At 45.9% G+C, this 284325-nt stretch overlaps 4 protein-coding genes and 1 pseudogene across 12 annotated transcripts; 3 read left to right on the plus strand and 2 right to left on the minus strand.

The window, feature by feature from the left end:
- The first annotated feature begins 13199 nt into the window (after positions 1–13199).
- On the plus strand, positions 13200–33638 carry Pdcd6 (programmed cell death 6). 4 transcript variants are annotated; one of them, XM_003462115.5, is made up of 6 exons: positions 13201–13398; positions 14081–14142; positions 20209–20253; positions 22821–22979; positions 27917–28026; positions 33093–33638. In XM_003462115.5, the coding sequence occupies exons 1-6, from the start codon at positions 13304–13306 to the stop codon at positions 33189–33191; spliced, it is 570 nt and encodes a 189-aa protein (XP_003462163.1). In that variant the 5' UTR covers positions 13201–13303; the 3' UTR covers positions 33192–33638. The 4 variants fall into 4 exon arrangements, with proteins under 4 accessions (XP_063113974.1, XP_023416099.1, XP_003462163.1 ...); XM_005000012.4 differs by having other exon boundaries at positions 22821–22973; XM_063257904.1 differs by lacking the exon at positions 27917–28026 and having other exon boundaries at positions 13200–13398.
- A 5345-nt stretch (positions 33639–38983) lies between these two features.
- Positions 38984–144804, plus strand: Ahrr (aryl hydrocarbon receptor repressor). Of its 2 annotated transcripts, XM_013140927.2 has the most exons (11): positions 38984–39065; positions 47633–47705; positions 56607–56788; positions 90323–90405; positions 128475–128564; positions 135076–135205; positions 136405–136541; positions 137408–137607; positions 140490–140551; positions 140769–140907; positions 141497–144804. In XM_013140927.2, exons 2-11 carry the CDS (start codon positions 47644–47646, stop codon positions 142455–142457), a joined length of 2046 nt encoding a protein of 681 aa, XP_012996381.2. In that variant the 5' UTR covers positions 38984–39065; positions 47633–47643; the 3' UTR covers positions 142458–144804. The 2 variants fall into 2 exon arrangements, with proteins under 2 accessions (XP_012996381.2, XP_063113976.1); XM_063257906.1 differs by lacking the exons at positions 38984–39065; positions 47633–47705; positions 56607–56788 and adding an exon at positions 87811–88344.
- Positions 106103–107172, minus strand: LOC111753588 (leucine-rich repeat flightless-interacting protein 1-like; annotated as a pseudogene).
- Positions 144805–153553: 8749 nt separating the features above from the next.
- Positions 153554–185481, plus strand: Exoc3 (exocyst complex component 3). 4 transcript variants are annotated; one of them, XM_003462114.5, is made up of 13 exons: positions 153560–153692; positions 155422–155612; positions 164880–165099; positions 169683–170364; positions 173005–173122; positions 173892–174017; positions 175111–175211; positions 176642–176752; positions 176827–176977; positions 178614–178736; positions 183360–183521; positions 184069–184196; positions 184964–185481. In XM_003462114.5, the coding sequence occupies exons 2-13, from the start codon at positions 155469–155471 to the stop codon at positions 185133–185135; spliced, it is 2238 nt and encodes a 745-aa protein (XP_003462162.1). In that variant the 5' UTR covers positions 153560–153692; positions 155422–155468; the 3' UTR covers positions 185136–185481. The 4 variants fall into 4 exon arrangements, with proteins under 4 accessions (XP_012996372.1, XP_003462162.1, XP_012996366.1 ...); XM_013140912.3 differs by having other exon boundaries at positions 153639–153773; XM_013140918.3 differs by lacking the exon at positions 164880–165099 and having other exon boundaries at positions 153554–153692.
- Positions 185482–187783: 2302 nt separating this feature from the next.
- Positions 187784–224629, minus strand: Slc9a3 (solute carrier family 9 member A3). 2 transcript variants are annotated; one of them, XM_013140906.3, is made up of 17 exons: positions 224370–224629; positions 201546–201848; positions 199784–199944; positions 198337–198415; positions 197190–197367; positions 196201–196421; positions 195782–195984; positions 195377–195466; positions 195188–195258; positions 193956–194085; positions 192880–192995; positions 192188–192317; positions 191900–192076; positions 191693–191765; positions 191304–191417; positions 190776–191022; positions 187784–189895 (listed from the first exon to the last, which is right to left on the minus strand). In XM_013140906.3, exons 1-17 carry the CDS (start codon positions 224569–224571, stop codon positions 189892–189894), a joined length of 2499 nt encoding a protein of 832 aa, XP_012996360.1. In that variant the 5' UTR covers positions 224572–224629; the 3' UTR covers positions 187784–189891. The 2 variants fall into 2 exon arrangements, with proteins under 2 accessions (XP_012996360.1, XP_003462150.1); XM_003462102.4 differs by lacking the exon at positions 187784–189895 and having other exon boundaries at positions 190772–191022.
- Between the last annotated feature and the right edge of the window lie 59696 nt (positions 224630–284325).

Here is a 284325-nt window from a genome sequence, read left to right on the forward strand (position 1 = left end):
TTCATTATCTTGCTAATTATATCTTAAGGAAGCAATTAAAATGCTAGCCAAAAAAGGCTATAATATATAATAAAGTTTCCCACCTCTAACCTCCAGAAGTTTGTTGCCATATATTTCTTGTGAAGATATAGGTTGTGAAGTTCTTGTAAGTGGTTTGTGGGAATGCAGAACATTATAGCCTTTATAAAAGACAATTTCATGACATGTGACAAACCTGTGTAGGCATTTCCCTTTGACCCAGCAGATCTAGGAAACCAAGAAATGAAAACACTCTGTAATTATTCACTATGGCATTTTAAGTAGTGGGAGCAACAAAATGTCCATTGCTAGGTGATAAAATTTATGCATGCAAGCAGAGCTGTGAGACAGAATGAGGATGACCTTTATACAGTGCATAGCAGTAGATTTAATGCAGCACAAATGCATTTTTGCTTTTTCTCTGAAGACACCAGAAAGATAAAAAAAATTTTTAAAAAGTGGAGGTCCGGGCAACACAGCCCATGGGTAGATATTGGGACAGAATAAACCGATCAGTAATACTTTGGATAAGTGTTTTACATATTTCCAAAATAAATTCTTTAGACAATCTCTAAAAGTGAAAATTAGAATTGAAATGAATGAACTGAATTGCTTTCAGTTTTATCAAAGGTGACCCAGAGACAAGAATTTGGGAGGAATTTAGAGCAGCAGTTGAAGGAGGTCAGAGGCAGAAAAGGTGGGACAGATGTACTGAGGAGCTTCTTCCCACTGAGCTCAGTGGCCCAAGGGTACTTGGGTTCCTGCACTCCTCACCTGCTCCAGTTGCACTATGGGTGTTACAGAGGATGCCCTCAGGCAGGCACAGAGTATGCCAACCTGTGAGCCTAGACATCAATAGCATGTGGCCCACCTGCATACGGACCCAGAGACGGTTGCCGAGGGTTATTCCAGGGGGTTAGCACATGGCACTTTCTACAAATTAGTAACTATTGTGGTGGATTGACAAACGGTGGTCAATTTAGAACACCGAGCTAGACTGAATCAGCATGGTGCTAGGTGTGGAGGGCCCACCTGAGGATTGTTGTCAACAGAGTGAAAAACACCAGAGAGGAAGAACTGGTGGTGCTGTCGGTTCTAGAGAAGCTTGTCATGCTGGTTTTCCTGATATGAACTTGGCTGTTCCCATCAATGAAAGAGCTTGGGACCTTGCTGCTCTTGTGAACTGCTGAAGCTGGAAATTGACCACACCTGCAGGAATCAGCCAGCCAGTCTGAGAACAAAGACTGCCCAGGTGAGCCACAGAAAACTGACTGTGGGCCACGATCAGGCTCTTAGGTTGCCATACATGAAGATTACTAGTCAATGGGGTGTCCTGGCTTTAAGTTGCTAAGTGTGTAAATGAATGCCCCTACAATGAGGAGGTAGTTCTTTCCCTCCTATTCATAAAAGAAGGCTCCACCTGACTCCAGCTTTCATCTCCTTTTTACTTCCTCATCCTCTTTTGGTCCTTCTCTGCCCAGGAACCCCAAGAGCCCCATTGGTTGTATCATATGGTGCCTGAAACACAGAGTAAGAGATAGAGTGAGAGAATACTTTTTATGTGTGCAAACAAAAGGGAGAAGTGCATTGATAGTGGTAAATATTCATCACTGGAGTGTATTGATACTGGCTTCATCATGTATGAAGTTTGACGCATTCAAGAAAAAAAGGTCCACTAAGCCCAAAGAGAGAGGACCTGGGATATATAGCTCAGTGGCACAGTGCCTGCCTGGCAAATGTGAGGTCATAAGTTTGATTTTTAATAGGCTTCCAAGACAGAAAAGGCTTGGGAGAGTCCAAAGACAGAGGAATAGGCTTGAGACAAACAGGCTTGGGAGAAGCTAAAAACAGCAATATGCTTGAAAGACAGAGAAATAGGTTTAAGGGAAGCCAAAAGAAAAATTTGGCTTATTAATTTTAGCAGTTGTTAGATATGGGAAAAGCAAATTCTCAAGAACTACAAATGTATATGGAACTGTTTGTTAGATGCTTGATGTTAAGAGTTTTCTGGTGTAATAGAGAAGCAAAAACGTGGCCTTTGTATTGAGGACATGGAGAGGAGCCCACAACCCCTGGTATTTGGCTTTCTCCTCTGACCAGATATAGGAGTCTGACGGGTATATGTGACTTTTGATCAGAAGTGGCAGTAGGGGTGGGTATTTATGACTCATGAGAAACTGACTGGCATTTCCTTCTCATGCTTGGGGAAAGGAAGGAGGAAGTTATAATGAGGGTTGAAGAGGAAGAAGGAGGAAGTAGTCATCAGGATGTTTGTTTTACATTGGCTTTCCACTGTTTCACACCACCAGAATATCCTGTAATTTGTTCTAGGGCAAAAATCTTTGACCTGATTCCTGTATTTCCTTTTGTGGATTTTGATTAGAAAATATCTGCTTTCTTTGTTTTGTTTTGTTTGTTTGTTTTTGGTACCTGGGATTGAACTCATGACCTTGCACTTGCCACACAGGCACTTGTGCTGCTGAGCTAAATCCGCAGCCTGATTAGAAAATATCTTAATGATTGTAAGCTTGTTTAGACAATCACAAAGAAATTGACTTGGAGCAATATTTTAAAATCAATTTGCAGGAAAAAGATGGAGGAGCAACAGGAACTCTGATAAAGTTTAAGCCCTTTGGCTTTGCTCAATTAGATAAGGAGAAAGTGGTGGGGAATGTTAGGGTTTTCTAGCTCACTAGAAGCAAAAAGTAAAAAAAAAATGCAGAAGGCATTTACTGAGGACATGGAAAAGAGCACACAACTTTGACTGTAAACAGTGAGACACAGGGTTATATGATCTCTGAGGGAAGTGGTGCATGGGGTGGACATTGATGACTGGTATACCGTAGCGCCTCCGTACTGTTCTGTATGTGCCGTCACCCTGGCAACCTGTTCGCTGGGTTAACCTTTGTTCCCTTTGTGAAGGACAGTTGTTCCTGGAATCAGTCGACCTTGATTCCTCTAGACCTTTGTTCCCCTTTTGTGAAAGATAGTTGATACTAAAATTAGTAGACAAAGGGCTGTAAATTCTTGTAAAGAAAATGACTGACCACCAACTGTGAAACTTCTGTGTCCTCAAGCAAAGGGAAACAAAGGTCTTCTTCATTTACTTTGTGATTGTTCTTTCTATAAAAGTCTCTCAAAATTTTAAGCCAGTTACACAGTTTTGCAAACTCCAACTGCACTGTGTTGCTGGTGCCAGCTTAAATAAAAGTGCTCCTTTTTCTTTAAAAAGACATCTTGCCCCATTTTTGGACAACATTTTGGGGTACAACAATGACATGTGGGGAATTGATGGAATTTTCTTCATGTGCAAACAGGAAAGGGAGTTTCAACTAGGGCTGAACAAGATGGAGAAAGTGGTGTTTCCACTTTGGCCTTTCTCAGTGTCATAGCACTGTGATAATTGTACAGTAATTTATACCAGGGCAAGAATCTTTCAGGGGACAAAGGGGACCTTTCCCACTAGAGAAGTGTTTAACTGAACAATTTTTCCCATCTTTTCAGTGCAGAGGAATTTTGCTGAGTCACATATTAGAACTTTGCCTTCTCTCTCTCCCTTGCAAATGGAGCTAAAAGAAGCCACACAGGCAGGGGAGTACATGGAAGGTTTTCAGCAGATCTACCATGTTGCTGAACTTCCGGTCCCCAGTAGTCCAGGACAAGATATATGTCTTCATGAAGCAGTACCTGTTAAGTCACTAAAAGAATTAAAATAAGCTACAACTACCTATGGCCCCACAGCCCTATTTACCTTGGGTTTCATAGAGCTCTTAGGATAACAAATTATGGCCTCAAATGATTTGAAAGGAAGCTAAAGCATATTTAAGTCTGGGGGATTATTTTTTGTGGAAAGAAATTTTTTTTCCAAATTATGCACTGGATCAGGCCTCATACAGTGCTGCTCAAAACATAGCCATTGCAAAAGATATGTTAATCAGAGAAGGTACCTTTCCTGCCACTGCAACTGACATGCTTTAAAGTTGCAAATTTATGATCAACTTAGAATAGCAGCCACAAGAGTTTGGAGGGGACTTCCTTCAATGGGTGACACATCTGTGATTTGACCTTTATCCATCAGGGTCTAGATGAACGATTTCAGGATTTTGTCTTTAAGGATGCAAATAGATGGTGTAAGGCACATACGGCTTCCCTGGGGCAGCCCAGCTCTGCTTGGCTTGGTGTGCTGGGAGGTTACAAAGACCCAAACTGCAGAGCTGGTGTTTGCTTGTCACTGCAGATGGTGCAGTGTAGGAGCAAAACCCTGACTAGCCCTGTTTCCCACTGTCACAGAGCAAACTCCACCAGGATCTACTAAGCCTTTTAATAGCCAGCCCACTGGTGGCACCACAGCACTCAGCCCAGCGCTGGGAAGGTGAGATGTAGCTCCAGGCTGTTCAAGCGACTCAGGTTTTCCCCATCACCTGTACACACACTTCATGCACTGAGAGTTTACTCAGCAGTGGTGGAAACTACACTTGGACCCCCAACAGCAGCAGGGTGTCCAGTGGCCAGAGCTGGAGTGAAACTGGCACATCCTGCACCGGGGTCAGCTGTCAGTGACAGTAGCCATGCACATCTTCACAATGACCCAGTATTTTGGCTCCACCTTCCAGAAAGCCAAGCCCCACTGCCTGCCTACCAGCCAGCCATGCCCACAACTTCAAGGCATTGAGGGGGAAGCTACAACCCAGGGTGGGAGTGGCAAATAGCAAGCAGGAGCCCTGGATGCCTGAATGCAAAATGCATGGGTTTTTTCTGCACTTAAGGATTTTACCACACAAATTTCTTATAATCTTCAAGGTCTAAAAATTGTTAAGTGTGGTACAAAAAGAAGAATTTTACCTACAAGATTTATACCTCATAATAGATTTCACTTGGCAGTATATACTATGAAGCTTTTAAAATTTCATAAAGATGGAACTACCACAACAGAAAAACAATGCCATAAAATAAAGACTAAAAAGAGTCCTTTGGAGAGATCTTCATACTGGACAATAAAAGCACCCAGTTTAGTGCTATTTTGGGCCTGGGAGTATGCTCATGTTTTTCCAGAAAATATTGAATGGCCTATCTGGATACCACAGCATGTTGTCTGTGTGCATTGTGGACCCAAACCCAGAAAAAGAGTTGATTCCACCCCTTGAGAAGCTGATGCTCAGTCCTATGACAGTGATGCCTCAGAGACCATGTCACAACCGGTAGAAGAGGATGGAGCTAAAAGCCAACATTAACTGACCCAGGATGCCCATGGGATGGTAACCAAATAAAAATACAAAGGTCTAAATAGGTGATGACTAAACAGAGATAACCAAACTGAAAGTTACATGAAAGAGGACACAGAAGTTAGTATTCTTAACATAAAATACAAAAGCACATATTAATTATAAATAAGATTTTGTCCTTTCTGAATTCTTTTTACAAGAGAGCTCTGCTGTTGACTGACAAGATCTGACTAGTCTATTTATAGTTATAAATTTTACAATTGTAAAAGTTTCTGTAATTCAGTTTGGTTAAAAAATATATTTGAGAGCACTCTGATTTTGAAAGATATTTTGTCTTTCTGTGTATGTGTTTGTCTGTTTGTCCAGTCTGTTAAACTGTTGGGAGTCACTGAGCTAGCAATCAAGTGCCCGTACAGGAGTGCCCCAAGGACATCAAGTGCCTGAGAAGCACCATGAGGGCATGGAGTGCTGGAGGTGAGCAAGTGTTCCAGGCCCCAGAACAGGGATGTAAGAAGCAAGCTAGTTAAGCAAAGGGGCATGAGATAACCCCCCAGGAACTTAGAACACTCTCACAGACACTGACAAGCTGTATACTTGTTTATTTGTCCATTTGTCCAATAAATTAACAGCTATTTTTATCTGAACACAACAGTTTTTTCTCTGTTCTTTTTCTTTTGCATTTTTGGATCATTTGATCAAGGTTCAATTTGAGATATAGATTTTTTGGTACCAGGGGTTGAATTCACAGCCTCGTGCTTACCAGGCAGGTGTTTGAACTGCTGAGCTAAATCTCTGGCCCTGAGTTATAGAGTTAAAAGGCATGTTTCCACCTGGGTTGCCAACTGAATAAAATTATGCTAAAATTGATTATGTAAATGTAATGTATATTATTATTATGACTTGAGAGTCTCTTGTTCAAAAATAATGTGTTAAATGTGATTGGAGGCTGGGCATGATAGCCCATGCCTCTAGTCCCAGCACTTAGGAGGCTGAGGCCATACATAGGATCATTGCATAGTTGAGACCAGCCCAGGCTACAAAGTGAGTTCAAGACCAGACTTAACTGTATAGTGAGACTCTGTCTCAAAAAGATAAAAAAAGTTATGATTGAATTTTCATAAGTCATCAAAAAATTAAACAAAAACTTAAACAAAAATCTCATAGGGTGAGAGGAGATTATTGGACAGGACTCCAAATGATGAATAAGAAAGCAACTACCTGGTAACACTGACCAGTTCTTGTTCATTAACTGGAGGCCCTAGTGTCTCCATAGCCTTATGGGAGACACCCCAACTAAGGTTATAAAAATATATTGTAATTGGTTCACATTGGCCATCAAGAGATTAATTTTCTAGACAATAAGGCTTCTGATGTAAAAATGGTCTGATACAAAGGTTTTCATATGGCTATGACAAATGATTGTTACTAACCTCAGTGTATATCAAATGCATTAATGCCTCCAAATGTATAAGTCTTCCAAAATGTAAAACAGATTGTCTATGATGACAGACTTGTTTCAGATTCAGACCTCTGCTTTTAACAGTAATTTAGGAGATGTACATCCCACTAAAGGTAAACAAGTTAGGTAAAATCTTCTTACATATCAGATAGGGATGACTGACTGAAACAGTATTTTATGTCAAAATGGAAACTCAGGTGTGTCACAAAATGTCATGATTGTCATGCTACAACATTATGTATGGGTTTGGTTTCTAATTTTCTGTGTAAAATATGTAATTGTTAACATTCTGTAGGAATTCAAATGACAAAACATCCATGGTTAGTAGGAAATAAGAGTTCCATTCTATGTTTTAATGTATTTGATATTTATAAGATATTAATGTTGAACGTATTGCCTTTACTACACTGCACTGTTACCAATCTTTTCTTCTGTTTGTTCAACAGCTGAGGTTCAGAGGCCAAAATTAGAGAGTTAAATGGGATAAGAGTATATTTTGGCCCTAGCCCTCTGAGATCAGTGATGATCCAGGATATAACAGAACCTCTGCTGCATCATCCTGTACTCCGTGAGTCCCTAGTGTCATGATCAAGAACATTGTGAGTCCACAGCGGGAAGTGATCTGTGGTATAGAGTATGAGTAAGGAGAGTCATCAGGAGAGAAAAGGTCTCCCAAGCTTTTACAGAAAGCAACTTGGCTGGGGATTTAGCTCAGTGGCATAAGCACCTGCCTTGCAAGTGCGTGGTCATGAGTTCGATCCTTGGTACTGATAAAAAAAAAATGCAACTTGGCGATGGCTATGACTCATCCAGGTGGCTGACACTGACAGAGTAGCTAACAAATGCTATGCATGGTTCCAAGGTATTCTTGAACAGTTGTAACTAATCTTGATAGAGAGCTAGAGACTGGTGTAATTTATATAGGTCTCTCTTTAACTTGGTCTTGAACATCCTGCAGAAAAGTACAACTACAAGAGTTATAAACAATGCCACAGTAAATGTGAGCTATACAAGAAATTCAAATCACTAACATCTGACAATTGCTAGCTACACTGGTAACTGATTACTGTTACAGACTATGGGACTGTACAGGGTTCAGTTGCTAAATGCAAGGACTTAAAATCCTTGAACTAGAAATCTTTAGCCTGAATAAATAAGTTCATTCAAAATGGAAAGAGTTCACTAACAGAAAGGATCTTCTATAGATCTCCAAACACAGCTCCTTCAACTTCACCTGATCACCCATAGCTTGCAAATGTGTTCGGAGCCATTGAAGCTCAAAATTGACCACACTTGCAGGAACCAGCCAGCTGGGTCCAAGAACAAAGACTGCCCAGGATGAGCCACAAAAAACTGACTCCAGACCACAAAACACAAGACCCTTAGGTTGTGATATATGTAGATTACTAGGCAATGGGGTGTCATGTGATATTATGTTGCTAAATATATAAATAAATGCCCCTAAGTGAGGGGAATAGTTCCTTTCCTCCCATCCAGAGAAAGAAGGCTCCACCTGGCCCACATTTTGTCATTTCTTTATTTTTTCATCCTCTTGGGGTACTTCTCCCTGGACTGTGCTGGTGGTGGCAGTTGCTGAGGATGGATCTGGTTCACTATGGGGAAGTTCTCTTCCTTAATTTGAGTATCACTTTCTGGCTCTAAATTGGAAGATACTGTGCTATTGATTCTCCTGGAGAAGCTTAGCGTGCTGACATTCCTGATATGAACTTGGCTGTTCTCACCATCAGAGCAGCTCTGGACCTCGTTGTCACTGAGGATGGATAAAGTTCTTTCTGGCAGAGCTCTGGTCCTTACCTTAAACATTGCTTCCTTGCTCCTGTGCAGATCCTTCAGTCTGTTGGCACAAATCCTTCATCCCACTGGACATGACTTTCTAGCTTCCATCTCTGACCTGTAGGCTGTCCCAGTGCATATCCTTGACACAGACTTGCATGAGACATTGTCATGGGCTCTAGGCCTCCAGGTAGACTTGTGGAGGACTTTGTCATGGGCTGTAGGTCTTCAGCTGGACTCATGCAGGACATTGCCAGGGGATCAGCTAAAATCTTTGGGTCTCTTAAGCGTGTGGATAGATCTCTGTTGTAGTCAGGGGTTATGCAGAGAACAAATAGAATCAGGACATGGATTTTATAATATTTTTATAATGGTCACTGGTAGTTAACACAAGAAAATGCAGGAAATCTATCCGCAACACAAAAACAATATGTAGTCAAGGGCCTAAATCCCACAGCAATGTTCCACATGAGTCCAGATGAAAACCCAGAGCTCATGACAATGCCTCCCATGAGTCCAACTGGAGGTCCAGAGTCCACAAGAAGGACTCACACCAGTCTCTTTACAGATTCGTACTGGGAAGGCCCAAAAGTCAGCAGTGGAAGTCAGAAAGTCCACGCCAGTGGGGTGAAGGCACTATGCTGATAGGTTGAGGGTTCTACGCTGGAACTGAGAAGTTACACTCACAACAAAGACCAGGGCTTTCCTGAAAGCACCACAGCCATCTTCAGTAACACAGAGGCCCTAAGCTCCTCCGATGATAAGCACAGTTGAGTACATGCCAGGAAGCCAGTGTGACAAGTTCATTCTGGAGACCAAGCAGCACACGTCTTCCCCTCTGGAGCCAGGGAAGCAATGCTCAATGTGAGGACCAAAGCTTCTCCAGGAGAATCTAAACGGCCCAAACAGCAACTCATAGAAGAACCCACAGTGCCTCAATATAACAACACATTAATGCATTAACACCCTTCTCCTTCTCCACCTATTTATGCTGGCAACTTTCCTCAGGTGGAGCATCTTCGCTCAGTGCCATGCTGATGTAATCCATCTGGCGTTAAGCTGACTACCAGTTCTTAATCCATAACAATCTCCCACACTCTTTTGCATTTTACTCTTCAGGTGAATATTAGAATTATATAAATTATGTGTCCTGTATGATATCTTTTCCCTTGCAAACTCTGGCTATATTGTAATGAAAAATAATAAAAAGGAAAAACAGAATCATTAAGAAATCTCAAATTTTATTCAATAATGTCATGTGCGGGTGGGTTAAAACTATTAACTAATTATCTTAATGTTTAAAATTTTCCTGAGAAAGACAAGAATAAATCAAAAGTTGACTAAAAACCCTGTCATTCAGACTTTGAAATGAAAATTTAAGTGTAAATTCACCCTGTTCTTTTTAACAATACATATTTTCTACCTCTACCCCAGGGGCAGTGGAAGCATCTTGCACCTGGGTTGTGGTCTCCAAGTGCCATTATCTACTAGAAACCAGGGCTCCCTAAGAAATTACTGGTTCTGCTATGCGTGGTGGTACACACCAGCTAGTTCGGCGGCTGAAGTAGGAGGATCACAAATTTAAGGCCAGCTTACGTAACTCATGAGACCCTATCTCAAAAATTTTAAAAAGGATGGGAATATAAATCAGTGGTAGGACACTTGACTAGCATGCATGTGTCCCTGGGTTGGATCCCAGCACTGCAAAAAAATACATGTGTGTAAGTGTACATACATGTGGACAGGACAGAGGAGTGAGATGACTCACTTGATCATCCATTCATTTAACCAATATTTGTCAAGTGTGTGGTTTGTGTCTGGATGTCTCCCCAAAGCATTATGCAGTCAATGGTTAACTCATGGTCCAATGCTGGGATTATGGATGTGAGGACTATACCCAAGTGAGTGTGGCCTACATACAATGTACAGCACAGAAGCTTCTCTGTACATGCTCCCCTTTTTGCTGTTGTTGCTTTTGCTGTCTTCTGCCACCATGAACTGTTGCCGCTCTGCCATGCCACCCTGCCATGGAGCCAGCTGATTATGGACTGAAACCTCTACAAACCGTGAGCTTTGTTAATTCTGTGCATTGTGTATTTTATCTCATCAATGAGAGAAAAGTAACCAATACATTGAGCTTTGTTACAGTTCAAAGCCAAGACAAACAAATAGGTGCATTAGGGGAAGTATTAGGAACCTGATCACATAGAAAGTGCTGATGTTTAGGAAAATTTTAAGGATAACAAGAGATTTTTAAACTGGCCCAGAGAAATTAGGCCAAAGCTTAATATTTTGGACACTTGATCTGGTTAACATTGCTGTAGGGAGGAAACTGTTATCTCTCGGTTAATTTCTCAACTCCTGGAAAGCTTAAATAGAACAGGTTAGGAGGAAATTGAAGCTGAGATAGGCGAGAAGATAGATGGTGGCCCTGGAAGATGATTCGCCTCTTACGTCACAGAAGATAGCTCCCTAATGTGTGATCCTCTCCCCACTACATACATGGCAACAGCATCTCCAAGTGACAAAGGACCTTGGGAGGGCTTGTGGAGGTGTCACATTGGGTAGCACAGAACAGGGCTAATGTGACTAAGCTCAGATTGGGGTGAAGGCATGGATGGAAGCTGCCCTGCCTGTGAAGGTGTCAGGACAGTGTCTCTGTCCTCTGGATGATCCATGTACATTTATATGGGTATCCATAGACTGGGGTTTTTTTCTTTAAACCTTAATTTCATAGTAGTTAACTTTACTTTTAAGAATCAACATGTTGCTGTTGAAATAAGCAGGAAAAGCATGGAGGATCTGACTTGATCATCCTAACATTTGAGTTTTCTCTTAAATAAAATGTGGAAGGAGGTGAAGACTAAACAAAGTAACATTTAAACACTAGAGTGTTTAAGTGGACTCAGCACCTTGTGTGCATTTGATAATTTGGGAAGTTTCCTTCCCATCCCTAGAACCAAACCAAAAGAACGGAGCATTTGTGTGTGCTGGGGATGATGGCAGCTGTGGCACTAGCTTGGAGACTCACTTGGCCAATGAATGACTGGTGGAGCCCAGGACAGTGTTGGGCAGCAACCTAAGCCCTGTTGCAGTGACAGATATTTGCTGTGGTGGTTTCTCCCCACTTACCGGCAAACTTAAAAGATTGGGTCACAACTTGTAGTTCTTTTTCCTTTTTTTTTTTTTTATTGGTACCAGGGATCGAACTCATGACTACCTGCTTGCAAGGCAGGCGCTTATGCCACTGAGCTAAATCCCCAGCCCCCACAACTTGTAGTTAATATCTACATACTTCTGAAGAACAGCAAAGGAGCCTATGCTGTATAATCCAGGTTGGCCTTGAACTCAACAGTCCTCTTGCCTCAGGCTCCCAAGTGCTGGAATACATGCATGTACCACCATGCTTGGCTAAAGATGGAACTAAGAAACTATAAAGATTGGTGGAAGTTTCTATAAAGGTTTATTATATGTTACAAGGAGAAAATTAGAAGATTTGAATTCACTAAATTGTTTTTTAAAAATTCACATTGTTGAGGAAATTTGTAGATTTATATGTAGTTGGAGTGAATGTCAAAGCCATAAGGTAGGTTAATTTGTTTGAAGGATTTGAAAAAAAGTCTGAAGTAAATGCCTTGAGGACAGAGAAAGTAAATAAAACAGGAGTATCAACATAGTTGGGAGCTGATCAGATCTATAGCTGTGTCCATATACTGAATAATGGATTGGTGGCCAGAGGGAAGAAAGTCTCAGGTGACAGTGATTAAAACCCATGACTTTGGCTGAGTCTGTTCAACACTTGCAAATGAAAAAAATTTTTAAAACATTTGCAAATGAGGTGAAAAATTCATAAGGATAGTTTACTAGCTCTGAGAATAGAGACTATCCTCCTCACTGAATTAACAGACATCCTGGAATAATTCCATGAAACAATATAAATAAGCACCCTAGCCTGGCACACAGGCCAGGATGAAGGCTGGCTTTGTCACAGACAGAGTTCAAGAGGTCCCCAAAGCACAGGAGAATCTGACTCGCTACAATCACGGTACAGGTTGCAGGTCTGCCGACTTCCACCATAGAAAAAGAATTTTCAGGACATGTCAGTAAGAAGCACAGATTAGGCAGATTTTTAAAAGTACACACTCAAGTAGGATGCAGGCTCTGGACAGAGAGGTGCTAAGGTCTGGAACTGGTGATATTGTGTTTTGGTGATGGAAATCTGTAATTTTAACCTATAGAAAATTTGGACTTGGTTTGCAGGAAAAAGTGACCAACCCACAGTTAGAAAGATAATGACTCGTTTATGTGGAGATGAACTGGAGTATAAAAAAAGCTTCGCTGCTTCCCTTCTCTGTACTTTGGGCTGTTGGCATTCACCGTGCTTCTTTTCACAGGGAATGGAATGTCCTCAGTCCAGTTTAAATCCTTCTCATTCCAGCCGGCCCCGGCTTGTTCTGCAAGGTCCACGCGACAGTTTCCTCTCCTTCTGGCGCCTCCGCAGGTCTGCTGGAGAGCGGAAGAGGCACCGCGGAAGGTCAGGCGAGGGCAGGCAGGAAACAGGGCACTGAGGCGGAAAAACCCGGGCAGGACAGATTGGGTAGCAGAGATCTGGGCTCAAGAGATCTCGCCAAGGCCAAAGCGACGCTCTGGCGTTGCCTAGCAACTGAGCTGCGAGCTGATTGGTCATGCTGACCAGTGACCTGAGAATGTGCATTTCCGGCGCCTCCGGAAGTGGCGTGAGCGCCAGGCCCAGGCAAAGGCGGAAGCGGAGCCTCTCCGCCCTAGTCGATTCGTCGCCGGTTCTCTGTCCATGGCCGCTTACTCCTACCGCCCGGGCCCCGGCCCAGGTCCCGCTGCGGGCGCTGCGCTGCCAGACCAGAGCTTCCTGTGGAACGTCTTCCAACGGTGAGGCCGGCGCCCCCGAGACTTAAGGCCCCGTCGTCCTCCTCCATATCTCCCCCAGAGTCCTCGCAGACCCGTCCCCCTCCCCAGTCTTCCTAGGCTCCCTGCCCTCCCTGGAGCCCCTCCTTTGTCCGCCCAAGCCACCTCTCGAACTGTGGACCCGAGATTCAGGGTCGCGCCGCTGTATGCAGTCACTCAGGCCCTAGGGATCTCTGGTACTCTTTTCAAAACAACGGGAACAGGTCAGATCCCGCGCTGTGAAAATGGCAACAGCTCAAAAAGGGCAGGGGGCACCTGGGGCAGGCGACCTCAGTGGCAGTGTCGTCAGCCCCAGGTCATCCTACTGAAGGAATGGCCGTAAGTCCAGGGACTCATGATCATAGAATGCCTTGATTATCCCAGGAAATTCGTTCCTGTTTGTGAGAAATACTAGAAACAAGCAGGTTTGAATTGCTTCAGGCCGAGAGAGTAACCAAGGGAAGTTTGAGATGAGGAGCAGCAATGATAATCCCTTAGGGGTCTCTGCTTAGGGGCCTGTGATGTTCTGGCAGAATGGGAAAGATCTGCAAGAGTAACTTTACAAACTGTTGTGGGGTTGGCAGAAGAAATAAATGTTTGTTTTTGTCACATTTTGCTTTTCCTGTGCTTTTCATCATCAGCTTACCTAGTCGTCTTGCTTTTGTAGGGTTGATAAAGATAGGAGTGGGGTGATATCAGACAACGAACTTCAGCAAGCATTGTCCAATGGTAAGTTAAACCCTCTTTCACTGAAGGAAGCAGTTTCTTTACTTTTTGGTACCTGGCATCAAACTCATGACTTCACACTTGCCAGGTAGACACTTATGCCACTGAGTTATATCCCCAGCCCCAAGGAGGCAGTTTCTTTTCTGGGTTTATTTCCAAGTGCAGAGGGTTAATTAAGACCCAAGTTACTGATACATAAGAGAGATAGAAGTGTTTCTGAACTACATTGTTGGTAGCTTCTTTCTAAGAAGTTGCCCCATTGAACTCCCAAAATGACAGATGCATGTGAGGATTGGGAAGTGCTGCCTGAGAAGTGGGATCTAACATACAGGTTTTAGGGAAAGAATAGGAAGTTTAGCTCTGTGCAGCAGAAATCTTTTATCTATCTTGAAGGTCTTTGCATTTCTTGGTAACTGAACCTTAACTCCTCTGGACATGATCATCAAAGATACTGAAGGGTTGTCAGGGACACAGAGATTAATTGTTGAAGAAATTAGAGACTGTGTTCTGGGAATTGCTGAAACTCTAGGGCCAAATTGAGAAATAAGGATATTGGAAGCTGTGGAAGTGGGATCATGAAGAGGTGTTCTTATTAGTATGGGGAATACCAGGCCTTCAGGCAGAGGCTCAAAGGAGTACAGGCCTTGTGTGGAGGCCCAGTAGAGGCTGTCTATGGAGTCATATTCTTGCTGATTTGATCTTTTTTGTTTTCTCGTACTGGGAATTGAATTCACGACCTCATGCTTGCCACGCAGGTGCTGTGCCACTAAGCTATATCCCTGGCTCTGATTTCATCCTTGTTAATCTTTGATGGTACTTCTAGATATGTTTTTATTCATTAAATGCTTTTTGTAATCCCTCAGATGAAGCCATCTTTTTTTTATTATATTCATAGGTTGCTTTTTCGGAAGTGTGCTATTGAAGTTGGAAATTGGCCCAGTTTTAAGATCTGATCAAAATGTCAAAAAGCTCATCTGTTAGTGGGAAGCACTTTTGTATTATAGTTGACTGGGCGAGGGAACAGTCAGCACTTGGTTGCTGGACACAGCCTCACAGTGTTGGGGCTAGACTTAAAGGAGAACCACGTGTTGCTGGCACATGTTAGGCATTTAGCATCCATTTCTGGTGATGTGTGTTAAGCTGAGGGTCTGTGTTTTCAGAGTATCATATTTGCTTTGTAGAACAATAGAAGCCACTGATGTCATTTCCCAGCATTAACCTGTGTGGGCCACAAGTACTGAGATGTTATTTCACATATTTATAGAGATTCTTTTCAGGCAATTAAGAGATTTCATTACCTCTATGGTATCTTCTTGATTTCTCTCCTTTTTGGTTATTATCTACTCTTTTTTTAATCTATTTCATCTCCGTACTTGTTACATCCTGGGGAAGGACAAGACTGGTTACTAGAAAGACCTCACAAGCATCTACACCAGCAGGCCACAATTTGGTAATTCTTGGTCTGAAACTTCCCAAGTGACCAGAATGAATGGTGTCTTCATGCCACTTAAATGTGTGGCATTAGTGTGGCAGAGAACACTCCTGAATCATCTTCAGAGACACTTGGTTGCAGTGGTTCCCAGTGAGTGGTTAGAGGTTTGGGAACTTGTAAACAGCACACCCACTTTTTGTTTATGCTTGATGTGTGAGAGCACTGACCAGGTTTAGGTTTTATGTCAAACTCCTCAACTAGTGGTGATGATCAGGTATGCAGCTTCATTTGCATGACAACTTGTTCACCTTGGAGGACTCCACAGGGAATCTGGCAATGCTTTATTCGAGTCCTGGCTGTCCCTGTTTCAACAACATGATCTTGGGTGAGCACTAGACCTGCTGAGTCGTAGTGTCTGCTTTGCTACCCAGAGAGTAAATCGAGGAAATGCAGACAAACATACTTCCCAAGACACATGGCACAAGTACCTAAAGAACTAGCCGTGCATTGAGTAGTGTTAGTCCTAGTGTCACTGGCCATGGAGCCAGCTCAGGTCTTGGATGGGTACCCAACACTTGATGGTAGTGAAGTTGGTCTAGTCTGCCAACTTCACTGCAACATGTGGTCATGGTGCAGGGGTGTTTAATAGATCTTACTCTACCAGGTGTGGGGAGGAGGGCAGAGGGGAACAATGTTTTTAAGTCTCACTATGTAGTCTAGGCTGGTCTTGAACTCAAGTGATTCTTGTGCTTCTGGTTCCAGAGTTCTGGGAGTATAGGTGTGCACCACCACACCCAGCTGTAACACCTGTTCTAAACTGTGGATTTAGGCCCCACGTATTTTCACTAGCAGGTGTTAGCCCTCAGCAAGTACCTGTCAAAACATAACCTTGATTTCAGTCCCTACTAAGAGCTGCTTGAGAGAGAATTTCAAGTTGACAAAATGAAGCTTTGTCCCCCAGTGAGGGTGGAAACTCTGGGCTCATGTTGAGGGTGTGAGAGGCAGCCTCATGTAGTTACATTTAATCCCAAGGATGATGTTGTATTCAGAGATTGCAAGGAGAGCAAGACAATACGGAACCGCGGAACCCATTATTCATGGTATAATGGTCATTCTAGGAGTCGGATACAAAGAAAGTGTGGGAATTCTGTCCACACACTAAAACCTAGAGAATCCAGCCAAGGGCTTGGATCCCACAGCAGTGCCTTGCATGAGGTCAGCTGAAGACCTAGAGCCCATGATAGTGCCCCCAGTGAGTCCAACTGGAGGCCCAGAGCCTCATGCAATGACTCATGCAAGTCTGTTTCATGAATATGCACTGGGAAAGCCCAAAGGTCAGTGGTGGAAGCTAGAAAGTCTTTGCCTGTAGGATGAAAGGATCTGTGCCAGTAGGTTGAGAATTCTGCACTGAAGTCAAAAAGTGATGCTCAAAATAAGAACTAGTGTTTCCCCAAAAAGTACCACAGCCATCCTCAGCAAAAATAAGGTCCTGAGTTCCTTCAATGATGAGAACAGCCAGGTTCATATCAGGAAGCCAATGTGACAAACTTCTGAAGATTAAACAGCATGCATCTTCCCCTGTGGAGCCAGGCAGCGATGCTCAAAGTCCTTACCAAAGATCAGCCAACGTGAACCGCAACCATTCTCAGTGACAAGGTCCCAAGCTCCTCCAGTGGTAGTAGCTAAGTTCATATCAGGAAGCTCAGCATGATAAGCTCTCTAGGAGAACCAACAGCTCCAGACTACAACACTTAGGAAAACCCACAATACACTCTCATCCTCTCCACTTCTTTTTGTGCTGGCAGTAGTCCTCAAGTAGACTCTCTACATGCAGCTCCATACTGATTCAGTTCAGCTGGTGTTTAAGTTGACTATCGGTTTTCAGTTCACCACAGATGGCATCTTGCTTCTCCCTGGAGGTACAGCACTGAGCTTTGCCCATTCTCCTGTGATGCGGGTGGTGGCAGCCCCAAGCCTCCTACTCTTCTGTGGTGGTGGTGTTGCAGAGCCCAGGTCTAAACTCAGAGGTGTGTTCTTTGCACACATCATGCCATGTGCTGTGTGGCTCCTTTTCCCCTTCATTTGGGCATTCTCTCCGAAGCCTTGGGATTTCCCCTCTGTATCTGCCTGCTGGGGTCCACAGCTGCCTCTGCTGACCCTTTGCCTGCAGGGTACCCCATGTCGCCACCCTCTCTAAAGTGCACAGTAGTTCTGTACTACTCAGACCCTTAGACCAGCATTGTCCTTTTCTCTGATGCACCCTGTCTTAGTCCTTTTTCTGCTGCTGGTCTCCAGACCAGGTGATTTATAAAGAGAAATTCATTTTGCTGTGGGCGTTGGAGGTTGGGAAGCCAAGAGTGTGGTAAGACTTTGGCCACAGGGGAAGGTAGAAGGGCAAGACTTAATGGAAGGAGCCACGTTACCCTTTCTCCATGAGTCCCCTTGCCATGACTCACTCCAAAGCAAAAGTCCCCACCCCTTTCTTACAGGTGGAGTCCTTATGCCTAACAGTGGGTGTTGCCTTGAGTTTTGGAGGGGACAGCTTTCAGACCACAGATCTCTCTGATTCCAAGATTGTAAGCTTTATAATGAAAGTTCTCGGCTGTGCCGTGTACAGACACAGGTCCACTTTATGGACCAGTGTCTCTGTTTTTAGTGCCTGTGGTTGAAAGCATTTTGACTTCTGGTTATTTTCCAAGGATTGGCCTTCTTTTTTGATATTGAAACAAAGTCATTAAGCTATTTCAGGGAATTTAATTAACATATTACTAGTAGAAATGTGAAATTACAAAATTGCATAGATTCTTCAGCTTGTTCTGAGCTTCTGGGAGCTGTATTGCTGTCGAGGTGACATCATGCTGAGAGTGTCTGAGTCTCTGGGGGTCCTGTTTTGAGCTGTGTATGCAGGAGAGCTGCTGTAATCAGAGGAGAGGAGGACCACATGACAGTGTATTTTATGTGTTTTGTTTGTTTCCTTCTTTTTGACTCAGATTCTTACTGTATTACATTGGATGGTCTTGTACTTGTGGCAGTCCTGCCTCAGCCTCCCAAGTGCTAGGGTTGCAGACATGCACCTCTATGCCCAGTTTTTGGTTCCATTTTTGAAGTAACGTGTCACAGACTGTCTTGAACTTAGCACCCTCCCCTCCTTTTTTTTTTCTTCTACACTATTTGTTGGGATTATGAAAAACTAATTTTCTTCAGCCTATTATTTTTTGTGTGTGTGCAAAGTAGACTTACTTCAACATACTGGTATGATTCAAGACAACATTTTTTGCTGTATTTTTAAAAAAATCTTCTTTTGAGGGTAATTTTATCAAGTACAGTTGTCGTTAAAACTCTGCCTGATAAAAGAACTGAGAGACCCTGGGCATGGTGGTGCATATCTGTAATCCCAGCACTTGGAAAGCTGAGGTAATATTGCTGTGTGTTCAAGACCAGCTTGGGCTACATGGTAAGAACCTCTCTCAGGGGCTGGGGATTTAGCTCAGCGGCATAAGCGCCTGCCTTTAAAGCAGGCAGTCGTGAGTTTGATCCCTGGTACCGATAAAAAGAAAAAAGACAAAAAAAAAAAGAACCTCTCTCACCATAAATGGCACCCTCCCCCAAAAGAAGAGCCGGGAGTAATCAAATCATGTAAGCAAGAATTCTGGGTAGAAGAATCATCCAGTGAAATAAGTATCCTTTTTGCACATGGGCCCAGTTATGTTTTTTTTTTTTTGTACTGGGGATCAAACTCATGACCTCGCATTTACTAGGCAGGTGCTTATGCTGCTGGGCTAAGTTCCCGGCCCATTTTACTTTTTTTTTTTTTTTTTTAAATGGGCCCAGTTATGGGTGATGATGTTTATAGCTCCATGATGAATCAGAGAGTTTGGGGCCTACCTATTCGGTTGATTCCTGAGTTCGCTTCTCAGGCTGGGTTGCCCAAGCAGTCATGTTTCCAAGAAAAACCTGTTGGATGCCGAGCCCTTGTACAGCTTTGAGGACTGATTCTAGAGTGGTCTGACTCAGACCAAGGGCCTCAAGCTGAGTTGTGTCACTTTGCCTGGATTGTCTACACCAAGGACGAGGTTTGTGGCAAACCTGTTAGCAAGTAGGGCTTGGTGACACTCGGAAGACTCTGGACTCCCAGGCTCAGGACACCTGCCTTGAAGGTGACCCCTGAAGTGTTGTGGAAGATATGAGCATGGCCTCCTCACTCTTTGGAAGCTCATTTCTGGTTTCCCACCCTGTCCCTGGACTGTGTGCCCTCGTTTAAAACACTATGGCCCTGAGTCTTGTATTAGAGAGTTGTCCAGCCTGAGAGTGGTTTGGGAGATCAATATACAGCCTGTCATATCTGCTGTACCCCGAAATTTGCCCAGATGGCGCTCCAGAGAGAGCTAACATACAGTTCTAGGTGGTGACAGCAGAATATAGGGAGCTCCTGCAGGGGGCAGCAAATGATGCTGTGCATAGGGGTCTGCTGGAGTCATAGCAACAGTAGGTTCTTGGTGCTTGGGCTGGGCCCCTGTGAGAACCTTTGCTCTAGAGCAGGCAGTGATTCCCGCAGGTTTGCCTTGAGGGTCTGGCACTTACAGAATTCTGTGGAATAATCTTCTGTTTAACTGTCATTTTGTGTCATTTGTTTTCAGGCACATGGACTCCGTTTAATCCAGTGACCGTCAGGTCAATCATTTGTAAGTATTTTTTTCTTTCTTTCTTTTTTTTTTTTTTTTTTGGTGCCAGGGATTGACCTCTTGACCTCATGTTTGCCAAGCAGGCACTTACACCGCTGAGCTAAACCCTTGGTCCCCTTGTAAGTGTTTCTTCAGACAGACCTTTCCCTAGGTGCTGCTTGGATGAGCGTATTTCCACTTTGGCTGCAGCTTGAGGCTGGGCCCTGCCATCCTATTCTCTGTAACTCTGCGCAGCCTTTTTCTGTGTACATTGCAAATTTTTTTGTTGTTGTTGTCTTTTTGAGACAGGGTCTCACTATACAGTTCAGGCTGGACTTGAGCTCACTTTGTAGCACAAGCTGGTCTTGAGCTTGCAACTATCTTCTTGCCTCAGCCTCCTGAGTGCTAGGATTACAGGAGTGCACCACCACACCCGGCTGTTTTTGGAGATGGAATGTCATACAGTTCAGCCTGGCCTTGAACTGACTGTATAGCCCAGGCTATACTGGAACTTACAGTGATCTTCCTGCCTCAGCTTCCAGTGCCAGGATTGCAAATGTGTGCTACTGTGCCATACTGATTCTTTAGTTTTAATTTACAGCTTAATCTGTTTTTCAGTTTCTAATTTCAAGCCTTACTTGGTTATTTTTTGATAGTCTCTTATTTCATATTTTTTTGGTGATTTCATCTTTTACCTCTTTAAAGGTTATATACAATAGCTTTTTAATTTTGAGTAGAAATTTCTCTGAAAAACTACATGAACACTACTTTCCCTGTGTTCCTGATGACCCTGAGCCCTAGAGAGGATGGTCTGCAACTGAGTTCTTCGATATTTTTGTAATTTCCCTTTGTATTAAGGGTTTGTGGTTGGATGAACTCAATACAGCAAGCCAGATTCTGAGCTAGGGCACATTCTTCAGAAAGGACTCACATTGCTGCTGCTGGCCAGGATGTGGGTTCTCAGCATGGACCCTTCCTGGTTGCACAGGAATCCGTTGCTAGGGTTTGAGGTCTAGATCCAGAGAAGATAGACTTGCAGCCTCATGATTCCAGAAGAAAATTTGCTGTTCCTTCAATTTCTGGAAGGTTTGCTTTGTTGTGAGGTAGATTTTCCTTAGCCTACTCTTCTAAAGATGTAGCTCCCTTCCAGGTTCTTTTTAATACAGTATCTTGGGTTCAGTTCTTCACTGTGCAGGCCCAAGCCCTGGGTCTGAGGTGCTGTTCCCTACCCAGCCTCCCATTCTGTGTACCAGTTTTAATCTATGAGGGGAATTGTCCATACTGTCTTTGAGCTCTAGTGCATTACAGAGAGTTGCAGGTACTGCATGAAGCTGATCCAGGCTACAGTATGTTGATAGAGCTCCTGAGTGTGCTGAGGTGTGACCCTGGGGACGATGTGGCTGGGGCGGGGGCACCTGTGCACCTCCCTGCTGGAGTAGGGCCATGTGTTGGAACCAGCCACAGCAGTCACTTGTCCACCCTTTGGTGCAGCCTGTGTCCCAGGTAAAGATGTGGAAACCAGCACTGGGGTGCCAGCCTCATTTTGCATGCTGTGGAGGAACATTAACACTATTTCACTAAGTCTTTCTCACGTGAAATGTCACTGAATTATTGATGGGCAATTTTACTGCAGTCTCCAGTCAGCCTTGGTGCCTGAGGAGGCTCAGTGATACATCATTTTCTCCTCAGCAGTATTCAGACTGAGTCGTTACGTCTTTATAGCCATTTTGCAAATACACCTGTATGTATGTTGTAATATGTAGATATGTTTTTTTATGTTTGCAGCTAGAATTACACTGTTGTGTTGTGTTGTGTTGTGTTTTGTTTTGGGGGATGGAACCCAAGAATATCACACTGAGTTGTCCTCCCCAACCTTTTTAAATGTTTTGTTGTTTTGGTTTTTTTTATGTTGAGACAGAGTCTCACTAAATTGCTGAGTTGTACAGGCCAGGCTCAGCAACTCTGAATCAGCCTTCCAGAGTTGTAGGTGTACCACACCATGCCCACATAAAATCAGGTCTTATTTTGTAAAAATCTAAAGCTAACAGGACAGTAGTCTAAGGTGTCTTTTTCTAACTAAAATATATCTGCTTCTGTTATCACATGAAGGCTGTTCTGAACTTTTCTCAGGAGATATATGTAGACTGTGGGGTACAGAAGAGTCAGCTTTGGTCCAGGATTAGGAGCCAGAAGAGTGGAGGACACTTAACTTGCACCCCAGATTGTTTCTGATGAAACAGAAACACCCACATTGGACCTGCTTTCCAGATTCTACTTCATTACAAAACATTTTTTTACCATGGTGTCATTATAGTCTACCACACAGCCCTTAGTGTCCATTCTTCCTATTGTTATTTAGAGCTGGGACTGGATATCCATTCCCCACAGCCCTGGCAGAAGGGACAGGGCCTTTAGGGGTCCAAACGTACTCAGTAAATGAGTATGTTCAAGCCAGGGCTTAGAGCCACAGGTTAGTACTGTGTTGGCATGTGGGAAGACAGACCTACAGGGAAACTTGCACACATGCACTGTGGTTGAGCCTGTTTAGAGTAGGGACCTGACTGTCACTGTTGTCTGCTTTGTCTCAGCTATGTTTGACCGGGAGAACAAAGCTGGTGTTAACTTCAGCGAGTTTACGGGTGTGTGGAAATACATCACAGATTGGCAGAATGTCTTCCGCACCTACGACAGGGACAACTCGGGGATGATCGACAAGAACGAGCTCAAGCAAGCACTCTCAGGTTTTGGTAATTCACTTGTATTGATTGTGTAGCATATTTCATTTTGGAACCCAGGGGCCTCTGCAGTGCCTTCCATTTTGTTCAGCTTACTGACCTTTAACTCAGCTCTGTGAATTTCTGTTTACATTGTAAGCAGGTTCATGTTTCCTATTTAGGTCACGGAGGCCTATGTTTGACATGGAATCTTGTACAGTTTTTCCTCCAAAATGAGATAAGGGCTATGCAAATCATCTGTTCACTTTTGTGAAGTGTGTTGATGCGAAGAACAAAATTGAGAATGTGGCTTTTAAAGTAACTTAAAGTGGATACATGAAAAAATGGTGTGGAACAACTTCTGTTGCACGATATGCCAAAATACATGGAATTTTCATACATGATAAAGGAACCCTAGGAGATGATTCTATAAGTTATCATGTTAGCTCTCAGTCTGTCCAAATTTTGCTCTTCTGGAACCCCACGGAAGCACACAAACCCATTCTCAAGTGCATCCAGCCTGTGAGCTCAGCACATGTACACGCATGGACACTCTTCCCAGGTTCATGTGTATGACAGTGTGCTGTGCTTATCACGAGTGTTCATAGTACCTGTCCAGAGTGTAGCCAAGGCTGCCAGAACTGCTCTTGGGTCTGAGAGGAAGCTGAGATGGGGGTGGTGTTTTACAGGAATTGAACTCAAGGCCACATCCATATCAGGCAAACACTGTACTACTGAACTAACTGTACCCCCAGCCCTTTTCATTTTATTTTAATTATTTATTTTTATTTTTGAGACAGGGTCTCTCTGAGTTTGTGCAGACTGACCTCAAACTTGCTCTCATCTTGCTTTAGCCTCCCAAGTAGCTGGGATTACAGACTACTATTTTTGTTTATGAAGTAAACACCAAAATGTTTGGAATAGCACAAGAGTTATAGTTGCCCCAAGACTTGTCTGGGACAATTTCACTCAGTGCTCTGCTCATCTGGCTTATATTACCAAAATTTGTGCTTTACCTAAAAGGTTGCTTATAAATGCCTTTTATAAAGTTGGTTATGATTTAATGTTTCGTGGCTTGTTTGAGTCATGCTACCCTAACACAAATCCCTTCTTGTGACTGCTAATGCAGCTCCTGTACTTCTCTGTAACGTACCTTGTGGCTGTTTCCTCTCCCTCTTACCTTATGACTGTCTCCATATGACTGATACAGACACAGTGTCTTCCCAAGTTGTGTGCAGTTTTGGGCCAGGATTTGGATAGGATCATTACAAACTGAAACTTGGGATGCAAGTGACTTTGCTGTATCTTAAGTCCCAACTGGCCTTTGTCTTCAGGAGCAGTGACAAGAATGGCCTGTGTGGACAGTGGCTCTAGGGCCCAGGGAGGCCCCTGGTCCTGGACAGAGCTGAGCAGGAGATAAGGGGGCTCAGTGCTACCTAGTGGGCAAGAGGCTCTTGGACTTGGGAGTAGGCCTGGCTTATGAATCATGTCTGGATGGATCCCTTCAGTATCATGGAACATCATCCTACTTCAGGAGAGAGGCCCTGGTGCTCTTTTCAAGGGCTGGGAACTGGTAGAGACAGTAGTCTTGACCTTACAGGTTCTCTGTGTCCTGGGCATAGCAAGGACATTCCAGAAGTCCTCATGCATGTGGCAGCAGTCAGAAGTACAGTTGATCGGAAACCAGCAGGGCAGTACCAGATTCTTCCTGATCCTTTTCTGGAGGAATAGCAGTACTTTCATAGCGGTCTTTCTTAGTTTCCTCCTGTGTATGGTTCCTGATTTCACAGGGCTGTCTCCCCATACCCTCCGTTGAAAGGAACATGATCATTCTACTTGGATATTATTTTGGAAAGTTTTTGGTGGTAATTGTTAGTAAGTTGGTCTTAGAAGCAAACATCCCTTTTAGTTTTTGATGCTTGAAAACAAGTGTATTGTGTGGTGACCTGGGAGCTCAGCAATGGCCAAGGGACTTGCTACAAATGTCTCAGGCCAGTCCTGGTGGCACTTTTGACTCATAGTGCCTGCTGGAGTCTGATGATCCATCCTCCATGCATTCAAACCATTCTAATACCTGCAGCCAGGTCCTGTGACCCTGGTGGGCACAGATACCTCCCCCAGCAGTTTGTTGGTTCATCCACAGAAGCATGGTCTGGATAGGCCACTCCTTACCCCAAATCCTGCTCCTTTTGACTCTTCCTCTCCCTTCTCCAGCCTCTCTGGTAACTTTTACAGTTTCCATTTGTTTGTATTTACACACATGTATGTGTATCTATGTAGGCATTTTATTTATTTAGAGACAAAGTCTCACTATGTAGTGCAGGCTGGCCTTGAACTCACTTATATAGCTCAGGCTGGCCTTGAACTCACTTATATAGCTTAGGCTGGCTTTGGACTCACAGTGATCCTCTTTCCTCTGCCTCCCAAGTGCTGGGATTACAGGCGAGTGCTACTGTGCCCAGTCAGTTTCCATTTTTAATAATGACAATGTTGTGGGAACATAATCGAACCTACTACAGTCATTTCCTGTCTCTTTGTTGCATTTGCTTCCCTTTTGTGGCCGAATATTTTGGAGTAGATCCAAGGCCTGAGCCACCCCATACACTCATTCTGTAACTGGAGCATGGGGACATATACCTGTTCATAAGATTGTGGTGCTGTCTACTGCCTTACAAAGGTGACAACATTTCTGTGGTTGTTCTGACTTAGGCTCAAGCAAAGCTTAAGCACAGGTTCATCCTTCTCCATGCTGTTGGCTAGCTGGAGGCATAGTTGGTGTTGTGGTTAGCCTTTTCAGTCACTGATTTCAGTCCAGTTTTTTTCATGCAGTGCTGTGACTGGAGGCTGGGGTTAGTGGCAGTGAGTCAGAGTCCTGGTGTTTATCCCTCAGCCCAGCAGCCATGTGACCAAGGCCTGGAGTGTCTTCAGGGCAGCTTTCTGGTAGTATCATCCCTCTTAGGAGTTCAAAAGGGGAGGACCTTACACAATCAGTGAGGGCTGTTTGGTTCCCGGAAGCAGACATAGAAGTTTTCCTGTCCCCATTCAGTGAGGCTATTGTCACCTCTGAGGGCTCTCACAGAGCAAGATGGCAGCAACAAGGAACAGCAAGGTATGTCCCTGTTTCTTCTCACTCTGATCATGCAGAGGCCTGAGAGGGCTGAGATTCACCTGATGGAGTCATGGCTTGGCTGCTGTATGAAGTCTGGACTCTGGTGGCTCGTCTTGTTGGGAGGAGCAGCAGAGGAGGAGGAATAAATGGTTTACATGGAGGGCAAGATGCTGCCTGAGTCGTGAGCAGTATTTCTAAATCAGAGCATTGGTCTAAAACAGAAGGCACGGAAAGCGCCATCCCCAGCCCCAGCAAGCTGGTGTAGCCTGTCACCAGCACACTAGGTCTGGGTGGTTTGGTGCTGGGGAGCTAGTGACTTGCATGCAGAGCAACTATGGGCACTGAGGGTGTTGCTTTCATCAGATTTTGGCCTCTCAAGTGAGCATTCTTCTTTCATGGTTTGCTTTTATCATTCCCTTTACCAGCCTTACCTTTGTTCTCACTGTCCTGTGACAGGAAAATTAAAACTTAGGTCCAGGGGCTGGGGATTTAGCTCAGCGGCATAAGCGCCTGTCTTGTAAGCAGGCAGTCGTGAGCTCGATCCCTGGTACCAATAAAAACGAAAAAGACAAAAAAAAAAAAAAAAAATCATAAAAGTTAGGTCCAGAAGGCAGGGCGTTGCTTTCCTGTCTCTCAGACTGAATTCTCTTTTTTCCCGTCTCATCTGTACCTGCCCTGTTCTGATAGGAGACCAGCACTGCCTGTCAGTGTCTGTTCCCTACCTGCACAGGCAGCATCCTGTGCCCATGTCCCAAGTTCTGTCTTCAATGAGCTGGGCTGAGTCAGGGCTGTTGCTTGACCTGCCAGCCACATGCCAGATGTTGGGAGGTGGGGCAGTCAGTCCACCTGCTCTTTTTTCAGACTTCGTTGGAGTCCTGTGTTCCTCTTAGCCTACAGAGAAGGGTCCTGTACTGTCCTCACTTATTTATGGGTGCCTGAACTGAGGGACAAGCTCACTGGTCACTCTGAAGGTGCTATGAACATGTTGGCATGTTTGAGTCTTAATCAGTAAAATAATGAAGTATATATACAGGTAATTAACTGTGAGATTCACTCAAGCAGTAGGTGTGAGACCTGCAAGACTGAAAACCAGTAAAAATCTGTTGGCACCTGGATCTTGTCTCCTGAATCAGTAAGGACACTGCAATCACACAGGTAGTAGATGCACCCTCCTTCAGTGTGTCTTCAGGGGTGTTAGGCACACAGGGTGTGTCCACAAGGCTTCAGAACCATCTCCCTGTTGGATACCTTTCCTCAACATGTGCAGCAGATTGAAATGGAATCATACACTTGAGGACCCAGTGATGATTCTAAGCTACCTGATCACCTCAGTGCCTTGATGTCAGATGCCTTTATGTATTTGGGAGGCCCCATCGGTTAACCCCTTTCCTCAAATCAGCATCTATTTAACTGGAGACTTCTGTGATACTTTAGTTTTCAAAGCATTCTTTGGTAATGAGTGGTCTGGGCAGAGTTATTTAGAACTTTGAGGTGAGGTAGCTCCCAGGGATCAGGACACCAGGCCCGGCTGCCCTGGAGGTGACTTGTGTGTACACAGCATGGAGTGAGTGTACCTGAACAAGCAGTGAGCTCACGGCAAACGACAGGACAGTGGTAGCTAGCCCTTGCAAGGTGTAATAGTGGTCTCCGAGTAGGTCATGTCATAGACTGGAAATGTAAATTTATTTTAAACTAATGTAAGCCACTCTTAGAATGTATTTGTTCTCAGAATGTATTTGAACATATTTGACTTTTACTTCCACCCAGCTGTCGTTTGCGGTTAGGCTGTGGGGTCTTGGGAGGGGGAACTGGAGCATCAGCAGCCTGCCAGCCCTCTTGACTCTGGTCTTTCTTCTCCAAGGCTACCGGCTCTCTGACCAGTTCCACGACATCCTCATCCGCAAGTTTGACAGACAAGGACGAGGGCAGATCGCCTTTGATGACTTCATCCAAGGCTGCATTGTCCTGCAGGTGACAGTGGTGTCCTGTGGGTTTGTCGTGGCCATGGAGGCCAAGTACAGCTGGAATGGGGTGGCCATCAGAGGGAGGCACTTGGCCTCGTATCAGCACATCAGGCTCATTTAGAGTTAGTTTTTGGAACCTAGAAGAGTCTCAAGCCAGGTATGATGACACATGGCTATAATTCCAGAACTTGGGAGGCTGAGGCAAGAGGATTGCCACAGGTTCAAGGTCAGCCTGAACTACACAGTGAGGCCCTGTCTCAAAATACCTGCTCCCCCATAAAAGTCTTATCTTTGGAGAAGTAGCTACTTGTGTTAACTGAAGTGTAAACAGTAGTGTTACTTCTACTCTTGAAACTCAGTCATATACTACAAAATTACATTCTGCTAGTGGTCCAAAAGATTGAAATGAGCTGAAAAGTTTCTGTCTCTCGTGACATTGACACTGTCATGTCATCATAGCACCAGGCATCACATGTTTACAGTGATGCTGGTGTAAACCTTCACTGCCACTGGTAAGAAGAGTGGCATGTGCAGTAAGTAATCCTTGATGATGAGAAGTTCTTCCCTGGCTTGTGTATTTGCTATACTATACTTTTTATTGCTATAATGTAACACCTTCTACTCACTGGAAAAGTTTGCTGTAAACAGCACGCCATGCAGCAGCCTCATGCATCAAATGTCACTGCATTTGTGATTAGGTTTCTCTAAGCAACTCTCTGACAGTGGTGGTGAACCTGTTAGAAACGAGTGTCCACACTGCAACCCAAAACCCACTTAATATATCAAAAATGGTCAGCACTACTATTAAATCTGAGTACTGACCAGCTGATGAGTTACAGATAATGTCTTGGCTGGTGACATCATTGCCTGGCACGGCTACTCCTTTCTGAGTGTGTCCCTGTCGTGCACTGTGATCAGTCTTCAGCTGCTTGGGCGATGCTGGGGTGACTTGGCTTGTGTGACCACAGAGGGATCTGTATGTCTGCTGTGGCACATGTGTTATAGGTTTACCACCACTGCTGTAGGACATTCAGAGGACCATGCAAGCCTCAGTATATCCCTGCCCTAGGATGTCTGCTGGGAGCAATGTGTGACTCTCACCGCACTCTGCCTGGTCCCATGCAGGTCCTACTTCTGTTTCTAGGTAGAGAACCAGCTTTTGTGGATTTAAGCTTTGGAAGTGCAATGGATTGATTAACCCTATATATCTTAATTTTTTTTTACTATGAAAAATTTCAGTCAGAAACAGCAGAGGAGCTGGATATGGTGATACATGGTGATAATCCCAACAATTGGGAGGCTGAGACAGGAGGATTTCTGTGAGTTTGAAGTCAGCCTGTGCTACATAGTGAAACCCTGTCTCAAAAAAAGAAAAAGAAAAAAGAAAAAACCTAGCAGCAGGAAGGCAGGGTAATGTTCAGATTCATCACTGTGAGCTCCGGTCAGTTACATGTGCAACTCCTCACAGCTTCATGCCATCCCGTCACCAAGTCAGACTCTGTTTTATGGCATGCAAATGTTTTTCTATAAATCTTCACTAGGACCTGTCTCTGAAAGGTAAATCTTTATGTCATTTGGACCCAGGCTGAAGTCACACTGTTTTTTAGAAGTAGTGTAGGTTTTTTTTTTTTTTTTTTTTTTTTTTGTCTTTTTGAGACAGGGTTTCTATGCAGTTCAGGCTGGCCCAGAATGGTTTCGAACTCGCAATGATCCTTCTGCCTCAGCCTCCCGAGTGCGGGGGTTACAGACGTGAGCCATCACACCCGGCTAATGTAGGGTTTTGTAAAATGATTATTTTTCCAACTAAACGAAATGGACTTCCTCTGATTTTGCCTGCTAGTTACTGGACAGTGCTTCATGTTTCCTTAACCACTTGCCAGTCCAATTATTTAAATACAGGATGACCAAAAATTACATGTTTTTTGTTAATTTTTATAATATAACAAGAAATATAAAAATGACAGTAGTTTTCAGTGATTTTTCTGTATGGTATGTGTTAAAACATTCGCACAATATAACATTACAATCTAGACAGTAGGATCTATTCTCTTTTCAAATTCTTTTTGCATTATTGTCTGTCTTTGAACAGTACACTTTACGCTGTCATGTTGGCCTTTCTTGTCTGTGGGTGATATAATTTTAATTAAACTTCTACTCACTAAACATGGTGAGGATGTTGATGATGGACATCTTGGTTGACATTTCATTGTCCTGCATTTTTCAGTTATTTAGTCTGTTAGACTTGATTAAATTGTAAATGACTTTTTGAATCCCATTATTTTGAATAAGTAACAAACAAGTTTCATATTGTTTGGTCCAGAAGGTGCACAAATATTTTATAATAGTTTTTTCCCTTGCTTTTTGATTATAGGATAGCTGGTTGTATGTTGGTCAACTCTTTCAACACTAACCATAGAATTATTATAATCATTGACAATTACTGGATTTTTTTGAGTTTCTTCTTTTGAGTTCTATCATTTTTCTGTTATGAATAGTTGACAATAAGGATATGTCTTTTTTTTGTCTTTCCATTTCATAACACAGGCTTTTCCTCTCTGATATACTAACATTTTTCTCTTTTTCGGTTTTACCTGTTGTAGTTCTTTTGGCACTTCCTTCCTAATCCATCTCAGTGTCTCAAGCGTGTCCATCTTCTTTGTAAAAGACTATGACTGATTTCCAGAGAAGTATAGAAGTCATGTCTAATGTATTTATGATAAGAGTTTTTACAGATTTTAGTACAAAATTGTAGATTATTTTTCACAAATAAAATAAACATGAATTACTAAAAGAAAATAACCAGAATTTACTATTCAGCTTTACTAGAAACTAACGTCAAAGGTGAATACAACATTGTAAATAAAAAACAGTCAATATAAAACCGGTAAACGGATGTGTATCTTACGCAAACAAGCCACTGGTTGACATGGTACTTGCTTGAGTAATGCTTAGAATAAATAAACTATTAAGTAGATAAAATGAATCTGGGGGGGCTGGGGATTCAGCTCAGCAGCATAAGGCCTGCCTGGCAAGCGGAAGGTTGTGAGTTTGATCCCCGGTACAAAAAAAATGCATCTGCGCACATCAGACCCTGTTCTTCACTGACTGTGGAGACACGTCTGTAGCATTCAAATGTCAAACCTCAAAGTAGGGAGAGCCTGGTCTGATCCTTGCTGCCCATAGTTGTCTGAGATGAGGCTTTTCTGAACACTTTGGAAAGAGGTGCAGTGTGAAATTTCTTTATGGACCATGCCTGACTTGCTGTAGAGTTAAGAGTTTATCCCATAAGTAAACTTCTGATTCCTACATTTCTCTATATACAGAAGTTTCTCCTGTGTATTTTGAGCAGCCACACTCACACAGTCAAGTTCCGTGAGGAACTCTTCAATCCCCTGGGCTGGTGTCTTGCAATATCCTGTGGGGTGAACCTGACAGCCTAAAAATGTTTGTCTTCATTTGCTTTTTTCCAAAAAGGAAAAGGCTTTTTCAAAATTACTAGTTATACTGAGCATGGTGGCTCACGCCTGTAATCCCAGCACTCGGGAGGCTGAGGCAGAAGGATTGTTGCGAGTTCGAGACCAGCCTGGGCTACAACGTGAGCTCAAGGCCAGCCTGAACTGCACAGCGAGACCCTGTCTCAAAAAGACAGAAAAAAAAAAGTTATAAAATAGCATGAAAACTTACACAAATCTTGGGCAATAAAATGAAACAGGAAGAGAATGTACTCTGCATTATTTGTTTGGCAGGATGGGGGATGGAACCCACAGCCTTACATGTGGTAGACCAGCATTCACTGCTGAGCTGCAGCACCAGCCCTGCCCATTAGTCTTTTAAGCTAGAGTTACCTGCCACCAATGTTCTCTCACACATTCATATGTCACAGAGAGGGGACAGGTTCTGAGGGATGCCTTACTGGGGGAGGAGGGTGTCACTGCTGCGTGAACCTGGCAGTGCATGCTTACGCCTGCAGTGCAAAGTCTGGCACATCTTGGCCACTGTGTTAGTCAGCTTTCTGTTTCAATGAAAATCGGCTTATTAAGAGGAAAGTCTTCTTTTGGCTTCTAATTTTGGAAGCTTTGGTGTGTAGCTAGTTGGCCTGTTGCTTTGGGCCTGTGACGGGTGTGTGACCTGTTCATCTAAAGGCAGCAGATCCCCATATCCCATGTGGCCCTGCATGCTCCTGTTGGCTCCACTTCCTGAGTGTTCTACCACCTCTCATATCATCTTGGCTTTTAACACATGGGCTGGGGGACATTAAGGTCCAGACTGAAGCAGCCACTTCTGTATGTGGTTCACTGTTGACCAAAGTATAGCTTTAGGGTGCTTATTTTTGTGCTGGCATTTGTCAGACAGAAATGTCCCATGTGGGAGGTGGGGCGTGCAAACCCTGCTGTGCTGTTTTCTCCCATCTCACATGGAATTTCTTTGCCTGTTGTTACTTCTCACTGGACTCTGTTACTTCTCACTGGACTCTTCTGAGTGTCATCTGGAAGTGGCACTTACCTTAACCATGTCTGCTTGGGGGTTTGGTGTCAACGCTGTTTCTGACTTCGTTGTGTTCTCAGCCTGAGAGGGGAAGTGCAGGGTGAGCAAGAGGAGGGGTGCAGCTTGACTGTCACCAGCGAAGTATGGGTCCAGGGCAGGAGTCTTAAGTGGGACGCGCTTCACAGTGCTGAGCTGTACTGTGCCCACAGAGTAAAGGGAGCCACAGTAAAGGAGGAGCAGTTCACAGGGATTGTCCTGGGGTTGTAGGCAGAAGGCTTTACCACCCTGCTGGGTGTTTACGTCCCGATAGCCAGCATCAGCTGGGAAGCGAAATGCCTACTGCTAAAATTGGGTTCGTAGGTTCCTTGTACCTAACTACATTTCTTTGGAATGTAAAGGTCTAAATGCCTATTCTAGCTAGGTGTAGTAGTACACACTTGTAATCCCAGTACTCAGGAGGCTGAGGCAGGAGGATCACTGTGAGTTTGAGGCCAATCTGGGCTACTTAGTTCAAGGCCAGCCTGAATTGCATAGTGAGACCCTATCTAAAAATAAATAAATAAAAATAAATCTCTGTTCTTTTCATAGAGACTGACAGACATATTCAGACGCTATGACACGGATCAGGACGGCTGGATTCAGGTGTCTTATGAGCAGTATCTCTCCATGGTCTTCAGCATCGTATAACACAGGCCTCACAAATACTAGCACCATGTACAAGAAGATGGAAAATGCCAAATCCCTTACCTGTCATGACATGGGACATGGACAGTTACATGCTGTTTTTCCGTAGGCTCTGTGTAATTAATAACAGGAGGACCAGCTGTACATATGTGAGTAACTGATGAGTGCTCTTGCATTGCTGTAGTAGCTGCATTGCTGTCATAACAGACCTTGGGCTGTGGCTCATTGTGCCATGTGGCGAGACGCAGTCAAGGTTCAGATTTCTGCTTGGGGAAATGCACCCTATGCTTTTTTAGACATCTTCAGTTGTGCAGTGGAAATGCTTTTATTAGCCAGTAGGACTTAAAAATACAGAATTTGCACAGAGGCTTTTCATGTGCCTTACTTTTTTAAAAAAAGAAATTGTGTTCCCTGGGATATGCAACATGAGCAATAAAGCAATGGTACAGACTTGTGTCTGCCTTCAGTTTTTTATGGCATTCCTACACTCACCAGCTAAGACGCACATGCCTCCAAAGATGTGGCCCCCACCCAGACCAGTAGGACAGCCAGGGGACAAGTGGCAAGGGCCACACACAAAAGCCCACATCAACAAGGCACAAGTGAAGGAGGTGGGGCTCAGATTCTGTTGGGTTCTAGTAGGTACCAGTGAGCAGAAAGTGGGGCTCTGTGGGGAATGTTGGAATATCTGCTGGCTGGGGCTGGGCCATGGCCCCAAGGGCTTCTCTGTGGTATTTATGATTGGCGGGATCATGTGGCGTGGGTGCTGAGGTCCCTGGGTTGTGCTGCAGTGTCACCAAGAGGCATGTGGTGAGTGCTTGGGGGCTCTGAGGATTTCCGTATGTGTCCCTGCTGGGTCTCTTCTGGACACAGAACAGCAGTGAGCCTGGCTAAGTGAGGTCAGTGCTCAGCGATGCCACCATTGGTCTCACCAGCACCTAGACTGAACTTCCAGCTAAGGCCCTTGTCACTTCACTCCCTCCCGGGACCCACCCACCCCTAGGCTCTGGAGCCTGTGGACGTGCTCTTCCTCCTCCAGCCTCAGGCCTGGTGAACAGTCTCATTTTCCTGCCTTCAGCTGTGCCTGTGCCTATGTGAAGTGTGCACCTGCGTGGACTGTACCACACGCCTGAGCATGTATACCATAATCTGAGAATGAAGTACCTGCACTTGTGCCAATATTTGTATCTTGTCTTTACCACATTCCTGTGAGTGCCTGCACCACACATAAGAGGTGAAGCATCTCAATCACCTATAGATGCTTGTGCCACATGCGTGAGGGTACCTGTGTCATACACCTGAGGGTGGCACCTGTGCACACCTGAGCATGGAGCATCTATCATATACCTGTCCCACATGCCTGAGGTTACCCAGGCCACTCATCTGAATGTGAAGCATTTCTAGCACATATCCCATGCCATACCCCTCACCTGAGCAGCTTAGTTCCTGTACCACACACCTGGCCATACAGGATCCACTAGGATCCAATGCTTGTGAAGAACACCTGAGCCTGGACTCAGGACCTGAGCTCAGCTGCTTTCAGAAGTCTGACTAGTGGAGGCTAAGTGGAGAGTGGGCTGGGGCTTCATCTGTGGGGTACAGACATCACCACTGTTTTGAGGGCCTGTAAAGGCAGGTGACTTGCCAGGAGTGAAGGGCCCAACCTGAGATGCCCACCTGAAGGAAGTAAGCTGCACAGCACAAATCATCTTCAGGCACAGGTGGTCACTTGTGCCTTTCCTGATGGCTTGGCCACAGCCTCAACCACATGAGGGCAGTGTGGACACGCCAGCTGCTCAGGAGCCAGGAGAAGGTGGAGGGCTGTTGGAAGTTGTAGAGATGCTTTCCTCCCTTGTGGCTCTTGGTTCATTGTTAGGATGGAGTGAATAGAGACCTGTAGGTGGGCAATAATGTGGCCACACAGTCAAGGAGGATGCAGCTTTATGGAGGCCAGGCCGCTTGAGGATTGTCGCTCCTCAATCAGGTTCTTGGAGTTGCCCAGCCTTTTGCTACATGGCAGGTGTGCCTGGAGGTTGGTACCTTTTAATGTAGAAATGGAAATGCTGAACTGTCTTCCACAGCATTGTACATTTTACAATGTACAGTGTACAAGAGTTCTAATGTCTATACCCTTCTAAACATTAGACTTTTTTCCTCTCCTCCCTATATCAGTAACCATTCTGCTAGGTGCATGGTGATATCATTGTTTTTTATTTGCATAGCTTTAATTATTGGTGACTTTATTTTTTTCACGTGTTAACTGACCATTTATTTTATGTATCTTTGGAGATACTCTGTTCAAGCTCTTCACCCATTTTTAAATAGGCTTGTTAGTCTTTGATTTTGAGTTGAAGGATCTCTGTGCATTCTGGTTATTAATCCCAGTACAGTATTTTCTTGCTTTCTGTGAGTCCCCCACCTCCCTTGTGCTGAAGATTAAACCTGAGGCTATTGATTACACTGATACATGTGTGTGTACATTTTTTTTTTTTTTTTTGAGAAGGGGCCTCACTGTGATGAAGTTGTAAGGCTGGGCTTAAATTTGCACTTCTGCCTCAGCGTTGCAGAATGCCGGGATGACAGGTGTGTGCCACCATGCCCACTTTATGAATTGCTATGGATTGTGTCTTTTGATACACAAAAGTTCCAAATTTTACAGTCAGTTTTATGTATTTTTTCTTTTTATCTGCTTTTCACATTACATCCAAGAATCTAATGTCATGTTTCCCTGTTTTCCTTCTACGAGTTTTATAGTTTTAACTCTTGTTTGTTTGTTTATTGGTATTTTTATCCTTGACCCAGTTTTTAATTTTTATATGAAATGAAGGCTCAACTTTATTCTTTCCCAAATGGATATCCAGCTATCTTTGCAACATTTGAAAAGATTGGTCTTTCACATTGATTAACTTTGTCAGCCTCGTTGAAAACTTGGACACTAACGTTAAATATTTCTGTCCACTATTATGTTCTGTTTGTGTAGATTTGCCTGCTTTACTGACAAGTAGGTGAATTGTGAGGTCTCACGACAAGTAGTGGTTAAACTGGGACTTAGACCTTCCCTTGGACAGGAAAGGTATTTCCAAGCTGTTCTCTGTCTACCAGGTTTTACCCAGGATTAATCTGGGTGACAGAACTGCTCTAAGTTCAAACTTGCTCCCAAGGAGTGAATTTTTAAGGAGGTTTTAAGATGGCATGTCTTCTGAAGTCACCTTCCAATAGCACAGAGAAACAAATTCAATCTCTGAGAACCTGCCTCTGATTCAGAAGGCAGAGGTCCTGGGAAGCCTAGTAGCCTCAGAATCAGGTGGTAAAGAGGGCAACTTTTGTGTCCTGCAAGGTCAGTCCCTACCTATCCAGGAGGGAGCCAGAGGAATCCTCCCTAGATAGTAGCTACCCTGGAAGCCCCACAGATGCCACATAAAAGCAGGGGACAGCCCACTCACCGATAAGCCACATAGCAACAAGCACCTTATGCTTGTAGAAGAGACAGTTTAGAGGCCAGGAGGACATCTGAAAACTATAACTGGCATATTGAGAGAGATACAAAGATGCTGCATCCAGTAACAAAAATGGCTGGATTCTGTGAGTCACAGAATGAGAAGATGAGAATAAAAGAATGTCTGGAGAGGAAAATGTTAAAAAGCGAAGTTAGTAGGCATAACTGAAAGGGGAAAGGTTTCCTGGAACGAAGGGCAGTTTGGAGGTCTGCAGAGTGCCCAGAGCAGTGCACAGGTGATGGCCACACTACGTCACATTTGCAAAAAAATAGCTCCAGGTTAGAGGAGACCCGAGGGCCTCTGAAGCCAGTGGACATCACAGGAGACCAGGATCGGGTCAGTGGTTGTTGCCAGTTCCTACAGGGGAAATCAGCCTCAGGAAAGCACTGCCTTTCACCCAGGCCCAGCTATTGGACTTTTCAGAGATTCTCCTGCTGTGTTCATGTATTTAGGAAGTTTCTTGAGGGTGTGAGAGCCCTTGGAGCTTACTGCATGGACTCTATCCTTCCTGGGGGCATCTCACCTCTTCCTTTCGATCCTGTGGTGTCTTGGGTGAGGACATTGATGGTTAGGGTTAGGGTTAGGGTCAGGGTTAGGGTTAGGGTCAGGGGGGTTATTGGTCCACTTCCTGCCTCATCCCCTCACAGAGTAGGTTTAATGTTATTGTAGCCCTGCCAGCTGCACTCCCAGGCATGTTTGGCTGCATGGCCTCTAACTGTGCCTGCTTTCTTGCCTGGCTGCCACCTTGCCTGTAAGCCCTAGAACCTCCCACAGAAAAATGTGGGCTGAGGGTGCGCAGCTGCCCCTGGAGCACACCTGCTGGGAGGAGATCCCTGTTGCTAGGGTAGGGCAGGGCAGGGGGGACAGCATCTCGGCCGCTGAATGCTGGGAGCTGCCAGACAAAATGCCCAGCCCCTTCTCTGAACTCTGGGGCACCCTGGGGGCAGAAAATAACCCAATTATGGAATGAATGCCCATAAAGAAGCAGGGTGCCCCTTCCAAAAAGCATTGGTGATTCTAGAAGTGTCTGCAAGTTCTCTGTGCATGACCCAGGTGCGTGAGTACATATCTGTGGCCTGAGCTCCCTGCAGCTCCCCAGGGCCACCACCTCCACATCCCACCCCAGCAGGTCACAGGAGTACCATGTGCTCCTTTCAAAAATTTACAGGAATCACTGACATTTTGAAAGTGAAGAAGAAATTAAATTTTACCGGTAACTTCAGGAATATCTAAACAATTTTTTCTCTACATAGTTTGCTTCACAAAGATTGGAACAAGATACAACTATAGATTTCAAAAATACAGTACTACAGCTGCACGTTGTCTCCTGTCAAACACTAACATGAACCAGTTCAAACTGGAGGGGACGGACTGGCCTCTATCTTCACCTGTAGGGCCAACAAAAGGGCCACTTGGCCTTTGGGAACAGATCAGCAGATGAGCACAGAGGAAGGGCGCATTCTTGAGCAGGCAGCAAGTACCAAGTCCTTGAGTTTCTTCAGGGAGCGTCTAGGGGAGTGGGCGGTTGGGAAACAGGATCTTGCTCTGAGCCTGGTGGGGTCTGCAGGGGCTGTGTAGACATCCGGATGCTAGGGACTGACTGTCAGGGGTTACACCTGGGCTGGGAGAGGGAGAAGGCGCGGGCTCGGTACCTTTAGGGCCTTCAGACCTGGGCAGGGACATTAGAGAGTGCCCTGTGCCAGAGCCTCCCCAAGGTAATGGAGTATCAAAATCAGGGTGGCCACCAAGGCAAAAGAGGGAGGGCTCGAGGGTTGGAAGACCGGTGGGTTAGAAAGAGGGAGGCCTGGGCGAGGCCCCAACCAGAGGAAGGATCTGGGTCTAGGTGCCCAGATCTCTACTGCGCCATAGGAGCTTGGAGGGGCTCCGATGAAGAGATGGAGATGCAGACCGTGGAGACGTCGCACAAGACCACATTAGGGCGTGCTGCATGTCGGGTTTCTGAGAAGTTCACAGCCAGATTCTGCAAAAATATCAGTCCAAATGATTCCCAAAACGCCTTCACGGAGCAAGCGAACGGAACCCGTGTTTCCCTGCGCTCCCCACTCTTGAGTGCATTGTGTGGCTTAGGGTGCGAGGGACCCGGGCTGGTGCTGGCTTGTCGCTGGCGGGCCCGTGGCGCAGGGGACAAAGGAGCTCCGGGGCTCCCACGGTGGACACTGGGGACCCCATCCGAGCGCCGAGACCGCAGGCGGGACTGATCGCGCGCGCCCCCTGCCGCTGCCGTCCTCGGGGCGTGGCGCAGGCCGGGTGGCGCCTCCTCCGCCCCGCCCCGTCCCGGGATGCGGCAGACAGCCGGCGGCCGCCGCTCTCCGTGAGCGGCTTCTCCGCGGGTGCTCGGCCTCCGTAACGCCGGCCTCGGGTAAGTGCGGTCGGGCTCTGCGCGGTGCCCAGTCCGACACCGGCTCCCCGCTGGACGGGGCGGGCTCCCTGGGGGCAGGCGGGAGCTCCTCACCTAACCCAGCACCTTCGGGGAAGTCGGTCCACTCTCACTGTTCAGGGTCTTCGGTTTCCCAGTCTCACAGTGCACATTCCCCTGTTCTGCCCAGTTGCCGATGGGGTCTTCGTGCCCTCCGCTCTTGGCCCAGCTCCCTTTGGAGCCTTGGGCAGCGCAGGGGTGGGAAAGCGCCCTCTGTGGGGTCACACCTCGAGGGAGTCCACAGCTCCAGGAGTTTGGCCAGTCAGTGGCACCAGAACCATGTCCCCCTAAAGTCTTATGTAGCGAGACACCCAGGTCGTGGGCACTTTGGCGGGACCCCGGAGTGAATGGTGCAGACCAGGGCCTGGACCCTGCCTTGTGTCCACGTTGGGGAGCGGCCATAGCTGTGACTGGCCCCTGAGGACGCTTCTCTCCCAACCCAATTCAGCTTCTGCGTCCCTCCTCAAAGGCCTGTTTCCGGGTTGGTTCTACAGTCTGGGTCCAGCGGGCCTGTCCAGCTGTAGCCACTCTGAGCGCCATCATGGGGTGGGACAGGGCTCTGGGCATGAGGTTTCCTCTTGTGTAATGAGCGTCCTCTCCAGGTTTGGCTGGTGACTCTCAGAAGGAGACTCCAGGTGAAGACTCTGGTCCACTTCTACCCTTGCCCACCCTGAGGACATTGTGCTTAGCCTGAGCCTAGCAGAGGCTTATGAGTCTGACCCCAGGCAGACTTGGGGTGGTTAATGCCTTGGCAAGGTCCCTGTGGTGATGTGCTGTCTAGTCCATGGGCAAGTGGGCAACCAGGTGGCCATGCCACCTTCTCGTAGATGTGAACATTGAAGACACCAGCTTGTCCACATCTTAGGTGCTGGGTGTCATTTGCATCATTTGCCAAGTGAGAACTCGTGGTGCTGGATCACTGGAAATTCAGGAGTAAAGAGCAGATGGAGTGGGGGCAATCTGCTGCCTGGAGAATGGTTCTTCTGTTTTCCACTGGATCTTCTAAAATGAACAAGTATTGCCTTTGCCTTTTAAAAATTCAGATTTCCTGCAGCCATGCGGTCAGCTTACCTTTGGGCAAGCCAGATACAGGGAGGCCCCTGAGTTGTTCAGGCCTTACCCTGGGGGCATTCTGGGATTGGCACCATGCCACAGTTCAGCTTCTGGCTGCCAGAGGAGCCCTGGCTTATGCCACAGAGAGCTTGTGGGAAGGGCCCACATGTTTGAAGTGTCCCCACGGCCTCTGAGGCAGGGAAGGGTCTGCAAGCATCCTGTCTTCCACCTTGGAGGGGAGTCTGTAGGATTCTGGCCTGTGTGGCCAAGTAGACCTCTGCTGCAGGTTCATCTTCTTGCTCAGGACCCAGACTAGAACCAGGGGACCATAGCTATGAAGGGGCAGTGGGTCCTTCCTCACCCACTCAGCACGAGAAGAGCTCAGTGTCCATTGGCTCTGGTACTTTGTGCAGAAACAAGGTAAAAGGTGTTCCCCACACAGCAGATGAGGTCATGGCCTGTCATTGAAGGCTCAGTGATTGCTAGTGAGTGGCTGTGTGTGAGGCTGAGGAGGATATCAGAGGAGGACCTGGAATGTAGGAGAGTAGAACTGTCAGTGCCTGTCCCTTCGTCTTCTTGTCTATGCCCTAAGGACCACCCCTGGCTGAACCTGGCTAGAGTCCTCTGGGCTGTGTGGGTCAGCTTCATCCAGGTCATCTTCTCTGGCCTGAAGAGAGGCGTTGTGGCTGTGCTGTGCCAGCCCCTCTCCATGCTGGGAGCATCACTGGCCTGTCCACAAGCCAGGCCAGGCCTGGGTGCGGCTCAGGTGCTTCCTGTCTAAGACAGAAGGCCTTGTGGTCCCCATGGGGTGGCCTTGTGTGCTGGCCTCCAGCCGCCACACGGTCAACCTGGTTTCCCTGAGATGTACACTGACCGGATGTAGGCTGGGATAGGGTGAGGCCCCTGCGAGTGTCATCCACACTCACCCACCCCAAGGTCACTCCATCCCTCACTCCTGACTCCCTCTTCTGGGCACCATCCCCTTCAACTTCACCTTTTTCGACCCCACCAGCTCTGCCCAGCCTTTCTCAGTCTCTTCTCCAAAGAACCTGCACCAGGCAGCAGTTTACCTCTTGCCTTTCCCAATCTTCCAATACTGCAGAAGTTGCATTTACATTTATATGTAAATGTGTGTTATGTGTCTTTTCACTGAGGTAAAAATCCATGTAAAATTAATTATTTAAAAGTGAACAGACATTTTCAAAGATGTGCAGTGAGCACCTCTAGTTCCAGACCTTCTCCATCAGTGATCAGCAGCACTGCCTATCACTCCATGGCAACCAGTGACCTGTCTGTCACTATGAATTCTGGATGTTTTGAAAGTGGGAGCCATATGTGACCTTTTGGGTCTAGCTTCTTTCATGGGGAGTAAGGTTTCCAAGACTGTCCTGTGTTGTGGCATGTGTCAGTGAATGCCCCTTTCCTTTTTATGGCTCAGGAATATTCCATTGTGTGATGACCGTATTTTGTTTATTCATTATGGACTCTTGGGTTGTTTTACATTTTTTACTATTGTAAATGATGAGTATTTGTGAGGAAGACTTTCGTGCTTTTGTGTTTGTAACTAGGTGAATCCCTGGTTTATGTGGTAATCTAAGTTCAGTTTATGAGGAATCATCAAATTTTTCCATGTTGCTGTATTATTTTACATTCTCACCAGAAAAGCTCAGGGCTTCCACTTTTCCAGCATCCAAACTGACATTGTTAATTGCCTTTTTCAAATGGTAGCTATCCTGGCGTTTAAGTGTGAGGATTGTGTGTCTGCGGCTCATACCTGTGCTTCCTCATGACTGCACGCTTAGCCTTCACCATGGGCTTTGGGAAAATGTCCACCCAAGAGCTCTGCCCAGGTTTTAGCTGGGTTATTTGTCTCTCTGTTTTTTTGTTTAGCTTGGTTATTTGTCTCTCTACAAGAAAACTTGTAGTTCTCTGTATATTGTGGATATTAGACCCTAGTTCTATCCTATAGGTTGTCTTTTCTTAATGATGTCCGTTGGAGAAGACTCTAATTTTGATGAAGTTTATTTATCCACATTTTTCTTTTGTTACTTGTGCTTTGGTGTCAGATTTAAGACCAGTGTCAAATCTAAGACCCTGAAGATTTATCCTGTCTTTGAGAGGGCTATAGTTTTAGCTCTTATGTACAAGTCTTTCATCAATATTGAGTTGAGTTATTTTTGTTTGTTTTTTGAACAGGGTCTCACTATATAATTCTGGCTAGCCTTAAACTCATGTGACCCTCTTGCCTCAGCTTCCCTGGTACTGAGATTACAGGCATAAATGAGTATGCCTGGCTGTTATTTTGTGATATGGCAGGAGGTAGGGATCTAGCTTCATTCTCTGTGCACATGCAGTTGTATCAGCACTGTTTGTTGAAAGACTGCTGAATGGCTGTGGACCTCTGGTTGAAAATCAACTGACCATAGTATAACTATTCTTATGCCATGTTTTCTTTCTTTTTAATGATTTTAATCACCTTTTTATTAAAGAAAACTTCAAATCTTACAGGAGTGCAGAGAACTGTGTAATGAGACCAATTCATTCATCACGTAGCACAGATTGTTAATTGTTGATACCGGCTGACCTACATCATTTGCACCCCACACTTGCTAAGTCCCTAAATTGCTCATACTGAGCTTGAATTTGCAGTTGTCCTTCCTCAGCCTCCCAGAGTACTGGGATTAGAGCTGTGTACACCACATCCTGGTGGTGGAAGACAGCAGAAGCATCAAGAGCACAGAGAGGAAGCCAAGCTCTTTCCCTCTCTCATAGCATACGCAGGTTACCCCATCTGGCGCAGGTGTAGCACTCCCACCACCAATACCAGCACTAGACAATAAACCACTCACAAACTACAGATACAGCCGCCTCTAAAAAGCCCACCACTCATGACTGCATGAGCTTTGAAGGGACATCTAGACACAAACCATAATACCCAGCTGTGTTTTATCCTGTCTTTGAGAGTATTTCTAAAACACATGGACTTTAATCAGCATTTCATATTTTACTTTTCTTAAATTGGAATTAAGAAAATACAGTGTTAGAAAATGTTAACTCTCGGGGGAAACCCTGGGCGAGAGTGCCTAATGGGAAGCAGAAGAGGCCATTCCTCTTGGTGCCCTCTACTGGTAAGTGTGGTGTCCTGTGCGCTAAGAACTGCCTGGAGGACCCTGCCCCATGCCAGAGCGGACAGGGAAGGATGACACGGAGTCTGGCAGTGACTCCTGCGTAGCTGGACGCACTGTCGAGCACAGCCATCCCTTCATGGACTGAGCAGCCACCTTGGGTTGGTCCTTTCTTTTCTGATAACTATTTTTATTAGTATATGTTTGCAATGCATGCAGTTTACAGTCATCTTGGGGAGACAGTACATTACAAAATACTGCTTGTTTCTTTTTTTAATCCCTTTTTTTCCTTCCCCTTCCCACCTTCCTCCGTTAGTTTCCTTTTTCATATGTTGAGATTTTAATACATATTTTATTACTTGGTTTATTAGTATAGTGAGCTACAGTGATTAGTTCTTGGGTGTTGAAGTAACTGTGAGTCACCTGGATCAATCTTCACGGGCTGTGATGTCTTATTCACATTGTAAATATTGTATTGTATATTGTTAATTATTAATTGAGAATTTTTGTGTCTGTGTTCCATGAGGAATGTTGATTTGTAGTCTTCATTTCTTATAACATGCAGTGGTGCCTCAGTCCATGAACTTCTTTATTCCACTTATTTCCCCTTAATTCTCTCCACAATTCTAGTTTCAAACTGAACTAGACAAGAACTGAATCAAAAATCCCCATGAAGTCAGCATTGAATCTAACTATCGAATTTCATTCTGTTGTCATTTAACTCAGTTTGTGAGCAGATCATAGAAAGAATGCAGTTCGTGACTTGAGGCACTACTGTGTTTGCTTTGTTATCAGGGCAGTGCTGCGCTCACACATGAGTTAAATGTTTGGTTTGGAAAGACTTTCTGAACAGAATCCCAGTTGCACAGGTAAAAACAACAAGAATCAACAAATGGAATGATATCAAATCAGAAAGCTTCTACCCAACAAAAGTAACTACCAATAGAATGAAAAGGCAACCTGCAGTATAGAAAAAATTTTGTCAGCTATTTCTCAAACAGAGAAATAGATTACATAAACAACTAAAAAAAAGAACTCCTCCAAAATAAAAAATCCAATCAAAAAATGGGCAAGCAAAATGAATAGACACTTCACAGAAGAAAAAGGACAAATGGCCAATAAATACATGAAGAAATGCTCAACATCTATGGCTATTTAAGAAATGCAAATTAAAACAACACCAAGATTTCATTTTACCTCAGAAAGAAAGGCTGTCATCGAGAAATCAAATAATAGCAAATGCCGGAGAGGCTGCATGGAAAAACTTCTGCATGATGGGAAGGTACATTAGTACAATCACTGTGGAAATCACTGTAGAGAGTCCTCAAAAAACTAAACCTTCGGCTGGTCTGAAGATGGTGCGTTATCTCAATTGATTGTTCACAGTCAGTACAGATTCAACTCCTTGTTCTACTCTTTCCCCCTTCTCACTACTGCACTTGACTAGTCTTAAAAAAAAAAAACTAAACCTAGAAATTTTATTTGACCTAGCTTTTCACCATCTAGGTATCATAAAGACAGCATACCACATAATACATGCATGCCCATGTTTACAGCACAGAATTCATAACAGCTAAATCTTAGAGCTGGCCATATGTCCATCCATCAACAAATGAATTGATACAGAAAGTGTGGTATTTACACACAATGGAGTAGAGCTCTGCCATAGAGAAAGATAAGCTTAAGCCATTTTCAGGAAAATAGATGCTCTTTGAGACAATAATGATAAGTGAAATAAATCAGGCACACAAGCTTAATATGGCATGCTTTCTCTTATGTGAGATACTCAAACATATATAAATAAAGAACAACATAAAAGATAGATAATAGGAAGTAGGAGGCAAGATCTTTCTCAGATTCTACAGGGCTCAAACATGGAGGGAAGGGAATGTAAGGGGAAGAAAAGGAGAGGAAAGCAGAATGAAGATGTGTTATGTACATGGACCAGTCCACACAGGAATGTAAACACTGTACTGCAAACAGGCAGCAATAAAAAGTAAAATACAATCTAAAGAAGTTTGGCTTGGTTTTCTTCCAGAAATGGCAGACTTGGCTTTACTTCTTTAAACTGGTAGTCTACACACAGTGACGAATGAGGCCTGGGGGTTTTCTTCTGGAAATAGGACTCTCCAGGTTCTCTAATTTCTTTGGGTGAGTTTTGGTGGTTGGTGCTTTTGCAGAATTTCTCTATTTCATTTGAACTGTTGAATTCATGCATAGAATATTTGAGTCTGCCTGGGTTACCGAAGTAAAATATCACAGGATTATGCAGGGCTGAAGGTGGAGACCAAGGTGCTGGTCTGTTGTTTCTGGAGGAGGAGGCTGTCTCTGTGGCGGCAGATGGCCTTTTTTCATCAAGTCTTCCCAAGGCTGTGGACTGGAACCCTCTCCTGTGACTTCATTCAGCTCTTCGTGACTCCTCACGCGCCCTGCCTCCCATTCAGGTACCTGGAGCCTTGAGGCTTCCCATGTGACTGAGGGACACAGCTCAGGTGGTGCAGGATCTGCTGATACTCACTTTACTGCCCGTAGGATCGCATAGTACGTCCTTGGTCATTCCTGATGCCTGCAATTTGTATCCTTTCTATTTCATCACCAGTCTGGCTAGAGTTTATTGGTTTTTTTCAACTCTTGGTTTTATTGATTTTTCTTTATGTTTAAAATGTTACATCCAGGTGTGGAGGTAACCGCCTGTGATCCCAGCACTCAGGAGGCTGAGACAGGAGGATCACTGTGAATTTAAGGCCAACCTGGGCTACAAAGTGAGTTTAAGGTCAGACTGAACTGTAGAGTAAGACTGTCCCAAAAAAGACAAAAGAATTCTCTTATTTCCATCCTTTTCTTGATTTGAGTTTATTTTCTTTTTTAGTTACTTAAGGTGGCAGTTTATATTATTTGACACCTTTTATTTTTTGGTTAGGCATTTAATCAGAGTACTGCCTAGCTGCATCCTGAAAAGCTTTATGTGATTGTATTTTCATTTTCTTTCAGTGGAAACATTTTAAAAATTTTTTGATACTTTCTTTTTGATACCTGGTTATTTAGAAATGTGTTGCTTTCCAAATATTTAGGAATTTTCCAGATATCTTTTTAGTTTAATTCCATTATTTCAGAAGAATACTTTGTACAATTTCTATTTTTAAAGATTTCTTAGTGATCGCTGAAGTCCCAGATATGATGAGTCTTGGTGAATGTCCACATGCAGACAGCGACCTGGGTGATCAGGCTAGTAATCTTGAGCATCCTGTGTCCCTGCTGAGGTCCTGTGGCTTTTTCTGTTGATCACTGAGAGGTACATAGCTGTCACCAATGAATCATACTCACAGTTTGATTACTTTTTGCTTTGGGTATTTTGAAATTCTGTTGCTGGGCATGTGCACATTCAGGATGACTGTGTCTCTTTGGATAATGGGCTATTTCCTTTCACAATACCTCTGCCTCTGGTGATATCCTATTCTGAAGTCTCTGACTGAAACTTATGGCTGCTGCAGCCATTTGACCAGAGTCTGTATAGTGGGTCTTTCTGTGCATTTACTTTGCCTGCCTATATCTTTATATTCAAGGCAGGTCTGTCATACATACGTTTGCTCTGTCACAGCAGCATTCCTGGGTGGAGACTGTGTGAATTGGCCTCCTCTTGCAGACTCCACATGCCACGAGGTCAGGCAAGGGCTCTTTTGCATCTTCCAGGGTCACAGAGGTCCAAGGGGACAATGAAAGCCCAGATGTCTTCATGCTTGGAAAGGTCAAGGGTCTTTGACAGGAGGAGGAGATCTCAGTGGTGCCAGGCAGACCGCTCAGGTCCTTGGATGCTTTAGGACCTCTGCCTATGCCATGTGCTTATGTCTGTCAGTGTTGGGCATGATCAGCTAGGCCCTGGTAGCCTAAGTTAGTGATAAAAGTTGGAGCCCAGCAGGTAGAGCTGGGCAAGGATGTCACGCAAGGATTAGATACCTTGACTGTGAGCCTGAGGCTGGGAAAGGATGGGGAGAAGGAGGCCCAGGCAAAGCACAAAGCTGTAGTTTCTCCAACACCTCAGCCCCAGGAGCACCTGTCAGTTGCGCTTCAGCCCTATTTCTGGGTTCCTGACACCTACATGATGGTTCTGCTCTGAGTGTGGGAAGGTGTGTGTGGGTCTCAAACAGTACCTCAGTCCCCACTGTGGTTACCTGGCCTGATGGCCACCTGTGTGAGGTCAGGGCACCATTGGACACCTGGATGGAGTGGGCCTGGCTGTCCTTCCTGCCAGTGGTGGCTTTAATACCTCATGGTGGGCCCTGTGGGTATCATGTAGGGTCTGATTGTGTGACCACCTCAATGGGCTCTTTTTAGGGCTGAAGAAAATGATTCCACCAGGGGAGTGCACATATGCGGGCAGGAAGAGGAGGAAGCCGATTCAGAAGCGGTAAAGTGTCGTATTCCCAGTGTGTCCCCTGTATCCCCAAAGTGTTCCCATCACAGGTCCCATGTCATTATCATGTCCCTGCATGTCCTCCGTGCCTCCCTGTCACTGCTGTGTCACCACTACATCTGTGTGTTTCCACTGTGTCTGCTGTGTCTTCATTGCCCCATGTTTCCATGTCCCTGCCATGTCCATATTGTGTCATGTCTTTGTCTGTGTTGTTGTCATGTCATCATCGTGTCCAATTCTATCCCTGTGTGTAAACTCGACAATTCAAAGAATATTGTTTGAACAAAATCTTCTATATGAATTAGATCAGTTAGCATTCCATTGCCAAGCAAAATATTCAACAGATAGAATTTAAAGGAGGAGAGGTTTATCTGGCTCATGGCTGTAGAAGCCAGCCTACAAGTTTATCCCCACCCAGGGTTGAACAAGTATGAAAGACAAAAAGACACAGAATTAATCTGGAATGTGGGAGTCAAGGGGATCTTTGCTAATTAGAGCCCTGAGAATTTTGCCCACCTACTTTTGTGTACTTAAATATAGAGGCAAGCAACTAGGGTAGCCGAAGATTCATCTGCCTCCTGATATCTATAGTATATGCCCAGGTAAATAACCAGATCTCAGCTGTGTTGACTTCCCTGGAACCTGCAACATGCCAGCATTCCTGCCTGTTGCCAAAGGAACACAGCTTGCTGTTTTTCTCCTTTGTGCTTGCAGAGAAAGACAATTAGACCTTGATCCTCAGTATCTGATTTACTGTATCTCCCTCTTTTTCATTTGTAATAACAGCAGCAGAAGCAAAGTGGAGTTGTACTTGTTTCCTGTGTTGTTGGGTTCCTCTCCCAGGTAGTCTTTAGACTATGAGCAAAACAATAAGGCAAATAATCCCATCAATCCTTACATTCTATGATATTAATCATAGCAGTGAGGAGATATCCGGCATTCTGGGCAGTGTTGATGATGGACAAGACTTTATGCCTCTGGGGTAGTTTTCCTCAATTATCTGGGAGAATGCTCTCACTGGTAAAGAGAATAGTCGAGTTCCATCAGGGGATTGTTATGGGGGAAGCCTCCTCTATGGTCACATGCTCCTAGAAGGCCCCCACACTGTCCATTTCCTGCAATGACCCAAACAAACCCCCATCCCATGCAAACAGGATAACTGGTCCTCCTATTTCTGCATTTTTCAGAACCCCCTTTACACTTGTACATTTTCCTTTTTCCCATGCTCTTGTACTTTTTACCAATGGATTTCTGCCAGGGTGCCAATTAGATTACCAACAGGATTCAGAAAGTTAAATGTAAATGATGCAAGATCAAGATAAGATTGTGGCTTATTATGACTTATTCCCCCTTTTTGATTTTGTAGTTGCCATTTTAACATCAAATATGTATACTCAACAATTGCTTGTCCTTGTAGATTGTAAGGAATTCCAATAGAATAAATAATGTTCCACAGTTGTAAAAATTTCTGAAATTTGCTTATGTAGGCAGGACCATTGTCTGATTTTAGTTTCTTAAGGATTCCCATTTTTGCAAACACTGAGAGATGATGTTGCTGCCATGCAGTCTCTCCAGTATGGCGGGTGGCCTGTGTAAGATGAGAGTATACTAATATGCATGTATTGAAATCTGGAAAAATGGGATATGTATGTTACGTCCACTTGACACAGCTCGTTTGCTTGAAGGCTTTCAGGATTACAGCCTTTTGATGTAACTGATGTAGTTAAGTTGGCATGTTGGGTAAGACTGTATAACATGGCATGCCTGTGATTTGGAAAGTTTAAATCCAGGGGCAAGGGCTTTCTGATGGAACGAAGAATGGCAAAGTACTACCTATTGAAAAGTCAAGGCAATAAGGTTTAACAGCATGATGATTCCTTCTGGTCCAGGAAGACCAGAATATGAGCATACATGACTTATATAAAAAGGGGCAGTCCTATTTTGAGTGGCTTTCTGTAATTGTATAAATAGACTGAACAGAGGGGGATCCAGGGTGCCTTGTATAGTGATAGTCTCCAAGCAATTAGTAACATTAACTACATGGGTGAATCACATAAAATGTTAACAGTTTCTGCCAGAGTACATTCTAATATGGTAATTACAGCAACTAATTCTGATCTTTGAGCTGAAAATCTGGGGTAGCAATTTTCTGGTGATTTTGCATAGTCCATTAAACAGCAAAACCACAAGATGATTCATCTGTAAAGTAAGCTAATGCATTCATAAGAGGAATTGTCTAGGTATTTCTAGGTAAGATGTATAATGGTAAGAGTATTTCTAGGTAAGATGAATAATGGCAATATAGCTGTACAAAGTTATCAGAAGAATAATGATTATCAACTAATAAAGATAATGATTATCAATGAATTCTATATAATCTGCAAAAGCTATCTGGCAGAATAAGGAAGTTTGTAATGAATGGATATTCTGTGCAAGAGCACAGGGAGCATGATATGATTGGGATCAAATTCTAACAGACTTGCTGAGTCAGCTCAGTTATTTGATCTGTAGAAATTTAAAGAAATTTTGTAAGCTGGTTGGGGAGAGGAAGCCATTCAGTAGATTGGCATTTATTGTTCACCACTTGACCAAGGAATCCAATGAGAAAGTGAAGAGTGGGACACATAGTCAGCAGAAAAGGCAGTTAGAATAACTTTATTTTCTATTTGCCAAAGCAGCTTCTTTCACTTGGAACTCTTTTAAGGGCTTTAAGGTGTAAGAATATGGGGAGAATTCAATTTTGGATCTCATTGTAATGTTTTATACAGATCACTTAACTGATGTAAGTATTCCTAGTTTTGAGCAGATCCAATTAATGTCCTCCAATAATTTTTGGAAAATACTTAATGTTTGTAATGAATATCTTCTTAATGTTAATTTATGTACTTGAACTGCTCTTTTCATTACCATAGTTCCCAAGTAACTACAAGGGGGGATAGTTTGAATTTTCTATGCATAAACTATGTTGTATTAAAGTCTGTTAATTTCTGCAAAAAGAAGGATACATCATTTCTGAGAATTGACAGCAAGTAATATATCATCCATATCATGTATGATATAGACTCAAGAAAAATTTTTTTCTAACAAGATCTAAAACCTGACCAACAAAATACACAGGGTGGGACATCTCATCATCGTCTGTGGCAAAACAGTCCATTGATATTAGTGTACAGGCTCTGCAAAGTTAATGGCAAGAACAGAAAAAGCAAAATGAGATTGATCCTGCAGATTTAAGGGGATGGTTTAAAAGAAGAGCAATCCTTAAGGTCAATAACTATCATAGGCCAGTCCTGTAGAACTGCAGTGGGGAGGGAAGCCTAGTCTGCAGAGCACCCATAGGGTAAATACATGCATTAATAGCTCTTAAATCCTGAAGCAGCCGTTATTTTCCTGATTTCTTTAGTATAACAAAACAGAAGTGTTCCAGGTACTAAAGGAAGGCTCAGTATGCCCTACCCCTTTAACTGTTCCTCTATCAATGCTCATAAATGAATGAGAATACTTTGTTGGGGGCCACTGATCAACCTAAACAGGAACATAGGTTTTCAACTTTACTGAGAGAGCAGTTTTTGTATGGAGAGAAGTCACAATGATTCCCATTAAAAATTCATCTCATAGCCAGAACCTTCATTTTCATTCCTCTGATAGCCTTCTATGAGTCTAGAATCATCTTGCTGATTTTTCCCCTGTTCTTGTCCTGGACCACATCCCATATTTTGCACCGTTCTATGAATGGGTGTTATTGCCTCATTAGTAATTTGAATCTACTATTCTTTCAGCAGATCCCTGCCCCATAAATTGACTGGGATCCTTCTGATAAACAGCTGAAAGACTCACTTAAAGCTGTCAGGGCCTAAATAGGGCATATGTACAGCGCTCTGCATGGCCTTCCTGGATGACCCAAGCCGCACTAAGGAGGTGGCTACTGCTTGGAAGGCCAGGCAGGTGGCCATTAAAATGAATTCAACCCTGAAATGCCTGCCCCAGTATTCACTAATCCCTGAAAATATTTTCCTTCAATTTTGATAGTATACATGGGCCATTGGCTTGTGATGGCCTGAGTGAAGAATACCTCCTTATGGAAGGTACTGCCAAATATTTTATTCCCTCAGACCTATTGTCCACTAGTAGCTCTAGTTTTGATAACAGGTAAAAGAATAATTTGGCAATATAATCTGGTTCACAAACCCAGACATCGTACAACTGAACCACAACCTGAATTTTTCCCCAATAATAAGAATCTATAATCTCAGGAAGTACTTCAACACCCTATAGGTTTAACCTACTTTTAAAGACTAAACCCAGAAGGGAAGAGGTCCATAGGTTTTAGCAGGTTTATGTCTGCCAATCAAGGCCACCTGTTCAGCAACAGGAAGGTCTAAACTTGTACTTCCTGGAATACTGGTGATAAGGGATTCAACAGTCCTCCAGAGACCCACTGAGGATTGGGGATGTAAGCCTGTACTGAGAATGCCCCCATCGTTTGTTGATCCTGGGGTCAGGCCCCATCCTATTTCCTACCAGTAGGGTGCCATTTTGTTAATATTTAGAGTGACATTGATTAGCCCAGTGGTTTCCTTTTTGACACCTGGGACAGAGGCCTAATGCTTTCCCTTACAGGAGAGGGCTAGCCTTTTTTGGTCTGGGGCTGGATACATTGTTTACAGATGTGTTCCATTTTGACATAAATAAAACATTGTATTTTTGAAGAAGCCTGATTTTTAAGTAAACTAAACACAGCTTGAGCAAACATAAAGAATTTATGAACTTCAGTATCTATATCTTGACATACTTTCAAATAGTTTTCAAGATTTTTAGTTGCTGGTGCTGGTTTACAGTCTTTATTAGCATTCTCAAAGACCCACTGGAACTGGATAATTTCTGCTGCTTGGGCACATGGTATCTGTCATTGGACAGCTTCATGTAACCTGGCTAAGAATTGGGCATAAAGCTCCTGTGAGCCCTGAAGAATGTATAGAAAAGATTGAGTGGCAATACCTTCTTCAAGAATAGTTGCCCAAGCTCATTTCATCATGAGAGCCACTTGCTGAAAAATCTTGTCTGAAACAGTTAAATGTGGGATTAGATCTGAGTATAGATCTGTTCCTAACAGCATTTATTCAATAACCTTAGATGTCCTGCTGCTCAATTCTGTCATGCTGGTTCAGCTGCTAACTCTTGAAGATTAGCATGGAAATTTAAATACTGTCCTGAAGAAAGGGAGGACCTAGCCAAGTGCTTAGTGTCTAAAAGAGCCAATTTTAAGGCTCCTAGGACAGACTCCAACAAGCCCAACATGATAAGTCCTTGAACCTCATTGTTCATGACACTGGATTTTAATTACTTAAGCAATTTATATGCTAAAGGATTACGTTCATTAACATTTCACTGTGGATTATTAGGATCAGTATGAATATTAATCTGAAATGTCAGCATCCCAAAGAACTCTGCATTAATTGCAACCTCTCTAACCAATCTTTGATAAGAAGACACTACTCCTGTATAATCACAGATGAAAGGGAAGGAAGAAGAGAATGAAAAAGAGGACTAGAGCTCTTTACCCTTATTTTTATCTTAGGGGTGCACTAGGTATGGAATGTCTTCCCACGGTTAAAGGACAAAGAAATGCACAGACCATGCTCCATGTGGAGGAAGTTTCAGGGGATATAATAGAATCCTAACCCTAACTCTAGTAGAACTCTGCCTGTGAGCACACTTCAAGCCTTTTCGTACTTCATCCCAACTCTCTACATTAAACATGCCAGTCTGTGGAGACCAAGGAGTATGTTTGATAACCTCTTATAACAGATACTTGAGGGCCAGACTGGCACAACAGAATTTCCAGTAAAGAGATATAATGTTGGACTTCGATTGATGAATTCTGCTCCATTGCCCTGGATGAGAAAGTTCTCCATGTGCACTCACTTTCGTTTTCTTGGCCAGCTGTCCTGACTCTTTTCTTTTGTGAAACTCCCCATCACTTGCTCCCTATACCTTGGACTCAGGTGGACTTTCTCTGGTCAGGTTCCTGTTCAGGTGCCACTTGTAGGGACTAGCCTACAAGTTTATCTTTGATGAGAGAAGTGAGGGGGACAAGGATGAAGGACCAAAAGACTCAGAATTAATCTGGAAAGTGGGGGTCAAGGGGATGTTTGCGTCTAGTGTACAGAAGAACCCTGAGCATTTGGCCTGCCTGATTTTTATCTACTTAGACATGGGAGCAAGCTTTTAGGGTAGCCGAAGATTCATCTGCCTCCTGATATCTGTATGCCCAAGTAAATAACTAGATCTCAGCTGTGTTGACTTCTCTGGAACTTACAACATGCCAGCATGCCTATGTGTTGCCAAAGGAGCACAGCTTGCTGTTTTTCTCCTTTGTGCTTGCAGAGAAAGGCAATTAGACTTTGATCCTCAGTATCGTGTCCCTATACATGACTTCAAAGGATCCAGTTCATGGTTGCCTACTCCAAGGTAGAAACATGATGGCAGAAGGGTATGGCAGAGCTAAGATGCTTACTTAGTTCATGGCCACCAGGAAGCAGAGCAGAGGAACATAGCCAGAGAGTGAGGGACCAGGGACCAGATGCAGCCACACAGACACACGCAGAGGTGTGCTTTACTAATCCCTTAGGCAGCTCCCAGAGCAATCTAGTCAACAGGTAAACTATACTACCACAGTGTAGGTGCAGCTTTATTCACAACCATCAGAAAGGGGAAAAACCCAAATGTTTACCATACACAAGATATGTATGTTATGCATGCATAACATGTGTTCCATTCATACACTGGAATATGATTCAGCCACAGAACAAAGCCACATCACACACTACAACATGGATGATCCTTGGAAGCATTCTGTCCATGAAAGAAGCTGGGACTAAGATGTCACCATTGTGTATATATATGGCAAATCCAAATGGACAGAAACCACATTGGAAACTTCTGGGCCCAGAAAGAAGGACACTCAAGAGAATGCTAGTGGGTTAGCGTTTTTCTTTGAGGAGATAAAGTCCTCTGAAACTAGATACAGGTGATGGTTGTACAGCTTTGTGACAATTCTAAATGTCAGGACCAGCTCACTTTAGCTAGCTAATTTTATGTGTATTCATTCTCAGTTTAATAAAACAGAAAAAATAGCTTTTAGACACTTCCGTTCAGTTCCTGGCCCAGGACAATGAATGATAAAAACAGCTTTGTGCTATGGGGTTTCTGATAGAAGAGGCTGTTTAGGACATAATCTGCATGCTGCTGGCTACTGAGTGGTGCAAACAGAAGAGAAAACAAGGACATTCTGAACAAAAGACCCCCAAGTCCTGGAAACAGAGAGTCTCTGTCTTTGTTACTATTTTCATTGCTGAGACAAGATACTGAACACTCAAAGTAAAAGGAGGAAAGGTTTACTTCATCTCACAGTTTGTAAAGGTTTCAGTCTGTAGTCAGTGGCTCCCTAACAGAAAGGAGTTGCAGAGAAGAAACAGTCATGGTGTGGCAGGGCAGGCAGAAGGAGGCAACAGCAGTGGCAGCAACTTCTTCCTGTCCTTTAACACTCCGCCCAGGAGACTCACTTTTTGGGTGGTGTCACTCAGAACTATGATCAACCAACTAACCCATACACCTGTAATCTCAGCATCACACCATTAGGCCACACTCACCCATCCCAGATCCAGCCACCTAGAAAAAGCCCCACCTATGAGCACATGAGGCCTTGGGAAAACACTGAGACAAAGGCATAACTGCCCCTCACACCTGAAATTCACTATGGCCCCAGGAAGGGGGGCCTGCTAAGCTAGGCAGCTCCATTTCTGATTCTCCCAATGCAAATCTCTTCCATGCTCCCAACCACTCCAGGTACTGGGGTTCCAGTCTTGTTGACATTTTTCTTTTAGAGGTAGGTGATGCCTTGAAGGAAGGTCAGTTGAAGTTGTTTCTGTGTAACAATTAAAAAGTGCTAGGTGAAGGGACCGTCACTGGGAAGTAATGGAGAGAGATAAAAGGGAAATATTTATGAGATAAGAGGTTCAGATGAAGGAGCCACCACTGTGGGGAAGAGTCACATGAAAGGATCATCACTGGGAAGCAGCAGGGTCAGGTGGGGGGTCTTCACTGTGAAGTAACAGGATCCGGTGAAGACACCATGCTGTGGGGCAACAGTGTCAGTCAAAGAGACTGTCACAGTGCAGTGACAGGATCAGATGCAGGGGCCATTCCTGTGAAATACACTTTGGGTGCTTGGCCACTCTGCTTTGGTGCTGATGATAGAGGAGAAGTGGCTGAGGAGTGGAGAGCAGGGCTCTCCCATGTGGCACTGAGTTGCAGGAGCTGTGGCCCATGCAGGACCAAACACCCGATGTGGACCACCATCGTAGCCCTTGGATGACCATCAGCCTACCCTCATGTGCTGAAAATCAGATTCACCAGCCCTTTAGCCCCGACTTGAAGGTCTGGGTGCTACAAGGCCCAGAGCATTGTGACAGCTGCTGGGGATCTGTTAGTGGATTGCATGCTACCCGTGGGGGAACTGTTATTTTGCTGGATGATATTAGACTTTGGTTAGGTTCCAAGGAAACCCTGAAGGAGGCTAAATGAATGCAGGCTCTCTTGCCCAGCTGACCTGGGCCAGTTGTCCTTCTCCTACCCCAGGGAACTGTGGCACAGAGAGGTCAAGACATAAGCCAGGGTCACACAGCAAAGCATCACACCCTTGATTCTCACTAGAGCCTCTGTCCTCATAGAACCTGTTCTGTATTTCCTCCACATGCTGAGTTATATTTGCAGATGAAATATCCAGTTTCTCGATCTACATCTTCAGGGCTGAGTGAGTTTTAGTCCTCATTGCTTCTGTCTTGGGGCAACAGCTCCTGGTGGCAGCCATTTGAGAGAGTCTGCTCCCTACAGGAGGCCTGCCATGGGGGCTGAGACAACGAACCCCTCCAAACGGCACCGAGACCGCCTCAACGCTGAGCTGGACCACCTGGCCAGCCTCCTGCCCTTCCCACCTGATGTCATCTCCAAGCTGGACAAGCTGTCTGTCCTGCGCCTCAGTGTCAGTTACCTCCGGGTGAAGAGTTTCTTCCAAGGTAGGGTTCGCTCATGCCTACCTGTGTTCTTGTGAACCCAGCAGGGCCCCACTGGATCCAGCTGTGACCGAAAAGTTCTGTGTCCTACTCCCAATCCACCCAACTGCTCAAAGAGGCCCTGGCTGGCCCAAGGGCCTCGGGTCAGGGACTTCCACCTACATGACAAGGATCCTGGGTTGCTGAATGCCTGTGCCAGGGAGTCACCCCTGCCCATCTCCCAGGGCTTCCGCAGCTGGGGTTACTTCGTGAGGAGCAGGGCTTGCTGGTTAGGATGCCAAGTGTCCACATGTGGCCCATTTTGCACCTCCCCACTCCGTGCTGCTCATACACCCTACCCACTGAACTCAGTGTTCCTGTGTAGTAAACCAAGGGCTGTGCTGTAGGCCAGAGCCAAGCACTGCTCTGTTCCCTCTCCTAGCTGATGCCTGGGTAGCAGATTTGTGTCCTTCCCTGTACCCTGATACTCTTGCTCGGGGAGAGAATGATGGTGGGCTGATATCAAGGGGCCCTAGCCCTGGCCCATTTGCCCTGCCTCTCTGTACACCCTTTGTCCCTCACCAGCCTTCAGTCAGAGTTTTACCTGGACTCTATTTACTGATGTCTGAAAGATGTGGCCAGGTCCTGCCTGTCCTAGGTTTCTTGAGGTCACAGTTTTGGTTCCCTGGGGGCTTGGATTTGCAGAGTGGTAGTGGACCTGTTCTAAGTGATGCTGCTTGGTTTCTGTGCTCTATGTGCTGGTGTTGTCAGGCCTGAGGGGTTTACTATGCAGGGTGGGCCCTTGGTTCTCCAGGGGCTGGAGTGGAGGCAAAGGATTGGGACCTCTGTGTCCCCACAGAAGGCAGAGAGAGTGCAAACTGTGTGTCTCTGCAGGGACTGATGGTGGGGGAGTAGGGACAGTCTCTCAGACTCTCCTATGTGTGGACTCCATGAATGAAGGCCTCTGGATTCTTTCTTGTGGGGAGTACCCCTTTTATAGTTGAACAGTATAGTCCAGTAGATCCTTGGCCTCTAGGGACATTAACAAACCCCAAGGTTAAAGGGGGCAGCATTGGTGTCTGGATATCATAGGCCACCAGGGTAGGAAGATTCCCAGATATGAAAGTGGCTTTGTCATTTGTTCAGGCACACCTCCTACATATCCTGCCTCGCTATGTACCCTGTGTCCTTCATCGGCCAGAGACGGGAAGTTTCCTGGGTGTTTCCTCTCTGGACCAGTCTACCTGTGCCCAGGCAGAGCACGGTGGCTCTAGTAAGCTCCAATTCTGCTGCTCCAGTCAGTTCTGATGGCTGTCCAGAAGTCCACCCAAATGCTTGGTTGTCACAGTAATTTTCCTTTTTTATCCCCCACTGACTGCAAAGTTGGAGATGTGTATCGCTACATCTTTGCTGATGCAGGCAGATGCCCAGGATATCTGCCTGGGTCACTGTGCCTGCAAGTGTTCTGCAGATGCTGAGAGAAAGTGACCCCTCCAGGTCCACAGGCTTTATGAGAGTGGTTCAGCTTTTATATTCAGGTGAAATAGTACTTTGTGTGTGTGTGTGTGTGTGTGTGTGTGTGTGTGTGTGTGTGTGTGTGTGTATGCATGGTGAGAGGTGTTCCTGGGAATGGAACCAGGGCCTTGTGTGTGCTAACAGTGCCTGCCACAGAATGAGAGCCAGCCCCATTAACATACCTCTTTTCTATTACGTGCTTTCCTACCAAGCATTCTAAACTCTGCAATCCCCTTTAAGCTTTCCTGAATTTTTTTCCACTGTGTAGTTAAAAAATAGTCAAGCCATGAAAATTGCATCTTAGTCTGTGCTTGCTGATTTAGAAAAAGATGAACTAATTTCATTAAAACATCTGTAAAAGTCACCTTTGAGAAGAACATGAGCTGGAAAGTGTCTGTCTCTGAGAGGACAGTGGCCTGGACATCTGCTGGCAATGTTTGGGGTTGGCTTCTGTGAATTTAAAAGGCAGCGGGTAATGCTATTTTATTTACTTGGTTTCTGTAGAAAGGGGCTGGCAGTTTTCTGTTACACAATCTCTGCTTCTACCATGTTTTATGGTCAGCTGTCAGGCTGGGATTTTCCACTCTTGTCGATTCTGCTCTTCACAAAAGGGTGAAGAGAAAACTGGGGTAAGCAGTGTAGGAGCTATCATCCCATGGGGGTGCAGAGAGGAGAACTGGGCCCTGTCCAGGCTCAGCATTGACCTGAGTGAGGGACTGCAAAGCCCAGTATCCCTTATTGACAAACTGGGAGAGAAACACCTTCGGGTCACTCGTTTGGAGGTGCTGGCTTCCTAGGGTCCATTGTGGCCAGCAGGATGAGGTCCAGGGCAGCCTCTGGGCATAGACATCTTGGGCTCTGAGGGTTCAGGGCCCAGCACCCACTCAGGACTGGCCTGTGGACACCCACTCGATGGTTCAGGAGACAGGAGTGTCAACCTGGCAAGCAGATATGTGTTCTTGTAGAGATAGTACAGGGAGAGGGGATGTCCAGAACACAGCACAAAGAGAAGGGGGAACAAGCTCAGCTCAGCACACCCCACAACCTCAAGACCTGGAAGACTTTCCTGGGAGATGAGCTCTCTCTCCTTCGCTCTCCTTCTCTGCTCTGTGCTCAGCCTACGGCTCCTCCCCTCCTACCTGGCCCTTCAGGAGCCACTGCCCAAGACCCACCCTGGCTCCCTACTCACAAGGCTGTGCAGGGTATATAGGCCTCAAATTCACCTGGGTGAACCCAAAGCAGCAGCCTGTGACATCACAAGCTGTGTTGTGGGGCCTTGAATGCAGGATGCCCCACATTCACTAGCATGAAAGAACCAGACACTCCTGGAGACCTTTTAGGACTTTAAAGCCAGGCTTCAAGTGTGCAGTGGTTAACTGATTTCCAGCTTTAACTAAAGAATTACTCTTCTCTTGATGATGCTTGTTGTGAATTGAGAGTTTGTATCTCTCCAAAACTCAGGGGTTGAAGCCCTGATCTCAGTATGGTCGGTCGTATTTGGAGATGTAGCCTTTGTCATTGATCTAAATAAAGCTGAAAAGATAAGGTCAGGCTCGACTACATTATGCCCTTGTGAAGGAGACAGGAAAGAGCCCTCTAGGATCCAAGAAAGACCACATGAAGACAACCCAAACAGGCAGATGTCCCAAACCAGCAAAATCCCTCACAGCACCCATATCAACAGGGACCTAGACCTGACCACCAGCCTCTAGCACATGGAAAATTAGCCCGTGTTGTCTAAGCGGCCCAGTCGGTGGTACTGTGCTCCATCACAATAAGAATCATCAAGAGAAGGAGACCGGGTGTGAACCCCAAGTCTAATCAGGAAGAGGTCCGGGGTACAGCAAGTCTGGCCAGATGGAACCAACAGGCATAAGGAGGGACAACGGAGCCATTCATCCATCCCAACCTGTCAGGCTTCAGAAGGGCTCTGCTGGGAGAGACACTGGCCAGGCTACGCTTCCAGGCTGCCTGAGCATTTGGCCCCAGGGTATTCCTCTAAGCTCCCAGATCCTATGACATTTGCCCTGTAGGTCTTGGACTTGCTTGGACTCATCACCCCTTGTTACCTTTGATTGCTCCCTTTTGGAAAGGAAATGTTTGTCCCACATCTGTCTACCATAGTTATAGAAGCGCACACGTTGTGTGGTTTCACAGGCTAATTGCTGAAGGGGAATTTGGCAGGAGGGGAACCCTGTGTCAAGCCTCACCCAGCTCTGATTTAGGTGCTGTTTGAATGAGAATTTGGCTTCAGATCTCAGAGTTCATATGCAAAGGAGCTGAGGCTTTTGAAGCTTTGGTGGTTTACCTACCTGAGTACCACTGTGATTATATGGAAGGACTGCTCGTATTTTTTCACTTCTTTTTAAAAAAATTTTATTTAAGGAGAAAAAGGAAAAAAAAACAGAAAAAGGGTTCAAGTTATACAGAATCTCAGAAAAAACAAACAGTAGGAAATCACTAGCTAACAGATTACATATTGTCATCTTAGAAATAGCTGTTCAAGTTACAAAATCACAGCATACAAAGTGGACATTCAAACAGTGAGACTGCAGACAGTTCTGTTCAATGATCCAACAAAACTCAGTAATATGGTTATCTATCTTATACACTTAAATATACACGCAGTTATGTCCTTTAGAGCACTTTCTTTTCCTCTCTTTTGTACAATGACAGTTACACATTTTGGGTTTTATTACTCCCACAGTTCTTATTACTTTTTTTGAAGAGAATAAAACCAAATGTGACATAACAAAACAGAGTCAGTCAAACCAAAAGGATGGACATAATACATACTGTAAAAACAAAATACAAAGACTGCTCTTATTTAATAAGCTGATTTCTTTCCTACCTCTTTTAGTTGTTTCCAACAGATAAAGCTGGCCAAGAAGAAGAGCCTGTCTTCTTTCCTTTGCAGTGCTTAGGTCCATGCAGGCTACAGGAAGGAGTTACTCTCTATAGCCTTGCAGGCCTCTTTGTGGAAGGGTCAGGTCCCTTGTGGTTCTACATCTGCTGTCGGGTGGCCCCAGTGAGGCTTCTTGGTCATTAGTGAGTCCTCCAGTGGCCTCATCTGGGTCCACACAGATGGGTTAGGCCAGGTTGGCACCTTCCCGCTGCACCTGACCCACCAGTAGTGAGCAGCAGGAGCAGGAAAAAGCAGCTTAGAGATTAGGAGCAGCTGGGAGCTGGCACATAGCAGCGGGGCACCTTGGCATCCCTGAGTGTCTTGGGAGACCATCATGCCCTAGTGGACACAGGCGATTCTATCCCTCAGCACAGTGGCAGGTGCCCTTCTGGGCAGGCGTGAATTCCCCAGGCTGGTGTGTGGTCAGTATGTCCTTTCAGTCCACAGAGAATGTGGACCTTTGACCTGTGGGTTTCCTGGTGCTTCCACCTGCAGCGTGGTATCCCCTACCAAGCTCCAGGAGACTTGTCCCTGGATGTCATAGCATATCCTGCAGAGTCCCCATGAATCCTCCTCACTAGACATGTAGGGAGGAGGAAAGCCATCATGTGAGTGGGGCCCCATGTCCCTCTGTGACCTTCACATAAAGGCGCTCATCCTGGTCTGACCCATGAGGACAGGCCCATCCTCCAGAGAGGGCTGTCTACAGGGCTGGTGGCCTGTTGTCTTCAGAGTCTGGGTACCATCAGTTCCAGGAATGGCTGGAGGGGGGGGACAGGGCAGTGAAGTGTGAAGACCATGTAGCTGCAGTCCTGCTCTGGGGCCCATTTTGAAGCTGTTGTTGGGACAGTGGGTAAAACTCTAGAGGAACCTCAAGGGAAAGGTCTTTGGGGTGTGTTCATATAAATTTACTGTAAATTTGACATTGAATAAAAGTGAAACATAAACAGAAGCATGAAGGAAACTAAAACTGGAAAGCTTGGAGGAAACAAGCTGTGAGCTCTGAAATCAGAGCCAATGGTGCGGGCCCAGTGGAGAGCTGGCCATTCCAGCCCAGCAGGCAGTGGAAGAGCAAGGGACTGAGGAACAGGGAGGATGTAGAAGAGGCGGGCAAGGACTAGGATCCTGTGGCGAAGCTGGATCCGGGGCCCAGGGTGTGTATACATGTGCCTGTGAGGACTACTTGCATCCCGAACTATTGGGAATAAAAATATAGGAACTGTCTATACTCTGGTCACCACCCCATGTCATGGACACAGGCCTGGGCAGGGCAGGTGGTCAGAGGCAGGAGTGGGCAGTGGTAGCCAAGGAGAACAGGATCAACAGGGCTCAGGGGTGCCATGGCAGGAAGCCATGCTCTGTGGCATCTGAGGAGGAGACAGTGCACACTTGTAACAGCACACCCAAAATTTTCCCACAGTGCCCCTCCTTGTCTTCTTTATTTAAAATATTATTTAGATCTTATTTTCCAAATGACAGTCACTCGTGCTTATCGATCTAATGTGATATGTGTGTGTAGTGTGCAGTGGGTAGATTGGAGTCACTGGCTCTCTCTTCTTCGCACACACAGTCACAGTTGTCTGTGTGGTGAGCCCTCAGCATCTTCTTCAGTTCCTTTAAAATGTAGCTGCACTCACCTGCTGAGCCATACGATATTGGAACTTCCACTTACTCTGTCCCCTGCCCAGCGCCCTACCTGTTCTCTAGTGACCTTTAGTCCACTGCCCACTTCTAGGGGAGCTGCATTTTTAGCCTACACAAATGAAAGAGACTTCCAATGGCCAGCTTGTATCACTTAACATAATGTCACCCTGATTCTGGCCATATTGCTGTATTTCATTCCTCTGTGGCTAACTAGTATTCCACTGTGCTTATGTGCCATGTTTTCTTTATCCATTCAGTTGCTGACAGATATCCCTGTTGTAAACTGTGTTGCAGTAGACAGGAGTGCAGGTGTTTGATACAGTGATTTTATTTTTATTTTGTCAGCACTTCTACATTCTTCCTACTATGGCTATATTAATTTATCTCCCTACTGACCATGTATGAGATCTTTTTTGTCTACTTCCTTGCCAGCATTTGTTATCATGTCTTTTTTTTTTTTAAAAAAAGTAGCTATTCTAATCTCATTGTGGGTCTGGTCCCTCCTTCTCTGATGATTCATGATGCAAAATAATTTTTATATATTTCTTGGCTATTCATATATTATCTTTTGGGAAATGTCTATTCAGATCATTTGCCCATCTTAAGTTATATATATTTTTTGGATTTTGCTGTTGTTTGTGGTCCTTGTATATTCTGGATTTACTTTCTCTTTAGATGAATAATGTGACAAATATTTTTGCAATTCAGTAAGTTGTTTCTTAATTCTGTTGATGCATCCATTTTCCTATAAATGATTCAAGTTAATCTTTCTTTATGGTAGAGTAGTACTTCATTGTATAAAGAACTACATTTTTTATCCATTCATCCATTGATGGGCATCTGGGTGGTTTCCAAGGCTAGCTATTATAAACTATGCTGTTATAACATGGGTATGCATATATCACTGTGGTATGATTCTTTTAACTCTTTCATGAAGATAACCTAGAAGGAGAATAACATGGTTGAACGAAACTGCTGGTTTTAAGTTTTTGAGAAATCTCTGTATCAACTTCCATATTGGTTGTACCAACTGACACTCCCACCAGCTGTGGAAAAAGGTTCCTTTTTCCCCCATAGCCCTGCCAGCATTTGTTATTAGTTGATTTCTTGATGATATCTATTCTTTCTGTAATGAGATGGAATCTCAGTATTGTTTTAATTTGCATTTCTCAAAGGATCAGTGATGTTGAACTTTTTTTTTTTTAGTATATGTTCTGCCAGAGTGAGCACTGTTGACCATTTTTCTCATATATTTATTTGCTATTTATACTTCTCCAGCTGAGAAATGTCTGATCATAGCAGATGTTTGTTTTTGGATTGGATCTTTAAGTTTGAAGGGTTTTAGGGTTTTTCTTTTGTTGTTGTTGTTCTTTATGCATCATTCTAAATGTTACTCCTTTGTCTGAGAAGTAGCTGGTAAATTTTTTCCCCATCCTGTAAGTTGTCTTTTCACTCTGTTGGTGGTTTCTTTTGCTGTGCAAAGCCTTTTAAATTTGAGATGATCTCAGTTGTTGATCAGGATTTTGTTCATAAACTTTTCCTACACCTATGTCTTCAGGAGTTGTACCTATTCTATGTTCCAGAAGATTAATGTTTCTATGTTTATATTTAGATCTTTGATCAAGTTCAGTTTTAGTGTAGTGCATGATGAGGTTCAATTTATGACACCTGGAAAATCAATTTTCCCAGTACCATTTATTAAAAAGGCTATCTTTCCTCCAGTGAAGGTGTTTGACCCCTTTGTCAAAAATAAGGTGGCTAACTGTACTTGGGAGTTCTTTATGCATTTTCTGCTAGGTTCCATTGATGTTTGGGTCTGGTTTTATTTATTTATTTTGCCAGTGCCATGCTGTTTTTATCATGATAGCTTTGCAGTATAACTTCAAATTAGGGATTACACTGCCTTTGTGATCCAAAATTGCTTTTGCTATTCTAGGACTCTTCTGGTTCAAAATAAATTTTAAAATTGTTTTCTCTAGTTCTGTGAGGTATGGTATTACATTAAATCGTATAACAATTTTAGAACTATGACCATTTTTCACTATATTCTGCATATCCAAGAAGAGGGTGTATTGTTCCATTTCCTTATATCTTATTTGATCTTCTTTTAAGAGTACTATAGTTTTTAATGTACAGGTCTTTCACTTCCTTTGTTAGATCACTTCCTAAGTATTTTATTTTTCTTGATGTTACTATGAAAGGTATTTTTAACCTAATTTGCCTCTCAGTTAGTTTGTTATATTGTGTAATGAAATGCTATTGATTTTTGAGTGTTTACCATATATTCTGCTATGCTGCTGAATTTGGCTATTAATTTTAGGAATATTTTTGTGGAGTTTTGGGTAGCCTTCTATATAGAGTATCATGTCTATAAAGAATGATAATTTAAATTTCTCTTCGTATTCCTTTTATTTCTTTCTGTTATCCAATTGCTTGGGCTAACGTTTGCAAAACTATATTGAATAGGAGTGATGACAGTGGACACCTTTGTCTTGTTCCTAACTTACAGTGAAAGATTTCAGTTTTTGACCATTTAGTATGATGTTGGTTGTTGGCTTGTCATAGGTGGCTTTTGTCAGATTGAGATAAATTCTACTCCAATTTCTGTAGGAATTTTATTGTGAATGGGTGTTGGGTTGTCAAATGCATTTTCTGCTTGCATCTATTGAGATGATCATGGTTTCTTTTTATTTTTTATTTTTTTGCCTTGGTTCTGTTAGTGTGGTGTACTGATTTGCATATGCTGAAACATGCCTGCATCCCTGTGATAAATCCTATTTGGGCAGGATGTATAATTACCATGATGATTTGCTGCTTCTGTTTTCCAGTATTGTTTTGAGGATTTTTGCTATTATGTTCATTAAGGAAGCTGACATGTAGTTCTCTTTTGGTTGGATCCTTCTCTGGTTTTGGTATCAAGCCAACACTTGCTTCCAGGAATGACTTTGACAACACTGATTTCCTTTCAGTTTCATTGAAGAGTTCGAGAAAAAGTGACATTAGATCTTTTCTAAAAGTTCTTGTAGAATTTGGTAGTGAATTTGTCAGAATCTGGACTTTTCTTGGTTGTTAATTTATTTAAATTATTATTTTTCAGTTTCACTGACTGTTATTGGGTTATTTAGAATGTTTTCATCTTCTTGACTCAGCTTTGATTCAGCCTGATTTCATTGTCTTGATTCAGTAACTCGTGTATCTCAGAATTTGTCCATTTCTTCTACGTTTTCCATCTTTGAGTACAGGTTCTCAAAGTGGGTATTCATAATCTGGGTTTTTGCAGGATCCATTGTGATTTTGCCCTTTTCATTTCTAATTGCATGGATATGGATCATTTCTTTCCTTTTTGGTAAGATTGGATAAGCTTGTCTATTTTATGTAATGTTTCAAACAATTAACTGTTCATTTCATTAATTTTTTGTATTGTTGTCCTAGTTTCAATTGCATTAATTTCTGCTCTGATCTTTACAATTTCCTCCTTTCCCTGTGTTGTGGATTCAGCTAGCTCTTCTTTTTCTAGAACCTTGATATTCAATATTAGGGTATTTATTTGAGCTTGCTATTTTTTTTTCTTTTTTCTTTCTCTCTTGCACTGAATGTGTTTGGCACCTTTGTAAAAAATAAGGTGGCTCAGAATGTCTGGAGTTGTTGCTGTATCTTCTAATCTGTTCCATTAACCTTTGGGTCTGTTTCTTTTGGGGAGGTTGTTTGGGTTTTTTGCCAGTACCATGCTGCTTTTATCACAATAGCTTTATAGTATAATTTTAAGTCAGGGATTATGATGCCCCGTCTTGCCTTTGTTGTCCAGAATTACTTTTGCTCTTCTAAGTCTCTCCTGGTTCCAGATGAATTTTAGGATAGTTTTTTTCTAATTCTGTATGATATATTAGTGAAATTTTGATCAGAATTGCATTAAGTCTGTATAACAGTTTTGGAGCTATGACCACTTTCACTGCTCTGGCTCTTCCTACCCAAGAGCAAGGGGTATCTCTCCATTTTCTAATACCCTCGTTTCCTTCTCAGAGTACTGTAGTTTTCAATGCACAGGTCTTTTACTTCCTTCATTACATTGACCCTGAGATTTTTCATCTTTTAGATGCTATTGTGAAACATGTTGTTTCCCTAATTCCTACCTCAGTGAGTGTGTTATTCATGTACAAGGTTATTGATTTGTGAGTGTTGACTTTGTATCCAGATATGCTACTGAATTTGTTAAGTAAATCCACCAGTTTTTTTAGCAGAGTTTTTGGAGTCTTCTACATAGAGTGTCATGTAGGCTTTATGTAACAATAATTTACATTCTTCTTTTCCTATATTTATTCCTTTTATTTCTTTCTCTTATCGAATTGCTCTGGTGAAAGTTTCCAAGGCTGTGTTGAATAAGAGTGGAGATAGTGGGCATCCTTGTCTTGTTCCTGATGTTAGATAAAAAGTTTTCATTTGTGTCCATCTATTATGATGTTAATTGTTGGTTTGTCATAAATGGCTTTTATCAGATTGGGCTAGATACCATTTATTCCAATTTTCTGTAGGGTCTTTATCATGAATGGGTGCTAGACTTTGTCAAAAGCTTTTTCTGCATCTATTGAGATGATCATATGAATTTTGTTCTTGGCTCTGTTAACATGGTGTATTGCATTTATGGATTTACATATGTTGAACCATCCCTGTCTCACAGAGATGAACCCTACTTGGAAATGGTATAAAATCTTCTTAATGATTTGCTGCATTCTGTTTGCCAATATCTTATTGAGGATTTTTGCATCTATGTTCGTTAGGGAGATTGACCTGTAATTCTCTTTCTGAGTTGGGTCCTTCTCTGGTTTTGATATCAGAGTAATGCTCGCTTTCAGAAATGAATTTGGGAATACTGCTTCCCTTTCAATTTCATTAAGTAGTTTGATAATATTTGTTTTATCCAGTTGGGTGAGCCAGTATTTAGTGCATATATATTTATGGTTGTTATTTGCTTCCTCTTGGATTGTTCCCTTTACTGGATGTAATGATGTTCTTTATCTCTCTTAATCAGTTTTGGCTTGAAATTCACTTTGTCTGCAAATATAATAATTACTCTTGTTTTTTCCTGGGTTCCTGTTGGATGGTTCCTGGGTTCCTGTCATCCTTTGACATTTAGTCTATGAATTTCTTTTTCAGTTAGATGTGTTGTTTGTGGTGTGCTGTTGGATCTTGTTTCTTGATCCATTCTGCTCGTCTGTGTCTTTTCATCAGTGAGTTGAGACCATTCACATTGATGATTATAACTGATAGGTGCTGACTTATCCTTGTCATATTATTTTCCTGTTGTTGGCTCCTTTTCTTTCCCTTTCATTTATTTCTTGTTTTGCTTGATGGATTCATTCTATTGGATTCTTGAATTGTTGCCTTCATTGTCTTTTTCTAAAATATCTTTCAGAACATTTTTTTAGTGCTGGTTGTTGGTCATGTGTTCTTTGTCTTCGAAATATCTTATTTCTCAATCAGTATTGCAGAATAGTTTTTCAGAATACATCAATCTGATTTTGAGAATTTTATTTAGGACTCAAAACACCTCACTCCAAACTCCCCTAGATGTACGGATTTGTGTTAAGACATGTGCTATGATTCTGATGGGCTTTTCCTTTTTTTAATGTTAAATGCATTTTATTTAAATATTTTATTTAAAAAGAAAAAAGCAAAATAGAAAAAAGGGTAGCAACAATACAGAATTCCAAAGGGAAAAAAAACACTAAGAAATCACTAGTTGATAAATTACATACTTTCATCTTAGAAATAGTTGTTCCAGTAACAAAATTAAAGCATACAAAGTGGACATTCAAACAGTGAGACTGAAAACAGTTCAGATCAATGATCCAACAAAAACTTAGTAATATGGTTATCAATCCTACACACTTACATGCATGCAGTTATATCACACACATACATGCAGTTATATCATTTAGAGCACTTTCTTTTCCTCTATTTTTTTACAATAGCAATTACACATTTGGGGTTGTATTACTCCTACAGTTCTTATTACTTTTTACACTAGAGACACAATGTGATATTTATAAATATGATCTTATTTATTTCACTTATGAAGATAATCTCAAATTGCCTCCATTTGCCTATGAAGGCCTCAAGATCATCCTTTTTATAGCTGAGTAATATTTCTTTCTTTTTTTAAAAAAGGAGATTAAGATAAAAGAGGACATAACAACACAGGTCAGAACAGAATAATTTAAGCAACATAGTGTTTCAGCAAAAGATAACCCAATGTAACAGTAGTTCCCCTAGTGTCTCTTTCTTTGAAATATTTGAGTATACCTTCATATACTATAGCATCAAATATAACAAGACAGTGTAAAACCATTTAAGAGGGTGAAAGTATTATAGGGTATTTAGAACCAACTAACAGAAAACAAACAATGGTTTCTATGTTATCTCCTTGTCTATAAAAAATTTTGTTTATACTATCACATATAATAAAATCCAGTAAAATACAACATGATAAAACCAATGAAGACAGAAGAACAAAAGCTTGGTGGGACTTCAAAAAAAGATGATATTAAAATCAGCACTAGCTATTATAATGTCTTGTTATCTTCAGACTAACTGATCATACCATCACAGACAATAAAATCAAATACCCCAGAATAAAACCATTCCAATTAATGAATGAAAACATTATAAGGCTTCAAAGCAATATAATGGGGAATCATGATTACCACATACTTTTATATATTCTTACCATTTCTTACAATAGGGAAACTATTTGGTATTTATACATGTGAGTTTGATTTATTTTACTTATGAGTATGGTCTCAAGCTGTGCCCATTTATTTATAAATATCCTAGTGTGATCATTCTTTATAGCTGAGTAGTACTCCATTGTATAAAAATACCACAATTTTTTTTTATCCATTCCTCAGTGAATAGACACTTAGTGGTGTCTGACATATATCACTGTGGTATGATGTTTTCAGTACTTCTGGGAATATTCCTAGAAGTAGAATAGCTGGAACAAATGGGGCTTCCAATCCTAGCTTTTTGAGAAATATCCAAACTGACCTAGACAATGATTGCACCAGTGTACACTCCCACCAACAGTGCAGGAGAGTTCCTTTTCCCCCTAGTCTCTCCAGCATTTGTTGTTGGTGGTTTTCTTGATCCTAGCCATTCTTTCAGGAGTGAGATGGAATCTCAGTATGGTTTTAATTTGCATTTCTCTAATGAGTAATGATGATGAACATTTTCCCTGTATTTATTTGTCATTGTATTTCTTCATCTGAGAATTGTGTATTCATCTCAGATGCCCATTTTTGGAATGGATCTTTGAATTTTAGGTGTCTGATTTTTAAAAAATTCTTTACATGTTTTGACAGAAGTCCTTTGTCTGAGGGACAGTTCACTAAGATTTTTTCCCAGTTGGTGGGTTTTCTTTTTACTATGCTAGAGATTTCTTTTGACATGCAGAAACTTTTTAATAAGAAGTGATCCCAGTTATTGATTCTGGGAAGTATTTCCCGTGCAGTTTGAGTCCTGCTCATGAATTCTCTACCTACCCCTATGTCTCCAAGATTTTTACCCAATTTGTCTTCCAATAGATTTAGTGTTTCTCTTTTAATATTCAACTCTTTGATCTATTTAGATTTCAATTTAGTACATGGTGATAGGCATGGGTCTAGTTTTATTTTGTGGCATATGGAGAGCCAGTTTTTCCAACACCGTTTATTAAAGAGACTGTTGTTCTTCCAGTGAATATGTTTGGGCCCTTTATCAAAGATAAGGTGGTTGAGTGTGTTTGTAGTTGTGGTTGTATCTTCTAATCTATTCTATTGATCTTCGTCTCTGTTTTGATTCCAGTACCATGTTGATTTTACTATGGTTGTTTTGTAGTATAACTTCAAGTCAGGGATTGTGATGCCTCCTGCCTTGCCTTTGCTGCTTAGAACTGCCTTTGCTATTCTAGGTCTCTTCTCATTCCAGATGAATTTTAGAAGTGATTTCTCTAGATCTGTGAGGTATATTGATGGTATTTTTATTGGGATTGCGTTGAATCTGTATAAAAGTTTTGGGAGAATGGCCATTTTCACAATATTTATTCTTCCTATCCGTGAGCCAGGGATATCTTTCCATTTTCTGAGATCATCTTCAATTTCTTTTTTAAGTATATTATAATTATCCCTATATAGATCTTTCACTTATTTCATGAGAATAATTCCTAAATATTTCATTTTTTGGTTGCTAGTATGAAGGGTGTGGCTTCTCTTATTTCTCTCTGTAATTTTGTTGTTAGTGTATAGAAATGCTTTTGATTTTTGAGTATTGATTTTGTATCCAGCTACATTGCTGAATTTATTTATTATATCTAGGAGTCTTTTAATCGAGTTTCGGGGTCTTCTATGTATAGTATCATGTCATCTGCAAATAATGATAATTTACTTCTTCTTTTCCTATCTTTACCCCTTTTATTTCTCTCTCTTGTCTAATTGCTCTGGCTAGTATTTCAAGTACTATATTAAATAGGAGCAGTGATAAGGGACATTCTTGTCTTGTGCCTGATTTTAAGGTAAAGGTCTTCAGTTTTTGGCCATTTAGTATGATACTGGCTGTTGGTTTGTCATATTATATTGAGGTAAATACCATCTATTCCAATTTTCTGTAAGGTTCTTATCATAAATGCATGTTGGACCTTATCAAAAACTTTTTCTGCATCTATAAAAATGATCATTTGATTCTTACTTTTGGCTTATTGATTTGGTGGATTAGATTTATTGATTTACGTATGTTGAACCATCCCTACATGCCTGGGATGAATCCCACTTGGTCATGGTATATAATCTACTTTATAATTTGCTGTATTCTATTTGCCAATATTTTATTGGGGATTTTTGCATCTGTGTTCATTAGGGAGATTGGTCTGTAATTCTCTTTGTTAGTTTGGTGTTTCTCAGGTTTTGATACTAGATTAATATTTGCTTCCAGGAATGACTTAGGAAGGATTGCTTCCCTTTCAATTTCATTGAAGAGTTTGAGGAGTGTCATCATTAAGTCTTCTTTGTAATTCTTGTAGGATTCTGCAGTGAATCCGTCTGGGCCTGGGTGCTTCTTTGTAGGTAAAGACTCAATTGCATTTTCAATTTGATTAATAGAAATTGGGTTATTCAGCAGTTTTATATCTTCTTGACTTAGCTTTGGTACTTCATATGTTTCTAGGAATCTATTTCTTCTGTGTTTTCAAACCTATTAGAGTAGAGGTTTTCAAAATAGGTGTTGATGATCTTCTGTATTTCTACCGAGTCTGTGGTGATTTCTCCTTTTTCATTTCTTATTGCATGATTTTGAGCTTTTTCTTCCCTTTTTAAAATAAGGTTGGTTAGGGGCTTATCAATTTTATTTATTCCTCAAAGAACCAACCCTTTGATTCATTGATTCTTTGAATTGTTTATTTAGTCTCCATTGCATTACTTTCCACTCTGATTTTTGTAATTTCCTCCCTTCTTTTGGCTTTGGGCTTGACTTGTTCTTTTTCTAGATGTTTGAGGTGTAGCATCAGGCTGTTTATTTGTATTCGTTCTGTTTTCCTGGTGTGGGAACTCAGTGCAATAAATTTTCCTCTGAGGACGGCTTTCATTGCATCCCACAGATTCTGGTAAGTTGTATTTATATTTTCATTTGCTTGTGGGTATTGTTTAATTTGTTCTTTAATTTCCCCTTTGACCCACTGATTACTCAAAAGTGTGTTATTCAGGAATTTCATGCATATATATTTAAGATTGTTATCTCTTCCTCTTGAAGTTTTCCCCTAACCAGTATGTAATGACCTTCTTTATCTCTTCTGATCATTATTGGTTTAAAGTTCACATTGTCTGAAAACAGAATAGCTACCCCTGTTTTTTGGGGGGGTTCCTGTTTCATGAAGTATTTTTTTTCCATCCTTTGACTTTCAGTCTGTGAGTATTCTTTTAGGTTAGATGGTTTCTTGTAGACAGCATATGGTTGGATATTGTTTCTTGATCCATTCTGCCAATCTGTTTCTTTTAATTGGTGCATTGAGTCCATTTACATTAATGGTTAAAAGTCTTGTATGTTGGTTTATTGTTGACATGTTATCTTGCTGCTGTTGCATCTTTATCTTTCCATTCTGTTTAATTGTCTGCTTTGCTTATTGGTTTTTTCCAAGGTATATCTAAACTTTCTTTCAGTTTTCTTTGTAGGTTTGGCTTGGTGATCATGAAGTTCTTCAGCTGTTCTTGTTCATAGAAGTATCTTATTTCTGCAATGATTTTTGAAGGACAGTTTTGCAGGGTACATCAGTCTAGGTTGGAAATCATTTTCCTTTTGGATCTGAAATACTTCATTATATGCTCTTCTTGACTTCATTGTTGGTGCTGAGAAGTCTGCTGTGATTCTGATAGGTTATCCTTTATAGGTGATCTGTCTTTTCTCTCTCTGACAGCTTTTAATATTCTATTCTTATGTTAGATTTCTGGGATGGGGATTATTATATGTCTTGGTGTAGTTTTATTTTGGTTATGGCTATTTGGAATTCTATATGCTTCACTGAGCCTGATATCAGTTTCCATTCGCATGTTTGGGAAATTTTCAGCTATTACTTCTCTAAATATCCTCTTGACGTACTTTATGTTGTCCCCTTCTTTTTCATTTATCCCTGTCAATTGTATGTGGTTTTTCTTTGCATCATCTTACAGCTGATGAATTGTCATTTCTTAATTCTTTATTTTTAAAAGATCTTTCCTGTCCTGTTCACTAGCTGAGATCTTGTGTTCGAGGCCAAAATTCTATCTTTACTTTCATTGATGAGGTTTTTATAACTTTCAGTGGAATTTTTTTTTTTTTTTGTCTTTTTCCTTTTTTATTGGTACCGGGGATCAAACTCATGACTGCCTTATACCGCTGAGCTAAATCCCCAGCCCCAACTTTCAGTGGAATTTTTGATTTCCTGTTTATCTCTTTGCATCTGCTTTATGTATTCTGTTTGTTTCTTATATGGTTCATCCAGGGATTCTACCTTTTTGTTTAGTTCCTCCAATTTTTTAACTGTCTTCTTTAGATGTGTTTAGCATCTCTTTCTTTTTTTTTTGGTCTTTTTCCTTTTTTATCAGTACTGGGGATCAAACTCACGACTGCCTGCTTGCAAGGCAGGCGCTTATGCCGCTGAGCTAAATCCCAAGCCCCATCTCTTTCATTTCTTTTGTCACTTCTTCTTTTACCTGGGAGATTATTTCTAGTTTGAATTCCTTTAAAGCTTCTCGAAGTTGCTTCTTTATTTCAGTTGCTATTATGTCAGGTATTTCATGTATATGACATATATTTTCTTCTGTGTACATAGCTCCTAAGGTTTCTTGTGATGGGCTGGAGGTTTGAGATTGTATTTTGGTCTTTCATTTTGTCACTTTCCTATATTTTGATGTTTCAAGTGTTATTCCAAGGTTTCCCCAGGGCCTGTTGGAAATCCTCTTCTATGCTCTCAGTTCCTGGGACTCTGGCTGCCCAGTTCCCTGGATTGAGAGAGGCTCACTGGAGGTGGGGCAGGCAGGCCCAAGCCCTTAGAGGCTGGTTGAGTGTGGCAGAAAGCTGTGAAGTTCCTTGGCTGGTGGGAGCAGTGATCCCAAACTCCCTTGTTTGGGGTGGTGCAGGGACACTCCCCTCAGGCCGCCCAGTTTCCAGGATTTAGGGCCCAGGCAGGCCCAAATCCCTAGAGTCCGACAAGCACAGCAGGAAGTAGGGAAGTTGGTGCAGGCAGGCTCAAGATCCGCTGAGCTGGTCCAGTGCAGCAGGAAGCCATGGAGTTCCCAGGCCAGGCCAGAGAGAGGATCTTAAACTCCCTGGGCTCGGAGAATGGTTCGGGGACACTCACCCCAGGCTGCCCAGCCTCCAGAACTAAGGATGTTGGCAGGCCCAAAACCCCAGAGTCCACCAAGCACCTGATGGGCTTTTCTTAATATGTGATTTGTTTGTTTGTTCTAACAGTCTTTAATAGTCTCTTCTCATGTTGAATTTCTGGAATCTTGATTATAATACGCCTTACTGTAGATTTTATTTTTTGGTTATAGCTAATTGGAGTTTTATATGCCTCATTTATTTGTACATCAATTTCTTTTTCCATGTTTAGCAAGTTTTTTGGCATTACTTCTCTGAACATTTTTTGTGGTGTGTGCATTATGTCCTGGTTTCTCACTGACTCTGACCAACCTTATATTGTTCTTCATATCATCTTGCAGCTGTTGGATTGACTTTTATGATTTCTTGCTATTTTTAACAAATCCTTCTTTTCATGGTTAATAACTGCAATCCTGTATTCTAGGTTTGCTATTCTGTCCTCGCTTTGGTTCAAATAGCTGCATACACTTTCATTGGAATTTTTAATCTCTTTTAATATCTTCTGAGTCTTTTTCACAGACTCTGTTCATTTCCTGTGTTGAACATTCATGGTTTCCTTCATTTTTCTAAAATTCTTCATTTTTTTATATGTCTACTCTTAATTCATAGGCATGTCCTTCATTTTGGTTGTCATCTCTTTATCTGAGAGATTTCCAATCTGATTTTCTCTATAGCCTCATTCATGTTTTTTTGTTTTGTTTTGTTTTGTTTTTTTTAACTTCAGCTGTTATCATTTCAGCAAATTCCTGTGAGTACCTTCCAATTTCCTTTCTCTCATCTCCTAGACTTGTCCTGGGTAGGATGGAGATCTGGGGTTGTGTTTTGCTTCAACTTCTGGTCATGTACTGTGTTTTAATTTTAATTTATGTTCGATGTTGATGTTTATAAATTGCCTATAGTATATAGTTTATCACTAGTTTTGAGGATTCCCCAGGAAATGTCTGGTCTTTGGAGATGTCTTCTCTGTACAGTTGGCTCTTGGTTTTTGTGTCTGTTCCAAGGTCTTACCTTCCCAGTTCATTAGAGATAAGTAGTTGCTATTTGGCTCAGCATCCAATGCTTTGATACTGGATCATAGTGATGGTTATGACACAGATAATCGCAGTATTATAGCATACAAGACAGAACAGAGAATTACAACAGGTATGAAACCCTAGTACATTTAGCAATAATAGCATAAAGCACAGCCTAACAACTGCTAAACTGTGGTAACTATTAATTTGGTACTTTCAGGCATAGGAGCAAGATCTACAGTTATATAATTGAATGCATTATAAACCAGGAACTTTTATGCAATGCATTTCCTCTTAGTTGAGTAATTTTACCCTATGGGTGGGAAATTTAAGAGCAGTGGGGAACAGAGAGAGAGATAAATGAAGAGAAACCCAGTAGAGGCAAAGCTGAAGGAGAAAGGAAATCATTTAAGTGTTGGAAAGCTGGAGAAGAGTACAGGAGATGAATGAAGGAGATAGCAAGAGAATATCTAAGTGAACCAGAAAGAGAAGATACAGTGTTCATTGTCATGCAAATATGAAAAAAATCAAGAAAGAAACTTGAGGGAAGTGAGAAGAGGTAAGCGAAAGAAATAGTAAAAAAGAGAAACAAAAAAAATGACTGAAAGAAGAGAGAGAGAGAGAGAGAGAGAGAGAGAGAGAGAGAGAGAGAGAGAGAATATTATAAAGTTCCTCTGGTGTCCATAATTCTGTGGTACTTTTCAAATCAGCCCAGATCTGTACTGGGTAACCAGCCTGCAGCAGGATTACTGATGGATGCAGGGCTCACTTTGTTCTCTGGATGTGGGTGCCTGGGGCCTGAGTCTTCAGCCAGTAACTTTCTGTATGTCACTTGGAAGCCCACGCATCCTTACCTGTTTGTCTCTCTCTCCCAATTGCTGTGGCACTGTCAGACAAAGACAGCCTAGGCTGCTCTGAGTCCTGTATACAGTTGGCTCCTCTTATTCACTGCTCAACCTCCTTTGTTCCACTTATACTGGCATATTTCTGTTCTTCTATTAAATTAAAATTTATTATTATTATTATTACAATGATTTTGTCTTTTTGAGACAGGTATTGCTATGAAGTTCAGGTTGACTCTGAGCTCACTTTGTAGCACAAGCTGGTCTTGAACTTGCAACAACCTTCCTACCTCAGTTTGCTGAGTGCTAAGATTATACGTATGTGCCACCATACCTGGCTTATTATTTTTTTTAAAGACAGGATCTCACTATGTAGTTTAGGCTGGGCTTGAACTCACTTGTGTAGCCCAGGCTGGCCTTGAACTTGCTGTAATCCTCCTGCCTCAATTTCCAAAATGCGGGATTAGAGGCATGTTCCACCACACTCGGCATCTACTGGTACTTCTCTGATTTTCACGCCTCTTGTTGCAGGGCAAGGTGGGGTGGGGTGCTGTGGGCTGACTCTCTGCTGCTGCCACTGCCATGGAGACAGGCCAAGGCTACTTGGTCCAACTTGGATCTCCTCTCACGCAGGGGCAGTGCCAATCTCCACTCATCGCTGTGTTACAGCGCAGGGGTATTTGAATCCTACACATCTGCATTGCCGTCTCAAGCCACTGGCTGTGGGGATGTTGTCACTGTTGCTGCTCTTCCCACCACCACCACTATGTTCCCTAACCTTCTTGTTTGTAGAGGTTCCAGTTAATTGCTCTAGTGCACAAGACAAAAATAAAACAAAACAAAAAACAGGCAGCTCATGGGGGTGAGGGGGAAGCAGTTCCTTGGTCACTTGCCCTTGTGCATGCTAGCAAAATTTACTGCCTGGCTACAGCATCCTCTGTTTGGAGGAAGGAAAAAAGGCAGGGGGCCTTATATCCCAAGTGTATCCTGTGTGGTTTGAATTAGTTGAACTATTTCAGTCTATTCATATTTTTAAAACTTCCCAATGTGGCAGTCTTGGTCCACCCACAGGCAGGAGACCCACTGGCAGCCCTGTAGCCTGGATTGCCGTTTTGTTAAGTCCTATGTCTATGTTTTGTTGTATCTGCAAGTCTCTTATTTCAGATTGATTTTGACATCAGGATGTGTGTTCCTCCTTTTCTTCCAATTACTTGTGTTTTTAGTTGGTTTTCTCTGAGTAGCTGCAATATGGCTCCTCCTCTATTCATCCGTGTTGTGCCTGTCTACTTTTCCAACTTTGGCCATAGTTACAAGATTTATAGTTATGTAACAAGATCTAACACAAATCAGAAAATTATATATGGTAAGTTTCCACTTAATAGAGTGATCTTACCATAAGGGGAGAAAATTTAAGAGGGATAAGAGAGAAAAATAGAAAAGTAAACAAGATAGAGAGATTAGAAGCAAGGCTGAAGAAGGAGAAAAGATGGCCTGAGCCTTGGTTAGCTGGTGAGGGAGACAGGAGGGAAAGAAAGAAAGGAAAAAAAGCTTCAAACAAGAACAACCCCTAAAAGCACCCCCAAAATAGTGCTCAGACTCATGAGAAAACAAAAACAAACCATCAAAAGAAGCAGGAGGAGGAAGAGGAAGAGAAAGAGAAGAAGAAGAGGAGGAGGGGGAAGAGGAGGAAGTGTCCTTGTGATTTTAAGCCTGTGATTTTTATTCTGAGGCCTGAAGCTTTATGGCAGAGTCTAATTCAGTGTGTGACTCTGCTCTTGCTGGTAAACAAAGGAGGCAGTCAGAGTCTGGACCTGTGCTGGATAATCCCACCAAGCCCACAGTAGGATTAGGGCGGGACACCAATTTTGATCATTTCAAATCTGCAGAAATTCAAGCTGACACCAGCCTCTGGGGGTGGGGTCGTGCCCCGAGTCATTCAGTGTACAACACACTGGGTGTCTCTGGCCAGCCTCACCACCGCTCCTTGACTCTGGATGACTTCTGGGGTTGTCCCTTACCTAGTCACTGAGATTTCAACACTGGGTATCCTGAGATGAAGCCAGGCCATGGCTTCTCAGAGTCCCAGGTTCAGCTGGATTCTCCCTAAAATGGCATCTGCCCAGCACCTTCTCCTGGGAAAGATGGCACTAAGGCTAGACTCCCTGGCCAGCTGGGGTAGTGCCCATTGTCCACTGCTCCATCTCCCATCTCTTTACTCTGCATTTGGATTCTGGTTACTGTTGTTCTGTTGAGAAATTTTGCCTTTATTTCATCAAGGATGTTGGTCTGCAGATATGTGTGTGTGTCCTGTTCTGGTTTTAATATCATTGTAATGCTGGCTTCATCTGGCAGTTTCTTCCTTTTCAATTTTTTTGGAAGAATTTGAGAAGTATGTGTTAGTCCTTTTTTAAAGGTTTTATAGAGTTCACTAATGAAGCCATACAGACTTGGACTTTTTTGAGGGGGAGACATTTTATTATTAATTCAGTCTCATAGCTCATTATTGATTGCTTTAGGTTTTCTGTCTTTATTATTCATATTTTGGTTGGTTATAGATGCCCAGAAATTTATCCATTTCTTCTAGGTTTCCAATATATTGGAATATGTTTGCTTATAACAGTCCCTAATGATTGAGTGCATTTCTGTGACATTAATTAAAATGTATCATCTCTGGATTTATTTATTTGGTCTTTTCTTTCATCTCTCTTGTTGGTTAGCCTAGCTAAAGGTTTGTTGATTTTATCTTGTCACAAAAAACAGACCTTAATTTCATTAAGCTTTCTATTTTTAAGTCTCTATTTTATTTCTGTTCTTATTTTTGTTCTTTCCTTCCATTAATTTTGCATTTTGCTATTTCTTGCTTTTCTAGTTCCTTGAGAACTCTATTTGATATCTCTATTTTATTGGGCACTTATTGATATAAACGTCCCACATAATACTTACTTCCCTGAATCTCTTAGGTTTTGGTATGTTGTGTTTCTGTTTTTATTTGTTTCAAGAGGTTTTTAAGTTTCTTGATTTTTCATCGACCCACTGATTGCTCAGTAGTACGTTTAATTTGCATGTATTTGTTCAAGTTTTAAAGTTCTCCTTGTTGGTTTCTAGTTTTGTTCCATTGTGGTTAGAGAAAGTAACTTTTTAAATTTTTTTAGTACTGTTTTGTGATGTAATTTATAATACATCTGGGAGGCTGTTCTCTGTGTTGATGGGAAGAATGTGTATCCTGCACCTGTTGTAGATATTAAATGTCCATTAGGACCATTTGGTCCACACCACAGTGTCACCCTGCCATTTCTTTGCTGATTTTCCATCTGGATGATCTGTCCACTGATAAAAGTGAGGTGTTGAAGTAGTATTAGAGCCTGTCTCTGCATTTAGATCTAAGAATATTTCTTTTTAAGGATGTGGATATGCTTAGGATTGCTATATCCTCTTTTTGAATTGAGCCTTTTATCATTGTATAGTAGGTTTCTTTTTCCTTTTTTATAGTTTTTGCTTTAAAGTCTACTTTACCTGATGTAAGTATAGATGCTTATGTTTACTATGGTTATCAGCTTCTTAGAGTATCTTTTTCCAATTCTTTATTTTTCTTTATTTATCTGTGTGTTTTTACTTGTGAGATGAGTTTCTTATATATATATCACATAGTTGGCTCTTTTTTAAAAAATCTGTTCAGCTGCTTTATCTTTTGATTGGGGATTTAATTCACTTACCTTCAAGGTCAAATTGATGAGTAACAATTTATTTCTGCCATTTTGTTGTTTTCTGGTTTTATATATTCTTTGTTCCTTTCCATCTTTTGTTGTTGTTGTTACCAGAGATTGAACTCATGACCTCGCGCTTGCCAGGCAGGTGCTTATGCCACTGAGCTAAATCCCTGGCCCCTCATCTTTTTTATTTTTGGTGGTTTGGTGGTTTTCAGAAATGATGAAATTTGGTTCTTTTCTCTTTTTCATTGTGTTATCTGATCTTATTTCTTGTGTTTTCATAAATAAAGTTAGTTGTATTGGTCACCTTCCCATCACTGGGACAAAAAGTCTGACACCCACAATGTAAAGAGGAGAGGTTTATTTGGCTCATGACTTCAGAAATTTCAGTTCATGGCCAGCTTCTCCAAAGCTGCCCATGTGGAAGGGTGTGGTGGAGAAAATTGTTTCATGCCATGGCTGCCTGGAAGCAGGGCAGAGGACAGGAGCACCAGAGAGGAAGTGCCAGGAACCAGACACAGCCCCAAGGTTGAACCTCCGTGACCCGCCCAGACATACTAAGTGTGCTTTCCTAATTTTCTTTTACTAATTTTCTAATCTCTCAAGCTAATCAAGTTGGCAATCAAGATTAGCCATCACAGTAATTATTGTCCTTTTATTATTTTTTGTAGGGCTGGTCTAGAGCTGATGAATTTCTTCAGTTCTTATTTGTCTTGGAAAGTCTATTTCTCCCTCCTTTATGACAGTCACTGTGTATGTTGTTCTTGTTAGCAGTTTGTTTTTCTTTCAGAACCTTTACCATGTCACTCAGTTCCTCTTGTTATGTACGGTTTCTGCCATGAATCTAACAGTGTAATAAAGGGTTTTCTTAAATGTGACTTGGTACTTTTCTCTTAATGTTTTTAAGGTTCTCTCTTTGTCCTAGAATTCTGGAAGTTTAACTGTAATATGCCTCACAGAATACTGTTTTTGTTTAAGTGTATCTGGGGCTCTTTGAGCCTTCTGGACTGGGTATCTGTGTCTTTCCCAAGATTTGGAAAGTTTTTGTTTTGAATAGGTTTTTCCTATGCCTTTTTTCTTCTCTACCCTTCAGGAATATCCACAATGCAAATGGTTGTTCACTTAATAATGTCCCATAAGTCTAGAATGACTTCTCCATTCTTTTTAAAAATTCTTGAGAGTTTTTTTTTTTTTTTAAACCAGGGATTGAACTCATGACCTTGTGCTGTCAGGCAGGCACTTATGCCACTGAGCTAAATCTCTGGCCCCTCTTTTTAAAAATTCCTTCCTCTTCTTTCTTTTTATCTGACTTTATTCAGACAAAGTCTTGTCTTCAAGTTCAGAAATTCTTTCTTATTTTGGGTATAGTTTGCTGTTGGAGTTCTCAATTGTATTCTTAGTTCATTCATTGAATTCTTTAGGTCCAATATTTATATTTCATTCTTTTATATAATCTCTAGCTCCTTGTTGAATTTTCATTCATGCCATTAAGTTTTTTCTTTTGGATTGCCTATTTATATTGTCTGCATGTTTCTGAGTTTCCTTAGGATCATTATTTTTAACGCCTTTTCCGGAATTCAAAGATACCGTTCTACTTCTGAGAAATTATTCTTGCTTTGGGAGTACCATACTTCCAGTCTTTGTCATAATTCTTTTGTTCTTACATTTATGCTTGCAGAGATAGTGTTATTATACCTCTTCTAGGGTAGCTGTAGGGAATGACTTTCCTGTCAATGAGTTGTAGGATGTTGACTGGCTAGGGTGCTTTGTCCTTGGTGACGTGGGCACAGAGGTATAATCTCTGTGTGAATTCTTCAGCTGTAATCAAAGTCAGTGGCATCTCCAGGTGGCTTACAGCTAGATTGAAGCTGTTTGTAGAGATCATAGATTTGGCAGTAGATATGGGTTGCCGAGTACGTGTAACCTCAGTCCCGGAAGTAACAGCTGATTGCCAATCATGGCCGTGCCTGTGTATCTGGCAGGGACAGTGCTTTGGGAGACATGTCCTCAGGCCCCATTTGGATGAACACTGGTACTGTATGGCCTTCTAGCTGTGGCAGTGATGAGTTTTGGGCTTTGGTCCACCAGATTTATATTCCCAGACAATACTTGGATGGTGCTGAAGGGGGTTTCTAGTGGCTGCAAAGGTAGTGACAGGGCACGGACTGTGATGGACATGTTCTTAGGACATTTGGGGTGATGCCAGGGTTAGCATGTGCCTGGAAGGTGTCTGCCAGTGGAGCAGCAGGCAGCAGCACCTATGGGAAGGGAATTCTGGGCCCTGGATAAGAGCTGTGCCTCCTCAGGTCTTGAGCAAAGCATGCATCTGTTGGTCCACCTGTTCCCTAGTGCAGGACATTGCCTGGGGTGGGCCGTAGTTACTCTGCTGGATCTGGTCATAGCCCCTGTGCTAGTGTGGGGGATATCCGGAGTCCCACAGGTGGCAATAGGACCTGATGAGGGCTCAGCAGTCAAGATGATGTTGTGCTACACCACCAGGGAATCGGGGACAAGGAGACTTCTGGTCCCTTTACTGAAGAAGACTGAACTTCGTGTTTGAGCTCTCGGTGTCTGGGCTCCATGTGCATGACTTCTTGGCAGGTATTGGCATCTGAGATGGCAGTGCCCACGAGGACTCTGTTGTTCACACTTTCCCTGCCCAAGGAGCCAGATTCCAGCTGCTGAGTCACTCACTGCCACCACCCAGATTTCCCTGTCCTCAGGATCCCCCCTCTCCTAGCTAAGTTCCTGCATTATTTCAGCCATTCTCCTCAAAATGCAGCTGGTCTTATATTGTCTGGTTCTTTGTGGAAGTGGAAGTGAGTGCTGGACCCTTTGCTCAGTCATCTTGGGACCCACTTCTCTAGGCCTGTAGCAGAAGGCCACCTCTTATGCTTCTTGTTCACACCTATCCTTTGCTGACAGAGTCTCTGCCCATGCTGTAACTCCTGACTCTTGGTGTGAGTGGTCAGGACCTGTGCATTTCCTTCCCAATTGTGTCCCTGAGATAGGGACTGGCAGTCTTCAATGGGAGTGCCTGCCTGGGTGCACAAGTGATTGTATTCCTATGAGGTCCTACTGTCCCTGCCAGAATTAAGGTATCAGTCTGTTGCTTGAGACTATTCCAAGTCTATGTTGTAAACCAGTGACCTAGAGTGGTCCTGATTGGTTTGTGCAAGACGAGTAAAGGCAAAGAAGCCAACTCACATTGGAGTGGTGTGCAAGTTCACAGTTATGTAACTGTGAGTTCACTGCTCAGTGCATTACATACAGACTGAGCCAATACTCTCTCTGACTAAGATGACTGCTCTTAGATGTGAAAGTGTGCACTGCGGACACTATGAGGTTCAGTTCCCTCAGTTGGGAAGAACAAGCTTCTGCTGGTGTGCCAGGTTCTATCTGCAACCTCAGCAGGCACAGCTCACAGTAGCCCACAGGGCTCATGTGCGCCCATCTTCACACCTACAGGTGTGTGCTTAGTAACTGAATAAGTGTTTGATTTTTCAACATTTAAGCTTTAAAGAAACTTTGAGGTTTTAACATTTCTTGAGCCCTCACACAGCAATGTGCTTTCTCCTAGTAGCACTTGCAGGAACCTAACAAGAATTCCCAACTTGCTCATTCTAGAAGTTCCACATCATGGAGAGAATGTGAATTAACATTGTGTATGAACAATGCTCTTTTCCACCAAAGAGCTATTTTCAGTTGCATCTTACATGAGGACATGGTTTTGAAGGCAAGGATGCATTTCCTCTGCAGAAAGAACATGTGGTTGCAGACACCACAGGCCCTGAGGTTGTGTGACCTCAGGGAATCATGTGGGCTCTGCCACCTGCAGCTCTGTGGTCCTTGCTGTCTCAAAGGAAATGCTTTTTTGTGGTTCTTTTTGAACTGTGAGGAAGTGTAAAATCTCTAAAGCTCACTGTGAGAAATCTGGAAATTTTTCAACAGAAGATGTAGCAACCTGGTGCAGTACACATCTTGCACTGCTCTGGCTTCCTAGAGATTGCCTCTGAGTGAAACAAGTGTGTATTTATACTCCTGGTGTTTTTTTAGCCTCACGGCCTTGGGGCTTTGAGGGTATCTCAGCTTCCTCTGCCCGTCTGACTTCAGGATTCGGGAGGCCTTGCACCTGCACCGGTCGCACTCTCTCCTCCCACTCCTGTGAGCACCTCACACACATGTTCCCACACGGTGACAGCATCATGGGCCACAGCTGTGCCAGCAGTGCATTGGATCCTGCATCCTGTCCACCTGCCTTGCCCCCAGCACCCAGCACTTATACATGTACCCCGACATGTCCTGGGCACACACATGCTTCACAGTGCTGTTCACACACATTGATAGTGCTCACGCAGGTGTCCTCACACATACTGCTCACACTGGCCCTCACACACACACCTGGACACAGGCTATTCATGCACATCTTCGTGACTATTCCCACCTGCATTCATCCTGTTCATGCATGTACCCTGACACAATTTATAGACAAATTCTAGATACACTGTTCACATAATGCCTTCACACACTACTCACATTTGTGCCCTCACTATACTGTCTTCACACTGCCCTGACACACTGTTAACACACATCCTCAGACATCATTCACAGTGCCCTCTTATATACTGTTCATGCATATACACTCATGCATACTGTTCACACATGCACTCTGATGCATACTGTTTCCACACACATAGTGTTCACACAAACACTATTCACACACATTCCCTAACATACTGTTCACACACATGGCGATATATATTGTTTGCACAACACCCTGACACATATACGTTTATATACATACCCTCACACACATTTCTTACACCCTCACACACTGTTCACATAGCTTTAGACACCCACACATTCACGACGCCATCTCTCAGTGTTCATACGCATCCCCGCTCACCCATGCCATTTGTATGTATATGCTCACGGTCACTTACCATCATGTTGACAGCCAAACTCCAGTCTACAGCCCAGATACCCACTGTGACAGGTGGTCACCCTGCCACTTCCTGGTCCCTGAGCCTCACAGTGGGTAAGGTTCCAGGCAGGCAGTGTGACAGCATGACAGGTAGTGGCAGGCTCAGTGGGACACATTCTTATCACATTGTGGAGCCTGGGCTCTCAGCTGACACTGACATGCCATGGGTCACCTGAGCTGGACTCTCCTGTGTGTTTCCTCCCAGATTCTCCAGAGAAACAGATCAGGGAGTGTTACACAGTTGATACACGTAATCAAGGATGCTGAGAGCCCCATAGCCTGCAGACCCAGGAAAATTGAAAGCCAAAGCCTGAGAACCAGGAGCCAATGAGCAGAAGGTACCCCACACCTCCTTTTCCCCTTGCTGCTCTGTTCCAGCCTCAGTAACTGGCCAACCTGGGTCACTGATAGAAGCTGGGTTCCTCCAGAAACTCCTCACTGCTGACCCGGGACCTTCACTGTGGCACTGGTCCTATCCTTGTCAAAGTCTGGACCCAGACCTACTCCCACCAACTGTGGCCATCAGCACTGGATCTGCACCTGGCTGCTCTGAATCGATGAGGTCCCCAGGGGGTAGAAGTCCTGGGTTCTGGTCCCCAGAAGCTGTTCCACACATGGATGCTCTGTGATTTCCACTTTTGGTAGCACTGAGTGTCCTGGACCCACCTGTCATGAAGTCATCTGTCCTAAATGCATCTATCCTAAATCTGTCCTGGACCCAGAAGGAGGACTTCAGTGTTCTTCAGGACTTTGAGGTCAACTCTGCTGTCACTGTGGCAGCTCCTCAGCTCTAAGGTATTCCCAGAAAACCTATAGATCTTTGAGCAACAATTTTTTTTTCTTTTTTTTTTTTTTCTTTCGGTACCAGGGATCGAACTCACGACTGCCTGCTTACAAGGCAGGTGCTTATGCCGCTCAGCTAAATCCCCAGCCCCAACAATTTTTTTTTCTTTTTGGTATTAGAGGTTGAACCCAAAGCCTTGGCACTCAGCCACATCCCCAGCCCTTTGTTTATTTTTGTTTTGAGAAGGATCTTGCTAAATTTCTAGGTTGTCCAGACTGGGCTTGAATTCACAGTCCTCCTACCTCAGCCCCCAGAGTGCTGAGATTACACATGCCACCATCCTGTGCACTGCTTGAGCAACTTTATTTATTTATTTATTTAGTCTTTTTGAGACAGGGTCTCGCTATGCAGTTCAGGCTGGCCTTGAGCTCACTTTGTAGCCCAGGCTGGTCTCAAACTTGCAACAATCCTCCTGCCTCAGCCTCCCAAGTGCTGGGATTACAGGCATGAGCCACCATGCCTGGCTCTTGAGCAACTTTATTTAGGAAGTTTTCTGGGGGTATCGGTTATGTCTGTCTGTTGATCACATCTTATCATTAGGATTGAAATGCCTACTAAGGCTGGTGAGAAGCTCAGGGCTTATCTTCATCTTTGGTTTATGCCTCTGGACACCCGTGGCCCTACACAGTGATATGGGAAGCAGTGTCCACAGGGGGCTCTGCAATGCACCTCCATGGCTGGTCTTTATACCTCTCCTCCTGCATAAGGAAGGGGTCAGGCATTTGTGGCTGGGGGGCCCTGAAGCATGTCACAGTCTTGTCCCAGGATTTCAGTGTGGGCCACCCCTGCTTGTCCATCCTTGTTTCTGTGCTGCTGCCCCCCACTGTCTGCACAGGGCAGACTGGAACTGTGGGCTGGGACGCCTACAGCCTGCAGCCTGCCTGACAATCCGCCTCCCAGCACACACACACACATCAGAGCAGAACAGACCACTGTCTGGGAGGAGACCAGGCAAATGGGTCTGTCTCTCTGACTCTGTCTTTCCTATCCTCTGTTCAGCTCTTCTAGCTCTGCCTGGCTCCCACCCCTCTATCTTTTGAAGATTGAAAATAAATGTTACCTAGCCTTACACTCAGGGAACTTTAGCTGCAATCCTGGAACATCTCTGCTCCAGCTCTAACCACAGTAAAAGTAAGCTCAGGAGAAGGGTAGCAATGGGGCTAGTTACCCAGTGCTCAGATGCCACCCCACTGCCAGGAGAGGACTTGGCATTGCTGGAGCTGGGAGCAAAGAGGCTTCCACTTGCCAGGCATCATAGCAGGGACCAGTAGCAGAGATGGCCCTGTCTTTCTGCTTGTCTTTCACTGGGAACAAGGCCAGATTGAGGCCATGAGTCCTCTGCGGCTGCTGGAGGGACTGGCCCCAGGGTGCATGGTCCCACCTAAGGTGATAGCTTGTAGTATTGCCTGATTGTGAGAGCCCCAGTGTTGCTGACTTTCTTTCCTTTTTTTTTTTTTTTTTTTTTTTTGTCTTTTTCCTTTTTATCGGTACTGGGGATCGAACTCATGTCTGCCTGCTTGCAAGGCAAGCACTTATGCTGCTGAGCTAAATCCCCAGTCCACCCCAGTGTTGCTGACAGTGTGGTAGTCTTAGTTACCTGATGGTAGGTGTGGATTTGTGTTACCAGAAATTGAACACAAGGCACTGAGCTACATCTTCAGCCTTTAAAAAAAACAAAGTTTTAAATTTTGAGACAAACTAAGTTACCAAGTTTGCCCAGGTTGGGCTGTCCCCATCCTTCTGCCTCGGCCTCCTGGAGTGCTGGGATTGCAGGCATGCCCGACTCTCCATGGTAGGTCTTCAGATTCCTGCTCTTCCAAATGAATCTCCAGGGAAACAAGAAATTAAAAGGCATTCAGTGCGGTGCTGTCCCCCAGGGGAGGCTCCTGGACGAGGGGCGTGACTGGTGGAGGCAGGAAAGGGTGGACCAACAGGGGCTGGAGCACAGAGATCCTGCGTTCACACCACACCCCACCCCAACTCACTGGCTGCCCGCTGCCTGCTGCCCGCGTCCTCCCTTCCCCCTCCGCCCAGGGGACTGTAGGACCCGGATCTCAGTCTCTGTCCTGCGCAGACCCTCAAAAGATACCTGTTCCCTGTCCTCACGGGCCAGCGCTGCGGATGCAAGGGGCAGGGGAGAGCGTCCCGCCCCCGGCCCTGTCCCGCCTGCGGCTTAGCTCGCACGCGATCTGCCGCCTTGCCTGACGGTCTTGGCCACAGGAGGAAGCGCACTGCACGCGATGGGGGTGAGGTGGGGTGGAGTGGGGGGGGGTGAGGTGGAGTGGAGGTGGTGACCCTCCGCTGGGGCCACTCGAGGCGACCCCGGGTGGCTGCCACTGGCTTCGTGCGCAGGTGCGCGGCGAGCTGGGGACGTCGTCCTCTGCAGCCCAGGACTTGGAAATGTGGTGTCCAGTTCGTCCAGTCCCTCCTAGTGTCTGGAGATGCACGGGCCTTCACCCACCCCCTCCATAGGGCAGAGCAGCCCAGGACCAGGGGCATTAGCCTCAGGGGCCTGCCTCTGCCCAATGCTAGTAGGGATACTGGGTGAATACCTCAGACAAGGGCTTCCTGGAGCCGTCAGAAGGTGGGGGCCCTGCCGGGAAGCTGCAAGGACCCCAGGTCTATGCCTGTCTTCAGGAAGCCCAGCCATAGAAACCCAGTCTCACCTGGGAACCATGGTGTGGGAGTGATGGCTCTGATGCCTGGGTGACCCCAAGGGGCAGCCTTGTGTGGTCACCACCTCCTATAGTGCCCCACCCCTGTCCTTGTCCTTCTGCACTGTGGCAGTGGAGGCAGCAGCCCAGGAAAATGTCAGGGGGAGTTGCTGTGTCCCCTCGGGCAACCCCAGGCCCAAGGGAGGACAATTATACCCATCTGGACCCAGAATATGCAGAGAAGGCCCCAAAGTGGGTCCTGCATGTGGGACAGCCTCTGGAATGTAAGCGGCCAAGTGTGGACACCAGGGTGGCAATACGGTCATTCTCAGTTCATACGGACAAGTTGGCAGGTTATGGGAGGCCCTCAGATGGGGAAAGCATGGAATCACAGTGAGGTGCAGGGGGAGCTGGGAACACCCGTCCTGCCTGAGTGACTGTGAACTGCAGAGCTTCCACTCGAGCACTGCTTTTGTTTTTAAATAATATTCCCAGCAGCCTCCTCCTCTCCAAAATGCGATGGGCTATAAATGGACTCTGAGCAGCTTTCTAAAGCACTCTGGTGCCCACTGGCTTGACTTCTCTGAGCAGTGGGGCTCTGTGTGCGGCACACCTTGGTCAGAGTCAGGCTTAGTGGGACAGTGAGGGGTCAGAGGATGCTGCCTTGGAGGCAGAGTTTCGTGACAGCCCTGATACTTGTGGGCACCCAAATCAGTGCAATTGGCTACCTCAAGACAGCTGCTCAGAGGGGAAAAGTTCATGAATAGCTCATTATCCGAAGGAAATGCTGAGGGCATAGTGTATCCCAGGGTCAAAACAAGTCTCTTTCTGATTGGATAGGGACGTTGGAATGGTGTTGCAAGTAGCCACCTGCAACTTTTCTCCAGAATCTGAGAAACAAAGAAACTGCCAGCCCAAGCTTCCTTGGAGGCAAAGCCACATGGAGTCAGCTGAGCCAGACCAGGCATCTGCACCAGGGCCTTGCTGGGACCCTCTTTTTATCCCCCTCTTGGGTGGATGGTCCCCACCATTCCATATGCCAATTTGGATGTTCACTGTGGAGTTAAACACTCAGCTGGGTCTAAAAGCCAGCACTCAGCAGCTGGCATGGGAACAGAAGGCCATCTGGACCCTGAGCTCTTTACTGCAGAGTGGTCTGGCCACATAGGATGGGGAACTTACACTAGAAATCTCCTGTACTCTAGTGAGTGCCCTTGGACACTTCAGCCTGCGAGGGGACTACGGGTGGTTGACATGCAGAGGCTTGACAGCATTGGCATGTTGGGTCCAGTTCTACTGCAAGACCCTGATATCCTTGTCATGGAGGGGGACGTGGCAATGCTGGGGAGATGGATACAAGGGCAGTTTCCTCCTGGTTAGGTCCACCTTTGCATGCTGGTCACACCCCTGCTGCTCCTTGCTGACATGGGACCTAGGCCTGGCGCCTCTTGCCCCTAGAACCACAGATACAGAACAGCACCATGGCCACAGATACAGCAGTAGCTGTGGCAGAGCTGGGAAAATGTGAAGAGCTGTGTCTCCACCTCACCAGTCTGTTTCTGTCTGACAGCCGTGCAGGAGACATGCACCCTCTCACCTGGAGACAGCCTGCGAGGAGGGGCCCCGGTGCAGGAGGGGCGGCTGCTGCTGGAGGTGAGTGCAGCTCACCATGGGTCTCTTTCCCCAGTCCTCCAGTTAGCCTGAAGCCAAGGCTCCAGGACAGATACCACAAGGCGTCCTGTCACCTTGGCTGGGAACTGTGGGCTGCAGTCAGGTTCCTGGCATGAGGCCCGGTGGACAAGGGTGTCTGTGGCCTCAGCTGCGTCTGTTGGCCTGCATTGTGCATCCTCTGGATTTTCTCCTTAGTGAGAACAAGCCTGATGAAATATCAAGCCATTTCTCTTCTATTAAGCTCTGCCTGTAGACCACCCTGCTCTGCCCACCCTTCTCCCGCACCTCCACCCTCCTCACCCCTCCTCACCTCCACCGTGCTCACACCTTCCACCCTCCTCACCTCCATCCTGCTCACCTCCACCCTCCTCACCTCCACCCTCCTCTCCTCACTCCATTCTATACCCCACCCTCCATATTGCCATTCTTCACTCTCTACCCTCAAGGAGGAAGACCTTAGCCCTGCAATGCTTCTGATATTCCTACTTATCAGGCCATTTTGTGAAGCCTTGGATGTGCCTGCTGAGGCGGTGTCTCTTTCTGAGCCCCCTCCTATGAGCCTCTGGCCTAGAGAAGTATCACGCTGGTTCCAGCTGAGCCATAGCCAAGCTTTTCTGATTTTCCTCAGCAGCAACTTGGGGCCTGGGAAGCCAAGACCTGGAAGTGGGGGTAGGTCACCTGGAGGTCCACGTCCTGTTTCCCTGCAGCATGAAGATGTTTTTGTAACTTCTTGCTTGTGACACGTTCTGAGGAAGTCTTTAGAAGAGGCCCCAGGCTTAGGGTCCCCTGAAACCCATCCCCTCATTTGGGTGCCTCAGCCAAGCTAGAACTGTGATCATCCCACTCTGCTGGAGTTCCCTAGCTGTTTCCATAAAAGGGAAGAAACAAGTTCCAGATCCAACACATGGGTTCATGGCTCTGTGGTCTGCAGAAGTTTCAGATGTTTGCTTTTACTAGGACTAGGTGGGTTGTGAGTGGTAGTGTTGATGGGGTCCTACTCATATTTTAAGACAGAGGTTCTCAAATTTCAGGGAAACACATTCTTTCTGAAGTTTAAAAATATCCCCAAGCAACAAAATAACTGAAGCAACTCAAACAACCCAATATGACTTTTGCTCCCAGTCTTCAGTCTCTTAAGGACAAAAGGACAAACTGGAAAAGGAGCGGTTTCATAGCTGGCATCATAAATTCATAAGCAATTCAGAGCTGGTTTAGGGGCCGAGGGCTAGCTGTTATGTTAATATCAAGACCAAAATTGGAGCCATCGAGATCAAATCAAGACCACAGGCCCAGCCTTTCTGTGCTAGGTCATCAGGCTCGTTGGGCTCCACCTGAGGCCTCCACTCCAAGGCTGCCTCAGTGTACACTTGGACACCTCCTGGCTGAGACTGACAGATGGGGAGATAAGAGGGGAGGGAAGTTTCTGGTAACATACCCATGGATGGCACCAGGCCATGTGTGGCTCTGTCATTCAGTAGAGTGCATGTAAAGGTCATCTGTGTCCCTAACAGAGAAGGTTTCTTTGATGAGGACAAACTGTGTATCCATTTGCCTTAGAGGAATATTTGGGTGGCCTTCAGTTCTGGAAAGAGCTGTGGGGAAGCACTCACATGCAGGTTTTTCTGTAAACACAGATCTTCATGTCATTTGGGGCATTTACCGAAGGCCATTGCATCGTGTAGCAGGTTTTTAATTGTCTAAGGAATCACCCATCTGTTCTCAAAGCTGATCCACCAATCATGGCTGCACCTCTATGGTGGCAGCGATCCCAGTAGCTCAGCATCTGTGCCACTACACATGCTTTTATTTTTTTCCAAAGCCTCTGTACCAGTAGGTGTGTTCTGAAACTGTGTGGTGTCAGCCTGTGTTTCCCAATGACCATGTATGTCAAGTCTTTTCTTCTGGGTATTTGCCATCCATGTGTTATTTTTGCTAAACTGCTTGAATATTTTTCTACCATTTCACCAAATGGTTCAGTTTTCTAAACTGTTCAGTTTAGAAAATTATTTATGTATTCTGACACACTCTTTTCTTATATGTGTGGTTTGTAAACATTTTCTCACAGTCTATGGCTTATCTTTTCATTTTCTTGACTGGGTGGTAGAGAGAATGAAAGTGTTTAATTTTGAGGAAGGGCAATTTATCTATTTCTTTTTTTGTAGGTCACACTTTTGATGTCTAGGAGCTCTTTATCCAACCTATATTTACAAAGATTCTTCTTTTATTATTTTTTCTTAAGAAAAGGCCTTGCTCTGAAGTTTAGGCTGGCTTTGAACTCACTTTGTAGCCCAGGCTAGCCTCACACTCACAGCGATCCTCCTGCCTCAGCCTTCTGAGTGCTGGGATTATGGGTATGTGCCAGTACACCCAACTCTTCTTTTGTGTTTTGTTCCAAAATTTTACAATTTAACCTTTTATATTGTCTGTGTTAAACTTTCACCAATATCAAACTGCCAAACTTAAGTAAGTGTAATTAATCTTCACATCTAGTTTTTTCTTTTTCAGAATTGTCTTGGCTACTCTAGCTCCTTTGTCTTCCCACATAAACTTTAGAATTAACTTACCAATATCTACAGGAACTCCCAAGGTTTCCTGGATTGTTAAACCAGTTAAGTGATTTTGGGGATCCTCCCCCACATTACTGCCTCAGCATGATGGTCTCTCCTAATATTTAGGTCTTTAATTGCTTTCATCAGTGTTTACTAGTTTTCAACAGATAGATCCTGCATGTTTGTGTTAGATTTAAATCTAAATATTTTCTGTTTTTGTTGTTTCTGTAAATAAAATCTCAAAATTCTTCAATGTTTCATTACTAATATATAGAAATACAACTTGTTTTCCTAGGTTTACTGTCTTGTGACATTGCTAAACTTATTAGTAGGTCTTGGAGCTTTTTAATGGAATCTATGGGATAGTTTTCACACAGATTATCATGTCATCTGAGATTAGAGACAGTTGTCTTCGTCCTGCCCATTGCGTCTCCAGGGCTTCCAGGGCCATCTCAGGTTAGTGAAGAGGACATCTTTGTCTTGCTGCTGATCTTAGCCGGGAAACTTCGGTCACTTTATGTTAAGAGTGATACCAGTTTAGGTTTTTGTTTTGTTTGTAGATGACTTATCCAATTTTCCTCTATTCTCTGTTTTCTGAGAGTTTGTATGAATACTTTATAAAATGCTTTTACTGCATCTGTTGAACTGATCGTAGTTTTTCTTCTTTAGTCTGATAATATTGTAAATTACAATGATTTTCATCTTCCGTTACTAACCAATCTTGAATTATCAACCTTGGTCTCATTTACATATTTCTGGATTCAATTTGCTAATTATGAAATGTTTATATCCATGTTCACAAGAAATACTCCTTGTGGTTTTGCTGTAGTTTCTATCCACTGTTGGCACCAGGGCAAGGTGGCTTCACAGAGTTGATCCAGGGTGTTCCTTTCTGTCTTCAGGACAGGATTGTACAAAATTGGAAATATTTCCTCTTGAAATGGGTTTGGCTAATCTGTGTATTTTTTTAAAGAAGATTTTTCTAACTATGAATTCTTTTATAGTTATTTTTGTGTTACTTTTATGAGTTACATCTTTTGGAGAATGGGTCAGTTTCATCTGCCTTGTTGGGTATGTGGGTGCACAGTTATTCATAATGTCCCATGCTGAGCTTTGAATGTCTGTAGTTTCTGCTTTTACAGTTTTCCTTGGTCAGTGGTTTCAAATTCTGTCCATTTTATTGGAATTTTTTTCTATTTCATCATTTTATTTTACTTTTCTTTATTTTAAAGAGAATAAAATCAAACAAAGTGGAACAGAAAAAGACCAATCAAAATAAAACAATAAGACCAATACAGGACTTTAAAAAAATATAAGAAATCAACAGTGGCTACCATAATGCCTAATGTTATCTTCAAAATAGCTGCCCACACCATAAGACATAATAAAATCAAACAAAACAACAGAATAAAACCAATCAAATTAAAACAATGAAAGCAATACAAGATTTCAAAACAAGATAATAGGAAATCAACAATGACTACTATAATATATCTTGTGGTCTTCAAAATAGCTGCCTATACATCAGACATAATAGAATCTAGGAACACAAAACAGAATAAAACCAAACCAAACAAAACAATGAAAACAATACAAAACTTCAAAACAAGGATAATAGGAAGTTAACACTGGCTGCCACCTTCCCTTTTTAGATATTTCCTCCCTTGTCACCTTCACAATATCTGTTGTACATTTTGGATCCAACTAAGTGATCAGATCTGAAATATCTCTGGAAAAAGAACAAATGACAAACATAATGACAGAAGTGCTGAACATATCTAAAGAATACATATAGAAAAAAGCGAAGTACTGGAAAATGATGGAAACCTTGAATGAATACTATAGAAAGGAATTACAATGCATGAAAAAGATTCACAGAGATATCCAGGAAGTTAACAACTCAGTTGAAAGCTGGAAAAACCAGTTGAAAAAAATTGAAGATAGAATTTCAGAGCTTGAAGACAGGATTGCAGCTAGTGATTGCAAAAGGAAAAATCTTTTAAAAATAACAAGGAGCCAGGAAATAACAATTCAGTGGTTGCAAGATGATGAAAAAGAAAGATAATTTAGGATGGAGAGATGTCAGCAAAAAACAGGAGTCAACACCAATGACATAAAAAGACTGTTTACAAAAATAATGGAAGAAAACTTCCCAAGCAAGGAAAAGGAGCTGTGACATACAGATAAGTGAGTCATAGAGAACTTCAACTAGCCACGGCCAAAATAAAGCTATACCAGACATATAATAAGATCAAGGAAATTCAGCACAAGGAAACCAATCCTTCATAGGAAAACCCATCAGTATCATGGAAGACTTCTCAGCACAAGCCATCAAGTCAAGGAGAGCTTAAGTGGTTTTTTTCTCTAAGGATCAACTATTGGCTTCATTGAGTGTCTTCGCTGTTTTTGTTTCCAACTTTACTAATATCTATTCTTATCTTTATTATTTATTATTATCTTCCTTTTGTTCAGTTTGGATTTAATTTCCTGTCCCTTTTCTAGTTTTTTTTAAAGGTAGAAGTTTATATTGTTGATTTGTTACACTTTTAATATTGCTTAATTTTCATTGTCCATTTTCTATTTAATTAATTTCCTTTCTTACATTTATGAAATTTTTTTTATTTTGAAGGTAGTAAAATACAACAGAGCAAGATAGAATAAAGCCAACTGAGACAGTGTAGTGAAATTGGTACAGAACTTCACAGCAGGTTACCGGGATAACAGTAATAGGTATCATAGTATATCTTGTTATTTTCACAATAGTTGTACTTTCAATCACATATATCAAAATAAAATGAAATAAAGAACATTATAGAACTTAGCAAAACAGAATATTAAATAGAGCAGTACCATTAATCAGAATAAAGCAAAACAGTAATAAAAATATTTGCCTTCAAACAGATGGTAGAAGGAAATCCCCCTTATTTGCTATGGTCAACCTCCCAGGAGATGCTCAGATCTCTGGTTCCCATTTGCTAACGGGGTGCAGGAGAAGAGGGGTAGGGGAAGTGGGATGATTGACTCTCAGTCCGTGCACAGTAGGCTCACTATTGCTTACCAGGCAGGGGAGCTGGTTGCCTGGTTTCCCAGCATCCTAAGTTCCAACATGGTGTGGATCTCAGGAGCCGCTGGTGGTTCTCCCCCTGGAGGGGCCGCAGCCTGCCACCTCATTTATGGAGTGTTTATGTAATTACATTTGCAATTTCTTTCCACTGCACTATGATTTGATTTTCCTCTAGTTTCCTAAGATAGGAGCTTATCTTGATTTCAAATCACTTTAACTTTATAAACATTTAACACTATAAATTTCTCCCTGTCTTTAATTGCATTGCACACATTTTGATGCGTTGCATTTTGATTTTCATTTAGTTCAAAACACAAGCTTTGCCAAAAAAGTTATGTACATCAGGAAAAGAAAATTTTCTATAAATATTTTAATACTGAATTTATTGAGATTATGAGATCAATACAAACTACCTTTGTTGGCCTTTACAAGAGATACTCATAAGCACAGTGACCCACTAAACTGTTTTTGCTGGATTCTGTATTTTCTACTTTCCTCTGGACTTGCTCTTTGATTTATGAGTTATTTAAAAGTATGTTGTTTAATTTACAAATATTTGGAGATTTTCCAGGTATTTTTTGTTATTGATATTTAAATTCATTATGGCCAGAAAATATACTTTTTCTTTTGTGTTCTTTGAATTTAGAAAGGTGATTTTTTTTATTTTAAAGAAAAATAAAACTTTTAAAATAAAATAATAGAGTAACAATGGTTAATACATTGCTTATTGTTACCCTCCAATAGTTTGGACTCAGAGTAAAAGATATTGGCATGAAAAATTGTTCAAATGGAAACTTACGAGAACATGGCGGACAGACAACAGCAACTACCGGAGGCTCTCAGAAAGGCTCGGCTCAGAGGCCAGGAATGATGCGGACTAAGGAGACATGAACTGGTAGAGATATGCTCTGCTGACTCAGGAACGAACTGGGCTGAGAGAAACCAACTTAGAATACAGTCCTGGCGCTAAAATAGGAACAGAAAAGACTCAGTGTGGAGGCTCGACCCCGCGCCATTAGAAACCGTGATTTGGGTTTCCCGCCGCCTGGCGGCTGGCTGCCTCCACAAGCGGCTCGGCAAGGAGAGACGCACAGAAGCTCTGGGAACGGGAGTCTGCGAACGGAGTCGAAAACAGGACGGACAAGGAGGCGTACACGAAAACTGACTGGTGGCGAGGTGAGTGAGAGAAACTGACCCCCTACCACAGTTTGACTCCAGCGGAGGACTTTCTGGGCTCGGGCAGTCCTGTAAGAGCAGGGCGCGGTGGCGACTCCAGCCACACATTCCCCTCTCGGTCTGGATTGGTGAAAAGTGCCTGGCCTGCATGACGCTGCGGGCGGACTTGGTAGTCTGGCCTAACCCAGATCCCAGAGACTGACGGTGGCCCGGAGGGGCGACTGACTCCCGTGTAGGCTGCCCCCTCCACAACTCCCTGGTGCGCAGCGGTGGGCGGGAACATCTAGCCAGCGCAATTTGATCAGGCTGTGGCTGACAGGCAGGGAAGCTTGCATTTTATAAGGAACAGAAAATATGGGGAAGGGAAGCAACAAGAAAGGCTCCTTGGCCCCCAATTCTGAGAAACAGGCAATAGTGGACACCGCACCAATATACATTAAGCGCCATATAGAGAGCCTCATAGACCAATTCAGGAATGAAGTTGTCAACGACCTGAAGCTAGAAGTATGCAGAATAGTTAGAGAAATGCTAAGCACCACCCAGGAAAAAACAGATGGTGGAATGGAAGAACAGAAAAAGAGGGGAGAATTGCTTGATGGAGAAAACAGAGAAAGCATTGAGTATGTGAAGCAGGTTCAAAGGGGCTATCAAGAAATTAAGAAGTCTATCCAAGACTGGCATAACAGCTTGAAAGAAACTAAGGACAGACTATCTGATCTGGAGGGCAGACTTGTAATATGGGAGAATGAAATGAAAAACTTCTTAAAAATAACAAAGAAACAAACAGCAATAATACAAAGACAAGAAGATGATAAGAGGAGCCATAACTTAAGGATTAAGAACATAAAAGAAGAAGTAGGGACACAAACAAGTGAACTACAAAAGCTACTCACAGAAATAATCCAAGAGAATTTTCCTAATTTAGCAAAAGGTAAAGATACTCCAATGTATGAGGCATACAGGATCCCAGCTACCTACAACCCTAACAGAGAAACACCCAGGCATATAATAATAAAAATTCCAGAAATTCAATACAAGAACAGAATATTAAAAGCTGTAAGAGACAAGAAACAGACCACTTACAAGGGAACACCCATCAGAATTACAGCAGATTTCTCTGCACAAACCATCAAATCACGAAGAGCATGGGGGGGGGAAATAATTCAAGCTTTGAAAGATAATAATCTCCAGCCAAGATTGAGATATCCTGCACAACTGTCCTTGGAAATTGATGGAAAAACGAGGTGCTTCCAGGATAAAGAGGAACTGGGGGAATTTGCAACCACTAATTTAACCCTACAGAAAGTATTGCAGGATATTCTAAAAAAAGAAAAATACAAAGAACCCAGAAATAGTGGCGGGGAGGCCACAACGAATGGAGCAGAGAACAAAATGAAGAAGACAAACTGACAGCTACTGACAGAAAAAGAGCTCAACAGAAATGAGACAGAGAAGATTGGATGATAGGAACAGCTATTTTGGAGAAAATGACACCTTAATAGGTAATACTGATTTAGTACCATCTTGTTTTGAAGTCTCATCTAGCTTTTGTTCTTCTGTCTCCAATGGTCTAAACAGGTTGTATCTTATTGGATTTTATTATGTACGATAGTATAAGCAAAAACCTTTTAAAGACAAGGAGATTATACAGAAACCATTGTTCATTTTCTGTTAGTCGATTCTAAATACTCTATAATACTGTCATTCTCTTAAATGGTTTTACATTGTTTTGATATACTTAATGCTACAATATACGAAGTTGTACTCAAGGACTTCAAGGAAAGAGTCAATATGGTAACTACTTTTGGGTCGGAATTATCTGGTGGTGAAACACTATTCTGCTTAAATGGTTATGTTTTGATCTGCCCTGTTTCGCTGTTATGCCCTCTTTTTTCTCAATCTCCACTCCATTATTTACTTTTTTATTTTTATCCATTTAATTAAAGGGAAAAAATAGCAGGATATAATATAGTAACCCACTTTGACTTTCTATTATCTCGATTTGAAGCCCTGTATTACTCTCACCATCTTGTTTTTGAGTGATGTTCCCCTATTCTGTTTTGCTGGATAGTATCAGGTTCGAAAGTTTAGGCATCAGCTGAGAAGATAATGAGATTCATTATAACGCCCATTCTCATTGACTTTTATCTACTTTTGAAGACCTACAATGTCTCCAATGTTTTGGTTTTGTCGGTTTTGTTCTTTACTGTTTTGTTCAATTGTATTACAACTAATGATATAGGCAATTCTATTAGAGATAGCGGGAGGCATTATGGTAACCATTGTTGATCACCTTGTATTATGTTTTTATATTATCTATTATGTCCACCCTTTTGACTTGACCGATTCTGTTCTGTTATGTCACATTTGGTTTTACTCTCTTCCAAAAAAGCAATAAGAACCGTGGGAGCAATGAAACCCAAAATGTGTAATAGTCATTGTACAAAAGAGAGGAAAAGAAAGTGCTCTAAACTATATAACTGCATGTATATTTAAGTGTATAAGATAGAAAATGATATCACAGAGTTTTATTGGATCATTGAACAGAACTGTTTGCAGTATCATTGTTGGAATGTCCACTCTACAAGCTTTAATTTTGTGACTTGAACAATTATTTCTAAGATGGCAATATGTAATCCATTAACTAGTGATTTCCTACTGCGCATTTTTTTCTTCTGTAAATCTGTATAAGTTGTACCCCTTCACTGTTTTTTTTTCCTTTTCTCCTTAAATAAAAAAAAAATGAAAAAAAAAAGAAAAATTGTTCAAATGATATTAGCACAACCTTTCTTTTCAATAGACCAAGAGAAACTGGTAGTATAACTATCTTTACTGTATTGTATTTGTTTCTTTCCTGGAAAGAAACCTAGACCTAGAATGTAGTCTGTCTTGCTGACCATTTCTGCTGGATGGGGCTACAGCTGTGATAAGAGGTATTCTGTGGACACCAATAGCAGCCAGGTGCTGGCACTGGTCCAGTGTTTTATATCATTGTCAGTTTTTTTGTCCAGCATCAACCTGATGGAGAAGTGTTGACACTGTCAAGTATATTTGTATATTTTTACACCTTTCCTTCCAGTTCTTTCAGTCTTTACTGTGTATTTTGGAATTCTGTTATGGAGGAATACTCTTGTAGGCTGTTACTGTTTTCTTCAAGAATTAACCCATGAACTGCCTCTTTGCTCAAGGTAGTATTCCTTGCTCTTAAATCCACATAGTCTGATACTAATATAGCCACCGTAGCTTTCTTATGATTTACGTCTGCTTGGCTTATCTTGCTTTGCCTTTTTACTTCTAATACACTTATCTTTATGTTTAAAGCATGTTTCTTGTTAGCAGTATAAAGTTGGGCCTTGACCCTTGCCCCTTTCATCCAATCTGACCATCTCAATCCTCTAATAGATGTGTCCAGGATTCATTAGGGTAACCTCGGATGTAGTTGGCTTTAAGTATATCACTTTAAAACTTGCTTTGTTTCCCTAATTTATTTTTCATGCCTTCTTTTTAGTTATGGAAGTACCACTAGAATTCAATTTTAGTTTATCTTTTGGGTAAATCTTTCAATTTTTTAGTAGTCTAAAGGATTTTAATATATAAATCTCACTTTTAACATTCAAAGTTAAAACTTTCCTACTTCAGAGAAAGCATAGAAGCCTTAAATTGTGTAAATCATTTTGTTTTGTTCCCTTCCCTTATGCCTGTACTCTCCAGACCTATCATTTTTGCTTTTTATAGTCATACTTATTTTAAGGAACTTAAAGTATCACATTTCCTCAGATATTTCCCATGTCTGGTCTCCCTGTATTCCTGAGGTCTCAAGTTCTCTTCCCATATCATCCCCTCATCCTGAAGAACTCCCCAAAGTCCAGGTCTATATCTTTTTACTGGAAGATATTTTTATTTTGCCTAATTTTTGTTTGTATTTTGCCCCATCACAGGCTTCTAGGCATCCACTTTTTCTTTCAGAAATTTAAAGATTTTGTCCACTCTCTTTTGGTCTCCTCAGTTTCGGATAAGAAATGCACAGTATTCAAACTTGTTTACCTGTACGTAAGGCATTATTTTGGCCAGTTACGTTTACAATTACTCCTTCTCTTTGGTTTAATTTTGATGCTTGGTTATGATGTATCTGGGTTTGGATATAAGACATAGCCTGTTTAGGATTTGCTGATATTCTTGGGCCCATGTATTTTTTTCAACAAATTTGGGAAATTTTCAGCTGTCTAGCCTCATAATTTGTTTATGATATCATCTTTGTGTTCTGGTGCAAGGACTTAGTTGAAAGAGATTTCAAGCCTTTTTATATTACCCCACAGTCCCTGAAGCTCTATTCATTTTCTCCCAAAATCTCTCTCAAGTTGAATTGTCATTAACTTTATTGATTTTTCTTTGTCACCTCTGTTCTACTATTGAGCTCATCCAATGAAATGTTTATTTCATGTATTTTCTCAGTTCCAAAATTTGCATGTGAAGGGCCGAGGATATAGCTCAGGGGCACAAGCACCAAGATACCAAGAAGGGGAATAGAACATTCAGTCAAATGGAGTGTTCAGTTTTACACACATATACCACTCCAGGAAAAATTTTGACTATATGAGACCTAGAGGTTGATAAGCAAAATACATAGCTGACAAATTGGAAAAAAATACTTGCAATATTTCAAGCTGATAAGGAATCAATGTCTGAAACACTAAAAAATTTCCTTAATCACCAAAGAAATGGAAGCCCAATTTTTTTAAAATCAAGTGATCTATTTATAATACAGATTAAAAGGAAACACATCCAGCATGTACTAGGAAACAATGAAATGCTGTCATTAGATAGCATTAGATATTTTCATCAGATTAGCAAAAATTAAAAATCAGAAAATGCTAGTGTTAGAATAAGGGGAAAAAACAACAAGCCTATTTCACTGCAGATGGACAAGAAAACAAATGTATAGCTAGACAGGAAAGCAATCAGAATTTCCATGTTATCAAATCTTTTTTCCCCCTCTTATTTTAAATTTTATCGGTATATCATTGATACATAATGATCACATTCATCAGTGGGAAATTGTACCTGTATATAAATATATCTTGATTCTTTATTTCCCCATTTGCCCCTCCTTTGTTGGTTCTAGGAATCAAACTCACGATCTAGTGCTTGCCAGGCAGGAACTGTGCCCTGGCCCTGCAGCCTCCTTATTTACAAAAACTTTGTTATTTTTTTCCCTCCTGATTTCTGGGTTTTTTTCCTTTTCCCTTCCTTCCCTTACCCCTCCCTTGTTCACATTCCCATTCAAACGTTTTTGTTTTTTTTTTTTTTCCCCCTTTGGTACTTCCTAATATCTATCCTCTATTTTGGTTCTTATTTATCTTTTAGGTTTCTTAAAGGGTAAATGAAGAAACAATGTGATTTTAAACATGTATGTCTGATTTATCTCACTTATGATCTCACAGTGCATCGGTTTACCTAGAAATATCTCAAGTTTATCTTTCTTTATGGCAGAGTAGTACTCAATTATATATAAGCACCATATCTTCTTTATCCATTCATTCGTTGATGGGGATCTGGGCTGTTTCAAAGATTTAGCTATTACAAATTGTGTGACTATAAACATGGGTGTGCATGTGTCATTGTGGTATGATGTTTGTAACTCTTTTGGGAAGATACCAGAAAGGGGGATAGCTGGGTCAAGCGGAACTTCCAGTTTTAGTTTTTGAGGAATCTCCATTGCTGATTTCCATATTGGTTGTAAAATTTACACTCCCACCAGCAATACAGAAAGTTGCTTTTTATATAACCTCACCAGCATTTGTTATTGGTTGATTTCTTGATAATAGCCATTCTTTCCACAGTGAGATGGTGTTTAAATTTGCATTTCTTGAATGACCAGTAATGTTGAACATTTTTTCATATATTTATTTGTCACTTCTACATACTCATCTGAGAAGTGTCTAATTGTTTCAGATGCCCATTTTTGAATTGAGCCTTTAAATTTGGAGAGTCTGATTTTTTTTTGAGTTCTTTATATATTCTAAATATTAGTCCCTTATCTGAGAGATAGTTGTTAAAAGTTTTTTTCCCATTCTATGGTTTGCCTCTTCACTTTGTTGGTGGTTTCTTTTGCTGTGCAAAAGATTTTTGATATGATGAGATTCCAGTTGTTGATTCTTTGTAGTATTTCCTGTGTAATTGGGATTTTGTTCATAAGCTCTTTCCTTTACCTATGTTTTCAAGAATTCTACTTATTTTTTTTAAATTCTAAAATGTTTTTAATACAGTTCTCTAACACTTTTATTCACCTCAGATTTTACTGAGGGTTTGATCTTTGTGTACTCAATTATATCTTGTAACAATAATATGAATTAGTATCAACTCAAGTGCCACCTGTATTCATAATGTATGTTCTCTTGTGATTTTATATGTGGTCATTACCTTTTATTTAACTTTACAATTATTTTTAAAGCTCCTTTATATAGAAAATATATATTTCTTTAGCAGATCAAAATAAGAATTTTCCAATCAATACACTGAGAAACACTTACTTTTATACCAAAATAACAAAAGTGATTAAGCTATTTAAAATATCCAATTATAGAATAATGAGTAGTTTCCACAAGACTAATGAGTAGTTTCCATAAGAATAAGTAACTTTTGTATTGTTCTTTTGAGGCATTCAAACAAAGAGTAGCAATTTCAAGGTTTAAAAAATTGTGATGATTCCCCACAGCATAATACTACAGTAGGACATGCAGTTTCAACATGTCAACTCCAGAAAAACATTTTTAAAAATCTTTGTATAAAATAAATTTGGTGCATTATCAGTAAAAAGTGAAAATCTTTTACAAAATAAATTCAGGTACCATTGAGAATGAGATCCAAAAGTATCAGTGTAGAATAAAATACTTCAATGAGATAAAGGCAACTAAGGCCTTTCTAGTGCTTTTAGATACTTATTTGTTATCCCTAAAATGATCATTATTGTCTCAAAGGTACAAATCTTATCACTCAGTGACCTAGAGGCTATTTGATCATTTACTCCTTTAAATAAAACATCATACAGATTATAACATAAACATTAAAATCAGATATGAAAGTGCATCTATTTGAATGAGACATATCAGTTTAAATATCCATTATCTTCATAAAGCAGAAATCTAAGAACACTATTTGTTCATCTCCATTAGGTGCTGATTATTTGGTCAAGAGTGTCCACATTCATATTGGCCTCCCGCAAATGCTAAGATACATCACCTTTGACTGGAATAGGGAGCAGGCTTCCATTAGTGTTACTCTTGGAATGCTCGCATTTCAAATTCACACTGAAAACAAATGTGCTTCTCACTCTGGGTAATGAGTCTTGATAATTTAATAGGAACCTTAAAGTAACAGTGCCACGGTGTAGCAGAGACTGGGACAGTGACCGCTACAGTGTGTCTGCGCCTCAGAACTGCCTTCGAGCAGTCGGCGGAGGTAGCAGCAGGTCAGCATGCAGCCGTCGCTCACTGTGCCAAGTCCCTGTCCCCGGAGCTCATCTCGTGCCCTCCCTGCCTGCCTGCCTGCCTTATGACGTGGTTCAGTCCTCTTTGCCTTTCCCCTTCTCAATTCCTCCCTTTTGGTGGCCTTCACTCTCTGAACCCAAGTCCCCCCTGCTCCCCAGTTGGTCCAGACAAGTCACTGTTTTCCAGGCTGACACTGCCTGCCGCTTCCTGGCCCATCTGACTCTGTTGTTTGGACATCACACACAGTTCAGGACTTGCTGTCTGAGGGGTGTCCTCAGAGGCCCCTGAGGGCTTTCATTTTGCTGCAGGGAGCTGCTGCTCCCATCTGCGTTCTCCATCTCTGGAGTGACACCAGGTGTTCAGTGTTTGTAACACCTTGGCTGACTCTTCCCTGCCCAACAGTAGTGCCCAAGGACGGAATGGTACTGCCTGCCAAATCTCCAGGATCACCAGGAGCTCTCTCACTCCTTCGTCTGTTTTCACATCATCCTCTTGGTTCAGTTTCCATCCAACTCAGCTCAGAACAATCAAGACTTTGCCACTTCTTGCCAGGATTTTCTGTGCTGCGTTTTCAGTCACCTCCTCTTGTGCTTCTGCTACTGGTCTTGTGTCAGCGAACTGTCCCATTCTTCCTGGACTTTGCCTGCATCTGCATTCTGATAGATCAGCTCTTTGGTAACATCTTCAAGGCTTGCTACAGGTACAAGTGATATTTTCTTGCTTTTCTTTTTCTTATTCTTCGACTTCTTCAGGGATGAGACGCCTCTGCCGGCTGGGTGCTCTTTCATTCATCGGGTTCGTGATCAGTGTCTGCCCTCCCTGGACCGGAGCCTTTCTCTTGGCTGCAGCAGCCCCAGGCACAGTCTGCGTATCTGTCTGGAGTGGTTTCCTGTGCTTCGCTCCTGTGTCTCCCTCTGCCTCCGTGCTCTCCTCCTGCCTACTTCTGCACTCTTGAGTGGAGGCCTCCCCAGGCTCACAGGCTTCTTGCTCTGTGAATTCCTTCTTTGTGCTGTGCCCTGTGCCAGTGTCCAGCTCATCAACCAGCGATTCCCCAGGTGACTTTCAGGGATCCCACTGTAGCTCCTGGTGCTAGTAGCTCCTTCTCTGTATGAGCCCTGCATGGTCCCCCAGGATCTGCACTGCTCACCCATTCAGCTGCAGGTCCCAGCAGATCCCTGACAGTTTTGGGTAAATCTCTTCTATGTCTGTTTTGAAACCTTGGTTTTCTTGGTCCTGTCTTCCCAAAGACTGCTCACTTTGCTCTGTGATATCTGAAGCATTACAAGTGACCTTCCCATGCACAAACTCCGGGGCTCTATTTCCTCTGGACACTTGGGCTGCCTCAGGAACGTTCCATTCTCAGTCACATGACACAGCCGTGACTTCCTGGGACCCAGCCTGCCCTAGAGTTTCACAGTCCTCTCAATGTTGACTTTGAAGTTGCTCCTTGAATGCAGCATTTGCTGAGTCTTTTCAGAGGCTTTCTGGTCCTCAGCAACTTCAGCAGGATCACACTTCTGTGCCACACCATCCTGTGCTGTGTCTTCTTCATGTTGTTCTCTCTCAGTATTCTGCAAGATTTCTCTTTTCCCCACATTCTCCATAATTTCACCTTCAACCTCCACTTCTCTGGCTCTCCTAGTGCTGCATCCCCAGATGACTTGAAGGTGTTTTTCTCTTCTTTCATCATCATGGTGGGAACTGGGTTCCCAACATTGTTTAGTGTGTCTGAAGTTTCTCCATTGATAGCTACTTCTGAATTTAGAATTATTCTGTTTCTTGAATTCTTCTTTCAGCTGTGCAGTTTGTTCTCTAAAGTTATCACATTTGCTCTGAATGGAGCCAGAAACTCTTTCTGCCTCTTTAAAGCTGCCAGCCTCTCATCCTTCTGCCACAGGGCCTCCGTCATCTCAGCAAGCAGGAACTTTAGGATGCTGCGCACATGGCTCTGCCACTTGAACTCCTTGCTCTCCTTACACTACTGTCAGGCCTCTGTCAGCTCATCCTTAAGCTCCAGCAGCACGTCTTTGAGAGCGTCTACATGGTACATGAAGTTGGTCTTCCCATTGTCTAGCTGAGCACTGGAAACCATAGTCTTCTTGTGTTAATTTTCTACTTCTGCTAGCAAGCCCATAGTTTCCCTCATGGATGCCTCAGTGTCCATGGAGGTAGAGGTGTCAGTGCTTACCCTGCGGGAGGAGGTGCCCTGGAGCGAGGCCTAGGTTGCTGCAGACAGTCTGTGCATGTTGCAGGAGCCTGCTCAGTAAAATCTTTAAGTCTTTCTCCAACCACTGGGTTGGCATGCGCTGAGCTGGCCCTGGAGGAGGTGTGGGAGCCAGAGCTGAGGTGGCCGCTGTACTCCGAGGACTTCTGCTGCTGCTCCAGCTCTTTCATGTGGATCTTGTGAGCCCCTCTGGGTTTCCCAGTTCAGGCAGTCAAATTTCTTGTTCTGTGTACCCGCTGGGCTGGCCATGTTGCAGAGGGTCACCCACTTCCCATGCAGGAATGCTCCATCCTGGCTCTAGATCTGCTCAAGCCCAGGTTGGACCTGTGCATGAGGCTGCAATCCACTGAGGAGCAGCCCAGATAAATGGTACCACTCAAGTGCAGGTGGCCGAATGGAAGGGGAGCACAGGGTGGGAATAGGACCACCTGGCCCACCTACCCCCTCTTCTATCTGTTGTATCTTCCAGTAGATTTAATGTTTTTGTATTTAAATCTTTGGTCCATTTTGATTTTAGTGTAGTTCATGGTGAGATATAGGTCTAGATTAAACTTAGGGCATGTGGGAGGCCAGTTTCCCCAGCACCATTTATTAAAGAGGCTTATCTTTCCTCCATGAAGCTGTTTGCTCCTTTGTCAAAGATAAGGAATCTGGGTGTGTTTGAAGTTGTTTCTGCACCATCCATTCTGTTCCATTGATCCTCAGGTCTGTTTTTTTTTACCCATATGTCTAGATCTTGTCCAGGGTTCTGGCCCTATGCAACTTGTCCTGCCCCACAAGGACGATGCCAAGGACCATGAAGGATCAGAAGCAGCATGCAGACATTTCCTCCGTAATTCCTTGACTGTTTCCCCAAAGGTCCATCCCACTAGACTGCAGTCCCTACTGTCTACATCCTAACCCCAGGCACTCTCAGATGCCACAAATCTCTCGGCCTTGCTGGGGACAAACCGGACATCCCCCACTAGAGGCCAGAGTCGTGGTTCCCTGTTTATTGGAGCAGCCGAAGCCTCATGTGGAAGTAGCGGAGGTTGGGCCCCTTGCAAACAGGAACATTTGCTGAGTCACTGCCCCCACCTGATGAGGGGACTTCCTCCAATTCCCAGAAAGGAGCGTGCACAGCTTAGAGGGCCCAGCACAGGCTGCAATCCTCTGAGGAGGATCACTGATTCTAGTGCCAGCAGCACTGATCTGTCCCCGGCCAAACTAAAACTTGCCATTCCCTCCTGCCTGAGTGGCTCGGGCAGACTGGGCACTGGGCTCTCCAGGGACTCGCCTGGGGAAGGAAAAGGCTGGGAACTATGCTGCCAGATTCTGACTCCAGAAGCCTGTGAGGCTGAGACTGCCGTCCACTACACCCTAGAGGGGAGCCTTGGATTTCAGGGTCAGAATGATCTGTGGCACTGTAGCTAGCTTCCCATGATGGAGCCTCACCTTGAGCCATGTCTGCATTCAGAGCAAAACCCCATTTTGTATAATTGTAAAGAGCATTCTCTAGAAAACAGTTTAGCACTTTGGTTTGAAATCACACTTCGGTTTGACAAGAGTGGATGCTGATCCTGGCCCAGGGCGAGCCCATCCCATCCTCATAGTGTCAGCAAGGAAAGCGGCTCAGGGAAGATGACTGGCCCAGGCACTGTAGAAGGGTCTTGTGGCCATCCAGTATCCCGCTTGACATCCAGGATGCCTGTGTGAGAGCTGGGCTCTCACCTGGAGGAGGGACAGGGCAGGTTAACCAGGGTGTGTACACCTGCAGCAGGAAGGAGGCGAGAGGCTAGAAGAGTGGGGTGTGGCCTTGGGGGCTTATCATAGTGGTCCCCACCCGTGCTTGTCGTTGAGGCTACTGTGCAGCTGCAGGAGCCTTTTCATCAGAATCCAGGCTGCCCCCACCTACCTATGGCCTCTTGGGAACTGTTTTCAAGTACTGTTCTGCTTGTGGAAGAAAGTCAAGGCTGCGTTTACTGTTTGTGGGATCTATAAACAGCCAGTCATTCCACTCCCCACAAGAACACTGCTTGCACGCACGCAAGCCCCAAGCAGCGGCCTGCGCCTGTGAGTGATCTGGCTCCAGGAGGCTGGGCCAGCTGCCCTGCCGCCTGCCCGGTGCCGCCTGCTCGCGTGACAGCCAGCCTGTTGCTGCATGGTTGTTATAGCAACTGCTCTCAGGGGAGCCACTCGCTCCCCACTTCCCCATGCCAAAAGGGAGTGAGAATAAGGCTGTTGAGAATTGTTCCTTTTTCCCTCTTTTTTCCCTCTGCTGTGACCTTGACAAAAATAATCTTTGAAGTACTTGCTGGCTGTTTTTTTGCTATGGGACTGGAAGAAATCAGGATATTCAAAGAGTTTGCCAAAGGAAGCCCAGCTTTGCAAAGCATTCACCTCCTTCACTGCAGAGGGCTGGGGGTGTGCCTAGGGCAGGGCAGAGAAGGGACCCTGCCCCTGGGGACCCCATCCCTGGAGACCACTGTCTCTGAGATCCCTGTCTCTGGAGATCCCCAGACCTGAAGACCCGTGTCCCTGAGATCCTTACCCTGGAGACCCCAACTCCTTGGCCCCTGGAAACCCTCACCTCTGCTGATCTCCTATCTAAGCTGCAGACCTAGCATCTAAGCAGCAGACCCTGGCCCCAGGGACCACTGAGCCCTCCCTCTTAAGCGGCAGGTGCAAAGTGTCGTGACTTTCAGTAATTGAATGTAGACGTGATTTTTTTTTTCTCCTTTAAAAAACTAAAGCCTGACCTTCGAGCCAAATCCATGTTTCCATTTGGAAAAGTGATCTCATTTTCCATGTACCATGTTAAAAGAAAATTGTAGGATTAAGAGGAGAGAGGGAGAGAAAGCAAACAAACGTTCATGATGCATATTTTGAAAGATGGTCCCACATGTGTAAAAGTATTTGGCATGACGATTCTGGACTAGAAAGTCAATCTGATATTGAATCCATATGATTCCACAAACAGCATTTTATGGTCTTAAAAAAATTTCTGCCTTGTGAGTTAAAATTAAGATTGTTTTTGCTTGTGACTAATCTCATAAAATCTTTTTTAAGAAGACATTTATATACTCAACTCTTGAAAATGTCTTTGGTCTTTTAACTATTATTAGCAGGACATCTTCAGTATGTGGCAGTCACCGAGGGGGAGGCCACATCAGCTGGCAGGCATGCTGAGGATGGCGATGCTGCTCTGCAGCGCAGGATGAGCTTGGGAGAGGACCCTGGGCAGGAAATGGAGGTGTGGCACTGTCTCAGGCTTCCCTCTTGCTGTACTTTACCTGTGCCACCGCCCACTGTGTGACCAGGTTCTCGAATAACCACTGCTCTGTCTGCCAGAGTGAGCATCTGTCAGTAACAGTAATGTCTCATTTTCTGACTGCCCTTGTTCACTCCAGCATTACCCTGTATGCCTGTGCCCACCAGCAATGCTAGTCTGCAGGGTTCTGGGGTCTTGGTCTCCCCATTATGGAGCACACCACTAGCTCTTGGCCAAGGCACAGACCTCCATGGAGATGGTAGCCCATTTCTGAGCCCTGTGGGCTGGGTGCCAGGCTGGCTTTGTGGGCCACCTGACCATGACCTTATCACCACAGAAGTGGGTGGCATCAACCTGCTGCTCTCCCAGCCAGGGTTCCAGAACTCTGAGCAGCCACTGGTGCCAGCCTGGGTCTCACCCTGCTGGCTTGTGTCCTGCTAAGCACAGATCCAGGATGCAGGAGCTTTCACACTCTTGTATGTGTTCCCTAACCCCAGGACTGAAGACAAATAGGACCAGGACTCCAAGTTCCAGGGCAGACGGAGCCCTTGAGAAAGATGTGAGCATATCTGGAAGGCAGCTCCAGGGTGCCACCATGCTGTCTATTTTTTTTTAAAAATTTCCAACTCTGAGGCTAGGAAAGTGAGCCAAAGCACATTGTAAGCTTCTGAGTCTGTCCCCTGGGGTTATGGAGATGTTCAGAGTGGCCTTCACTTCAGGTGCTCCCTCCTGAAGCAGGCTGGCATCACAGGACCTTTTCACCCACAAGCCAGAGCAAGGAAGCCCCGAGTGTCCACCATAGATGAACAAAAACCAAAACAGACAAATGGGATCACATCAAACTGAAACTTCTGCACACAAAGGAAACAGCCACCTACAGGACAGGGAACATATTTGCCAGCCATACTCTTGATGAGTGACTAGTATCTAAAATAAGCAAGAGAACTGACTCAGCAGCAGAAACCCCCACATATTCAGAGAACCTAGACAGACATTCTTGGAAGAGGTACATGTGACCACAGATGAATGAGCACTATATCACTGATCATTCAGGGACAGAACTGCAGCACAGTGACAGAAAAACCAAAGGTATCAGGTGCCATGAGGGAGAAAGATGGTCCTGGCACACCGTGGGTAGAAGGTGAATTGGTACCACCACTGTGGAAAATGGTACAGAGGTTCCTAAAAAAATTAACAATAGACTATATGAGCCAGCAATCCCCTCCTGCATGTGTAGCATAGGGAAATGAAATCTGTGTTAGGGAGACAACTGCACCTCTGTTTTGTTGCAGAATCATACAAAAGATGAGAAATGCAAACAACCTAACTATCCATCAATTGATGAAAGGATTTAGTTTGTTGTTTTGGTGGTACTGGGAATTGAACCCAGAGTTTTACACTGAACTATAGCCCCAGTTCTTTTTAAATCTTTTATTCTGAGACAGGGTGTTGCTAAATTGCCTGGGCTGGGTTTGAACTGGTGATCCCCCTGCCTCAGTCTCTCAGACTGCTAGGATTATAGGCATGTGCCACTATGCCCATTGATGGATTTATTACTTAAAAGTGGTACACGTGTGCTCACTTCAGCAGCATGTATACTAAAAATGGTACATTTATATAGTGTCATATTAGTCATAAACGAATGAAATCCTTCACTTGCAACCACATGGGTAGAACCAGAGAATATTATTCTAAGTGAGAGAAGCCAGAGAGAAAGGGGAAAAAATTTCATAATCTCATTGTGTAACTAAGAGAGGTAGAGAGCAGAAGGTGGCTGCTAGGGATGACAAAGGAGTGGGGCTGACACATGTCACGCACCTGGAGATGGGCCAGGTGAAAGAAGCTGGGAAGCAGGGTACTCATAGCCACCCTTCCTCAGGGCCCTGGAGGAGTCAGAGCCACACATGCAGGATGAATGCAGGGAGCAGTTTGGGGCAGCCAGAGCAGAACCCTTGTGTGGGAACAGAGTATTCTGGAGATGGGTGATGGTGACACCTGTGAATGTGCTTGTGCTGTGGGACTGTACATTTAAAAATGGCTAAAATGGTAATGTTCTGTTTATGCACTTTCCTCCCCCCTTAACTTGAAAAACTTATTAAAAAGTTAAAAAGTGAATTGTCATTTTTAAAATATTGTCTTGATTGGGTCAGTGATGAATTTTCTCATTGTCAACAAACGAATGCCAAATGTTCCATATCCTTTCCCCCGGAGAAATAGAGTACATCTGAGAGACAGCATCTTGGGGATTGGGATGTAGTTCACACTAGTAGGGCCCTGTTGGACAGAGCCAGTGTGTGGGGCCAGTGTGCAGACACGAGTCATGTCAGTCTCTTCCTGCCACCGGGTGCCAGTGTTGTATAGCGCCAACCTCCTACTAAAAACCTGTTGGTGGTTGTGGGTGGACAACTGTGATGGACTATTTCTAGATGTGATCATCATCCAGAGGCCAGGATATGCAGGAAGCCAGCCCATTCTATCTCCACAAGCCAGTGACCATCCCCCCATATCATTTGCTGTGCTGGTGGCCAGGGGCTATCCCACTTCCTCTCCCCAGTAGCAGGTGCTCAGATGTAGGTCCTGGGACCTTGCAGACTATCCAGCTCTAATTAATAAATGAGCACAAACAAAAAATAACAAAATTTCTTCACACAGCCTCATTTGTTTGAGCTTTGCTTTGTCTCTTGATGGAAGACTGCACTTTGACCATAATCCTACTGGGATCTGTGTCACTGCTTTCTCTGTCCACTGCCCCTGCTGTCTGCTCAGGCCCAGGACCAGCCTGCTGCTACTGTGGAGATGCCACAGCCCTTTTGGGATGGAGTGGTACAACTCACTCTCCTAGCTTTTCTGTTCTCTGTGTTTCTGTAGTGGGCAGTGCATGCTTGTCTTCTATGCCTAGCACAAACCTGCGAGCTCCTTTAAGCTTGATGTTGTGTTTACCACGACTGTGGCAAGTTTCCAAGTTCATGCAGGGAATGGGATTTGCTATGGTGCTAAGCTATCTTGTCTAAGGTGAAGGTATGCCTTTCCATTTCTTCAAATAGAATTATTTGTCTCTTGAGATGTTTTAATGTTTTCTTCACATAGGTTTTGCATGCTTTTCTGTCTAGTTTATTTCTAAGCAGTTCAGTTTCTTTAATGTTTCTGTAAATGGATTTTTAATCTGTTATAACGTACTCTGATCTGGTCATTTCCTAGAGTGTAAGGGCTATTGATTTGGTCATTTCTTAGCATATAAGGTTATTAATATATAATAAATATGCCCATTTGCTACTGAATTACTTTATTTTACTGTAGATTCTCCATGTTTCACAGACATACTGTCAGAACTTCTTCAACAAGAGGTTCTCTTACCTTTGCCCACTTCCTGTGCCTTCTGCTGATCTCTCTTGTGCAAACCTGTCTGTTAGTGCCTCCAGTGCAGCATTAAATACCATAGGATAGGAGTCAGCAAACTTTTTAAGGGCTTGAGGGAATATATTGTAGGCTACTGAGTATGCTGTCTTTGTCCTGATTCCCCAGCCTTGCTGTTGCGGAAAGGTGGCCGTAGAGAGAAAATATGAGGATACACGGATGGTGTGGTGTTCAGTGAAACAACAAGTGGTAGCCATCGCCTGGCCAGCTGGTGTGGGCCGCTGTAGTAGGCATCTTAGTCTTCACTTGATCTTAGCCCAAAGGCTGAGAAGTGATGGCATCTTACTCTTGATCTTCCTGCGAATAGCTCAAATGCTTCCTCACTGTGTAAGTTGCTGCCTAAAGAATGAGATACACACATTATTGTGTTGAGAAAGGACTCAGCAATTCTGTTTTCTTGGGATAGCACCAAAATGGTGGAGTGATAAATAGCAGAGAAAGTGCCTCCCTGAGAGCTGCCATCCAGATGCTGGAATATAGTAACGTGAAGAAGACAAGGAGGGAAGTGGATCCCCTAGATCCAGGAACTGCAGACTCAGTGCTGGTTGGCAATGAGTGCTGAGGGCTCAGTCACCGCATGTGAGAGAGCAGTTGACCAAGAGCCACCTTGGAGACGGGTTGGCTGAGCTCAGAACGAAGAGCTTCTGCCACCTGCATCTAGTGGCTCCCAGCTGGGTTCAGGCCTGCTGCTGAAGGTGTGCTGATGACTGCAGGCCAAATGAGTCTGCTCTCGACTATAAAGTACAGGCTCACTGAGATTATCCACTACCCCACCGAAAAGCTACTGCTGGCTTCCTGGAATAAATGAGAATGGATTGGAACTTTGTCTCCATACATTGTCTGCCAGTGAAAGCAGAGACCAACCTGGAAGAGGACTTTTTATTTTTACTCCCTCTTGCATTTGTTTTGTTGTTTGGGTTTTTTTTCTTTATGTTTTTGGCTTTTTTCCCCACTTTCATTGTTTGAACTTGTTTTTATGAGTATGAATGTGTTTTCTAGCCTCTTTGTGGTTTTGTTCTTTTATGTTGTTGTTTTTATTACTGGGAATTGAACTCAGGACCTTGTGTTTTCTGCACAGGCACCTATGCCACTGAGCTATATTCCTGACCCTGTTCTGTTCTTCTTTTTATCTCTTCCTTCTCTCTTTCCCTCCAGTCTTCTGCACCAAGTTAGCATGATCCCGTTTTGTCCTCCAATCTTACTTCAAATCTCTTCGTCTGCTTCTCTATTTTCTCCTTAATCCATTTTAAATTTTAACCCCGTAGGGCAAAATTAACATATTAAAGACTTGCATACAGCATATAATTTTATGGTTTGTTTTAGATTTTGTTATATAACCACAAATCTAGATCATATTGTTAAAAGTGGCAAATTAATGATTAGCTCAGTTTGTCATTTTCTAGGCTGTGTTTGATGCTATTGGTACCACTATTGCCAAAAGTGACAAAATGGTTCTAAACAGCTGTTCTTCCTGGTAGAGAACAAGACTGAGATTTACTAAGGTTCACAGAAAATACAGTGGCACAGTACTAAAGAACTGGGCCAAATAAGCAGCAACTGCTCATCTCCAACAAATTGAAGAGGTAAGATCTTCTAACAGATTCAAAACCCAAAAACCAGGTGTACCTGGAAGTGACTTAGAGAAGAAGTCATTACCTTAGGGTCCAAAATACTAGCAATAAATAACCCACCAGAGGCAAGCCTCACTCCAGGAATTAAACTAAAAAAAAAAGAAACTGAAAAGACATTTAAACAAGATGTAACCCCAGACATCAGTTCTCCAAAGGCAAATCTAGGGGGGCAATGAGGTAGAGCAATCTGAAAGCCTCTCTTCTGGCCACTCTGAAGTGGTAACAACAAAGCAACTGAATGAGGCTCTGGAAAAAATCAAATCAGAAATAATTTTGCAGATAACTGCAGAGATGATGTCCACACAAAGACCATACTAACTCTAGAGCACATATAGACAAAAAAAGGATGAGCTTAAGAAAATTATGGAAGCCATGAATGCTCAGAACAGGAAAAAATGGAATCCATAAGGCAGATTTAAGCAGATGTCCTGGGGAATAAATATTCCATTGAAAGTATTAACAGAAGATTAAACCAGTGTCAGAACATGATCTGAAATACAGCAGACAGGCTTTCAGTTAGCAATCATGAGAAAAGAAAGAAAGAGTTCTCAAAACAGCAAGGGACCATAAGAAATCAATCCAGCAACTGCTAGATGAGACAAAGAAGAATAACTTAAATTTGATTGGTGTCATTGAAAAAGCAGGAGATAGCACAAATTGTATTTTTAAAAAAACTATTCATAAACATTGTGATAGAAAACTTCCCTGGTAGGGAAAAGGAATTTATGTGCAGATAAGTGGGCTACATAGAACTCCAGTTAGCCATGATCAAAAAAATCTAAATCAAGGTATATCATGCTAAAGACTCCAGAAAGTCAACACACGATTTGAATCTTAAAAGCTGCTAGGGAAAAGAAATAAACCACCTATAATGGAAAGCCCATCAGAATCACAGCTGATTTCTCAGTACAACCCTCAGGTCAAGGAGATCTTGGAGTGAAGTATTTCAAGCTCTAAAGAAAAACAACTTTCAACACAGATATACATATTTATATGTTATATATATGATATATTCAAAGATATACAGTCTTTGAAAACTGATAGGGAAATATTTCCATGATAAAGAACATCTGAGGAGGTGCTGGGTGGGCCCTAGAGTCGGGCAATCCAAAGTCGTGCTGAAGCCGCAGCTGCTGATAACAGGAGTCCATGAGTCCTGGGCCCTTGATGGGAGGACACAGCACAGTGTGGAGTGGAACCAAGGTGGAGAACTTTATTGGCTCTCGGTGAGTACTGGAAATTGGGTCCCAGGGCCCTGCAGAGCAGCCGGAGCCACCTGGCCACGCCAGAGGAGGCCGTGGAGAGGACCATGCACTTGGGCACCAAAGCTGGAGCCATGTAGTTTTCTGAAGAGGCAGAATGCTGATCTAGACATGGGAAAACCACATCAAGATAGAATCTACCTCTGTGGAGGAAGGAAAAACGTGAGTGGAGGGGTGGATCCCTACATGCTCACTGAGACTGGTCCACACTGTGCTGGGAGCGCCATGGAGTCAGGCGATTCAAGGTCAAGCTGAAGCCACGGCCACCGATAATGGGAATTGTTGAGTCCCGAGCCCTTGGCAGGAGGACGTGGTGCAGCATGGAGTAGAGCCAAGATGGAGAACTGCATTGATTCCCCATGAGTGCTGGGATTGGGTCCCGCAGCTGCTGTCACTGGCTGGAGGACATCTTGGAGTTGGGTAGAGCCTGGTGCTGCGGCAGCATCAGTCGGCCACTCCTGATGCAGAGAGGACTGGTGGGATCTGCTGGGGCTGAGCTACACCTCTGGTTGGGACCCAGTAGCCAGGGACAAAACTGTCATGACTTTGTGATGTCTACAAGGTACAGCCTAAGTTGCTAAAGGAATTTCTGGGTCAGCTGGCTCAGAGGCTCGAGGCTAGCCTGCACCATCCCTGCATCCCTGCAGGTACCTCAGATAACAGCAAATTGGGGAGGGCAGCAAAACCCCAGTCAGCAGGCTTTGGAAAGACCCTAAGCAATACGGAGAGGGCCAGAGACCCCCAGGACACACCAGTCTGAAAGAAACCAGAAACATGACAAGAGATAGAAATAAAAAAAAAACCTTCAGCCACTGACCCTGGGAAAATAAGCCCAGGGGAGGTAAATACAGAAGAGAACCAGTGCAGTAATCATGCAATATTAGACACAGGATCAGTGGACATAAAGAGATACCTTCGTGACTTCATAGATGAATTTAAAACTGTACTTCTGATCCAAGTGAGGCAAGATATAAAAAGATTAATTAAATAAATGATAAGCCCCTCCCAAGAGAACACAGATGGAAGAATGGAGGAACTCAGAAACCTTTGATGAAGAATATAAACAAAACCTAAATACATGAAACAGATCCAAAGAGATTACCAGGAAACTAAAAACTCCATTGAAAGCTGGCAAAATGCCTTGACAGAAACTAACGTTAGCCTTTCAAAACTTGAAGAGAGATTTATGATGTGTGATTGTGAAAGAAAAGATCTCTTGAAAATAACAAAGAACCAGGAAGAAACAATTCAAAGGCTAGAAGATGACAAGATGATTTATAATTTAAGAATAAAAAACATGAGCGAGGAAGTAGGAGTAACCACAAATGAACTACAAAGACTATTCACAGATATAATTAAGGAAAACTTCCCAAGCATAGGAAAAAAAATGATATCCAGATAAATGAGGCATACAGAATTCCAGCCACCTACAACCAAATCAGATCTCCACCCAGACATATAATAATCAAGATTCCAGAAATCCACCACAAGAACAGAATATTAAAAGCAGCCAGAGAAAAGAAGCAGATTACCTACAAAGGAAAAATTATCAAAATAACAACAGACTTATCAACACAAATTCTCAAATCGAGAAGGGCCTGAGGGGAAATAGTCCAAGCCCTGAAAGAAAATAACCTCCAACCAAGACTGATGTACCCAGAAAAATTCTCTCTCAAAATTAATGGAGAAACAAGATATTTCCAAGACAAGGAGGAACTGTGGGAGTTCATGGCCCCCAACCCAACCCTACAAAAAATACTGAGGAACATTCCAGAGAGAGAGAGGAAAAAATACCAGAATTCCAGCAACAGTGGCAGAGAGGCCTCAATGAACAGGGAAGACAGTGGAATGAAGGAGTAAAGTGGACAAATAATAGCAGAAGAATAGAATAGCAGAGATGAGGCAGACACAGTAAGCTATAGTCTTTAATATAGACAGCCTTGATACACTAACAAAAGAGAAACACAGGCAGAGTAGATTAGGAGGCAGGATCCATCCAGATGCTCTGAATAGTAAATACACTCAACCTGAAAGAGGGTTAATAAACTGAGAGTCAAAGATGAGAAAACAATGCTATATGTGACAAGAAACCAGAGAGAAATAGGGACAACTCATCCAGCAGCCACAGACAGATTGGAAAGCTATGACCTTTTGGGCAGTGTAGAACTACACAGCTGGAAGGAAGGAAAACCCTATGACTTTAGTGAGTAAAGGAGTACAGCTCAAGATCAAGCTCAGGGGTAAAAAGGTTCAGCAACATTCAGATAACTGATTGGCCCCCTAATCTAAAAACTAAAGGAGTTAGTGGGACCCGAAATATACAAAGCACCCTGAGAAAGGGAAAGGGGAGGTATTGTCTAAAAAAGGAAGGCAGAGGACACTGTTAATAGTGTATCAGGATTTAAAAGCCACAGTAGTCTTATAGTTCTGTTTAGTTTGATCATATTTTGTTCTGGTCTGTCTACTCATATTAGATTCGGGGGCATAGAGAGCTAACCCAAAAATAGCAGGTTATACCACAGTAACTATCCTTAATTTCTTATTAACTTAAACTGAAAACCCTGTATTACTTACATTGTCTACTATGACTGATCTTATTTGAAGCTGGTTTAGACTGCTGTTTTGCCTTGACTGATTTTATTCAAATTTGGTATGCTTGATAGTATCAAGTCCAAGAGTAGAGGCAACTATTCTGAAGATGACAAGATGTAAAAGATATCCATTCCAGTTTTGATTATTAACTAATTTCAGTCCTACAATGTCTTCAAAGTTGTGTTTTTATAAAAATAGCTATGTAATGTTATGCTTAACTATATAATGCCTGATGATTTGGACAATTCTATTGAAAATCACAAGAGAAAGCATAGTAACTACTGTATCGCCTTATATTATGGTCTTATATGTCTTTTTCATTTCATGTTTCTCTAGGAATTTGTTTTGTTGTCTTGTTTTGATCTGTTTTTCTCTATAATACAGAAAGGATAGATATATATGTAGAGATTCACACATGGGAAGAATTTCTAAACTATTTACGGTAACAGATTATATAATACATGATGTAATGAACAGATGCTCTGAAGAAGAAGAGACACTAAGAAACCCAGTGCTAATTCTGTAGCATTATGATATAAAATCTAGCAATATTAACGTTCATTGTTCAGAGTGATATTAGTCTAGTCTCTTATGTTCAATTTCAGCATAAAGATAAAGACAGCTACTACGAAGAGAATGAGAGACATTATGGTAGTCATTATTGACTTCCCCAAAATCAGGTCTTGAAGACCTAAAAAGCCTTCATCATCCTGTAATGATTTGATTAGTTCTATAATGTTCAGTTTATATTCAACATGTGTAAAGATGAGGACAACTATTTGGAAGAAAACTAGAGACAATAAGATAGACAGTGAAGATCTCCAGTGGACTTGCTTTGAAATCTGTGTTTCTTTAAATTGTTTCCTTATGAACAAGTGTTTAATCTTACCCTCTGTAAGATAAAAAACAAGTGTGTAGGACTGATAACCATATTACTAAGTTTTTGTTGGATCATTGAGCAGAACTGTTTTTAGTATCATTATCTGAATGTCACTTTGTATGCTTTAATTATCTAACTTGAACGACTATCTCTAAGATGACAATATGTAACTTATCAACTAGTGATTTCTTACTGTTTATTTTTCTGAAATTCTGTATTATTTCTACCCTTTTTCTGTTTTGCTTTGTTTTTTTCTCTTTAAATTAAAAAAAGAACATCTGAGGAAATTTATAATCACCAAATCAGCACTCCAAAATGTTTTGAAGGACATTCTAGAGAGAGATAACAAGGACTAGCAGCTCCACAAACTCCAACAGAAGGAAACCACCAGGCAAAGTAAGCAAACAGAAGGAGGGAGAAAAAAACAGAGGGAGCCAACAACATGTAAATAACATCACAAGGATAAGTCAGCACACATCAGTTACAACCATCAATGTTAATGGTCTCAGTTCACCAATTAAAAGACACAGACTGGCAGAATGGATCAAGAAACAATATCTAACAATGTGCTGCATACAAGAAACACATTTAAATAAAAAAGAAATTCATAGATTGACAGGATGGCAAACAATACTCATGGGACAGGAACTCAGAAAGCAGCAGAGGTAGTTATTTTACTTGAGCACAGAGTGAATTTCAAGCCAAAACTGATTAAGGGGGATAAAGAAGGTCACTACATCCTTGTAAAGGGAACAATCCAAGAGGAAGCAAATCATCATAAATATATGTGCACTAAATGCTGGCTCACTCCACTATATAAAACAAATATTTTCAAGCTCTTTAATGAAATTGAAAGGGAATCAGTATTCCCAAATTCATTTTTGAAATGGCCAAGTGAGGTTTATCTCTGTGACACAAGGATGGTTCAATATATGTAAATGCATAAATATAATATACCATATTAACAGAGCCAAGGACAAAATTCATATGATCATCTCAATAGATGCAGAAAAAGCTTTTGACAAAGTCTAGCACCCATTCATGATAAAGACCCTACAGAAAATTGGAATAAATGGTATCTAGCCCAATCTGATAAAAGCCATTTATGACAAACCAACAATTAACATCATAATAGATGGACAAAAATGAAAACTTTTTCTCAAACATCAGGAACAAGACAAGGATGCCCACTATCTCCACTCTTATTCAACACAGCCTTGGAAACTTTCACCAGAGCAATTCGATAAGAGAAAGAAATAAAAGGAATAAATATAGGAAAAGAAGAATGTAAATTATTGTTACATAAAGCCTACATGATACTCTATGTAGAAGACTCCAAAAACTCTGCTAAAAAAACTGGTGGATTTACTTAACAAATTCAGTAGCATATCTGGATACAAAGTCAACACTCACAAATCAATAACCTTGTACATGAATAACACACTCACTGAGGTAGGAATTAGGGAAACAACATGTTTCACAATAGCATCTAAAAGATGAAAAATCTCAGGGTCAATGTAATGAAGGAAGTAAAAGACCTGTGCATTGAAAACTACAGTACTCTGAGAAGGAAACGAGGGTATTAGAAAATGGAGAGATACCCCTTGCTCTTGGGTAGGAAGAGCCAGAGCAGTGAAAGTGGTCATAGCTCCAAAACTGTTATACAGACTTAATGCAATTCTGATCAAAATTTCACTAATATATCATACAGAATTAGAAAAAAACTATCCTAAAATTCATCTGGAACCAGGAGAGACTTAGAAGAGCAAAAGTAATTCTGGACAACAAAGGCAAGACGGGGCATCATAATCCCTGACTTAAAATTATACTATAAAGCTATTGTGATAAAAGCAGCATGGTTCTGGCAAAAAAACCCAAACAACTGCCCCAAAAAAACAGACCCAAAGGTTAATGGAACAGATTAGAAGGTACAGACATAACTCCAGACATACTGAGCCACCTTGTCTTTGACCAAGATGCCAAACACATTCACTGGAAGTAAGATAGCCTCTTTGCTAAATGGTGCTAGAAAAACTGGCTCTAAACATGGTGAACATTAAAATTGGACCCGTATCTTTCACCATGCTCTGCCTTAATATTAAAACAGAAACATTAAGTCTGCTGTAAGATAGAATAGGTAAAATTACTGAAGATACTAGTATAGGTGAAGACTTTATGAATCCAACCCCATCACACAGGAACTATCACAAAGAATCAACAACTGGGATCTCATCTTATTAAAAAGCTTTTGCACAGCAAGAGAAGTCAGCAACAGAGTGAAGAGACAACCCATAATATGGGATAAAATGTTTTCCAGCTGTTCCTCAGACAAGGGATTACTATTGAGAACATGTTAAAGAACGCAAAAAAATCAGACCTCCCAAATTTAAAGACCCAATTCAAAAAAGGTCATCTGAGATGATTATATACTTCTCAGATGAAGAAATGCAGACAGCAAATAAAAATATGAAAAAATGTTCTATATCACTGGCCATTTGAGAGATGCAAATTAAAGCAACAATGAAATTCCACATCACCCCAGAAAGAATGGCTATTGTCAAGAAACCAACCAATAACAAATGCTGGAGAGGCTGTGAGGCAAAAGGAACCCTTCCCTGTTAGTAGGAGTGTAGACGGTTGCAACCACTCTGGAAATCAGTGTGGAGATTTCTCAAAACACTAGGACTAGAAGTCCCATTTAGCCCTGCTATTCTCTTTCTGCATATCTGCCCAGGGAAAATTAAAAACATCATAATTTGTAATTTGTAACACAATTTGTAATAGCCAGAACTTGGAAACAACCCAAATGCCAATCAGCCAAATAATAGATAAAAGAGATGTGTATTTTTATACAATGGAGGACTACTCAGCTATAAAGATGGATAAACTAAGACTTTTATACATAAATGGCTGCAACTCGTGACCATGCTCATAAGTGAAATAAATGCGACTGGCATGTGTGAACATCATACTGTCTCCCTAGTATAAGAAACTGAAAGTGTAAATTGTATCTAAAATGTATAGTAGATATTATAAAATGGGAAGAAGCTTCAGAAAGGAGAAGAAATGGAAAAAAGAAGAAAGGGAAAAACAAACAAATGTGTGTGTGTGTGTGTGTGTGTGTGTGTGTGTGTGTGTGTGTGTATGATAGTTATACTACCAATTTCTCTTAGTTCATTGAAAAGTTTGTGCTAATATTGTTTAAAGAATTAAATGTCGATATCTTATACTCTGAGTAACTAATTTAAAGATAACAATATGAAATGTATTAGCCATTGACCCTCTTATTACCTTGTTTTGAAATTTTATTTTTTTCTCTTTAAAAAAAAAAAAAAACAGCCGGAGATTTAGCTCAGCCGCATGAGTGCCTGCTTTGCAAGCATGCAGTCATGAGTTTGATCCCCAGTACCAACAACAACAAAAAAAATTCTGTTTTTGTGATTGTTTTTACTAGGAATAAGCATTGAATTTCGTTGAAGACTATCTCACCATCGATGGGAGGCAGTCGACATTTTCTCCCTTTGACCTGTAGTATGACATGTTAAAGGAGCTTCCGGCATTGAGCCTGCCTCGGGTTCTTGGAATGAAGGCATTTGGTCACTGGTGAATTGTTCTCTTAATGTGAAATTGGAGTCTGCTAAGATTTGGTTTAAGACTTTTACATCAGTTGTGAAAGGTGATGCTGATATGTAACTTTCTTTTTGTTGTACTTTCCACATGAAAATGTCACCATTATACTTCTGAAAAAAGGTTGGAAATCTTCCTTCACTTTCTGTGCTTTAGAACAATTTGTGGGGCGTTAATGTAACCTGATCTTTGAAGATTTGGCAGACTTCTATTTTAAAATCATCTGGACCTGGTGCCTTTGGGGGAGTGGGTGCTTTATAGCTTTCTCTGTTTCTTCTACAGAAGTAGATTTTTTAAGTTTTCTATCTCTACTGGGGTGAATTTTGATCAATTATATTTTTTTAGAAAAATGTATACTTTATTCAGGCCTCAAATTTGTCTCAGTGGCATTACTCCTACTTTTATTCCACCGCTTCCTTTCTGCAGCCCATAGGTATTTCCTAATATTCATCACCATAGATGTTGGGACTGTTTTTAGACTACAGATAGCCTGAGAGTATATATATCTCTGTCTGGTTATCTTTCCTTAACAATGTTTCTGAGATACATCAATATTTTAAAATACTTATGTTTGTTTGTTTGTTTTAAGGTCTTACTGCTTTGTTTTAAGGTTCAGACTTTGCTTGAACTCACTATGTAGCCAAGTTGGCCTCAAACTCACTGCAGTCTTCCTGCCTCAGCCTCCTGAATGCTAGATAGGTGTACATCACCACATGCAACTTATCCATATTTTGCACAATACATAATTCTTTTAAAATTTGTTTTTTATTGTGTATTATTATTCTGCAATCTGTTTTTTTTTAACCAGGGATTGAACTCACTACCTCATGCTTTCCAGGCAGGTGCTTATGCAGCTGAGCTATATTCCTAGCCCATATTCTGCAGTCTGTTTATCCATTCTATCATTGATAAACATGAGTATAGCTGCTGTAAATAACCTTGTTCATATACTTTTGTGAGCACACCCATTTCACTTGGATAAATACTAAAAGTGGAGATTTTTATTGACACCTAGCTATTGTGCATATTTATAGAGAGCAGTTTGATAGTCTTTGTACACATTGTATACAATGTGTAATTGTGCATATTTATAAGGTGCAACATGATAGTCTGTGTATATCTATAGAGTCTGTGTTATTGTCTGTATACACACTGTATACAGTGTATAATGTGATGATTAAGTCACAGTAACCAACCTTTGCATCTCTTTAAATGTTTATCCCTCCCCTGTGCTTAAAGCTTCCATGCTCTTCCCTTCTGCAGTTTGACAGGGCAGGACTACACATTAGAGTCTTCTTACTTGCTATGGAACACTAGAACTTACTGCTTCTATCTAACCCTACTTTGGTACCCATTATACCGCATCTTCTCTTTTTCACCTTTAGTGACCTTGCTTGTACTCCCTACTTATGGAAAGTTAAATTTTTTTTGCCACCACATGGGTTAGAACATGAGGTATTTGATGCTCAGTGCTTACTCAAAAGCGTCCTATAGTTCTGCCCATGCTGCTGCGGGTGACAGGGTTTCATTCTTTTTATGGCCAAATAGTATTTCATTGTGTCTATGAGCCATGCCTTTCTTATCTGTTCATTCTGTTGTTGGTTCTTTCAGTTGTTTCATTTTGTCTGTCTGTCGTGAATGGTGCTGCCTGGGGGTGCAGGAGTTTCTTCAACACACTGACTCATTGCAGGAGTGAAGTTGCTGGATCAGATGGTAGATGTATGTTTAATTTTTTGAGGAAACTTCCATAACGCCTGTGGATAATTTCCTACCAGCAGTGTCCGAGCACATCCTTACCAGCACTTATCGGTAGTTTTTTGTTTGGTTTGGCTTTTTTCTTTTGAAACATGGTCTCATTGTGAGCCCACTCATGACCCTCATGCCTCAGCCGCTGAATTGCCGGGATTACAGGCATGTGCCACCATGCCTGACTGTCTTTAGTCTTTTGGATGATAGCCATTCCTCCTGGCATGAGTTGATACCTCATAATGGTTCTAATTTGCATTTCCCTGATGATCAGTGATATTGAGCATTTCTTTATGTGGACCATTTGTATATCTTCCTTAAAACAATGTCTCTTCAGATCATTTATACATCAGAGGTGAAATTGAAGAGTGGAACTCCTCCAAGGAAACAGAAGCTGATCCATAGTTCCTTATTTCCCCTTTATACCATCCAGGCAAGAAGCCACTGTAGGGTGGGACTTCTACATTCTAGAGTATGGAACTGCTGAGCTAATTAGTTAAACTGCTCCTACTCAAGTTGACACAATCAGTCAACCATCACACGTTCTAACCCATGCATTTTCATTGACTTTTTTCACTTTAATTGTTCTTTTACTAACACTAGATTTAGTTAGCTCTGTGTTCTTTAATTCCTTGAGAACCATTCACTTTCCTTCTGTGCAGTCTTTCTGTGCTTATTGGGATCTGTGCTGACACCATGTTCACATGAGATTCCAAGATTGGAGCGCTCTCTGTATTCCTGCAGTGATGAGGGCTTCAGTTTGTGCTGTTTCACTTGCTCTTACTGGTCACCATTTTTTAGAGTGAACAAGGGGGATGGGTTTTTGTGGAGTCCTGACCACGGGCTGCCTGTAGGTCTTTAAACGCTTAGAAATTAATATGTATAAAGCTCAGTGGTGAAATTAGCACATGACATCTATAAACAGGTAACCAAAGGAGAAGTTACAATGAATACATGAAATCTTTTTCAATGTCATTGGTAATCAAAGAAATGAAAACTATAATGGTAAAATAATTTATCACTGAACAAATTGGTAAATTGTGGCAGGAGGGAGATGAGAGGGTGGAGTAGGGCAATAAAAATGATCACACTGCAATACACATATATACCAGTTCCCCAAGCTGAATGAATTTATTGCATATTACAAACATATACTTATAAAATGAAACAAACTGGTAAAGATTTTTACAAAGGTAGGGGGAAGTATCTAGCATGTTAGGAGTTACAGAAGTGACTGTTGTGGTTGGCCACCAATTGCACATGCTCATGAAAGTCATAGTATCTGAACGCCCCTGCTTCAAGGGTACAAACTGAAATGTGAATGCTCCTGTGTGACCGACGCTATTTTCCACAGTTCTGTATAGCCCAGTGAAATCCCCAGTTTCCTGATGATTGTTAGGCACACAGTGAAAAGAAAAATCAAGAGACAAATAGCAGCACAATGGGGATCTAGGGTGGCCAGTTCTTCATAGGGAACACAAGGGCCGCAAGGCAGAACCTTGGTATTTATTGATCATATTTACATTGAGAAAAACGGGGAGGAAATTATCAGATAACTCAGAAGGCAATGGTAGTCTTATGCTGAGAGGGATCTTCCAGTGATCCAGAGGGTGGGCAGTGAGGTGATCTTAAACTAAAGAGGATTTTATGTTGATGGATAGTAAGAATTTTGTCCTTTTCCCCAGCTGAAACCTCTTTTTATTACTACTCTGTTCTCAAGGAACAAGAACGTCTTCAGGTGATGTAATCTTGCTTGGGAGCATCACAGCATCACGAAATTGTTGAGGCCTCAACTGTGATCAGAGGCACACAGAGTTATGTTTCTGCATCCATAGCCAGCCTGCACAGCAAGATACTAGGCCTCAGACAAGCGCTAATCACAATTTAATTATGAAATGATTCCCACCCTAAAGATGATACAGAATGGCCCTCCACACCAGATGATTTCAGATTCAGTGAGGTACTCTTCTCATCACAAAGGCAATGATGTGAGAGGCACATGGGGGTGAATTGGGAGGTAGACAGGAGATAAGTAGGGATGGGCAACAGATGAATGATAGGAAAGAGAGATGATGGGCAGGTGGAGTGCAGATCTTGTGGGTAGGTGGCCTTGAATCTCATGCATCTTCACTGATGTTGGTTCTAGGAGGACACCACAGGATGAGGAGAGTTTGATTTTCAAATAAAGGGAGGCTGGCTGTAAGTCAAGCATGATGTAGCTACCTTCCTGGAACAATCCTCCAAGAATTATGGATATGACTGAGATTTAATAATCATAAATATTGTGAACATACTCTAATAAATTTTAAATTAAGGTAGAATGAATGCATTTCTAGAAAATAGTTGATGTAAGAAAAAATTTTAAAAACTTGAATATACAATCATCATTAAATAAATTGATTAACATTAAAACCTACTCCCTTTTCCATCTACCGTTTTTCCCAATTGTGCCCAAACCAGATATTTTCAAGGCGAAATGAACTCGAATTCAAAGGTACATATCATCCTCATACTAAGTAAGCAGGCCACAAAGATGAGAGAAGAGGGAGGATCCAGCTTCAAAGGACTGTTACTTGACAACAAAATTAGGAAAGCATAGTCAATGCTAGCTCAGAAATGAGGACTCCTAGTGAGGACTGGCCCACTGAAGAACATAAAAATCACAATCACTTCGGGTCTGCCCCAGAATGCAAGAAGGGTTCATCAGCGGAAAACCTACTCATTAGAGACCAAGGAAAGACTAGGCAATTGTTTCAACAGATATAGAAAAAGCATGTGACAAAGTTCAATATTTTTTTCAATAAAAATTTCTAGAAAATTCAAAAAGTGTTCCAGGGTAGTGTGCAGGAGGATGTGGGTGGGAAGATGTGAAATGGGAGTTCCCGTCTTCCTTTGCGTTTGGTACTTCAGTATGTCATTTTGAGGATGTTTTATGTCATAAAGCATGCATGTAAAGAAAGAAGAGCCAAGTTTTAGCCTAACAACCTGACCAACTTCTTGCTGCCTGTTGGTGGAAGCTAATAAAAGGTCAAGAGGGTGCATTGCATGAATGTGGACAGTGAAATGGGAATGCTAAAAACTTTACACAGAATTCCGGTGTCTCCTTTTCCTTTATGGTCAAGACAGCTCAATTTTCTTGTTTCTTCTAGTCTCTCAATGGCTTCGCTCTGGTTGTGAGTGCAGAAGGGATGATATTTTATGCATCAGCAACAATTGTGGACTATCTGGGATTCCACCAGGTAAACAAAATTGAACTTTTTTCTGTTGAATGCTGGACCTGTTACCTTTGCAAATGTTTGTTTATTTGAAGGTTTAAGAAATATCAAAAATGAAGCTTTCCAAGTCACCACGCTTGCTCTGGCTAGCATAGCCCATATTCTGGTGTTTGCAGGAGGCACAGTGGTATTGGCCACTCCCAGCAGGCTGGCCCTGTCCTTGGCTTCCTTGTCAGGGAGCCATCATAGCAGTCTCCAACTGCAGACACTTGGCACATTCAGGACAAGTTTGTTCCAGAAGTACCCTCACTGATTTGCAGATAATTCATGTGGGATGCCACCAGGCCAACCCAGGTTGGGTAGTTCTGGGCGTTGGGGCCAAGAGCTGGCATTGAGACCCAAACACAGGAGCTTGGAAGGATGACCCCACTTAAAAAGGTACAAGAAGACTTTCATCCATAGTTCAGAAAGAAACAAGGGAACTTTTTTTTCTGCTTGGCCACTGGAAGGAAAAAAAAAGTCTCTGATAGGAAATAGAAAGGTGGAATGTGGAATCCATTTGTGCACAACAAAGGAGGAAGGGAAGGCTCCCCAGGCTGGTAGAACTCAAAACCCAGGCCTTGGGCTGCACCAGGGTCATCATCACCAACATGTCCTCTCTGAAGCTGATCTTGCAATCCAGAGATCACACATGGAAAGCCATGGATAGCAAGCAGAAGCCAGCAGACATAATAACAGGTTTGGTACCTTCCCAGAAGAGCTTAAAACAATAGCACAGTCTGAAAGATGCTAGGAAATAAATGTACTATAAGATGGTATGAAGAAAGGACAACATATAATGAAAAAAGAAGAAATAGTATTCTGGAAAATAAGCTAGGATGTTAGGATTGATTCAGAGTACAGTCATCCCAGAGCTTAATATAAAGAATTTGTGAGTAGGGTCACGGATTTAGTAGTAAGGGTAAAGAGAGCTCCAAAGGACAGATCAGGCACTCAATGGGCCTATCCTGCAGACCCTCAGATCTGAGCACCAGACCCTTCGGATGCAGGTGAGGCCATGGTCCTAAGTGGTGTAGGTCACCGAGGTGCCTTCAAGGCTGGCCAGGACTTGCCCTCTGTGGAGGTCAAGGAAGATGCAGGAAGCAGCTCCGAGGGTGCCCCTCATCCGTGGCACAGCAGACCCTGGAGGGGTCTTGGCCTGCTGGGCCGCAAGAGCAGGACCCTGTCTCATTGCTTTAGATGCTGCCGACAGAAGGCAGATGTTCCAGGAGTTGGGATAGACACACAGAAGGGAAATGTGGGGCAGCAAGGCAATGAGGAGAGTGATTAAAACCAAAATGTTGTGTTTGGGCAGAAAGCCAAGGGCTGCAATGCCAAAGGCAGTGGAAGCCAAGATATGAGGGTGTGGGTCTCTGACACGTTGTTAAAATCTGCCTGAGACCAGCAGAGTGTTTTATCTAATTTCCAAGAAAACTACAATTTTGAATAGTTTTCCAGAACTGAAGTAGCTGTGTTCTTGTATCTGCCTCTAAGTTTAACATCCTGCCACCTGAGCCCATGTGCAGACCCCAGGACTCCTTACCCTAACACGCAGATTTTCTATCCTGTCTTGGGAGCTAGTGTGGTATTGTATGCTTATGCTCACCTGTTCCCCAGCAGCCTCTCATCCAGCCCTTTAGACACAGCTCAGCATCTGGCCTGGATCAGCCCATGGTAGTGGGGTGCAGGGTTGGAGGGGACAGCCGTGTGCAGGCAATGTGAATGCTGGCCATTAGCCCAACTCCCAGGGCTCCAGAAGCTGCTCTTTTGGGAGTACAGGGGGTGGCGGGCTGAGCATTGTCAGCTCTGCAATCACTGTACCACAGGGTGCCTCAATTCCTATGTTCATACAATGTACAGTGTGTTGTCTGCCTCCCTAACTGCTCTGGGGCCGGTTGGGAAGGAGGAGCTCTTTGTGCCTGACAAAGGTGCTCCTGCCACACAGAGAGAGCTCCAGCATTCCACTAGCCACTCTTGATGGCTTGACCCTGCTGGTCTGCTGAGACGAAACCTATCCTGAAGTCTTGCATGGGAATCCTTGGACTTTGCTTACACTGTGGAGAGCAGAGAAAAGCAGAAAGAAAAGCTGTTTGCTGAGGCTCAATGCTTCCCTTGCTGTGGTGTTCAAGTGCCCATGACAGTGCAGAGCTTGATGATGTGACACAGTGACATGAGCGGGCTTCTAGCATGGACAGCACTGAATGCAGACTTTGTGGCTCCATGTGTAGGGCCTGTGTTCTGCACACTTAAAGTTACTCAGTTCCCAGCCCTGTCTGCTCAGTGATTCTGGAGCCTCGAGAAGGCAGAGCTGTTTCCTTTAGCCAGGACTGGTGGCTGCACTGTGGAGTTTGGCTCTGAGGACAAAGGCAGGTACTATGTGTAGTGGCTCTGAATGTATATCAACTAGCTCACTGAATCTTTTATTTTCTTGGAGCTTTGTGATTTCACCTGAAGCATTAGAAATGAAAAAGTTTTGCATTTATTATAAATAATTTTTTTCTTCAAATGCTATTCAATCAGGACTTGCTTCAAGTTTATGCAAACATTTCATGCAAAAGTATACATCGACTTTGTGCTCTTGTGAGTTTCTCCTGCCTGACATCTTGCAGAAAGCCAGGAGCCAGTTCCTTACCCTTGCAGCTGAAAGCATGCTGTCCATACTTTGCATCAGCACACCTGGGGCAACCAGGGGGTTTTAACTACCTTGACACTTACTCAGGAAGCTGCTGGTACACAGTCACCTTGGCAGCTGTCCCCAGGTGAACCAGTCAGACTGCCCCAGCTTAGTGATCTGATCAGGTATGACTCCAATGGCAGATAGGTGCATATTTAGAGGTAAAAATGATGAGTGCTGGACCAGGAATGCTTTCATTCTAAGATCCACAACTCATGGTAAATTCACTTGATGAAAGCGGAGTTTGTGTTTTACCATCTGAGGAGCCACCCTACCACTGTGCCTCCATTGCATCTCCAGTCCTCTGACCTGCTTATTCCTTTTGTCCTGCTTATTCCTGGTGTCCTTTTGTGGAACCAAGAGATCAAGAAGAAGGTGGGGCAGTCAGAAAGGCCACACTGGGAATTGAAACACAGAACTTGGTTTCCTCAATCTCAGGCTTCCAAATTTCACCCTGTCTTTAAATTTGCCTTAGAAATGGGTTTTCTGGGGCTGGGGATTTAGCTCAGCGGCATAAGCACCTGCCTTGCAAGCAGGCAGTCGTGAGTTCGATCTCCGGTACCGATAAAAAAAAAAAAGAAATGGGCTTTCCAATTTTGCTTTGCCTACTACCATGCCCATCCCTCCATACCCCTTTCATAACTAATGAGGGTGTGGTGACAAGGGAGATGCCCTCCAGGATCCTGTGGGCCCTCAGATCATTGCCGTGCAATGGTTCTACAGAGCTGTGGGTCACCCACAAGCACTGCAGAGACAGCAGTATGTTAGCCTCCTGTCTCACTCAAACATCACAGCCATGCCACTTAGGGCTCCGCCTGTGTCACCTAAATTAAAACACAGAGGGAAAACAAGCTGCCAAAACAGGGTTAAAACCCCAAACCCTAGCTGGAGATTTAGTTCAGCGGCATAAGCACCTGCCTGGCAAGTGCAAGGTCATGAGTTTGATCCCTGATACAAAAACAAAAACAAAAAACCCAAACCCCAAGCAACAAATCCATCAAATGACCTACATACCTACACTTCCACAAAAAACATTTTTACAGAAATTTAGCCCAATCCAGACACACCAAGAGATATACTGTATTTTTAAATTGGGAGCCTTAATATAATTATAGAGATGCCAGTTTTTTCCAAATCAAATTGTAAAGTTAATGAAATCATAATAAAAACTGAGCACCTTTCTGGTGGGCATGGACATATTGATTCCAAAATTTCTATGGAAGTACAGAGGCTGAGAAGACCTAAGACCACCCATGAAAGGGAGGAAAGGGAGGCCAATGGTGACTGTTTGGGCCTTGCTACCAGCACCACAGCTTCCTGAGACTGTGGGCTCAAGGCCGGATGGACCGTGCAGTCAGATATCCAAAGCCATTGGGCTGGACTGCGTGCCAATTGCTGGGAGAGGGGGAAGTATGCTCATTTCAGCAAATGAGGCTGGAGAAACTGAATCCAAATGAGAAAAAAGAATCTTGTCTCCTACTTTAAACCATACTAGAGAAATTATTGAGCAGATGAAAGAAGACTCTAGAAGATGGCAGGGTAAGTTCTAATGCCTGTGCGGAAAGATGTCCTAAGCAAGAATGAGCACCATGAGGGGAACTGTGCAGATCCTGAGGAAGGTGAGCAGGCAGCTGGGCAGTGGGAGACATCCTCAACAGAGTGCATACAAGAGCACATCAGTGGGATCCATGAGGATGAGAATCCAGCAGCAAGCATACAATGTACATGCACATACACGTGCACATCCAAAACCCAATAAATACATGAGCAGACCACGTTTTCCTGACAGACAAATGAAAGCCACAATGAGATGCCACTGTACATCCACTGAGAGGCTGAAATGCCAAGTGTTGGTGTGGTACAGGAGCAATGGGGATGCTGCCATGGTGGGCCAGCACCTGTAGATGAACCCTGGATGCAGCAGCCACTCAGTTGTGTCCAGACATGGCAGCTGTGGAACGCCACCTGGGAGACACCAGCCAGAGAATTAGTACTGCAGCAGAAACCACCTCGTGGAAATAGGACACTGCTGCCTCACATAAGCCAGTCTCATGGATGTGACATTGGGTGGGACAGACACCAAAGGGCATAATGTCCTGCATACCAGCCTTCGGGGGGGGGGGGTTCTGTTCAGTGCAACATCTTGTATCCTGCTTGATCCCATCCTGATCACAAGCTACACACAATATTTGGGGCACATTTTCCATGTCCTACTTCAGTCCTAGAAGTTCATTAAGAAGCCAGAAGAACAGAAATGTTTCCACTTCTGCCATATGGCCCTCTGCCCCTGGCTCCACAGTGCCCCAGAGCCCTGATAGGGCAGTACTGATCAAGGATAGCGGCTGCCCAGCCCTTCTCTGCCTCTCCTCTGGGCTCCCTCTTCTTGTTAAGGGAACTGTCTTAGTTACTTTTCTCATTGCTGAGAAAAAAATACCCAATACCCAAGGTTAAAGGAGAAAAGGTTTATTCAGCTCACAATTTGTAGAGGTTTCAGTCCATAGTCAGCTATATCTAAGTTAGGGGTATCATGGCAGTGGGGCATCACAGAGGAGAAACAGTCCATGGAAGACAGAAGGCAGCAAAGCAGAAAGTAGCAAGCAGCAGCAGAAGCAGCAGCAGAGAAACAGCAGAAGCAGCCTTGTATTCTACCAGACACACCAAGGCTGGTAAGCCATCCATTACCCAGGGCAGGGCACCTTAATCTCTGGATCATACAACCTAGAGTCAGCCAGCTCCACAATCCCACCTATGACTGCATAACCCTATAGTTAGGGGAACATACAGCCATCACAGAGACATTCCCTTAGTCTAAGGGTGCCAGGCAGTGAAGTCCACTTCGCCTTTGCCTCCTCCCTGAAGTGTAAAGTCTTGTTTAACATTTGGGGACCTCATGGGGCTTGTCCAAGAATAGCAAGCACTCTGGAAAAGATGGTGGATCTCATCCACCTGCGTGAATATTCTTATTACATTCCTAAAAGGGAAGGTTATGATTGGTAAGGGACTTTTCCTCCAACCAAAAAGAATATTTGAACCCTCATAAGAATCCAGTCCAGAAGTGTCTGAACTCACAGGTGGGCATGTTCTGAAGGAGTCTAGTCCCATAGGGTTCCAGTAGTCCCTGGCAGGCATTTGGCCAGGTTCTGAGTGCGGGAAGGAGCCCCATCCATCAGAGAATGTGGAGGGCAGAGAAGCCCTGTGTGGGCTGCCTTGCGTTACCCATACCCTCTGAGAACATTTTACCACAGTAGGAGAACTGAGTCCCCCAAAGTCAGCCTTCATAGCTATGGTCTAGGCTTCAACTACCAGACCAGTCTGCCAACATGGATCCTGTGCCTGTGTAGATGACTGTCACCTCAGGCCCAGTTTGCCTTGAGGAGGTTGAAGACAGAAGATCAGACAGAGGCCTATGAGCTGGCAGGTCCCCAAGGCATCGAAAACTCAGACAGGTTGAGCCTGGTTCTAGGCAACAAGTCACAAAGAACATGAGGCACATGATGGGGAACACACAAATACCATAAGCTGGAGGTAATTTAGCAAGGCAGACACCTTGGCCAACACATAGGGGCCCAGACACCCCATTTTTGAGCTCCCAGTTTAGCCCGGGTTGAGCATCCAGTCATCAGGAGCTACTGGGATGCATTTGGGCTGGGGAGATCCTGGGAGGTGTGTCCCTGCTGGATGGTGATAGCCTCAAGGCTTTTCCCATAGGACTCTCCACAGGCATGACTTGCTTTTGACAGATGTAGAAATGCTGTAGTGTATAATTGCTAGAATGGGTATGCAATTCAGGGTGAGGCTAAAACAATTGTTTTGGTATTACAGACAGATGTAATGCACCAGAATATTTATGACTACATCCACGTTGATGACCGCCAGGACTTCTGCCGGCAGCTCCACTGGGCCATGGACCCCCCACAGGCGAGGTGTGGGCAGCCGCCACATACAGAGACAGGTGGGTCAGTGCATCTCAAATTCCTTGCAGCCCTGGACACCCTGGCTGTCCTTTGCCATCCATATTGGCTTCCTCATTGGAGTTTGCTTACTCTGGAGCTGACCTCCCTCATGGGCCATGTGGTCCTGCAGCTGGTCTGTCTTATGGTGCTTTGTGCACCTCCCTCATGTATCAGTCAATCCTTTATCATTGTTATAAATACCCCAAATAATCTACTTATGAAGAGGAAAGGGTTATTTTGGCTCACAGTTTTAACAGTTTCAGCCCATGATTTTGCGGGAGGCATGGCTTCTAGGACTCTGGTGGTACAGAAGGACCTGGTGGTGCAAAACCACTGACCTCATGGCCAGTAGGTGCAGAAGGGAGCAAAGGGGTAAGGCTCAAGATCCTCTAGTCCTCTTCGAGGACTGATCCCAGGAATCTGACACCTTGCATGAGGCCCTGCCTCTCAAATCTCTGCCACCTCCCAGCAGTACCATGTCATGGAGAGGAAATCAAGCCTTTAGCATAACAACCTTGGGGGATGAGTATGTACTTGAGACCCAGTTCTGGCCCTTTGTTAGAGCTAGAGCACTTGGATCTCTGTTTAAGATTTCTCTTATCTGCTAGGAGGCCCCCCTGCCAATCCAGATGTACCAACGAGTCTTGACAACATGATGAAATTGTGCATACCTTCCCAGGGAACTGCTTCTCCTCCAAGTTTTTGTTTGTCCCAAGTTGAGCAGGTATCAAACTCCTAATAGGCAACAAGTGAAGGTGAACTTGGAGGGGACAGATGAGTCCATGCCAGGGATACAGCATCAGCTAGGGGGTCCCATAGTAAAGAACATTCCCCGGTGTTTCCATACAGATCCATGGGCCCCAAATAACTCAGAGAAGTTTCCACCAGGGCCTCATTCACCTTAGTGAGTTGAATGCAAAATCCAGGCCACAGGTGCTTGCATCCTTATCATTTCATGAAGGTCAAACAAGCAAAACTGAAACTCCATGCCTTTAAGGGAGGGGGCCAAAGGAGGCAAAACCCACCAGAACAGCGAGGCAGGGGGGCTGTGCATTGATGTGAGCTGTGCAGCTGGGGCGGTATGTGTTGTGTACCTTGCATTGGCTGCAACATGTTTCACTAGCTTATTGATGTCTTTATGACTCTTTCTTGGTCATGGCCTCTGCCTCCCTGCCACGCCCCTGCACTGCCTTGGTAGAAGACAACACAGTCTTGGGGAGGCTCCTCAGGGCCCAGGAAGGGGGCGTGGGCTCACCCCCTGAGTACTCGGCCTTCCTGACTCGGTGCTTCATCTGCCGTGTACGCTGCCTGCTGGACAGCACCTCTGGCTTTTTGGTAAGTGAGGGGAGTCCTACATAGGGAATTGGCCCAGCTACAAAGCAGCCAGCATTGTGTGCTTTGGGCCCTGGGGTGAGGGTGACCCTGAATCTAAGTTCCACCTGCACAAGCTACCAGCACAAGGCCTGGCAACTCCCAGACTCCATGAGGGTGGTAAGTGAGTGGGAACAGGAGACCCCTGCAAGCCAAGGAGGTAAAGCAGATGAAACACTTAAAACTGACATGCACATCCTTCAGGGCACCATCTTCCAGGGAGCAGGGTATAAACCCCCACTCATACCTAGACAGTGCCTCGTACCACCCACAAACCCCACTGTTGGGACTACAGGAATTTTTAGATATTTAGATTTGATTAATATTAGGCCAACAGGTTGAAACCAGCCACAGCATGAATATTTATGTTAAAATCTGGCAAATACTGTAAAACTGGGATGTTTTTCCCCTGGAAAGCTGGATGTTAAATATTCCTAGCTCACCATTGCCTTGAGTTCCCCCATACAAGCTATGTGGCTGATGCTTAGTCAGGGCTTACAAATGTTTTGTTCCCTCAATAAGCCCATGGAAGCAGAGCTTGGGAGATGAGTGGCAGGCTGGAAGGAAGGAGGGGAAGATGAGTGGAAAATTGGAAGGGTGGTGGGATGGAGGAAGAGAGGGAAGAGAGAGTGGATGGTCACCAGGTAAAAGGTAGAAGCTGGCTGGGTGATCCTGAGGCTGCTTACAGACTAGGGCGAGAGCAAGGCTGTTGTCTCCTGAGGACTCTGGACAAGTGCCCATGCTGCATGTCTGTTCTCACCCCAAATTCTGAGTCTTCCCTGAGTTTCCAGTTCACTCTGTGAACACAGATTTCTGTCTTTAAAATCTAGACAATGCAGTTTCAAGGAAAACTAAGATTCCTGCTGGGACAGAAGAAGAAAGCACCTTCAGGAACAGTCCTGCCCCCACAGCTCTCACTGTTCTGCACTGTGGTGCCTGTCCTGCTGCCCTCCACCACCGAGATGAAAATGAAGAGCGCATATCTGCGGGTGAAGCACAGGGCAGACGTGGCAGCCATGACAGACACACGGTAAGAATTGACTGCATCCAGTGTACCAGGGAGCCTTTGGCCTGGCATCTCCTGAGCCACCTCCCCCACACACTTGGTTTCCAGAGAGGCAGCTGCACCTTTTTGGGCCATTGCAAGAGGTGGCACTCAGCCTGCAGCCCCTTCCTGACCCCGGTATATCTGGGGCCCCTTGGGACAGTACCTTCAAGCTCCATGTGATGGGTGGCCCACGCTCACCTCACATCCATCCCTGCCCTGAGGTCCCCAGTTAGAAGCTGGGAACTGGAGACTCCATCTGTCTGGTCCCTTATGGGCTCCCTCCTGACCCAGGTCCAGTGACCAGTCAGTGGCTCAGCCTTGGCCTTGGTCTTGATCCCTCAGCCTGAAGTTCCTCTTGGAGAGTTCTTCATGTCTTGCCCAAGCACCTGTCTGATTTTCCACTTCACAGGGGTGTACAGACTGAGTAGGAAGAAGGCTTGGCAGGCCAGTAACTCAGCGAGCTAAGCTGGGTTTGAACCTGCTTCAGCCTAAACACAATTTGTCTAAGTTGCACAGACCCCAAGACAGGAGACTTGCCATCACACAGTCCAGACGTGTCATTCAGGGGAGCAACTAGCAGACTCTGCCCTACTGACACAAATCCTACAAACCCTACCTTCTTCCCCTGGTGCATGGTTGCTCTGAGCATGATTTCCAGATATTTCTCAATCCAGATGACTTTTCAGGAATATTCACAACAGATCAGCAATGCAGTCTGGATACAGTGGTCTCCTTGTTCATTCTGAGCACTCTAACTTTAGTAACACCATCACTGACAGCAGACTTGCCCTGATTCTTTAAGCTGCAGGTCTATTAGACCTGTATGTCCCGGGCTTTAGTTTGGCTTTTGGTTCCACCTGTACCCCTCATCTCTTTTTAACATTAAATCTCATTTGTCAGATTCAAACCTGGGACAGCCCTGACAGCCCTGCATGGATCCCCACCCTCTGCACAGGCTACTTTGACCTGCCTGCCTCTGTTTTCCATGGAAGCTGCTTGCCCTTTGGGTGCTAGATGCCAGGCCTGTTGTACACCTGATGTCTGCATGCCCTCACTGCAGGAGTACCCATTTGATGCTGGTGGTTCCCTTAGGGCGTGGGAGTCCACCCACTTCTGCGACACAACTCGCCCTCACCTTCCCTAAGCTCCATGTAGACAGCAGGATCATGGGAGGTCTCCCTGTGTGGCTCCACACTCATTGTCCTCCTTATCTGCATTCCTGCACGTGCTCAGGCCCTCTACCTGGTCTGCAACTGGAGCCTGCCCTCACTGCCTTGTGGTGTGCATGGTGGATGGAGCTGATCTCTGAGTCAGAATACTGAGAAAAGCAGACCTCCTAGAATCAAGAATGTCTAGAGACATTCTAGAATCAAATTCATGTTTTTAAAGACATAACATACACAATATGAAAGGAAAAACAACACTAAGGGAAGAAGGTTCAAGGATAGGTGGCAAGGCCAATGCCAGAGCTTCATGCCTGCCAGGTTGGACCCCACCCTTGTAGAACTCAGGGTATAGGACTCCGCAGCTGCCAGGTGGGTCCTGCTTAGTGCCCTTAATGCCCTGCACCTTTACTCATGGAGTTTTCTGTTTTTAAAGCTGATTTGGCTGTTTTTAACCTGAGACACAGTGAGCCTATGTGGTTTTCCCACCCTAACATCAAACTGAGGAGTGTTCTAAGCAGCCTTCTCCAGCTGGGCCCAGGTAGGAAGTGCCAGGCAGGCAGAGTGTAGGTCACTGGTCCCGGACTGCTCTTTCTGCTCTGGATGCCTGCCCTGCCTTCCCTGGGCTTGGGAGGCACCAGCTTCACATCAGGTGGGGTGAATAAGAGTAGGGAGGGCAGAGAATGTAGGCCCCACCTTACCCCAGCATTGAAAACATCACCTGCTCTGAACCAAGTTTAAAGCTGATCTGCAGTATCTACCCCTTGGCCGGCCATTCACATTGAGTGCAGCAACACAGGGCCAAGCTGGAGGCAGCAGCTCCTATGGGAGGGAAGATGAAGTGGTCAGGGGAGGGAACACACAACAAGTGATTGTAGAAAGCGTGCTGTTGCTCACAGTGGTCCTTGCTGGCGTTGTCACAGGCTGTTGCTCTTCCTTTCTCCGGGAACTTGTTGCATGTTTTTCCAGATTTCTTTCCAAACTCAATTCAAAGGTTGAGGACATAGCTCAGTGGTGCAGCACCTGGATTCTATTCCTAACACCAAAAGGGGAGAAAGAAAAAATCCCAACAAAACAAAAACCCAGATCAGTATTAGCCACAATTTTGTGACTATCCACAGACACACACAATGGCTTAAATGGGATTTTTACCTTACCTCCCCAGCAGAGGCCTCTGGACTCCCTGCAGACTCTACCCCCCCCACCCCCCCGCCCCTCACCATGCATGGAAAGGTCAGTCAAATAGACAGGAATTAAACCCAACTCTGGTACTCCTAGTAGGGCAACACCAGGCAAAACTCTTTCTAGTTCTCAAAAATAAAGTAGAAGCCATTAGAATGATTCAAGATTGTATCTGTGTAACACATGTACACTTCCTTAGTGGTTCATCCTTCATGGAGACTTCTTAGAACACAAGAGCTGACCATCTTGTTTGGGCTGACCAGGAAAACACAGGCTCTAAAAACTACCTTATATGCACATCTACATTCTGAAGCAAATTCTTTTGCATTTTATTGGCCCACAGAGTGACATGCTTGAGAATTTTCAGGAAATCTGTAACCAAGAAGACTTTGCAAGCTATAAAGACTTGAAAAGTACGAGCCAGAGTTTCTACCTTGGCCTCTCAGGCAAACAAGCCAGAAACGCTGGGCATCATGAATTCCTCCCACCAGTTATTTGCCTATGATCTGTTCTTTACAGGGCAAAATCGACCATGAGTGTGTGTGAATCAGAACTTCCTGGAAAACCCAGCTACTTAACAGGTACTGTTTAAAGTTTCAAATTTCATTTTTTCTAAATGGACAAAATGGGCTTTTGTCTCTTGGACATCTCTTCCATGTCCCCTCTCCCCATACTTTGCAGAAATCCTGAGTATTCCAGGGAAATGTCACGTGGGAGGGGTGTCATAGGGTCTGTCCCACAGAGGACAGCACCTGTTCTTGTCACCCAAGTCCTTTTTCCCTTCTTAAATCCTAACAGGAAGGAACAATGGTGAAAATGGCATCTCAGTGTTCAGGGCACAAACAGACGCCGGTCACTGGGCCCGGGTTCCAGTCAGAGCTCGGTGCCCCTGTCTCAGGGGCATGGATCTAATCCTGGATTCCAAGGGGGTCACAGCGTAAGTGGTGCCATGTTACCCACCCCTTGCTGGAGTCATCATGAGGTCACTGTGAGGGGAGGAGCCCAGATTCCTCCCAGTGCTCCACTGTTGTCCCAGCTTGGATAGCATCCACAATCTCTCTGTCCCTCCTGCAGGCCACTTGCCTGCCCCACCTCAAGGTGTGCCATTCTGTCCTGACCAGCTAGCATCCCTTCCAAGACTAGATGCTGCATGTCATCCTAGTCAGTGTGTCCCATCACAGAGGAGTCAATCTGAAGTGCACAGTGTTGTGTTGGTCTGCATTTCAGTGTTATAGCCCCTGTACTCCCCCAGCATTTGCTGTGACCAGTGTGGCTGAGGCCTCCCTGAGAAGTGGCTTCTTCCTGCAAGCCATTGCCCTCTGATCCCCATCAGGACCTGGGTAAGGGGGTGCGAGGGGTGGGGTGTATTGAGAGGAAGTTCTGTACTGCCTGGATGGCTGCCAGAAGCTGAAAGGGACATTGAGGCTTTGGTCTGGCTTACAGCTGCCCAGTAGATTTAGCCAGTGTTATCCTTGCCCCATACCATGTCTCAGTCCCTCTGTCCTATGTCCATCTTCTCTCTGCAGGAACAGGGAAGAAACAGAACAGGACAGGATGCTGAGTGGCTCCACAGGAGGGAGGACACGGAGGGAGGCACACATGTACAATTGCCACTCAGAGATGCCAGTACCTGGGAGGTTCCCAAACTGGATGATGGAAAAGTGTGGACAGGATGGCAGCACCAAGCTAAAGCCACTGCCAGGCAGGAATGAGCCCCTCTCCGTGTGCACCTCTTCCCTGGGCTCCTTCATACCGCACCCGGGCACTGAGGGCACATTCAGTACTAGCAGCATGGCTACCTTCAGAAATCCTCCAGGCCATGTTCCCAGTGCCTATTGTGGCCGGATGAGCAGAGCCTGGCGGGACATTTATCAGGGCCAGGTGCCTCTATCCTCCTGTGGCACTGGAATGCAGTGCTTCACCCCTGGGGGCCACTGCACAGAGGATGTAAAGCCTCCAGGTCGGCCGATGCCCTCAGGTGCCCCATGCAATCCTGTGCTGCCTCTGGAGGTACCAATCAAGATGGAAAATGACTCTGGGTCAGAGGACACAGCAGAAGGTTGCACCCCTAGCCAAGTGTGGCTGGGAGCCAGTGATATCACCAAGAGACATTTGGTCACTTTCCCCACCAGGATGCACCTGAAAGCAGAGCCAGACTGCGGACACCAGGTCTACAACCAGCCCCTCAGCTTAGGCATGCTGGCAACACACCCTCAGAGCAGGGTCACTGCTGGGCCCTGCCGGGAACTGGGCCCATTCTACCCTGTGCAAAGCTCCTGCCTGGAGCTGGGGCCTACCCGTCACCTCTGCACCCTGGGCAACAGTGAGTGCAGGGCACCGGAGGTAGCACCCATGGTCAAGCGTGAGCCCCTAGACTCTCCCCCATGGGCCGTGACTGGCCAGGGTACAGTGCCTGGGGTCTTCCCCAAAAATGCTTCTGCCCTGCAGGTTCCACCCAGAACCCCTGAAACTCCTTTTCTGCTGTAGAGCTGCTGCCACACATTCCAGAAACCACTTGCATCCACACACTCACCCAGCTCCTGTCCTGCACAGTGCTCTGAGTCAGTTTGAGGCCACCTAAGTATGGAGATAGACAGGGTAATACCCTGTTCCTTCCAGAAACCTCACTTTTCCATGGCCTGAAGACAGCTTTGGGATGTCTCTGTCTCTGGCACATCCTGCAGTGGGGCTCACAGCATCAGGCAGTGGGCACAGCACACAGGGCAGCAGAGGACAGAGCAAGAGGCCATGCCACCCTGCCTGACTGCGAGATGCAGTGCTTTCCAGTGAGGGCCCCACCCTCGCCCTATGAAGATTTAGGTGTCTGGGGCTGGGGATTTAGCTCAGCGGCATAAGTGCCTACTTTGCAAGCGCACGGTCATGAGTTTGATCCCTGGTACCCATAAAAAGAAAGATTTAGGTGTCTAATATGCCTTAAAAATTGTAATGGGAGGCAATTCACTCACGTGGTAGGAAACAAATTCAATGTGTGCCTCAGAAAGGAAGGTTGCCACACTTACCCTCAAGGTGGCTCACAGCTGGTAGCACAGCTTAGGGTCTCCCCATGCGTGTTTTGCCCTGGTTAGTGCAGGGCCCATGAACAGAGGGAGCCAGAAGCAAAGCTCTGGGTCCTGCTGCAGCAGCCACCCACCTACATTCCCAGGGTCTTGGGTGTGGCAGGAGCCTGCGGGGCTGGGACTTTCGCTTCACCCCCTCATCTCTTCAGCAGTACTTTCCCCATAACCTGTGGCTTTGGAGCGCCAGGGCTCAGCCCGTTTACGGTGGATTTCATTAGGCAGATACATGTATGCCTTGTCACAACTCAAGCCCCTGAGCAGCCAGACTTTCAGGAAGACTCACGGTGGGCCCAAGAGGGAGCTGAGGGTGCACACCAGGCACAGGTTCAAAGGCTGGTCATTCAGGGCCTCCCCACCTCTGCCTAGACCACAGCAGCCTTCAGAAGTGGGACAGGTGCTATGCTGTCATGGGTGTGACACACACATCTTCCACCTCCTCCATCATCTCCCTCACTAAAGCAGGAATTGGGATGGTGTCCCAGGCCTGGAAGCTGGGACCTGCCTCACCTCTCTTCCCTTCCTGCTGGCCCAGGGTCCACTTAGACTCCAGTTTCTTTGAAAACACAACTGACATCTACTCTCTGGACATTTATGGACTGAACCCTAAGGGGTGGATTTCAGACTCATCCTTCCTTCCTTCTCAGCTGTAACCCAGTGCACCACTCTGGAGTGTGGCGAGCCCTCTATGCACTGAGACCTGATGTACCTCCCAGAAGGCATGGCCAAGTTCATGTATCATTGTGTGCTCCCTCTCCGGCGGGCTGGCCTGCATCCCTAGCCTGAGACAGCATCAGCATCTCAGTCTTTCTTTTCAGGACAAGGACAGAGGGCACAGCAGATCAATAGCACAGTATCTGTATAACATGTCCAGCACTGCATGCATGTAACATGTCTGGTACTGTGCTGTGTGACATGTCTTGCATTGTACATGCATAGCATGACTGGCAGTGCAGGCATGTACTGTGTCTGGAGGGTTGGGAAGTGGAAAAACAGACCAGGGAGATGGAATTAACAGACTTCCTTGCACATCTGCCAAGGCTAGCCGTGTGACCAAAGGAGAGCTAGAGATATGCAAAGCCAGAGACTCCTGCTGGCTGGACCACTCTACCTGCCCTGCCCCAGCCTTTCAAATGCACCTCATCTGCGTGCCCTGCTGGGGAGGGTAACCCAGGACAAGCCACGAACTACTTGCAAGCCATGCTTGGTGAACACTGAGCTAGGCATCTGGACCTGAGCTCTGCAGGCTAGGATGCCACATTATACCACAGCCCTTAAACACACAGGGCCAGGGCTACATCCATGCAGTAGACCCCCAGATCTGCATTTCTGTGGTTAGGTATTATGTGCCTCCTGCAAACTGGTGTAGGAAAGTGATGGGGCATGCTGCAGCTGTGGTCACTTCCACAGGGTCATTCTCAGTACTAACTCCAGGCGAACGCTCTTCTGTGGTGTATAGCTTTTGCCTAAATAACTGAATATCAAAATCAAATATAATGTAGAGTGTGCCAAAGGGAGGGTAAATACAAATTACATTTTATATGTTACAGTGGATACTGCAAGAAGAAATTTCTCAGAGGCCATACCGGCCCAGTGAAGTCTTAAGCAGATATTACAGAGCAGCTCTTTGTGCTATTTTCTCAGTGCCTTTAACAGAGCTTCCGGATATATTTCTTTTTTAAAAAGGAGGTTCAGATATATGTCTTATACTGTGGTTTGTATTAAATTTTCAGAATTGGTATAAAAAAATTACATGTTCATTATGTGCTTGTTGGACTGGGACTGTCTACTTGATTTTCCACATGAAGTCACCTTATCTCCTCAGAGCTATGTTGGATTTAATCTGAAGCACCCCCGCACCATTAGGCAGAGGCAGTAGTCAAAGCAGAATTGCTGGACCAAAGATCACTGGAGGAGGAAATGTCACCTGCACCCCCCTTGGTCCTTTCAGGATACTTCAGACCAGAACTATCCTGTAGGAATAATGAAGATAGAGCTGGGTGCTCTGGGGACCAGATCACAGGATATGGGTGTCAGGTCAAATTTCCCCCTTTACAGCCCCTGTGCCTCATCTGCTGCTGTTGGTAGCCAATAAAGAGGAAGCCATACATCTTCGGCATCCCCCCTTTCAGGGAACACTGTCAACAACCACTCATGTAAAACCAGGTCAGTACCCAACATGCTTCAGAGATAGGCAGAGGGAGGGCTGTCAGGCCAGTTCAGCTGCTCAACACCCAACCCCTGCTGCTGCCAGCCTCTGACTTATGGGGACTGGATATCTAAATTGGCCTGATCTATCATCTCCCTGCCTTCTCTGGACAAATGTGGGAGAAAACCTCTGATTTTCTCCATTGACACAGTGAATGTCCTCACCATGTGCTTGTGGGGTACCATAACAAGCTGCCTGGTAGGGCTGCCTCTTTGGAGTCACCCTCCCAACACCTGGTTGTTGACTTCTACAGGGTGAAATGTGAATTTCATTCATTTACTTGTCACTGTCCATTGAGTCCCTGCTGTGTAAACACATGTGAAAGCACAGATCAGGACTGCCCCAAATTTGTACAAGTACAATGTGTGCACCCATATGTGCATGAGCATTAAGGAGGGGTGCAGACAACTACCAACCTCAGGAAACCCATACATTCTGTAACACAAAGGGGACAGGTGAGAGTGGTCCAGGTGTTGAGAGTGCTTTAATGGCAGAGGTAGGAATGGCTGGAGCTAAAGGGCTGAGGGAGGAAAGGATACACATGGAAGGAAGGCAGAAGTTGTAGGGAAGTGAAGTTGGGACTTCGTCATCTGTTGGGGAAAGGCAAAGCAGATCCTAAAACAAAATGCACTACAGGCAAGCTGCTTCAGTCTAGACACCCAGCCCCTAGACAATCTAAGCAATTGGTTGCTACACAAAAGTGGTGTCATGTGACATTACTCTGTCAAATGTATAAATAACCACCCCTAGGATGGTTGAGCAGCTCCTTTCTGCCTCTCCAGAAAGAAGTCACCTGACTTGAGTTTTCACCTCTTTTCTATTTCTCATCCTCCTGCCATCCATGGCTCCCTCCCCCCATCCCACCCCGCCCCGCTCCATCCCACTGCCCTGGGTACAGCTAGAGCTGCCCAGATGCTACAAGGAGGCAGTTGGTTTGAAGGAACCTGACAGGATTGGGTAGAAGCCTCGTCTGTGGATCAAAAGCCCCAGGATGGCTGGGGTGGAGCAAGGTCTGAGGGGGACTAGCCAGCTCGTTTTTCTATACCTGGAGCCACCATTCTTGCTGTGCTTATTTGCACTTAGGGTTAGTTTACAGGTGTTTTTATATCCTAGACAGCAAAGTCTGGGCAGTTACAGGTATTCTAGTGTTTTTTTCTCTGCCAGTAGCTTGTGCTTACCTTTAGGAATACTTTTCTTATGTAATACAATAGTATAATTTTTTTTTTTTTGGTGGTTGGGGGGTGAACCCAGGTCCTTTTCACAGAGCTGCATCCTTAGCCCTTTTAAAAGTTTGTGTTTTTTTTTCAAACAGGATATTACTAGGTCTTTAAGTTACTCAGCTTGGGGTTGAACTTTTAGTCCACCTGTGTTGGGAGCTGCTGAGCTAGTGATTGTTCATGGGGACAGAGATGAAAACATAAATACCTGAACAGGAGTGCCTCAAGGGCATGGAGCGCCTGTGAAATGCCATCAGGGCATGGAGTACTGGAGGTGAACAGGTGTTCCAGTCCCAAGAACACAGGGCGGAAGAAGCAAACTAAGCGAAGGGGTGTCATAGGACAAGTTTATAAATAAATGCACTGCAGTGGGTTAGCAGTCTCTTCCTCCCATCTGGAAGAAAGGCTCTGCCTGACCCCAGCTTTCTGTCCTTATCTTTATGTTATCATCCTGTCATCATTCTTCCCCCCAGGAACTTAGAGAGCTCTCACAACACTGATATATGGTACCCAAAGAGGGGCCAGGGAAAGCCGAAGTAGCAGGTAGGAGACACTTCTCAATGAGCATGCACAAGGGGAGAAACTGCAGAGATAGTGAATTAGGTATTCAACCTGGGGAAAGAGAAAGAAAGAGAGAGAGTGAGGTCAGCCAGAGAAGCAAACAGGTTCGTTAGGGACATAGAAAGAAACGGGTCCACTAGGGCCAGGGAGAGAAAAGCAGGTCCACCAGGATCACAGAGAAAGAAGCAGGTTCACTGGGGCCAGAAAGAAAGACGATATGCTGAATTTAGCAAGTTTTAAACATGGGGCAAACAGTTCTCAAAGAACATGTATATAGAAATGATTTATACAGATGTTTATAAAAATATTGCTATAGAAATGTTTCAATTTCTGTATTTACTTTGTGGATTTGTTTTTAAAAGCATTTTCCTGGTCAGACAGTCACAACAGAATTGGCTCAGAGCACTACTTTAAAGACAGGTCCTACACAGAAGGGAGACGGCAAAATAGTCGCCAGCCTTCTCCCTCCCCAGCACAGCACAGTCTCTCTGATTCTGCTCAGTCAGATGAGGAAGGAGTGGTGAAGGGTGGGAAAAAGCCTTCCACGCCAGAGGACTGTCTCCTAGCAAATTCTATTTTACAGCGCCCGGTAAATTTAGTTGAGATTTGACTTTGATTTGACATGAGATTTGACTTTTCGGCTTGGAAAAGATTTGTTGTATCATAGGATGAAAATGTCTTCCCTCTCTCCCTTACAATTAGCATTAAAGGAAGCCATTGCAAAAGATCTTTTCATCAGAGACAATGCCTTTGCTGCCATGAATCATCTATTTATTTTTGAATTGCAAGTCTATGAGCAGAATAAAATAACTGCTACAAAGGCTTGGTGTGAACTTCCCTCAAAGGATGAGACATCCCTTGATCTGACCTCCATTCATCAGCGTCTTGATAAATCTTTTCAGGATTTTGTGGCATGCTTATTGCAGGCTAGTGGGAAATTATAAGTGATACAGCAGGTAATAAGTTGATGGTTTGGCAGTTCGAATTTGAGGATGCAAATAAATCATGTTAAGAGGCTTTAAGGGCCCATAAGAAATGGGCCACACTGGCTGGGGTGATTAAAATGTGTCCTGATCTTGGCCCCTCAACATGGGTGGAGGGCTGCCTTTGCAGCAGCTATTACTCAGATTATTCACTCACAGTCTGGAAACAAGTTCCTCTAACAAAACCTATTTGTATAAGGTGTAGACAAGGATATCCTTGGGCAAAGTCATGCAAATCTAAAACTAATGTGGACAGTCAACCTATTTCAGGAAACGGGCTTGGGGCTCTCGCTCTGGCCCTGCCACACAGTGACAGCACTTTCCCTAATTTCTCCCCACCCTTCCCCTCCAGTGACAAGCTCATCTCTGACCTCTGGCAGACAGTGGAGGCTGGGACCTTAGTCCCTCCTCCAGATTTGTATTACCTTTTGAAAGGGAATTCCAAGTTATTCTTACAGGAGTCTATGGACCTTTGCCTCCTGGAACAGTGGGTCTCTTGCTAGGCTGGAGCAGTCTCATTTTAAAAGGTCTTCAGGTGTCACCTAGTGTCACTAACCACTGACTACACCAGGGAAATCAAGGTTATGATTCAATCTATTCAAAACACTATTCAGGTCATGCCCAACCCTTGAACTGCTCCATTAGTCACTCTTCCTCTAATAAAGATTGGGAAATTTACAAGTAAGGGAAAGGGGATCCACAGATTTTGGGCCCTCCAATATATTAGATTCAACAGATTAAACAAGATCATCCCGAGACAGAATTGAATAAGGAAGGAAAAATTAAAGGGCTTTTAGACACAGGTTATTGCCCAACACCACTGGCCTATGGCATGGCCTCTGGATGTGGCAACTAGGATCTACATGGGGTAGGCAGTGTTTCTCACCCTAGAAGTGCTAAATTACTAACCTGGAGGAATGCTGAAGGCCATTCTGGATATTGCCTACTTTGTCCTCCCCTACACACCCATCAATCTATGGAGTCATGATGCAAAGTGCAAAAGATTACTGTTCCTTTTTGTTGTTTCAGCAAAAGTGGTCATGACAGTTCTCGTCCTCTTGATGAACTGCATCAGTGAACTTTCTTGGTGTTATTATCATTATCCTCCAGAAAAATTAATTTAATTTTCTTCCTTTGCATCTTTTGTTTTCCCTTGTAAAAGAAACATCTTCATGCTGGACAATGGAAAGGACCTAGACTGCAACTCACTTGGGGTAGAGGGTATGCTTGTGTTTTTCCAGAAAATGCTGAATGGCCTATCTGGGTGCCAGAGCATGCTGTCCAGTTCTATCATGATCTCAGACCCAGAGAAGAAACTGATCCCACCGTCCAAAAATCTGATAATATTGATGCCTCGGAGACTAAGGCACAATGGAAAGACAAGGATGGGGCTGGGCCTGAACTGGGGCTAATCAAAGGAATGGTAACAAAAAAGTAGGAGCTGAGGTCTGAATAAGGTGATAAAGTGTATAGAGATAACTGAACTGAGAGCAACATGAAACAAAGGGGCACAGAAGTTACTGGTATTCTTAAAACAAAATATAATAAAAATATATATTAATTTAGATAAAAGCTTAAGAGATCTCTGCTGACTTACAACAAAATCTGAAGTATACTCATAGTTATAAATTCCTAAAATTGTAAAAATGATATAATTGGGTTAAAAATGTATTACCAGTTGGTCAAAATAATATCAAAATGGGTCTTCTCAGAAGCCATCAGACATTTTCTAAGGTAACTAAAGGGGACTTTTGGGCTTAGAAAACATTGGTTATGGTTCTTTTAGTGAATAAAGGAGCAGCTGCCTGAGAAAAATTCCAGCCTTTGTTCATTAATAGGATGCCACAATGATCTCCATATCCTTATGATAGGTACCCTAATAAATGTTATTAAAAGTATATTATCAGGGGTTGGGGATTTAACTCAGAGGAATAAGCACCTGCCTTGCAAGCACATGATCATGAGTTCAATCCCTGGTACTGGTAAAAAAAAAAAGTATATTATTGTGATATGTCTGTGATGGCCAACATCAAGAGGATTAAATTTTCCTTAATAGGATTTAAGACAATAGGAGTTTTAATTTAAAGATATTCTTGTACAAAGGTTTTATGTGGCTATGGTAATTGTTTTTGTATTATAGTTAATGTATACATGCCTGCAGATATGCAGGTCTTCTAAAGTGTGGAATAAGGACTGTTTATAATGATAGACTTTTCTTTCAAATTCAGATATCTGTCTTTAATAAAAAACTTATGTGATGTACATCCCTTAAATATTAGGTAAAAGCTTATGTCATATATATATATATATATATATATATATATAATTTGATACTGGGGATTGAACTTGTGACCTTGTGCTTGCCAGGCAGGCACTTGTGCCATTGAGCTAAACCCCCATTCCCCAAGAGATAAAACAATTTTAAAAATAATAAATAAATAAAATGGGGGAATACTACGTTAAAATGAACATTTAAGTATGTTACAAAATGTCAGCATGTTTGTCATGCTGCAGTTTTATGTATGGTTTTTATTTCTAACTTTCCATGTAGAATAATGTATTATCTGTTAATGGTCTTTAAGGATTCAAACATTAGAATATCCATGATGGTTAGAGAATAAAAGTTTTATTTACTCTAATTAGAGTACCTGATATTCAGGTAAGATAGTAATATTAAGCTTACTGTCTCCACTACAATATAATGTCATTAAACTTATCTTCTGGATGTTCAACAATTAAGGTTAAGAGACCAAAAGATTAGAAAAATAGATGAACTAGGAGAATTGCCAAAATTTAGGCCATGGCCCTTTGAGGTCTATGAAGATTGAAGACACTATGAGAACCTCTGCCGTGATATCCTGTAACTCAGTGGGGTCTCTGGTCTGATCAAGGAGATTATGGGACCACTAAAGGTGATCTATGATATGTTGTGTGCCTAAGCAGAATCACTAGGAGAGAGAAATCTCCCAAGTTTTCACAGAAAGCCACTTGGTCAAGCAATGGCCGTGACGTATCCAGAGGGCTAACACGGACAGAAACACTAAGAGGTGCTGTGCATGGTTCCAGGATAATTCCTGAGATTTAAATGACCTTAAGAGATAGCAAGAAATTGATTTTGAATGGTACAGGTCTCACTTTAACCTGGTCTTAAACATCCAGCAGAAAAGTATAACCATAAGAAAGCTGTCTGAAGAACTCTTCGAACACAACTCCTCCAAACTCAGTTGGATCAACTACAAAAACAGAGATGTGGGGAGCTACTGAGACAGTGATTGTTCACATGTGTGGAGCCAAAAGGGTAAGTGCCTGAAGAGGAATGCCCCAAGGGCATGGAGCGCCTGAGAAACACCCTGAGGGCATGGAGTGCTGGAAATGAACAGGTATGCCAGGCCTGAGAACAAGGGACATAAGAATCGAGCTGGTTAAGCCAAGGGGTGTGGTATGAGAAGTGTATAAATAAATGCATTTGGTGGTCAAGCAGTCTGTTCTCATTTGGAGGAAGGGCTCTATCTGACCCCAGCTTTCTGTTTCTATCTTTTTTTAATCTTCTCATTGTTCCCACCCCTGCCCCAACTTACAGAGCCCTTGCAGCAGGAATATTCCTGCCTTAGCTTCCCAGGGTGAAATGTTTCCTGTCTTCAAAGTGTCTTTAGCTATTGCCAGCAAAACCCCCGTGGCCTAATACTAACATCACCCCAGTCGTCCTCAAGGCTTACAGCCGGTGTATCAGACCCCTCCACTCATAACTCTTCTGCGTTTTGAATATTCTGTACTGAACTATTTCAGTTTTTAATCCATTTTTAATGCTCTGATTATCTGAGCATCCTTCTGCTTATGATCAGTCCCCTTCCATTCTCTGTGGAATTGGCTTTGATCACTCTTCCTTCTCCTATTTAGAAGCTACAGTTTTTCCTGTGTCCTTAATGTGCATATCTGATGACACCAAGCTAGAGCAAGACTGTTCTCCTAGAGAAACCCAGATTTCAGATGCACCTCCTTCCCCCTACTCCCGAACCTTCTGTCCAGGTTGAGGGCCCCAAGCAGCCTCCTGGATTTGCCCTGCAGGAATCCTGAGTTGAGCCAGGCCAGCCTCTGGATCATCCCCTGAATGTGGAAGCCGTTGTTTGTTTGTTTTGTTTTGAACAGCCTGTCACCAAGGATGTTCCATTTGGGTTTTATTCAAGAGTCCCTGTCTGCTCTCCCCCTGCTTGGAGGCCTAAACCTCCTTCCCTATAAAAACCCAAGCCTGGGCCCTCAGCTTGTCATTTATTCCTGTCAACCTGCTCCAGGGCAGCAGACCTGCCTCCCTCCCCTGCTCTAGTCATTGCATGGGAATCCACCTGGGCATTTAAAAGCATGCTTGTTACAGCTAGCAATTCTTCCTGGGTGGGGCATAAGAGGTTATGACATTATTTAGTCTTGACAAAAACAAATCAAGAAAGATTTTTAATTCTTTTTAAAAAGTTGTTATGAATAACTTTAGTCCTCAATATACCATCTTATCTCCAACCAGACTGGTGAATTTAGGAAGTCATGAGGGAGTCCTACTTCAAACTTCACCAGGTCTTGATAGTGGGCATCTCCTAATAACAAATGCTGGCATATTTTGAAATACCCTCCTAATGCTTCATTTCGGCAAACATTTTTTCATTAGCTTCCAAATAGCTTCACGGTTTAAATTCCAATCATAATGTTAACTTTTTACATATCTCCATGGTTCAATCTGTTGTTACATTTTCAGAAGTTAACACAGCTAAGTATGAAATCTTGGCCAGGCCAGTTGTTGGAGCTAGACTGGCATTTAAGCACCGCCCTCAGCAGGTAAGCAAGTAGTGGTTGTACCTGTGTGTGTGTGTGTGTGTGTGTGTGTGTGTGTGTGTGTGTGGTGTGGTGTCCTCTCCTCCTGTCACTTTCAGGCCCTTTCTTTTGTACCATCCTGGCTTATTTTAGAAGCACGATACTATCTAGCAGTTGGTAACACAGCAAAGGATGTCCTTGTAGTGGACGTGATAAGGCAAGGCGCGTCACCACAATCCCGAAATCTGGGTGGTTGAGTACCTGCTGTTTTTGTCTAGGCAAGGCCCAGTTCGAGTTTCGTGACTCAGGGACCCTCCTGCCGGAGAAGAGTACCCCCCACCGCCCCGCTTGGCCCCTGCAGCTCTCCCACGGGGTCCTGATCCGTCTGCGCTCAATTCCAGGTGTCTGTGAGCGGCAGTTATGTGGCAGATCACCTCCTGTTATGGTTGTTCTTTTATTTACTGAATGTCTGCTCTGCACCAGCCGCACGTCTAGGAGAACACCAGCTACAATACCCGCAACACCGTATCAGAACAGTACGGAAGTGGAATACGTAAAGTACTCGAGAGACCAGGAGGAAGGGGCGGAGGGTTAGGGTTAGGCGGGCGCTTGGGGTCGCCGCGAACGCGGGAGAGAGAGCGGGGAGGCCCGGATCGATCCCGGAGCAGCGCAGGCATCGGGTCTGACCTCCTCCGGTCCGTGGACAGCGACCCTAGTCCAGGTCCACAGCCGGCCGCCGGTCCTTGTAGAGCACACTGCACTGACAGCAACGCTGTTTCCAGGGGGCCCGGACCCCGCCCTTCCGGCCTCACGCCGGAAACGGAAGTGTCGGTCATCACCCACTTCCGGTCGGGACCTGTGTAGCGGCGGAGGCGCAGAAGGTGAGGCGAGACCTTGTTGACTACCATTAGTCTCCCTGGGAACTCGCCGGCCCTTCTCTCCCCTTCCCGGGCGCCCTCTAGGTGAGGGCGGAGCGGGGCCTCGATGCGGTGTCCTCTTTGGGAACTGACATTCCCCGTGTGGTCCTCCCACTGTGGGGTTCCTGTTCTCCGTAGGCGGCCCTGCTGTGGGGTCCCCTTGCCCGTGGGGTGATCTCCGGTGGGATCCGCTTCCCTGTGCGGGTTTTGCCGCGGTAGGGTCCCCATCCGTGTTCTGGGTCCCCGTTGTGGGGTCCCCTTTCCTGTTGCGTGTCCTCGAGGTGGAATTTCCCTCCCTGTGGGGTGACCACCACCCTGAGATCCTCTCCTTGTGTGGCGTCCCTGTGATAGGGTGGCTCCGGCCCCTGTTCCTGGCCTGAGCACTCCGAATTTGACAGTGTAAAGACTGCGATTGGAGTCCGTGCTGTTCAGGGTTTGTGCCTTCAGATTATATGTTTTGTCATTTCTGCTAGATTCTTTGTTGGATGTGCTTTGTCAGCTGCTAGGTGCCACTACCCAGGCTGTCTCCGCCCCACAGAAGGTATGGAAGAGGTAGCCGACTTTAGTCTGACATTGAGATGGTCATACGACCTTGCCGTATGTCCACCAGAGTAATTAGATATCCATTTCTAAAGTTCAACATCCTGGTTTGTGATTCACAATCACAGCGATTTTAATGTCAGTGGAAATGCTGAGGATGACATGTCAAAGAATAAGAAAACGAACACATACAAAGTCATACAGACCGTGGAATCTCCACATAGAAGGAAATGTAGAGAAAAGAAATTAGGCAGCAGTGTTTGCTTCTGTCATCTTTACGTTTTTCTGTCCTGCCCAGACATTCTGTGTTGGTGTACCTGGTTTCATAATTGAAAAAATAGAAGAAAGATACAGTGGTTACAATATCGTTCCATTTGAAAGAGAAGAGATGCAGTTTGTATAGACAGGGAAGAATTATTTACTGGAAACCCCACCATGGATTTCAGTGTTTTTCTGACAACATAGGAATGGGGAGTAAACAATTCTAGAAGGTGGGTCTTTTTCACATCTATGAAGCAGATGTTAAATAGCTCTAATGAAAGGCAACGAATGTTGGTTATGTCTCTTTGTTTGCTAGGGGTTCAGCACATAGCTCCACAACCAGGATGGTGTCTAAGCACCTTTACTCCATCTGCCATATCTGAGCAAAGGGAAACCTGTGCCATTTACTGTCAGTTTTGCTTTGAAAGGTGTTAATCCTGGAAATGGTGTTTTTTATATTCAAGAGTCGTTTTTTTGAGGGGAATCACAGGACTTTGTGCTTGCCCACTGCAGAGGTAAAGCGTGTGTGTCTCTATGTCTTTCGGAGGAGTCCTCCTGTAGCTGCTCTGTGAGCATGGCCATATTGTGGGGGAGGGCCCCAGAGAGAAAAAGTCAGCGGCCTGGAGGAGAGAAGTGCTGTAGAGAGGATATGATGTGGGAAGTGGTTGGATCTCATATGTAGACATCTGCCATGCCCATATCTCCCTTAAGGTCAGGCTTTCCCATGCTTGAGTCCCAAAAGGTTGTGCTTTTGTTAAGAAGCTTATAATCCACGTGCAGACTTTTTTTTTAGGTTCATTGAATTAAGCATTTGAGACAGTTCCAGATAATCATTTGGCTATTGAAAGGCAGGTTTAACGCCCACCTAATGTTCCTCCTCCTGTGCACACAGGTTGCCTGGGGTATGACACATGGGCAGATCCCACCTGCTCATTGGTCATGAAGGAAACAGACCGAGAGGCTGTGGCAACAGCAGTCCAGAGGGTTGCAGGAATGCTCCAGCGTCCAGATCAGCTGGACAAGGTGGAGCAGTATCGCCGAAGGGAAGCTCGGAAGAAAGCCTCTGTGGAGGCCAGACTGAAGGTAGGAGGCCTCAGATGTCATGAGCTGAGTTTCTGCTTCCTGCCTGATGCCATGTGGTGATTTTGCAAAATAAGATTTTGTGACGGAGTGGGAGGAGATAGAACTTCACTTCGCCTTACTGGGCAGTTCCTTCCAACAGTACACTGTCAAGTGTAGACTAAAAAGAAGGATAACAGTACTGAACATGTCACAGGTACTTTTTCAGTACTCTGAAAGTGTCAGTTTTAACTTTTTAAAACAACGCCTGCTTATTTAAAGCTCTTTTGCAAAGAGAGTTCTATTTCAGTCATTTCAATACCTATGATAGTGTGCTGACCGTGCGCTGGCATTGTGGAGAAAAGTGAGGTGAGGCATGTTATTTTTTTAAAATTTTATTTAAAGAGAAAAAAAAGCAAAACAGAAAAAAGGGTAGAGATAAAACAAGAATTTCAAAAAAAACACTAATCACTAGTTGATAAATTACATACTGTCATCTTAGAAATAGTTGCTCAAGTTACAAAATTAAAGCATACAAAGTAGACATTTAAACAGTGAGACTGCAAACCATTCTGCTCCATGATCCAACAAAAACTTAGTAATGTGCTTATCTATCTTACACACTTAAACATACATGCAGTTATATCCTTTGAGCACTTTCTTCTCTTTTTTACAATAGTAATTACACATTTTGGGTTTTATTACTCCTACAGTTTTTACTACTTTTTACACTAGACACACAATGTGATACAAATGATTCTTATTTATTCACTTATGAGGGTAGTCTCAAGTTGCCTCCATTTACCTATGAAGGCCTCAAGATCATCCTTTTTATAGCTGAGTGATATTCCACTTATAAAAATACCACATTCTTTTTTTTTTTATCCACTCTGCAGTTGATGGGCATTTTGGTTGTTTCCATTTAGCCATTATAAATTGTGCTGCTATGAAGTGAGGTATATTATTAAGAGTTGTGCTAGTGATACTCTTTTGTGGCTCCAGCACCCTGGAGACTAAAGCAGGAGGATTGCTTGAGCTTAGCAGTTCAGGGCTGGCCTGGCAACATGGGTAAGACTCCCTCCATCTCAAAAATTAAAAACAAAACAACAAAGAGGCTAGAGACATAATTCAGCATTTGAGTACTCTTAGCTGCATAAAGCCTTGGGTTTGAGCCCTAGCACGCCCCCAGCACGCATGCGTACACACACACAGATTTAAATATGGGATACAATTTTTCATTAGCTTTTATAATCTAATAAAACAAATTTAAAATGAGAATTTTATCAGATTTATTCAATACAAGAGTCAACTCGTTGAAATGACACCTGCCTGAGCAACACAAGGGGTAGTCAGTGTGTAAACAAATACACTACCTGAGTGACACTCGAGGTAAACTGTCAAGTGGTTAAGTTAGACACATTTAGTGTAATTAAAACCACAACCTGCGACATGCAGCAGAATAATTTTAGGGGTTTTAGAGTGTCTTTGACTAAAGTTATTCTCAAATTAATGGGTTGTGCATTCTTCCTGCTGAAAAACCATGCAAGTGCCATAGCTTGGGATTGTTCACATGGATTAACAAGGGACCTAAAGACTGCACTAATGTGAGACATCACTTTCATGCTAGTTAAAACAATTGTTTGGCCCTACCTGCCTTTTTAGCCTGAACTTTTAACTGTTGTAGAACTTGTGAGATTAATTAGCAATTGTTAGTGGTAGTGGTGAGTTAGAAACTTCAAGTAATCATTATGATCATAGTTAGATACTTCTGTACACAATAGAGACTCCTGGATAAGTTACTCCTGATGTGGATCATTCTACTGTTCTGCCCTTGCTTCCTGTTTACCATCTGCTATTTTCCCATTCCCCTACATGTGGTGGGCATTTCAATTGGCTCGAGGAATGGATCTGAATCTCAAATACACTAGTCAGCTTAGCTACCTGCACTGAGTCTGATCTGCTAAATGGAAGGCGCCTCTACTCCAAAGCTGATGAAGTCCCGACATTTTCTCTATGTAGATAGGACCTGTGGAGAAACAGAGATGCCAGAGGAGACTGGGTGGTGCCCTTCTAAAGACACTGTTCAGGGTGGCTACACACTCCCTGCATGCCCACCGTAGTATCTGACACCACTAGGCCGTGAGGGTGGACAGGGAATGTTGCAAGGTTTTTGCATTGAAGCTTTTTTAAAGCAAATTTTTTATTAATACATGTTTGCAGTACACTTATCACAGGGAGTTTGCACATGTGCATAATGCATCTCAGTGTTTGCTTGTTTTTGTCCCTTTCCTTCCTACTCCCTCCAGTGCTTGCTCCTCTTCCCATTTGCAAAGATTTTAGTTCTATTTTTAATTCACGCTTTAAAATTGTTTTTCCCTTCCTTCCCTCTTTTCACCTTCCATCTCTTGTTCCTCTTTCCATTTGAAAAAGATCTCCCTACTTCTTATTATCTGTCTTTTATTTTGCTCTTTATTTATACTTTGAGAATCCCATATAAGAGAATCCATGTAATACTTAAACTTGTGTGTCTATTTCACTTAACATTATGGTCTTAAGGTGCATTAATTTAGCTACAGCTTATCTTTTATGACAGAGTAGTACTCCATTGTATACAAATACTACATTTTTTTATTCATTCATCTGTTGATAGGTTGTTTCTAAGATGTAGCTGTTAGAAGTGCTGCTATAAACATGACTATGCATGTATCACTGTAAAATGTCTTTAACTCTTTCAAGCAGATTCCTTGAAGGTGAATATCTGAGTCAAATGGAATTTCTAGTTTTAGTGTTTTGAGGAATTTCCATAATGGTCTCCATAGTGGTTGTACTAGTTTACATTCTCACCAATAACTTAAAAGTGTTCCTTTTATCCTCCAGCCTCTCCAGTATATGTTATTATTTGATTTCTTAATGATGGCCTTTATTTTTGGATTAAGTTGGTATCTGTGTTTTAATTTGCATTTCTCTAATGGCCAGGAATATTTAACATTTTTTTCACATTTTTATTGGCCATCAGTACTTCTGAGAGGTGTCTGTTCATTTCAGCTGCCCAATTTTTGATTGGGTCTTTTATTTTGGGAAATCTAATCTGTTTTGAGTTCTTTATATACATAGGTGTCAGTCCTGAGAAATAGTTGAATCAATTTTTTACCCATTCTGTAGGTTATCTTTTCACTGTTAGTTGTTTCCTTTGAGACACAGAAATTTTTAATTTGAAACAAATCCATTTGTTGATTTTTGGTATTTCTTGTGCTATTGGGGTTTTGTTCAGGAAGTTCTTGCCTTTGCCTGTGTCTTTGTATTTTGTCTTCTAGCAGATTGTTTCTGTTTAACATTTAGATCTTTGATCCATTTTGATTTTAGTTTAGTACATAGTAAAATATACAGGTCTAGACTTAATCTTCTGATTGTGGTTATCCAGTTTTCACAGCACCATTTTATTAAAGTTGCTGGCTTTCTTTAAAAGTTTGTTTTTGGCCCCTTTATTGAAGATTAAATGGTTGAGTGTATCCGAGTTTGTTTCTGCTTTATCTGTCCTATGTCACTGACCCTCATTTTTGTTTTCATCATTGTAGCTCTGTAATATAACTTCCATCTGGGATTGTGATGCTTCTGCTTTGCTATTGTTACCCATAATTACTTTATTGTTCTAAATCTCTGGTTCCATATGAATTTTTGGGTGATTTTCTCTAGGTCTGTGAGGAATGCTATTGGTATTGAGATGGAGACTGTATTAATTCTGTGTATCAGTTTTGGCAGTATGACTATTTTTACTATATTGGTTTTGCTTATCCAGAAACATGAGATATCTTTCCATTTTGTAATATTCTCTTCAATTTCCTTTTTTATCAGAGTGATGTAATTTTTTGTGGGGCTCTGTCACTTCCTTGGTTAGGTTAATTCCTAAGTATTTAATTTTTCTTGATACCGTTGTGAATGGTATTATTTTCCTGATTTCTTTCTCAGTTCATTATTAGTGTGTAGGAGTGCTGTTGATTTTATATCCTGCTACATTGCTAGATTTGTTTATTCTAGGCATTTTTTTAGTGGGGTTAGTTTTTTTTGTTTTGTTTTATAGAAAATGATACTTTGACTTCTTCCTTAGGACCTCTGCGTCTCCCTTTTATTTCTTTCTGTTAACTGACTGTTCTAATGTTTTGAGGAATATGCTAAACGGGAATGATGGCATCTTTGTTTTGCTCCTGATTGTAGAGGGAAAGCTTTCAGTTTTTCCCCATGTAATGTGATGTTGGCAGTAGGTTTGTCATAAATGGCTTTTATCAGATTGAGGGTTGGTCCTTCTGTAGCTATTTTCTTTAGGGCTTTAACCATGAATAGATGCTGGATTTTGTGAAAGGCATGTTCTGCATTTATTGAGACAATCATGTAACTTTTGTCTTTGTTTCTTTCTACGTGATGAATTGTATTTATTGATTCGTGCAGGATGAACATCCTTGCATACCTCGGATGAAGCCTACTTAGTCATGATGTATGATCTTTTTGATGCATTCTGTTTGCCAATATCTTGAGGATTTTTACATCTATGTATGTTAGAGAGATTGGTCTGTAATTCTCTTTTTTTTTTGGATGCCTGTCTACAAGGTTTTGGGATCAGAGTAATGCTAGTTCTAGAAATGACTTTGGGAGTACTTCCTTTTTTTCAGTTTCATTAGAGTTTAAGGAGTATTGTCATTAGATCTTCTCTGAAGTTCCTGTAGAATTCGAGAGTGAATTCTCAGGCCCTGGACTTTCCTTGGTAAGCTGTTTTGTTTTGTTTTTTGTTTTTTTACTGCTGCAATTTCATTTCCTGTTTGTGGACTATTCCAGATTTTTAAGTCTTTTTGGTTCCGCTTTGGTAATTCACATGTATTTAGGAAACCCTCCATTTCTTCTCATTTCTCCACTTTATTGATATACAAGTTTGTGAAGTAGTTGGTAATAATATCTTGACTTTTGGGAATGTCTGTTGTGATTTCACCTTTTTTCATTTCTGATTGAATTGATTTATATGCTTAGTCTCTTTGGTAAGACTAAGAGATTGTTTTGTTCTGACAAAAAAACATTTTTTGATTCATTGATTCTTTGTATTTTTGTAAAATTAGTTTCTGCTCTGATCTTTATAATTTCTTTCCAATAGCTCTAGATTTAGAGCATTTTTTTTCTATAAGATCTTGATGTATATCATTGTTATTTATTTTGGGGTTCTCTTTTTCTGATGTAGGCATTCATAGCTATAAGCTTCCCTCTTAAGGCTGCTTTTATCATGTCCCATAAATTCTGATATGTTGTACTGGCATTGTTTAATTATAGCGATTGTATTATTTCTTCATTGACTTTTTAAGAGTGTGTTGATTAATTTCCATGTGTTTGTATAATTTCTGTGGTTTCTTTTATCACTAATATTTAGTTTCATTGCACTCTGATCTGATAATATGCATGTAAAGTTGAATTTATTTTGCATTTACTTAAATATGCTTTATTTGTTAATATGTGGTCTGTTTTGGAGAAAGCTCCACGTGTTGCCAAAAAGAATGTATTTTCTGTTGTTGGGTAGAACATGCTTATGTGTATCTATTAGGTCCCTTTGTTTGAAGTTTTGGTTCTATGATTTTTTTTAAGTTTTTTTTTTTTTTTAATCGGTACCCAGGATCGAACTCACGACCGCATACTTGTAAGGCAGGCACTTATGCTGCTGAGCTAAATCCCCAGCCCTGTTCTATGATTTTTTTAATTGTTGTTATTTTGTTTATTTGTGATTGGGGTATTGGAGTCTACTGTAATTGTTTTGAAATCTGATCTTGTTATTTTCAGTAGTGTTTGTTTTATGAAGTTGGGTGCACTATTTTTTGATGCATTTATGTTTGTAATTGTTGCCTCTTCCTGTCGAATGTTTCCAATTTGTAGTGACTTTCTTTGCCTCTTCTGATCGGTTTTGGCTTAAAGTCCAATTTTTCTGAAAATAAGATGCTACACCTACTTGTTTTCAGATTCCCATTGCATGGAATATTGTTTTCTATTCTTTGACTTTTTCAGTCTATGAAATTCTTTTTGAATTAAATGTGTTTCATATAAATAGCAATTACTGGATCATATTTCTTGATCCATTCTGCTAATACACCTTTTGATTGGTAAATTGAGACCATTCACATCAATGACTAAAATAATAGGTACTGACTTATTCCTGTCATTGTATTCTTTTCCTGCTGCTAATTCTTTTTCCTTTCTCTTCTGCTGAATTATTCGCTGTGCCTAGTGCATTCATTCTACTAGGTTTTGGCTTTGTTAGGTTCATTGTCTCTTTCTGTGATATCCTTGAGACTGTTTTGAAGTACTGCTTGGTGGTCATAAATTTCTTTAGGTGCTCTGTATCATGGAAATATCTTAATTCTCCATCAGTTCTGAATGATAATTTTTCTGATGTCTGAGTTAGAAGTTGTTTTCTTTTAGGGCTTAAAACACCACTCTAAGCTCTCCATTACTTCAAGATTTGTTTTGAGAAGTCTACCATAATTCTGACAGATTTACCTTTGTAAGTGACTTGTGTTTCTCTAACACTTCTCTAATAGCTTCTAAGATTCTGTTCTTGTGTTAGGTTTCTGGTACTTTGACTATGATGTCTTGGGGTGATTCTTTTCTAATTGTGGCTATTTGGGCTCTGTATACCTCACTTATCTATATATTAAATTCTTTTTCTATGTTTGGAAAGTTTTCTGCTATTATTACTTTTCTCTTAAATAAAATTGTATTGGTATATTTTAGATATACATACATAATGATCACATTCATCATAGAGAACTTGTACCTGTACATGATGACTTTTTTTCCCATTCCCCTACCGTAATTATTCTGTAAACAGGTTTTTGACGCCCTTTGTGCCGTCTTCTGATTTTTCATGAATTCCAATTAGCCTCATTCTTCTTTGTGTCACATAGCAGCGGTTGGATCCATTTTCATGCTTTCTTGTTTTTAAGATGTCTCTCATTAATTTATCACTAACCACAGCCCTATCTTACAGATCTGGCACTCTGTCCTCATATTGGTCACTTCTGCTCCCCGTACTTTCAATAAAAATTTTAATCTGAATTTCGGTGTGGAACTTTTTCTTTTTGAACTCCAGTTCTTTCTATGCTGTGCATTCATGGTTTGCATCTCTTTCTTTGGCTCCTCTAGTTTTTTGTTTTGTTTTGTTTTGTTTTTTGTTGTTGTTAGTGTCTTTTCTGGACTTGCTGATGATTTTTTAGGATCATTATCTTTTAATTATATATGCTTTGAATATACCAAACACCTTATTGAACTACTTTGTTACTTCCACTGTTAACTATTTTACATATTTCAGTTGTGTGGCTTTTTATTTTTTACCTTTTGGTGCTTCCTGGATTGGCTTTGGGGAAGTTGAGGGTTTTGTTTTGCTTTGTTTTTTCGAGACAGGGGCTCACTGTGTAGTTCAGGCTGGGCTTGAATTCCCTGTGTAGCTCAAACTGGCTTCAGACTCGCTTCAATCCTTCTGCCTCAGCCTCTCGAATGCTGGGATTGCAGGTGTGTACTACTGTTCTTGACTAGGCACTTTTTCTTGTTTGTATTTTTTGTTTGTTTTCTGTGCAATCCATCTCACAGATTGATTATAGTGGGTAACTTTTTTTGCTCATATGGAGACCTCTTTAGTTAATCTGTACTTTTCAGAGATCTCCTCTAGGCATAGGTAGCAGATTGATAAAATTTAAGATTATCCAAGCAAGGATAGACATTACGAGGAATAGCATGAAAAAAGTAGAATTTGAAAATTGAATGAAATGATGGGATGAAGGTAATAAAATTGAACTAAAGGATCCTATTTAGGAGTAACAGGAAATTAACAATTAGTTAAAAGCAATAGAAAAAAAACAAGGAAAAGGATAAATAATTAAAATAGTAAAGTAGAAGAAAAAGAAAAATAAGGGAAAAAGTTAAAAGAAAGTGAGACAAGAGAGAGGGATAAAAATCAAATGAATACAATAATAAATAAGGGGGGAGAAAAAGAAAATGGAAAATAAAACTCCGAACACCACCAAAAATCCCAAAACAGAAAACTAAAAGAAGAGGAAAGAAAATTCCTGTGTATTTCCAAATGGGTGTTTTTCTTCCAGAATCTATAGTCTTTGGAATCCAGCAAATCACATTCCTCTCTGACCCCCACCTTATATTTTGTGGGTTTGTATGGTGATCTCTCTTTTTGAGAGGTTCCCTATTGTAAACCCAGTCTATGGCAACTGAGCTAACCCATGTCCCTGCTTATGTTAGTGCACAGGGAATGTTCTCCTTTGGGTGTAGACGGTGGGAAGGGGGCTTAAGCAGACTGCAAGACTCAACCCCATCACCTTCAGACCCAGCGACCTCTGAAAGCCAGACACCCTGAACCCTGAACAGTGTCGTTTTCTGGACTGAGCTTGAACTTCTCAGGGGATCTCTGAGGATCTGTGTCTAGTTCTGTGTCCCCCACTCTTGTAGTCTGTCTCTCATGGCTGTCTCTTACCCAGTTACTGTGACAGGATAGCAACTCAGTCCTGGAGTGAAGTTGTAGTATAGATGTTCTATGACTCAATCCCATGCTAGCAACCCTTTTTATAAATGGCAGTTGATTCTCTCACAGTATGACGACGTCTGCATTGGTGGTTTTCTCTAACTCTATCCTACCACGTAGAAGTCATCCGCGGTAAAACCCCACACTTGTTTTGTTTTGTTTTTACACCAGTATATATTTTTCATGGGCTAGCACTGCTGGTCCATCCATTACTTCTCCCTGAAGCAGCCAGCTCTTCTGGGCTTACTTCTTCTAGTAGGCATTGGTCTCTTCTTCAGTTAGGTTGGCTGCTTGGTAGTTATTTCTGTAGATCTGTGCTTTTCAGTACAGTTTGCAAAAATAAAATAGCTCCAGTGTCCCAAAGGAAATTAGATGGAATCCAATCAGGATCTGTTATTCTGGACTTTGGCCTCATCTAAAATTAGATCCATGGGTTGGTTGGCACTTTCACGCCCCATACAGTGGGGAAACAAAACGCAGAGCTGGTTCAGAATCAGCAGTAGCCATGCCAGGGCACAGAATCTGTGGATGTGGATCTGATCAGGCACCTGACCCACCATTCACTGGAGCTGTGGGGCTCCAATGTGTTTGTTCCATGGGACACTTTGAGGCTTTAAAATGCATAATTATTCTGTTTTCAGGCAAAAGCAAAAGTTACCAAAGGAATCAAGTAAATCCTTCTTAAGTTTATTCTTTTTTCTGCTATTGACAAACATGCTGGTGTCTCCCCTTAGGCTGCAATCCAGTCACAGCTAGATGGGGTGCGTACAGGTCTAAGCCAGCTCCATAATGCACTTAATGATGTTAAAGACATTCAGCAGTCGCTAGCTGATGTCAGCAAGGACTGGAGGCAGAGCATCAACACCATTGAGAGCCTCAAGGATGTGAAGGATGCGGTGGTCCAGCATAGCCAGCTGGCCGCAGCTGTGGAAAACCTCAAGAACATCTTCTCAGGTAAGTGCAGACAGCAGGCTGGGGCCACTGGAACTCTCTCAGTGGTGCCTTCTCCGGTTCACGCTTGTTTTCCCTCCAGAGGTGGGGAGCTCTAGGTATTATTGAGGCAAATCCAGCACTTTTGTGCAGTGCACTTCTTAGGCTATCCCATAGTAAAGGGTAGGCTTGCTTCCTTCCTGCCTGCTGACCTGCTCCTGTCTAAGTATGGATGGAAAAGATGTTAGGAAAGTTCAAACCAGTGGAAAGTGCACAGTTCTGTGTCAGGAAAGAGCATGGAAGTGGACTGCGGAGCCAGAGCCATTGCAAAGAGGTACCTGTGAATGAAGGAGCAGCAGAGAGGTGGCCACACACACATACTGTAGAGGCTGGGGCCTGCGTGGGGAAAGCAGACTAAGGTGGGGTGACGGACCACCTGAGGCACAGGAGTAGGAGAGCACCAGGCTCAAGCTGGGTATGGGAGCCACAAAACAGGTAAAGGATAGGTGGCCTCAGCTCCATGGACTGGAGTGGACCCAGCAGGGAAAGGAGACAGGACTGGCACTTGCAGAGTCATCTCTCTGATCCCAGCTAGTGAAAGGCGAGTGCTCTTAGCCCATCATCGGGCAATGTCAGCTGTTCGTGCGTGCTGGCCATAGCAGGAGTTGAGAAATGTTGCCTCTTCTGCCATCTGGGACGGTTCTAGGTTTGATTTTAGCTTTCTGAATGTTTGGCGAATTCACCAGTGAGTCCCGCAGATACAGAGTTTTTCTCTGTAGGGAGATTGTTGATTACTGATTCAGTTTCCTTACTATCTGTGGGTCGATTCAGATTTTTTGTTTGTGGTTCAATCTTGGCAGGCTTTGTGTTTTGAGAAACTTGTCTATTGCACCTAAGTTTTCCAGTCTGTTAGTGTAACAAGTTTTCAGTGTATTGTCCTTTACTGTTCTCTGGGTTTCTGAAGATAGTTATATCCCCAGTTTCAATTTTGATTTTATTTATTGGAATTTTCTCTGTTTTTTTCCCTTAGTCCATCTAAAGTAAGTTTGCCAGTTTCATTGATCTTGTTAAAGAACTGATTTTTATTGATTTTGATTTTCTTAATTGCTTTTGTATTCTCTGTTTTGTTTATCTCAGCCCTGGTCTTTATTATGTCCTTTCTTCTGGCTTTGGGCTTTAAATGGCACTCTGTAAAAGCTCCTTAAGTGGTAAGATTAGGTTGTGGATATGAAATCTTTTTTTAATCAAAGCGTTTCTAGATAAACATTTCATGTTTTAACACTACTTTTACTGCATCCCCTAAAGTTTTGGTATGTTATATTTTCCTTTTCATTCTTGTTTTATTGGGGTTTTTTTTTTGTTTGTTTGTTTTGGTTTTTGAGACAGGGTCTCCCTACTTGCTGAGGTCCTTCTGCCTCAACCTCCTGAAGGCTGAGCTTACAGCTGTGCGCCTCCACTCCAATTTTCATTTTATTTTTATTCATCTTTAATCGTTTTTAATTTTTCCTCATGATTTCTTACTTGCCCTATTAAGAGTATTGTCTAATTTCCACACATATGTGGATTTTTCAGATTTCCTACTATTAACAGATTTCTAATTTCAAATTCTTTTTGGAGAAGATATTCTGTACATGTGTCTTTTTAAAAACTCTTGTGAGATTTAATTTGTGATGTAAATATAATGTACCTGAAGAATGCTGATCGTGAAGGGTGTGTGCTGTCTTGGTGCTGCTCCTGTGTGCCATGTGTTTAGTTGAGCTTGTCTGTTGTGCTGTTCAGGTCCTCTGTTTTCCTGCTTACCCTTCGCTTGCCTGTCCCATCCATTGAGAGGAGGTGCTGAAGAACTGCTTCTGCCTTAACGTCTGTCCATTTTTGACATATAGGTAGTTTCATAAATGTATATTTTCACATTCCAAGCTGTCCTAGAATTCATGTAACCCAGGCTGCCTCGGTCTCCTGAGTGCCTGGATTATGGGCCTACACTACATCCTGGACTCACTTCGTATGTTTTAATTGTCTGTTAGTAAGTGTAGAAATGTCTCTAATTGTTGTAATTGTATAATCATTTGGAACCTTCTGTCTGTAAATGGCCTTCCTTGTCTTGTTAGCTTTTTGGCTTAAAATCTGTTTTGTCCTCATGTTCTCTTTTGGTGACATTTGCATGGAGTATCTTTCAGTCTTTTTGTCTCTTTGACTTTAAATTCAGACTCCTGTGGACACATATATTTTAAAACCCATTTGTTTGATTGATTAGAGAGTTTAATCTGTTTATAGTTAGAGGAATTACTGCCTGGTGTGGTGGTGCTTACTGTTAATCCCAACTACTGGGCAGCTAAGATAAAAGTATCTCAAGTTGGAAGCCAAACTGGACAATTTAGCAAGACCCTAGCTCAAAAAGGGGTGGGTTATAGCTCAGTACTCCTTGGGTTCAATTCTCAGTACTTAAATAAGAAGGATAAAGAAGGAAGAATTACTAATAGTGACTTGTGTCATTTTGTTCTTTGTTTTCCATATGCAGTGTAACTATTTTTTGCCCCTCATTTCCTCAGTTAGTCTTTGGTGTTACTTATTTTTTTCTTCAATCAGCTTTTATTGGTACATTTTAGATATATATAGTGATCACATTCATCATAGAGAATTTGCACCTATACATGACAGAACTTCTTCTTTCCACATTCCTCTACCCTCCCTTCAACCCTTACTATAGTCTCCCATTTCCAAAAGCTGCATTTCCCATTTTTCCTTTGTCTCTCACTTTTTTTTTTACTTTTCCCTTCTTTCTTCTTTACTTTTCCCTTCTTTTTTTTACTTTTCCCTCCCCCTCTTTGGTGATTTTGAGGGTTTGTTTTTATTTTGTTTTTTATAAAAGAAACGTTACAATTTTTTTTTCATTTCTTTCAGGTGTATTGTATAGCTGTTGTCTTTATGGTTACCATGGAAATTATATTTACCATTTTAACGATACATCACTGGGGTTTGAATTTATATCAGCTTAACCTCAGTAACACACAAATACTGTTTTTGTCACCTTCCTCCTTTTGTTTGTTGGAGCCACAGTATTACATCTTTGCACATTGCATAACCAAAAACAGACCAATAATTCTTTTCTTAAAAATACATTGAAAGTGAAATGTGCAGTTACACTCCAGAGTTATATTATTAATAGGTTTTAAACCAATTTTTAATGTGTTGTTTTCTTAAATCATACTGAAAACAAGTTGGGTTAAAAACTAAAATTATAGGGGCTGGGGATTTCGTTCAGCGGCATATGCACCTGCCTTGCAAGTGCGCAGTCATGAGTTCGATCCCCGGTACTAATAAAAAAAAAATTATACTAGAATTTATAATTCCCACTGTATTTACTTCTGTTGAGACCTGTATGTCTTCATATGCTTCCAGTTACTGTCCATTTACTGTTCGCAAGTTCCTGTGTTATCTTTTTATTTCCCCCTGCAGAGCAGGCCTAATTTTAAGGAGCATGAGTCACTTGGGAATGTCTTAACTTCTCCTCGCTGATTGTTGTTCCCTTCTCCCCAGTGGGGAGCATATTAGGCAAGGGCTTTCCAGGGAGTGGTACTCTCAGCTCTCCCTTCATGGGTTTCATGGGTGTGAGATTCTTAGTTGTAGTGTTTGTCTTTTTCATGTTGCATGCATTTCTTTGCTTGCCACATTGGGAGGTCGTTGAGCTTCCTGGATATTTAATATTTTTGTATCTTTCATCAAACTTAGAAGTTTGTATCCATTATTCCTTCAAATAGTCTCTCTCCTCCTCTGGAGCTCTCCGTCTGCTGGCTTGCTTGTCAGGTCCACTAGGACCCATGGGCTTGATTCCCTTTTTTTCAGTTTTCTTTCTGTTCTTCATGTGTGGTAATTCTTATTGTTTTCCCCTCATACTCAGTATCTCTTTCTTTGGCCTATACAAATTTGCTGTGAACTGTTCTTATAAACTTTTTATTACAAATCTTTTTGTATTGTCAGTTCCAGAGTTTCTTTTTAGATTTCCATTTTGTTTATACATTGTTTTCTTTACATTCTTTATAGTTCACTTTAGTTCTTGAGTATCTATAAAAAGTGGTTTAAAAGTCTATCTGGTAGGCTTCCATCAGGTCTTTTTCAGGGATAGTTTCCCTTTTTTTTTTTTTTTTTCCTTTGAACTGGAACATTGCCTTCTTTTTGCTATATCTTTTTTTTTTTTTAGTTGAAAATTAGGCATTTGAATCTAACAATATAGTGACTGTGGAGTCAAAGCCCCCATTGCAGTTTTTAGAGAACAGGGTTCTTTAACATGCTGGCTCCTGAGAGCTTGCACAAGCTGCTCTAGGAACATTATACAACTGCATGCCACAGGGTAGAGGTAGAGGTAGAGGTAGGCAGCAGGTACTGTGTGGAGGTCTGGTATTGACCAAAATTAGCCCAGTGTATGGTCTAAGCCTTTCTCTGAGAGATTCCAGCCTTTAGTAGACTCCAGAGTTCAAAATAGTAATGCCACACAGATTCTACCAGTACAGATGCCCAGGCAGGAAGACCCCTGTTTGGTGTCTCCCAGAACCTGCACGTGGTGGTCTTTGATGTGTTTTTTATGATACTGACTTGTCCCTTGTCTGTAGTGCCTGAGATTGTAAGAGAGACCCAGGACCTGATCGAGCAAGGGGCTCTCCTGCAAGCCCACCGGAAGCTGATGGACTTGGAGTGCTCTCGGGATGGACTGATGTGTGAGCAGTACCGCATGGATAGTGGGAACACGCGGGACATGACCCTTATCCACAGCTACTTCGGCAGCACACAGGGACTCTCTGATGAGCTGGCCAAGCAACTGTGGATGGTGCTGCAGAGGTCGCTAGGAACTGTCCGCAGAGATCCCACCCTGCTGGTCAATGTGGTCAGGATCATTGAAAGGGAGGAAAAAATTGACAGGCGTATACTTGACCGAAAAAAACAAACTGGCTTTGTTCCTCCTGGGAGGCCCAAAAATTGGAAAGAGAAAATGTTTGCCATCTTGGACAGAACTGTGACAACTAGAATTGAGGGCACGCAGGCAGATACCCGGGAGTCTGACAAGATGTGGCTTGTACGACACCTGGAAATCATAAGGAAATATGTTCTGGATGACCTCATCGTTGCCAAAAACCTGATGGTTCAATGCTTCCCTCCACATTATGAGATCTTTAAAAACCTCCTGAGCATGTACCACCAGGCTCTGAGCACAAGAATGCAGGACCTAGCTTCAGAGGACCTGGAGGCCAACGAGATCGTGAGTCTGCTGACGTGGGTCTTGAACACCTACACAAGGTAGAACCTGTGTGTTTCTTTATGTGAAGATAGCTGCACAAATATACTCACAGGCAGTATGCACAGTCTCCTGAGTCCAGCTATGGACTTTGCTTTTTGGTTTGTGGAGATGTTTCTTGTTCACTGATTGTACACTTACCTGAAAATAAGGGCCAACCTTTGGTTTGGATGTGGGTGGTGTTTCTGCTCTCATCCTGGAGCATGACTTGTGTACTTTGTGTCAGGCTATTCCTGTGTGTAGACTTGGTTCCTCAAAGTGATACCCTGAGGCAGGTATATATTCCCTGTTCTACAGGTGAGAGTATGTGGCCTCAGAAGATACTATGACCTTCATTTAATCACTTGGCTGGTGAGGAGACTACCAATTTTGACTTGCCTTACCAGTACAGTGTGGCAGTTAGCATTTCAAGAAATAAAGAACTCCCAGCCAGGTACAGAGGAGCATACCCATAATCCTAGCACTCAGGAGGCTGAGGCAAGAGGATTTAGTAGTTAAGAGATGATCCTGGACAGTAGAGTGAGAGCTGAGACCGTTACAAGTTACAGTTACAAGTGTATGCAATTATAGAAAAATCAGTAGTGCTTTCGCAGTTTTCATTAGATTTTGTTACTTCATATGAGGGAACATTAGCTACTTTTTGTGTAACAGCATTTGAAAATTGACCCAGTGGTAGGGTCTCCTGAAATTTTGTAAGGTTAAGTAGTTGAAATATAGCTTAATTTTGCATGGTTCTAGGAAACAGTATTAAGTGTTATAATCTAATACTTTCATGAGTTTTTTTCATACCTTGCTGGTAAGATAAACATTGAAGTTGATTATTTTTTGTGATTTTGTAATTTATTTACAAGATTTATCTAACTGCTTATGGTAGGGAGTTTATACACTTCAATACAGAAAGATGTGAAGAGAAAGAAAATTTGAAACAAAGTCAGAAAAGGTGGTTGTTGCTTCTTAGCATAACTTTGGTGTGTAGCCTGAAACTCATTACATGGTGCATACATGCCGACAGGCTCTGGAGGTAGAAAGTACTATGATCGTCTCCATGGATAGGTGAGCAGTTAGGAAGCAAGATTCAGGCTGGGCCCTGAATCCTGGCTCCAAGTCTGAACCTTGGAGAGTGAGGAGTATATTAATGAGGTTTGTGCAGTCTGTGTCCTGGTTGTATAGCTTCACTGCTAGGCTGTGAGCTCTGTTCATACTGGCTACATGGTCCCTCAGGCCGACCTCTCTCAGACATAGTCTTCAGACTGGGGTGTCTCTCATGTATGCCCCTCAGGCCAGGATCTCATCCACATGCCCCTTGGTCTGAGCTGTCTCCTACATGTCCCCTGAAACCTGGCTCTCTCCAAAGCATCTGCACTGCTCTCTGGAATTCTCTTTACACACTGAATGAAGTTTCTTTTTTTGTACTGGAAATCAAACTTATGACTTCGTACTTGCCAGGCAGCTGCTGTGCTGCTGAGCTCCAGCCCCTTCATGGAGCGTCTCAGCACAGAAGTACTCAGGTAAAATTAATGATCTTTGAATACTTAGAGAATTTTATAAAGCACTTTTCAACTCAGCTAGATCTTGGATTTCTGTATGTGTGCACTTTTGCATATAAATGTGAATTTGGACTTGACCCCAGGGCCTTTTAACTGAACTAAAGCTCCAGCCTTTTTTATTTTTTATTTTGAGGCTATGTCTCACCAAGTATAAGTTTCCTAGTGTGGCTCAAACTTGCAACCCTCCTGCCTCAGCTTCCCAGAGTATTTAAATTACAGGCTTATACTACCATACCTGGCCTTGCATTTTATAGGTTGACTAGCTAGTAATAATATCGTTCAGTTATTCTAAGTTTGTTTTTAGGGAATGTACTGTGTAAGTTCTCTGAGCAGTGAACCTCTAGACATTGTGGTCTCCCCTCTCCTTTCCTTCTTGGCAGTACTCCAGATTGAACCCATGGCCTTCAAACTGAGCAGTGCAGCCTAAGTTCCCCAGTCTGGCTTCAGACTTACAGTCTTCCTGCCTCAGCCTCTTTAATAGCTGTGATTATAGGGATATATCACCATGCCCAGCAAAACTCTAGACTTTGTAAGAACCAAGCTACATTCACAGACATTGTTTTGCATGGAAATTTTTGCCTGAAACTTAGTTCACATTACCCTGCATTCTGCACAATACTGAATGTAGTTTTGATTTTTTGCTGACCTGTTTTCCACAAGTAATGCCATGTATGGTGTGCCTGGTCTGCATCTTCCTGCAGATTGTGATGGTGACTGCAGTGGCATGTTCCCTAGGGTATGGTTCTGCTCATCACCTAATAATGCCGAACTAGCAGTGCCTCCTGCTTTTGAGAGGCTCTAGAGACACAGTGAGTTAGACAGATGGGCCTCACAGTCATGACTCTTTCCTGCATTTGAGCTGCTGGTACAAAGGGACAAGGCCAGCATCAAGGAGATACACATGGCCATAGTCTGTGAGGTGACATCACATGGGACCCCAAGACACTCAACTCCTCAGCCAGCATGCTGTATGAGCCTTGAATTATAAAATGTTGGCCGGGTTGCCTCCAGGGGGGAAGGGCATCTGCATGTGTATCAGATTACCTGAGACTGTTCTTCCTGTTACTTACCACTCACAACTGGTTTTCACTGTAGTGTGGAGATGATGGGGAACATGGAACTGGCCCCAGAAGTAAACGTCAATGCCCTGGAGCCTCTGCTCTCTCCAAGTGTGGTCTCTGAACTGCTCGACACATACATGTCCACACTCACTGTGAGTAGAGCCCTTGAACTGCGCAGGGGTTATCTTAGAAGTATGGACATGACCAGTGCCATGGGAAAGAAGGCCCAGCTACATCTGAGCCAACCACTCTGAAGTTGTCCAGCTCTGTTTCTGGGACTTGTCATGTCTTCTGCAGTTGGAGGCTGCTGGATCTGGAGTGTCTGTTCTACAAACAGCAGCAGTTCTGGGCTGGGGGAGCCAGTTTTTGTTGTCCCTGTGTCCAGGCCACATGTGCTGCTGCCTGGCAGGCACTTACTACTGAGTCCCAGTAGGGCATGATAGTTGGGAGCATGGCAAGCCAGTCTGTCTGCAACTTCAGATCACCAGGAAGTCTCAGTAAGTTGGAAGGTCAGCGTGTCTCTTAAGTGACACTGTGGCATTTTCACCCAGCATAAAGCTCCCTGGCAGTTGGAGAACTATCTTCTGTTGAGGCTGAAGTGATGGGCTATATTATCTGACTTGGGTGGCCTGAGCCTGGCCACAGGCTGTCTGCCTTGCTTTCTGGTGTTTGAGTAGTCCAGCTGCATCCATCCACAGGATCTCCTGTCCGTTCTCCCCTTTTACCTGCAGGGAGGGTTCTGGTCCATGTCCCTGGAGACTGGTGTGGGCATTGCCTGCCTCCTCATGAGGTGCCCTTGCACCCTCTGAGAGTGAGGGTTGTTGTGATGTCTGGTTGGGCAGCATGTGCACTGTAGTGAGAACATTGGGTATAACTCAGTACCCATCCTCCTTTCCCTTCTTCATGATGCCACACCTCTAGTCCAACATCATTGGCTGGTTGCGGAAAGCATTGGAAACAGACAAGAAGGACTGGAGCAAAGAAACAGAGCCTGAAGCCGACCAGGATGGGTACTACCAGACCACACTGCCTGCCATTGTCTTCCAGGTAAGAGCCATGGATCTCCATGGTGTCACCTTCTGGGCAGCTCTGTCAGTTTCACTGAGGGCCACATATGCTTCACTCTTCATTTGTAGACATAAAGTTATCAGGGACTCTATCCTGCTCTCTCTCTCTGTCTCTTCTTTGGAGTTGAAGAAACTGAGGATCCAAGATTCTACTTACCAACTAGTTTTGCCCATGATGACTTTGGTTTTTCCAAGAAGTCTTTGGGTTTGCCCTGGCACCTACCTATAGTGTAGGTTGTACATGACACTACCATTTCGAGTTTGACATTTCTTCCTGTTGTAAATGCCCAAGATCTGCCTTTAGAATACTGTGTAATTGAGTTCATCTGGAGAATCTGGGGGAAATCCTGTAGCATGTTGAAGATGCTTCCCTGTATACTAACTAGTCACAGTCCTGGGGTCTGACTTAACTTTTGACACCTGCCCCTGCTGTGTCTCTTTCTCTTGCTGTGAACAGCAGTGCCAACAGTAGGAACCTCCGGCCAGGCACAGGCAAGGCCAGTGGATGTGTGAAGTGTGCTGTTATTCCTTAGCAAAGGGAGTCTACCTCTCCTGAATTACACTGCACCACCAGAGCCCAGGGGGAGCTCAGGCTGTGTTGTCCTCCTTCACCTCTTGGGTCCTAGCTCTTCGAACTTTAGTGTGTCTGCTCCAGATTTTTAGAAATCTACTCCTGAAGTCCTTGAAAGTGACTGCTCACAAATCACTTTAAGGAGCAGACTGGGTGCTCAGATTCCACACTTCCAGCCTAGCTCCTTGTAACTCAAGCGCCCTGGGCCCCCATCCCTCTGCTGACGCTTCCCTGTCACTAGCATCAGGGATGTGGTGAGAGAATGTGTGTTCCTTGATAGAAACACGTCAGTGGGTGACTAGGACATCATTTGCTTGGTTTCTCATCTGCTGAGGAAGGTGTTGATTTTGCCTGTTTTTATATTTTTCAGTTAGTTTCACTTTTTTCTTGGAATTTGGACTTATAACTGCCAGTTAGCAGATAGAGTTTCATTAATTGGGAACCTGGATTATATGTTTTCTTGTGAAACTGTGTCAGTATTTATAAGTTCTTCAACTTTCAGATGTTTGAACAGAATCTGCAAGTTGCTGCTCAGATAAGTGAAGATTTGAAAACAAAGGTACTCCTTTTGTGTCTTCAGCAAATGAATTCTTTTCTAAGTAGGTATGTATTTTTGCTACTTTAATAATTTAGAAAAGATATGTTTTTTAAAATCGATAGCAAAAGTGTGTTGATCCTAATAGGCTGATAAGCCTAGGGAGTTGCCCTTTTCTTACTTAGAAATGCAGATGGATTAGATCTTATAATCTTTTTTTTTTTTTTTAGTAGACCACACTATTCTCTTTAGGATTCTTGATCTGAGGTGCTGTGAAGTCCTTGGCAGTGTAGTCAGAAATGCTAGCCAAATGGAGGTTGGTACCTTAGACAGTTGCCTTTGACTAGAACTTCCTAGGATGGGGGTGAGCCCTCAGGAGAATAGTCACTTCCCTGGGGATCCCCCCACCCTGCAGATGGCAGTGGGGAGGGTGTTTCAGTGGGCCTTTCCCTCTGGATTGTTTGTAATGAAGGTTTTCAGACCTAGACAGAAGAGAAACAATAGCATAAAGAGTCTGTTCACCCCAAAGCCACCTCTGCCTCACAGTCCTCACCTGACCTGCTTTTCCCCTGCCATTCCTCTCTGCTCTGCAGGCATCATGGCAGTCACCTCCTATGTCATATGCCGTGACTGTTGCAACATCTGCTCACACAGATGGGCACGCCGGGCATTCTTGGGCTCCTGCTGCCTTAGGGCCATCCTCTCCTCTGTAGGCTCCTTCTTCAGATAAGATGGGCAAGTCACTGTGGTGTCCAGGGTCCTGTGATTCCCTGACTAGTCCACTCGCTGCTGTCTGTGCTAGGACCAGGACCACCCCAATAGCTGGCTGAAGTCCTTGTTTGCTTACTGATGGATGTGTTCCACATTGCAGCTTAGTAGATACTGGTTAGTTCCCCCTTGACAGCTCAGTGCCAAGCATCAGACCTCTCCTTCGGAGTCCTGAGCCCCTCCATTCACTCACAGAGTCACGTCTTGAATCCTGTCGGTCTGTCCGCTGGTTTAGGCCTATGTCAGCCCACCATAGGTCACAGCAGGTCCTTACTCATTTACGTGACAAGGACCTTTCCCAGACCAGTCTCAGCTGTTGGTACCTGAACTACACTTGAACAGAAAGGCAGAATAAATGTTTCTTTTCCTCTAAAGCCAATTTTTAGTTAGTTCTTTTTAACATCCAAAAGTATATACATTGCTCACTGTGCTGCTCCCCTGCTCCAGTGTTTGAAAATCTCCAAGATAAGCTAAAAAATTACATGTGGCATCTCAGTTGGTTTTTTTTTTTTGATATATCAAGAATCTAGTATTTGTATCTATTCCTTCATATTCTTTAGTATCTGCTTAAAACAGCATCTTTGTTCTTCAGTCAGTGTGGAGCACTCAGGAGTGTGCTTTATGTTTAGAGATGTGTCTGGTGGTAGCAACATGGGCTGCCTATCAGGCTGATGTGAGCATGGTACTGGGAGAGCATGGTGCCCCACACTGACACCTGCATTGTCCCTAGGTACAGAGACGAGGCCCAGCTGTACAAAGAGGAGCACCTGCGGAACCGGCAGCACCCACACTGCTACGTGCAGTACATGATCGCCATCATCAACAACTGCCAGACTTTTAAGTATGCTCATGGGGCAGGAGGTGAGTGCTGGCACCCAAGAGGCTGCTCTCCTGACCCAGGATGTTTTCTTACAGAGAATCAATTGTCAGTTTGAAGAAGAAGTACTTAAAAAATGAAGCAGAGGAGGGTGTGTGCCTGAGCCAGCCAAGTATGAATGGGATTCTGGATACCATTGCCAAGGAAGGCTGCAGCAGCCTGCTAGAGGAGGTCTTCTTGGACCTGGAGGTGGGCCTGGCTCCTTCCCTTGAGGGGAGAGGGTGGAGCCCAGGGGTCTCTATACTGCCCTGTGGAACATTGTGCTCTGCTTATGGATGCTGTGCATGAGTTAAGCTATAGTCTGTCCATATGAAGCAAAAGGTAGAGGGCCTCTGTCTGTTTCATGTTATGCCAGGCCCTGAGGCACAACGCAGTAGAGACTCCCAGTAAATATCAGACATCCAGCCTTGGGATGGGTTACCACATAGAGCAACTATATGGAAATTCATCACAAAGTACAGCTGAAGAACCCTCACGGTACCACCTAGACAGTCTCACTATGGGACAGAGACAAAAGATGCATGCACACATGTAGACAAAGATCCCTTACATGTGTATGGAAGAGTAATGTGCTGTGGCACCATATGCACACACATGTACAAACAAAGATCCCTTACACTTGTATGGAAGAATCACGTACATGAGCAAGTCGGGCTCATTGTTTTGGGTCCTACTGGACATGGGTCATTTTGGCAGTAATCATTGTGCTGCAGTTAAGAGCAGAAATGTGTTCACAAGTGTCCAGCATTAAGGAACTGAAGTACCTGGAACTCTTAAAAATGGTCTACAAAGAAAGAAAGAAGTGTCTGTTTTGTGATGTTTCAGTTATTTGTCTCTTGTTGCTGAGATAAAATACCTGGTGCACAAAGTCAAAGAGGGTAAGGTTTATTTAGCTCACAATTTGTGGATATTTCGGTCCATACTCAACTGGCCGCAAGACAGGGTGGCACATGGAAAAAGGGCAGCAGTTCATGGTGGTGGAAAATAGCAAAAGTAACAAACAAGAGCAAGACATGCCCTTTTCTGGCCCTTACGTTGAATGTAGTCTACCAGGAGAGTGCCAGTCCAGTCAGTGAATGATCTAGCAGTCCCCCACCCTTAATCCTACTGCCCTTAATCACAGCATTGCAATATGAATCACGCATACACTCTAGATTTGGCAACCTCTGAAAAACTCTACCACTGCATGAGGCTTTAGGGGAACCATAACAGATAAAAACCATAATAGTGATTATGTTAAAATTTTAAAAAGGACTTAGTAAAAAAAAAAAAAAATATGAAAGAGCTCTTTGTGGAAAAAAAAAATGCCAGAGTTCTGAATATGAAATAGAGAGCCCAATCTTATTGTTAAAGAAACACAAATTAAAGAATGAAGATTTATTTGTTGCTTACCAGGAGGTAAGAATTAAAAACATGCCAGTAGATACTGAAGGCACAAGAGAAGAAGTATGTTCTTGTGTTCTGCGTAGAGCTGAATTGGTACAGTTTGTAGGGCAGTTCGGAAATACAGTTATCAGAATTCTAATCAGATACTTTTGACTGAGGAATTTCACTTGCAAAATTACACAGATTTACTGGAGCACTATTTAAAATTGCAAAATATGAAAAATGTTGAAAGATCCCTCAGTAAAGAATTGAGCAAATTATGGAGCATCCATATGTAATAAATATGTTGCCATTAAAGGTAAGAATGCATGCAAAGGTATTTACATGTCTGACCGTTACTTTGAGAAGCTTATCTCAATGGTTGTAAGTAGTATAAATCTGTGTTTAAACTATAGAGCATCACTCAAGATGATTTTTGTGACCTGTCTGTGCTTTTCAGCAACATTTGAATGAATTGATGACCAAGAAGTGGCTGGTAGGGTCAAATGCTGTGGACACCATCTGTGTCACTGTGGAAGACTATTTTAATGATTTTGCCAAAATTAAAAGGCCATATAAAAAGGTAAGATGTAACACACTGCAGCCTCCCTCATGTCTGCCTTAGAACTCAGTGTGCTTGGCTCACTGGTGGTTATGATAGACCCAGGGAATGCAGGTGGCATTGGTGTCATATGGTGGCGATGGGAAGGAGGATGCATGGGCTCCTGAGTGAAGTGAGTGTTGTCCAACCCTTCCCATAACCCACTCAACCTCTGCTAAGGGTGGAGAAGGGCAGGCCACAGACCTGGTCCCCATGTGGGTGAGAGGACACTGGTAGTACCAGAGACTCTCAGAAAGACCTCTGAGGAGAAACAACAGCTCCTCTCAGACTCTCCAGCACACTCCAGTGGGCACTCAGGATCCTGCTGCCAACCGAGGGAACATGTCTGATCACCTGCTGCTGCATGCAGAACCTACACCAGCCTGGAGACAGGCACTCCTACCTGGCCATTGTGGTATCCCCAAGTCTGTGCTTTCCTCGTCCAGGCCTTGGTTGTTGGTGTTATCAGAAGTATTACTTAGCTTCTGACACTGGTTTCTGAGCTTTAAGGAGGAAGTGGTTTGAGAGCTCGGCCTCACCCCCAGGGCTTCATGCAGTTTTCTCATTGTGGCACATGTATGAGTGTCATGTATGAGCAGTTGCACCATAAGTCATGATGCTGTGTGCCATCTTCATTTTTGGTCCTTCTACTTTTTGTGCTTTTTCCTTGTCCAGTTTTGTAAAAAGAAATCTTCAAGCTTTTTGTCATTAAAAGGTGCTTTAAGCTGAATAAACTAGTTTGGCCACTCACTGCGGTCAGAAGGTCTCTGTCAGAGATAAGGGTGGAGGACACATTGGAACCAGCCCCTACCTATCTGGCTAGTGATAGGGCAGTAAAAGCAAACTTCTGGCCGAAATGTACCACAGCTTGGTGTATTTGTAGCTGGTGCAGACATGGCTCCAGAGTTGTTGTAACTCTAGTCCTTAGCCAAAGCAGAGATACAGACAGTTCTGATGAGCAAATCTCTAGGCACACAGGCAACAAGCCCTCAGGTGCCACTCAACAGCTTGTGGGCAGGGGCAGCTCCTTTCCAGTGTCACCACCTCCCTCACCCCGAGCCATCCAAGTCCCATGGGAGTTTCAGCTTCTAATATGGGTCCAGTGTTCATATTCCACTGTGGATGAGTCACATGTACCTGTGGCTGGGTCCACACTCAGAGGACTTTCAGAGGAGGGTCTCCAGCAATAACCTTGAGGGAAACTGGGCCTGCTGTTACCTAGTGGTAAAGTCACGTCCATCTCTACCCTGGCCAGAAGGAGGGCCTTGAGTCCAGAGAGAGGCTGTAGGTACGTGAGTGGTATGTGGTTGCATTGAATATATTGGATGAACTATATATGGTCATGTGTATATTGTGTGCATATGCATGTGTTGTGCATATATATGTATGGTATGTGTATATGTTCAGGTATATTGTATATACGTGCAATGCCTGTGCATATGTTATATGCACATTTGGCTGTGCACATAGTGTTTGATGTGTGTATGTTGTATACAAGTGCATGTATGGTAATGCAGATGTGTTTATTTTACAGCTGTGTATTTGTATATATGTATTGTGTTTGCACATCTGTGTTATGCATATATCATGTGCTCCTGTGCATATGCATGTGCTTATGTGTTTGTTGTGTTCATTTGTAAGTACCCATGTGTATACATGTGTGTGTCGGCACCCATGTGTGTTGAATTCTGGTTGAGTCATCCCCAAGGCCTCTCCTACCTGAACATGGGCTGACTGAAAGGTGGTCCATACACAGTGGGTACAGCTGCAGGACACCTGCACTAAGCATCAGACATCCCGTGGAGGGACAGTCTCTTCCACTGTCTGCAAAGCATAAGCATTAGGAACTGGACAGTGCTAGGCAAGCCTGTAGTGCCTTCTGCAGGGAGCAAGATGGTGTAGTGGAGCAGCACACGCAGTGGAGTGGCAGCTTAGGACTCTGCACCTGCCTTCCTAGAATACATCATACACTAAGGTGGCCTCACACTTTGTGAATCTCGTTTTATTTTCATTGAAAATGTTGGTGAATATAAACCCCTAAGCTGAAATAAGTGGCTACCAAGTCCTCAGTGCTGCCTACCGCTCACTTTGCTTCCTGTCATTTGGCACTCAGGTCAAGGAGAATCCTCTTTCTGGCTTTCCAGGACTGACGTGTGTGAAATTTCCTCGGCATTTACTACACTCTGGTGTTGTTTTACTAAGTGCTGGTTCTGCACCTACTGAGGTGATTGCAGTTCTTTGTCCTTTGTCCTTGAAGCGGATGGGGTTCTTCAAGCCATTCCTGTGGCTGTGGGATTGTCATTGAGGCCTTCTACTCACACTTTACTGGGGCAAGTTGTCCTTTGCCCTTTTGGGATTTCCTTCTTGCTTCTTCCTCTGGCTAGTGACTGAGCTTGCAGTGGACTAACAGCGGACTGAGGAGAGCTACCTGTGCTTTGCCCGAGATGGTGTTTATGCCTGAGAAGCCTGGCAGAATCTCCCTGGAACTCAGAAGATGTTTCCTTCAGTGTGGGTGGATACAGCTTGTCCTGTCCTGGGACACTTCTGTCTTTCTCTTCTCAGACCAGTTTTGGTTGGCTAGATTTTTCTAGGACTTGTACTCTTCATGTGTCTGTGGCTTGTTCCTTGTCATTTTCATTGTGAACCATGTGCTTTCTGATTACCCACAATCAGCTCTCTTGTGGGAGCACCAAACACAATCACCATCATGAGTAACTCTCAACTGATGCCTACATCACCAGCATCTGGTTGAGATTGTAGTGTAGTCAGCACTCACCTTTTATTGTGGTTGTTTACCTGAACATGTTCCCTAGGAAGAGTGTGGGCTGGGGATGTGGCTCAGCAGGCAGTGCTTGCCTAGAGTGTACAAAGGCCTAAGTGCTACACACATACACATTCACACACACGCAGACTATAGTGATATCTGTTTTAAGCTTTACACAGTGGGATTATTCGGTCCAAAGCCACTGAGGGCATCATGGGGCATCTCAGCATCCCCTCCCTCTGGTGCTGGACATGTCCAGACTGTCCCAGTAGTGTTCTTGCCAGGGGTATGAGACTGAATGCAGTGTTTCCAGGAGATGTTTCCTGGGTTCAGTATGGAGCCTACTCTGGGCAGCAGCCAGGTCATTGTGTCTTATTTGTGGTTGTTGGGGGTATCTGGAGACCTTTCTTTGTGATTTAAGTGGGCAGCACCCTCATTATTAATGGGGCCAGCACCCTTATTTGGTTGGTCTGGAATTCCTCCTTTAAGAGGTGTTGTCACAATCTGGGCCGCCTATGAAGTTTTAACTCATTTGTAGAAGTTTTTCATTTTATAGGATTTTTGTGTGTACTCTGAAGTGAGTTTCTGCCTGGCTGTGTGTGTTGTGGTTCTGTTTTCTTCTGTTTCTGTTTCTGTGATTGGCTGAATTGTATCTCTCTCAAAACGTTGACGCTCTGGCCCCTGTTCCTAGAAAGGGGCTATGCTGAGAGGTAGTGTCTCTAAAGAAGCAGTTAGCGAGAAGCCTTGTAAGAGTAGGCTTCAGTCCTCAGGAGAAAAGGCAGAGTCCTTGGAAGAGAGAGGTTGCAGAAGGACAACCATGTGAGGGCACTCTGGAGAGAGATTCTAGAAGAGCCAGCCCACTCACCTCTCCTTGGACTTTGCCTGCAGAATGGGAGGGTGAATCTATGTATTTGACCACTACTGTGGGCTGTGTAAAGCAGTCTGAGATTAGTAGTTTTTACATCTTTTCATGGTTTCTTTTGAGGAATGCTGTCCTTAATTTTTTAATGTATTTAAATGTATCTTTTCTTCTATGGTTAACCTTTTTTTGTTTTATAAATCTTTCTTTACTCCAAGATATGAAAATTATTTGAAAGTTGGATATAAATCTACTCTGGAATAGAGTTTTGTCTGCTTACATTTCAGCATTATATTTTTATGTTTAAAAATAGTAATTTTTGTAATTATTGTAAATTTTGTAATTTGTAATTATAGCAAATAATTAAAAATATAGCAAAATTATAAAAAAAAATTATAGCAAAAATAAAAAATAAAAATGACCAGATGAAGTTTGAAAACTTCATCTGGTGATTTTTATTTTTTTGCTAGTACTCATTCGCATGGTTTTTTTCCTTTAAATATTTGTATATTGGTTTTTAGTCAGTGTCTGACAACCTTAAGCTGGGCAGGTACCATCCCATGTTGGAGTGTGGTATCTTGTGCTGACAGGGTACACAACTGCCACCTGCTCACATGAAACTTGTGGCACCGTCACTTTGTGTATTCATGACCTCCAACCACTCTCACACTGGCGGAGGTGTTCCTCCAGAGACAGTGTGCTCCTCCCACTGTGGCTTGGCTTTTGCTTCCAGCACTGCTTGGTGTGTGGTACACAGCTGCCTAGAATGGAGATGTCAGCATGGTCCCCATCCAGTACCAGCACCTTCCCTGCCAGGTTGTGGGGAATAGCCAGAAGCTCACAGTGACATAGATTTTCTCCAAAATGCCCCACTATGTTGATGAAAACAATGTGCTCCAGCTGCTCTGCTTGGCCTGGGCTTATTGAACCAGTCCTCACCCACCAGAGTGGCAGAGCTACAGCTCAGTGTGTTTCTTGCCAGAGGATGACAGCCGAGGCACACCGGCGTGTGGTAGTGGAGTACCTGCGGGCTGTCATGCAGAAGCGCATCTCTTTTCGGAGCCCTGAGGAGCGCAAGGAGGGTGCTGAGAAGATGGTCCGGGAGGCTGAGCAGCTGTGCTTCCTGTTCCGGAAATTGGCATCTGTGAGTTGCAGGCATAGCTGAAATCACCAGGGCTCGTCATGTAGGCACAGAATCCTGTGGTCCCATGGCTGGCTTTTGGTTTCCTGGGACAGGCAGGTTGATGGGTGGAACCAGTCACAAGAGGACCCAGCAGCAGATGAGTTCTCTGTCGGGGCAGGATCTGGGTCCAGAGCCCTCCTGGCTTTGTGAATGATAAATACATTACCAAGAGGCTCACACTATCGTCGGTGGCTGTTGATTTCTCAGGTAGCTTGTGGCTCGGTGGCACAATACCTACTTTGCTTTCCATCCCCTGCCCTTCTGTCTCCTATTCTGAGATCCTGGTGCCATCCAGTGACCTGACTCAGGGACCCTGCTTTGCCCACATTGTTCTCACCTCAGGTGCTCCAGCCGTTAAAAGGCTGGGTCAGGCCCCTCTTCCATAGTGTCAGTGTGTCCACAGGAAAGACAGGGTACTGGCCAGAAAAGGGCTTGAGGAGTCAGAATAAAGCTGTCCTCCTGCTCTAGAGCAGTAGCACAGGCTGCCCCTCATTCTGCTGTTTTCCAGGGATTTGGCGAAGACGTGGATGGGTATTGTGACACCATTGTTGCTGTGGCAGAGGTTATTAAGCTAACAGACCCTTCCCTGCTCTACCTTGAGGTCTCAACTCTGGTCAGCAAGTATCCAGACATCAGGTAATCACCAAGCATCTTCCTGGTGAGCTGACCAGGGAGGTAGGAAGACAAGTTGTGTACACACAGGCCCAGGGAGCAGACATTGGCACCAACTGGGTATGTGATGGAGGGTGGTTGTGGTGATGGTCATGGAAGAGAGGGCAGCCGCATGACTTCTCTACAATGTCCTGCCCACCTTCTTATGTGCCCAGGCCTCTGCCTGAGTGGACAGAAATCTGGGACACAGTCTAGCTGCTGGTATGGGTAGTGATGGGTTGGGATCTGGGAGCACCCTGGATAGATGGTTCTAGGAAACCTTGTCCTGCAGTAGTTGTGGGACCTACGGAAAGGAGTGTATGCCATGTATGGCCAGGACACTCTTCTGTGTTCATAACCTTGGGGTTCCTGATGTTAGGCTGAGGGGAGAAGCATTCTTGTCCGCCTGCCCACAGTGCTGGGCCTGGCCACGACCTGGCCTTTGCAACCTATCCTAGGAGCTTCCTGCTTCTTGAAGGATGAATGTGTCCAAGCTCAGTCTGAACCCACTCCTCACTGCTTCAGCTCTGCTGAGGGGAAGAGTGAGCTCCTGAGCCCTCTGAGTGCTCCGCCCTCCCCTGGGGGCCATTCTTCAATACAGGGATTCTCAGAACAGTGTTTGAGCCTTGTGTGCTAGTGCATGGAGAAAAGGCGCCTTCTGTCTGCGCATCCAGACGTGCCTCCCCGGGGTCACCTGTGAGGATCAAGTGAGAATAGCTGTGTGGGCTAACACCTGTGTCCCTCTGTCACAGGGACGACCACATCGGTGCACTGTTAGCCATGCGTGGGGATGCCAGCCGAGACATGAAGCAGACCATCATCGAATCACTAGAGCAGGGCCCCACTCAGGCAAACCCCAACTATGTGCCCCTCTTCAAGGAGATTGTTGTGCCCAGTCTGAATGTGGCAAAGCTCCTCAAGTAGGCGGCTGTCTGCTTGTGCGTGCCCCTCCGAGGGATTGTATCCTACTTTCAGAAGCATACTAAAGCAGACATCCCTTTCCAGGGGTCTTAGCTACTATGTGCGTGTCCTTTCAGGCACCCAGTCGTGTGCGGCTGAGGGCTGCGGAGTAGCTTCTGGGTGCCCGGTTCTGTGAGGTTTTCCACCGTGATGTAAATATGCTTTGTGAGGACATCCTTGCGTGAAGCCTCTCAGTCATTTGTCATGGGAAACATGTATGGATATCCCTTATTCCTCCATTGTGGGCCCTGCTTTGCCTGGCACGCACATGAGGACCTCTGCCACCTGATTAAAAGAAGCAAAAGCCAAATGATTTCTGCCTGGTGATGTACCATTCTCAGAAGCTGTGGTTGCTGGGCCCAGCTCCACCTTGGCTTTCCTGACTGTCCCTAGGTCAGCTCCTTGGTCCTCATCACAGAGGAGCAGCTCACCTGCTGGATGCAGGGAGCCCCACTCAGGTAAGCAGAACCCCACAGGGCAGTACCAGCCATGTCAGGCACACCAGGATGAGCAGTGCCAAGAGCATGTCAGTAGAAACAGATATGAAACAAATATTTGGAATATGTTTCAAGATCTATGTGTTATGCTTGTGATGCAGAATTCCTAAAACGGGCTGGAGATTTAGCTCAGTGTCATAAGCACCTGCATGGCAAGTGCAGGTTTGTGAGTTTGATTCCTGGTACCAAAAACAGAAACAAAACCAAAATCCCTAAAATAATTCTTCCCTAATGCAGCCTTGCCTTTATAGTGTCTGCTTCAGTGGTGGCATTATTTTGCAGTTAACTTTTTTTTTTGGTGGTGCTGTTAGGCAAGTGCTCTACCACAGACCTATATTCCCAGCCCTTCTTTTAATTTTGAGACAGGATCTTGCAAAACTGCCCAGACTGGCCTGGAACTTGCAGTCCACCTGCCTCAGCTTCCTGAGTAATGGGAATTACAAGTATGCACTGCCATGCCTCGCTCAGTAATCTTTAAGCTAAGCTATCTAAGAAAATTGCAGCCAGAATGAGCAGTAAGCCCATGTCATTGCAGGTTCTGCACTCCTGTTCAGCGGAGCAGTGCCAGCAGCTCCGTGAGAGGAAGACATGTCCTATATCCCTGTGCTCTGGTTCCCTGTGTCTGCAGAGGGTAATCCTTCATCCTCAGGACTCTCAAGTTAGTGAGATGTGAACATGACAGGACACATCCTGGGGGACGTCCTGCACTGACAGTTTGAGCTGTGTACCATATGGAATACGAGCAGGCATGGAATGCTGTGTTTTCTGTCCATCTTCGAAACAGCAGATGTCCTACTTTTGTTTCATCCTCACAAGCTAAGGAAAATTCACAAATAGGGCTTTGTTTCAGAATGTAATGAAGTGAAAATTGGAGTAATCTAGGGGGTTCAGAAAAGACAGAGCCACCCTGGTGACATCCAGCTGATGCTTGTGGTTTGTTCTGTCTGGCCTGAAGTGGGTGTGACTTAATGGAACTGGAACCCACCATGCTGGCCATCATTAGTTACTGTACAGTACTTTGCTTGTGTGCTCAGATGTAGGCCATGGTTACTGCAGGCCCATGATGATTGAGCACTGGCTCTTTGGCCCGACAGAAACACATTCTTCTCTGTGCCCTTGGAGGCCAGATGTTATAGCAGCCACAGCAAGGGCACTGTCTATTTCTGGTACATGGGCAGTGTCCATCCTGACACCAGGGGAAGGCCATCTCCAAGCTGCTCAGGAGGGGAAGACTGCACACAGGCCTGGGCAGGCTTGCCCTGTGAAGAAGGTTGGCATCTGCTTACTGCATAGTGCAGCAGGGGGTTACCACCAGACAGAGAAGCCGAGTAGAGAGCAGTTGTTGCTGAAGCCAGCCAGATGCATTGGACCCTTTCATCCTCTCCAGGCCAGCAGAACAATGTGGGTCAAGCCAAGAGACTTCCTTGGTCTCAGTCCCATCCAGAGAATTCTAGAGAGTGTGGAGAAGGCCCCCCAGGGTCTCTGCCCTCTGTCCTTCCTGTCTGCTGACACAGTGGTGGGTGAGCCCACTCATGGCTGCCCCACATGGACCTGCAGCCAGATGCAGAGGGAGGTGGAGAAACAGCTCTCTGCTCGCACTTTTTACTGGGTCAGACCATTTGCACTCCCAACCCTGAAGAGAGGGCTGAGGTATTAACCTCTGGACCTCAAATGTGGCTTTGTACAGAAATGTAATTAGTGCAGGTGTGACTGAGATGATGTCACATAGGAATGGGCAGGCATCATGGGGACACAGTGGGAGGGATGCATGTGGTGGAGATAGGGTTAGAAGGAAGCATCTATGTGCCAGAGATGCCAGTAGCCACTGGAGCTGGCAGAGACCAGAGGACCACCCCTATCCCTGGGCCTCCAAAACCGTGGCTATGACCTTGTGAGTCTCCTACTGAAGTGGTCACATTCTGGTTCACTGGTTTGAGATGGCTGTGAATCACTTCAGAGCTGTGCCCAGTGGTTTCCTCACCATGGCCAGGGCCACCCCACCGGCAGCATGAAACATACACATCTGTGTCAGTGTTAACTTCAGTGCACAGCAATGCCTGCCTACAGAAGACCACCTGAAATCCTGGGTTTTTCATTCAAGAGGTTCACACGGAATGCCTTGAGATATTTTAATAGAATCCGTCAAGTAGTCAGTCTTAGAGATTATCGTGATGTGCTCCCTGTGCAGATGATGCCACCGTGTATCTGCAGGAACATCATAAGGCACATCGCCCTGTGATTTAGAATCAAGGCTTTGGCCAGTGACAATTCATTCATAAAATCCACCTTAATTCTGGTTTGGACAAAATTCTTTCAATTTCCTTTCATAACAGACAGTTGATATACAGTACATTGAACACCATAATAAAATTATTTTCAAGAAAAATACAGAAGTGAGAAATAGCAGTTTTCTAAATTTGTGTATATTACAGTACCACAAAGTAGGCCAAAGTTTAGTATTAAATAAATAGACATTCTCCTAATAAAAATTTTTACAACAGCTTCCATAAGGAAATACATTCATGGACTGTTTACATTTTTGTTTCACTAGTGACAGCAATAGTAGGGTTTTCCTCTAGTCACAGAGCACTCCAGGGGTGAGAGGTGGTTTCCCAGGACCAGTGCTTCCTTGTCTGAAATCTGGCTCCACCGCAGCTGTGTCCAGCTGTGCAGTTCATACTTGCCCAGACAAGAGTGCCTCCTCAAAGACACCAGCGTGGGGCGTCAAGGAGCGTCTGTTTCAGATTTGCCACTTGGCCTTTCTGACTCTGCAGTGGGAATCGAATCCTGCATCTAGTGGCCTAGGAAGGTTAAGGCAGCTCCAGCTGTGAGCGGGCTGGCCACCTCTCAGAGCATCCCAGGTAAGGCTCCCACATTGCACCAGCTGGCTGGTCTCAGCTTTAAGCAGAGCAGCTCCTGGAAACCGTCCTGCACTTTAAGAGGACTGAGCTGTGACTCAGTGACAGCAGACAGGTTGAAGTCAGAGGAGCTGCTTAGAGGCTTTTGTGCTAAACAAACTTTTTTACTGATTCAACAGTGCAGTTGTAAAAGGGAAATTGTATGCTTTTTCTATCTGGAACTCACAGTGCAGCATTAACACCAAGTGCTGCCAATCCCCTCTGAACCCTGAGAATGTGTACTGTCAGTCTGGACCCTGAGACAAGTTTAGTTTTCCTGAGCAGAGAACTATGAGTGGTTTGTTTCTAGAAAGCCTAGAGGGCCCTTGCGTCCTTGCAGCTCCTTTGGGTTTTCCTCAGTGACCTGGGTGCAGCGGGACTCTGCCTTGGCCAGCTTCAGCCTGTGCTCAGAGGACTGGAGGCTGCCCACCTTTCACTACTCTAGGGGCCAGGGCTGTCCAAGGCCACATTCCTAGGCCCTGGGGGCAGCAGGAGGAAGTCCAGCACAGGGCACTCTGCCATGTTCTTGGTGAGTCAAGCCCCAGTTCCCTCCCCACCCTGGGCCTTACTTGCCAGGATTATGGGGCCCCAGGAGAGCCCACGGTGGCTCCAATAGGCTACCTGGAGACAGCTCCAAGCCCTGCCCAACCTGGTCTTCTGCCACTTAGTGCCATGAGGCACAGTTTGGCTGACACCTTGTCTGTGGGGACAAGTATAATCCTGAGACCCAGACGTGTGGTCAGCCGCTGTCAGCTGGGAAAGGACTGGGCTGCCAGAGCTGAGATACCATCGTTAACAAATGCCACCGGCCAGAGGGTAACCGGCATCACAGAACCGGCAACGGATGTGATATGTCAACACCCTTGTTCCCGCCTAGTAGGCCACCGCTCACAATCCAAAGATGTGCAAGGACAGATGTCTCCGGATAAACTGGAGACCTGGTACCCTATCAGCAACGGAAGGATGACCCCGGCCTGGCTGTCTGGACTCCGAGTCGGTGCGGGGCTCCATCGGGCCTGTCGTCCAGGTCAGAGAGGCGTCTCCTCCTGTTCCAGCGCCAGCGGTGGCAACTCGACTGGTCCCGGGGGCTGCAGCGAGGCAAGCTTGCGCAGTTCGGGGCGGCGGCGAGCCCGCGGCCGCTGGAACGAGCGCCGGCTGTGCACGCGCCTGGCCGCCGCTGACCGCGCATGCGCCCCGGGTCCCGGAGTGCGAATGGACTGCACAGGGCTCACGGGCGGAAATGGCGCGGGGCGCGGGGGCTGCGGGGCAGCAGGCGGATCTCGGTGCGGGGACAAACTTCCGGTCAGTGGCGTGTCGGAGCCGGTGTCACCTGTGAGAATAACACAGCATGAGGGCGAGGCTCCAAGGTCAAGGGGCTCCCTGCAGTGCCCTGGGACATGCTGCAAACGCAGCAGCTGCTTTGTGAACCGAAGAAGACACTGGAGAGAGGCAAGCGAGAACCAGAAGAGCAGGGACAGTCGAAAGGACAGCAGTGGGCGCCCCACTTGGGGACACACAGTCCTCAAGTCCCAGTGCCCTGGCTCACGGTGTGCCACAGTGATGGTCCAGGCCCATGGCCTACTGCCAGCGTCTTCTAGTCCAAAAAACTCTTTCACGCATTTGAAATGGGCTTGGAACCTCACACCAACCAATCTACAACACTAATTCCTATCTGCACAGAGCACCCAAAGGAAAACCTGGAATGACCAAGACTGCCAGAGGGTCTTCAGGCCCCTCAAGCCCCACTGGGCCCTGCCCTGCAGGATCCCTAGCAAGGGTCCTGGGCAGCCAGCTGCTAGGCAGAGCCCTCATTCCTTCCTGCATGCTGTATGTAAGAGGTAGAAGAGCCCCACTGTTTGTGTCCTGGGAGTGCTCCTGCACCTGGATAACCTCCAGGGCCCTTTCTGGCACATTGCCTTTCCTGCTGCATGCTTCTGGGCTGGAGTGAGATTCAGGCTAACCACACAAATCCAGCTGATAGTCTGAAAATGGTAGGATAACCTGCAAATGCCCTCAAGCCCACTGGATCCCTGTGTTATAACAGGAAAAGCACAGGCACACTGGGTCCTCAGCATCCCTTGAGAAAGCTGCAGCCGATGGAAGCTGGGGATCTAGGGGTGGAAGAGCTGCTGGCAGAGCTGGAGAGTGCAGATCCAGAAAAGCCCTGAGGAAGCATCAGAGAAAACAGGCATTAGAGGGGCACCAGTTACATGTGTGTGGATTCTGGGAGTGTGTGGAGCCGCTCCTCAGGGCTGTCCACCAGCAGGATGGAGTCCACTGACTTGTTGCTGAGACGGAAGGGTGCCAGGCGGCGGAAGTTGCTGGGAGACTGGGGGATCTGCACGCGGGCCCTCTGGGAGGGCACCACAGTCTCCCCAGGGCACAACCAGGGTGGAACCCTGGCAATGATGCTGGGGTACAGGTCCTCATCCGGGAAGAACACGGGGTTGTCAATTCCTAGGAGAGAGGGCAGTGCTAATTAGCCCAGCAGGAACTCCAGCAGGGCAGAACACAGTGTCCAGGCTGACCACAGCTCCTGTGAGTATCAAAGTTCACTTGCATGGTCCATCCTGTGCCTTTTGGCCTGCAGCCCTTGCCCTCATTCCCTCCTTATCCTTGGACACAAGGTCCTGGCCTGCTGTGCCACCTTCCCTGGAGAAGGTTGCCAGGGTGGAGGAAACAACACTACAACTGGGGCTCTCTTGGCACCAAGGGTGCCCCCATCCCATGTCCCTTACCTGCCGGGGAGTCTGAGGCTGTGTCCTTTGTGACATTGGCCAGAAACTCAATGCCCCCACTGGTCTCCTCAGCTTCATAATCTGGGACCTCCTCAGTGTCCGAAAGTTCCAAATCTTTGAGGCAAGGAACAAGACCAGACTGGAACCAGAGTGACCTGGATCTTTGGCAGCTAGTATGCACCCCAAGCTTTGTCACTATGGTTACCATGACCCAGCAGCTGTGAGGCAGCCAGTAGCCAGGGACTGGGATGGCTGGACAGAGGCAGAACCACCCCCCCCCAACACACACCCCTGTTTCCTTGGCCCAACAGGGAGGGGTACCACTTTGTGGCTGGACCAGGGGGGGTAGGAAGAGAGTTTGTTCCTGTGACCCACGTACCACACCCTACCTTTCTCCTTGATGGTGAAGTTATGGGCCGGGCTCTCCATGAGCAGCTTCCCGTTGGGGATACTGCTGTTCCTCTGTGAACAAGTATGAGCCCTTACAGATACATCCCATGTTCAAGCCCAGCCCACACCCAACCCCCTTCCCCTATCTTGTGTCTGGAGCCCTGCCTAACTCAGCTTCCCTTATTCTGCCCACACATCTCCCTCACCCGCTTCTGTGCACGCTCTCTCTTGTATAACTTGGCTGCCTTCTTGTTCTGGTTGATGCCCAGCTTGGCTGATTTGAAAGATTCCAGGCGCTTGCGCATGGTCCTGTGGAAGATTTCCTTGTCCTGTTTGTCAGCCTCACTAGGTGTCAGCTTGTGCCGGCTGTAGAGGTGCTTATACTGAAAATGGGTGGTGGTCAGGCTAGTAGTCAGGAGGAGTGGCCCAGACCCTGCATCCCAGGGAGGGGAGGACACCAGCAGAAAAGAGGGACTGTGAAACCCTGAGCCTACCTCCTGCCTTGGCTTGTACAGGTACTGCTGCAGGGTGTGGTGGGTGACCATGTCCTCTGTGTCACGGATACTCCTTCGCCGCTGCTCCAGGGACTGCATGTCCAGGCACACAGCACTCACATTCTCCCTTCTGCACAGACAGATGCTGAGCCAGGACCTGACCTGGAGGTTGCTGCTGCCCTTCACCCCCTGGCTAGGTCTGGAGCCCTGGGCTTCTGCAGCCCTGGCCAGCTGCTCTTCTGCATGGAGCTGTATCTGACTGGCCCCAGTAGAACCTCCCTACCTTCTGTTTAAGGTGCCACACAGTCTCCCTCCAAAGCTCCCCCCTGGTCCTAGCAGCCCCTGCCCACTGCTCTCCCAATCCTCAGACTGGCCAGAGCTGGCTATCAGCTGCCAGGCCTATGCAAATCCCATACCTGTCCTGGTCCAGGACTTCACATCTGAGCACACACTCAAGCCTTAGGCCCTTGCATCTACAGGCCCCACCCCAACCCTCCCTGCATTTGCTCCACGAGAACATGACCCTGCTGTCTGTCCCAAAAGGTTCACCTATGTGATGCCAACATTTGCCCCTCTTTCTGGAGCCCACCCTGGGTCCAGGCCAAAAAGCCCATTTAGGGCCTGCAGGAGGAAGTGATCAGGAGCACAAGAAAAAAAGAGCATGGGCAAGGCATGGCTTTGAGGATACGTACAGGAGGTAGGATACCGAGGCCTCTACAGTAGACGGGCGCGGTGTGCTGAAGTCCACGTTAACCATGTTGTCGGTGCTTGGGGATCGAATGAAGGCCAGGGATCCACGCCGCTCTCCCTGCAAGAAGTGTCTGGTTGGCCAGCAAGGAGGATGGGTGGGCAGTACCTCCTGCAGGAAGGCCAGGCCTGGTCCCCATGCTTGAGGACCCATGGGCTCCAAGAGACAGTGATAGAGCCCAGGGAAGGCAAATTTACCCTGTCCAGTGTGTACCCCACAGCAAGTTCACTCTTTCAGTGTCCACCCCAGAACAACTTCCAGGAGGCACCTGGGAGTCTAGGGAAACATGGTCCACACCTGGAGATTAGGACAATGGTCCCATCCCCAGCATGCCTCCAACCCCCAAGCCATCGACCCAGAAAGGACTTGGGTCAGAACACAGTATATTGGTTGGGTCACTTCCCCACCCCAGGACTTGGGTGGAAGGAGCAGAGCCCAAGGCCATGGCCATGAGTCAGGGTCAGATTGGGCACAGGTGAGGCTCAGGGCCCTTGACTGGTGACAGTCACCTGCATGGAGGTGAGGAACACCCTGGAGATGGGAAGCAGTAAGCAGAGAACACCAAGGCCCTTTCCTGTCCCCATCCAGGTTCCTGGGGCTTGGAAGGCTGGGTTTGCCTCTGTGTGAGTTCTGCCCCAGGGGAAGCCTGGCAGGCACCTGCAGTTGCAGACTGCTCGGCACCTGAGCAGCCTGGACCCAGACCTGAGCTTGGCATCAGAGCTGCAGGGCCTAGAGGACATGGACATGTGCCAGCAATGGGTCATGAATGCACTGGCCACAGAATGGTCACATGAATGCCATAGGAGGTGGTGGCCTGGTTTCTGTCCTCTGTGTTGGGGGATGGAGATGAGCTGGGACCTTCGGTGACCTCCATTCATACTTGTGTCCCATCCCACACATCCTGAGCCTTGAGGACAAGCTGGAATGGCCAGGTGCAGTGCTTGTGCCATCAGACCCTGAGGGCCACAGCAGTGCCAGTTCCCTAATTCTGGGAGAGGGTCAGATGGAATATTCCCGCACCTCAGTTACGTAGCTAATGGCATCCTTCAAGTTCAGCTCATGGAAAACATTCAGAATCCGATCTCGAGACTTTTGGGCTGACCTTCGCATGAGGACTTTGCTGAGGACCTTCCTGTCAAAATTGGACCACCTGGGGACAAACAGTCACATTGTCAGCACTCATGGCTTGGGACTCCTGCCCCACGGAGACCTAGACATAGGGATGAATGGACAAAAGTTTATGGAGCTACAACCATTGGTCCTGGGTTTCCTGGCCCAAGACATCCTGTGGGTGACATCAGCCATGCCACCAGTGCCATCACACCACTCTGCTCCTTTTAGATGGTGCTATCAGTAGAATACAAAGGAAACCATCACCTCATGTGACTTCATGAAGTGTCCAAGGGGCATATAAGCCTCAGAGGTTGGCACAAGGACAGGGCTGGGGTTGGGGATCTCAGGGAAGGCAAATTCACCCCAGGGTTTACCCCACAGCAAGTTCACCCTGTCCAGTGTTCACCCCAGAACAATTTCTAGGAGGCACCTGGCAGTCTAGGGAAACATGCCTCAGTTCTATCTCTGAGGCAGCATGCTTGTTCTAACTTTGCTGCCCCTGGCAGAATGTGCATGTTTATCTTGTACAGCAGGGCCTCTATGCTTGACTCTTAATTCTTTATTGCAGCTACACTGTTTTAAGTGTCATATATTTTATAATAAAATACAAATAGATTATTCCATTTCATGGACAGATAATTTTAAATGCCTATGGATGTTAACATACCCTTTCTGTGTTCATAAAAGGGGGAAATTATTTTTCTGATTTTCAATTCCCACATAATTTAGCAATTTGGAATTAAGCAGCCACAGTGAAAGGGCATTGCTTTCTGCTCAGGAACAAGATCTGTCTCCTTGATATGTCCACAGTACCAATGCCTCTGCAGGCATCAGCTTCTTCACTTGTGTGCACCTGCAAGTCTGGGTCGTACTAACCCTGCCCAGGTGTCCCTGAGTAGCAAGACCAGTCCATAACCCAGACAGCTCTCCTGGTGGTCCTGGCCCTACTGAATATCCTCTAGAAGCTGGTCATAAGATCCTTGGGTCACAGTGACATGATCTACATGGCCCTGTCTAGCTCTTATGTCCCTCAGGCCTGTGATCCAGGGTCACCAACTGAAGAACAGCTGAGACCAGTGTGCCTCACAAACTGTACCTATTTTGGCCTAGGATTTGGCCAGACGGCTCAGGCCACTTACTTATCTCTGAGATAATTATGTCCGATCTGTCCTGAGATGTCCTCTATGGCTGAGAGGATGTGGTCAAAAGCCTGTCAGAGAAAAGAAACATCCAGAGGGTCACAGGACAGCCTGGCCCCACAGAAAGCAGGGCCCACGCAGGTGACACATGGTGTTCTTCCCTCCCACCCTCCTGTGTCTCCACTGTACCCTGCCGTGCAGCTTCTCATTGAGCTTGGGCTCCCTCTCCTCGCTCCGCTTCACCTTCAACCACTGCACCAGAGGCTTGATGGTCAGGCCCTGGGAGACAGAAGGCCTTGCTGACCCATGGCCTGGAACAGCCCCCCTCCCCATGTGAGGCCACAATGGGCCCAGTCCAGCCTGCAGAGCAGTGTGACACCAGGTAGTATTAACTGGGCTCCTGCGCATCCACCACCTGGGATCAATACTCAGGACAACTGGGCTGCGTCCCCTGTGGGGTCACGAGAAAACCTACAAAATGCTCATAGTTACTAAAATTACAAAATCCAATTTGGGTCAGAGCCTGGAAACTCTGGTCCCAAAGCACTGGGGGCAGGAGTGGGGCCACTGCAGAGCCTGGCAGCCAAGCTGTACCTGGAAGATGACTGTGAAGAAGACAACAATCAATGTGGTGCTGACAAACAGGTTCTTCTCTTTGACCTTCGTCTCATCCAGAAGCACAACCAGGGCGTAGGCCACAGCCCCTCGCAGGCCACCATAGGACATCACCACCTGGTCAATAGTCTCCAGCTGCACCATGCGATACCGGTTCAGGATCCAGGTCTGCAGGACGACGCCTGTAGTGGGGAAGGAGGCTCAGCTGTGGTCCCACCCTGGTGTGACATGGGTACCTGCAGCCACATGCCCTGCAGGGCCCCTGTGCCCTGAATCTGTCCCCTTGACCATCAGACAGCATTTCCATCTCAAGGCTGAGAACCAGCCTGGACACTCATCAGGATTGATGTTTGGGCACTGCCCTGGCCCTGGCCCTATAGTTCCCAACCAGTCCTTACCAATGGCCCGGTACACAGAGATGAAGACCAGTGTGAGCAGCACGAAGGCTGTGTTCCAGGTCCAGATGAGGGGGTCCACAGCAGAGATGCCCAGGAACATGAAGATGATGGTCTCTGCCCCGCTGGCCAGCATCTTCATGGTGTAACGCACCGTGGTGGCCGACTGCTCTGAGATGTTGGCCTTCACATACTTCTGGCAGCAGATGCCACAAAAGGTGATTCTGGGAGCAGGTGGGAAGCCATGAGGCTGCCGCTCAGTGGGCTGCCCCTAAGGACTGGACTCTTTCCAAGGTACAGCGCTGACTATCCCTCAGCCTGGTGGTATTACAGGTGTCACAGGCAGTGTCTGAATCTGAATCCTGGACCAGCATCCTCCCACTGTCAGCCCAGTACCATGTGGACCAACTGGACTTCTGTTGGGCTGATGTGCTGAGCTCCATGCTCTCTGCTGCCCTCTGCCTCTACCTGGGCCTGGGCATCCAGAGTGACAGCAACCTGTTCCTGAGCCTCAGGCAGTATCCTCTGCCTCTGTCTGTGACCCCCACAGGCCACTGATGTCTTCCAGGCCATGCCAGCCTTGTGGGAGCCCTATCTGGGCAAAGGGGTGCCTGCCTGAGTGGATGGCCTGAACCCAGAAGACCACATGGGTATCCTCTGGCCCGACCACCCCCAGCAGGTTCGTAGCCACAGACAATTCAGCAGAAACACCCAGTCCTCATTTAAAATTAAATAAATAAAATTCCTCAACCCACACAGTAACTTTCCACCCAGCTTGGGGGCCAGGCAGCTGGAATGTGTGCCCTAAATGTTGAGCCAAGGAGGGCAGTTGTGGGTATACCCCAAGTCCCCCGCCATGGTGGCTGGGTGTGAATGGTTGGGCATGAACTTGCCCACACTGGCTTTCTAGGGGGTGCCCCGGAATCTCTGTCCTCTGCCCAGCTGCCTGCAGGGATTTAGCTCCAGGGTTTACGCACAGCCAAAGAACTTACGCCAGGATGGCTGACAGGGACAGCATCTCAGATGTGAGGTAGGACAGGTAGGAGATGACGAAGACGAAGCCGGGCTCAATGATACGCACATGCTTGGTGAATCGGGTCACCAGGGACAGCAGGAAGGCGAAGACCACCCCCACCAGCGTGCCCCCCAGGCTCACCACGAAGAAGGACACTGTGAAGGACGGGTGCAGCTCAGGCTCCTGAATGGCCCTTTGTGCCGGATGTGGGCGAGATCTTGCTGCTTGGGCTGCCCTTCCCCCACTTTCCTTGTGGGAGTTGACTGGCAACTGCCCATGGAGGTTCAAGAGCTCAGGAACTGACCAGTCCCTGTTCTCTGGGGGAGAGTCCCATCTTGGAACCAACCAGGGCAGAAAGGGGCAGAGGGTGGCACCTTGCCCCTGGGAGCTCTAGACTCCATGAGGGAATATCACCCAGGTGCAGCCCTGTGGCCTGGGCTGGCAGCAAGGACCAGGCTCTGTGTCATCTGACACTGTCTACCTGTCCCTTTCTGGGAGCTCCAGGATGACTGTTGTCCCTACACAGGGGGCCACCCAGAACCTCCAGGACCCACAATGTGCTTGAGATGCCTTAAGAAGAGGGTGTGCACAGGCTCAGTTTTACAACTGTAATGGTTTGATCTAAATATTGCCCCAAGTCCTATGTGTTTGCAGGTGAGGTCTTAGAAGGCAATTGGGTCACAGGGTGCAAATCTCACCTACGATTAACCCATCAATGGATTCACAGCTGAAGAGCTTTTAAGAGGGGAACGTGGCTGGAGGAGGTGGTCCTTCAGTGTGACCTGTGGGTGCTCTTGTTCCCAGCTCTCCCTCCCCTCTCTGTCTCATGTTCTTTCCTTCCCCACCACTTCCTCCCTCCCTGTCTGCTTCCTCACTGCCTTGATGTAAGCAGTTGTCCTCTGGTAGGCCCTTCCACCTTGCTGTTCTTCCTTGCAGCCAGCCCATCATGGACTGAACACTCTGAAACCATGAGCCACATAAGTTGTGTTTTTCCTTAACAACAGAAAGCTAGCCAACACAGTGGTGTGGCAGAAAAGCATTTTTTCTGTTGGGGCTGTGGGAGAAAGAGAAGCAGAGAACAGGCCTAAGGGTGGGAAGGAAGGCAGGGCCTTCCAGCTACATACCTATGCCCTTCACGCAGTCCACACCTGTCACCTTGTCACCACCTATCATCACAAAAGACTCAAACACATTGTACAGGACCTGAGGGACAGAAAACACACATCTGGTCAACTTGCTCACAGCTGACCCAGCCTCATGGACCTGGGCCCTGTGTGGAGCTGCAGCAGTGCAGACCCTAGAGGGAAGGCTGTCAGTAGGAAGAGAGTAGAAGGTGAGCAGGGATGGGTGAGTGCGAGGAGTCTGGAAATGGCCAGGGGGACTCAGGAGCTGCTGGATGAATCCCTGAGATCTCAGCAAGTTCCCAACTGCCCCAAGAGCCATGTAAGCTCTGGTGAATGCACTGAGGGCCCTGTACTGTCCTGTCCTGACCTGAGGAATGCAGGAAATGAGCTTTCAGGGGCCTGGTCACTGAGAGCAATTACATGCCCTCAGGATCCATGTCCACTGTTTGCAAAGTCCTCCCACACACAGAGTTACCCACTCTCCTCCCATGAGGACAACCTGGAGACAAGTGTAAGACACCCCCCCCAATGTGAAAGGCAGCAGCTGCCCCCCACCTGCAGCTTGTGGTGCAGAGCATGTCCTACCCACTACCTGAGGAGCCAACCTGGGGAACAGCCAACAGAAATGGCAGCCTTGGCTTCTGTGACTCATTTGAGGAGTTGAATGCACCACACTAATATCTCTTGTTGAGTCCTGATCCCAGGATCTCAAAATGTCCCTGTGTGTGACAATGGAACCCTTTGCAGAGATGACTGAGGTAAGAAAGGGTCACCTGGGTAGGCCTAACCCAACCAGGCTGGTGCTCCTGAGAAGAGGGAGTGAGGGCACAGACATGTATGGAGGGACATCCTGCGAAGACACAGGGAGGAGACGGCCTCCATGTACCCAGCAGAGGTGTGGAGGAGCTAGCCCCTGCACCCTGACCTCAGGCTTCGGCCTCCAGAACAGTGGGAAATGGACCTCTGCTCTAAGCCCTGGCAGCCCAAGCAGACGATATACTCCCTATGAGATTTTGTTGTTTATTCATCTACTTTCAGGAAGTCAGGAAGGGTAGCACCAAATGTGAACCACTACTGACATCCCTTGCTGTGGGGATGGTGACTGTGGGACAGCAGCCATACACAAGCTTGGCTGGACAGGTCCACAGTAGTGAGACAGGAAAGGAAAGGGGAGGATTGATGCAACAGAGCTCTGAGTTAGGAGGGAGAGCAGGCCACCCATGCACAACACATTGAGTGCTGCTGGCAAGGACAGCCAAGCACTTGCCCAGAGCCAGCACCATGGGCCGATGCACAGGCAGACAAGGGGCTGCCTGCGCATGGCAGATCCCTCAGTCTTGCTTACTGATCCCAGCGATGTGAGTGACACTCACCAGGCCCCAGGTCCCTGGCCCCCCATAACCTTAACGGAAACACTCTGGGCCTTGAGAGCCTGCCTACTGCTCACCACAGTCACGGCGTCATTCAGCAGTGACTCCCCAAAGACGATGATAAACAGGACCTCATTGACGTGGACTTCCTCAAACACAGCCAGGACAGCCACTGGGTCCACAGCAGCAATGAGGCTGCCAAACAGCAGGAAGTCCAGGAGTCCAGTCTTCAGGTCACCTGCAGGACAAACTGGCTGTCGGTTAGAATGTAACGGTGGTCCCTGCCCAGGACAAAAGCCAGGCAGCCAGGGCAGATCTCTGCCACCATCCTCCAACCTCACAGCCCCAGGGAGAAGTGGGGGGACACCTGTGGTACCTCTGGCTATGGCTAGTGATGGGGCTGGGAACCCTCAGGGCCAACCAGAAGAAGCCCATGGCCAGACGTGCCCAGGATGCCAAGGCACCTGGGTTCTCACAGGGCTTCACTGTCTCTCCTGGGCTGGATCAGAACCACCTCCCCTTGGGGCCAAGGTGCAAGGCTAGCTTGGAGGTTACGGCTCCACCAAGAGGGTACCCAAGGAAGGGGCAAGGGAGTCCAAGATTTCCGTGAAGCCAAAGCCCAAAAGTCAGCAGCTAGTGTCACAGTGTCCTGCAGTTGCCTGTTGCCACACAGACCTGCAGTCCTTCCAGACACAAACAGATTCAAGGCCAGGTGAGATGCCCATGGCACAGGTAGCCTATTGCTCTAGGACCCTACTGGTCCCCGCTGGACCCTGAAGTACATCCCAAAAATCAGCTGCTCCCCATCAAAGCACAGTCAGCCCTATGTGGATGAACAATTCACCCTCTTGGCCCTACCAAGAGCACCTGGCCCAGTGGAAAGCAGGCGAGGCTGTGTGCTCCCTTCACTACCACAGGCTTGGAGACAGTAAGGGCCTCTATTCTGCCCAAGCTGACCTTCCCTGGGGGGAGGGGGCGTGGCAGGTACGGCACGTACACCAGACCTTGAGCACTGTCTGAAGAGACTACTCATTGCCCACCCACCTCCATCAGTTCCCAAACGAGACAGCCAATGCCTAGCCTTGACCAGCTGTGTCCTCAGGGCTGAGTGGACCACCCATATCTGTTTGTGTCCACCATGGGAAGTGGCCCTGCTTCCTGTGTAACCAGCATGATAGTGACACTTGTCCTACAGGACACTGTGGCAAGACAGGCCATGGAGCTTACAGGATGGACATGTTTGCAGCTGCTTGCACCTGTGCCTTTTATCATACAGACATTGGCTTCAAGAAAGCCAGGCTTGGGGTCTGCCAGACAGGGCGAGGAGCTCCACAAAAGTGCTCACCCAAGAGAGGCTGGCAAAGGGACACAATGACCAGCCACTCAGACTTCTCCTTGGCTTGCAGCACAACCTAGGATGCCACAGCCAGCACCCGTCGTGTTGGCTGTCTGGTGAGAGCAAGTGTGACTCTCGTGGTACTGTGGGGCTCAGTCCAGGAGCCCCTGATGCAGCCACCATCATGGGTATCCTGACTACATACACTACTGCTGGCAGTGAAGGACCTCACCCGTCATGTGCTCACTAGCCACATGCCTTGGTGGTCTCTGTCTGAGAGATGCTGGACAGCGGGAGCACCTTGTGAAAGAACAGAGTCTGAGGGGTGGACATGCCTGGATGGACCACATTTCTCTGTGTGTGGTCTCCTCCGACTCAAGGCTGCTTCCAACACTGACCAAACCTCGAGGCACAATGGGGGATCCAGGCGGTGCTGGGTCTTGTGCACGCTGCCTCGGCCTCTGCAGCTGTGCAGCACACCAGCCTCCCCCAAGGGGACTCACCCATCAGGCCGCTGCAGAAGACACCATAAAGTGACAGGCCAGTGGTGGCCGCATTCCACACGGTGCCAATGACCGCATAGAGCAGGATGGTGCCCAGGTTCCCGAAGAAGAGCCGGTTGGGCATGAAGTAGCCAGCGTCCAGCACAATGGGGGGCAGCAGGTAGAAGAAGAAGAGTGTGGGTGTCAGCGTGAAGGAGGCGATGTGGTCAGCTGCCCAGACGATGCCCCCCAGCACCAGGCCCAGTACGATGAGCAGCGCACTCTCAGGCACCACACTGGTGACTTTGTGGGACAGGTGGAACACTGTGGGCAGGCAGGGAATGAGGTCAGGGTGTGGAGAGAGGAGCGGGGACCCACAGGGAGGAGCCAGGGTTGGGTGGGACCCAGGTCCTTCCCAGGGCCACTCCCATAGGAGCAGGCCCCTCTCTGCTCCCTGCCCAGGTACCCCAAAGGGCATGGGGGTGATGGTGCCCATCCAAAGATGGCACCCAAAGATAGGGCTCCTCAGGCCAGAGTCTCCCTCCTGTGCAGAGGGAGGGATCCTGGGCTGAGGGAGGGGCAGCACCACAGCCCCAAGGGGGCCAGCCCCCAAGGCTTCCCATACCCACCAGCTACCCTCCTCTCCACCTGGGGCTTGTCCCCTCTTCTAGGGGTGCAACCCCCACCCCCCGAGTCACAGTTCCCAAGAGCAGGCCCTGAGGAAGGATCTCTGGGTCTCCCAGGCACCACTCAGTCCTCACATTAAAGTTTGCAGGGGCTGCCAGCTAATAGTAGGCCACATCCCTCTGTTCCATCTGGACATGGGAAACAAGCGACCAGGATTTTAGTCTTAAGCTAGACTTTAAAACAGCTGGGGTGGTGACACTTGAGGGTGACTCCCCAGCTTACTCAATATGTGGCCAAGTGTCTCCCAGCATTGTAGTCTCATTATTGACATGACTTCTTTGAGCCTCAGAGGAAGAAGGTCTTGTTACAAGACCCCAAGACCCCGGCTGGGCCCAGAGCAGTCAGAGGAGCAGAGCAACCCTATCTGGGCAGAGAGAGGCTAAGGTGGGACACAGCAGGCTCGTGGGCTGAGTCCCAGTATTACAGACTGCTGGGTTAGGTAGAAACATTCTAGAAGTCAGACAGGAGGAAAGGAGTCCGTGCAGAGGCTGAGGACACAGCAGGACTGTGGCCGGAGGCCATCCAAGTACAGCTGGAGTGACCAGGTCCACACACTTCCCCAAGGGATACGCTATAAATTAAAGACTGTGCTCACCTGGTCCACAAAGTCCAGAGAGACATCTGTCACCCAGTGAGTGACAGGACCTCCCGATCCATCCCTTCCTTTATAAAACGGTCCTTGCTCTCTCCACGCACACTTGCTGCGTGACATGCTTCCCCTCTGACCAAGATCACCTGAGCGGCTGTACTGGGAATCTTATTGGTTGATCATAGTTTTGTCCCACATTGTACCCACCATGTGATTTTGGTCTAAAAAAACTTCCTCTGGAGAGCAGGGTCTGCAGCAGCCCACTTTCAGGTTCCTTCCTGCATCTCCCTCCCTCTTTCTTTCTCTCTCTCAACCAGTTTTTCCTAACCTTCACTGTTCCTTAGAATCTATGCTATGATTTGAGGAAACATAAACTTGGCAAATCCAACATCCAACAGGCCAGGAGTTACATTTTCCCCACATCATCAGTGCCTATCTGTCCTTATTGGGAAGCCTGGACTGGGCTCCCAAGCCTGCTTCTCCATGTGTACTTAGGGGTGACTGCCAGGACTGGGTGACCCCATGCCTGGGGGAGGCATCCTGGTGGCAGCAGGCACCATGTGGTCCCACGTCTATGCCAGGGCTGCCCTCCCGGAGCCTGGGTGAGAAGTGTGGCACAGGGCTGTCCGTGTCTGCACCACCATAGCCTTTGACCCTGTCACCAGGACGAGGCTCACACTGACACACCCTCAGTCACTGGCCTGTGGTCCCCACTCCAGATCTGGAAACTCCAGCAGCAGAAGCAGCAGGGCCCTCTCAGCCTCCAGCAGTGCCCCATGCTGCTTGCCCTTCCTGCAGCAATGGAGGCTCATTTTCTCCTCCCAGAAAAACGTGTCACAGATGGTGACTACCTGGAATGAGGGAGGCTGCAGGAAACATGGAGGGCTGGTTCCTTGGAATCCTTAGGGTCCTGTCTCTGGCTGGTGGGGAGAGGTCCACCTTGTAGGAGGGGAGGTCCTGCCCGGGGCCCAGGGCCACTCCGTAGACAGGTAGCCAAGAACTCACAGGCCCATGCAGCACCCAGCCCAGGAATCTGCATTCAGAACTCTGAGGCTGAGGCTTTTGCTGTGGACCCTGAACCCAGAACAGCATGGCTGGAGGAGGCTGAAGCACATGCCCCTGATTCCTTCTCAGGCCCAGAGATGGCCAGATGGTGCTATGCTCCCGTTCTTCCCAAACCTCGACCTGGCTCAGTGTCCACAGCTGTGCTTAGAAAGCCCGATGCCCTGTCCCGAGCTAGTACCCTTTCTGCAGCTCCCACATGTCCCAGAGTAGGGTGGCTTCTTTCCTCTTGACAGAAGTTGTGTGACCTTGGTGATGTCCCTGATACCCAGAGCCAAGACCAGGATTTGCTGGAGGCGAACAGACCCCATTTGGATGTTCTCCATGATCCTGAATGTACTTTTCTTCATGCCTCACCAGCAGGGATCACTTACACTTGTGACAGCTGAGTCTCTGCCCTGACCCCCATTCAAGATCCCATGGGCTAGAGGGGAGAGCTGCTCATGATGCTACCATGGGTTAAACAGCAGAAGGACCAGCGTCCTCTGAGCACCAGCTTCCACCCCATTGGGAGGCAGCCATGTGGCCTTCTGCACAGGACTTGGGTCCCAAATTGGGGGTTTCATGAAGGAATTGCACCTTCATGAAGTTCAGGGAGACTGTAGAGCTGGGCTCAGCTCAAAGCAGCAGCACAGCACTGCGCTTTGGAACTCTGAGGACAGATAATGCTCTGCTTTGGCCTTCCTTGTGTTCCATGTAGCAGCTGATACTTGCAAGTTGTCAATCATCAGGGGCTCAGCTGGATGGAGGGTAGGCTGGCTCCATGCCAAACGTGCTTACGTAGGTCCTGAAAACCCGCAGGAAAAGCAATTGGCTCTTTTGACTTCCCAATAAGAGAAGCTGTCCCCATGCACGTTGATGGCAGTGTGGAGTGCTTGCAGCCCTTTGCCATCTCATCTCCTGCCAGCATCTCCAGGGGACCAAGCCAGGCGTCCTGCGCCCGGGGAAGTCCAGCCATCTTCCTGCATGTGGGCGGAACATCTTTCCTATCCTGTGAGCTCTTTATTTGTAGATCTTGCTGGCTCCTTCATGTTCACTTCATGTGCTCTTCCTGGATTGAGACCTCTGTCCTATGCGACATAATATCTATTTAACTGTCCCATGCCTGAGGATGCCATAACAGTAGGGAGCCCTGTGGTGCTCCATCGGTCAGGCCTGGCTGTATCTGTCCTCTTTGCTCCTCCTCCAACCAGGGTCAGGTTCTCCTAGGCACCAAGTCCTGCCACCCTCTGACCTCAGCCCCTGCTCTGCAAGCGTAAACCTCAACTCCGTCTTTGACTACAGGCCCTATCCCATGCTGCAAAAATGGGCCTGACACGGCCTCTGAACCAGGCTGAGCTGGGTGGCTACCAGGCCATGTGGGCCTCTGCCCAGGGGACGATGCTTCTGAACTGCAGGAAGGGCCCTACCAGCCAGGCTTTCTTCCGCTTGGCGCTGTTTCTTTGTTTTTCTGTCTGGGTGCCAGAAACTGCTTCTCACCCCCAGCACATTCTAGTTGTAATCACACACTGAAGTTCTATACCACTGTTTGCCCCTTTCAGCTGTGACTTCACTCTTCCTCCCTTTCCCAGAACACCCCGGAGCTCTGGACCACACAGCAGTCCTGCGTCCGTCCCCTATCAGGAGCATCTCAACCTTTTCTCCCAGCCTCTGCTGAGCGTGGTGTGAGCTCTCATTGACTGCTCCGAAGCTAAGGCACTGGGGGCACCCCAAGCCTGGGGCAGTGTACTGGCCCTGGGACCACCTCTCAGGCACAGTTTGCATTGTAATTAGATACCTAAATGGAAGACTCAGGGGTGTTAAGTGGCCATCTGCTAGTGGTTCAGCAACTGGCAGCACGTTGCTGAATTGCTGAATTGCATTTCAGGAGTCAGAGCCCACTCCTGCCAGGTGGCCTCCAGTGAACACCGGCAGCTGGCCACAGAGTGGCCACAGGCATGGGGCTGGTTCTGACTGCATTCTGGCACTTGAAGTTATGGGTCGGGGGATGCAGGTCGCTAAGCACATCCACACCTCATCCACAGCACAGATGAACAACATCCTCCCTGCACTGAGAACCAGTGACTGCTGTTCCCATTCATGTGGGTCTTCAAGGAGTGACAGGGCTCAGGAGTGCCTGCAACCATTCCTGTCTGCATGCTGCGCCCTTGTACATCACTGGGCCCAGACTTGGGGCCATGAAATGCCAGTGCAGTGTGAACACCCCAGGGAGGAGCTGCTGCCTTGGCCTGCAAACTGCAGGGCCCAGCTACGAGGCCTGTCCATGCTGCGGTTCTCAGTACACTGAGGTCACTGGGGAAGTGCAACCCCACACGCTGGGGCAAATGCCAGAGGTGGGCCTGGAGGGTCCCTGAAGGTATGGGTGAAGATGGGGTCTCTAGGGGGTGCTGGGGAGGTAACCCTCAGGAGGCAGGATCTCAAGGGAAGCCTGTCGCTGTCATATCCCTTTCACCCACTGCCGTAAGGAGTCCTGTTTGCTCCACCACACTTGCAATCTGCTGTGCTCCAAGAGCTCAGAGCGGTAGGGCCAGCAGTCAGGGGCCAGGACCTCCAGACCAACAGAGCTAGTTTAACCTTCCCTCCTGCTGAGCAATGGGTTCGGGTGCTCACTGCTATGACAACAGTTGGGCACATTGCAGAGGGCATGTGGCACACTGCAGACACAGACAAGCCGGAGCCAGCTGCTAAGAACTACCTAGGAAAAATGAGTGATAATGGCCACAGCAGAGGCCTTTTGAAGGACAGACGGAAGTGTGCAGGGACCGGGAATGATGAGGCTAGGAACACTGAGGGACAGCGGGATGGGAGGACAGACACCCAAGAAGCCAGGAGTGAGTGGCTGGGGGCGTGAGAGTCACAGGTAATTAAGCACAGAATGGCACCGTCACGAGAAGGTGACAACAGGGCAGAGTGCTTTAGCTCTAATTACAAACCCTCCGGCTGAAGGTGCCTGGCCAGCCAGGGAGCCTGCTGAGCTTCGCTGCCCCCAGCCCGGTCACCCGCTGCCAAGGATCTCTCAAGGTGACGGCTAGTTTAGCTGAGTCCACGCAAATGCAGGGCACAGTAAATCCCCTGGTTTTACTTTAACACGCACAAACCTCGGAGAATCAGGCTCTGCCTAATGAGCCAAATGGACCGGAAGGAGGGGTGGGGGCAGAGAATGGGCCATTGAAGACCCTAGCTGGGCACACACGTGGGCACAGTTGCTAGAGGACATGTAGACACGCTCATGCACACAGATGTACATAAAGACACACATAGACACATGAGACCACACACAGACACATACCTGCACAAGGGTTCCCTGCTGCTGTCCCAGGACAAGGCAAGCTTGTCTGCTGGACTCAGCCCACAGTCACAGACCTGTATCTCTGGCCTTCACACAGTGGCTCCACACACTAGCCCTGGCTGTACAGCGTTAGTCTGCATGAGGGTTGCAGTGAGGGTGTTAGCACCAGCAGCGGTAGGAAGTGGAGTGACTTCCACGCTAGCACACTCAGAGGGACTGAGCTGCCCCTAGCCCTGCTTGTGCCCTGCCTGGGTAGGCTGAGCTCATTCCTGTGGGGCAGTAAGATAGAGGCTTCCAGCCTCTTGGGGCAAAGCCTGCACCCACATCCAAAAGGAGCTCTTGGGTGGTCACTCACAGCAACCAGCAGAACTCATCCACGTTTAAACTGGAAAGGAAAATATAAGGGCTTCCCAGGGAGGCCTTCACCCTGGTCCCTGGTCCTCGGCCTGCACGGAGACACTATATCCTCCAGGCCCTCTGAGGTCTCCTCCCTTTAAAACTATGGAACAAATGCTTGGATTCATTTGGACCATCACCCAACTCGGCTCCGCTGCTCAAACAGGCTGAGTTCAGCCCCAGTGCCCCATTTCCCTGTGACCCCTGCCACCCACAAAAGTGCCATCAAGCAAGAAGGCTCATGAGATGGAGGCCTGGCCTTCGGAGTTGGGGGGTCAGACAGCCACCTGGTCTCATGGGAGCTCCCATGTCTGGACCCCAGCAGTGTACGGGAAGTGGTAAGACAGAGCCTGGAGTTCTGGGGTCGGCTCCGGGCACAGGGTGAGGCCTGGGTGCACTGAGTCAGGAATAACACACACCTGCATGTGGGTCCAGTGTAGGGAACAGCACACAGAAGGCAACTGCATCCCAGGCAACTGCTTTCATTTGGTCACCAGGTCTGCAGGAAAACTGATGCAAGGGGGTTTGGGGTTGTGGGGACCCCAAAAGCCATGGATAGCAGGGCAGCTGTGACCACCACATCTACACATCCTTGGCACAACCCTGATAGCCACTCAATTCCTGAAGGCCACCACTTACAAAGCACGGCAGGGCTCTAGGTTTGCTTTCTATGACCAAAAGATGGCTGGTACTAAATGAAAATGAAGTGCGAATTTTACAGTTACATTCACAGGAAGAGCCAGGGAGGAGCACCTATTAACACACCTCACCCAGTGCAAGAAAATGAACTCTGAAAAGGTATAAACATAGACAGACAAGAAGGACCAACTGTAGAGGAGAAATGCAACTCTGAGAAGGGGCACCCCAGAGACACCTGCTCCTCTGCTGTCTTTTCCCAAATGCAGTCCTGCTGCCTGGATGCAGAGTGTCTCGTGGACCAGTGCCCCTGAATGAGGATAGATCTCTGGAAGGAAAGAGACAGGATGGGGACTCCTGAGTTCCCTATGCCAACAAATCTCCAGAAGCTTCCTGTAATTCCCTGTTGACTTACAGAGGAGCAGGGCAGGTCTGAAGCTCTCAACGGAAGCAGAAGAGATAGAGCAGAGATCACAGCTGCCACCAGCACAGGGTGACAATCATTGGGCTGCTGTCCACTCTGGTCAGCTTCCTGGTAAGGCAGCAGCCACCACCTACATCAGTCTTTTCCAGAGGAACTTAACCAAGTGTGGAGTCCCCACTGTCCATCCTATGCCCTGGATGTTATCAGCAGTACCAGACACATGAAAAAACAGGAACCGAGTCAGTCAACCCATCTGACAATGACAGAGACCTCAGCCAACCCCGACATGAATTAGCAGGTAAGGATTTCAGCACAGCTGCTACAACTGTGCTCACGGGGGGAAGGAAAGGAAAACACGATTGCCATGTATTTAAATGATCAGCGTTGGTCATGGAATAGAACAGGCTTGGCAAATTTTCTCTAAGGAGAAGACAATCACCCTGTAGATGTGTGGGCTGTACAATGTAGTTCACAAAGATACACATACAACCACAGTGCCTAGAGCTCCACATGTAGAGGGCAGGCGGTGTCCCAGGGAGACATTGCTGTCGAAACAGGGTCAGCTCATAGGCCCTTGTTTTCTGAGCCTAATTTGTGAATTATCAAAAGAGCCAGGTAGAAGTCCTAGAATTGAAGAATGCAGTGTCTGGGAAAAAAAAAAACTCAATGGCTAGATTTAGAGCCTAGAGATGGCAGAAGAAACCAGGAACTGGAGAGAGATCACTTGGAATAATTCAATCTGAGGCACACAGAGAAAAGCAGATTTTAAATTGAAAGTAATGAAACTGTGAACAGTCTGCAGGGCCTCAAAAGGCCAGCACCTGCAAGCAACGACCAGAAAAAGAGCAGAGGGAGAAGGCAGAGGGCATTTTGAAGGAATAAGATCAAAAATGGTCTCAGTTTAGTCAAGGCGTCAATTTATAGATTTGGGAAATTCTACATGTCCCACACAGGGTAAATAAAAAGGTCACTCCACAGGTACAATGCGGTCTAGCTACTGAAGGTAAAAGTGAGAAAGCCCTGAAATGTGTCCAAGTTATCAATAAAGCCTTCCATCCTGCTGTCCCCTATCAAGGGCAGGAAGGAGCCGGACCCACAGGAAACCTCCTCCTGTTATTCTCCCTGGGCTGCAGATTGTCAGTGTTGGGGCTGGAGGCTCTGACCAGCGCTGGGCTGTGCTGTGTCACCAAGTATCCTGTTTCTCAGTCAGGAGCCTTACGTTTCCACAGTTCACTGTGTCCGCTGTCTCCCACCTTGTCCTTAAGTGATCTTGATAACTGACAGGCAGGAATTATGAAAGGTGTTCTAGCTCATCACAAAGACTTAGCACTTTTGTTTCCCCCGGGTTTATCAACAACCCTTAGGGGCCCCGCCCAGCTGCACACCAATGGGACAAAGTCCTGCGTACATCCATCTGGGGGTGGCTGGGCCTTCAGCCCTGCTCTGTCCCTAGGGAGCCATCCTGTCATCAGGTGTGTGGACACATTTCCAACGCTGGCCAAAGTCAGGGCAATGTGGGGGCTTGGAGTTAGGGCTCTGGACAGGCTTAGTCCTGACCTCACCCTGCTTGTACACAGGTAGTGTCCTGGAAGTGTGACCTGTCCCTCCTCTGCCTGTTTCTTCTCTGGAACAAGGGAGACCAGCCACCTGGAGGCAGCATCCTAGGGTGCAGAGTCCCGCAATAAATGGGCTCCAGGCCCTGCAGGGCCCACTACAGAGGACACAGGCTTTGCCAGTCAGGGACCTCCCTGAATCCATGACACTGGTTCCCATGATCCCCTTGGTGGGCCCTGTGGACACTTGAGCCCTATTCTCAGAACTAACAGGGGCTGTTGTAGTCAGGGGTTGCAAGAACATTACATACAGGACACAGAATTTATAATACTGTTTATAATAGTCACCCAAGAGTTAAATACAAAGAAAGTACAAGAAATCAGTCCACAACACTAATGACCTAGAAAATCTAGCCGAGGGCCTGGATCCCATGGATGCATGAGTTCGGCTAAAAACCTAGAGCCCATGACAATGCCTCCCATGAGTCCAGCTGGAGGCCTACAGCCCACGACAATGACACATGTAAATGTATCCCACAGATCTGCGCTGGGAAGGCCCAAAGGTCAGCAGTGGAAGCTACAAAGTCTATGCCAGCAGGCTCAAGGATCTGTGCCAGTAGGCTGAGGGATCTACACCGGAGCCAGGAAGTGATGTCAAAATAGGGACCAGGGTTCCCCTGAAAAGTGCCACAGCCATCCTCACCAAAAACAAGGTCCCGAGCTCCTCTGACAATGAGAACAGTCCAGTACCTATCAGGAAGCCAACATAACAACTTCTGGAGATTAAACAGCACACATTTTCCCCTCCAGAGCCAGGAAGGAATTTTCAAAATAAGGACCAGAGTTCCCCCAAAATGAACCGCTGCCACTCTCAGCAACAAGGTCCCAAGCTCCTCCCATGATAACAGCCGAGTTTGTATCAGGGAAGCCAGCAACACATGCTCCCCCAGGAGAACCAATGGCTCCAAACAGCAGAGCTTAGGAGAACTCACGATGCTACTCTTTCTTTCTACGTCTTTTTGTAATGCTGGCAGCAGTCCTCAGGTGAGCCATCTATATTTTAATTCAGCTGGTGTTAAGCTGACCACTTGTTTTTAGTCCATAACAGGAGATAAGAAACAAGTCAGACACATGGATGTGACCAAGGTTGTTTAGCCCAGTGTCTCTCACCTACAGGAGTGTCCTCAGGGAGAGTCCCATGCCCTCAACACTCAGGTCCTGCTCTGTCCCCAGTGCTCCTCCTGTCCAGGTCATCCCTGGCCATTAGTTCGTGAGTGCAGGGCTGGCCTCTGAGGGAGAAAGGCTGAATCCTTTCTCTGAGGGTCAGTGGCATGACAGGGTGGAGTCCAAGGCAGGTGGACCTGGGAGGGAGCTTGATATGGAGGGCAGCATGGAGACAGAGGCTGTGGGGACCCAACGGTGACACTGGCACTGTGTGGAGAGCTCTGACATGGGGGGGAAAGGGCAGGAGGCTGGGCTACCGAGACCAGAACCCTCTAAAGAGCCCTGAGTGCCAGCAGCACAGAGAGTTCACTGCAGGATAGGAACAGTGAGAGAACAGACTAGCTTAGACACCAGGACAGCAGTCATGTGATGTCCACAAGAGGGATGGGCCTGGGGACACAGAGGCTCAGAGAGCTATAGGGTTTGCACAGGGATTCTCCAGGGAGAAGTTCTCAGTCTTGTTGATCTTTGAAGCTTCACAGGAAGAATCCCAGCAAAGCTATTGCCCCTGAGGACTTGGGGTAGATAGACTGTGGCCATAACTACTGTCATGAGGGAGTTCCCGGTTTGTCCCCATTGCCAGGACTTTTGTCACCAGCTTTGTCCTGGGCACAGCACAAGAGTGTGACTTCATATGCCACCAGAACCCCTGGCCCTCAGGGCCAGGTCTGCAGCAGCCCTGTCACCCACAGGCCACCTTGCAGCAGCTTTGCTTCTGATGCAGCAAGGTCAGGGGCCAGGACCTCAATGTCCCTGCTGCTACCCCCTTGCTGTGGGGCCCCTGGGGACTGGCAGGGCACAGGCAGCCCCTCACTGTGGGGCCAGAAGTCCACAATCCCAGTGCTGAGGGCTCCCTGCTCCGAGACCTGTTGGGTCACTTGGGAGCAGGTGGTTTCATGTCTTGGACTTGGTCCCCCATGTAAGATGATAATCTTGCTTTTCTGGGCTCCCTGTGCCCAGGTGGGCTGGCTTTGTTCTCCAACCAGTGGAAAACAAAAGGGGCGGATACTTGTCTTTATCTTTAGGGCTCTGGCCTGGGCCAACAAGAGGGAGGGGTAAAGACGCTGGGGTCCCTGTCTCCCATGGACATCACAGCTGGCTCACAGCCTAGCCTGGTTCTCGTGGGGCTTGATGTCCACACCTCCCAGCACATGGCCCACCCAAGTCCAGCCCTGGGGGTCTCAGTCAATGAGGGTCTGAGGCAGCAGAGAAGTAGGAAAACAAAAACAAGAAGCAGCCATAGTGAGGAAACTTGAGAGAAAAGTACAGGGCTTCCTGACTGCATAGCTAGGGACCCAGGGCTGGGAATAGCCTCCCAGGTCAGACACTGAGCAGCAGAGCCAGAGCAACGCCTCCTGATCGGACCTTCCCAGCTGTCGCCCACATACCTCTGAATGTGGCCACAGGAACTCCCACAGCCACCAGGGCCTCATACATACAGTGCCTGGGTCCAACCCGGACCCACAGGAGACAGGGCGCCTTGGGAGGGTAATCCCAGCCTCAGGGAGGCTGAGGCAGGAGATTTGCAAATTTAAGTCCTGCATGGGTAACTTAACAGGACTCTGCCACAAAATAAAAAAGGGCTTGGATGTAGCCCAGTGAAAGTTCCTAGTTTCAGTCCCCAGTACCAAGAGATAAAGAAAAAGAGAGGACCCCACGACAGGCCAGCAGGCAGGCAAGAGACCTCGAGTCTTCTGAAGAACAGGGCACCCCAGTCACAGCCACCTGTGGGGATTAGGCAGTCACCATCATTAGCGTCCGGGGTGGAGAAGAATTGCAAGCTGTCAGGGCTGCAGGGAGGGTGCACACCTGGGAATGCAGAGCTGGGTATCGGCAGGAAACACTGGACCACACGGGGGTTGGTAGCGAGGGCAGGTCCTGGACACACTGGGCAGAGAGACTGGTGGGCACACAGGCTGCCACCCAAGCCTGCCCTAGCCCCTCAGGGAGCAGGACATGGATGTAGTGGGACCTCTTTCCACAGGGTCCCAGACCCACTGGGTATCAGTCTGGGAACCGTAATGGAGAAGAGGGAAAGTGGACACTGGTGATGCTCGAGCTCTCTTGGCAGGTGGGGCTCCCCAGGACGCGGCACACTGAGGAGGTCACCAAAGGCCCTTGGTCCCAGGTGGGGCAGATGCAGCCAGAAATGCCAGCCTGGTGAGCTCAACAAGGCCTGGAGAAAGAGAAATAAAAGTAGAGGAGCACGTGGAAAGCCAGGAGTCGGGGAGGCAGAAAGCTCTTGACAACACACAGTTTCCTCTGGGCACTGCAGTGCTCTGGGACTTCCATGGCTCACACTTCCCAGATCTGTGCCCAGTCAGCTGTGCCTTTCCTGGCTAGAGGTCCCAAACTCTGCACACCACATCGATCCCATAAGCTCACAGCAAAAGTCTCCATAACCTCACCATGAAGGGCTGTTCTGCTCAGCCACGAACAGGTAAGATCCTGGCTGAAACAGCCTAAAACATTCAACACATGTCAGCAAAAGCTGGAGTATGGCAGGCACAGTGCTCAGCTCCTGATAGTCTTATTCCCTGAGGACCCACAAGAAGACTCCTGAGTTTGATGAGCGATTGTAGCAGATTTCAGAGTGAACTGCGGGATCTGAAGGCTACAACACAACTATACACCTTGCACAGCCAAAGGAAGGTTTAGGTCAGTGCAATGTGTACAAGAGAATGAGAGGAAACCAGAAAGCTGTGATAACATAAATCAAAGAACTAATAAATGGAGAGAGAGAGAGACCATGTGCATGGGTGAGAACTCACAGTATTATCAAACTGTTGCTTCTTCCCCATTTGATCCGCAGCTAGTGCAATCCCAACCAGTAAATCACTTCGTGGATATGAGTGACTAGTGCTAACATGTGACAGCCCCCTTAGGTGACTCAGACTGGAGGAAGGTGAAGCTGGGGACTGACCCAAGCACCTGGAGTCTGACCACAAAGCTACAGGTATCAGGGCTGGCAGATGCAGAGAGGAACAGCACACAGAGCCCAGAAATAGACCCAGCTACATCGCAGCTATACCCAAAGGGAAAGAGAAACTCAGCAGAGAACAGAGTTTTTTAACAAATGGTGCCAGAACTTAGGTTCATCTGTGTGTGTAAAAGTGAATCTAGACACACACCTTACACCACTCCTTGAAAACTACCTCAGGATAGACTAAAGACCTAGACATAAACACAAACCATAAAACTTCTAGATAATATGAAAAAATATAAATTACCTTGGATTTAGTGAGAGCTTTTGCCAAAACTATGATCTATATAAAAAAAAAAGAGAGAGAACTGATAAGTTGAGCCTCATTAAAATTAAAAAGTTTAGGGGCTGGGGATTTAGCTCAGTGGCATAAGAACCTGCCTTGCAAGTGTGCGGTCGTGAGTTCAATCCCTGGTACCGATAAAAATGAAAAAGACAAAAAAAGAATTAAAAAGTTTTATCAAGGCACTATTTCTTTATTGGGTAAAAAGGGACTCAGGGACTTAGGACACTGGGCTTCCCCAACTACTTACTTATTTATTTAGCAATAAGGTCTTATCAATCACTGAGTTGCCCAGTCTGGGCTTGAACTCACAATCCTCCTGCCCCAGCCTTCCAGAGTACTGGGATTATAAGTACCACCTCACCTGGCTAGAAGCCACTATTAAGGAAGTAAAAAACACAACCCAGCTGAAAAAGGCAAAAATATACAAAGAGCTCTTGAAATCCAATAAGCAACAACTCAATTTAAAAATGGTCCAAATGTCAAAGCAGACCTTCCATCAAAGATTCACAAATGGCAAATGGGCAGGTGAAAAGATGCCCCAGTTATGCACCAGGGCTGCAGTCAGAACATTGGTAAGTGCTGCCGCATGCCTGCCCAGAGCAGCCAGAGCCAGAACACCACCACACCACATCCGGGGGAGCCTGGTAACAAGAGCTCAGCCTGCAGCTGGTGTAAGCAACAGCCACAGCAGAGGCCATTTGGTTGCACACCCCCTCCCCACAACCCAGGATGGCCTTCCTTGTCTTTTCCCAGGGGATCTGAGACCCTGCGCACACACCCAACCCGACCCAGTCCTCACAGAGTAGCTTCATTCATAACTGACAGAGCAAGGAAGCAGCCACCTTGCCTGTGCAGGTGGGGGAGCCACCGGGGCACCTGAAGATGCTGGGGTGTGACCTAACACCAAGAAGAAACAACACTCTCCAGGCAGAAGCAGCCTCATAGGAGCTCAACCCCCTACTCCTGAGGAAAGAAGCCAGGTGCAAGGGCTGCATATAGTGCTTCCAATGCCACAGTGTTCTGGCAAAGACAAAGCTATGGGGACTGGAGAAAGACATGTGGCTTCCAGGACTTGAGGAAGTTGGAACTCACAGGTGGAGCCCAGTAGACTCTCATGGCAGTGTACATGTTGGCAGCAGCCACTTGCCTTAAGCATCTGTCCCAGCACACAGCCTGCACGCCAGGCATGAGGGAGGGAACTTCAGTCCTTAGTGACTGTCACAAGCTTACTTTGATGCCAGTCATTAACAGCAGGGGGACAGCAGTAGCCACAGAGAACTCTATACCTCTGGTCAACTATTCTGCACATCTAAGCCTTTATTGAAAAATTAAGCCTGTTGTCTTGTGTATTTTTGCAGAGCTAGGGATTGAATCCAGGGCCTAAGCAAGTACTCTCACCACTGAGCCTAGCTCCAGCCCCATCCACTGTGTTTTAAGTGGCAGCACCACTGAGGCACAGGGTGCTCCTCTGGGGTGGACCATGAGAGGCCAGGTCAGAGCAGGGATGGTGGCAGAGGTGCTAGGGTGGGGTGGTGGGCACAGGCTGATGCTGCTACTTGTAACCTGAGAGTGGAATTGCAGGCTGTCACCAGCTGCCGACTGCCATCCCACTTGCTGGCTGTGCCTTTAGATTTCACAAAAGCAGGGCATTGAAAGGACCACATTTCACTGGAAAATCACAGAAGGAAACTGTGGGTGCTCCAAGGTGTCCCTGTGATCAAACCAGAAGAGCAGGAACTCAGGCCTGCCAGATCTTGCCAGGGGGCCGGAGGGCTGGGAGCCTGACGCAGGCCTGGTAGATGTGAGCTGTGCCCAGGGCCTTCCTCCCAGGCAGAGCCAGAACCAGTACAGAAGCAGGCAGGTGGGCACCAGTGGGCATGAGCATGAGCACGAGCACACAGGGTATGCCTTCATGCTGTTGGCAGAGCAAACCCCACTGAGGGCAGTGACTGCAGCCAGGGCCTTCCGGAGCCCTCTGCTCTCAGTGGGGCGCCAGGCAGGAGTGGCTTCATCTCTACTGACCATGCTAACTGTCTGGCCAGGCACAATGACCACCTGAGTCATTTTGTCCATACCCTCCTCACTGCCTACAGCTCTCACAGGGTCCAGGCCCATGGAAAATGTGTGGCTTCTCAGGGGAAACAGTGGACAAGAAGAGAGTGCTAGAGGTCAGCTGCTAGATGCACAGGGCAGCATACCTGTCCATGCCTACAGCCAGCTTTGTGGGTTCCACCAGGGAGACCCTGGCCATCAGCTACCACTAATGCCAAGAGGGACCTTGTGATCACAGCGTGCCCTCAGTGGCACTCCATGTCCTGGTTTGCCCCCTACGGATGCACACATATTACAGCGCGCACACACCATGGTGCTCTCATACCCATATGCTTGGCTGCCGCATCTCCACTATACAACTTGTGGTGCAAGCACCGTCATCCACACAGCTGTGGTGGGTGGGTGGTGGCCAGGCCAGGCTGGGGAGAATGCCCTTTACATTCCCCGGGACAACAACAAAGACAAAGCCACCGCTGGTGTGCTTTGAGGAGCAAGAGCCTGCCCTGAGTGCGTGGGAAAGTCTGCTTTGTGTGACCTCGCACAGGGGGCCATGGGCGCCTGCCGTGGATTTGGATGAGCAGGCACACACAGCGTGGTGACCTGGGCATTCCCTGGTCTAGTGACAGGCCATGCCCTTGAGGCTTGCTCTGTGTGGCACCCCACCTGGACCGTGGCAGCTCAACCTGGCATGGAGCTGGGCTATGTAGACCACAACCTGGATTGGGGCAGCTCAGTCTGACATGGAGCATGAGCTATGTAGGCCACAGCCATGGGCTCAGTTTCTGCCCTGGGAAGGCACTAGGCCTGTTCAAATGGATGACTTCTTGTCAGCTCTTCCTGCACGGAAATTAATCTGAGGCTGAGGGGCTGTGACAACAATTGCCCCATAACGCTTAACACCTGGGGAACCCGTCTTCTCTTACATGCAGCCAGAAGTCTCCCCAAGCCAACACACTCTCTAATGTGTGAGGGTGACCATGAAATGACCATTCAACAGGTCGCTGCACCCCATCCCTTCCCTCCCTGCCTCCAAGTGGCAATGGCTGCTGTGGGAAGGGCCGAGACTAGGCCAGGACCACAACCTCACAGACAGAAGGCTTAGTCCCATAGGCTCAAACCACAGAGCCACCACTCAAGGGCAATGCAGGCATGCATGCATACCACATGCTTGTGCACACATTCACATGCATACATGCACACAAAGACACACACAAGATTGTATGAATGCGATCATACCTGGAAATGCACAGGCACACTCCCCCATAGATGTGCAAATGACACGTGTGTCTCTTCCTAATCACACAACTCCACACACCTTTACACACCTACACAAGCAGCATGTGCACCGCAGTCATGCCCGGCAGTTATTGTGTGGCACACACCTGCAGTGCTTGCACATTTCTTTCTCCCAGACCTGCAGGCTCCTGTCATCTACCTCAAGGGCTCCTTCCACATCCATCCCTTTCTTCCCACCACTGCCCTGCATGACCAAGATGAACCCCGCTGTGCCTGTCCTGTCAGTCCAGCCCCTACCCTGCCTCAAATGGGCCTCACTGTGACAAGAGTGGGTGGCAAGCCAGTGAGGGGGGATGAAGCAAGTGGCCACATCCAAGGGCGTAGTTGTAAGGGCAACACAGCCCCCAGCAGCCCCAAACTCAGAGCAGCCTCACCAGGTTGGTGATGCCCACTCTTGTTTCCAAAGGCTACTAGTACAGGCATTTTGACCTCCTTGTTTGGCCTGCAAAAAGCCCTTCCCCAGGGAGAACTCAGTCCATGGACTTTGCTCATCTGCTCTGCAGGTGGTGAATTCAGAAGTTTTCCTGATTCACCAGGATGAGTGACCAGACCAGCCCTCACCTCCTGGAGAGTGAGTCCTACACCCTGCATCCTCAGGACCCTGGTTTTGTCCCTGGTCAGGGTAACTCCCACAACTGGGCTGTGGTCCACCTCCAGGAGGCTGAGCCAGACAAGTGCTGACCAAGTACCTCCCAAGGGAGAGCTGCTCTTGGGGGTGCTGGAGCTGATATGGCCCCCCCACCCCAGGGGAAAGTCCAACATTGCAGGCCCAGCTGCCTAACCCCTGTTCCCTGTATATGCCTCCATGGGTTCCCCATGTCCCTTCCTGGGCCCCTGGGTTTTGTCTGCTCTTCTGTGCCTAGTGGGAGCTCCTTTGCTCCTCAGGACTTTTCCTGTGTCTCAGATTGGACCCCAAGCTCACATTGTCTTCTCTGCATAGCATTTTTACCAGAAGAAACACAGGAAGAAAAGGGATGTGCCAATATCACACTTCTGGCTGGTTCTGTTCTCCATGATGGCACCCAGAACCATCTCTGAGCTCTGTCCTCACCCAGAAGCCCTGCTCCCACACAGCCAGAGCCACCTAGGAGCCACCTGGGCCAGCGTTTCTCAGCTCAGAAGCCCCTGGGGCCACCTTCCCTGGACACAGGTGGTTGGTCACTTTGATTGCCACTCTGACTTTAACCCTAACCCTCAAATACTTCCACAATGCTAACCTGGGACCTTTGCATTGCCAGTCTTGATCTGAAGGCGGCTCCCTCTCCACCACCACCATGGGGCTGGTGGGTCTCACTCTTCTCTGTTCACTGTGCCATTCACTGAATATGACATCTATCTGTGGACCAGAGGACAACTGTACCCACAGTGACTTCGGTTCAGTTCACCTGAAGCTACCTAGCAGGGTTGACACATGGTAGGCATGAAACATTTATTGAATGAAAATTCAAGTCTGGGGCCCAGGGCTGCAAATTCAACCATTCAAACCCCAAAAGTCACTGCTGTGCTTTAGTGTCCTGGGAGGGGCCTGCATGGGACTGGTCCAGCACTGAGCGGGAGTGCTCAGGTGTCTGCAGCTCTGAGGCTGGAGGCTGGGGTTGGAGGGCTCCATGTCATTCTTGAGGCAGAAGTAAGGTGGTAGCAGATTTCAGGTGGGGGACCTGGACATGCTAGGGGAACCCTTGTGGACAGTGGCTGCTGCCCTAGACCCGACATCCATGATGCCTCAAGCTGGGGCCACAACCCTGGTTTGAGGAGCAGTTCTCTGAACGGCACCCCAGCATGTGGCAAGGGTGTGACCCACAGATGTGAACCACAGGCAGCTGTGTGACTGTGGGATTTCTTCTGCACAGGAACAGCAGACCTCCACCTAGGTCAGGTGTCCAGGTGCTTTGTGGACCCTTGAGGGTAAACAGCCACATTCATCCCACACGTTGATTCATCCAGCGTGGCCACATGCTCCACACCTCCCCTTCTCCCACCTGTGTGTGTGTGTGTGTGTGTGTGTGTGTGTGTGTGTGTGTGTGCGTGCACATTTCTGCTCGTCCCTCATCCTCCCATGTGTGTCCTTCCACTCTCAGATTTGTTGGAGTCACTGATAGAACCAGGGCAGACAACACCTGCACTAGGCTCTGGCCCCCAGAAGAATGTGGGGCTGGAGGCTGGAGATGCTGAGTACCCAGGTGGGCATGAGGGGAGCTAGGAAGGAGGACAAGACCTCAGCATAGGACCCAGAAGATAGAGTCTGGCTCCAGCTGGAACGGGTAGGACCCCAGTGCTGAGATGTGGTCAAGACCTAGTGCCCAAGACTGGGCACCCAGGAGACCCAAGACAAAGTGCCCTGATGCCTAGAGGGCACTGAGCTCCAGAAAGGGCCTGTGCCACAGAGAGGACAGAGTAGCCCCACTAATCACAATCAAGACCCCATATGGGGCCCTGCTGAACACTCAGAGATGGTACAATCAGTGAGACCCCACTCAAAATGCACCCCAAGCTCAAGGCTGGGGATCCAGCAAGCCCACAGCCAGGGGGGCAGAGTATGGGGCCCAGGCCCCAGAAAGACTGCTGCAGTGGGTGCCCCCTTGGGCAGGGAACATACTGCCCGTGCCACTATCTTTCAGATGCCTCAACTCCGAAGTCCCCAGGGTTTCACAGCCCGTGCTCATTCCAGCTCCAGGAGGAGACTTCTCACCTCTGACCCCTGCTGTGTAGACCCAGGAGAGCCCCAGCTTCCAGGCATCTGATGCATGTTCCAGGTCCAGGCCTACCGCTGCACCTCTCCTTCCCAGGGTCCACTAAGACCCACAGAGGATCAACCTCTCCTGGAAGGCAGGTTCACTGGGGGCCTTGGGACCACCCTGGCCTTCCCAGGCCGTGCTCACCCCAGACTGTCCAAGGACAGTCTGATCCCAGACAGTGTGGGCCCTATGGTGAGAGTGCTGGAGCCCAGCAGGACAGGACTGAAGGATCACAGACACTCGTATCCCTAGGGCCAGGACACATGAGATGAAAACCTCAACCCTCTGTTTCCAGTCCCACATATCCCCCCATGGCCAGCAACACAAGCGCAGTGCTGAATAAGGGGTGTTCTTGAAAGAAATCCTTGTCCCAAGCAGGATCCTGCAGACACAGGCACCCTGGGAAGGTCACCATGGAGAGACAATCCTGTCCCACATCTAAGAAGGGACAGAAGCCACAAACAGCCCAACCTGAACAAGAAGGAAGCACCAATGGGCCAGGAATAGAGGACTGGGGTTCAGAGCTGTGCTCCTAGAAGCTTCTCCCAGCACATGCAGAGACCCTGAGGACACAGCCATTATGTTCAGGTGTTCAGAGTTGGGGGACAGTAATACCATGCAGTTGCTGGCCCCACCATCACAGAGCCGTGTTGTTCCCTATAGGGGTCCAGAGCAGGACCCAAACCCCAAAACAGACCTTGCAAAGGCTGGAATGATAGTAGAAAGGTCCCTGGAGCACAGAACACAGCAAGAGGGTGGTGACAGGGACACCACTACCCACACCCATGAATCTTGGGGGCCAGGGCTGCTGCTTTCCTGGTCCCAGCTCACACCACATCCCTGCCCTTCTGGCGACTGAGAGGGGGCCATAAACACTGCTGACAGCAGGGACACATGCTGCCTCCCCTGAGCAGCCACTCAGGAAGTAAGCACTACATGTCGGACTCAGGCCACAGTTCGGTGGCCTGGGCACTTCCAGGGCCTGTCCCACCTCCACCACGGGCCCTCACTGGTCCTCTCCAGGAACCGCAGGGGTTGCAGGTTTGATCCCACTATGCCATAGAGTCCACTGTGGCCCAGGGTCACCCTTGGAGCCTCTGGATTGCCTTGTCTGGAGGCCGGAGCCATGATCAGAGCCCAGGCCTGGCTAGCTTCCACCCTCTGACCAGCACCGAAGGCGGCCAAAGTCCCTATGCCCTACAGTGATTTGGCTGGGCTGCCACCCTGGCTGCCACCCTGGCCTCCTTGCAGCCTCCCAGCTCCAGGCTCCAGCCTTCTTCTCCTTCCAGCACAGCCTTCCCTGGAGCAGCCGGGGTCTCCCAGGAGCCTCCTGCCCAGAAGGGCTGAGGTACAAGGTGGCCTACACAGCTGGACACCAGCCCCATCTTCAGCTTTGGGAGGCCCAGGACTCTGTGAACCCTGGTCCAGGGCTCCCAGTCCTTAGTGCTGCTACAGGGGTCCAGGTGCCTTGTGCTGACCAGAGGACACACTTCTCACCCTCCCAACTTCATCGCAGACTCTGCCCTCCACCCTCTCCAGCCCAGTGCCTGTGTCCAGGGTCAGAGTCACCCCTACCCCAGTCACCTTAACCACAGCTGAGTTCAGGCATTAGGGATACTCAATACATTCAGAAAGGTTACATGAATCTGGGCTTCTTCTAGTGGGAGAGTTTCTGATGGTACCATGAAACTGCAAGGGTCTGGACAACCCTGCCATGGTGAAGGTGACCAGTGGGATGGGTGCCTTGAGGCCAGATGTGGAAGGATGTAGAGCAGAAAGGCACAGAAAGTCTGGGGGGACTCCAGGGACTGATGCTGAGGCTGGGTTGCCTTCGGAGGGCTGTGGGGTTTCTGAGGCATGGGCAGGGTCGGCAGGGCTCTGATCATGTCCAGAAGCTAGTGTGGGATCTCTGCCTTCCAGAGTTGGATGGGAACTACCTTCGTGTCCTGGGCCACTGAGGATGTGTGGATAGTGACAATCTGTACCCTGTAGGCTGTGACCATCACTCAGGACCCTAGGGACTCAGCATGAGCAGGGGCTGCTGGCCAAATGAGTTGACTCTGAGTAGGGTGGGGGTTGTGGGGATCATGGGGCCTGTGGACTCAGTTTTACTCAGCAAGCCCCAGGGTTGAAGGTGGTGATTCTGGTGTGAAGTGAACAGCAGGTGTGTGTGTGTGACCTGCAATGCAGGGTAAGAAGGGGACTCTCAGAAGAGGGACCTGGAAGTCAGCTCAGCAAATCCTGGCCCTGGAGGTCAGAAGTGGATGAGGATGAGGGGTGGAGAGAGGCTAGGGTGGCTTCCTATTTATAACTAGGGAACTAGAACTAGAACTTCCTATTTAGAACTGCTCCATCACCAAACGGCCTGTTCATAGGTGGCCTCCAGGGAAGGGAATGTTCCCAGAGCCCAGGAAGTTTCAGGTCCCCTGTGCTGTCCTTGGAGCCCACCTCTCCTCCAAGGTATGCAAGGCTGGTGGGCTGGTGTGCTGTCCCTTGAGTGCCCTGCAGCCCCTGCTCCACACTGCCTATGGGAGGACAGTCTGAGTTGTCAAAGGGCTTTTGGGTGCCAGTCTCTGATCCATCAGCCTGGTGTGAATAGGGAGTAGCCCCCACTGGCCCAGAGACACCTACTGTACACACCAAGAAGCTTTACAAAAGGGGTCCCTGAACCTCAGGATTAGCTGGCCATGCTTCCAGAGTAAATGGCCCAGATCAAATTCCCCCGAAGCCGTGTCAGAAAGCCCAGTGGGACACAGCAAGGAGACCTGGCTGCCAGGCCAGGGTACAGAACAGACTCCAGAGCCAGAAGGTATATGAGTCTGGAAAAGTTTGTAAGAGACACAAAGTAGAGTGAAAGGGATGGAGGGGCAGAGGTGTGGGCACACACAAAGGGCAGGAGCAGCAGGAAGCCAGCCCTTATCTGACAGATGCACGGTATCCACAGGCCTGTTCCCCACATCTGCCCCTCCTGATTTTGCTGAGGACACACAGCCCTCACAGCTGGGGACCCTTCCCCATTCTGAGCCCTGTGCAGATTGCTAGGTGAGTCTGGCTGTGCCCCCCCACTCAAGTTCTGCAGTGCTGCAACAGCCCAGGGTCTTCCTAAGCTGCACACAGCCAGCAGCTGCCCCCTCCAGGGAGACACTGCGACTCTGATCCTCCTGGTCTCCAAGGAAGCTGACCTTCCTGTCACCTTGCCAGGAGCTACCTGCAATTCGCATTTTCTAACTGGCCCAGGTAAAGGTATACGAACGTGATAGACAGTCAGGGAAAACTGGAAGTTTTGGGGATTTTACTGGATTTCCCCGTGAACAGCATCCTTTTTCTTTTCCAATCTGTAACCAACATCATCCCGGGCCAACCCGCGGGGCATTCCTCTCCAGGAAATAAAGCCAGAAAACTCCACACCCAGGCAGACACAGGTGGAAATGAGACCCAGATAGGGAGCCCGACGCGAGGGGCATGCAAGGCTGTGCCTGCCAGCAATGCCTGGTGACCACCGCAACTCTGGCTTTGCTCCTCTCCGAAGGCTTGTCCCACCGCCGCTCCCTCCCCAGAGAGATGACAGGAGGGCAGTGGCAGCGGAGTGAAAAAGCCTGCAGACTCCGCTACCTCTGACAACCAGGCACTTACCAATTTTGGCTAGGCTGGCCACGAGGATCCAGAGCGCGATGATGTATGGGTCCTGGACATGGTGCCACTTGAAGGTGACGATTTGGAAGCCCTGGCTGGCACCGTGCGCATCGCCAGGTTGCTCATCGACGGCACCAGTCCGAGGCAGCGCCAGCGCCAGCGCCCCGAGCACAGCGCACAGGCGGCCGGCGAGCAGAGCCATCGCCCCTGCCTGCGTGCCTCCGCCAGTCCCTCTGTCCGCCCGGCTCCAACCCTCGGCCTCCGCCCTTGGCCTTTAATCCCGCGCCCTCCGCCTCGGGGCGGGGCCTCTCCGCCTCCCCGCGCACACGTGAGCGCGGGCTCGACTGACCGCGCGAGCCCCGCAGCACCGCTGCAGCCGCGAACGCGAGCCAATCCGAGCCCACAGGGTTAGGCGGTTCCTGGTGGGCAGTGGCGGGGTCCCCACCGACGCGACGTTGGTTGGGCAATTCCTAGGTGGTGCTGGCTGTCCTGCACAGCTGCTCAGAGGGATCCAACAGGGCTGACAGCAGTCAGGAGCTGGCTGGACTGTGCCAGCTCTGTTGGGGGCAGGAACTCTCTCACCATGCTCTCCGCAATCCCTAAACCTGACTCCAAGCCCGACCACGAGTTCAGAGGTCACAGACATCCCGCACCTCCCAGGACTGGAATGTCCTTTTCAGTGTGCACTGAGATCTCCATCCTCTGCCTTCCATACCTACAGATCAGGGCTGCAAACTGGGCAATTCCGTGTACCCACAGGCCTCCCAAGGTAAGCACCCCTTCTGTCCCAAACCTACCCTTCACCACAGACTGGGTGGTCCAGAGAAGGACCCAACTCCCTGGACCCACCCACTTTGCTGCCTCCCTCACCTGCCCTGGCTGGTGCTGCCCACCTAGACAGGTCCTGGGGACCCCAGACTTCCTCCCTCAAGTCTTAGTCCATGTCCCATGCTGGACCCCTGGGCTCAAGCTGTAACACTGAGCCCCACCTACCTCACTCAGTTCATTGACCCAGGCCATCTGCTGAATCAGCCTGGCCATGCCTGCCCTCCCTGAGGGACATCTGCTCCTAGAATGAGCGGCTTGTCCAGGGGCTGGTGCAGTGCCCACAGGCAGTGATACTCATGAAGCACAGGTGGGTAGAGGAGAGGTGGGGCCCTTGCTGGTGTCTCAGCACATGTTGGAGCTCCCAGGAGCCCGAGCAGGACAGTGCTGATTTGGATGCCTTTGCCCTGTGGTTCTTGTTCCCAGTGACGGGAAGTAGGCTGTGTGGCAGAGGTGGCTGGGTGCTGAGTGGTGGAGAGGCAGGACTGAGGCCACACAGGGTCTGGCACACAGTGTCACAAGAATGTGACCAGCCACCAGAGTGGCTCTGGTTGTTCAGGCTGCTGCCAGCTCATATGTCCAGGCTGATCCTGCTTGTCCCCTGTCTCCAGACATGCCCACTGGACAAGTGCAGGCTGACCCTAACCAGAAAGCCTCTCTGCTGCTTCCCTGCATTCCTGGGGCACCTAGAGGAAGGGTGTCCTCTTGGAGCTATTGCCCCTGGGCACAAGAAGGGACTGTGCTGTGCCCAGAGCATCCGGTCACCCTCACCCAGAGCCATCTGGCCTGGGGCCTGCAGAAGGGTCCCCGGGAGCTACTGTAGTTCAAAAGGCAGAGAGCAGAGTGGTGCCGGCAGACACAGGACAGGGCATGACGGGGAGGGAAGCAAGGACCCCACACAAGGATGTGGGCAAAAGGGGCTCCATGTGGTATTCGGCAGGACCTAGGAAATGTACACTGGGCCTGAGGTGGCCGGAAGGTGGGGGCTGATGGGTGCTGCCCATGTTGGGAGGACACCCCTCAAGGCAGAAGTCAGGCTAGGAGTGTGTAGCATATCCCATGGTGGCTGGGGCTGGGCAGGCCCCATTCTCTCCTCCCTCCCCAGGCTGTGTCTGCAGAGGCAGGCTGTGTGAACAGCGCCGCCTGGAGCTGGGCAGGATGCCCGAGTGATCTGGCTTGTCTGCTGTCTCTGGCGGGCCAGCCCCTAGCCCCCAGTGTGGGTCATCTGTCTAACCTGCCACAAGCACCTTACTTAAAAGGAAACAAGTGAAAAAATGTAGTCTGTCCCTTTTGTCTTTGATTCTGTGTTTCATTTGTGTGGTTCATGAAAAAGAGGCCAAAGTTTAGACAGTTACTCATCTGCTGACAGATATGAGTTGAAAGCCAGTTTCTAATAACTTTAAGATACTCAAACCCCCATGTCTTTAAACCACAGAGCCAATGCCAGCTCCTCTTGGGCTTCTCACACTGAGTACTGGGCACATCCTCTCCTCACCTGATCTTTGGGGGCCCACTGGGACAGACACGTGGGACTCAGGCCTTATAACTGCCCTTCCAGACCCATCCCAACACCAAGAGTAGGTTTATCTGAGCATCAGCACTTCTGCATCTGCCTGTTGATGTCCCAGAGCCCAGTGTCCAGGCAAGCAGTGCAGGACCCTCCTGGCGTGTAGGGGTTCCTTCCCCAAGTTCCAAAGCACCCACCATGAGAACCACTTTACCTGGGCCTAGGGCAGCACTTGGGGCAGCAGTCAGACCCTTTGCAGAGCTGTCACTGCAGTCTGAGCAGCAGCTCATCTTGGCCAGGAGGGTGGAGTCCAGGGTTAGGGTCGAGCTTTGCAGGGACTGTGCTGATGCTGAGAGGAGCCAGGACTGGGCTGGGGCTGGGCCATGTGTGCTCACCCAGGACTATGCCTGCCATACCCACCTCATTCCAAGCTGCCCTCATGGGCACAACTGCCTGGCTATGGAGGAATTACATCTGTTGGCCCTTCTGTCTATGTGGACAAAGGGGCCTTCTGTGCTGTGACCCTCTGATTCCACTGATTTCCCAGGCCGCTCCTCCCACATGGTCTGTACCCACCTCTCCAACTGCGTTTCATGGCTGCATCTCCAGCACTCATCTCCTCCTCAGAGAGGAGTCGCTCCCTTCCTCCTTTCTGGGCCCTTTCCCTGGGAGAATCCATGCCATGGACTGCCAGCCCTTCCTTGGCATCCATGGGGCTCCTCTCTAGGTCACTGGTGCCATTCCTTCCAGGGACAGAACTCTGAGGACTTGGGTTCCTCCCGTTCTGGCAGCATCTAACTTGGACTCTGCTGTGGGAGTACTGGCCTGGCAGCCCTGTAAGTGATGGGACTCGGGCAGCATAGCCATCTTCCCTCCCCCTCAGCCACCACCAGAGAGAACAAAGTGTGGAGACACAGGACACCACACCAGGGTTTGCTCCAGCTGGGCTCACCCAGAAAGGAGGTGAATGCTGGCCTGAAGACCCCAAGAGTTTGTCACCCCCGAGATCATCAACCCGAATCCAGTGGCTTCCATCAGCCCACATAACCTGCAGTAGCCCCATCGCTGGTGGGTACAGGAAGGTTTCTCACCAAGTAGACGTCAAGGTGCCTGCTGCCCAAGCTGTGCCTACTGAAACAGAAAAGGGTACACAGTGTGCAGGTTGGGAAGACAGAAGTAATGGTTGGTGCGTAAGATCCCCTCCATCCCTTCAGACTCCAAAAAGAACTGACAAAGCACAATCCCACAGGGCTCAGCAGCCACCCCTTCCCCGTGGGCCCAACACACCACAGTGGTCTGTGAGGTTTTATCCCTGGTGACCTCACAGCCTGGCAAGGATGAGGGCAGCGCTCCGTAAGGACAGAATTGTCCACGGGTTCTTTTCTCGAGATGAACAGTGGCACTGTGTTTCAGTGATGAAGAACTTATCAAGATTGTGGCTACAGCATCAATGTTCCCAAACCGACTGCAACTCTAGATGGTGCTGATAAATGTTTTAGAAAACAAAAGTTAATTTAAATTCTATTTACACAGCATAAAAAATATGAAACTTCTAGGAAAAAAATCTACAAAACACTATGCAAGATACTGGTGAGAGAGTCAATCAGTGGGACCATCTGTGCAGGCCTTCATTGTTTGCTCTGTGGAAAGATGTTCTAAATTTAATATCTTTAATAAGGATCAGACTACTCAGCCTGCCCTCCTTCCGACCGTCCTTCCTTCCTTCCTTTCTTCCCTCCTTCCCTCCTTCCTTCCTCTCTCACCTCCTTTTTTTGGTACTGGGGGTTGAACCCAGAGCCTTCACAGTGAGCTGTATCTCCAGCCTTTTGATTATTTTAAGTCCCTAAATTCCCCTGGCTGGCCTTAAGCTTGTGACCTTCTGCCTCATCTGGGATTACAGGCAGGCACCACCATGCCACACTTCACACTTTTTGGTTTTTGGTCAGATTTGACAAATTGCATTTTTCAAGGCATCTGCTCCTCATAACCAAACTGTTTATTGATGTAAGCTGTAAAATATACTTTTAATACCTTTTTATGTCTGAGAGCCCCAGATTTCTATCCTGCACTTTAGTAATTGCTTTCTTTCATTTCAAGGCCAATATTGCTGGAAGTTTATTAAGTTTATTAATCTTTTCACAGAATCAGATTTCGTTCTTGTTGATTTTCTGTATTTTTTTGTACTAAAATGGATCTTTCTCCATATCAGTGTCTTCTGTTTAACTCCATTATTTTGTTCATTTGCTTTCTTTATTTTGATGTTCTTTCCCTACCTTCTTGATCTGAAATCTTAGGTCATTGATTCTCAGCATGTTTCCTTTGTAAAAATCTTGCTTTTCCTGTAAGCAATAAATTTCTCCTGGATAACTAGCTTTGTGCATTTCTTTTTTTTTATTTTGTATTTTCCTTATTTAACTCAAAATATTTTCTGACCTCTATTATGATTTGCATTCATGTATGTTTTTCAGAAGCCTATTGTTTAATTATGGTTGTTTTATTTCTGAATATTTGGAGATTTTCCCATATCTTTCTGTTACAAGATCTAATACAACTCCAGCATGGGCGGAGATCACATGCTGTGTAATTTCAATCCTTGGTGTTTAAAACTTGGTTTGTGGTTAAGAATCTGGCCTCGGAGAGAGGGCTCATTCTGTAGGTTAGAGTCAGGCTCTGTGAGAGTCCTTTCCCACACGTTGTTTGTTCCAATCTGCATTTCTAGGAGTTTCAGTCGCTAAGAGAGGCTGAAATCCCCATCCGCAAGGTGGTGGCTTGACCCACACCCACTTTTGCCCTCTGTGCTCTGAATGTGTCATCACGTAGGCATCAGTGCAAGACTGCTGTATCTTGGCTCTCTCAGCTCCATCACTGTGAAACGCCCTCCATTTCTCAGCATCTCCAGCCTAAGGTTTACTATGATAGGAATATTCCCAGACCCGTTGTCTTACAGTTAGAGCATTTAAGATATCATTTTCCATTCTTTTACCTTCAACTTATATCTATCCTTGTATTTAAGTATGACTTTTATTTTCTTCTGGAGTCTGACAGTCTGTATCTTGCCTTGAACTCATGGTCTGCCTGTCTCAACCTCCTGAGTGGCTTTATGATGATTAAGCTGGAGCACCACCTTTATTGACTTGGAGGCGGCTAGGGGGTTCATGGATCACACATCTGAGTGTGTCTGGGTGGGTCAATGGGGTCATGTGGCCTTGGGAACAAAATCTGTCCCTGGCTCCTTCCTCTCTGGCACTGGTCCCTTGCTCTGCTTCTTGTCTGCAATGAAGTAGGGAGCTAAGCCCCTCCTTTCCCTTCTACCATGATGTTCCTGCCTCGGAGCAGCCAACTGTGGACTGAATCCTTTAAAACTATGAGCCAACAAACCTCTCCTCCTGTAAGTTGTGAGTTCAGATCATTTTCCAGCTGGGATTTCCGGTGCACACCACTGCTCCCAGCTGCAGTACAAATTCCTGATCGGTGGCATCCAAACGTCAGTCTGCATTCCAGGACAGGATGTGGTCTCTGGCCTGTCTCTTGTTCACAAGAGCAGTGGGTATATTCTTTCTTGTCACTCATTATGTCCCCTACCCAGGATGTAGCTCCCTTAGTTGTGTCCCTCTGTCTGGTGGCTGGTGTTGTTGGATGCCTTCTCCTGCCCTTCAGACTTGATTAATTTCCCTAAGCTTTCTTTTTAGAATCTGTCTACCTTGAGCAAACATTTGCCTAGGCCATGTTGGGCTCTGTGTGCAGCACCAGCCATGGATGGTCATGGGCCTCAGGTATAGTGACACCAGAGAATGTTGGAGGGCATGCACTTTGTCCTGCCATCTGGACTGGCTACCCCTGAATGGCTGTGTTCCAGGCACTGTTCACAGGGAGTTCACACCAGGCAGTGTCCCTGGGGTTGCTCACACTTGGGTAGTCCCTCCCCCAGGGCTCCTCCTAGGCCTCACAACCCCAGAGGGTTCATCATGTCCTGGCCCGACTTGCTGGGTTGGCAGCCTCACCTTTGCAGAGGCTTTGTCCCATCCTAGCCCTCTCATGCCCCCATCCCACTCCTGGGGAAGCTGGATTACTTGCAGACATGGCCACCGGCCTCTGGGTGCCAGTGGGAGCCCCTGGAAGGGCCCAAGGTGAGCTGTGGAGCTACAGCTGAGGGGTAGCAGCCTCTGCTAGGAGTCTCAGGATCGCTGGGGCTCTGCATCCCCAACCTCCTCTGAAACACAGAGAGTACACATCTGCTCACAGGGCACCACACACCAAGATGGCCAGCACACTGAGTGCTGGGGTCCACAGAACCCTCTTCTATCACTGCAGACCCCCACCAAACCTCTGTCCTTGAGATAAGATTCATTCATTAGGTGATTGTTCCATCAATCCTGGGTCAATTCTGGTCAGCAGATTGCCCTTCATGGAGCAGGGCTGAAGCTACAAGTCTCAGTTTCCCTCATGTGGGCATAGTGCTCAGGTGTGAATGCTCCAGTGAAACCAGACATCTTACTCTACATCCACTGGCTGTGAATCTTGGGGGAGGGCCACTGAGACCCCATCATGGCCAGGAGCAAGCAATGCCAGCCCATCCCTGAGCCTGGGGCTCCTATAGGAATAGTGTGTAGCCCTCGAAGCTGGTGAGGGGCCTCAGGGGAGTACAGCCACCAGGGTGCTGGACCTGAGCCAGGGCCAGGGCCAGGGCCAGGCTGCCTCACCTAGAGATCAATGGTCTCGGTCCTTGAGGGCTGCAGGACAATGGGTCGGCAGAAAAGGCTGGTGGACTTTGTCTGGGGCCTGATACAGTGTGTGCAGAGGATTTAAGGAGGCGCCACAACTGCAGAAAGACCCTGCCCCTGGACTGAGCAAGGAGCCTGCCAGCAGGACATGCCCCATTTGTGGTGGGTAGGCACAGATTTGTTTCTATAATCACAGCTGCCAGTGTCTCTTGCTCAAAGAATCCATGGAGAGTCTCCTAAAGAATAGCAGTTTTGTTTTCAGAGTAAGTTCCAGCTCCTGCTAATGTGCAGTAAGAATATTGGCACTGTCCCTGCTGAGACACAAGGTGGGCTGGGGTATCGTTAGGGCGGGAAGGCTCTACTTTCACAAGTTTTCAGGGACTGACATGAGCCCCAGGTTTCAGTGAGCCCTTGCATGTGGGCAGAGTTATGGGATGGTGTTTCCTTTGTCATCAGGGGGTGAGTCAGGCCTGGCTTCTGCAGACCCAGCCCATGGCTTCTGGAGTCTGAGGCAGCGCACCCCAGGGAGCAGAGCTGTCTGCAGGACAGCTGCATGCCCCTCCTGTCCTGTCTCACTGAGGGGCATGGGAACCACCACATTTCGGCCAGTACCTGGTCACCCTAAAGCCCAATGCAGTCAGGAAAGGGGCATGCTGACCTTTGGGGACTCAAGTGGGAATGAAGGCCTTTCCCAGGTCTGACCTAGGGCTCACCTAGTGCACAGGGTTGCAGATGCTCTTGGAACTGCGTCCTCCATCAAGGGCTGTAACCTCCTGGAAAAACCTCAGAGGTAGGAGCAGGACTCTGGGCCACCCTCCCGAGAGTGGAAAATTTTCACTGTGAGGAACGCCTGTGCTTTTCTAAAGGGAAGCCCAGTACAGCCAGAACTCAACATGCATTTGCACAAATTAGCCTTTCAAATTGGAATGTCACTCATGCCAGACCCTGGGACAGAGACTCCTGGGCAGGACTCTGTGTCCCTCCTGTCCACATTCTCACCCCTCAGAGCGCAGGGATGGAAGGCTGGTTACCTGTTCTTCCAGACTTCGACAAGAGTCATCTTGGGCACTTGGGTGGGGTCCAGTACCAAGCAGGGGACTCAGGTCAAGAGGAGTACAAAGCCCCATGGCCAGGCTCCTCTGCCTTGGGTGTGGGGACTCAGTTTGGAAGGGCCCCTCCCAGGGCTACTGCCCCAGACCTCAAAGAGGACTCCCACCCACATGCTCCCGCTGGTACAGACTGTCCTGGGCCAGCCCATGGCTGAGGTCAATTAGGCTGTAAAGGAGATGTGGTTGTGCTGGGCATAACCCCGATTATTCCCAGCAGCAGGAGCCACTGGTTTATGGAGGGTAATCCTAAGAAAGGGTTAGGATGCCAGCGCCACCTGAGTCACCTTTTAGTGGCCCAGAAAGGGCGTAGGAGCCACTCCCACAGGCAGCCTGGCTGGCCCAAAAGCCTTCTTAGGAATCAGGTGGAAGTCAGGCCGTGGCCCAGTAGGCGTGCTCCCAGAGCACTTGGCCAAGTCCTGGGGGACCCAGACCAACTCGAGGAGCCCAGCAGCCTGGCAGCTAGGAACACCAGCCTCAAGTTTGGGTTTCAGGAGTAATATTTCCCAAACTCAGTCTCACACTGGCTGCTGTGAAAACAAGGGTATTTTCCTTGGATGCGGGTATGTGGTGCTCCCCTCTACATGTGGCTCCTCCCGGCACAGCCTGGGTCTCTCCTCCACAGCCCCCAAGAGCTGCAGCATGTGCAGCAAGATTCTGGTTCCAGCTCTGGTTCCAGCTCTGGTTCCAGAATAGGACGAGGGTGGTGTAGGCCTGGACCAACTCCCTTGCTTGATGAGGGTATCTCCACATTCTGGGCTTTATGACCATCCTCCCAGCTCAGGACAGGGCTTCTTTTCCTTTTCAAGAAAGACTGGCCACACTCCACCACTAAGTCCCCTTCCAGCCACCCGTGGGCTCCTGACACTTGTAGTGTTAACCGCCTCATGCTCTACCTGCACTTGAATGCGCTCTTTGTTCTGCCTCAGTTTCTCTACCTACAGACTGGGTGTTAGAGACCAAGAAAAATAACAGCCCATTGCTCAGTGCTGGTGTCCCCAGCCTGGCTTCACTGATAGCCCTGGGAATGTGTGCATCAGGCAGCAGGCCACCCTGCTCACAGGTGCTGCTAATCCCATTTTAAAGCAAGGAAGCTGAAGGCTATGGTGCTGGCCCAGGGCCACAGATCACAAAGCTGTGACCCCCAACCCTGCCCAACCCTGCTGCCCTCCCTGACCCACAATCTGCTGGATGGCTCATTGAGAGGAGGAGGACCTGAGGGCCCAAGGGTGTGGGAGCAAATCCTATGCCACCCCACCACTGCCCAGCTGTGCTGGCTTTAGGGATTACTCAATCTCTCTGTTTTCAAGTTCTGCCTCTGTCAGATGGGAGATGATAACCTTGCCAGATGCTGACAGAGGGCCAGGGGGGTCCACATGTGCATGGAAGGCCCTTTGTGTTGGTGGCTTGGAACCAGCCCAGAGTGCACCCCAATCCCGAGCTGGTCATGCAGCCATCCAGGGGCAAGTGACAGTGCTGACACCAAACTAGTTTGTTTACCCAGTGACCAGGGGACAGCGTTTTGCTCACAGCCAGTTACTTGCTGACCCAGTCTCAACATCCTGCATCCACAGGCCCCAGTGTGATCAGAGCCAGCTAGGGGAGGAACGGGGCCCAGGAGCCCGTGGGGCAGAGTGGGCTGCATGGGATGAGGTCCCAGAGACCCTACCGTCCTCAGGCAGCATCCCAAGACCTGTGGAGGCTGGCAGGGAGCTGGTTCCCTCCATGCCTGCCTTCCTGCCCACACGGTGCTGCCACCTGATGCCCAGGGCTCCCTCACAGCCTGGTGAGAGGCTGTCATGTGTGGGGAGGCAGCCTCTGCCGACCTTAGTCCAGCTCTGCATGGCCAAGTGACACCGAGGATTCGAAGAAGAGCCCAGCTGTTTTCCATGAATGCCACGAGCACCCAGAGCCATGGGCTCCTGTGTGGTGGACACAGCATGGTTGGGGAATGCATGGGTCCTGGCTGCAGTTGGCAGGAGGAGACAGAGGGCAGCGGAGAGCCAGCCTGGGGAACCTGATCTCCAGGAGCCCATGAGATGGCAGGGCAGGGCTCAGTCACTTCTGCATGGAAAACTGTCCTTTGTGGGGCCAGATGTTGGAGCACAGCTGGGTGGGCTTGTGATGATGTCGAGCATGTGTGACCTGGGGTAGGGACTTGAACCTTGTGACACATGCTTGGAGCAGACCCTGGAGAACAAGCTGTCTCCATGTGGTGCCCTTCCCTGGCACTGTCTGAGCACCTGTGATCACATAGCCTCCCCTTCCCTCCTGCCTGACCTCATCTGGAGACTCTGTGTTTGGCAGGGACCAGACTTCACACCCTGCTCTGATTGTGACTCCAGAAAAGAGGTCGAAAACTCCTGCTTGATACTAAACCACTGGGCGGATAGAGCAGAGGGCGGAGGGCAAGGTTGAGGAGACCCCCATTTGCCTGAGCTGATTCCTTTGCACCTTCAGAAGACCCATATTACTCGGAATCCTGGCCTCCCAGCCCCATAAACCGCAATCACCCTGGCATCTCCTTCACTCCCAAGATGGGAGGGGAGAGGTTGGTTTACGGCATGGCATATTCCTGCATCTGCCCCCTCCTTGCCAGAACTGCCCACGGAAGAGAATTCCCAGCCCTCTCACCAGGGTCTTGAAGCACTGGCCTCTCATGCAGCTGTCTGTGAGCTCAGAGCCAAAGGCTCTGAAGCAGGAGGGCCCCTGTACCCCTGCAGATGAGCTCTTGCCATGTTGGAGTCTAAAAGACTAAGGTAAAAGTTAGCGACAGCTCTCCAAAACCGGGGAGCTCTCAGTAGATGCACACCACTCATCCCAGCACTCTGGGAGGCTGAGGCAGAGGGTTATAAGTCTCAACCCAGCTTGGCAACTTAGTGACTTAGCAAGACCCCATCTCAAAAGAGGGAAGGTCTAAGGATGCAGGTCATTGCAAAGGTCCTGGGCTTAATCCCAGCACCATACAAGTACACAAAGGAGATGTGGACTGAAGCTGTATCTCGCCCCCTCCCCAAGCAGTGTGCTAGGGCTGGACCGCAGAGTCCCTGCAACAGGGTTCCTGGATTCACATGGGGTCACTGGCTCCCCTCCCATGACCTTGGCATCTCAGAGGAGAGCAGGCTCTTATCCGTGCTTCCCCTCCTCCTCCTCATTAAACCCTTATCAAACAATAGACCTGGCAAGGTGTGATACTGCGGGTGTGGAATTATACATTAACCTCACTAATTAATGTTTATGGCAGGCTCCAGCCACAGCCACCACAGTGGCCTCCCCCAGGGCTGGCCGCTCTCCTGGGTCCCTCCCCACAGAGCCAGCCTCCCCCACCCTGCCCTCCACCTTGGGAAGTGTCCTCTCTGAGGGCCATGGGCAAGGCGACCCCACTGTGAGGCCTGGTCTCCACTGCCCACATCCATTACCCTGTCTAAGTGAGGGAGAATGCGTCCCTCTCCTACCACCTATAGCTGCCCCCTCCCTGCCAACCAGCAACATCCAGCATCCACCTCCACTTGCCAGTTCTTGACCTGCCAGTGACACCGGAGGTGTCCGTCCTGCCTCCTCCCTCCCTGGGCAGGGCCTCAGTCCTCCACCTCCCCTCACCCTTCCCTCCCATGGAAGGGCACCTCAGTCCTCCTCACTTCCCAGCCCCAGGACACAGGCCTTGGATCCTCTTTCCTTGGGATCATCGTAGCCCCACAGATGTGACACGAGCTTGTGGGCAACAGTGACAATAGACAGCAGTCCTGCTATCAGCAGAGGGTCATGGCCCAAGGTGGCTTAGGTCCTTACCAGAGCCAGCCTGGGTGAGGATGAGAAGCAGAGAGTCCTGACAACACCAACTCTTCTACTAGCTCTACAGGGCACTGTTGCCTGCAGGGCCAGACAGGACAGAGCCTCGGGGGGTGGAAGCCAATAGGCTGGCTAACCCCAGACGAGAGGAGCCCAGTGCCCACGTGACCACCGTGTAGACCAGAGGCCCTCAGGGCAAGGACTCCATGCATGGAGGTCAGAGGAGAGCAGATAAGCCCATGCTCTTTGCATCTGGACATGGCCAGTGTCCCCACTTGTAGTCAGTGCAAGGACACACCACTGCCTTGCTTAGAGAAAGTATAGGACACCTGGACAGAAAGTCCCTTGCCCCCCAGCATGATATCCCGGCTAAGGGGTACACTGCTGCCTGGGTATCTGGGGAGGCAGGGCCTAACATCTTGCCGTACACACCAAGGGCCTTGCTGGCAGTGAGAACAGACTGCCCTCCACACGCATGGGATAAAGGGCAACTCTTCCTGTGGTTCTTACTGTTTCTGCTATGCTGCTGGAGGGAGTTAAGTTGGCACATTCACAGACGTGATGCCAGTAGGAGAAGGGTGCAGGCCGAGTCTTCCAGGACCATGGGCCATCATCATAGTTGCTTGGGGAGCAGCAACGGCAGCCTCTTTCTCTCTCCATGAGGACTGAGGGAGCCCCTAGTCTGCCACAACTGTGAGGTCCCGCTTAGTAGTCACATCTGCCTCCCACCATGTGTCCCTACATTGTTCCACAGCACCATCGCAGGTGGAGCAACACGAGGCAGTGGCAACAACTGGGCCACATGGGTGCAGTCACAAGCCCAGGTTGACCCCAGCCCCTCAGGAGACCTCCCCACTCCTGCACTGTAGAGCAGACCACAGGAACCCCAGGAAGAGTTGGCCTGGGGATACTGCAGTAGACTGATGCTCGGGGATGGGGTGCCTGGCCAGGAGCAGAGGCAGAAGCCAAGTGGGTCAGGCTCAGGGCAACAGGCCAGCACAAGGGAGAGTCCATGTGTGTAGGAGGACCCAACAGCTTCAAGAGACAATAGTGCATGACTGTGGAGGGACAGCAGTACACAAGGCCTCACCGTGGAGGACAGATCAGTAAGGCTGTGGCCAGGTGCATGAGGATGCTGCTCTTGAGGTCACTGGGGAGGATGCTGACCAGGTCATTGGGAGGTTCACTTTCCTAAGGTCCTCTGGGGAGGGAAGTCCAAGAGATAGGACATGCAGCTCTGCAGTGGCTTGTGTCACCAGGTGCAGGATGGAGACTCTCAGAACAAAGTCAGTATGTGTGAAATATAGGGTATGTAGTGACCTGCCATGCCCAGTCCTCTCATGTGGTCTGGAGGGACACACAAGGGATAGTGGGCAGGGCAGCCAAAGGTATAGGCAGTGGAGGATGACCCCAGAACAGTGGACATAGGTGCTTAGGGGATGGAGCAGTGGTGGAACCTACAGCAGGGGTTGAGGGATACATTGAAGAGGCCAGAAGAGAGTCAGCTGCTGAGGAGCATCAAGGAGTGTGATATTTTAGGACACCTCGCTTTCCAGGATGCTGGGACAAATGCACCATTTTCCTTGAGGCTGCTGAGCATGGAGGTCCAGGGGAAGCCTTGTGGAAGGTACACTTGGCGCTGAGGACACTGGAGAGGGCCAGATATGGGCACAGTTCTCGAGGGAGCTTCAGGTAGAAGCTACCCCACCCCTAGCTAATTCTATAATTGTGCCCTGGCCCCTGAGGAAGGCCAAGTGATCCTTAGAGGGGGTACCAGGTCATCCTCCTGTTGCTGCCCTGGACTTGGCCCTGCTGAAGGAGAAGAGAGGTACCCCTGTGGCATTTCCCAGCCTCCCATTCCTGGCCACATCCTGGCAAGTGGGACCAGGATCATATGGAGAATAAGGTCATAGGCCCTGCGTGGGCAGGTGCATGGGAAGGAGAGCTTGGCACAGAGACTAGTAAATTCCCACACACACACACCAGCACCCCTTCGAAGGAGAAACTCTCCCTTCCAGGAACAGATCTGTCCTCAAGGGTCACTGTTTAGCCACCTTCCCGGCCAGCAGAACCCTGTCGGGAAAGCAAGGAGATCCCGCAGTCAGTTCAGCCCTACTCTTTAGCGGGTGTCACCATTGGAAGCAGGTGAAGGGTTGGGAAGGAAGCTGCAGCCTAGTGCAGGGTGGCACCCCTCACTTCCACTTCCTCACCTCATTCAGATTTTACCAGCTTTAAAGTGACACAGGTTTCAAGGAGGGTGGCGCGCCCTGTGGCTGACCTCAGGTCAGACATGGTTTCCGGCCCCAGGAACCTAGCACATCATGTGGCTGGCAGTGAGCAAACAGTGCTGCTGCTCCGAAGTCCCTGTGCTTCCGGCAACCTGGCCTCCTTTCTGTTCAGCAATGCCATGGGGTGTCCTTGATAGGACACAGTGGTGACAGCCACACAAGGGCATCTGCTCCTTGTGCTCTGATCCTGGTTACGGTTGCAGCAACTGACCTCTCTGGGCCCTGTCCAGCCCTTCCTTGGGCTGTCACGCAGCCTGCAGGGGCACATACCCAGAGAAGCCATCACTCGGGCCAGGTGCTGGATGAAGTCCTGCAGCCAGCTCCTGCCACCCATGTTCCAGGGGACACTGGTGTGTTTCCTTGGGTCTATAGTTCCCAAACCCCGTAACTGAAGGGAGGATCAGCCTTGTCTTCCAACAGTCACTCTGGAGCTCAGCTGCCAAGAGACACACTGAGGTGTGCCCCGTTACATGGGGATCCATCCAGTAAGGGCCATGGCCAGTGGTCAGTGAGGGTCCATGGTCAGTGAGTGCCCATGGTCTGTTAGGGCCCATGGTTATGGAGGGTCTGTGGTCTGTTAGGGTCTGTAGTTAGTGAGGATCCATTGCCAGAGAGGGTCCATGATCAGTAAGTGTCTGTGGTCAGGGAGGGCCCATGGTCAGTGAGAGTCTGTGATCAGTGAGGGTTCCCACATCTGTGTGGAGCTGCAGGATTTGGACCACATGGCTGGGAGTAGAGGATGAAATCAGGTGCAAGGTGAACTGGGCTTCCTCCTTTCTGTGGAGGCCATGGATGCAATGGGCCAAGTCCTGTCTCAGATGGGAGTCCTGGAGGCCTAAGGCCAAAGTCTTTGGCCTGGTCACCTGCAGTGCTGCGTCCTTTCCTGGCCTCTATGGCTCTGCCGATCCCTGTACTTGAGGAGCATCAGGAAGGAGGTGGGGAACATAACTTTGTTCCCACCAAGACCCTGAGCAGCTGGCAGGGGCTTATAAGGAGAATCAGGCCCAAGGCCACACCACCACATTGACATTGGAGCACTCTGTGATGCTGCTGGGCTTTGGTCAGAAGGGCCAGGTCCTGGTTGTGGCTGGCTATTCCTGCTGGGACCCCACATCATGGTCCTCACCCTGTGCGGCCAGCTCTCAAGTATCTCTCTAGCATCCCTGCCCTTTTCCCCATCTCTATCCCTGCCCTTTTCCCCACTGGAGGCTAAAGCTGGTCCTCTCAAGTTCAGCCATCACCTTCCGGGCTGGGACATTGTGCAGGGGCCAGAGCCAAGTTTAGGATGAGGTAAGCGAGCTGGGAGGTGGCCACTCCTACCCATAAAGTCCACAGAATTACCAGGGTTGGACTTTGTGATACCTGATTATTCCTCCGCTCAGAGAGCATGATGACTTCCTGCAGGAGCGGTCAGTTCCACAAGCCCAGAGAGCAGGAATCCTGTCTAGGGTCAGGAGAAGGCCAGGGGTCTTGTCCAAAGCTGCAGCTCACCTGGGACTCCAGGAAGAAGGGAGTACCAGGGTGGGATCAGAAGGAGGAGAGGCTATCCAGGGGTCTTCGGGAGGCCACAGGGCCTGCCTGACTGGGGAGAGGAGACAACAGCCTTTAACTGAAGTGTGGGTATTTATGGGAAATGAATATTCGGACCACTGACTTGGGGCTATTATGCACCTCAGCCTCCTGAGGCCGGGCCCTCTTTCTCGGCATGCCCGCTCCTCCATGTTCCAGGCTCACCAGGGCAGGGATGACTGGAGGTCACTGTTAATCATCACCAGGCCAAAGAAGATTTGGCCGGAGGCTGAGTTGATGGGCAGTGTGTCTGCAGAGGGCACTGGAGTGTGAGAGCGTCAGGCCTGGCCCCTCATGGGCTCTTTGCTGGACAGCCTCTTCCTAATGACCTAGCAAGTGCAGAGGGTCTGGATGGCATAGCTCAGTAGCCCAGAATACACCTGGGCCTTCTCTGCAACCCCTGGGGCTCAACCCAGGAGAGGGGCTAGCTGCAGGGCTGACACTAGCCCCACATTCTTGGGAGTGATTTGGCCGGAGCACCACTGATTACTGCCCACTGAGGCTGCTGGCTGAAGGTCCTATGGCATTGGCTTGGCTCTGTCTGCCAGGGCTCAGACCCAGTGCAGAAGGCCCTTGGCTGGAGATGCACACTGGTGCTGACCTGCTCTGCAGTCAGGCTGAACCAATGTCCTGCCTCCTGGGGAGCCCTCTTCCAGATAAGATGGGTGACACGTACTGGATGCTGGACAAATGCCAGGGTCCAATCCCATAAGGCCCAGCTGTGCAGGTCAGACTATGTCTGCCAAGCACAGCGAATGAACCCCATTCTTGATGAACAGAACTGATGGGCCCTAGCCACACCTCTAGCCATGAGCTGCTTCCAGGTACCCACAAAATGTGCTCCATTCACACCAATAGAGGCCTCCTTGTGTGCCTCACAATGTGTTGCCTGGCGTGGGGGTACTGTTTACAAGAGACACCTTACTGTCATCAGTGCTCTTAGCATTTCTGGTGAATTCAGCTCCAAATACAGGTAGCACCAGGACCCTGTAGATACCTAGATCCACAAATGCCAAGTCCCTCCCGGTACACGTGGAATATTTGTGTGTGACCTGCACATAGGCTACATATACCTTAAATCATCTCTAGACTCCAGTAACTCCAATGCAGTGTAGAAGACCACATGTATAGCCACAAGACCATTATTCAGGGGATCAAGATAAGAAAATGCTAGTTTGTGTTCACACAATTTGTTTGCAAATGATCCAAAGCTGGTGGATCTGAGGGAGAACTTGTGGCCACAGACACAAGGGCCAACTGTGTTTGGGATCAGTGAGCAGAACCTGAGCAGGCAAACCACTTTTCCAGGAGAAAGTGCTGCTTTCCATGAGGTGCTCGAGTTCAGGATGCCGTCTTGCATCAAAGGTCTCTATGGCTGGACCTCATTCTGTGCCAGGGGATAGGAACCCTGCAAAGGCTGCTGTCCTAGGCCAGGCCAAGGGTCAACAGCAACCAGGCTTCTGGTTTGACAGTACTGGGGACCAGAACTGATGAATAGGCCAAGGGCCCATGGTCCAAGACCATGCAACTTGGTATAGGGCCTGCTCAGGCTATGGGCACCCTGAAAACCCCAAAGGGAGGCACTTGGCATGGGTGAGGGGCAGCTTCCTGGCAGAGGTTCCTCAGGCTGAGTCCCATGGCCAGAGGAGAGAGCACAATTCCTCTAGTGATCCACTAGTGATAGTTGTCCACACCACAGAGGAAGTGAGCATGGGCCCAGGCCACAGTCCGAAGCACCAGTGGTAGTGGCCAGCATGGGAGCCCAATAAGGGAGAACTTAGTGACCAGAAAATCTACAAATGTGAATTTTAGTGACACAATAAACAATGTTCACTGTATGATGTTAGAAAAAAATCAGGATGCTTATATGCATATTGTGGTTGTCACTAAACCAGAAAAAAATATTATACACAGATAAGCATGAAAAGGCCCAGGCAGAGATACCATCAGGCCTCAACAGAGCTCTGGACAAGACAATTCATTAACTTACATTCCTATAGCTTCCTTTAAACAAATTGTGCATATATGGTACACAAACAAATAAAAATTAACTTTTTAAAGTAGGCTATTAAAAAGTTTATTTAAAATATTATTTTTGGCTGGGTCTTCTGCCAGCTAAGATGCTAACAAAGACCAGAGTTGCATCAAATCTCAGAAATAATATTTGAATCAAAGATTTTTAAGCCATTAGACACTAGTCAAAAATAGGACAGTGGTCTCTAAGATCTGTGGAGAGAAAGTAACATCATACTATGAAACTATACCTTCTAGAGAGAGCATGTTTTAGGGACACAGAGGCCAGAAGACATGGAAATCAGTGTCTCAGGGCTAACTATGCTGCCACTTGAGGGCAGAGTATGATAAAAACCAGTGATAAGCATCAGAAACCTAAAGTGATATCTAGCACAATGAGCACAGCAAAAGAGTACAGCCAGACCCAAAGGGGAGAAGCAGAACCCCAGGAAAATACTCAGTACAAAAGGGAATGAAGAGCAGGTGGGCAAACAGAAAACAAATAGGAAAATGAAGTATTTGGCACTCGCAGTCACATTAAATTCACAGTCACATTAAATACGGACAGTCCGAATACCCCAACCAGAAAGCTAAAGAAGGTGGAAAAGTCAAGGCTCACTCTGTGCAAAAATGGGCATCAGTACTGAGCACATCGTGCCCAGCCTAATCAGAGAGCTGCAGGGGTTATGTTAATGTCTGAGATGGGAACAACTCAGATGTGTATGGATGGGGGAGGGATTCAACCGAGCTCGGGTGGGAGTGAAATGCAGGCTGGCCCGAACTCAACGTGACCATCAATGTGGACAGGTAGGCCCGGAAAAAAAAACCCAGCTGGTGTACCCATGCATTTCTATAATGGTTACAGAAGTCAGTGCCCGGCCCAAGAGACGGCAGGCGTGGCGACCGTGGCCAGGGAGGGGCACGAGGGAGCTGAAATATTCCATCTCTGCTTTATGGCAGTGGCTTCTCTGGTAGAGGCATGTCAAAACATCGAGCTGACAATTTACGGAGTTTATTGTATGTTAGTTGCAACCCAGTAAAGCTGTTAAATAAAAAAATGGATGGTGAGAAACTTTATATTATTAAAACAAGGAGGGCAGAGCCAGACATACTCAGCAGCCTGGGCGGCAGCTTGTTTCTGCTCTAGGGCACGGGCCAAGCCTTCCCAGGAGCTGCATTGGGCAGATGTGAGGGCCCAGCAGGTGAGAGGATGCCTGGTGGCCTTGATTTCCAGCAAGGTGGCCATCAGCATGACCTGAGAGGCGTCAGCACTGTGGGCAGAGACAGTGGTTCCTTTTGGCCTGGGGCCCTGACAGTCTGTGCTGCACATTCACAGTAAGGGTTGACTTAAGTGCTGGTCTGACACATCCAAAAGGAAGAGTCACAAATGCAGGACAGGGTGGCAGTGGCTCTTTCTGCTGTTAAATAAAAAAGTGGATGGTCAGAAACTTTATATTATTAACTTTATATTATTAATGTAATACAATATATAGTATATTATTAAGAGTCAGTTCCTCCTTATCTGGGCCTTGAGGTAAGTCAGATGACTGCTGCTCTTGGGCCTGACCTGACGAGCTCAGAAGTCCCTGAGTTTCCCAAGGGTGCCACTTGTCAAACTCCACTCAGATTGCAGTAGCTTTTTTATGACAGGGAATAAAAGAGTCTTTACCTTTCACCAAATCACATCACATTTTATTTACTTAGGGTGCACACCCCTACTTATTCCCAGGAAATTTCAGGAAGGTTATAAAGTTATTTTCAATATGGTGCAAGGCAACTATAAATAGAAAAGACACAACCATGAACCAGGCCTGAGTGCCAAGGAGGTCATCACAGACAAGTGCCCAAATCACCTGGTGATGGGCGCTGCTGCCGTGCGACCTTGGCCTCTTGCAAAGTTGGCTTCGGTAGCCACAACCCAGGGCAAAGCCAGCGCCTCCTTGTGAAGAATCACCAGAGGGCCCTGGGGCGGGGCACAGCTGGGAGGCTGGAGGCCGGCAACTGCTGGAAGATGAGGCCCCAGGAGCACCAGCTGTCCTCAAGAGGGGGCCTGCACCTGCCAATCCAGGGGGAAAACCAGGCCTCTGTCTTAGGAGTGTCTGGAGCCCCATCAACCTCTGATCCCAAAGCTGGCAGGCCCTGTGCCATAAAGCATGAGGTCAGCAGTACCCCCTCTTGCCCTGAGCTGGTCACTCATGGGCTCTATCTCTGGTCCTACCATGCAGCCCTGTGCTGATGCCCTAAGTGATACCAGCACCATAGGGCGAGACCCAGAGGACCTGCTGTGTGTCCACCTTGGGACATAGGAGCCACACAGGAATGCAGAGGACAGAGACAGAAGCCCTTTGGCCACTCCCCTTATGGCTGACCTACAGGCTGGAGAGATCCCTGCTCCTAAGACAACCTCCCTGCCTGGAAATGTGAGAGGGGTAAGCATGAAGCAGCCGTGCTGGATACGAGAAGAAGGTCCTTGGCAGGCACCATTTCAACATGGAGCTGGGCTTACATTTCCAGTGCCCACCTGGTGAGTCCCCAGGACTCTCGACCTACGGACAGGACTCCACAGGAAGCAGGCACTCCAGGGATGTGTGTTGCAGGCGCGAGATGCGGAAGCAGCAGGGATGGGGGAGCCTCTGCCCCACAGTGGAGGACAGGCTGAAGGAATGTGACCCCTGCATTGCCCCCCATAGGCAGCCTGCTCTTCCTCTGGAGGTTCTGTGTGGATTCTGAACTCCTGTCCTTTTCCTGATAAAGTTTAAAAAGAGATGACAAAAATGAGCACATATGTTCCCAAGACAATGAACGATCAATCGGGACAGCAGAGCCCTCTGCTGCAGAAGAAAATGCTGTGGCCCTGGGAGGCAGTCGCCTGCCCCCTGCTGGCCACCTACTGCCTCCTCAGCTGCCCTGTGGCCAAAGCCCTGATCAGGAAAGTTCTCAGCACTGGGACTAGAGACCTCACCGTACTCCTGCTGTGTCAAGCCTTGAGCACAGCCTTGTCGAGGATGCAGACAGACTTCAGTGTCTCTAGTTGGCAACTGCCCTGTGCAGATCTCAGCTACAGCCTCCCCCACCCTGCCCAGACCACAGCCCCATTTCAACCCCAGTCCCAGGATGAGACCCCAGGCTGCCCAAATATGACCCTGCCAGGACCCCAGCCCTGCTCAGACCCCAGATCTGCCCTGAGTGTGGGTGTTTCCTTTCTGTCTCCACATCCTCCACAACTAACACATAGCTCTGCCTCTATTCAAATGGGCACTGTTCCATGGTCACAGGTCACAGGCTGTGGCAGCAGTCTGCCCAGACCTTGTGGAGGGCATGGGGCTCTGACCATGACCCTACCCCTTTGGTAGCTATAGCACTATTGAGATTTCAAGTGTCTCATTGATTGAAGGCTTATGTTTTGCTAGAAAATTGTATGCATATTCACTAATATACATATTTATAATATGTATCTACATCAAGGTTCTGCTGTATTCATTATGTTCCCCCCTATAATGTTGATTAACTAGGTCTCTGCCTTTTTTCATGTCCACTTCAAAAAATGCCAACTCTTGGTTTTGTTGTTTTTCCCACTATCCTCTTGTTTTCTCCCTCCTTCCTCTCTCTGCCTCCTCTCTTCCTCTTCCTCACTCTGCTAGGGTTGAGCCAGGGCCAGAGCCGGCGTGTTGTTATATGGGGATCCCCCCACATCCTTGGTGGCCACAGGCTGCTGCATGCTCTGTTCTGGGTGGTCTGTGTCCTTTCTTCCTCTGTATCTCCTTTCCTGTCCTTTGTCTGATGTTTTTTTTGTGTGTGGAGACTCCTGGTTTCCCAATGGAGCCACCAGGACAATGAGCACTCTTGCCAGTCCACTGGATCCCAGTGGTCACTGCCATACTTGGGGTGCTCATCAGGGGTCTGACCTACCAGGCCCTGACCAGGATGGATCCAGCCTTATCATTTGGGCTTGTTCAATGGCCCACTCAAAGTTTCAAGAATGAGTGCATATTTTTCAGGCAGTAAGTCTTAGAAACAGAAATATATTGGGCTGGTTTATTGCAATCTCTCCTAGGTTTTGAAAAGCAGCAGAGAAATAATTCTGTGTAGAAAAGTTGCTAGAGGGAGGACCCCTCTTTTGGTGGCCACAAGCTACTATCTGCTCTTTGTCCAGGCATTTGTGGCCATGGGCATCTATGTATATGTGGGGAGCACATTTTTCTGCAATGTGAACTACCCAAGATGTCTTGGAACATCTTGGGTAGTACACATTGAGAGATACAACTGTCATTGTCTCCATGTCTATCATCTGTCACCATCTGCCCCTCAGTCCATCATTTGTCCTACATTATCTATCACCTGTCCGTATCCACCTGGCACTCTTCTATGCATCTCTCTCCTACCTGTCACCTCTATTTCTCTTTCTCTCTCTATCTGTCTTTCTGTCTCTCTGTGTCTCTCTTCCTGTCTGTCTCTCTTCTGTCTGACTCTCTGTGTCTTTCTGTCTCTCTCTGTATTTATCTTCTTGCTGTCTCTTCCTATGTCTATCTCTGTGTCTTTTTTGTTCTGTCTCCCTCTGTCTCTCTGTCTCTGTCTCTCTCGTGCTCTTTCTCTTTCTCTGAGTTTTTGTATCTTTCCATGTCTCTCTTTAGCTGACATCTACCTACCTGCTTATTGCACGTATCTACCTACCTTCTTTCTGAGTTTCTAGCTCTCTCCACACACCTCTACCTCTAGCTGGCATCTATCTGTCTAATGGCGACAGGAATGTTTTGGAATCTGCTGTGGCTCACTTCAAAGATCTTAGCCTGTGGTGGATCCCAGGGCTGCTTTCAGCCCCCCGCCAGGACCACAGCTCTATCTCTTGGTTGCTGCATCCTCCTGCGGCAGCAGTGCCAGGCTGTCTCTGAAGGATGGTCCAGGCCAGGCCCACACCATGCAGAGCTAGGGAGGAGGAAGTAAGGGGAGGGTCCCGGTGCAAGGTGACTCCTTCACCAAACCTCAAGCTGGAAACCATGTGTTCTCCTCTCCAAACTTCTCTTTAAAGAATACTATCATCATCTGTTTTCACTGGGCTCTTTCAAAGGGATTACAACAACAACTCTCTAAAGAAATATGTTCTCTGTTCAATCCCAAGATTCCAGAAAAGGAAACTTTGTTGTTTTGATAATAGCCACTTTCACTCAGGTGAGATGGAAGCTCATTGTATTTTTGATTTGTGTTTCTCTAATGGGAAATTATTTGAGCATTTCTTCAAATATTTGTTGGCCAATCATATTTCTTCTTTTGAGAAGTGTCTACTCAGATCACTTGGAGTCTCTTAATTGGATTAGTTAATGGATCTTAATTGTGTAAGTTGTTAGTGCATGGAGACTCCCATGTGTTTTGGGTGGCCTCTGTCAGATGACTAGCAGGCTGACCTCGTCCACTACTATGCAGACTGTCTCTTCTCTCTGTTGATTGTTTCCTTTCCTTTGCAGAAGCTTTTTAGTTTGATGTAATACCATTTGTCAGTGTTCTCCCCTATCCCATGCTTTTGGTAACCTGTTCCAATATCTTCAAGTGTTTCCATCATATTTTTTCAAGTAATTTCAGAGCTTCAGGACTTATATTAAGATGTTTGATCATTCTTGAGTTGGTTTATGTACAGGCTGAGAGACATGTCACATTTTAGCCTTCTGCGTGTGAATATCCAGTTTGCTCAGCAGCATTCATGAAAGAGGCTGCCCTTTTTCTGATATATGTTTTTTGCACTTTTTTGAGAATGAATTGGCTGTCAATGTGTGTTTTATTTATGGGATCTCTGTTTTGTTCCACTGCTCTGTGTCTGAGTTTATGCCAATCCCATGATGCTTTGTTTGTCACAGCTTGGTAGTATATCCTGAAGCCAGCTATCTTGATGCCTCTAGCTTTGTTCTTTTTGCTCAAGCTTGATGTATTCTGAAACTTTTGCCTCCATATGACTTTTAGGATTTTTTTCTAATTCTGTGAAGAATGCTACTGGTATTTTAACAGAGATTACATTAAGCCTGTAAATTGCTTTGGGCAGCATAAACATTTTTCAACCCATAAATACTGAATGATGGAAGGTCTTTTCTACTTCAATATCTACTTTCATCCCTATGCTGTAATTTTCACTGTAGAAAGCTTTTATTTTCTTGTTCATAGATATTTTATTTTATTTTATTTTATTTTAGCTACTAGGAGTGTAAATTGAATTGTTTTCATGATCTTTCTCATCAAGTTCATTATTGATGTATACAAGTCTACTCATTAAGATGCAAGACAAAAGTTATTCTTAACACACTACTGGTAGGATTATAAATTTGCACAGCCAATGGCACAAAAGCTCCCCAAAAGACTAAAGTTAGAACTTCCATATGACACAACTACCCTCCTGTGCCTATCCGCAGGAAATGGGTCAGCACCCCAGCGTCACCCATGCTCCATGTTTACTGCTGCACTGTTCACAACAGTCAAGCTATGGAGCCAACCAAGGTTTCTGTCAACAAGTGAATGGGTAAAGAAAATATGCATATATACAGTGGAATAACACTCATCCATAAAAGGAATGAAGTCACATCATTTGCAGCAAAATGAACAGAGCTAAAGGACATTGTTAAGTGAACTAAGCCAGATGCAGAAAGTCAAGTACAGCACGTTCTCTGTCATATGCAGAAGCTAAGAAAACTCAGCTGGAAGTGGAGTACTAGAGGCTGGGAAGTGGGCAGGTGGGTAAGGGAGGTGTGGCATGCTCTATGCGCATACAAAAACACCATGCTGTATGCATGTTTAGAGGACTCCATGGAAAAGAGTGTCATTAAACAACATAGGGTCAGAGCCCTGTCCTTGAACTACATGCTGCCTCTCTGGATTCTGTGGAGCACTGGGCCTTGGTTTTCCCATCAGTAAGATGATGGTCCCTGGAGTCTCTTCTGACATTACAGGATGTATTTGTGACACTGGCAATCATCTAGTTTCAAGAGGATAAGAAGGGGATCCTCCTGTCCTTAATGTCAACCCCAGGGCAGGATTTTTCCCTGCAGGAGGAAGCAGGGAGCCCAGGTGCACTCACTCCTGAGAGCCCAGGCTCATGGGGAGATGTACCCACTCTCCCTCATGCTGGACCTGGGGTGTCACCTGCAGGGCCCTGAGAAGGGCACTCACACTCACACACAGGTGCCCTCTCCATGGTGGGCACCCACTCACACTCACACACAGGTGCCCTCTCCTGGGATGCTCTAAATCCTGCACTCTTCAAAATGACTTGCATGGGTGACAGAGTCTTCGCAGGCTGGGAAACTCAGGACTGCGACACCTGGACCAGGCTCCCAAAGCAGGACAGGGTTCTGGGAAGCCCCGGGTCTGGTGGCTATGGATCGAGGCCCCAAGGGCAGAGTCTCGGATGCCTCACCATTAGCTTATAACTGAGGGGCCAAATGCAAGATCTTCAAGAGAGGCTGACCAGCTGCAAGACACATGCGAGAACACTTAAAGACTCAAAGGACAGGTTCCACATACATTTGTGTCACGTTTCCAGGACTTCCCAGAAAACACATGTGAAAAGGGAAGAAAAAGAGAAGGAAAGAGGCAGTGAGTACCTAACTAGAAGGCGTTTACAGCTCCAAGAGCTGACAAAGAATTTACTGTATGTCCAGAAAAGCAAAACTCTGTAAATCAGTATAAAAAAGATAATCCTGCAGAAGGGAGGATGTGAGGTAATCTCACAGTGTGGCTGTAACTTCCCTCTTTCTGAGCCAACGCAACCTTGTGTACAAGACTAGAAGCCTGGCATTCTCTAGGGCCATCGCCCAGCCTTGCTCCTGGTCACACTTATTCTGCCCCTTCATACTTTAGGTTTGTATATTTTAGGACTAGCTGGTTAATTTCTATTAAAAAGCCTCATTGGGATTCTGACTGAATTTGTTTTAAATTACAGTTTGGGAATTAATCTCTAAGGAGCAAAGCAGGACTCATAGCTGACTTTCAGTGAAAACACGGAAGCCAGAAAAGAATCCACCTGAAAACTGATAGGAGGAAAGAAGCCCTCCACCTGGGAACCCCATCCCACTGAAAACATCCTGCAGACACGAAGATAAAATTGAGATGTTTCTGGTATAGACCTCCCTGTCGAACATACAAATTCAGCACAGGGCATTCTTCAGGAGAGGAAGACAGCCTAGATGACAGCAGGGCAGGAGGAAATGAAGAAACCCAGACAAGGCAGCGTGAGGCAGGTCATGCCACATCACACGATAAAGCCAATGCAGTAGCAAGGACAAAGGGACAGAGGTGCAGGGTAGTCGTCCTAGGACAAAAGACATTGGAAAACGGACAGACACAAGATCAGATCATTGCATTCATTAGGCAGAAGGAGGTCTTTAAATGTAAATCTGCAAAGAAGCACTGACTAGAAAAGTGACACATTTACTCTAAAGTTGTGCAGCACAGAGTGGGGAGCAGATGCCACACGAGCCATAAACCATGCTGGGGTCAGTGCTGCAGTCTCTGCTTCTGTACATCTTTTTAATCTCATAATAAGTTTTCAAACACTGAGTGATTCACTTTGTTGGAAAAAGCTGAAGCCTGAAAATACTGACACAGTGGAAGACTTGAGTGAGAGAAATGTTCCACAAGGCTGTTGGGAGGGGCGGGCCAGAGCCCTGTACCTTGGAAGGGTTTTGTTCCTCTATGATCTCTTCTTGAAGGACCCCAGGCAGAGAGGGTCAGGATCCACCCCCAGTGACCTTATTCAATCAACTCTCAAGGTCTAGTCTCTAAACTGTACCTTTCCAAGATTCTGAAGGTCAGGACTTAACCTACAAGTTTCGAGAAGCACAGTTCAGCCCGTTGCACTATCTGAGAAAAATTTACTCACATACCCAGTGAGATACAAGGAAGTGCTTGCAGCATTGTTGGCTACAACCAAGTATTGTAAATACTTAGGTCATCAGACAACATTAGTGTGAATGAGTAACAGAGCCAATAGAGGTGGCCACAGCATTGTGCCCACGTCCAAGGACATAGCTCACGCAGCACCCAGTTGGACAATAACAGAGGATACACTGGACACATCACCCAGCAACATGTCCTAACACACGTGAAACCACATTCCCTGCACACCCAAGCACACCCAAGCTGAGGACCAGTGCCAGGGGCCGGAAGTGGAAAACCACCAACTTAGCAGGTGTCATCGGGCATGGGAGGAGTAGGGTGAGGTGCCCAGCTTCTCGGCCACTTGGTGACCACACCCCAACCTTCAACAGTATTTTGTGGGTAGGTCCTGTTGCAGATGCTACCAGGATTTTCTCCCCTGCCCCAGTGTCCCTCCAGTGCCCCCACACTGGTGTCTCTGTTTCCCTAATGCAGGAGGCTTACATCCAAGTCACAATTTCAACAGGGTCATCCTAGGCTTCAGCTCCCCACTGGCCTTCTCCAGGTCCAACAGTGATCTGGGGGCCCCAGTAAGTCAGGGCTTTCCTCTTGCAGCCCATGAAGCAAGGGAAAGGTGAGGCTGGCACCTGGGCCCTGCACTGACTTTCAGGAGACCCCACGCCTCATGTCTTATAGACACTCAAACACTGTCCCTACCCACTCAAGAGACTGCTCCCCTGCCTGGGATCCAGAGGCCACAGGTCAAGCCAATGGGTTCCTTCTGGCTGCTGCCCCCTCCCAGGACCCCAAATCTTCCTTCCTTGAGTGTCCTGGGTTAGGAGCCACCTCCCTAATCTGAACTTCATTGCCATTAGCCTGAAACACAAACCCTGACTCCTTTGGAAACAGGGTGCTGCCCCTGCCCACTATAGCAGGCCCCAAACTCACAAACCATCTCACAGTGTGGCTGCAAGCTTCTGAGTGGGTGCAGGAAGGAGCTGGGGGGGCTGCAGTTGGCAGCAGAGGGCAGGAAGGATGATCTCTTGTCCTGAGTTTGCACACACTCTCTTCTGAAAGTTTGTCACGTGGAAACTTCATTTATATTTAAGGACTAAGCTCTTCTGTTCTGTTGTGGGAAATGCCATTTCTTGTTTCTCTGATTCTGACTGGTGACTTTGGAGTGTCAAAGCCCTCCAGCCTTCCTTTCCAGTGCCTGGTCAATGGCTTGGGGTGCAGACTGTGCAGGTCTCAGAGCTATCTGATGGCACCCCCCCCCCATGTGTCACGTGAGGTCCAGGAGCTCTGACCACTCATGGCACTTCACCCACAAGCACATTCACAGAGAGATAAGACGACCATGTTGTGTAATCCAGCTTTGCCCCCAGTGATAGAAAGCTAAGTATTCAACATTGCTGGGTGTCAGAAGAGTGTCTCAAGGATAGAGTCTGATCTGGGATTCCCTTGATTTGTTGACAAATCTCAAGAGGACAGAGACTCAGAAGAGGATCATGGCTACCCCAGCAGGTGAACCAGAAAAGCAGGTGGCCACATGTGGGCTGCTTTCACAGGTGGATCTAGGGTAAACCCAAGCTTCAGGGTCATTTTCACGGGACATTTTCTAACTGCACCAGTTCATGCCTACTGAAGGCCTTGGGCTCTGTGCAGGCCCACATGCCAGGTGACCCCCATCACCCTCCCCCACCTGTTCCTGCAAGTCAACCCTCCTGCCCTTCTGGAAGGACATAGACTGCCATGGCCATGCCAGTGGACCAGGCCTTGCTCCTGGCACCTGCCCTGTCCCAAGTGTGGTGGGTCCCTGTGGAGGGTGGCAGCTGGAGTTGGGCTCCATCAGCAACCCTTGTTCTTCCCCATGAATCCTTCCCGTAAGGTTGGCTCCTAGCTAAACTTTGACAACCCAGCCCAGTCTGCCCAGTCCATTGGGACACATCCTGCTTTGTGCCATTACAGGTTTAGTGCTGAGGTGGATTTGTGAAATCCAATGTAAAAATCTGTACAACACTACCAAGGGTTTCAAGGGAATAGCTGACCACTATGAAAAGGACTTGCTCCCAGCTCTGTGGCATTTTTGCCCAGAGGGACGGAGCCAAGCATCAGGGCCTCCTCTAACTGTGGCCACAGGATCTAGGGAAGGGTCATGGTGCATACAGGGGTTCATTTCTCCTCAGTGGTCTCTTAAAAGCCTAGCAGGCTCTGGGCATGTGCTTTCCCCTCCTGACTTGCTGGCTGGCCATGGACTAGGAACTGAGAGGGTGTCCCAATCTCCATAGAGCCTAGTGAAAGGATGCTGAATGACCAGTGACTTGGTGGTCCATTCTCCCTGTGGGAAAAGCAAGGCGTGTTGGAGAACTAGGATGCCCAGGAAGCATGAGATGAACCAGAAGAGCCCTGCTGCCTGAGCAGGCCATGAGCAAGGCTGCAATTCGCTCTATGAATGAGAACAGATGCCCCAACCTGCAGGGGCTGCTTACCTAGCTGGGACGAGACGGCCACCAGTGTCCATGCTGCAGTGAGGAAGGGGGCCTGCACGGAGAGCCACTGTAGACTGAGCACCTGGAATTCGCTGCTGTTCTGGGAGCTGGGAACCTCCATCCTCGGGCTGCAGCTGCTGAGCATTCAGGGGTGGGCAGCACCCATTAGCTAGCTCAGCAGTGTGAGGGCACGTAGGGCTGATGCCCATGTATGCATGCCAGAGTATGCTCCTGATGGGGTGCAGTGTCCAGAAAGGACACCTCACCTGCAAGGGGGCTGTCTTGGCCTCTGGTGACTGAGTGAGGATGGCCAGCCCCTCTGCTATCCCAGCTGCTGCCACCCACACCTGGCACCTCCCCTTTGCTAACCACAGCCAGCCCTGTCCTGGCAGCCAGGACCCTGCCATCTCTTGCAGGCCATCTTTGGGTGCCTCACGCCAGCAGGAGTTCAAAGCCTTTGTCCCTGAAATGGGAGATAAGCGGCCCCCACCTGAGATTAGGCTCTGCCTGCCACACAAAATAAAGCCGGTGAGGAAGCAGAATTTAACCGGTTCTTTATCATGTGTTTCCGTCTCTGCTGGGAACACTGTGTGGATGACAGCCTGGATACACTCCAGCCACCTGAGGGCAGCGTGGAGTCCATAACACAGGTGTGTTCAAGAGGTTCCTAACACAGGTGTGGTCAAGAGTGACCCCAGGGACCTTGCATTAGTATTGGTAACTGAGAGGTGAGAATTGGGAGTGTCCTAGGTGACCAAACCAGAGCACAATGGCCAGCATATGGCCCAGAGGAACTGGGTGCAAGGGAAGGATAGGTGGCCTAACCCATGGTAGCAAAACATGTCCTGTGTTGGGGAACACACAGGCCTCTTACAACCAGGGAAGGAGGCTTCCAAGCTCCAAGGGGAAAAATGATGATAAATTGCTGGGGATTAAATTGGAGGCTGTGATTTCTAAAATGAACAGGTGTGCACAGAAATACATAATGCAAGGAAGAAAAGGAGCAACACTGTTGTTGCATGACTTACATGGAAAAGTGTTAACAGTAGGAGATTTTAAATACTTACTAAATTCTGAGTTGGGAAAGACAGACTGATCTCAGCCCATGATCTTGCCCTCACAGTATCTAAGGGTACTGTGGCTGAGAGGGCCAGCCCTGTGTTACAGGAGGTTTAGACCCTTCTTCTGGGATCTACTCCTCCAGCGTCTGTCCTCTGGAAGTCACCTTGAAGCTTTAAGGAGGACATCTGACACAGTGATCTTCTTCCCTTGTCCTGGGGCACTCTGGCCTCCTGTCCAATGCTGCACATCTGTCTGTCAGCTATCCCCAGAGGGCAAGAGCTCTCTACTGCTGGGAAGACCCTTCCTGCCATGGGTTGCCTGGGACCAAACAGTGGACTGGGCAGTCTGTGCTGGACACAGAGCTGTGTGCACTGTTGCTATTGCTCCTTTAGGCAGTCAAGCATCGTGGGTAAAGCTCAAGGCTGCTGGGAAGCCTTCAGGGCTCAAGGGAGCTCCCGGGAAGTGTGTATGCAAACACAGAAGTTAATAGAAAGCATGAATAAACATTACAGCCTTTTAACATAATCCTTAAACTGGCAGCAGAATTTCCTCCTCCGATAAGCGCTTCCTGACTTGGAATCTCATCCAAACTTACGTGCATGCATCTGAGAGTTTACCCCACATTCACTGCCCTCCCATGGCACCTGCAAACAGTGCTCCTTTCTGTGCTGAGTCTGAAGTTTCCACTGGTGCTCAGTACCTTCTATTCCTGCCCCTTCTCACAGTGTCTCACTAATCTCCACCAGAACATTTGCACTCCTGTTTACTACAGGACTAACCCAGGAAAGAAACAGGTAAGTGATGCATCTTCTAGCTGCCTGTCAGGACCAGCTGGGCTGACTGGCCTGGTCCTCTCGGCCTGTTGTGGCTACCCATGTCCTCCCCTGACCTTTCAACTTATCCTTGATGGTGATGGAGCCAGAACATTCAGGGAAACGGCCCAGAGTCTGGACATCTCAATTTCTGACCCTGGACTTGCATGAGCAGGTGAAGAAAATAGATGGGTCTGAAGAATGCCTCACCACCACCCAGGACCTGGGCTTTCCACAGGATCTTTCATCCACTGCCATTTCTGTCTTATCCCACATCAGGAAACTGGCTCAAACTTTCCTCTAACCAGGTCAGCTAGGTGCCAGGAAAACATACCTAGAGTCCTTTCTACAGCCTCCTTTCCAATCTTCCCCCAGCCATGGAACTGGTGGTGCCAGCATCAGGTGAGACGGCCACCTCAGCCAGCCTGGACCAGTGTCATGGTGCCCCTGGCACCTGCTTTTGTCCTGCAGATCCTGTTGTCTTACTCTTGGACAGATGGGAAAACATTACTGCTCTAAGACTTGTTTCTTCGGGAACGCTCTGAGACACTGGTGGGTGTATAATAATGAGTCACAGCACCATCCCACGTCCTAGAAAAGCCATGGGGCCGCAGCCTGTGACCACTATGCTCTACAACAGTTACAGAGCTCTTTTCAGAATGAGTGTCTAATTCCCATCTCTGCTTCATCTCACACCACTATGAAGAAAAACACACAGCCTTTGCTTTTGTTATGGTTTGTGTCTGGATGTCCCACTCAAAGCCTCACAGGAGCAGGCTTCTAGAATGTGTGACTGATTCATGGCCCAGTGCTGGGATTATGGGCGTGGGTGTTACATCTGACCTAAAATGTAAGGAACAGACTCTTCTCTCTGCACTCCTCCCTGTTGCTTTGCTGTCTTCTGGCTGGCATGAACTGTTGCCTGCTGCCGTGTGCCACCCTGCCTTGGAGCCAACTGATTATGGACTGAAAACTCCACAAACCATAAGTTAAATAAGCCTTTCCTTCCTTCATTTGGGTGCTAAATGTTTTGTACCAATAATGAGAGAAAAGTAGCCAGAAAATATTCTTACAAAGATAAAGGCTCTTTAAATGAGTGAATGAAGACTTGTGATCTTGTATTTCTTTTGACATGGAGAAACTTTTTAATAAGACGTGGTCCCAGTTATTGATTCTGGGAAGCATGTCCCATGCAGTTTGATTCCTGCTCATGAATTCTCTACCTACCCCTATGTCTTCAAGATTTTTACCTAATTTGTCTTCCAAAAGATTTAGTGTTTCTGTTTTAATATTCAGATCTTTGATCCATTTAGATTTTAGTTTAGTACACGGTGATAGGCATAGGTTTAGTTTTAGTTTTCAGCATATGGAAAGAGTGTGTTTGTAGTTGTGATTATATCTTCTAATCTATTCCATTGATCTGCAGATCTGTTTTTATTCCAGTATCATGTTGATTTTATTACAATAGCTTTGTAATACAACTTCAAGTCAGGAACTGTGATGCCTCCCTCCTGCCTTGCCTTTGCTGCTTAGAATTGCTTTTGCTATTCTAGGTCTCTTCTGGTTCCAGATGAATTTTAGGAGTGATTTCTCTAGATCTATATTATGTTGATGGTATTTTCATTGGGATTGCATTGAATCTGCATAACAGTTTTGGGACAATGGCCATTTTCACAATCCATAAACAAGGGATGTCTTTCCATTTCCTATCCATAAACAAGGGATGTCTTTTCATTTTCTGACATCCTCTTCAATTTCTTTTTCGGGGTATTATAATTTTCCCTGTATAGATCTTTTACTTTTTTCATGAGATTACTTCCTAAGTATTTCATTTTTTTGGATGCTAGTTGAAGGGTGTGGCTTCTCTTATTTCTCTCAGTGATTTTGTTGTTAGTATATAGAAATACTATTCATTTTTGAGTATTGACTTTGTATCCAGCTACATTGCTGAATTTATTTACTATATCTAGGAGTCTTTCAGCGGAGTTTTGGGGTCTTCTATGTAGAGTATCAAGCCATCTGCAAATAATGATAATTTAACTTCCTCTTTTCTATCTTTATCCCTTCTATTTCTCTCTTCTGTCTAATTGCTCTGGCTAGTATTTCAAGTACTATGTTGAATAGGAGTGGTGATAAGGAACATCCTTATCTTATACCTGATTTTAAGGTAAAGGCCTTCAGTTTTTGACCATTTAATGTGATGTTGACTGTTGGTTTGTCATAGATGGCCTTTATCATCTTAAGGTAAAGACCATCATTCAATTTTCTGTAAGGTTCTTCTCGTGAATGAGTGTTGGACCTTGTCAAAAGCTTTTCTGCATCTGTAGAGATGATCATGTGATTCTTACTTTTAGCTTTGTTGATATGATGGATTACATTTATTGATTTACATATGTTGAGTCATCCGGGCATGCCTGGGATGAATCCCACTTGGTCATGTGTATATTCTTGATGATTTGCTGTATCCTGTTTGCCAATATTTTATTGAGGATTTTTGCATCTATGTTCATTAGGGAGATTGGCCTGTAGTTCTCTTTTTTAGTTGGATCTTTCTCAGGTTTTGGTACTAGAGTAATATTTGCTTCCAGGAATGACTTAGGAAGAATTGCTTCTCTTTCGATTTCATTGAAGAGTTTGAGGAGTGTTGGCATTAAGTCTTCTTTGTATTTCTTGTATAATTCCGCAGTGAATCCATCTGGGCCTGGGCTCTTCTTTGTAGTTAAGGACTTAATTACATTTTCAATTTCATTAATAGAAATTGGATTATTCAGCAGTGTTACATCTTCTTGACCCACCTTTGGTACTTCATATATTTCTTCTGTGTTATCGAACCTATGAGAGTAGAGGTTTTTGAAATAGGTGTTGATGATCTTCTGTATTTCCACAGAGTCTGTAGTGATTTCACCTTTTTCATTCCTTATTGCATGAATTTGAGCTTTTTCTTCCTTTTTTAAATAAAGTTGTATAAGAGCTTATCACTTTTATTCATTCTTTCAAGGAACCAACTCTTTGACTCATTGATTCTTTGGATTGTTTTCTTAGTCCCTATGGTGTTAATTTCTGCTCTGATTTTTATAATTTCCTCCCTTATTTTGGCTTTGGGCTTGACTTGCTCTTCTTTTTCTACATGTTTGAGGTGTAGCATCAGGTTGTTATTTGTGTTTGTTCTGTTTTCCTGATGTGGGAACTAACTGCAATAAATTTTCCTCTGAGGACCACTTTCATTGCATCCCACAGATTCCAGTAAGTTGTATTTGTATTTTCATTTGCTTGTAGGTACTGTTTAATTTCCCCTGTGACCCACTGATTGCTCAAGAGTGTATTATTCAATTTGCATGTGTTTGTGGGGTTTTTGAAGTTTCTTTTATCATTAATTTCTAATTTTATGGCACTATGATCTGATAACATGCATGAGATAATTTCAACTCTTTTGCATTTACTTACATATGTTCTGTGGACGAGTATAAGGTCTGTTTTAGAGAATGTCCCATGTACTGCTGATAAGAATGTATATGTTGATGTTGTTGGTTAGAACACTCTGCATACATCTATCAAGTCCATTTGTTCATAGGTGTGATTCAGTTCTGTTATTTCTTTGCTGATTTTCTGTCTGGTTGATCTGTCCCTTGGTGTCAATGGTGTGTTAAGGTCTCCTGTTATAATTGTGTTATTGCTTATTTGATTTTTAATTTCTGTTAATACTTGCTTTGTATAGCTGGGTGCTCTGGAATTTGGTGCATATATATTTAAGATTGTTATCTCTTCCTCTTGAATTTTTCCCCTAATTAGTATGTAGTGACCTTCTTTATCTTTTCGGATCATTCTTGGTTTGCAGTTCACATTGTCTGCAAACAGAATAGCTACCCCCACTTTTGGGGGGTTCCTGTTGTGCGAAGTATTGTTTTCCATCCTTTGACTTTCAGTCTATGAGCTTCCTTTTGGGTTAGATGGGTTTCTTGTATACAGATTGGATGGATTGATTGGATGTTGTTTCTTGATCCATTCTGCCAGTCTGCTTCTTTTCATTGGTGAATTGAGACCACTTACATTAATGGTTATAATTGTTATATGTTGATTTGTTGTTGACATGCTATTTTTCTGCTGTTGCATCTTTATCTTTCCATTCTGTTTGTCTGCCTTGCTTAGTGATTTTTTTCTATTTGTATCTATACTGTCTTTCAGTATTCTTTGCAGGATTGGTTTGGTGATCATGAAGTTCTTCAGCTGTTCTTTGTCATGGAAGTATCTTATTTCTCCATCCATTTTGAAGGACAGTTTTTGAGGGTACATCAGTCTAGATTGGAAGTCATTTTCCTTTAGGATCTGAAATACTTCACTCCATACTCTTCTTGACTTCATTGTTTGTATTGAGAAGTCTGCTGTAATTCTGATAGGTTTTCCTTTATTGGTAATCTGTCTACCTCTAATAGCTTTTAATATTCTATTCTTATGTTAGATTTCTGGAATGGTGATTATTATATGTCTGGGTGTAGTTTTATTTTGGTTGTGGCTATTTGGAATTCTATATGCTTCACTAATCCACATGTCAGTTTCCATTCTCATATTTGGGAAATTTTCAGCTATTACTTTTGTAAATAGCCTCTTGATATCATTTGTGTTGTCCCCTTCTTTTTCACTTATCCCTATCAATCTTATGTTGTTTTTTTCTTTGAATCATCTTGCAGCTGTTGAATTGTTATTCCCTGATTCCTGGTTATTTTTAAAAGATCTTTCCTTTCCTGTTTCACTAGCTGCAATCTTGTCTTTGAGGTCTGAAATTCTATCTTCACTTCATTGAGACAGTTTTGACAACTTTCAATGGAATTTTTTATTTTCTGTATATCTCTTTTAATCTGCTCCATGTATTGTTTGTTTTTTATATTGTTCATCCAAGAGTTCTAACTTTTTTCTTTGTACCTCTAATTTTTTAACTGTGTCTTCTTTAGATATGTTCAGCATTTCTTTCATTAGTTTTATCATTTCTTCTTTTACCTGGGAGATTATTTCTAATTTGAATTCCTTTAAAACTTCCTGGAGTTGCTTCTTTATTTCAGTTGCTATTATTTCAGGCATTTCAGGTATATGACATATATTTTCTTCTATGTACATGGCTCTTAGGCTTTCTTGCAATGGGCTGGATGTTTGAGATTGCATTTTGGTCTTTCATCTTGTCATTTTCCTGTATTTCCGTGTTTTAAGTGATGTTCCAAAGCTTCCCCTGAGCATATGAAAATCGCCTCCTATGCCCTCAGCTCCTGGGACTGAAAATGGAGGTTGCTGACTGAGCATGGTTCAGTCAAGCCCACAGGATCTCCCATGCCACCTCCAGTGTTCCAGGAAGCTGGGCGAGCACCTAACCACTGTGGGTGATGGTCCAAAGCTCTCCGTGGGCAAGCACTGATGCACTGGAACTCACTTCACATGCCCTCAGCTCCCCTGATTGAAGAAGATCGCAGGGCGTGGTCTGGTCAGACACACAAAACCTCCCAAGCCTAGTCTAGTGTGGCTGGAAGCTTGGTGTGGGCATTTAACCTCTGGGAGCAATGATCTTAAACTCTCCCAGGGCCCATACTGGTGTGCCGTAACTCACGTCCGGCAGCCCCAGTTCCCCAGATTGAAAGAAGGTCACTGGGCATGGCCCAGCTAGGCCTGAGAAAGCTGCAGAGCCCAGTCTAGTGTGGCTGGAAGCTGGGTGGGTTCCTTAACTGTTGGGAGCGATGATCTTAAACTCTCCTGGGGCCTGTGCTGGTGTGCTAGAACTCTCCTCCAGCAGCCCCAGCTCCCCTGATTGAGGAAGGTCACCAGGCATGTTCTAGTTGGGCCACAAAATCTCCCAAGCCCAGGCTAGTGTGGCTGGACGCTGGGCAGGCACTTAACCACTGGGAGTGATGATCTTAAACTCTCCCGAGGCCCACTGGTGTGCTGGAACTCACCTTGGGCAGTCCCAGTTACCCCGATCTTGTAGTTTCTATAACATTTCAGTAAGTGAGCAAACAAGAAAATGTTATTGTAATTAGATGTGTTCCTATCATACCTATAAGAGTGTTGTAGTCAGGGGTTGTAGTCGGAGAACAACTAGGATTAGGACATGGAATTTATAATAGTTTTATAATGGTCACCAGAAGTTAACACAGGAAATCTATCTGCAACACCAAAGACATAGATTATTTAGTCAAGAGCCTAAACCCCACGGCTATGGCCCACATGAGTCCAGATAAAAACCCAGAGCTTAGGACAATGCCTCCCACAAGTCCAACTGGAGGTCCAGAGCCCACAAGGACTCACACCAGTCTCTTTTATGGATCCGTGCTGAGAAGACCCAAGGGTCAGCAGTGGAAGCCAGAAAGTCTATACCAGCAGGATGAAGGAGCTGTGTTAGTGGGATGAGGGTTCTACACTTGAGCCGAGAAGTCACACTCACAACAAAGACCAGGGCTATCCTGAAAGGCACCACAGCTGTCCTCAGCTACACAGAGGCCTCAAGCTCCTCTGATGACAAGCACAGTCGGGTACATGCCAGGAAACAGTGTGACGAGTTCATCCTGGAGACCAAGCAGCACATGTCTTCCCTCTGGAGCAAGGAAGCAATGCGCGATGTGAGGACCAAAGCCTCTCCAGGAGAACCAACAGCTCAGATAGCAACTCATAGGAGAACCTACAATGCCTCCTTAATACCTCAACCCTCCACATCTCCCTTCTTCTCCACCTATTTATCCTGGCAACTTTCCTCAGGTGGAGCATCTTCACTCAATGCCATGCTGATGTAATCCAGCTGGCATTAAGTTGACCACCAATTTTCAATCCATAACAAAGAGTAACTTTCTTATTAAGAATATGGGTTTCTTGTTAACTCACTGTAGTGGAGCTTCAATTTATGTTCATAAGTATGGATTACCACTTGGCCACTTGGCCCGTAGTTATGAACCTCATATTGTCAGTCAGAGGCATGGTTTGTCAGAAACTACAGTGGTTGTTGAAAAAAAGTATTTAATATAAAGGATTGTTAACTGGGCTCTAGGGTCACCAGAAAACTAGGAGTCATTTTGGAAGCAGAAACCGTAAGAAGCTGCCATGTGCCTCTAACTGGGGAACCCAGATGGCTACTCTGTGAGACAGACCACTTTATTTCTGTTTCTCATCACTATGTACTTAATGATCAATGAGCTAATCATAAATAAACTATAAAAATCAGTAAAGGTTGTCCGGGAGAACATGGCGGACAGATAGCAGCAGCTATGGAGGCTCTCTGAAAGAACCAGCTTGGAATTCAGGAATGGTGCGGAGTAAGGAGTCGTGAACAGGTGGAGATATGCCCTGCTGACCCAAGAATGAACTGGGCTGAGAGAAACCAACTTGGAGTGCAATCCTGGTGCTATAACAGGAACAGAAAAGCCTCAATGTGGAAGCTGGAGCCCGTGGCATTGGAAGCCGCGATTTGGGTTTCCTACCGCGCGGCGGCTGCGTCTACATTGGCTCAGCAGGGAGAGAGACACCTGGAAGCTCTGAGAACGGGAATCGGCGAACGGAGTTGAAAACAGGACGGGCGGGGAGCTGTGCATTGACTTGCGGTAAGGTGAGTGAGAGAAACTGACACTCTTCCCACAGTTTGGGAGACTCCAACAGAGGACATTCTGGGACTGGGCAGACTTGCGGGAGCAGGGCACTGTGGCAACTTCAGCCATGTACCCCTCTCAAGCGGGATTGGTGAGAAGTGCCTAGCCTACGTGACGCTGCTGGCTGAGACCCAGTGGGCTAGCACAACCCAGATCCCAGAGCCTGAGGGTGACCTGGAGGGGTGGGCCCCACATAGACTGCCTGATCTGCAACTTCCTGGTATGCTGCGGTGGGCGGGAACACCTAGCCAGCGCAATTCAATCAGACTGTGGCTGACAAGAAAGGAAGCTGGGCCTCCTATATACGCTTGCATATATAAGGAACAAAGAATACGGGAAGAGGGAGCAACAAGAAAGGCCCTTCGGCCCCCAATCCTGAGAAACAGGCAATAGCAGACACCGCACCAATAGAAATAAAGCGCCATCTAGACAGCCTCATAGATCAGTTCAGGAATGAAGTTATTAATGACCTGAAGCTAGAAATAAGCAGAATAGTTAGAGAAATGCTAAGCACCACCCAAGAAAAAACAGATGGTGGAATGGAAGATCAGAAAAAGAGGGGAGAATTGTTTGATGGAGAAAATAGAGAAAGCATAGAATATGTGAAGCAGGCTCAAAGAGACTACCAGGAAACTAAAAACTCTATCGAAAACTGGCATAACAGCTTGAAAGAAACTAAGGACAGACTATCTGAACTGGGGGGCAGATTTGTAATATGAGAGAATGAAATGAAAAACTTCTTAAAAGTAACAAAGAAACAAACAGCAATAATGCAAAGACTAGAAGATGATAAGAGGATCCATAACTTAAGAATTAAGAACATAAAAGAAGAAGTAGGGACACAAACAAATGAACTACAAAAGGTACTCACAGAAATAATCCAGGAGAATTTTCCTAATTTAGCAGAAGGTAAAGATACTCAGTTGTATGAAGCATACAGGACCCCGGCCACCTACAACCCAAACAGAGCAACACCCAGGCATATAATTGACCGGTGCAGCTCCCCAATGAGACAGGAGACGCTCTTGTGGGTGACAGTTAACTGCTGGTTTATTTACTCGGGCTCTGGTTTATATATTTGGCCGTGACCAATCACAGGCTGCCACGAGGAAGCAGGGCGGAAATGGGACGCAGGCTCTGGCTAACATATCCAGTTGTGGCCAATCAGGAGTTGCCACAGAGTACGGAGTGAGCATGAAGTGCGCACGGGTTGGCTAATTTAAAGAGGGATGTAGCACATTGCGGAAGCTGGCGTGGTCCTTAGTCCCGGGTGGGGTATGGTATGTTGAGCACCTGCGCCCAACATCTCCCCCTTTCTTTATAACTGACGCAGGGTCTCCAGAGGTCGGCGCCCCTCGTGAGGTGTCATGCTGCAGTCATGACAATGCCTCACTACTCGTTGGTGCTCTTTTGGAGGGGGCGGGAGTATTGTTTTATGAGCCCAACCCACATGCTCACCGACATGGGGACCGGGGTGTCTCCTGGCCAAGGACGACACCCCCTGCGATGCTTTGCTCCACACCTGCGTCACAGCATGGCGAGCCATGCTGCCGGGCTTTGACCAGATTCCATGATCAGCAATGCTTGTTTGATACTTTGTCCCTATTCCTTTGTCTGCAAATCCGACAGAGCAGAAGTAGACTGCTGAATGGGGCAAGTGTAGTCATGGTAGCCAGAGCCCCTGTTCCTGCCCATTCCTTTATGAAAGCCAATTGGAGAGTTGGCCCGAGCTGGATCACAGGAAACTCGTCTGAGTCCGCCATAACTGGAACCGGTGCGAACTGGAGTACCTGCATAACAACAGCTGAAAGTGCACTGTTATCCCAACATTGTAACACATAACAGGTTGTGGTGGAGCAATTTAGAAAAGTCATTCAAACATTAGCTGTAGAAACTAGATGAGGGGTGAGAAAAGGAAAGAGAAGAAAAATCTTTGCACAATAATAGGCCAGTCCCGTGGTAGGGCCGTCAACAATGGCAAGCCCCGACTCCTGCCAAGTTAACCAACTACACCTGGTGCTGACCCAGAGCAGCTGTGAGCTGCTTAATGAGCGGCATGGCTGTCTCTGCGTCTCCAAAAACTCTCCCTGCTGCCTCCATCATGCGGGCCACAAAATCTGAAAAAGGCTCACTCGGGCCCTGCAAAATTTTTGTCAAGTGGCCTGAGACTTCTCCCCTAGCCGAGACCCGTTTCCATGCTTGTTATGGCTATTCTATTTATCTGTGCATACACCTCTTGTGGAAATATCAGCTGGTTATTGAGATACTGCCCTTGTCCTAATAACATATCCGCGTTCCAGGCGGCCTGATTGTTCCGGGCATTAGCTTGGGCCTGTTTTGTGGCAAGTTCAACATTCCAAGCTTTCCAATCAAGATATTGGCCTGGGCTGAGCACCGCCTTGCACAAACTGGCCCAATCAGCAGGTGTCATGGCGTTTCCTGCCAGGGCTTCTACTAGGGACAGACTATACACCCCGTTAACACCGTACATGGTGCTGGCCTCCTTAAGATGCTTTATCGCCTTTATATCTATAGGCAGGTGGGCTCTGTTTCCCTGAGCATCTACAGCAACCAGAAAAGCCTGGAGAAAACGGCCCAGGCCTCCTGGGTCCTCTCTTTTGACTTGATGCCAAAGGTCTTCCGGGAATGTCCCAGGGGACGTCTGGACCCGTTGCGGACAGCTACATAGCTGATGGCAGGGTCTCCAGTGAGCATGATAATCTGGCGGGTCGGGAGGTAGAGCCACAGGTCTTATACGGGGCGGCCCTGGGATCCCGTACTTGCTTTCATTGACCCATTTACTCTGAGAAATCCTGCGTTGCGGCTCATTTATGGCCTCAGAGTAGGGCCCTCTCGACTGCGTGTGTGTGACTTCCCCTCTTTCGGTGGTGTCTGCATCCGCCATTTTGTATACTTCTTCTTCCTCCCCCTCATTATCTGACGAGTCCTCTGTTTCTGGGTTGGGTGGGGTCACCTCGCCTGCGGCACTGGACTCATGAGATTGCTCACGGGAGGATTCTGCCTGATGGTAATCAAGCGCCATGGCGCCAGCCCTTATATGGTCACGACAAGAGGTGTCTGCAAGGCAGCTTCTCACCACTGCCCAAAAGGGCCTGACTCCTGGCCCCAGGAGGCCATTTTCTGCTGCAAAGTCAAGATCTCTCCCTAATTTATCCCAGATGGGGATGGTAACGGACCCCGTGGGACCAAACCAAGGTGCTACCTTATCGACCTGATCGAGGAAGTTTTGAATTTGTTCTCGTTTCATTTGTAATCCCTTTTCTCTCAGTAAGTCGCTTAAGGCGACTGACAGTGGCTGAGTAGCGGTGTTACCCATGTTAACCAGAATTTCAAGAATTTCTTTTTATTTTTTTTTTTTCTTTTTCCTTTTTTTTTTTTTTTTAACAGGGACAGCTTAGTCCCCGCGCCCCTTTACGGTGCCCCCAAAACCTGCCTCTTTATGGCCCCCGGAACTCTCTTTACGAGTTCCTCGACCCTTGCGACGCATCCGCCCAAGGTTGCCCGATAGCCCCCGCCATCCGGTCCTGTTGCGTAGCACCCGCTACCAACGTTGAGCAGTTTAACATGTCAGTCCCCGCCCGCCGAGTAGCCCCCGCTATCGGCGCTTGACGGTTTTACCTGTTAACATCTCTGTTCCGTTGGAGAGAGAGTCTCGTTCCCCGTACTGTCGGAGAGAGAGGTTGGGTCTCAGTGATCCGGGAGAGAGGGTCTCTGCGCTCGTCTCAGCGCTCCCAGTATGGGCCACGAGTTGACCGGCGCAGCTCCCCAATGAGACAGGAGACGCTCTTGTGGGTGACAGTTAACTGCTGGTTTATTTACTCGGGCTCTGGTTTATATATTTGGCTGTGACCAATCACAGGCTGCCACGAGAAAGCAGGGCGGGAATGGGACGCAGGCTCTGGCTAACATATCCAGCTGTGGCCAATCAGGAGTTGCCACAGAGTACGGAGTGAGCACGAAGTGTGCACAGGTTGGCTAATTTAAAGAGGGACGTAGCGCATTGCAGAAGCTGGCGTGGTCCTTAGTCCCGGGTGGGGTATGGTATGTTGAGCGCCTGCGCCCAACATATAATAATTAAAATTCCAGAAATTCAATACAAGAACAGAATATTAAAAGCTGTCAGAGACAAGAAACAGACCACTTACAAGCGAACACCCATCAGAATTACAGCAGATTTCTCTGCACAAACCATCAAATCACGAAGAGTGTGGGGGGAAATAATTCAAGCTTTGAAAGATAATAATCTCCAGCCATGATTGATATATCCTGCACAACTATCCCTGGAAATTGATGGAAAAACAAGGTGCTTCCAGGATAAAGAGGAACTAGGGGAATATGCAACCACCAATTCAACTCTACAGAGAATACTACAGGATATTCTAAAAAATAAAAATACAAAGAATCCAGAAATAGTGGCAGAGAGGTCACAATGAATGGAGCAGAAAACAAAATGAAGAAGACAAACTGACAACTAATGACAGAAAAAGAGCTCAACAGAAATGAGGCAGAGAAGATTGGATGATAGGAACAGCTATTTTGGAGAAAATGACGTCTTAATAGGTAATACTGATTTAGTATCATCTTGTTTTGAAGTCTCATCAAGCTTTTGTTCTTCTGTCTCCATTGGTCTAAAAAGTAGATTGTATCTTATTGGATTTTATTATGTATGATAGTATAAGCAAAAACTTTTAAAGACAAGGAGATTATACAGAAACCATTGTTCATTTTCTGTTGGTTAATTCTAAATACCCTGTAATGCTGTCATTCTCTTAAATGGTTTTACATTGTTTTGATATATTTGATACTACAGTTATACTCAAAGATTTCAAGGAAAGAGACAATATGGTAACTACTTTTATGTCAGGATTATCTTGTGGTGAAACACTATTCTGCTTAAATGGTTATGTTTTGATCTGCTCTGTTTTGCTGTTATGCCCTCTTTTATCTCAATCTCCACTTCATTATTTACTTTTTTATTTTTATCCTTTTAATTAAGGGAAAAATAAATAAAAAATAGCATGATATATTATAGTAACCCACTTTGACTTTCCATTATCTTGATTTAAAGCCCTGTATTACTCTCACCATCTTGTTTTTGACTGATGTCCCCCTATTCTGTTTTGCTTGATAGTACCAGGTTCGAAAGTTTAAGCAACAGCTGTGAAGATAGTGAGATTCATTATAACGCCCATTCTCGTTGACTATTATCTACTTTTGAAGACCTATAATGTCTCCAATGTTTTGGTTTTGTCGGTTTTGTTCTTTACTGTTTTGTTCAATTTTATTATAACTGATGATATAGGCAATTCTATTAGAGATAGCGGGAGGCATTATGGTAACCATTGTTGATCACCTTGTATTATGCTTTTACATTATCTATTATGTCCACCCTTTTGATTTGATTGACTCTGTTCTGTTATGTCACATCTGGTTCTACTCCCTTCCAAAAGGTAATAAGAACTGTGGGAGCAACAAAACCCAAAATGGGTAATTGTCATTGTACAAAAGAGAGGAAAAGAAAGTGCTCTAAACGATATAACTGCATGTATATATAAGTGTATAAGATAGATAATGATATCACTGAGTTTTGTTGAATCATTGAACAGAACTGTTTGCAGTCTCACTGTTGGAATGTCCACTTTACAAGCTTTAATTTTGTGACTTGAACAATTATTTCTAAGATGACAATATGTAATCCATTAACTAGTGATTTCCTACTGTTTATTTTTTCTGTAAATCTGTATAACTTGCACCCTTTTTCTGCTTTTTTTTTCTCCTTAAATAAAATTTTTTAAAAATCAGTCAAAACTCTAACTCAGTTGCACAGCTTTGCAAATTCCATCTGCACTGTGTCGCTGGGCCAGCTAAAATAAAAGCGCTTCTTTTAAAAAAGACGTCTTGCCCCGTTTGTCATCTTGGAGTCTTGCCCCGTTTTTCATCATGGGGCCCTGTTTTTTTGAGTAGAGTACAACACATCTGACATCTGACAGGGTCTCACATGTTGTGTTTGTATTCAGGGCAAAACCCAAAATCAGCACACTGCTTGAGCCAGCAGAAGCCACGAACAGAGGTCCAGTCTGTGTGTCCCTTGTCAAAGGCCCAAGGACCCCATGCCCTGGGATCATGGGGAGAGGGGCCCTTGCATCTTCACTTCTCATTGGTCAGAGCACTCTGCCATGTCTAAATCCACAGAAACCTTCTCTTCATGACCAAGAGAGGCACCACATTTTTGGCAGGAGCCAGCCCGTGAGATCTGTGGGAAACGAGGCCAAATACAAATGTGAAGACTGGGTGTGGGTCTCTTGGGGCTGCACAGCAAATCAATGAACAAGGCAGCCTCCTCTCACACAGCTCACAGTCATGGTTCCAGCAAGACTGTGCTCCCTACAGCTGTTGGTGCACTGGTGCTCCTGGCTCTCTCAGCCATGACAGCTCTGTCAACCTAGCCATGTGTCCACTAGCCATCTGCCCCCTCTTCTCACAAGGATGGCAGCCAGGTCTCTCTCCAGTGCAATCTCCTCCCAACTTAATGTCCATCACAGGCCCTATTTCTTAGGTCAGAATGTTAGGACTTAGACAAACTGAGATGCAGCCCCTTGCAACCAGCTCCCTCTTCTGCACTGGGGTGACTTTGCCTCATTGGACCTGATTCTGCTTTCCCCAAAGGACATTAGTGGGTTGGCATGGCCCCTGGTCCACATGCATCAGAGAAGGTTAAGTGTAAGTGACTTCAGTGGAGTGATACTGGAAACTGCATGTCTGTTCATGTTTAACTCAGTGCCATGAAGCAGTAGGAGAGCAGCAACATGTTCCCTGTGGGAACCAGACCCCAGGGCAGCATTTCCTTCTCACATACTACTGCATCTCCCCAGAAAAAATGTTTGAAAGTCAGAGCAAGAGAGCTGGCAAGCCACAAAAACATTCTACAAAAATATCCATCAGAAAGGAAGGCAAGTAACAGCACTTTCAGTAAAGAAATGCAAGCAGAACCTTTGACCCTGCACTGCTTTAGAAGGGGATAAGAAAGTCTCCACACAGGGGCTGGGGATTTAGCTCAGCGGCATAAGCACCTGCCTTGGAAGCAGGCAGTCATGAGTTCCATCCCCAGTACCAATTTTAAAAAAAAGGACAAAAAAAAAGTCTCCACACAGGCAGGACTCTGGAGGGGACAGAGCACCTGAGAGGTGGCAAATGTCTGCTGAGCATCAGGGATCACTGTTCTCTGCTCTTCCCCTAGGAAGCTTCCTTGCTCTGAATTCTGCTGTTTGGACATTTGCAGAGCCATTTGGGATTTATTTCATCAGTGTTTTCCTGATGTATCTTTGTTTATTTTATTTTTTGTTTATTTTAGTTTTTGAGACAAGGTCTTTCTCTGTAGTTCAGGCAGGCCTTGAATTCACTATGTAGCCCAGGCTGGCCTCAAAGTCACAGTGATCATCCCGACTCAGCCTCCCAATTTCTGTGATAACATATATGTGCCACTATGCCCAGCTCACCCTTTTATTTATTTTTTATTTCTCTCTCTTGTCTGATTGCCCTGGGTAGTATTTCCAGAACTATATTGAACAGGAGTAGTGATAGTGGACATCCTTGTCTTATTCCTGATTTTAGTGTGAAAGCTTTCAGTTTTTATCCATTTAGTATAATGTTGGCTGCTGGTTTGTCATAGATGGCCTTTATGAGACTGAGGTAGACACCATGTATTCTGAGTTTCTGAAGGGTTTTTATCATGCACATGTGTTGGACTTTATCAAAAGCTTTTTCTGCATCTATTGAGATGATCATGTGGTTTTTGGTTTTGGCTCTGTTGATGTGGTGTATTACATTTATTGATTTGCCTATGTTAAACCTTCCCTGCATTCCTAGAATGAATCCCACTTGGTCGTAATGTGTAATCTTCTTGATGATTTGCTGCATTTTATTTGCCAGTATTTTATTGAGAATCTTTGCATCAATGTTCATTAGTGAGACTGGCCTATAGCTCTCCTTTTTGGTTGGGTCTTTCTCTGCTTTTGGTATCAGAGTAATACCTCCAGGAATGATTTAGGGAGGATTTCTTGCTTTTCAATTTCATTGAAGAGTTTAAGGAGTATTCACATCAAATCTCCTCTAAATTTCTTGTAGAATTCAGCCATGAATCCATCAGGATCTGAGATTTTCTTTGTTGGTAAGTTTTTAATTACATTTTCAACTTCAATAGCTGATATTGGGTTATTCAAAATTGCTATATCTTCTTGGTTGATCTTTGGTAGTTCATATGTTTCTAGAAATCTGTCCATTTCCTCTGTATTTTACACTTTATGTGAGTAGAGGTTTTCAAAGTAGGTATTCATGACCTTTTGAATTTCCATGGGATCTGTAGTAATTTCCCCCCTTTCAGTTCTTATTGCATGAGTTTGGGTTTTTCTTTCTCTTTCTTTATAAGGTTAATTATAAAGAAAAATTGTCAATTTTGTTTATTCTCTTAAAAAACCAGCTTTTTGATTCATTAATTCTTTGTATTTGTTTTTAGTTTCACTTGCATTGATTTCTGCCCTAATCTTTGCAATTTCCTCTCTTCTATGAGCTTTGGATTTAACTTGATCTTCTTTTTCCAGAAGCCTGAGATGAAGCATTAGGTTATTTGTGCTCATTCTGTTTTCTTAATATGACAATTTATTTCTATATGTTCCCCTCTTAAGACCACTTTCATTGCATCTCACATTGAAGTATGCTGTTTCTGCATTTTCATTGAATTGTAGGTATTGCTTTATTTCTTCTTTAATTTCATCTGTAGCCCACTGGTTGTTCAGAAGGTTGTTATTTAATTTCCGTGTACTTATGAAGGTTTTGCTATTTGTTTTGCCATTAATTTCCAATTTCAGTATGCTATGGTCAGATATTATGCATATTATAATTTCTTTTTTTATTTAAGGAGAAAAAGAAAAAAAACAGAAAAAGGGTACAAGTTATACAGAATTTCAGAAAAAAATAAACAATAGGAAATCACTAGTTAATAGATTACATATTGTTATCTTAGAAATAGTTGTTCAAGTTACAAAATTAAAGCATATAAAGTGGTCTTTCAAACAGTGAGACTGGAAACAGTTTTGTTCAATGATCCAACAAAACTCAGTAATATGGTTATCTGTCTTATGCACTTAAATATATATGCAGTTATATTCTTTAGAGCACTTTGTTTTCCTTTCTTTTGTACAATGACAATTACACATTTTGGGTTTTATTACTCCCACAGTTCTTATTACTTTTTTTTGAAGAGAGTAAAACCAAATGTGACATAACAGAACAGAGTCAGTCAAATCAAAAGGATGGACATAAAAGATAATGTAAAAACAAAATATTAGGTGATGAACAATGATTACCATACTGCCTCTTGCTATCTTAAAAAGAATTGCCTATATCATTAGTTATAATAAAATTGAACAAAACAGTAAAGAATAAAACCAAAACATTGGAGACATTACATGACTTTAAAAGAAAATAACAGTCAACTGGAATGGGCATCATAATGAATCTTACAGTCTTTACAGTTGTTGCCTATACTAGTACACTGCAGTGTACTAGGGAGACACAGACCTGAGCAGCCTCTGCTGGGCCCACCCCTCCAGGTCAACCTACTGAAGGCTTCACTGCTAAGGTGCACCTCCAGGCACTGGGACCTGGTTTGGGCTAGCCTACTGGGTCTTAGTCAGTGGTGTCACACAGGCCCGGCGCTCCCCACCAATCCCGCTTGAGAGGGGAATATGCGACTAAAGTCACTGCAGTGCCCTGTTCCGGCAAGTCTGCCCGGTCCCAGTATGTCCTTTGCTGGAGCCTCCTACTCTATGAAAGGGTCCCCATTCTGCTCACTCACTGCAAGTCAATGTAGGGCTCCCTGCTAGTCCCGCTCTCAACTCTGTTCGCAGATTCCTGCTCTCAGAGCTTTCATGCATCTCTCTCCCTGCGGTGCCAATTTGGACGCAGCAGCAGCACCAGGAAATTCTAATTGCAGCTTCCAGTGGTGCACGTTCTAGCTTCCGTGCTGAGATTTTATCTGTTCCTGTTATAGCACCAGGATTGGACTTCCAGTTGGTTTCTCTTAGCTTAGTTCATTTCTGGGTTGGCAGGGTGTATCTCCCCTTGCTTAGGACTTCTCATACTGCATCATTCCTGGATTTTAAGTGGGGTATCTCAGAGAGCCTCCGTAGCTGTTGCTATCTATCTGCCATGTTTTTCCGGAAGTTGCATATGATAATTTCAATACCTTTACATTTACTTAAGAATGTTTTATGGGATAATATATGGTCTATTTTGAAGAAGAAATCCCATGTGTAGCTGAGAAGAATATGTAATCTGATGTGGTTAGGTGGAACATTCTGTAAACATATACTAAGTCCAATTGGTCACAGGTATGATTCAGTTCTATGATTTCTTTGCTGACTTTTTGTCTAGTTGATCTATCTCTTTGTGACAATGGGGTATTAAGGTCCTCTGTTATAATTGTGTTCTTGTATATTTGGTTTTTCATGTCCATTAGTATTTGTCTTATATAGTTGGGTGCTCCTATATTTGGTGCATATGTATTTACAATTGTTAGTTCTTCCTCTTGAGTTTTTCCACTACCAAGTATGTAGTGACCTTCTTTATCTCTTTTAATCATTTTAGGTTTGAAGTTCACATTGTCTGCAAATAGAATAGTTACCCTTGTATTTTTCTGGGTTCATGTTGCATGGAATACTGTTTTCCATCCTTTGACTTTTAATCTATGAGTTTCATTTTGGGCCATATGTGTTTCTTGTATACAGCATATTGTGGGATCCTATTTCTTGATCCATTCTGTCAACCCATTTCTTTTGATAAATGAATTGAGGTCATTTACATTTATGGATATAATTGATATGTACTGACTCAATTTTGTCATGTTATATTCCAGTTGTTTGCTTTCTGCTTTTCCCTTTTGTTTAATTGCTTGTCTTACCTAGTGGTTTCTTTCTGTTGTTATTCTGGGGATTGTGGTCATTTTTATCTCTATCTGGTATGTCTTTCAAAACCCTTTCTAGGGTTGGTTTGGTGGATGTGAGTTTCTTCGGTTGTTCTTTGTCATGGAAATATCTTGTTTCTCCATTAAATTTGAATGAAAGTTTTACTGGGTACATCAGTCTAGGTTGAAATTTGTTTTCTTTTAGGATTTGAAATACCTCACTCCAAAGCTCATCTTGACTTGAGGGGTTATGCTGAAAAGTCTGCCATGATTCTAATGGGCTTTCATTGATAGATGAGTTTTATCTTTTCTCTAACAGTTTTAGTATTCTGTTTTTATGCTGTATGTCTGGGATCTTAATTATTATATGTCTGGGTGTAGATTTACATTGCTTGTGATTGTTTGGTGTTCTATATGCCTCACTTATCTGCATGTCAGATTTTTTTGCCATATTTGGGAAATTTTCTGTTATTACTTCTGTGAATATTTTAGTTATGTCATTTGCATTGACTTCTGCATCTTCACTGATGCATATTAAGCTTATATTTTTTCTCTTGGCATCACCTTGAAGCTGCTGGATTGTCATTTCATGCCGCTTTGTTGTTTTTATAATTTCTACCCTTTTATGATTGCCATCTGTGATCCTGTCCTCAAAGTCTGAAATTCTATCCTCAGCTTCATTTAAATGGTTTTGTTAGCTTTCAATAGAATTTTTTGTTTCTTGGATATCTCTTTGAATTTGTTTCATGGATTCTGCTTGTTTTCTACATTGTTCATTCAAAGTTTCAATCAATTTCCCATGCTCCTGTAATTTTTTTATCTATTTCTTCTCTAGCTATGTTGAGCAACTTATTATTAAGGTTGTTATTGCTGTCTTTATGTAAGACATTATTTCTAACTTGATTTCCTCTGTGGCCTCATGGAGTTGTTTTTTTATTTCACTTGCTATCTTTTCAGAGATTTCTGGTGTGTTACTTTTGAAGTCCTCTATTTCAGTGTCTCCTGTACTTGCTCCTGGTAAACTAGATGTTTGAGATTGCATTTTGCTTTTTTATTTTGCCATTTTCCCCTTTCAAGTTAATATTTGATCCTTCAATCCCACTAGTGTCAACTGTTGGCAATGTGTATCTTGGGGTCCTAAGGTTGATATTTGTCCAATTGCTGGGTCCCACAATGAAGAGGTGGATCAGTCACCTGAATTCCTCCTGCAGGGCCTGATGGGTGAGTCCTATTTTTTTCCTAGCTTACAAACCTAGGTGTCCCACAAGCCCACTTAATTTTCTCCAGGTTGGGGGATCCTAATGGCAGCGGTGGGACTGTGGGTGTGAACATCACTGGTTGGAACTCCTAGGTCCTGAGGTGGGTGACCAGGACTGCAGGACATGGAAGGGGCTTGGTTCTGGCCCTGCCCCATGTGCAATGCTGGCTGGAGTTCCAGGTCCCACGAGGTTTCAGCCATAATCAGCTGGTTCTAAGGCAAGGTTGATCACAGCAGAGGGGCAACTGTAAATGATGGCAGAAGACCGCAAAGGCAGCAAGACCAAAAGGGAGAAGAGAGAGAAGACTCTTTATGTTTCTTATATTGTATGTATGTCACCACCATTTTGGAACCTGGTGGGGTCACTGTCACCATTAGTGAACATAGTGTAGCCTCTGACATTCTGGAACACCCATAATCTCAGCTTTCGAACATGAATCAATCATAAACTCTAGAAAACCACCCCCATGTCTATGTGAATCTTTGGTAGGACACCTAGATGTAAACTATAACATTCAGCCTCTGCCCCCCCCCAAATTTATGCACATCTCTCTGTGCAAAAGGCATTTTAGTCCATCTCTAAGAATTGCCAAAGGTCTAACAGTTTCAGCATTGTTGAAAAGTCCAAGTCCCAAGTCTCCTCTTGGGGGCTGGAGATTTAGTTCAGCAGCATAAGTGTCTGCCTGGCAAGCACAAAGCCTTAAGTTCAATTCCTGGTACCAAAAAAAGAAAAAGAAAAAAATTGTTTGGTTATCCAAGTCTCATCTGAGATGTAAGGCAAACTCTTAGCTGAGAGTTCCCATACAAATGAAAAGTCAAACACTTTCAACATTCAATGGCACAAGATACACATTATCATTCCAAAAGGTGCAAACAAAGGGACACAAAGGATTGGGACTAAAGCAAGTTCAAAATCCAGCAGGATAAATATTAAGTCCTGTAGTTTCATGTGTACCATCCAATGCAACATGTGGCAAGTTGTGAGCTCCAAAAGGCTTAGGTAGCTCCACCTCCACAACACTGTTGGTGGTTGTAGCTCCCATGGCTTCTCTCTTGGGCCCACTTTGATTTCACCTTGCAGATTTCCTCAGATGATTAATATTCCTGGCTTTTCCAAACTTCTGGGGTCTCCACAGCACCTTCAGCTTCACCCTCACGGCTTCACCCACTGCCTTCTCAGAGGCACACTCAGAGGCTCAGAGGCACTCAGAGGCCTTACAGGTCTTTTGAAATCTGAGTGGATGCATTTTTAACCTCACAACTCTTGCATTCTGCATGTGACTAAAGTCAGCACTCCGTGGACAATGCCAAGATCCACTGCCAGCTGGAGCAGTAGCTTTTCTCTTGGTTGCAGGAATTGAGCACCTGGATCACTGAGCACTCTGAACCTGATTCTGAGGAACAGATTCTGTATGTTACCACCATTTTGGAACCTGGTGGGGCCACTGTTACCATTGTAGAACATAGTGTGGCCCCTGCCATTTTGGAAAAATGATGCTCTTCAGCTTTATCCTCAAAGCAAAGTCTTTCACTTTTGCAATTTTAAGGCTGCAAAGAGTGGTGCTGGTGCCTTACTGCTTCTTGTGATGCCCTCAAGCCATCTTTTATATTCTCTTGCTCCTTCTCAGCATTTGAGATCTCTTCAGCTCTATCTTTGCAGTCCACAGTTTTACTGGAGCTTTCTTTTCTGACCAATCTCACAACACTTTAAAATCATCCTGGTGCATTCTTTGCTCTTGATTTGCAACATAAATCTGGCTAAAAGCACCCAATAATAGACATGCCACCACCTCAACATTTGACTGCCTTGAAATTTCTTCTCCCAGATTTATTAGCTCCTTGCCCTTAATCTTAGTCTCAGGCAAAATCTCTGGACATAATTAAAATGCAGACTAACTTTTTGCCCCACCATAATGCATACTGTTGGGAGTCCAACAGCCAGTGAAGTCCTTATTCCCAGCAGAACCTCCAAGTATGGATTTTATCAGTTTTTTGATCTTCTGAGCTCTTATCACAATCTCTTATACAGAACAGCTCAACACACTGCAGTGCTATTCTTTCAGGTGACATCTCTGAACCTTGCCAAACTCTTTTTACAAGCCATTCCCAAAGGCTCTTGAGCTACATGGTCAGATACAATCATAGCAATGATACCACTTCTCTGGTACCAAATTCTGTATTGGTTACTTTTCTCTCATTGCTGAGGCAAAATACCCAATGTCCAAAATTAAAGAAGAGACAGTTTACTTAGTTCACAGTTTGTGGAGTTTTCAGTCCATAATCTGGCTCCAAGACAGAGTGGTTTGCAGAAGCACTACTGTTCATGGTGGCAACAGATACCAAAATCAATGAGAGCAAAAAGGGCAAAAGGGAGGAGCAAGCCTCTTTCCCTCCCTTATATTGTATGTAGGTTACCATCTCCAGGGAAGGTGTAGTACTCAGATCCATAATCCCAGCACTAAGGGGCTAGGGATTTAGCTCAGCGGCATAAGCACCTGCCTTGCAAGCAGGCGGTTGTGAGTGCGATCCCCAGTACCAGAAAAAAGAAAGAAAAAAATATATATAATCCCAGAACTGGATCATGAATCAATCATAAACTCTAGAAGATCACCCCCATGACTGCATGAGTCTTTGGAGGGACATGCAGACACAAACCATAACACATCAGTAAATTAAAAGTGAAAACATTAAATAGGGGCATTGAACAAATATAAGCTATGAGATCTGGAGTGTCACAGCAGACATTAGAGAGGAAAAAGATCCTGGAAACACAGGAAGACACCATGCACCACCACAGGCCACCTCACAAGAGAATCCCTCATCTACCACACAGATCATCTAGCAACAGAGCTGCAGGTGCTTCAGGTCAGAGGGAAATGAATGCCCCAGTGGGACTGGACCCTCAAGCCCTGAAAATCTATACAGGCTACTCACCCAAATCTCCCAACTGGGATCAGACAACACAAGCTGAGTCCTTACAGTTCTGGAGCCCAAAAACTCAAGGTCAAGGTTATGGCAGGGTTGGTCCTGGGGAGGCCTCTTCCTATGGGTTGCAGATACTGTCCATTTGCTGTGCTTTACACAGCCTGTCCTCAGTGCTCATGCATGGAGGTCCTCTTCCTAGGACAACTCATCTGGTCAGGGCTATTCTTCTGATGCACACAGTGTCTGCTTTGAGGCCCTGTCTCCAAATGCAGTCATTCTGGTGATGAGGGCTTCTGCACAAGGACACTGGGAACAACCCAGCCCATCACAACTCTTTTCCTAGTACTGACAGCATGGTTGACAGTGAATCAGCACACACACATGAGCGATCGGCACACAAACCAGCTGGATACCTGAAGCCGGTGGACATTCCACCAAAGCACCCTGGGTCAGACACAAGACAGATCTAACCAAGATCACAAAACATACCTGGACACATCTGAAATAAGAGCCCATAGTAGAACTAAAATGGAAACAAGTAGCAGAAAATGATCCTGGAAGCACCAAATATGTGGAAATCAAACATTATTTTAATAAGGCAGGGGTAGAGGAGAATGTCCTAGAAAACTGAATTACCTAACAGACAAAAGTAAAAATCCAAGTTATCCAGTCTTAGAGAAAAACAGAATTAATGGCATATATTAGAAGCATTTAATTAGAGAAGAATAAATGCTTGTATATAAAACAAAAGAAAAAAGTAGAGCCAGGTGTGATGGTGCACACCTGTAATCCCAGCACTGATGAGGCTGAGATAGGAGAAGCACCGTGAGTGTGGGGCAGCCTGGATTACATGTGAGTTTAAGACCAGCCTGAACTACATAGTGAGACCCCATCTCAACAAAACAAAACAGAACAATATTTGAAATCAACCTAAGTTTCTACATAAAGAAAATACTTTTTAAAAAGGGAAAATTAAACAGAAAGAACATATAAATCAATGAAATTAAAAATAGAAAGATAAAAAAAATATAAATGAAATTAAAAGCTTCTTTGAAAGATCAATAGGATTAGCAAACATTTAAGAAGACCAATGAGAGAGAAGATGTAAGTAGCTAAGGCCAACAATGCAAGAAGACATTGACCCCATGGATTTAGCAAACCTGGGGCAGCAGGCAAATTCCTTAACCCAAAGAAGCTCATTTCCTAAAAAACAGACATCATCATTAGAGAAAAAAAAAATGGGTGCTTTCTCCATGAGATGGGAGGGAAGAAAGGGGTTCTGTGGTCACCATTCACTGCTAACACCACTTTAAGAGTCCCAGTGACTGCCACAAAGCAGAGAAAGACACAGGTTTGCAGGTTAAAGAGAAGACCATAAAGCCATCTGTCTGCAAATGGCCGGTTATTTATGTATGAAATTCCAAGGCATCAGCAACAATAAGACCCCCATGCAAAGCCAGTCCATGAGGTCTCAAGGTCACAGAGCCCAAAATGAACACACACAATCCACCTTGTGTTCATACGTAGTGAACCTAAGGGCCAGGGATACAGCTCAGCAGCAAAGTGCCTGCCTGGCAAGTACAAGGTTGTGAATTTGATTCCCAGTACAAAAAAAAACCCTCAATGATCTTAGAAAGACCAGAACTGAGCACTAACCACCATCACTCTAAAGAAAGCAAAATACAGAACCCCTGAACAAAACATGCTAAGAAAATAATGGGCAAAATATCTGAGCCACACATTCATCAAAGAACATAAGATCCAGCCATGAGGGAAATGAAAACACCACGTATGGTGCCACTGTGCACCTGAGAGACAGCACCAAAGAGGAAGAAAAAAGCATGTGGCCATGGTGAGGCCATTGAGGCACTGGTGCTCACGCTGCAACTGCCCCTCCTGGTAGGATACAAGCAGCACAGGACTCAGCAGTTCCCTGCTGAGACGTTTCCCCAGAAAAACGCGAACTCTTTCCACAGCAGAATCTGCACAAAATTATGTATGGCGGCTCACTTCAAGAACTAGAAAATTCACCATTTAAGCAAATCCAGTTAATACTTCAACAAAAACAACCAAATTATGAGTATGTGAACAACAAAATTTCTACCTAGTAAAAACTGAAAATATCTGCTGACATATTTCAGTAATTTGTCTAGTTTACCTCCTTAGAGCCCCACTCCAAATCTTTATTATTCTTCCAATACCTGTGACTATTTCTTTTCAAGGACATTAAATTAACCATTTGGCATTTCAAACACAGGAACTGACATGGTATTTAGTTTTGTAAAGACTAAAACTAAATTGAGCAAATCATGAGCAATAGCTTCCAAAAATGGTGGAAGAAGCCATGTGTGGTGGTACACGCTTGTAATGCTAGTCCTTGGGAGCCTGGGGTATGATGATCGCTTCCAGTTTGAGGCCAGTCTGAACTGTATAAAGAGACCCTGTCTCAAACCAAACCAAGCCAAACCAACAAACACAGAGGAAGACCAAAGGCAGGGAAGATTAGGCAAGAAAAGAGACCGGATGGAGACCTGCAGAAAACCAGTTTCAAGGAATAAGTGGCAAAAAGGCAGAAAACAAACTCACATTTGGTGTTTGGTCAGTGCTCTCTCGTGCCTGTATACAACCGAAGGCTAGCAGCAGGGGCTGCTGGGTTCTCTGCTTTCTCTGCTGGGACATTCCCCAGTTGGAGTGGGTTACTCCCTGCCTCTGCTCGGCCCCTAATCCCTGCAGCCTCACTGACAAGCTGCAGCTTTCACAAGGCATGGCTGCTGTCTGGCCTCAGCCCCTCAGTTCACTTTGTGTCCAGCACCCAGAGCAGAGCACAGGGCACGCAGCAGGTGTCTGCCAGTGAACAGGCAGGGCCCTTCCACAGGAGTGAGCAAGTAGAGGGCCCCGGTCACTGCCTTCCCACAGACACAGGAAGCTGAGAGAGATAGTGGCCAGCGAGCAGGGCAGCCATGGGGTGAAGATCGTAGATGAGGGGGCTGCAAGGACCCCAGCGGGAAGCTGGTAGGAGGAAGCCTGTGCAATGGCCGCTCCTTGCTGGCATCCTACCATGGGATTTCAAGCAGAGGGACAGGTCGGCAGATTGAACGCCGACTTCCACAGGTTCTGCAGAGGTGGTGGGAATTCAGCTATGTGTCTCTGCCCCACCCAGGGCCAGGTGCAGCTGCCCTAAGACTTCAAAGGTCCTGAGGAGGAAAGAGGCTGTGAGCCCAAACAGGTGCGTCAAGCCCATTGTTCTGCATATCTGAAAAATCAACTGGGGCCAAGGGAACACATTTATTTAATGAACAAAAATGTGTGCTAATTGGATTTTAAAAGGATATTGCTTCCGTCCAGCTCCTCAGCACTGAAAAGGGGACTTAGGAAAAAGTCCTTTGCGGGAAGTGAGGTTAGGTAAGTCCACAAGAAGTGGACAGAAGACAGTGCAGTCTTTCCTTTGGATGACATAAACCCAGGGGGAGAAGGCCCTACAGGAAACCCCCTGAGGTGAGCCAATGGGGCTAGAAGTCCATGGAGGGTGATCTGACTAGGCTTCCAGGTGTCTAGCAAGGAGTCTGGGTCAGAACCAGGAAGGTAACCTGTGAGGTAGTCTTGAGAGAGGACATCCACATGGCTCTCCACTTAGAAAATTCCCACAATGCACCTGCCCCAGAAATCCCATGCCCAGCAAAAGTGCTGGCTGAGGCTGACTTCACTGTTCCCAAGTCATGGGCCCTGGAACCCCTGGGATTTCTGTGAGTTTGGCACCTTTCAGGACTATGGGGTCCTGACCCCAGTCACTTTTTGATACTCCTGGCCCTGGGGACAAGGGCCAGGTGTACAGAGCCTGTGTGTCTCTGACCCAGGCACCTGCTGGTGATAGCTCCTGGGAAGGGGAAGCAGAGGATCAATATTTGAAGCTCTCTGTTCTTCCCTACAGGTAGGCCCAGGACTATAACACACATAGGCTGAAGGAGAGCTCCAAGGAACAGCAGTTCTTGCATGTGTAAACATTGCCAGCCTGGCAGTATCTGGAACTTTGGGTAAGACTTTAACATCTGAGAACAGTTTTCAGTTAGAGCTTGGTCAAACTGACTTCCATGGTTTTGTCACATGCTACTGAACTTTGAAAGTGTGAAAGCTGTCGGACTCAAAATGGACTCGCTTGTGTCAAACCTAACAAAAATAAATTTACAAAGCTAGGTGGATGTAAGAGACAGCATCTCATGCATGTGTGCTTGATCATGACCACTCCCCTAAAACCCTTAGAGCCACTCTCCACACAGAGACTGCCCAGCCCACAGACACTTCTGCAGAGATATACAGCTGATTGTCCAGGCTCTTCACAGCCCATGTAGTCAAGAACTACTGTTTCAAAAAGCTATGTGTAGTCCTCCTCATCTTGCCTTGAACTCTTTGGCTATACCCTAGGTGTCCCCTTGTAACAGTCTGTGTAAAACAAGCACATTAACCTTTGGAGGGTATCTGTTGATTATTTAGGTAGGTAGGCATGAAACAATGCACACCTATTTTTGCTCAGCCCTGGGGGTCCAAGGCCTGGACATCCAGATGTGGACACTGTGTCGCCTCCACATATCCAGGGAGGATTCTTCCTTACTTCCTCCAGCTCCTGTGTCTCCAGGAGCCTCTAGTCTCTGTCTGCCTTATCTCCTCAGACTCCTCTTGATGTTTTCTCTGTCTCCAACAAGGGCACAGGTTGTGATAGTTAAGCTGGAATGTCAGCTTGACTGCCTTGGGAGCCTCCCAGGTGATTGGTGGAACACATTTGTGGATATCTCTGGGTGGGACATAGAAGTATAATCTTTCTCTGGTCATTGGCCCCTTATTCTCAGGATTCTCCTCTGGTCTGCTCTGCTTCTCTGCTCTACCATGAACTAAAGATATATTGGAGTAAGTTAACCATGGACCATGTCCTCTGAAGCCATGAGCCAAAGAAACCTCTCCTTTAAATCATGGGTATTGGGTGTGGTATCTCAGTGACAAGAAAACCAAACCACATGCAACGACATTCACCTTAAGGCTACCAAATCTTCAGTCACCCAATTTGGCATTCTGAGCTGCCAGGAATTCAACATGGTTTTTACTTTGGTGGCTGGGTGTCTTGGTTCAGGCTGCTGTAACAGTGTCACAGCTGGAGCTTAAACGTTGTTCTTGCTCACAGTTCTGGAGCTGGTGTCCCAGACCCAGGTATACTGAGACCTGCATGTGGCAAGAGTATCTCCTGCTTCCCCACGGGCAGAGGAGAAGGTAGCGAGCTCTCCCCTTGTCTTTTCCTTTGGTCACTCTACCTCTCCCCCAGAAACCCCTTCTCCTTTCCTTCAAAAGCAGCCCACACACAGGCATATTTGGATTTCGTGAAAGCCCTCACAAGGTAGTTTCCATACACAATGGCAAGCCAACTGTGTGCTTCTTGAAGGTAAAGTGCTGTTGTGTTTTTATAGACATTGCCTACGCCTCCATATCCAGGCCCAGCTCAGACCCAAGGTCATGTGCCAACTGCTGGTTTCAACACTGAAAACTGGAGTAACAGAGTACAGTTGTGGGATGTCCTGCTTTGTAGCTGAGAAGCCACATTTGTAAACTTCAAGCATCTGTTTGTCTTCCTTGCACCTGCCTCTTCCTCTATACAAACCTCAGATGTTGGCTTGGGACCCAGGCAGTGGGCATGATAAGCCCACTGAACTTCTCATGGGAGCTAGGCACAAAGGTCCTCTGGCTCCAGTTCCCCTGCCAGCTGTGAGCCCCAAACCCAGCTCCAGCTATGCCCCTCCTCAGGACACTATCCTCCCTTTCCCAAATGGAAAAAGACACCCCCTCACCATGGGTTTGGGGGTTCCTCACCATTTTATAATCACACATCACCTATGGGGCCACCTGGGCCCAGACTCCGGGATTCGGCCCATCAGTACCAGTGCCTTTTCTTACTTGGCCAGGAGTTTTCCCTAGCAGGTAGTAGCACTGGTTTGAAACCCAAGTTGGGAATGACTGTGCAGTCTCCAGCATTCATCCTCCAGCCTCTGCATCTGGTCCTGGGACTGAGGGGGAGCTTTAGACCGTGCTAGGAGCTGGAATATGAACGTGAGCCAGTATTCCTGCATGCATGCGTGAAGGACAGAGAGAGCTGTGTGCTTCCTGG

Source organism: Cavia porcellus, unplaced genomic scaffold (assembly GCF_034190915.1).
Source record: "Cavia porcellus strain 051 isolate PalLab524CR breed Dunkin Hartley unplaced genomic scaffold, mCavPor4.1 scaffold_11, whole genome shotgun sequence".
Taxonomy (NCBI): domain Eukaryota; kingdom Metazoa; phylum Chordata; class Mammalia; order Rodentia; family Caviidae; genus Cavia; species Cavia porcellus.

Excerpts from the sequence above, each read along its gene's own strand:
- Pdcd6 (XM_003462115.5), top strand. The coding sequence starts at position 13,304 with ATGGCCGCTTACTCCTACCGCCCGGGCCCCGGCCCAGGTCCCGCTGCG. Across the intron at positions 13,399-14,080 it reads CTGTGGAACGTCTTCCAACG|GGTTGATAAAGATAGGAGTG; the intron begins GTGAGGCCGGCG and ends TTGCTTTTGTAG. Across the intron at positions 22,980-27,916 it reads GCAAGCACTCTCAGGTTTTG|GCTACCGGCTCTCTGACCAG; the intron begins GTAATTCACTTG and ends TTCTTCTCCAAG.
- Ahrr (XM_013140927.2), top strand. The coding sequence starts at position 47,644 with ATGATTCCACCAGGGGAGTGCACATATGCGGGCAGGAAGAGGAGGAAG. Across the intron at positions 90,406-128,474 it reads AGGGGCGGCTGCTGCTGGAG|TCTCTCAATGGCTTCGCTCT; the intron begins GTGAGTGCAGCT and ends TGTTTCTTCTAG. Across the intron at positions 137,608-140,489 it reads GCAGCCATGACAGACACACG|GGCAAAATCGACCATGAGTG; the intron begins GTAAGAATTGAC and ends TGTTCTTTACAG.
- Exoc3 (XM_003462114.5), top strand. The coding sequence starts at position 155,469 with ATGAAGGAAACAGACCGAGAGGCTGTGGCAACAGCAGTCCAGAGGGTT. Across the intron at positions 173,123-173,891 it reads CATACATGTCCACACTCACT|TCCAACATCATTGGCTGGTT; the intron begins GTGAGTAGAGCC and ends CCACACCTCTAG. Across the intron at positions 184,197-184,963 it reads AGCAAGTATCCAGACATCAG|GGACGACCACATCGGTGCAC; the intron begins GTAATCACCAAG and ends CCTCTGTCACAG.
- Slc9a3 (XM_013140906.3), bottom strand. The coding sequence starts at position 224,571 with ATGGCTCTGCTCGCCGGCCGCCTGTGCGCTGTGCTCGGGGCGCTGGCG. Across the intron at positions 199,945-201,545 it reads CTTCTGCAGCGGCCTGATGG|GTGACCTGAAGACTGGACTC; the intron begins GTGAGTCCCCTT and ends TTTGTCCTGCAG. Across the intron at positions 195,467-195,781 it reads TCTTCACAGTCATCTTCCAG|GGCCTGACCATCAAGCCTCT; the intron begins GTACAGCTTGGC and ends TCTGTCTCCCAG.